The following is a 231,679-nucleotide window of genomic DNA, read 5'->3' as shown; positions in this document are numbered from 1 at the left end:
AGGGAAAGACTTACTCCATATAAAGAATCCAGATCCAGTGACATCAAAAAGTATCCTAACACAAGTAGGAATAGGAGACCTTTGGAAACACGTCATTATGAAAAATATCACAGAACATCATTCATTAATGATCGGTATATAATCAAGGACGAATGGCATTCAGACCAATATCGTCCTGATAAAGGAAGGCCAACCAACAGATTCAGGATCCTGAATTACAAGAATTTTTTAGACTGGAGTTGGAGAAGGAGCAAAAAATCTTAGATGAATGGATTACTAAAAAGAAAAAGAAATGTAAGAGGGGGTCTAGAGGGAAAGGGACCAATAAAAACAAAGAAATCCCAGAAAACAGGGAAACCGTTACTGAATGCGTAAACCAGATTGAAACTAAAATTTATAATCTCAGCTCACACACCCTTTGAAAATTTGGCCCTACAAAAGGGACTAAAATTTGTCCCTGCTTCAAAATTGAATAAATTTGAGACCTACGTAGACCTTCAAAAATTTGTGAGAATAGTTTCCCTAAAAAACTATTTCCTTAATCAACAATGAGTTGAGAGTAGCAAAAGAGAATTTTTTAAACCCAAATCAAACTTCAATCCCACGTTTAATCGGGGATGCTTCATTGAAAGCTTCCAAAATGCCATTTGTGAAGAGTTAGATGAAATTAAACCAACTTGGAAAAATGTTAAGAACAATTTGAATAAAAAAGAAAGAGAAGCAATAAAAAGTCTAGAAAGCAATGAGATGATTACGATTAAACCCGCAGACAAAGGGGGAGCATTGTCATTATGGAAACAAACCAATACGAGAAAGAAACCCTATGTCAATTGAGTGATATAACTACTTATAAACTATTGAAAACAAACCCCAGTGATAGAATTGAGAAAGAGTTGGCGAGATTGGTGGATAGATATAAAGAAGATAACACTATTACGGAAAATGAGGCCAAATATATCATTAAGGATAATCCCTCTTTTCCAATCTTCTGTATACTCCCAAAAATTCACAAAAGTTTAATTGACCCCCCGGGGGGGCCAATAGTGGCCAGCACGGAGTCCGTGACTTCTAATTTGTCACACTACACAGATTTCCATCTACAACCCGAGGTCATAAAATTTAAATGTTACATTAGAGACACCATGGACATTCTCACTAAAATTAAAGATCTGAAATGGCAAGAAGACTACATTCTAGTGACAGCAGATGTGAGTAGTCTCTATTGAACATACAAAAGGCATAGAAGCTACAAAATTCTTTTTAAATCAGAGCAATATGAGTGGGAAAAAATAGATTTTATTGTAGATAGTATTTATTTCATTTTAAATAACAATTTCTTTTGGCATGGTGGCACTTTTTATGAACAGAAGAGGGGGACCGCTATGGGAACTCATTTTGCCCCCTCGTATGCAAATTTATTTATGGGCCTATGGAAAGAAGAAAATATATGGACCAATAATGAATATAAAGATAATATCAAATTATGGTATAGATTCATAGACGACATCATATTTATTTGGAGAGGGAATTAAGAAGATTTGACACTTTTCTGTGACAAATTAAATCAAAATTATTTCAATATTGATCTTTTATTTAATTACAGTAAAACAGAAATCATATTTTTAGACCTTAATATTTATATAAAGGAAAATTGCATTCACACAAGAAATCATACCAAACCAACAGATAGTAATGCATATATAAGTACGAAGAGCAACCATCATCCAGTTTGGCTTAAGAATATACCAAAAGGCCAAATTAGGCGAATAAGACAAAACTGCGCGGAAAAATAAGTGTTTTTAGAACAAGTAGAAGTCCTGCAAAATAAATTTTTGGCTAAGGGCTATTCCGATAAAGAGTTAGAAATTCCCATTAAAGAAATGGAACAAATCAATAGAGAATCTTTGTTGGTATCTAAAACCAAAAATATAGATCATAAGAAATTAGATATACCATTCATCACAACTTTTAATGGACAATACAAAGCTGTGGAAAAATTGATTAGAAAGTATTGGTACCTTTTACAAAAAGATCCAGTTTTAAAACCATTTATTTCAGACAAGCCTTCTTTTATATATAGAAAGTCTGGTAATATAAAGAACAGATTGGTAAAGAGTGCAATCCCATTAAAAAGGACTAATATAATTAAATCAAAAGGATTCTATCGTTGCAGGATGTGCCAGATGTGTAAGAATCATGTAACACAACTGAGCAAATTAGAAAAATATACCTCAAATAATACTGGAGTAGCATATGATATTACGCAATTTATCACATGCAACAGTACCAACTGCATATACTTGATTGAATGCAAATGTGGTCTTCAGTATATAGGACGTACCACTCGTTCTCTAAAAGAAAGATGGTCCGAACGTGTAAGAAATATTAAAAAAAGAGTTTGATAAACATTTAGTATCCAATCCTTTTAAGGAACACCACAATATTTCCATTAAAGGAATCAACAAAGTGATGGGTATAAGAATAGTTGAAAAACATTGGAGAAAAAAGAAAATAGATAACAACTTGGCTCAAACAGAAATGAAAATGATTTATGAAATGGGAACCCTTCACCCGAAAGGAATGAATATGGATTTCGAGCTGGTTTTTATAATGGTGTTTAAAATGGATTTTATATGGTTTTTATTTTTTATATAATGGATTTTAATTAAAAAATATTTTAACATTTTTTAACAGGCAAAACCACATTATACTCTATTTCCCTTTTTTCCATGCTGCTTAAACCAATCTTTCCCTGTTTTATGGATCTTTATCATATATTTATGTATACTCATGCACTTTATTATCTGTAATTGTGTGTCCCTTTAATTGGTTGTTTTATATTGAATAATTATTTCATTAAGGACCTTAAAGATCCACCTATAGATTATGATTATGGATTGGGAGCCACAGTAATTCATTGGAGATTCCTGAAGTCCTTATTGTATTCCAATATATTGTTGTCAGGTAACGCAGGAATTTCTGCATCACCATGGCAACAGAACACACACCTGAAATCTATGCGTTCCACACAGTGGTGTGGTGGAACTCTGTGGACATAGGGCAGCTCCGGAGGGTGCAATCATAGAAGGCCCTCCGGTAGTGGCCGGAAACACATGCGTTCCACACAGCAATATCTGTGGAACGCAGGTTTGACAGCCCTACTGGAAACGAAAGGCCTTGGGAAGGCCTGACCTGTGAGTTAACCCTGAGGACGTAAGGATCGAAATGAGAAGGTGCAAGGCTTCATAGAAGCCACAGCCAAAGGCATAAACGCAGAATTAACCACTGCCAACGCGTCCACAATCCTGTCCATGTCAGGACTGAACAATACTTCTCCAGTGTATGGGAAGCATTGTAGGCCTTTCTTGGAAACAGCCTCTGCCGTACAAGAACGCCACCACCTGGAGACTGATATCCAGAGCAGCCTTCCCAATATGTGTGGCTGCATCTCTGATGTTACCAACCAAAAAAACCTCTGAGGCCTCAGAAGCATTTGAGAAAAGGTATATAGACTTCCGTCAAACCTCCACCTTCCTAACCTTCAGGGAAGAAATGGAAGGCATAGGTAACGTTGTATTTGTAATTAACCATATTACATGGCCACTGCAGGGGACAAACAGAAGCTGATTGAACAGAGGAGTTGTTCGACAACCTCTATGACCCAGACGACTGACAGTTCACACCAAAGCAGGAATAGTAACCCCAAACCGAGTCAACATCTCCAGTGCAGGGGACTCAGGGTTAGAGACATCCGCAATCTCTCCATCATCAGATGCCATCTCAGAGATGTGTGTGGACTATGCTGACACCAGAGGACACCTAAATGGCTTAGCGGCTTTCTCCTCCTGCAAAAAGTATGTAGAGCAGTAGGGGCAGCCGCCATCTATCCCTGGCAGGGGCACAGGAAGAATCTGCATAGCAGTAATCTGTTGTGGCAATCCCTGTGAGGGAAGTAAACAGACTGCTGTGGTAACCCTATAGAGGGCAGACCAGGTGGCACGGCTAAGCGTCCCGCAGTAGTAGCCAGGACCTAAGATAAAAGGAAACCCAAGTGAGTTCCTGCACAGGGACCATGACATTAGAAGGGCCTGGTGGATTATAACCCCTTGCCCATTATCCATCCTGTACCATCTCCTCCTCACTTAAACCTGCAGCACCTGACATGCAAAATAGCAGAGTGCACATTATAGACCCTTCCAGACGTAGCTGTAGACCAATGTCGCACACAGTATGGCACTGTATATTATACATATATACATATATATATTCATATCATACTAGCTATGAAGGCAAAAGACCGGTCCTGTCTGATGCTTTGGCAAGCTGCAGGAGCTTACTGATCAGATATGGCAGAGTGCAATACCCAACAGTATGTGACAACTCTCACAAATACTTAGCTTTATATATGTGAGGTATTAGAAACACCCTGACTACACCAGTTAAGCAGGGCATGAAAGATAAAGACAGTTGAAGAAATGACAGTTTGAAAAAAATAGCAGACAAACAGTGCTAGCATAAGTCACATAAAATGCAGGAAGTAACCTGCACCATGGAATTATAATCAACCACACAGACTCAGTGTCTGGTAGGCAATAGTGCTGCATACACTGACCCTAAGGGGAGAGGTATGCAGGGGGACCGGGCACACGCTGGTCAGGGAGAACTGCGACATTGCCAAGAAAATGGCCGCCGGAGACCGCAGAGATGTCGTGGCCCAAGGAGGAGAGCAGCTCAGCGTAGACAGGCCACAGTGGAAAGGTGCGCTTTAGCTGAGAGGAGGAGCCAGCTGTTAGACAGGGAAGGCTGCCTCCCCTGGCCAGCGTTTAACCCCCGGGATGCTGGAACTTACAGCGCAACATCCAGCAGTGTCCCCGGTAGCTTAGTGGAGACGCAGGACAGCACTGGCTCCACTTGCTGTCATCCCCAGGGAGCCCCCAGCCCTGGAGGAAAATACTGTGATTTCAGCGGGTCACCTGCCGCTTACCTGCCCCATAGCGCCCAGGAGCAGTCCAGGTATCCTCTGGGGTCCCTGCTAGTTGAGACCCCTGAAGGCCCACTGAGATCACCAGATCAGTACCGGCGTCTCGGCGCCGGCGGGGTGACGGAGCAGCAGCTGTCTGCTCTTGAAGAATCTTCAAACTTCAGGGGTTGTTAGCAACATCCCCACGGCGTGTAGTGACCCGACTCCTGCCGGGCACCCAACGAAATTGAGGTGCCTCTGGCTCGGGGCCGGGTATAGGAGGGAGACTCAGTGCATCCTGGGAGAAAATTTTAACTGCGTGGTGCCTGGATGACTCCCATCATCACCTATACCCCAAGGTCACCTGTGGATGTTCTATGGATCCTGAAGTAGAAATACAATATTTTTGGGGCATGACTGTAGAAACAATCACCATCTTCAGATGGCGTTTGCTCCCGCTCGCAGCACACACCCTGATTCTTCTCTATGGAAAGGAGTCCCGGGTTGCGAAGAGGGATCCTTTTGGATACCTTCCCCCTGTCCGGCTCCTTCAGCCGGACACCAGGGATTTTGTGTGCCTGCGTGAACTCTGGGTCACGCAGGCGCACTAGTTTCACTGCTCCGAAAGGACCAGTGAAAGCCTTCGGGGAGACAGCTGATTTTTGGATCCGCGCTGGAGCAATGATGAATTGCTCTGGTGCTTGCAGAAAATTAAAATTTTAATTATCAGGATACGTTCAGACCCCCATAATTAACATAATGAATAGACCCATAGTCTTAACTACTGCAGCATCCACTTTTGGTGGGGGTGTCCCAAACTTTAATCTCCTCAAAAGAAATGGAATACATATACCAATTTGGAATTAGACTGGTGGAGCTGTGTCATCATCAGATAATAGCGATACATTGGAATCCACGTGCTGCACCCCTGATTCCCATCCATAGTGTTTAGCAAGACTGTGAAACCATCGGTAACATCGAGTAATATTGCAGCCTCACGCACACTTGCACAAGCTCTGACCTTACTCAGGAATTGCTAACTTCATCTCAGGCACTGTGTACTCGAGCTGCGAATGGCATTGCAGAGGCTACTTTATGCAAACCCCTGCAACGGCGTTCAAAGGCACCCGGATGCCTGCGTTTCGACGACCACCCCCTGTCACCACCCACAAAGGCCACTTCCTCTCTATCACAGTTTGGTGGGTATCTTTATTCCTCCCTGTTAGGTAGTGTGCATTTTCTTCATATGTACACCAATAGCCATGGTAGATACAATGTAAATTTATGCCATATAAAGTCCATAATATAAATAACAAAACAAACAATAACTAAAATAAACACTGGCCAGGATAAGGTCAGTTCCTTTCCACTCAATTCAAAATCCAAATCCGGATAGAACAATGAGAGAAACAGGCGGAACGTACCTTATCCTGGGTCAGCGTGGTAAAAGCTTCCTGTGGACACTGCTTAAACCGACATGTATCGAGACCATGTGGTAAATTTATCAAAGATCGATTTGGCATTTTGAGTAATTTGAGGTGCGATTTTTATTCGATTTTTATTCGATTTGTATTTGGGTATTTACTAAAGGCCAAATCGAATTTCAAATCGAATTTTAGTCAAATCGGCCTCAAATCAAACATCTGGAAACATTGGTACTTTTACATAGCCCAACACACAAAACCCTTATTTACTATCATTTGATTTTAAATCAACCTCAAAATCGGACTTCAAATCGAACTTCAAATCGAACTTCAAATCACCAAATGAATAAACCTGCTTCTTGCTTTCGATTTGAGCATGAGCAGGTCGGATTGACACAGATACATGCAGACATCAGTGAGATGCCTGCATGTATCTGTAAAAAGCAAATAAAGAGTTAAATGTAAAAAAAAATTGGCGTGAGGTCCCCCCCCAAAACAGAACCAGCCCCGGACCTTGCAAACCCAGGTCTGGTTGACTAAGTACAGGGAAAAAATTGTGTAGGGTCTCCCTCTACTTAGTTCAACCAGCACTAGGTTATGGGCATCAGTGCTGGTTCTGAAATTACAGGGACAAATTTGCGTAGGGTCTCCCTACAATTCACAAAACCAGCCCTGGACCCTTTCTAATGGGGAACTGATGCCACAGCCAGGGGAGCAATATCACCGGGCCTCCCAGCCGCAGCATCAGCCCTGACTGCTAGTCAGCCCAGGCCAAGGATCCCTGGGGTGTTGGGAACCCCTCCAATAAAGGGGTCTCCCTCTCCAGGGCACCCCTAGCCTAGGCTGATAGCCCTGGGATATCACCACCACACCTGGGCGGTGGGTGGCGGGTTGATTGTTAGTGTAGTGTAAAAATAGAAGAATAAAAACATTGTCTTTACAGTAGAACTGCAGGTCCCAGCAAGCCTCCCCCACATGCTGGTACTTGGAGAACCACAAGTACCAGCATGCAGGGTATTAAGGGCCCACTGGGACCTGTAGTTCACTATTGATTCCTACCTATCTATACACTCTAAAAATGTCGCTATTTAGCGTTAAGAGTCGCACAAGAAATAATTGCTTTCAGACTTTGATTGTGGTTCCAAAGCACAAAAAGATATTATTCACCAAAAAGCAGATGGTTACAGGCTGTGATCTAAATACAATTAGCACAAACAAATTATACAATCACAAGGTACAGTTGTTACATATGCACTCTGGATCCAGATCCCGGCATCAAAGATGAAACCTCCGTCAACAGCAAAGAAAGGATGACTGGCATCTAGTTTCAGAGAGCCTGCATATATATACCCTTACAGAGATAGGCAATACAATAGAACAGGTTGGCATGATTCCATTGGTTCTTCTTCCTAGTTCTTCTGTTACAACACAGTTCATAGGTCAGTTCGTATGGTCACAATCCAGCCTCCAACAGCTCTTTGTGTCCATTTTCCAGCTGCATAACAAATCTAAACTGGCTGCCTTACAGAATACATTTTAATGCCTAACTCTCTATGATCCATAATTTGCAGACACATGTTGCGATTTCTTCACCAATGGAACTGGAAATCTGCAAAGACACAGTGGTTTAGAATGACACCAAACACGGTCTGCTTATCATGCACTAAAACTTGGTTATGAAATAACATGTATTTCACAACATTACTGATAATGAATAAAACCTTAAATATTAACCTTAATGCTAGGGAACCTTTTTATGTAAGTGTGCAGAGTGTAAGTATTGGGATATTAAGCAAAGACGCTAATTAGCGTTGTGCGTCTATGTGTTTGTGAAGTACACCGTGGTACGTGTTTTGCAGGGTTGAACATATTATATATTTATATCAATGTATGCATTTATATACTGGGGAATTTTAACATTGTTCTATTGCGTGGGAATCGCATGACGCTAAATAATAGCATCGCCGTATGTACTTATAATGTGTGAGATTCGCTAAAATGGCGCTGGGCGGCCAGTCGCAAAATGGCGTCTTGCGGCCATTCACAAAATGGCGTCGTGCAGATTTTAGTTTTAACAGATTCAGTCTCAGCCAATTATCCGGCTTCGACAGTCCACCCTTTGATAGCAAACAAAATGCTATCACACTCTGAAAAACTTTAATTTAGGCTTACATTATGACATATTATTTAAATGTTATATTATGGGATGGCACAAGGTGGTTCTTACACCATCAATAATGTGTCTCTGGGAGGGACATAAAACTACCCATATATGCACGCCGCAGATCTTGGAAGATCATGGGAAAGATGTGGGGATGCACCAATCCTATAAAGGAAGTCTTGAAGGGGAATAGGGACTTACATTATTTAAGATGTTTAAAACTAACATTTCACAATACATTTCATGCATGTCTAAATCTTATACATCATCTGATGGTACCTTCTAGTTCAGGGTTGTAATGCAGTCCTACATTTACCTCAGTATTCATATTGTTACTTCTAACCACCATAATATTCTCATTCCTTCGATTTACCTTATCTTTACATTTTCCACATTTCAACACAGTAGGAACACACCTGACACATATGCCAATTCCTAGATGACAACCAATATAAGGATTAGGAGTTTACCTATACTAGCAACCATTTCCTGGACCCACTCTCCTAGACCGGAGAACCATTTCACTGGGTTCAACCATGAAACCCAGTTTTCTACCTTCTCCTCTACTTCAGCCACTGAAGCATTATGGTTCTTCCGAAATTTCGTCCATCTTCCGGTCTATCACCTCCTTGGGATCACTAGTATTGTTTGTAATATATGTGCAACACTTTACACCAAATTGGGTGGTCAAAGTTACACAATACCCTCCAGTGGCAGCTGTTAAATAATTTAATACTAATCTGTGTTGCACCAGTTCTTTCTTGTAGGCCTGTAACTCCTTACCTGTGTATCTAAATGTGTCATCATACAGCTCGGTGATATTATCTATTAATTTAGCATGATCTTGGATATATCTAAAATTTAGTGTACCCCGAGCGATCCTGGTGGGATCCAGTGCTACTAAAACTTGAAAGCCAGTTGTTTCACTAATGAATTGTGTCGTTTTATGTACATCACCAGGTATCATATTTCTTTTGTCTCTGTGTTCATACTGTGAGTGAAGATATGGTGATGGTTGTTTTTATGAATACCAAGCATTTCACCATGTGTAAGAGTCATAACCTCTGGGAGTACTCTTCCCAGATAACACAAACCTTCGGAACTCGGAGAGAGCCACTTGTACGCTTTCCTTCCACAGATAAAATATACATCATCGGGAAGAACATAAGGGATAGAGTGCATCATGATCATCCAACACATTTCCCTAGCAAATGTTCCTATCTCAGGTTCTCCCATCTGGTTAACACACGTTTCTGGTTGTATAACCCCAGCGCAGTACCCTTCTGGTACTCTGCCAACCATTTCTTTGATGTTACTTAATGTATACCGGAAGTGTCTCCCATTTAACCTAATTGTGCGTAACAGTTCAAAATTCATAGGCTCATGATCGGCTCTTAGTGAGAAGGTCATCGTCTAGTTATTCCCAGTCACCTCCCAACTTCCTGGTTTATTGGAGTTGGTGATGTTCAAACATAAAAGTGATTTATCTACTTGGCATTGGTGGAGTTTAAAATGAGGTGGTTTGGTGTTTAGAAATTTTCCATCCAGCGTCTTCCCTTGTTGCAGTTCTAAAACCTCAGAGGCATTTAATGGAAATGGCACTAACCCTACATTATGCTGTCCCTAGGGCACAAGAGAATACACCCAACAGTCAGTCTGGTTTAAAACTTTGCCCACCATAGTATGATAATCCTCTAAAGGATACCCACCCCAATACTGGTTATACTTAGGTTGGCACTGCTGGATGCAATTCTCATCAACTAAGGACCCACAAAACTCACAAATACAATAATCCTCAGATGATAGACCTTCACACTGTCTCCGAGTTTCCACAATAGCAGATCTCTTAACAATTACTGTACTGGGTTTGGTCAGATACTCCCAGGTTGGATTAGCACTCCTTCTCCCGACTCCACTCCATTTATATTACCATCAGCTCCCCTCTCCGTCCTCTGACCTCCGTCACAGGAATGAGATATCCTAAGACAAACTAAAATGAGAAAAACCCAGGAAGAAAGACCCCTCATAATCACAGCCCACCACTCCATTGCTGGAATAGTGGTCTGTATATTTCTCTAGCTCAGGTGTTCCACTGCAGTCACCAACTCTCCCAGAACAGGCTCGCAATCGACAGGTCCACGTTATCTGCCTCGATTCTGCCTTGTATCTCCTTCGGCTGATTGACCTTCTTACAGTGAATGGAATGGACCCAGGTATCTCTCTCCGCCACTTTCAATGAAGTTGTAATGTAATGTCATCAACACCACCTGATACAGACCTTCCCACCGATCTGTCAAACAACCTGAGCGCAAGAAATTTCTGATCATAACAAATTCTCCAGGTTCAACATCATGACAGTTTGTTTCAGACATATCATGTGACAACAATTTCAGTTTCTGCTGTTGCTGTTTTAACTGTTTACTCATTGTTATAAGATACCTTACAGTTACCTCGTTGTTACTTTTCAAATCCTCCTGTGGGCTTATAATCAAACGAGGTTGTCTATCAAACAGTATTTCAAAGGGGGACAGATTGAGAGGGGGTCTAGGAGTTGTTCTGATACTGTGAAGGACAAGTGGTAGTGCTTCTGGCCAACGCAGTCCAGTTTCTGCCATGATTTTACTTAATTTGTTTTTAATAGTCCCGTCCATCCTCTCCACCTTGGCACTGGCTTACGGTCGGTAGGGGGTATGAAGTCTACTATTAATACCCATCAACTTACACATGTTTTGGAAGACATCACCTGTGAAATGAGTATCCTTATCACTTTCAATAATTATAGGGATACCGTCTCTGCTTACAAACTCCTGAACTATTTTCTTAGCAGTAAACACAGCAGTATTAGTAGCAGCTGGGTATGCCTCAACCCAATTAGAAAACACATCAGTGCACACTTATACATACTTGAGATTCCTGCAGGGTGGTACTTGGATTAAATCAATTTGTATTACCTGAAATGTCCGTCGGAGGAATGTGGGATGGTTCGGTAGGGATCGTTTTCCCAATGTTTTTCCTCAAGCAGGTCAGACAGGACATTGCTCTCTTTTCTGCTTGAGAAGAAAAACCTGGTGCACACCAGTATGCTCTCACCAATTTGCACATACCTTGCTTTCCCAAGTGAGTCAGACTGTGCGCTGCCTCAGCCAGGCTTGGGTAGTACATCTTGGAGGACACTGGCTTACCTTGTCCATCTCTCCAGAGTCCAGAAGACTCTTGCCCACATCCCTTGGACTTCCAGACTGCCTTTTCCTGAATGGAACACAAATTTTGCATCTCAATTAATTTCAGCATGTCAATCATTTGAAACATCATTTGGTTAATTGGCACATTTACTTTCAACCCTGCTGCCCATTTGGCAGCTTCGTCTGCCCTGTTGTTGCCCATTGACACCGGATCATCCTCACATGTATGGGCTTTACACTTAATTACCGCCAGTGTCTTAGGCAATTGGATTGCTGTCAGTAGTCCTTTTATGTCTGGAATGTGCAATTGGCGTGCCTGCTGCTGTCATAAAATTTCTCAGACACCATAGAGCACCGAAATCATGTACCACCCCGAAGGCGTACCCAGAGTCAGTGTAGATATTAGCAGATTTACCTTCTGCTAATTCGCACGCTCTCCTTATTGCCACCAGTTCCGCCACTTGGACCGAATGAAGTGGACCTAAAGGTTCTGCCTCTATGATGTCTTCGTCATTTACCACAGCATAATCTGTACATAACTCTCCAGTGTCAGTTTGTCTATGACAACTCCCATCCATGTAAAATGTCACATCTACATTTTCTAAAGGTGTATCCCGTATGTCAGGTCTTGCAGTAAAGGTCTGATTCAGATATTCCATACAATCATGTGCATCAATATACCTGCAGAACTCACCTTCCGCCAGCGACTCACCTCTCTCCACCCTTTGTGCATCCTGTTGCACATATGGTAAATACTTTGCTGGAATTAACGTACTGCACAGTTTGATGGTGATGTTTGCAGCTGCTATTAGGGCTAGTTCCCATTTTGTGAACCTAGCTGGAGACATGTCTGGTTTGGGCAGAATTCAGCAAAGCAGATACAGCAAGGGGAGTATAGACAATCATATCATGGCCTAATACTACATCCTCACTCTTACTGACCAATAGAGCAGTTGCTGCTACACTTCTTAAACACGTCGGGAGTGATCCTGCCACAGTGTCCAATTGTGCACTGTAGTATGCTACGGGCCTACTAGCATCACCATGTTTTTATGTGAGGACACCTGCTGCACAACCATTAGCTTCTGTACAGTACAAATCAAAAGGTTTTTTATAATCAGGTATTCCCAATGCAGGTGCTCTTGTCAGACTATCCTTAAGATTAAGGAAAGCCTGCTCTGTTTCCTCTGTGCGTATGACACGATCGGGCTTTGAGGAAGAGACTAAGGACCTCATTCAGAGTTGGTCGTAAATGGCCGCTCAGTCGTACCCAGCGATGTTCACAAAACAGCGCATGCGTAAGTTTCGCAATGCGCGTGCGCAAACTAGCTGTTGCGATCAGAAATTTTTCTCTCCTTCAACTTGGCCAGGTCGTTAGTTTGAGTGACAGGATGAGGCATTTGTGGGTGGTAACAGGGGAAGGTGCTTGTGAACGGGGGAGTGGAGATCCGAACGCAGGCGTGCCTGACTATGCAAACGGCGTTTAATGGGAGTGCATAATTAACTAAGTAGTGTCATGGCACATGTGACATGGGAGGTTTTTACACTGACTTGATCGTAGTGCTTAAGAAAGAGTATGGTCAACCTTCAGCTCTACGACCAGCTCCGATGGTTCCCGATGGTCTTGATTAATCCTTATATGCCCGGAGATGACGTGTATTGCGAACGAGAAGGGGGCGTTTTTAATCTTATGGCCGCATCCTCCCCTCGCTCATCCAGCTAACGATCCCATCTTAACTTCGCAACTTGCGAGCGCTTCATTTGCATATCCGTCCCGTTTTCCCTTACAACCGAGCGGCCGCAACGAACTACTCTGAATGAGCTCCTAAGTCCTGTAATGGTAAGGCCAAAATAGAAAAACCTGGGATCCACATTCTGCAGTATCCACACATTCCCAAGAAGGTACGGATTTGCTGTTGGTTCTGCGGCAGTGTCATGGTCTGTTTGGCTTGGATTCTGTCAGTGGTCAGTTGTCGTAACCCCTGGGTTAACACTGGACTGGCATGGCTGTAGTTTGTCCTTAGTAACCTTGTGTCCTGTTTCCAAGAGGTGAAGCAATAAAAGTTTAGTATCATTTAAACATGACATAAACGAATCAGAACATAACAATATATTGACCACATATTGTATTAGAACAGACCCATTCGCAGGTTGAAAAGATTGTAAACAGTCGTGTAAGGCCTGGGAAAAGATACTGGGGCGGTCTATGAAGCCCTGGGGCAATCGTGTGCATGTGTATTGTACACCACTGTATGTAAAAGTGAATAGGTACTGACAGTAAGGATGAAGAGGTACAGAGAAGAAAGCAGAACAGAGGTCAATGACAGTAAAATGGGTTGCATTTGGTGGGATCTGCATAAGAATGACAGCTGGATTTGGCACTACGGGAAATTGGCCCTCTACTACCTTATTAACCCCTCTAAGGTCCTGTACCAGCCTCTAACCCCTCCCACCACTTTTCTTCATATGAAAGATGGGACTGTTGGCTGCGCTCGCTGTATGGACTAAATTTCTCTGTTGTAATAACCGCTCAATTATGGGATAAACCTTCCTGTTTTAATGCGTATTGGGGAATTTTTGGAGCTTGCCTACCGCTTTTTAGATTTACCATTATGGGAGCTACATTTGCCATTAATCCAGTGTCCTGTCCATCCTTGGTCCAAAGGGAATCTGGAATTTGGGATAACATTTGATCTACCTGAGATGGATTTTTACCTGAACCAGTAGAGTGATACATTAACCTTTGGGGAGTGTCCAATATATCCCTCACCTTGTGTGCCACTCTCTCTGGGATATCTAAGAATATACCATCAGGGGTACAATATATGACACATCCCATCTTACATAACAAATCCCTTCCCAATAAGTTAGTAGGAGCCGCTGCTGCCAGGAGAAAAGAATGCCTGGTATGTAATGGCCCGATAGTAACCTCTGTGGATTTGGTTAAAAGATAATGTTGCACTTAACCGTCACACCCATTGCTGGTACTGTCTCATTGGTCACCTGTAGATTAGCTGGAGATTTTATCACTGATCTGGTCGCCCCTGTGTCTACAAGAAAAGGATGTTTAGTACCAGCCACATCAACCATCATCACCGGTTCTTCCCTAGTACTTCCAGTTAACCTATCTGTAGACTACAGGTATGACCTGACCCCTAGCGTTGACTCTCACTCTACAAATACAGGATTTAAGGCCACAATTGGAGCTTACGACTGTGGGAAATTTCCTGCATTCTCTGTATATCCCTTATGTGGATATCCAGGTACTCCCTAGGGAACCTTTTACCTTCTTCACCTTACAGTTCCTACTTACATGTCCCACTTGGTTGCAGTTAAAGCATCTTAATGAGTGGGGTGGATGAAAAGGTTGCTGTGTGGGTTGAGCGGTAGAGAAAGATTGTGGGTGTGGATAGGGATTTTTGAGGGTAATATGGTGGCTGTGGATAGTATAGGTTTTGTGGCTGTGTGTGATAAGTGGGGTAGGGCTGTGTTTGTGGCTGAACAGGATTAGTGAGGGCGTTTAGCTGTGCAGGTGTATATGTGTCTGGTGGCTGTGATGTTATATTCATTCCTTCTAGAGCTTGAATACTAACAGCCATTAGCTTCTCGATCTGGGTCTCTCTTTTTGAGGATGTTTTTATCATGTTCAATAGCGGACTCCCTGAGTGTGTCTACAGTAACTCCCCTCCAGCCAGGTAGAGAGGTCTGGACTCGGGTCTTTAGATTGTCTTTAAGACCATACATAAGTACCATGATGACCATTTCCCTGTAATGGGTGCTATCTTTAATATCCTCTATCCCAGTGTACTGGGTGATAGCCTGCAGAGCTCGGGTACAATATTCTTCTGCAGATTCACTCTCTTTTTGTTTTATGGTGAAAATTTTACTCCAGTTAACTACTACTGGAAAATATACACCCAATTGAGTTATTATGCGGGCAATGATACCTTGGTTATCCTCATCTGTTAAGGGACCATCTCCCGCCAATACGCAATCCATGATAAACTTTTTCACGTCGGTATTGTGTGGAAGACATGCCCTTAACACCACTCGCCAATCCTTATTGGTTGGCTCATGAGCATTACCCAAATTTATAAAAAATATCTTTGGCATTTTGCTAATTCCTTCCTAGGGTCAGGGAAATCATTCATTATGGAATTTAGCTCAGCTCTTGTCCAAGGACAATGCATTGCTACATCCCTTGTGGGCACTACACCATTTGCATCCGGATTCCCATTGGGAACAGTTATTGTCTGGATAGGATGGAAACCAGCCACACTGTTACCTTTGACTTTGTTACCTGGATGGGGATTCAGTCTATTACTGCTACGTATAGGGTTAACAACTTCCTCTATGGGTGCAGAGGATGTTAACACTTCCTGTACTACCACTGATGAAGATGGGGCCACCCCGTGCTCGTTGTGATGGAGCATCTAACATTTGTACGGCATAGGAAATGGCAGACATAACAACAGGTTCATAATCCGTATCAAACATTCTCCTTATACTTACTCAAGAGAGGCTACAGGTTACATGTTGCTATTTTGCGACGTGCACGCAACGCTGTTTAGCACTGCGTGCGTACTCCTGCATCGTGCTCACGACGATAGTTTTGCGCCACGTGGACACCCTTAAGCCACGTATTCCCCTCGTGCTGCCACAACTTTAAACAATTGTTATAATTTATCTTTTTCATTCGAGAGTGCACCATACAGATGCTATCTCGGACATTGTTCAATACCTCCTTATCAAAGCTGCCAATTCTGGGAAACGGTTTCACACTCTTCCTTCGTCATTTTAAACCATACATCACAGTACCTAGTTGTATAAGCACCGTATTTAGTATGCATAATATGCCGTGCCGACCCAAGCAGCGCTTCCAAACGCAGCACATCATCTAACATCTCTACTGTTTGCTTGGCTGCCATCTTGGGAAAATGACACTAAACTTTTCAATAGAGATTTAAATCGGTGAAAGAACGTCAAGGCTACTTTCACTTAGCTGTGGACGATATTAACAGGATGCGCCCACACACCTACGGAAGAATAACCAGGCTGCTTCCACACACCTAAGCCCATTTTGAGTAGTTTCCACTGCTAGCATGTAGGCATTCCAAAAACCCCTACTATTTTCAGTGATTTCATCCACCCTCTGCTCAGTTCACAATATACCACAACTGTGCGGTTCAATCACAATGCCCAATAACCCTAACTGATCACTGGATGCTGCAATCACACTGAGAGCTGATACCTACAAGACAACAACTACACCTGCAATGTGTATAGACTTCGGTATCTACTACCGAGCCACTAGGCCGACACCAGGCACCTAGCACCTAAGGGTTCTATGATACCCCTAGCTAGGGAACATGTTACCCCTGCCAACACCCGTTCACTGTTACATACCCTTTTCCTGCGCAGAAAAATAAATGTTTTCCCAGATTATGGCAACACCGACTAAGATATTTACAACAATGTTATCACGCTATCAATATCACAATGCAATCTCAACGGCTTTGTTTAAACATGCGGCAGCAATACAGGAAATACATATACGCTATTGTGTGACTAGTCGCATACACAATAATTCGACCGCTACACAAAACATATTATTACCCTTAAGCTATTGTGCGACTTCTCTTCTTAACATGAAATTCTATCAACGAAGGAAAACAAACTTTTTCCTTCCTTGTCCCTGGATTCAAATCAGCACTCCTTAAACTCACACAATAACGGATAGCGGCCTCTCAGCAACAAAGTGGTAGCAGGTATTTGAAGGCACAATGCGTTCTTTCCTGCGTATGGTGCCTCCATCCTTTTGCTGAGAGATCGATGACTGTGTGCTACCGTGTGACTGGTAGCGTGAATTCACTCTGCGAGCCCCCAACTATCAAAGATGAAACCTCCGTCAACAGCAAAGAAAGGATGACTGGCATCTAGTTTCAGAGAGCCTGCATATATATACCCTTACAGAGATAGGCAATACAATAGAACAGGTTGGCATGATTCCATCGGTTCTTCTTCCTAGTTCTTCTGTTACAGCACAGTTCATAGGTCAGTTCGTATGGTCACAGTCCAGCCTCCAACAGCTCTTTGTGTCCATATTCCAGCTACATAACAAATCTAAACTGGCTGCCTTACAGAATACATTTTAATGCCTAACTCTCTATGATCCATAATTTGCAGACACATGTTGCGATTTCTTCACCGATGGAACCGGAAATCTGCAAAGACACAGTGGCTTAGAATGACACCAAACACGGTCTGCTTATCATGCACTAAAACTTGGTTATGAAATAACATGTATTTCACAACATTACTGATAATGAATAAAACCTTAAATATTAACCTTAATGCTAGGGAACCTTTTTATGTAAGTGTGCAGAGTGTAAGTATTGGGATATTAAGCAAAGACGCTAATTAGCGTTGTGCGTCTACGTGTTTGTGAAGTACAACATGGTACGTGTTTTGCAGGGTTGATCATATTATATGTTTATATCAATGTATGCATTTATATACTGGGGACTTTTAACATTGTTCTATTGCGTGGGAATCGTACGACCCTAAATAATAGCATCGCCGTATGTACTTATGTGTGAGATTCTCTAAAATGGCGCTGGATTTTGTTTGTCAAGTGCGCATGCGCATGAGGGAGCCGGCTCCTTCGTGCGCATGCGTGAGACCCGCTACGACCGACAGCGCCGGTCGTAGCGGGTCTCTTTCCAAAGGGGGCGAGCTGTCGATGTTGATTGACAGCTCGCCTCATTTGGAAGGCGGGCCAGGGGGGTGGCAGCCCAAACGGAGGCGTTCCCATGGGAACGCCTACCGTTTGGGGGAGGCCCCACTGACATCACTAGTGATGTCAGTGGAGAGCTTCCGGCTCTGACAGAGCCAGAAGCTCTCTGGGGCTTACGACAAGTGAGACCCTACCCTAGGGTCTCGTCGTAAGCCCCGATGGTCTCTGACCATCGCGACCATCACCCTAGCGGTCGTTAGAGCTGTGGGTATAAACCAACAGCCTAACGACCGAAACAGGCGGGCGGTCAGGATGCAAGCGGCCGCCCAGTTTCTGAGCGACCGCTTGCATCCTCTGACCGCCTCTGAATGAGGCACTCAGTCTCAGCCAATTATCCGGTTTCAACATCACCTATAAAGAAATGTTGAAATAAACACACACACACATACCGTACACAGTATAAGTTTAATACATACATACATATTGAAGGTGTGCATCATTTACCGTATATACTCGAGTATAAGTCGACCCGAATATAAGCCGAGGTACCTAATTTTACCACAAAAAACTGGGAAAGCTTATTGACTCGAGTATAAGCCTAGGGTGGGAAATGCAGCAGCTACTGGTAGTAATCCTCCCTCTGGTAGTGCCCCCAGTAGTAATATCCCCCCCTGGTAGTGCCCCCAGTAGTAATATCCCCCCCTGGTAGTGCCCCCAGTAGTAATATCCCCCCCTGGTAGTGCCCCCAGTAGTAATATCCCCCCCTGGTAGTGCCCCCAGTAGTAATACCCCCCCTGGTAGTGCCCCCAGTAGCAATATCCCCCCCTGGTAGTGCCCCCAGTAGCAATATCCCCCCCTGGTAGTGCCCCCAGTAGCAATATCCCCCCCTGGTAGTGCCCCCAGTAGCAACATCCCCCCTGGTAGTGCCCCCAGTATTCCCCCCCTCCCTGGTAGTGCCCCCAGTAGCAAAGTCCCCCCCCTGGTAGTTCCCCCATTATTAATCCCCCCCCTCTGGTAGTGCCCCCAGTAGCGATATCCCCCCTGGTAGTACCCCCCGGTAGTAGCCCCCCCAGTAGAAAAATGTAAAAAAAAAAAAAACCACTTACCTGTAACCCTGCTCCTGGTCCCGACGCTGCTACAGGCTCCTCCGCCGCTTTGCATAATGGGAGAGACGTCGTCATGACGACGTCTCTCCCATTACCCACTGCGGGAGCCGGAAGATGGCTCCCGCAGTGGGAGCAGCAGTAGCGTCTCAGCGGCTGCTGATTACACCAAACACATAGCTGCCGGCTCCGGCGGCTGTGTGTTTAGCAGTGTGTAGTGCTGACCGAACTCCGTCCGGTCAGCGCTACACACGCGGTGCAGCTGTGTCACAGTGACAGTCTGCACCGCGGCCAGCATGGTACGCTACTCAGCAGCGTACCATGCGGGCATGACTCGAGTATAAGCCGAGGGGGGCTTTTTCAGCACAAAAAATGTGCTGAAAAACTCGGCTTACACTCGAGTATATACTGTAATTCACAGAACATGCCTACAACTGTGAAGTTGTGCTTTTTTTATATTGTGAATCAAACAACATTTATGACAACATAACAGAAAACTTCAGCGTGCATAACTATTCACCCCCCTAAAGTCATTACTTTGTCGAGCCGCCTTTTGCTGCAATCACAACTGCAAGTCGCTTTGGATAAGCTTGCCACATCTTGCCCCTGGAATTTTTGCCCATTCCTCAAGGCAAAACTGCTCCAGCTCCTTCATGTTGGATGGTTTCCGCTTGTGAACAGCAATCTTCAAGTCTGACCAGAGATTCTCAATTGGATTGAGATCTGGGCTTTGACTAGGCCATTCCAACACATTTAAATGTTTCCCCTTAAACCACTCGTGTTGCTTTAGCAGTATGCTTCGGGTTATTGTCCTGCTGGAAGGTTAACCACCGTCCCAGTCTCAAATCACAGGCAGACTGAAACAGGTTTTGATCAAGAATATCCCTATATTTAGCGCCATCCATCTTTCCCAGGACTCAAATCAGTTTTCCAGTCCCTGCTGCTGAAAAACATCCCCATAGCATGATGCTGCCACCACCATGTGTCATTGTGGGGATGGTGTTCTTGGGGTGATGGGATGTGTTGGGTTTGCGCCAGACATAGCGTTTTCCTTGGTGGCCGAAAAGTTAAAGTTTAGTCTCATCTGACCAGAGCACCTTCCTCCGTACATTTGGGGTCGGCCACATGCCTTTTGGCAAACTCAAATCGTGTCTTATTTTTATCATTAAGTAATGGCTTTTTTCTGGCCACTTTTCCACAAAGCCCAGCTCTATGGAGTGTACGGCTTATTGTGGTCACATGCACAGATACACCAGTCTCTGCTGTGGAACTCTGCAGCTCCTCAGGGTTACTTTTGTTCTCTGTGCTGCCTCTTTGATTAATGCCCTCCTTCCACAGTCGGTGAGTTTTAGTGGGCGGCCCTCTCATGGCAGGTTTGTTGTGGTACCATGTTCTTTCCATTTGATGATGATGATGGATTCGATGGTGCTCCAGGGGATCTTAAAAGATTTGTATTTTTTTTTTTTTATAACCCAACCCAGAATTGTACTTCTCAACAACTTTGTCCCTGACTTGTTTGGAGAGCTCCTTGGTCTTCATGGTGTGATGCCTCTTGCTTAGTGGTATTGCAGCCTCTAGGGCCTTTCAGAAAATCAGGATTTTGGTTACTTACTGATAAATCCCTTTCTCCGATTCCACAAGGGACACTGGAGTCTCAGTACAGTGGGGTATAGAAGTGGGTTAACTGGGAGCTGGCACTTTAATAAATCTGTATGGTAGCTAGCTCCTCCCCCTCTATACCCCCCACAAGTCAGTCTAAAAAAACTGTACCCGAGGAGAGCTGGAACATAGGAGAAGGAGAAGAGAAACTACAGCATACATAAACAAACCAGAAAGGTTTTATGAAAGAAAACACAACTTTTCAAGCAGACTATGGAGACAGACAACTGTCTGAACATGTAAAATAGCAAACTTATGCAGGTGTAAAAGCATCAGGCGGGCGTCCAGTGTCCCCTGTGGAATCCTGATTTCTCCTTCATCCACTAGGGGGACACTGGAGTCTCAGTAAAGTGGGGACATCCCAGAGCTCACATCGTGGACGGGAGAGCGCTGAGAACCCTGAAAAACAGCACGGCCATACTGCGAAGCAGAGGCCGCAAAGGTGTCAATACCGTAAAACTTAACAAAAGTATGCCTGCCTGCCCAGGTGGCCGCTCGACAAAGATTAGTCAAAGAAACTCCACGGGCAGCCACCCATGAAGGTCCACCAAGCGCGTTGAATGCGCCGTAATAGAAACCGGCGGCTGTTTAGAAGTGGCCAGATAAGCCTGTCTAATTGTCAGACGAATCCAACGAGAGAGAGTCTGTTTCGAAGCCGGCCAACCTGGCCTTGCCATATCAAAACAGACAAAAAGCACATCCGACTTCCGGATAGATGCTGTCCTCTCCACATAAATCCGAAGAGCTCTAACAACGTCTAAGGATTTGAGCCCTGAGAATCCTCCTTTAACACCGGAACTGCAATTGGCTGGTTTATGTGAAACGCAGACACCACCTTAGGAAGAAAAGACATCTGCATACGAAGCTCAGCTCTATCCTCATGGAACACGAGGTAAGGAGGGCGACAGGATAGAGCCCCAAGCTCAGACACACGCCTAGCTGAGGCGAGCACCTAAAGAAGAAGAACCACCTCCCAATTTAAAAACTTAATCTCCACTGTCTGTAGCGGTTCAAACAAAGCAGACAGGAGAATCAAAAGGACCAAGTCTAGGTCCCATGGGGCCATAGGAGGCACAAATTGAGCTTGTATTCTGATTACTCCCTGTAGGAAAGTCTGGACATCCGGCAATAAGGCTAGTTTCCTCTGAAAGAAAATGGACGGTGACGACACCTGAACCTTCAAAGATCCTAGATGAAGGCCTGCTGATAAACCGGCTTGCAGAAAAAGAAGAAGACGGGATACCTTGAAATCAGACGGGGTGAACTGCGGCATTCACACCAAGATACGTATGCTTTCCAGATACGATAATAATGTTTTGATGTGACTTCCTTCCAAGCCCTAATCATGGTAGGAATCACACTGGAAGGAATACCCTTCTTTCTTAGGATGGCCCTTTCAACAGCCACTCCGTCAAACAAAGCCGCTTTAAGTCCTGATAGATAAACGGACCCTGTAGGAGTAGATAGTCTTGCAGAGGTAGAGGCCACGGATCGTCTATCAACAGATTCCGTAGACCTGAGTACCACGCTCGTCTGGGCCAATCTGGAGCCACCAGCAACACCTTGGCCCTTTCTCTTTTTATTCGTAGAAGCAGATGAGGAAGAAGCGGAATTGGATGAAACAGGTACACGTAGTGAAACTGCCAAGGCCTTGTCAGCGCGTCCACAACTACTGCTTGAGGATCCCTTGTAATTGATGGTTCAACCTCTATGCCATGAGATCCACTTGAGGTTGACCCCAACGCTGAATCAGTTGTTGAAAGACATGAGGATTGAGCGCCTATTCCCCCGGATGAATGTCCTGTTGACTGAGGTAGTCGGCCTCCCAATTTTCTACCCCTGTGATGAAGATTGCTTATATTGCCGCTGCAAATTTCTTCCCTCTCGAGGCCGGCAATGACCAACTGCAGGAACTCCATTTTGAACCTGAAAGCACGCAGATAAGCATTGAGATCCTTCAAGTTCAGAATGGGTCTCACCAACCCATCTGGTTTTGGAACCACAAACAAGCTGGAGTAAAAGCCCTGACCCCGGTGATGGTTCGGAACATTTACTACCACTTGAGACAACAGAAGCCTGTCTGTTACCCTCTGAATCACAAACCATTTTTCTGCTGACAGTGGTAACCCAGTTGTGAAAAAGCGAGGTCGGATTTTGAAATCCAACTTCAACCTCTGGGTAATGATGTCCCGAACCCAGGCGTCCTGGCAGGACCAAATTCATTCTTCTTTGAAGTTCTGCAGTCGACCTCCCACCTTGGAATCCCCCAAGTGAGAAGGTAGAGCGTCATGCAGAAGGTTTAACCGCAGGTTTGTCCTGTTGGGACGAGGATGCAGTGACTCTTCTTTGGCCTCTGGAACCCCTGCAGATAGCAGGAGCTCCTCTGGAAGGGCCTCTAAATCTCCCTGGAACACGAAAGAACTGAAAGGACGGTCCTGCCACTGGTTTCCTAGGAGGCGGAGCCGCTGAAGGCAGATACGTGGACTTACCACCTGTGGCCTGTGAAATCCACTTATCTAATTCGGAACCAAACAGGATATCTCCTGTGTAAGGGAGAGCCTCCACTGCTCTCTTAGACTTGGCATCAGCCTGCCACTGTCGTAGCCAGAGTTCTTCAGGCTGAGATAGCCAAGGCCGAGGATCTAGCGGAAAGGTTACATATGTCCTTTGCAGCTTCCCCTAGGAAAGTGGCTGATTCTGCAATCTGATCTGCCAACTGAATCAGCTCGTCTACTTGTACCCTTGTTTTAAGGCCCTCTGAAAGCTGTGTAGCCCATGCTTCTACAGCCTTGTTGACCCAGCAGCTGACTAGTGCGGGACGAAGTGACACACCTGCCACTGTATAAACAGATTTTAAGGTGTTTTCTAACTTCCTGTCGGAAGATTCTTTTAGGGAGACTGCTCCTGGTACAGGGACTACCGTCTTTTTAGACAGACGGGATACTGAAGGGTCCACCGCAGGAGGAGTTTCACATAATTTTCTGCTTTCTGCAGGAAATGGGTAATAATATAAAAGTTTTCATGATATTTGAAACTTATCTTGGTGTTTCCACACTGAGGTTAGGATCTCATCCAGTTCCTCAGACGCTGGAAAAGTGGTGGCCTGTCTTTGTCTTTTGTTAAAGATAGACTGTCTATCCGCCACTGGATCTACATCTTCAGCATGTAAATACCTGGCGTACTGCCGCAATCAGTGCCTCTACGCCCTGAGATACAGATTCCGACACCTGAGGAATTTGTTCTTCTGGTTCCTGGACCTCACCTTCCTCTGCCTCCTGTATCTCCTCTTCCTCAGATTCATCCCAACTAAGGGGATTAGGAATCAGTCTTTGTAGGGACCTTAGATGACGAGGCTGCAGGGGGTACCTGGCTCGACATAACCTTTGTGAGTCCCTCTACAGATCTGGCTAATGAACGAGCCCAGTCTGATTCTGAGATGGCAGAAGTCTGAGTTCTAGCCACCTATCTGTCTCTGCAAGAAGCTCCCAGCTCTGCAGACAGATGGGATCCTATATACCCTACCCAAATTGCACAAAAATGCAGTTAAACCCCCTGGCAGACCAATTATCTCTGCCAGGGATTCGCTATATTATGTTGTGTCGCAATTTTTAGATTTTATACTACAACCAGTGGTACGGTCCCAAGCTTCCATACTCAGGGACACCACTACTTTCATTTTGAAACTCCAACAACTTTCTCCTCTGACTTCCAAACATTTGATGTGCACTATCGATGTGATAAGCCTGTACACCTCTATACCCCATTCAAGAGGTGTGGAGGCTATCAGACGGATACTCACCAATAATGCATCATATGCCGGTCCAGACATCAACTTTTTCCTTACACTTTTGGAATTAACTTTATCCAGGAATTATTTTCTGTTTGACAATAAATTTTTTATACAGAAATCACGTTGTGCGATGGGTTCCTGTGTGGCACCCAGTTTCGCCAATTTATTCATGTGTGAGGTAGAACAAGATCTATTCTTTAATTCATCCACCACTCGTGGAAAAATTACAACGCATTTACGGTATACGATATTTTTGTACTGTGGTCTGGCTCGAAGGAGGACTTTATCAACATGATGCAAGTAATTAATTCTTCAGATCCATCGATTAAATTTACATTTGAATGTGATTTTAAAGCTGTACATTTCTTAGATGTGGCTGTGAGTATCAATTAGAGTTTGGACATCATCTCCTCAATCTACTTTAAAAACACTGATAGAAATACTTTTCTACAAGCGGACAGCTTTCATACCCCAGCCCTCAAGAAAGGCTTACCATACTCTCAGTTTTTGAGAATTGTACGAATATGTAGCGATCCTGTAGATGCTCACCTACAGATCGATAATATGATTATGAAGTTCCTTGGCAGAGGCTATAATCCCATAACACTTAAGGAAGCTAAAGAAAAAGCCTTACGAATATTAAGAGTGGCAGCCCTCAATTCTATCAAACCTGCAGTAAAAGATCAAAAGCTCTTGTGGATACAAGAGTACTCATATTCTTCACGTGAAGTCATGCAGACGGCCAGACAGCTGTGGCCGATCTTGTCCGGGGACCAGGCTCTAAGAATGCTGAAGGATTCCAAGACTACTCCTGCTTACAAGAGGGGCAGTAATATTAAGGATTTAGTTGTGCACAATGATGTGTCACAGCATAAACAACAAGCTCCCACACATTTCCTTACTAAGAAGGCAGGAAATTATAAATGTACAGGTTGCGTTACCTGCAGCCATCTGGAGACTGGTGACACTTTTGTACACCCTCGATCCGGTAGAAAAATGTATATAAAATACCCCCTGACTTGTACCAGCCCGTTCGTTATTTACTATATTAGGTGCCCTTGTGGTTTCCTTTATATAGGGAAGACTACTCGTCAGCTGAAAGAGCGCATGGCACTTCACCGCTCCAGTATAAGGGCAGCTCTTGGCGGTAAACCGATGGATCAGCCGGTGGCCAAACATTTTCGGGACTTTAAACATGGCCTGGCCACACTGCGCTGTAAAATGATCGACTGGATTCCGCCCAATATAAAGGGTGGTGACAGGGGACGTATTCTTTTACAGCATGAATCTAGGTGGATTCATGATCTGCAAACCCTTCAACCGACGGGGCTTAATGAAATTAACTCGTTCTCTTGTTTCCTTTGATTTACGCTTATAGCTTTTTTTATCTATGTTCTGTATCTATACTTCATCACATGCTTGTGCCAGTATGCGCTGGTGGTTCATTGTGTCAGATGTATCTAGTCTGTCTTTTTATTCAGTTATGCTGTTCCTATGGTGATGGTAAACACTTTCAGTGTACCCACCCCCCGGGGATGACGATGACGCCGGCGCATTGACGCTTTCTATGACGTCATCAGACCCCCATTGGGAAGGAGACGCGTGGTGAAGGAGCACTGGGTGGAATCTATTTAAGGTATGTTCTGTGGTTATTTTGTTTATGTATATATGTATATATATATATATATATATATATATATATTTCTCATTTCACTTCACCAAAATACACTATTTTGTGCAGATCCATCACATAAAATTCAGATAAAAAAAATAAATAAATTACAGGTTGTAATGTAACAAAAAAAGGTAAAAAGCCAAGGGAGGGTGAAAAGACATAAGCTAGATAATAATGTAGTACATACAGTCTCTTCGAGTACTTGACTCTAATGCTACCAGGAAGTCGTACTCTTGCTTAAGATATTGCAAGACCGCCATTGCAACCTCATCATGGATAACATTGTCTATATACTTGTTCATATTCTTACATAAACTAAGCTTTGTTGCATATAATTCATGCCTCAAGTTAATTCTTCTCATTAACCCTTTATCTTCATAAGCCATTTCCAAACTTACCCACATATCATGCGCAATTGCTTAACTGTGGTATAGTGAATATACGTTTGTTACACACCAAGGGTATCAGAATTTTTTGGCAGCCATTGTGCAGTGACAACCACTGTAAGTGGGATCTGAACCCAGGCTGTCTGTAACTGGAATGATGTTTAAGCGATGTCTGGAGCACTGCCTGCGCCCATAACCTGTTAGCAGAGTATTTCACAGGGTATTAGCTTGAGTCTCCTGGACCGTGGCCCTGATTCAGAGCTGGACACTCTGACAGAGTACTCGCTCTGAATCAGGGCCGGGCTTTGTTTTTTTCAGAACGGCCTCGTGGCCACTCGCATAGCTGTGGGTGACCACCCACAGCTATAGTGAGCGGCCATGATGATGGTCGCGATGGGGATTGCGATGAGACCCTTGTGGTAGGGTCTCATTGCCGCAAGCCCCAGAGTGCTTTCGGCTCTAACAGCATTTCTATTATGCAATATTTATGGTGAACACTCGTGTGATGGTGAAAAGATATCTTGATGTGATTACTATTCACTTACGTTATGTAAGCACAAATGTGAGCGTTCCAGCAATTTTGTTTTGGTGATACATTTGGGGAATGAGGTGTGAATAGACAACTTACCTATTCGTTCTGTGTTGGACTGACACTATTCACTCTTTTCACCACGAGGTGTATTGTGAAAATGTGTTCTTCCTAACAATTTTTTTTATTATTATTTCTATGTTATATATTTCTACATTGACATTTAGGTGATCCTGTGGAGTGGAGTCATGTTCACTGGAGGAAACGGGTGAACACATTCAGACAGACCCATATTTGTGGAACAGGTTTGGAGCAAGAACTATATTACCGCATTTATTTTCATATGTTGTATTAAGCAGGCTCTGTGACCTGTACTATGGTTATTTTTTGCAGCGTTTCTAGTAGCGCTAGGGTGTAGATTTTTGTTCTATTATCTATTACCAAGTCTAATGTCTATTTAACCAGGTAGCATAGAGACACAGAGATATATGTTAATGTTTACAATTGTAAAGCGCAATGCTCCCCTTCCCCTTCAGAACCCAATTAAAGGTTCTCACACTCGCTTACAAAGCCCTCACACACTCCTCTCCCATTTACATCTCTGACCTCATCTCCCTTCACTCCTGTCCGCCCTCTTCGTTCAACAAATGTACACCGCCTCTCATGCCAACTACTTCCTCCCACTCCCGCCTCCAAGATTTTGCCCGTGCTGCTCCCCACCTCTGGAACTCTTTCCCTCTCCCCATTAGACTTTCCACCGCTCTACAATCCTTGAAACGGGCTCTCAAGACCCACTACTTCATCAATGCTTTCCAGCTCTCATCGTAACTTGCTACTACATATGCTCCCTCCTCCCTATCTTCCCCATCTGTATCATGCCCGTCTGTCTGCCCCTCACCTTGAGAATGTATGCTCTTGGGAGCAGGGCCCTCTACCCTCTTGTGCTTCTCCTTACTTTATGTTCATCTGCTTCTTACTCACCACTATGACACCTAACACTTGGTGCCTATGCTTTGTTGCTTAATTGGGTGTTATGGCTACTAATGTATGAATGTATATTATCCATGTCCTTGTCCTTCATTGTATTGTATTTTACTGCAAGTCACTTATTGGTTATGTACCTTGTAAGGCGCTGCGGAACACTTGTGGCGCCATATAAATAAACAATAATATGCTGCGCAATACAAGTAGCTGTTAATAAATAAATGTTAATAAAATATATCAGGCATATTCACTATATGGTGCAGCTTAGAGCGCAAGGATATTGCTGGGTTTTGCAGTACGCCAGGTAGAAAGATGACACTCACCCTAGTGTTTAGTGGTGCTATAACCCCTTATGTAAGCAATGGTGGTACATAGTACTTGCAGTGCCTCTGGGGCCACCGGGAATCGGAGAACTTCAAGCTGGGCTGGCTTAGATGTGCGTGGGGATGCAGCGTAACCATTTTAAGTGCTTGTGGGCTGCGACTTTGGGAAACTGTGAGGGATCTTGCAGAAGAAAAGCGATGCTGCGCTTGTGCCTATGATCTATCTTCCAGGCAGTACGCAAACTATTGGAGTTACATACTACTCTGAATCAGGCCCGTAATGTATATGATGAGAACAGAGCTTCTGTGATTCTTATTTAAAAAATGTCACACACCACATATACATACATATATACACACAAGTACACATCTAATGTGTTAATTATCTGTGGCAATCATCAATATGAATATAGCAGATATGGCACCTGATACAGAGGTGTATGCCCTTCCCATATATTTATGCCTAGTGGAAGATTTCGGGCCCCGGTCCGAGGAGGTGTGGCCAAATCCATGAGGCTTGGCCACGTCCCAAACCCCCAACAAAACCTTTATAAACAATTTTGTGCTACTCCAAGGGAGGGGACATCAGTGTGACGCCCCCGCCAACCACATCTATATATTAGCACAGCCGCACATTGGGCAGTGAGCAGAGACTGCTACGGATTCAGCCAGCGATTGTGGATAAAGCATTGGGGGTGGTTGCTGAACCGGGCCCGTGCCAGGCCCCTCCAACCAGCCTGGGCAAGTAGTACCCACTACCTCCCCCTCGGCACCTAGCCAACGTCTCTGCTTTACAAAGACCTTCTTTGCTGCATGGTTAAATATACCACATAAGCCAATTCTAAAAGGTACCCACACACATACTGACTTTTCATCCAATTAGGCCATTTTTCGACGAATCGTGATGACAGAGCATGTAAAAAATGGCCAAATCGTGAGTTTCTACTCTTGATCACGATGCCGATGCGCGTCCCCGCTCGTCGTACCTCGCATCTTCAGATCTGCCGTGCTGTAGGGCAGATTAGCCAATCTGGGACACAATGCACTGGCTGCAAGATAGATCTTAAGTCAGATTAGACATTTTTAACTCCAAATCGTGACCACGACTGCCTGGAGAGAGTTCAGGGAGAGTTTAGAGGAAATCGTGTACATCGGCTGATTGGGAGCAAGTCGGTATGTGTGTGGGCACCTTAACTCTGAGGTCATGAAAAGATGACACAAGAGGGAGAGAGGCCATAGTTCTGAAAACTCTCCATATGGCTGTTCTTCTTGTCCTAAATTTGGACACTTCATCCATGTATGCTGGTCTGGAAGAAGTAAAGGAAAAGAGCGCTTGCAGTATAAATTAAACTTGTTTGAGTTTATTGAAGGGAAATAAGGAATTATTCCCACCTTTTGTGTCAATTGTTTCTCCAGTTCCATCAGAAAACAGTTTTAAACACATTTCTGAAAAAAGAGTCATCTTTGACAATCATTGTTGCAGATGCAATGGCTATTAACTAAGGTAAATCTGCGAGAAAGGCACAAAACTATTCTGCAATAAAGTTAATATTTCCACTCTATAAAACAGAAGTGTTTATCATAGGAAGGGGTCCACCTTGTTAACTGGAAGGTATCGCACCTGCACATGAGCAATATCTGCAGGGAAATTGTGTCAGCGCCATTATTCTGGTGATTTCTTCAGAAATACAGCACTGCCGCCATATGTCTATATAAAGCACCAGGATAATGGCACCAGCGGCCACAAGGCAAGTATATTCCATGGGTGCAGTGTGCGCAGACTTGGTGTACATGATGTGAGGTGAGTACGTGACAGTGTAAATGGTCTGAGAACAGGTAGGTGGGGGGGTGTAAATCATGTGAGACAAATACATTGTGGAAATGTGAGATAGTTAGGTGGGGTGTAACTGATGTGAGATGGGTACGTGGAGATGTATTGACTATTGAGAGGGGTTTTTAAACTTGCAGATAAGAGTTAAAGGTGTTTATTTTAACTGTTCACAAACTTGTATAAAAACACTGAAAAATTACTATACATATTTTTTTTCTGTATCCCAAAATGTCTCCAAGGACTTTAATTTGCCATTAATAAAAAAAGTGCCCAAATCAGCTATTTGACACTTTTTAAGAACTTCCATCACTTTACTTATGGCCACTAACAGCCTTATTCAGTATGGTGCTGCTATCGCAGTTGTCACTTTTTTTGCGGCCAAGCATGGTGTCCCCACTTTTTCATGCACTTCCCCCAAGTCACATTTTGTAGAAATTAAGAGTTATGGTATAACTTACCCGTGTTAACTCTATCCATAGGGCCCACAGGGATCACCATGGGGTATACACCAAACAGTTAAAGCTTTAGCACCCAGAATACACCGGCTTTCCTCCGTATATACCCTGCTCCCAGACAGCCAGTTTTGTAAGCAAGCTCAAAGCAGGAGAAGGAGGAACAAGAAAAACTCACAAAAAGGTGAGGAAATCAGTAACCGAGAGAAAAATATCCATTGAAACCAGGTGCATCAGGGTGGGCGCCCTGTGGACCCTATGGACTTCAAAGAAATAGAGTTAACAAGGGTAAGTTATACCATAACTCTTAATTTCTTCTTCAGAGTCCAGAGGGATCAACATGGGGACGTCCTAAAGCAGAAAAACCCGGGATACCACTTGTGGAAAGTAACTATCTGGGTACTGAGGACAACTCTATCCTGGATAGTAAAAAAAATAAATAAAATAATTTAATATACTCACCAGGTGGGAACGGGTAAAAGGACGCTAATCTTTAAGGAATCAGGAACCATTTGTTAGGATTATTCCATGCTTCCCCAATAAGCTCAGTGAGCTGTTCTGATTGAGGGAACTCAGCCTTAACCACCTTTTGTCTTTTAAACACCGAGGTTTTCGGGTTAGGAGCGGGTTCCTCATCCTCTATATTCAAGATTTATTTAACCGCCCTCACTAGGAAAGGAACATCCACTGTCACATGACGGTCTTCCTCACCCAATAGGGACCCTGGAGGAGAACCCTGTCCAGCATCTGCCTCCTCAGAAGATGTGTCATAATTTGAAAGCTGGGTACTGTTTAAATAATACAGGCCACCTATGTGCTTTGGTGGCTAATGGTCTGTCGCCTGTAACAAACCTTGCTGAAAGGCGGCAGACGTATAAGCTATATTCTGAGCTGGGTGGGCATAAGCATCCATCCAGGAAGGATGTATGGGGGTGGTATAAACATAGCGGGCTGAAACTGCTGTGGGTGTACTCCACAGTGGAAGGAAACGTGGGAGCTGATAAGCGATCCAGTAACATCCCCATAAACTGTGCTTTGGAGGACACCCAAGGTGGCCTGCACCAGTACTGGTAAGGTAGACTGGTGAGGAGGTTCACGACAAATCACACACTGACCATCCTGCACAAAATCCTGAGAGGACAAGGCTGCTGAACAGGTTTTCCATGCAACTAGCACAAGAACTGCAGCCTACTGTTTACCCTACGCAAGCGGGGAATCACCTTACCTGACATCCCCATTATCCATCTGCAGCCCTGGTTTTTCCTAGTGGAGCGGCTAGCTAAGCCATGCTGGTGCCCGCCATCATCACCAGACCGCACACTGTTGTGGCATTTGCGGGGGTAGTAGAAGAAGGTGCACAGGTGTCTATTAGGACTCACAGCGCAACTTACTCAGAAACAAAGTAAAAACTTTAAAACATGAAATAAAAGCTTGAGGCTGTCTAACAGTCCCACTGTACTCAAAGGTGCGACTGCTTCTGCCAGCAACAAACGAAAAAAAAACTGGCTGCCTGAGGCTGGATATATGTGGAGCAGGGCCGATGCATCCTAGGAGCTAAAGCTTTAACTGTTGGTGCATGGCAACCAACTATACCCCATGGTGATTCCTGTGGACCCTGGAAAAAGGTTGCACATCCTCGCTGCAACTACTAAATTAATCTTGCACTTTTCAGGTGTGTGCATTGTCTGCAAGTTTTATGAAACAAACTCGCATCTAATAGGATTGAGCACATAAAATGTATGTTTCATTTCTCACAAGTTTAAAAAAATAAAATCAGACACATATTAACTGAAAGACACCATGAATCCCTGTCAGTTTTTATTCCATATGAATAATTAAAAAGATATATATATTTTACAGCAAAGCACATCTATGAAATAAATTTCATGTCAGTATTTAGTCACCATCAAACTACTGAAAAGTTGCTCTCTGAGAATGGCTTACTTGCAGAGGATTCTGGTAGGAAATACTAGCTCCACGGGCACTATTCTGTCACGCTAATGTGTTCCTAAGATAAACACACCAAATGACTGAAATATATTCCACCTCTTTTGAAAAAAACAAAAATCTGAAGTTATAAATTCCTGCTAGTTTACTGAATTTTGGTGAAACCAATTTAACTGCTCTCACACCTCCACACACACCAGAGCCAGTCACTGGAATGGCTGAGCCAAACTGATGAGAATACAACTTATGAACTCGCTAAGAACATCAGTGAAAAACTAAGCTGACCAAAGTACAAGTTACTGGTGACATCACTGAGGGAGAAATACCTCAGTGATATTACCACTTCCTGGGGAACACATAAGCTGCATTTTCCTGAACATTGGTTCACCACACAAAATGGCTGCCTCTACTCTGTGAAACATTAAACGAGGTCTGATATTGTTTGGCATGTGGGCCTGCTGAATCATCCAGTGTCGAATTTGGTGGGCTTCAGTCTTGTGTTCAGCAATATGGCAGCAATCTTGTTCATGAACAGTGCTATTAAGTTATTAATAAATTAGATTCCAGTTTCTACATTTAAATTCTCTTGAGGAAAAAAAAAAAAAAGCATGAATATAATAGACCTTGAATATATAAATATTTTTCTGCCACACTGTGACACTGCAGTGTTCCATAATTCCAACTGTTAGTGTGATTTCGCGCTAACTACTAACTCTGAACCCATTAAGCCAACAAGCCAAAGTGGGCACTTTATTATACACTCTGCAGCCTGTAGAGCAGAAACACACAAGAATAAAAATTGTGTGTGTGTCAAAGCTAAGAAATAATGCATGCAGTTCCTAGTAATTACAGCAGAAAATAAATGTCTTAGGGATGAGAGAATTGTCTGCTGTGAATAAAGTTATTTTGCCCAAAAGTGTTCATTGTTCGGAATAAAAGCCACTGTGTGTTATTAGAGCCAATTGTTTACTTTACACTGCATCTGTGTAATGAAGTAGCCCATTTTTGGTAGTAATGATATTTGTGGCAATCTGTAGGATTATTCTTTTGCCCCAAATGCTGTAAATTAACTCCAGTGGCCATGGGGAAATGTGGTCGTTGTATGTTGTCACTGGAGAGATATTAAATGTTTTAAAGGGAAAAAGACCGCTCTAATAACCTGCTGCAGAATTGAAACCATTATGCAGAGTATGACAACTTACTAAAACAACTCTTCATACTTGAAATATCCTGCCTGAAATCAGCTGCTTAAAACCGGGAGTGCGATAAATTTATAGTGTGACCACAGCTAGAGTGCCACGTGAATCCTTTCGATAAAAACTGCATCATTTAACGTACTGTACATATTATACACAAGTTGCAAGATGTCATATTCAATCAATTTATATTTTGGATCAAGTGGTCCTCTAGACGTTAACAAAATGGACATCTTATGACTTTCAGCACAAAAGTCCTTAAAAAGGGATCGCTGTACTTCTTGGACAGCAAGCAGGTCATCTGCTATCGCTTACTTACGATGGAGATCGCCACTCTGTGGGCAGCAGCCATATTTACTAATTATTATTATTAGTTCTGAATAAACGGATAGGCTAAATATTGGATCAAACCACAAGACGGCGTGATCCACCTTGTGTAGGTGACAGATACATGAAGTATTGCTGGGATGAAGAGAGATTTTCTAATTAGGAAAAACACCTTTATAGTTCTGAAATTATGGAGATCAGTGTTTGATTTACCAATAAACCTCACACCCTCTTTATATAACTTTTGGCAAAATATGAAAAATTAGTACACCGCTTCCCTTTTTAAAAAATGAGCAGAACAGCATCATTTAGTGAGCACCGGGGCACTTCACTACCCGCTAGGCAGCAAAGTGTTATTACTACTCTAAGTTATTGCCGCTAACCTCTAGAGATAATGTTATTAGACTACAGAGAAAAAACTGTGATAAGTGTTAACTTACTACATTTTTTTTAATTTAATCTAAAAATACTTGAAAATGTGGTCCCTTTTCTTGCTTTGCTAAACTTGGATAGACAAAATGAAACAAAAAAACAATACAAGCCTGCAAAATAAAAATGTAATTATCCGTTTAGTAGAGTTCATTTAAAATTATGCAGCATTAGAAGGGGGAAGGAGTGTTTAAAAAAAAAAAAAAAAAAATGAATATAAGCGCATATTTAATACATTTTTTTTTTATCCCCAAACAGGGAACATCTGTTAACACCTTTAGCTCATCCTAAGCAAAGGAGGTCTGCAACACAGTGCTCCACAATGCACTTCAGGCCTCTTATGTAACAGAAAGGTTAAACAACCATTTCCTCTCTGTACAGTTATGATACAAGGAGAAGGTCTCTGCTGCCCTCTGCTGGCAGGCAGCCGTCACTTCCTGTTTAATCCCACCATGGTGACATTTACTTGCGCTCGTCAATGGTTTTAATAAACTCCACTGCTGCGGTAAACTGCATCCACCAGTAAGACTCCTCTCCAGTTAGTCGGTTTGAGTAGAAATTATTGATGTATTGCACAGTAGACAGGAGGAAGGGTGGGTTGGCCTGGAAAAAAGTGAAATATAGATTGCATTTTAAAGGAGACGACGTGCGGAAGAAAAAATAAAATATAAAATAAGGAGACAAGTCTTGCAGAGTAGTTAAAAATCACTGCCAGATAATAAAGAAAATCACTTATGTTATGTAATGCAAGGCTACAATTCCACCACCATAGGTGCTCTTGTTTGTAGGTGGGGAGAAAAATGAATCTGCATTTTAGAAAAGCAGAATGACATATGCAGAGAGGAGCGGTACCATAACGTCTGCAATATCCAATTTACAAGTGTAAAATAAAAAAAAGTGGCCTATTTGAAGCAAAAAGAAAAACACAATCTAGCGCTGGATACAATCAAAATTAGATTAGATAAGTCCCACAGCTGTTTTAAAATCCACAATGAGACTGCTGCTTCAGTATCGAGATAGGTAGGGTAAAACCTATCAGGTAAGCAACACAAACAAATATAATAGAACAATGAAGCGCTGTCTCAATATTTTAGCAATAAATCAGAGAAAATATTTTTAATCATAAAAGATATATGAAATAAAGAATAAAAAAGGGGTTGAATACCAGGAAAACCTGGTGACATATGTTACACAATATCTAAAAGACTAATCTAAAACCTAGGTATACTACTATAGCAGATATAATTTAGCAGTAACTGTGCTAATATAGCACTAAGATACATATATATCAATATGGAGCATTCCAACGGTGCCGTTCACCATACATTAAGATTATTATTGAAACAATAAAGAAACACGTATTGCCACATTAAAGGATGTAGATATATCCAGTTTAAAAATTTGTGTCAAAAAATTCTCCAGGACCAAAGAAGTTTTTTTTGGCTTTAACACGCCAGCATTTCAGGATATCTTTATGTGGCAGGCTGAGTAAATCGTACAGAGAGACAAATGACAATATTAGCGTGATAAGTTCCAATATATGGACTCTTCCAGGATATATAGAGACCGGAGAGTGAAACTGATCAACAGTATTTTACGGTTACAAATACGTGGTGCACTCACGTTTTGAAGATCAGTCTTTCCTCCTTCAATTAACGGTATAAAGTCCGTATAGGATGTCCAAAGCGGTAATTGCTATTCGCTGATATCCGGCAGAGTAGCTGACACAGATAGCCTTATACGCGTTTCTCCGCCTTTATTTTTTATTCTTTATTTCATATATCTTTTATGATTAAAAATATTTTCTCTGATTTATTGGTAAAATACTGAGACAGCACTTCATTGTTCTATTATATTTGCCTATTTGAAGCCTAAGAGAATTTAGAAAACTAACGATATATAGATCTATGCCATATTAGTTTTCAATGGGCCAGAATCAATTAACAGTTCATATTTTTTCCCTAATAATTACCTTAATAAGAACAAACACCAGTACTGGGACAAAATCATCAGCTCCTGGGACGGAGTACTCGTTGGCGAGACTTAGAAGATTCATGATTGTAGAACACATCCGTAGGATACATTGCACTTTGTCCCTGGGGGTTTTGTATGCACTGATAGTGCGGATCTCTGCCTGAGCAGAAGGCCACGGAGCTTCCCTCAAGTAAACCTAACAGAAAAGCAAGAGACAATAATTACACACGTTTTTACTCTTACTACTACTGTATTGTTGAAATACCCAATACATAGTTATCCCTCCCCAACTCCACCCCAGGGTTGGTTGCAGGGAGTATACAACAATTTTCTGTGCATATTGCAAGCAAAACAAATATGTATATACATACATAAACTGTATACAGCAGCATCCATGCTCAAAACTAAAAGTCCCAGCATGGAACAGAACCAGCACACTATTTGCATACAAAAAAGTAACAATTTATTCTATCAATTCAAGCAGCGAGGGGAAACAAGCCATCCATTTGTAAAGCGAGACATCGGCACTTATCTTTATAGAAGCCATAAAAGGGAGCTAAGCTCAGTAACCCTTGATGTCCACAAGAAAAACCCATGTAGTGAGAAGCACACTGCCCACACACAAAGTCGAGTCACATTATTATGACCTACTCCTCCATTTGACGTTGGCAACGCGCTGGCTTGGTGGGTATATAAGGTCTGCAATAGGTTGTCTGCACTCATATCACTCGTTGCTGTCATGGGTAAAAGGGGCGCTTTATCAGAGTTGCAAATAGGGATCATTATTGGCTCTCGGGCCAAGGGTGGCAGTATTTCTGAAACAGCGCAGTCTGTGAACTGTTCGCGTGCTGCTGTGGTGAAGGTGTATCATGACTGGACAAATGGCACCATTACGAATAACCAACGTGGAAACTGCGGAGCACCATCTGCCATTGATGTGAGAGGTGAACGTCAGTTATGAAGGTGCGTGAGGGCCGACCGACACGCTACAGTGCGGCAGCTCAACATCAAAATGAACCTGGGCGCCACCAGACGTGTGTCTAAAATGATAGTTTAGCGAGCCCTTCATATGGGGCTCCAAAGCAAATGGATGGTCACTGCACCACCCATGCCAATGAAGGTGCATCAGCGGAAAAGGCTTCAACTTTCACGCCTGTATCAGAATTTGACCTCCGCTGATTGGCGAAGGGTTGCCCTCTCCCATGAGTCTCGTTTTCTGCTTCATCGAACGGATGGACGCTGGCGTGTCAGACGAGAAACATCAGAGAACAGACACCCTGCAACCATTGCTGGAAGAACAAACTGGTGGTGGCAGCATTACGGTCTGGGGAAAGGTTTTATTGGAATCTCTGAGCCCACTCAACTATGTGGAAGGCACCCTCAACCGATTTGGTTATGAATCCATCCTTGCAGAGCACATACACCCATACATGCTAATTGTCTTCCCTGAGGCGGATTGGATCTTCAAGCAAGATAATGCAACATGTCACGCGGCCAGAAATGTCCGACAGTGGTTGGACGAGCACGACCAAGACTTCCAAGTACTTCCCTGGCCCCCTAATTCCCCGGACTTGAACCCAATTGAGCATCTGTGGGACCACCTCGATCGTTGTGTTCGCTCTATGGATACTCCACCATGCACCCTCCAGCAGCTGTGGGATGCACTGCAGCCAGCATGGCTCCAGATGCCTGTGCCTATTACACTTACAAAAACAGCCAGCTGTAAGTCAGCTCACATCCTTTTTTTTTCTCGTCTATTATTCCACTCGTAATATAGGCAGTCATATACCCACTGAATCAACTGGCAGGTTCCCTAGATCATTTTTTCAAATGGTATATGTTTTTCTATGTCATTTTGCATTTTACTGGATTCACAAATAGTATACAACTTAAAAATATACCATAAAAGCTAAGCGCTGTTAGTCTTTTTTCTGTTTATTTTTTTTAAATATTTTTTTTTTTTATTGAAGCTTCAAAACGGTTTCTTTTTTAATAACGACGAGCAAGTCAACTAGTGTTGCGCTGAAAATCAGTATTTAAAAATACATACACCCACAGTGTACAGTACTGCAGTTTCTGTTTTTTTGCTCGAGAACTGCTTTATTACACTGTTTGCCAACTACTGTTCATCTTCTGGAGGATGTCCTGAGTGTTAGCAGATTTTAAAAAACTTGCATAAAATAGTATAATCTCTACCACCTGCAAAAATTCTCCATTGTGTAAAAATGAGCTAATAGTGCTACAATATAAACCATGTGTACTAACCTCAGGAATCTGGAGATCTCTGTGATTGGCTGTTACCACTTTGGACAATCTTTGGATGTGTTCATACAAAACTCTGTAGGTGAGAGAAGACAAAGCCATATAAGTGCTCAGAGTGGCTTTATGAGACAATCATTTGTACCTTCCCCCTATTTTCTGAGACATGCTAGACCTAACATTACACTTTTAATGTTTTACAGAAAATGCAATGACACAAAAACATTTTTACCTCAAAAGATGGTATTACCATATTTAGACTAACCACTATGGGGGTTAATTCAAGTAGCCCCGATATTTTCCGGGTGTAAAAAAAAAAAAACTGGAGGGTTTTTTTTGCGTTTTTTCTTCTTCACATTTTTGCAATATTTTTTTTTTTCCGTGCTATTCGTTTAGCCTCCGTGTTTGCACCCAAAAATATATCTATTTTCGGGTGAAAACACAGAATCCGTGAACAGGTCACAGACCTAAGTGTCTTCGCGGACGCGATAACAGGGCTGAGTATCAGGGATTTTCTCCCCTGGGGATCAATTTGTCTTGGTAAAATTACCACAGCTCATTAAATTCTCCCCTATGTATGGAACAAGACTTCTGCCTGAAACTGCCTGTTGAAATCTCAAACTCTTGGCTGTTGCAATTTGACAGATAATGATGCGAACCATCCTGAGTAGGAATCAAACAATTGAAATATGCTATGCAACTTGTTACCATAGTAACACATTTTGCTAAGAAAGGTCAGTTATTCCCAGCATCTATCAGATTGCAGTCAGAGATTATATGATTTTTCTGCAGGTGATTTCAGGCAGAAATACTGTCAGGCTTCAGGAGTTGTAGTATCCACCATAATGATTTAAAAAGTTGGCATTGCAACTACTCACATCCCCTACAAAAATAAGTGGCTCTCAACCACAGGAAAACTGCACACAAAGTATGTTCGCCACACCCGATAATAGATCCTTGCTGAGATAGCACTGGGATAGAAGATCCGGCCAGAGAGGAAAACACCACGGGGACGCTATGGTCAGACTGTGAAGGTCTGCATACCAAGCCATCTGTGGCCAATCCGGATCAATGAGGATGGCGGAGACTAGTTTTAACTGCCGGAAAACCCACGGGAGAAGAGCAATCGGGGGAAAGATGTAAACGAGTGGGAGGTTCCACGGCACCGTGAGCGCATCCACGAAAAAGGTTCCCGGTTCCCTGGTACAAGAGCTGTAGCGAGGAAGCTTATGGTTGTGCCTGGAGGCCATCAAGTCTATGCTCGGGCGACCCTAGCGCCTGACCAACTTCTGGAAAACTTCAGGGTGCAGAGACCACTTTCCGGAGTGAACGCCCTGCCTGCTGAGGAAGTCCGCCTTCTAATTCTGGACTCCTGGAATGTAGAGCTGGAAGAAAGCGTTCTGCCCATCTGATGATGCAACTGACTTCCCTCATGGCCCCACAACTTCTGGTGCCTCCCTGATGGTTTATGTAAGCTACCGCCGTCGCATTGTCTGATTATACTTTCACCGCCCTGTGTGGAAGAAAAGGCCGTGCCAGACAAAGAGCCTCGTCGACTGCTCAAAGTTCCAAGATGTTGATCGATAGACTCGTCTCCTGAGTTGTCTACTCGACCTGAAAAGGTGTGACGTTCAGTGATGGCTTCCCAGCCTCGATAGCTGGCGTCCATGGTTAGAAGAACCCAAGCCTGGATTATGAACGGACGACCCTTGTGCAGGCTCGATGAATGGAGCTACCACGCCAGGGAGTGGCAGACCTCTCTGGACAGCACTATTGTTTGGGATTTGAGATGAAGGGGAGAGCGGTTAAACCACTGTTGAAGTTCCAGTTGCAGTAGACTGAAATGGAACTGCGCATATTCCACCATATCTAAGGTGGAGACCACCTTTCTCAAAACTTGCATGCAGAGATGAATAGAGACTCTGCGCTGGTGCAGAAATGGTTTGATGAGGGACACCAGCTTGTCCCCGGTAAGGAAGACCCTCTACACTCTGATATTCAGGAGAGTGCTCAGATGGAGCATTTCCTGTGACTGAGTCACTCTAGACTTGCACCAATTGATCAGCCATCCGTGTGACTGTAAGACATCCATGGTGATTTGCAGAGGTAAACGAAGGGTATCCGGAGACAGAGCCAATAGGAATAGGTTGTCTAGGTAGTGCAGAATTCTGATTCCGTGGTGACTAAAGATGGCCGCCATAACCTTTAACACCCAAGGTGCCGTAGAAAGTCTAAAAGGCAAGACCCGAAACTGGAAGTGGTCCTTCTGTACAGCAAACCGAGCTGATGATGATCATCCCAGATAGGGACATGCCAGAAAGCATCTTGTATACCCTTGGAGGCCATGTAAATCTGCTGGCTCCATGGCTTGCATGATGGAATGAAGAGACTCCACTCTTAACCTGGGGATCCTGAGAAACAGGTCGAGTGTCTTTAGGTTGAGGATGGGGCGGAAGGAGCAGTCTGGTTTTTGAACGAGGAACAAATTTGAGTAAAAATCTGTCCATCTTTGGGTAGGAGGTACCGGAACTATCACCTCGGAGGCCAAAAGGGCTTTGATGGAAGATCGGAGTGTGGCTGCCTTGCCGACATCGATTGGAAATTCAGTGGAAAAAAACTGGACCGGAGGGCATTCCTGAAATGTTAAGGAGAACCCTCGGGATATGATGCCACTTAACCAGGCATCTGATATGGCTTCCAACAATCTGTCAGTGAATCGAAAAAGGCAGCCACCCACCGTGTGAGGTCCCAGGTGAAGGTCCCCCCCCCCCAATCATGCCGCTGGTTTATTGGCTGGCTTAGGAGACTGGCGGTAACCTGACCAGTTCTGACGGCTTCTGGACTTTGAACTTTTGGAGGGAGAGTCCTGAGCTCTGGAAGAGGACTGGCCTCTGGCCTTTCCCTGTTGGCGAAAGGATCGAAAGGAAAAAGCTGCTGAGGGAAGGAAAGCTGTCTTAGAAGCCACTACAGTGGCAATGATTTCATCCAATTCAGGAACTGAAAAGGGGAAGGCTTCCAGCTCCTTCTTGGACTCGCTGTCTGCTTGCAAAGTGCGAAACCACAACGCTCGTCTAGCTGCCACCGAAGGAGCCGAGACTTTGGAGGATAGAATGTCCGAATCTATGGCGGCCTCACCCAGATAAGTTCTGGCCTCCGTGAGGTTATCCACAATGGAATGGAGGTCCGATTGGCGAGCTACTGGACGAATTCCATCTTCTAGGGAATCTGCCCAGCAACCCAAGGCCTTGACCACCCATGCCAAAGCAAGGGCTGGACGCAAAGCTGCCCCCTCATTGGAAAAAATGGACTTACGAAAGTTTTCCAACCTTCTGTCCGTGGAGTCCTTGAGAGAGGCCACAGTGGGAATGGGCAATGTGGTGAACTTCACTAACCTTGTCATGTTTGCATCTACTGGAGGGGAGGATTCCCTTCTTTTCCGATCCCCTGGAGGAAAAGGATAGAAGGATGACATCCGTTTGGACACCAAAAAGTTTGCATTAGGATGCGACCAGACTTCCACCAGAATATCCTCCAGCTGAGCAGATTGAGGGAAAACTGCCTGTTCCTTCTTCTTACATTTGAAGAGGGGCACCTCAGATGCTGGAGAGGCATCCATATCCTTGATGAGCAAGACAGACTTAACTGCCTTTCTCAAGGCCTCCACATCGACCTGGGTTAGGTGCTCGTCCTGAGCCGAGGAGGATTCGACATCTGATGTCTGGGACAACTCACCTTCCTCCAAGGAGTTATCAGACTGAGAGTCATAGCCCGAGTGAAAAGACATAGAACCGTCACATCGAGTTGTTTGGCATTTAACAGAGGGCTCCAGCATATGATGCAGGGAGCTGGAGACTTGCACCAAGCCTTGTACTGGTTGGGACAAACCTTGAACCCAAGCAGGCTCGGAGAGGGCCGGCTGTTGATCACCAGGAGCAAAGGTCAATTGCTGTCCCCCGGGAACCACCGATAAGGACGGGAGCCTCGGGGGCCGCCAGTTGAGATGCTAATTCCCCCATGGCAAGGGAAGGTGGATTCCAACGTAGGTTCTAGTGGTGGGTCCAGCTCTGAGAGGGACTCATCCTGTGTCTCCGCAGAACACCGATCTTAGATGCTAGTGTGATCCTGAGCCAAACATGAAAAAAAATGTTCCTTACAGGCTTTGCAGGTATTAGTGTGCAGCACAGGAGCATCCCTCTCCCGGTCAACCTATATATGGCAGATAGTAATGAGAACTATAAACAGCTTGTCTGTATGAAACTAGATTAACATACAAGGATAAACTAGGTGTAAACTAGCTAGGGACATTGTGCTCATATTTAAGAAAAAAAGAAATAACAGGCACAATATTCCCACCAACCAGCACCAATAGGTGAGGAAGGGGCATCAGAAAAAACCTGGCACCACGAGAGTGACGTATAGGGGAGGCCGGAGTTCCTCTCTCCATGAAGGCAGTGTTATGAGGCAAAATGGCTGCTCAGCGTCTGGGGGTGGAGGAGAGAGGAGCTTTTGGCAGGGAGCCCAAGACAGGAACCAGCCAAATGGTTTGGCGGGTGGAGAGAACAGGAAAAGGCGCCACCCCGACTGGCTAACCCCAGGGATCTTCCTTTAATTTATGTCCCCAACACAGCTGCGTCCCTGGTGGTCTAGCGGCAACACAGACAGGACTGTGTACCTGCTAGGCCAGTGACCGCCGACGGCTTCTCACCCCACTGGCGGTGTTTGTCACTGAAGACCCAGCGGTTCATCACACTTCGCTCAATTGCAAAGACCCAGCGTGGGAAGTCTCTTACCTGCTCCCACGTCCGACCGCGGCTGCTCCCTTGTGCACTGGAGGTGGTGTCCGGTGACGTTGGCAGAAGAGCCACGCGTCGGTCCCCGGATGTGGGTGATAGAGCATTCAGCATCAGAGTATGTAACACTGGCCGCTGACTGCTCAGGAGAAAAAAAAAAAAAACATCAAGTCCCCAAAAATACATGGCCCTTTCCTCAAGGCACCAAAGTTAAACTGGCTTCCCAGTAGGGATGGGAATCATTTGATGTTTCATCGGAAACATCAGTCAGATGTTCAACTTTATCCCTGCAATGTTTAGGATCCAATGTTTCATCACCATCGCTAGTTTTCTCCCCCAATGTTTTTCAATGCTTTTCCAATATTTTTTGTACAAACTAAAGAATCGAACGATATATTGTATAGGGTGTACCCAGCATTGCCTTACAGTTTTCTGTCCTTCCACTTGTCACTCACTTCCCTCATCTGCCTCCTTTTGTCCCTATAACTCACTGGTCACGTAGTACATCTGCATCCTGGTTGGGGTAGAAGGCCAGCTTAAAAATGCGGTTCATCACACTTCTCTCAATTGCAATCTGGGCATCCTGAAGCTGCTCCTCGCTGGCATTTTGCCAAATCACATCTTGTGCCATAGTTCCATAGAGAGACTGCAGGAACTCCTCCACTTGTGCCGTTTTGTCATCGGCGGCGGTCAACTTCTGGAAGTCTGAAGGAGGAAAAAACAAATTATATCTTGCTATCCCAACTGCTGTCTATATTGGTTTACTCCGGACATAATCTAGATTCCACAATTAAGTGTAAAAACAAGGAATCCAGAGGTTAAAACAAAAAATATTCTTCTGCACATGACCATAAGACATGAAACAAGACACTGAAAACAAAATACAGACCTTATTTTAGACAATTGTAGACTATGCATTTTTTTGCAGACAGACCTAGAATTTGACTACTATGGGGCATACACAATTGTAAGCCGCGAGGATTTTCCAATTCAATTGGCGGTTAGAAAATCAGAGGCGGTAATTTCTATAGGAATTACAGCGGCTATTTTCTCGCTTTCAACTGGAATTTTTCAATTCGCCCAATTGGTTCAATAAATGACACCTCATTATTGGTTATTAAAACTAATAATGGTCTCAAATTACCCCAAATTACTTAGTTAATTTTTGCACCCAAAATTAAATTAAAGCATTTATTTAAATGAAAAATTATTACTTTATCATCTTTTTCCTTTTTTTTAAATTGGCCTAAAATTACCCACATATCACTTTTTTTTGCACTTTCCTTTGTATTTGTTTGTAATTAAAAGGAAAAAAGGTTAAAGAAATAAAAAGCACAAATTGCCCATTTAATGCATTTTTTTAAAAACAATATATTTTTCTTTGGGACAGTAATTACTATTCCTACCGTTACCCAATGTTGTTTGGGGAGAATAAGCTGTTCCACATATTTTTTTTTTTCTTCTTTATTTCATACAGGGTTTGGTCTGAAAAAATGTTGCAACTGATTTTTTTCTACTGGATACCATGGTTTTCTGGAACGTGCATACCCACGGTAATAGAAAATAGGTTGTGAAGCCCGCATACATTTTTAAGCGCAAAACCTTTCGGCCAATTGAATATGATCCTAAAACCGCGTATCGACTAGCAGATATTAATGAGCGAATGCACGATTACGATATCGTAATCGTGCAATCGCTCATTAATCGTGAATGAAATGTTGAAAACGACCGGCGATGCGCGCTACCGCTGGTCGTTTTCGACATCAATCATCGCCTAAACATGCTATTCAATCTGCCGATAACAACAGGTTGACCATGTTTAGGGATGAGAGGGGGTGCCTACACTGAACAACATATCGTTCAGTGTAAACACTGCAGGGGAAGAGGAACGACTATACGATTACAATGTTGTAATCGTACGGTCATTCCACTATCTCTAAAGGATACGCACCTTAAGGGCAAAATTTAAAAAGCGGCGTGTTCAAAAACCCCGGCGCTTTGACGGCGGGTTATACTCAGTTCTAAACGCCGGGGCTTAGGTGGCGGTTTTGCAGCGGTTTCTAAATGACAGCCCTGTTCTTCTCTATTCTAAAATGTGTTTTGACGGCAGTTTTGCAGCGGTTTTTTCCTTAGTAAATCTGCAGATAGCAAAACCGCCGTCAAACCGCAGTCAAAATACATTTAGAATAGAATAGAACAGGGATGTCATTTAGAAACCGCTGCAAAACTGCCACCAAACCCCCGGGGTTTATAACAGAATAGAACCCGCCGTCAAACCGCCAGGGTTTAGATCCCCGCTTCTAAGTAAATTTTGCCCTAAGTGTCCTAAAACCTCTATGTTCATCTACTGTACACAGACTGTGTGGAACACATGTACCAAGCAACGGTGCCATCTTGTGGACAATCTGAAAATCACTTCTCATTCAGATACATGTCAACAATGTTGGACCTAGAGCTTAAATTGTGCATTTTAGTGTTTTTTTTTTTTGTTTTTTTTTTAAACTATGATGGTGAAAATGCAGCAAAACTGCAGTGCTTCGGAGAGCACAAGACGGAATAAAAAATAAAAATACATCTATGAAGACTCAAATCTTTTGCATTTAGCCCTTTAACTAATTTGCAATGTGGGCTTTAGAAATTAGAAAATGTGTTAACTTCCTGAGGACATCCTACGAACACAGCAACACAGAATGTAAAATTAAACAAATCTAACGCAATCCCACCCTGAATAAACTCCAGTATCTTCTTTTCTTTGCTCTCGAGCAGCAGCCGCACACAGACGGTGGTGAAATAGCGTGTGGAAACTTCCTTATCACGTAGAACTCGTTGCAGCAGTCGTTCAAGATGAGCCTGTGTGCCTTGTAACCCCTGGCGACATCTTGTTAAATAGGCAATATATGAGGCTCTTTTCCTAAAATAAGCAGAAGATCAGGTCATCCACTTGGGGGAAACCAGCACAATGGAGTCGATAAAGAGTTGGATGTAAAAGTGGGGTATATAATTCCCAATACACGTGCACATATGCAGACCTGTACGCATCTTGGAATCTGTACACCTCTGCATTCCCTGCATATATATGTCTGGTTTACTATTAATCCATCATCAGTGAGTGCATACAGTTACCATATAGCAGTAGCTTTGAGGAAGCATTTATCAAGTACATTCTATGAAATGATAGGTCGAAGCGAATTGGCTGCTATGAGTAAATTCTCCACTGGTAGACCTCTCTAATCTTTTCGTTGCTTGATACATCAACCCCATCATCTCCACAAATAGTATGCTTTATGATAATGAACAAGTAAACACAACACTGATACAATATGAAAAGGAATTTTGAAACCAGCATAGAAAAGTAAGAAACACTTCTTTATATAAAGACTACTTGAAGTTTAGGTTTAATCCCTGCCTCATCCAGTCAGTCTCTCTTACCTGTAATCCTCTGCTATGGATGCGAGGATCTTGCTACAAGTACGACTGTCAAATCGGCTCACACAGCGCATGGTCTCCTGTATCTGTGCCATGAGGTTTTTGTCTTGTAGATTTATGGCTTCAGCCAGCTGAACTTTCAGAAAGCATACAATCTCATTCTCTACAAAGAAAATAGTTTCAAACAACTAATAGATTTAAAGCAACATAAAAATGTTATTGCCGTATGCTTACTTATCTGTGACAAAAAGAACACAATCCAACAAAAAAAAAAAAAAATATGAGATATGGTAAGAACTTACCCTTGTTATCTCTATTTCTACGAAGTCCATAGGGTTCCACAGGATACCTTGGGGTATAGGTGATGACATCAGTCTTCAGGCACCACAGAGTTAAAGTTTTCAGCCTCCCAGGATGCATCTGGGTCCCTCTCCTATACCCCGCCCCCGGGCCAAGGCATCTCAGTTACGTCACAAGCCATAGGCCGGAGGAGGAGAAGAAAGAGAGAGAAGAAAAAATCTGGACACTCACAAGAATCACATTCTCACCATAGGGAGACGGAAAAACCGGTGACCAGAATAAAGCCCATCTGCAGTACAGGTGCGACAGGGCGGGAGTCCTGTGGAACCCTATGGACTTCGTAGAAATAGAGATAACAAGGGTAAGTTCTTACCATATCTCATATTTTCTACTTCAGGGTCCATAGGGTATCCACAGGATAGCTTGAGGATGTCCCAAAGCAGTATCCTTTAAGGGTGGGGACACTCCTGTGCTGAGAGGAGAATCCGCCGCCCGAAGGAAGCATCCTGAGAGGCAAAGGTGTCAAAAGCAAACAAGGCGTCCGACTTCCTAAAAGAAGAAGTGCGGTCAACATAAATTCTCAATGCCCGCACAACATCCCAAGTGGCGTCACCCACTGAAAGTCCAGGTGAATTGAAAGCCGGCACAACAATTTCTTCATTGATGTGAAAACTGGATACCACTTCGGGAAGGAATCCCGGACGAATGCGAAACACCGCCCTATTCCTATGAAAAATAAGAAAAGGGGGTCTACAAGAGAGAACCCGTAAATCCAAAACCCTTCTGGCCGAGGCAATGGCCAGAAGGAATATGGTTTTAGCTGTAAGCCATTTAAAGTCCACTGAGTCCAGTGGTTCAAACGGCGGTCCCTGGAGAGCCCTCAGGACCACAGCTAAATCCCAAGGCGCCACCGGTGGAACAAAAGGTGGCTGAATGCGAAGAACACCTCGCATAAAGGTGTACACATCAGAGAGCGCAGCAATCCTACGATGAAACCAGACTGACAGGGCAGACACCTGCACTTTCAGAGAAGCCAGGCGAAGCCCATGATCCAGTCCAGCCTGTAGGAAAGCCAACACCCTAGACAGGCGGAACTCCCTAAGGGAATACCCTCTAGGTCTACACCACCAGAATAAAGTATGCCACACACGATGGTAGATTCTTGCCGAGGAAGGTTTACGAGCTCTTAGTATGGTTTGCACCACGGAGCTAGAAAAACCCTCTGGACCTTAGCATGACCGTTTCAACAGCCACACCGAGTCAGGTCCGGGTGAAAACAAGGACCCTGTGACAGGAGATTCGGTCATAATGGTAACCTCAGAGGAACGTCTACTGACAGACTCTGGAGGTCGGAGAACCAGTGCCGTCTGGGCCACTCAGAAGCTATTAACAGTAGCGTACCTCCTTCTTGATTTGAATTTCCGTATTACCCGCGGAAGAAGGGAAAATGGAGGGAAAAGGTAGGCAAACTGGAACGTCTACTGGACGGACTGGACGGACAGGGCATACACCAGAGACGCCTTTTCGTCTCTTGTTCGAGACCCGTACACCGGCAACTTGTTGTTGTGCCGGGACGCCATGAGGTCTATCTCTGGAAGACCCCACTTGTCCACCAGACTCTGAAAGACGTCCTGGTGTAAAGACCACTCTCCCGGATGCACGTCCTGCCTGCTGAGAAAATCCGCTTCCCAGTTGAGGACTCCCGGGATGAACACTGCCAATAATGCTGGGAGATTGCGCTCCGCCCAGACCAGAATACGGAACACTTCTGCGAGTGCTGCTCGACTTTGGGTTCCTCCTTGCTGGTTTAAATAGGCCACCGTGGTGGCGCTGTCCGACGGAACCTGCACAGGGTGACCCTGGAGAACCGGCTGTGCCAGCTGGAGAGCTCTTGACACCGCATGGAGCTCCAAAATGTTTATTGGAAGCTCCGCTTCCGCCCGAGTCCACCTGCCCTGAAACAAGTGTGGACCCGTGACAGCTCCCCAGCCCTGGAGACTGGCGTCCGTTGTTAACAGGACCCAGTTCGCCACCCAGAACGGGCGACCCTTGTTGAGGTGGGTCGTCTGCAAACACCAGGTTAGAGACAGGCGAACGTCCGGAGTGAGCCCCATCGTCTGGGACTTGAGACACTTAGGCAATCCATTCCATCTGGACCGGATCAATAGCAGCAGAGGTCTGGAGTGAAATTGGGCATACTCCACCATGTCGAATACCGACACCATTGAGCCCAATAACCTCATTGCCGAGTGTATCGACACTCGACGACACTGCAGACAACTGCGCACCCTCACCTACAAAGCAAGGATCTTTTCCTCCGTCACAAAGATCCACTGCTGCCTGGAGTCCAATAAGGCCCCGAGGTGCAGGATCCTCTGAGACGGGGTGAGAGTGGACCTCTGCCAGTTTGTCAACCAGCCGTGACGTAGCAGTACCGCAATCGTCAGATCCAGATGGTGTAAAAGAAGCTCTGGAGACCCCACTATCAACAGGAGGTCGTCCAGATAAGGCAACAGTCGGACTCCCTGCGTCTGCAGGAGAGCCGCCATGACCTTGGTGAATACCCGTGGAGCAGTCACCAGGCCAAAAGGCAGTGCCCGGAACCGGAAATGTTCTTTGCAGATTGCCAATCTGAGGAACTGCTGATGGCGCAAAAGAATAGGGACATGCAGGTAAGCGTCCTGGATGTCCAATGACACCATGTAGTCCCCAGGTTCCAGTGCCAGAATAATGGACCGCAGGGTCTCCATCCGAAACAGAGGCACCCTCAAGGACTTGTTGAGGGCCTAGCATGCACTGAAACTCCAGCCTGGAGTATAGTGTGCAAAACCTTCCGCAGTTCCGAGGCTGGGCTCCGGTCTAGCGGAAGGCCTGTGGTAAAGAACCGGGATGGAGGCCTGTGCCGAAAGGAGAGGGCATACCCGTGAGAGACCAACTCCTGAACCCGTGTCTGTCGTAGTCCTCGACCAGCACTGGGCGAACTGAAGCAGGCGCCCCCCACTTTGGGGTCCCCCAAAGGGAGGCCTGGACCGTCAGGCCGCAGGTTTGTTATCTGACCTAGGAGCCGGACATCTGGTACTCCAGACCTGTTTCTTGGGTTTGGACAATTTCTTGGTCCCAGCCTGCCGTGGAAAGGACTGTACTTTAGGCCTCCCTTGGGCCCTGTGAGGCCGAAAGGACGACCCACCAGCACTAGAAGGAATCGTAGCAGACGTAAGACATGCAGATTTTGCTGCTGACAACGTAGCTACTATTTTGTCCAGATCTGGACCAAATAGTACCTGTCCAGACCTGCTAATCCCTTTTTGGAATCCGCGTCCGCTTTCCAAGAACGCAAGCATAAGGTGCGACGAGCAGCCACGGCTGCAGAGGAGATCCTGGAGGTGAGCATACAAATATCTAAGGCCGCTTCATTAATGTAAGTGGCAGAGTCTCGGAGATTGCCCACCAACTCGGTCTGTTCATCCGAACAGTCAGAGTCCAAAGACGCCTCCAAATTATCCGCCCACCACTCCATAGCTCTGGCTACCCAACACACGGCCAGAGCCGGTCTGGATGCTTCCCTGCCAGGGAATAAACGGATTTGAGGCAGATCTCCACCTTGCGGTCAGTGACATCCTTCAAGGATGACATCGAAGGCATAGGCAAAGTGGCACTTTAAACTAGGCGTGTGACATGTGAATCCACTTGCGTAGGGGATTCCCACTTGGAAAAATAATTGACCGCAAACGGATAAGCCACGGCTAAGCGCCTCTGGGGCTGAAACAGTTTACCTGGATTTTTCCACGCCTCCTCTAAATGATCCACTAATTGATCAGAAAGAGGGAACACCGTAGCCTCACCCTTAATATCCTTAAAAAGCCATATATGAATGTGGCCACCAAAGGATCAATATCCTCAATAACTAAAGCCGAGCGGACCGCTCAAATAAGACCAGGGATATACACCTTGGACTTAGCGTCCTGCTCTTTGGTACGGAGAGGTTCTTGGTCAAATAGATCCAGAATCTCCCCATCATCTGACGTCTCATCGTCATCCACATAAGGAGCAGATAAAGACGCCACCGGCCGTTTATGAGGCCGCAACACAGACTCCCCCTGTAAAACATCGGACAAATGGTGAACCGATGTAGTTAGAGTATTTACCCACGCAGGCTCCGGAGAAACCTGGGAAGGGACAGGGAGACTGTGGGGTACCATCAATTGTCTCGGGAACTCCCGCATGGGTGACGACACCACTGACTGCTGGGACAAACCCGTCTGGGTAAACGCAAGTGGCGGAGCTAGCTGGCCCACAAGGGTTGTAAGCGCCTTAGCGAAACAAGCCCAGGGAGGTTCCTGTACCGGGACCATAATCGGCCGTGACAGTGCCAGGCACTGGGGACATAACCCCTCCGCGTTACCCTCCCACTCCGCTATTGGTACCTTACATTTAGTACACATGAGCTGGAGAGGAAAGTCAGTCTCAGACATGATGGTAAGTATGTGACACTCACACCTATACGCATTGGTATAGTGTGAATAACGCCCTGCACACCGCGCACCGCAAGGGCTTTGAGCAGAGCAAGATCAGGGACAGTAATATGGCTGACAGTAGAAAGTGAAAGTAAAGACAGCAGGCTAGCAGATTAGTCACATACAATGCAGAAGAAACAAATCCCTGCACTATTAGCGCTGGTTCTCAACTACTCAGACCCTCAGGCTGGTAGGACTCAGCGCTGCATACACTGACATGTGACAAACAGAGGAGAGGTATGCTGGGGGACCCAGACCGCAATGCCACCGCTCACAGGCTTCCAGCAGCGTTCACCATGCTTCAAAGATGGCCACCGAGGAGCAGAGGATGAAGGAGGCTGGCCTGGGGGAGGAGCGCTGACACACTATGAGACAGAGCAGAGAGGCTGTGTGCAGCAGAGGAGGCGCAGGCTGTGAGACAAGGAAAGCGCGCTCCCCTGGCATGCATTTAACCCCTGGGACGCCGCAGCGCATGCCGCTCAGCAGCGGCCCGCTGTCCCAGGGGGTAGTGGAAGCGCAGGTTGGTCGCCTGGCTCCACGCTGCAGCCAGTCCCCAGGGAGCCCCCTGCCTGGGGACTCAGGACCATGTGATCAGCGGGGACCCACCGCGGGTCCCTGCTGCTTACCTGCTATTCCCTGGGATCCGGCCATGGTCCAAGACATCTGGGGGCACCGCTAGCTGTGACCCCATATGTCTACCAGCATCCCCGGATCAGTACCGGCGTTCTGGTACCGGCGGGGTGTAGGGGAGACGGCATGGACGTCAGTACTGACTGTCCACGCTGCCTTTAAAAGAAACTTCAGGGGCTCTTCATAGCCCCCCTCTGCACAGTGCCTCTGACTCCGGCCAGGCACCAACGAAACTGAGATGCCTTGGCCCGGGGGCGGGGTATAGGAGAGGGACCCAGATTCATCCTGGGAGGCTGAAAACTTTAACTCTGTGGTGCCTGAAGACTGACGTCATCACCTATACCCCAAGGTATCCTGTGGATACCCTATGGACCCTGAAGTAGAAAAAAAGATTTGGTTTCATACTATGCATACAGTCTAGACCTGCTTCACATTAGTACAGGTGCAATGGGCTGTCCTATTTGATCAATAACAAACCAGCAGATGAGGAGCAATAATTGTACACTACATTAGACGGATGTATCATGCTTAGACAACCTCTTCCCCGTCTGAGAGCACCAGGAGGAGACTCAGACACATAATAAATAATACTGGACAACTGTTCAGTACTTATCTTAGGGCTTGCTCATATGGAAATATTGTAGCACTCTGAATAATTGTCAGGGTCTAAAGCTGGGTACACATTAAACAATTTGTGTACCCAGCGATGTCGCTGACTATCCCAGCGCCGACGTGCAGACATATCGGGTGGTCCATACACACTCGACGATTTGGTGCTCGACTGCCTGATATGCTGCCGCATAGTGCTGCATCAGATCGCCAGCCGCATCGCCTGATCTTCCATGCTGCACATAAGATCAGGCGATGAGACTAACGACCCCACGGGAGCGCGCACTACACGATGTACGGCATACACACTACACATTTTTAACGATTTGTGTCAGAATCGGCCGAAGATATCGTGTAGTGTGTAGGGGCAATTAGTACTATTTGCAATTCCATTACTTACAGTAATTACTTACAGTAATTCACTTATTCTCAATAACGAAGCACAAACACCTGAAAGAACAAGCCATTGATAGCTTCAATGGATAATTAATATTCAAAAACGTTTACCATCAGGGTCATTGTGATCCGGTAGACCATTCCGGGTGGAATGGGAAAGCATCGGGAATGCAACAGAATCTGCAGAACATAGCGCTAATCTCAACTTCTTTTTTGCATCCCTATACATATAGATATGGAAAAAAAAAAAAGAATACATTTTAAGTCACGTGGATTGGCACAATTTTTAAACCTGTGATATAAAGATGGTTTTAATTCAGAAATCTTATTCCCCAAAAAACAAACACTAAACAAACCAGTAAATAACAAATTAAAATGAGCGCTAAACACGGACATTAGTCAACTGTAATACACATTTTTAGCACCCTCGGATAACTCCTGCCATAATTTCATTTCACAAAAAAAGGAAAGCTTGGGAGGATGACCTATGCTGGCCATACACTAACACGATTTCGGGCCGTGTGCCCGATTTTCGACGCCTCGTAAGATGAATCGTGTAGAAATCGTGTATTTTTTTAAGTAAAATATGAACTGATACACGCTCCCGCAGCTCCTAAAACGTATCGTATGATCAGATGGGCAGCCCATTTGATCCGTCGTATTGGTATGCTGACCGTGCCGTGTTTTTCACCATGCGATGCATCGTGCGTCTGTCTGACTGCTGTCAATTCAGTGACATTTTGAAGAATGATGATCAGTTTCTCAGCAGGCACACGATCGAACGTACCGTGAGATCATATGTACATTGTATGTTTAAAGTGCGTTCGGGATTGCCGGAGAGTTCAAGGGAAATTGTAAGATGAATCTTATCTTATGCTGGTCGTACTAGTGTACGGCCAGCATAAGGTTAACCACAAAACCAAAGATGCAAAATCTTAGATAAACTTTTACATTTTCTAAAACATGAATTTACTTTCTTTGCTGATGCAATTATTCTCCAGCTCCGGCTATTTGTGTTCAGAAAAAGAATTTTAAACATCAGCTATACGCTAACAACATAGCCGCTGACTGAACATAATAAGCAACTGAGTCTCAATAAGAAGAGTTGTTAGGAATGAACAGAGAATACACACATAAAAATCAGGATTATGTACACCCATCAGCCAGAACATAAAACCACATGCCTAATGTTGTGTAGGCCCGCCTTGTGCTGCCAAAACAGCTCTGTCCAGTCAACGTAAAGACTCCACAAGACCTCTGAAGGTGTCCTGTGGAATCTGGCACCAAGACGTTAGCAGCAGATCCTGTAAATTGAGGTGCGGCCTCCATGGCTCGGACTTGTTTTTCCAGCACATCCCACAGATGCTCGATTGGATTGAGATCTGGGGAACTTGGAGGCCAAGTCTACACCTTGAACTCTTTGTCATGTTTCTCAAACAATTCCTGAACAATTTATACAGTGTGGCAGGGCGCATTAATCTGCTGAAAGAGGCACCTGCCAACAGGGGAAACTATTGCCATAAGGGGGGGGGGGGGGAGGTTCTTGGTCTGCTACAGTGATTAGGTAGGTGGTACGTGTCAAAGTAACATCCACATGAATGCCAGGACCAAAGGTTTGCAAGCAGAGCTTTGCCCAGAGCATCACAATGCCTCCGCCGGTTTGCCAAAGTCCCATAGTGCATCCTTGCGCGATCTCTTCCCCAGGTAAACGACGTACACGCACTCGGGCGTTCACATGATGTAAAGGAAGATGTGCTTCATCAGACCTGGCCACTTTTTTGCATTGCTCCATTGACCAGTTCTGACACTTACATGCCCATTATTGTAGGCGCTTTAGGTAGTAGACAGGGATCGGCATGGGCACTGTGACAGGTCTGCGGCTACGCAGCCCCATATGCAGCAAGCCGTGTCGCAGGTATGTTCTGACACCTTTCTATCATAGCCAGCATTAACTTTTTCAGCAATTTGCACTACAGTAGTTCTTACGTGTGATCAGACCAGACAGGCTACCCTTCGCCCCCCACCCTCATCAATGAGCCTTGAGTAACCATTACCCTGTCGCTAGCTATCCTTCCGGAAACAGTATGTAATGCCAGCGGCTGATGAAATACCGATGCCAGAAGACCGAAGGCTCTACATTCTGACTGGGGCTGGTAAGTACCCTAACCCTCCACTGACACCCCCCCCCCATAACCCTCCTCTAGTGGTGCCTACCCCTAACTTCCCCCCGGTGATGGCTACATCCCCCCCTTGCCGCACCCTAAAACTAACCCTTCCGGGGGGGGCTAACCCTAACCCCCCTTCCACTAGCCTCTAACCATCCACCATTGGGTGCCTAATCCTAATCTCCCCCGGGATCCCTAAACCTAACCCCCCCCTGGCTTTGTTCGGGATGCTGGCTGTTGGGATCTTGGCAGTGGGATAAAGATAGGCATCGATATTTCGAAGCCTATCTTTAATCCCATATCGGGCTTCCACTGTTGGGTTTCTGATGGCAAGCATTCCGAATGCCGGTAACCTAACTACAACTCGTCCTTCCTTGGACCACACTTTTGGTAGGTACTAACTACTGCACACCAGGAACACCCCACAAGACCTAGCATTTTGGCGATTCAGTCGTCTAGCCTTCACAATTTGCCCCTTTGTCAAAGTCACTCAGATGCGTACGCTTGCCCATTTTTCTTGCTTCCAAAACAAGAACGGACTGTTCACTTGCTGCCTAATATATGATGCACCTTTTCAGGTGCCATTGTAGTGAGATAATCAATGTTATTCACTTCACCTGTCAGTGGTTTTAATGTTATGGCTGATAGAAGATAAACACCTAACGAAATTTGGATAATGCAAAGTGGCTGCAATAACCTTAGTTCCTTTTCTATGCATAAGAAAATGAACAGGTTAAAATACCTATAAGAGAAGGCAGAGTCTTGGGGATGAGCTGTCTGACTGGCAGAATCTGGGAGGTCATCAGAGGTCATATTCTGCAATGCTTCATCCCTAGGAGAATCATGGAGGCTTTCTCCATCGCCACCCACGTCTACAACAAAGTATTGCAAGGGTCACAAGACTGGTACAGAGGTAGTGAGGTTGAAACAAGAAGAGTTCAGCAAATGCAGCATGCTCTAATTTCAAGCAGAGTTAAAACAAAAAATAAACAAAAACACAACAGAAAAAAAAAAAAAAAAAAAAGAAGTCAATCCAAAAAATAAATGCATAGTGATGGAATTTTAACAAATTTTTAAAATAAAAAATAAAAAGCATAATTCCTTTTTCCATAAATGGCAAGCTCACAATAATCACATTATCTGAATCAAAATATTTGGGATTTACTCCTCAAACACAATATGTGTTCAGTGTGTCTCCTTTTTGTCTTGAAAGTTATTAAAGAAAAAGCCGCTCGGTGTGGACAAATCACAACTGACCTAACAAAAGACTTCTCCATAAGCCCAAGACAACAGCGATATCAGATGATGGCTTATCTGGAATAAAGTGCTTGTTCTTACCTGCGATCTCGTACGCCCCAGCAGTGCCATCATTTGGGCTTGTTCTCTTTATGGCATTCCTGTACTTATCGAGAATGTCCTCTGCTGCCTGAGAATGGGAGCCCAGTCTTGATGTTGCATCATCTAAAAGATCACAACCACCACACAATCAGATTTCCGGCCTTATTTATCAGTATGTGTGCTGACAACCTACTGTAACTATCACTAAAATACTGCCAGATCAGCAGAGTGATTCTCAATTGTAGGACTATACAGGGTGGCAGCAGTGAGACAATCTACCGTAGGCCAGTGTTGGGGTATTTACGCCACGCATGACCCAGCTAGCCTGTTCATGCATACACCGTGGCATTTTCTTTTTACAAAATACATTTCACATGCAAATATTTTTTTTTCTGTTATTATTCTATGCTATTGCCATCCAGAGAAGATGAATTGCAGTGACGAGCCTTGTTAAACAGGCTTCCATATATTGTTTGCAAGGGGAGGCTTTTGCCAGAGATTGCCGGCGGACTTAAACATTCATAGCATTCAGATAAGGAACCTGTACCTGGCATCAAGAATCTGTCCGCCCCCAGTTCATCCTTCTCTTTGTCCTGCTTTTCCTTTTTCCTGAAGGGAATAGGAGCTGGAAGGAAAAGACACTGCATAAACTGAACAATAATAAAATGTTCAAGGGTTCATTTAAGATCTTTTCAATTACTACTCACTTCACGATATCTTCAGTGAGTGAAATAGTCAGAATCATGAATGGTTTAGTTTGCCGTCTAAAATCAAACCTGTGCTCATGACTCTCCAACTCTCTTTCTTTAGAATTCCTCCAAGGAGCACGGGTGACTGTATAAAAGTAGGTCCACTAGTGCAGCGCTTCTCAAATCAAAGTCCTCGAAACACGCTAAGAGTGCATGTTTTCCAGGTCTCCTCACAGAATCACAAGTGAATTAATTAGAACCAGCTATGGTTCTTTTCAATGTGTCAGTCAGTATTGAATACACCTGTGCTCCAGCAAGGCGATATGGAAAACATGCACGGTTAGTGTGCCCCGAGGACTGGATTTGAGAAGCTCTGCACGCGTGATTAGTCCCACCAATGCTCCAGTGAGATCTGTAAAACATACACTCTTGCTGATGTCCAAGTACAGTCTTGAGCACTACTGTCTAAATTAAACCGCTATGATTTATCTCATGCACTCAATTAGAAGGTCCCTTAAAAGGGACAATACATCTTTGTAGAGATCTTGCTAGGTACATATCCATACCTACCAACATGACCCATTGCAGGAGGGCCAAAATGTTCTGCTCCTGGACTTCTCTTAATTTATGATTGCCATTTAAACTGTGGAATTATATACTATATATATATTAAATTATTTGATTATTTATCATGTATTGCTGGTATCTTTGAGCACCACAGAGCACTACACAAGTCTTTCAGTAATAGTTTTCCTCTTTTGTGGAGATAGGCATTCTCCACGTGTTACTGCTGGTTGGCTGCTTAAGACACCCAATTTAGTCAAATCCAGGTGTCTCATTAAGCGCAAGGTATTTTGTCATATATTTGAGATTGACACAATTCTAGATTATAATAAATAAATAAAAACTTAGCATGGTACAGGCTTGCAGTACTGCAATATAACTATTATACCTTTTGGCATTGCAGACACAAAGCGTTTCCGCCACCATGGTCTGTTACGGTCCGATCGCTCGTCATCACTGTCTTTCCGATCTTCTAACTAAACAAAGATAAAAGTAATTAGAATGTCATCTCTTCCAGATAATACTCACACACAAGAATCAAAGTTAAATGAGGTGTGGTTATTTTTTTTTTTTTTATAATATTCCTATCATTGATTAAAATCAATTTTAAAACTATTCCAAATAATTTGTCAGCGTTAGAAAGAAAAGGATTTCTATAACAATGATAAGGAAAGTATTTGTGGCCACAGGGTTTATGTATCAAGCAGTGAAAAGCGTGAAGTGGACCAAGTTACCCAATAGCAACTAATCAGCTCCTGCAACACCTCTTATTTTGTAAACTGTACTTGATAAAAAGCTAAGTCAAAGCTGATTGGTTGCTATGGGCAACTTCTTCACTACTGGATACATAAACCCCAATATCACAGGTTCTCAAACTCTGTCCTCAGGACCCCAAACAGTGCATGTTTTCCAGGTCTCCTCAAAGAACAACAAGTGAAATAATTAACTCCACCTGTGGAACTTTTTAAATGTGCCAGTGAGTAATGAATACACCTGTGCACCTGCTGGGTGACCTGGAAAATGTGAATTGTTAACTTCTCCTATATACTGTATTTTTCTCACTTCTCTGATGAGAAAGGAAGGTACAGTTCTATGTACAGTAGACATAGCTGGCCATCCACTATACCAGTGGTTCTCAAACTCGGTCCTCAGGACCCCACACAATTCACATTTTGCAGGTCATCCAGCACAGGTGTAGTCATTACTCACTGACACATTTTAAAAGATCCACAGGTGGAAATAATTATTTCACCTGTGATTTTGTCAGGAGACCTGGAAAACATGCACTGTTTGGGGTCCTGAGGACCGAGTTTGAGAACCTGTGCACTATACAATTTTCTGCCAGATATCTGCCCAATCTGGCTGGTTGGAATGAAAACCTGCTAATGTACGGAAGCAAATGACAATCGTCCATTTGCTCACAAACACTGGAAAACAGCCAAAAATGGTTGTTCAGACAAATTGGTTAAAACACACAAATTTAACCAATTTGAACAATATTTTTTTGTCCTTTTTTCAGTGTTTAAAACCATATGATCGACTGTCATTTGCTCCCATACATTACCAGGTTTTCATTCCAACCAGCCAGATTGGACAAATATATCTGACAGAAAATTTGTTTAGTGGGTGGCCATCTTTATAGATGGACGGGACCACACATTGCTGCCCATTGCATCAAACTCACTAAGGGTCATTAAGGAAAGTGCAAAAACTGCAGAACAAATTCTGTCTCACGATGACACAACCACTGTTCTGCAAATGCACATGGTTCCAAGGGCACGTGCATGGATTTTAAGCCAAAGTGGTGGTGTATAGGGGGTGAAAAAAAAATCTGCGCCGTCAATGGCAGTATTACGACAGATCATGGAAATATATATCAAGATTGGTTGTGCTAGTACTGTATGTTTTTGCACATCAAATGGAATGGTTTCTGTATAATACAGAAGCAAAACATGCTGGAAGTGCTTAAAACAAAACTACAACTATCCATATGGAATAACATTTTTGTAATCTTAACTGAGTGGTTGCAGTTTTTTTTTTGAGTCATTTAGTTTATCAATAAATGGAATACCCAGGATCTCCCAAACTCCACCGTTACAGTCCACGTTTTAAGGATATTCATGTTTGAGCACAGGTGACAATCAATTTAATTTAATCATCTGGACTCAAGGATGGATATCCTTAAATCCTGGACTGTAATAGCAGAGTTTGGGAACCTCTGGCATAGGCAATACATGTTATGGTGAATTTTTAAGTATTATTTCCATACATTCCAGCCCCAAATTTACAATTCTAGCTGCCAACCCTAATTGACAACTGTATTTTCCTGATTAGAAGTGGGTTGGCACAGGCAGTTGTTCTGTACCTACACTCTGCATATAATTGTCTATGGGCAGATTTGGAGATTTAACAAACATCAGCTACCCCACTCTCATGCATAGCAATTACAACCTGTTCTGGTAAGAGATCAGTCACTGTAACCTGCAATAGAAAACACAGTTCAAGGGAAGCAGGACACAGACACACACACACCTCTCCCTTCGATGAGTCCTTGCTGGGAGAAGAGGATGACGACTGCGAGGCGTGGATAGCTGCAGAGGCTCCTAATGCCATGGAGCCTGGTGCCATCTCTCTCTCTTCATATCCTGATCTTCTTGCCCAGCCAGGATCACTCATTGGCCGCCTTAGGGATGTGATGTCAGAGCTACGGCTGCGTACCAACCTCTCTGGGCAAGAGTGCCTCTGCCTGTAGGCATCAGAGTCCATGGGGACAAAGATGTGGGAGCCAAAAGTAGGCAGTCGAGCCTCGTTCCCCCCTGCTGCTCCTTCCAGAATGGGTGGATCAGGAGGTGGATGAGAGGGTCGAACATAGTGCACTTTAGGCCGCACCACTACAAGAAAAAAAAAATATATATATATAGATATCAAACAAAATAAATTGAGGCGCTATAGTGCTGGTAAAAATGCATTATATACTCCATAACGTTCACACTGAAATATTCATGAACTGATTTAGACCATTAATTCATCTTACATGTCCAACGACCCGATACAACTTGACCAATACCATCACATCTTATAACACACTCAGCTCACCAATCAGGTTTTAAAGGACACGTCCACTTTTGCACAATACTTCCCTACCATTCTCAGTCATAACATGCAGTATTAGGGAGGGTCCCTGAAACCCTCCTACTAAATGAAGGCAGCTGTAAAACAGCTAGAAGTGCATCTCTCACTGAGTTGGAGTTCAAAAGATGCACTTTTACTGAGGTCCATAGGAGAGGAAAGGAAGGACTGTTTCCCTTCACAATGACACCTCACAGAGCTGCAGGCTTGTGCTCTTGTCCAAAAACAGACATATCCTTTAGCTTACAGTTATATACAGTAAGGATTTTCCTCCTTATACCCCATGTGCTGGTAAATGTTTACCAAATACCGCCCAGAGTGTGAGAGTGTCTATACCAAGTAGCCACTAGTTTGTTTAGGTTGTCTTCAAAAATATCAAAATCTGTAAATTTATGCCAAACTCTTCACACATGTGGTCACAGGATACAAGCAGATGCAAGCGTCTTTAAGCAGACAGCGCACACAAAGACAGTATTCTCAATTTAAGCTACTGGGAACGCAATTAGCATAGAAAATTGTATAGATGATACACTTTTTAGAGATCTAAGTCCATTTATATATGATTCTGGCACAGAATACAGTAGAGCAGTGATTCCTAAACTGGGTGCCGCGGGTCACTTGCAGGGGTGCCACAGGGTGGTGGTACAAGACTGAATCAAATTATAGAGGGTAAATTCAACCCCCTGTCTTTTTAAACCATTTAAGTACATCACAAATATAGATGGTTTTACAAATATGGATGTTTATGATTTTACATCAGGAAATAAAGCCTAACTAATTTAGCGTTCAATATGATACTAAAAAAATATGGTGTCCGATTTCTGCGCAATTTAACGCACTAACACAAATCAACCATAAGAGCGTCACCTAGCACTCATCAATATACAAATGCAAGAAAAAAGTCTGGGTGACTCATAAGTTCTAAAACCTAAAAAGGGAAAGGTCCAACTGTAATAAAGTCCGCACATAGGGCCTGATTCAGAGCCGGACGCTATTTGCGGACGCTCGTTAAGAAAAAGGGGCTGGCTATTTAAATTGAGCGCTCGCTCTTTGCGGTCTGTTGACGCCTCTATGTCTGAGCGAGCGAACGAAACATGCGCTTGCTGTTTTGTAAAGACGCCCCCTGGACACTCGCATCATACGTCATCTCCGCTATTTATTAGATTAATCGAGTACATCGAACGGCGTATGAAGTGCTCGCTATTCTTGTGGTAGCATTTTCCTACCGCAATCATGCGAGCAGTTCAGGCTAAAAGACAACCAACTGACGTGGTCGATGACGCTGCTTTGTTAATTATGCACACCCTTAAAACGCCCGTTTTGACCGTTTGGCACGCCTGTGTTCGGATCTCCACTCCCCGTTTTCAAGCACCTTCCCCTGTTACCACCCACAAACGCCTCATCCTGTCACTCAAATTAGCAGGCATTCGCTATTTTGCGAGCGCATGATTTCCGACCGCACTGACTTGTTGGCGCATGCACATTACAACCCATACGCATGCGCAGATGTGCGAACATCGCTCGGAGCGAACGAGCGGCTCTGAATCAGGCCCAGAATCCGTTGTCAAATTCTTAATCTTTTGTATAGTTTTTATCCATGTGGTGCTTTTAGTTCGTCAGTTGTAACGATGTTCTCCCAAATCTTCCCTTTAGGAAGTTTCACTCCGAAAGAGTATACAGAATAAAAGAGGAGAATAATATAGCGTAAAACCTTTTATTTAATATATGTAATGCAAATAGTGCTACAATGCACTCCTACCAGATATGGTGTGAGACAAGCAGGGCCTCAATGCAAGTAGTGGTTAATAACCCGGGTATACCACCAGAAGGAATTACAGTCCTCCTTCCACGTCATATGGTAGTTCCAAAGCTTTATTAACCCCTGCTTGCATTGAGGCCCTGCATTACGGTTGGACCTTTCCCTTTTCATGGTTTAGCACCTATGAGTAACCCAGACTTTTATCTTGCAATTTAGAGTTCAATCCAACTGACCTCAAACTCTCAATTGCGCTCATCCTATATGGAATAGAGATGATGACCCCCACTGTGGTACTCGCCACACTACACAAGAATATTTGCATTGAATAGTAATAGAATTTCAGATTACATTATGCTTCCTCTATTCTACAGGAAATTCTAAAAACAAACTGTTCTACTACTCCAAATTACCTGCTGTGTAGTACTGCATACATTTTGTGATGCCTTATAAATAAAGTATAATTATTATTATTGTCACTAATGATAACACTGACTACATTTTACACAGACACACACAAGAGTGTATTTCAAATAAAGTGCTTTTAAGTTAGTAATAAGCCTTTGCTGAACCCAGGATACAGACATTAACATATGACTGCCTATGTCAGGATGTCCGAAAACCAAATCTATCCCCAAATGGCAAAGCCATATATATATATAAAAATATATAAATATATATATTTTTTTAATTTATTTTAAAATACGTTTCTGCAAGAGCACGCAGAACTTAATGCTCTTTGCTGCTGCAGCACTGGACATTAACTACTGCAGCACGACAGAGCACATACTTGAACACACTTTTAATAACATTAGCTATATATTGGGAGTCCTTTTAGAGAAAATTGCTATATAAAATTATTGTTATTGTGACATTCCCCATTGATGTCACCACTGCACGAAAGTTTTATACAGTGGTGGCCAGTTTATAAGTGCAGGTCGGATTCTCGGTCACAGAAGGTTGTGCTTCAGAGGTTTAAACCATAATAAGCTAACAAATGAAAACGGCAGCACTGAGGTTAACCTGGAGTGAGGTATCAGGCGAGCTATACTGGTCATAACACTCTGGTGAGGAGTCCACTAATTCTCCATCTGCTGTGACAGAGCATTGTACAGTGCAGGCATGGTCCAGTGCAAGTCCTTTATCTACATAAAAACATCTATACAAGGCGGTTTATTTATCTAAAAGTGAGGGTTTATAGAAGTGAGGGTGTTGCCCATAGCGACCAATCAGATTCTAGCTATTATCTTCTGGAATGTGCAGGATAAATGATGAGTAGAACCTGATTGGTTGCTATGGGCAACATCTCTACTTCTATAAATATGCAATTTAGTAAATATAAAACATAAGAGAAGAGCCAGAGGCAAAACATTCCTGGTTTTATAACGCATTATATATACCAGGGATAGGTTATTGATCAGGGTATGCCAATAATTTCATATCAATATAGCAATACACATATCTACAGAATTTCTGGCATATCGCATCTTAATTAATTAATTGTATTTAAATAACTTCTTTTCAGAATGTTATTTGCAGTTTGTTCTGGAAGACAGAGATAGTATGGTTTCCTTAGAATATATTGTATTATATACTTTAACACGATTTTAGCCCATGTTCTATGCAAGCAGACTGGTGCAATCATGAAGGTAAACAGATCTTATTGCACTTATTACTCATACAAACAAATACATTACTATACAGAATTACCTTCGCTGGATGCTGGAGCTAAGGGATCAAACATGGCTAACAAGGACTCTGTCTGGGTTGGAGGAGAAGTGATATGATGAACGCCTGGAAATAAACAAGGCACATTACATGTCTTTTTGTGAACGGGGCCCGCAGTCTGTCTCTGTTGAAACACTAAAAATAAAACAAAACAAAACACAAGTTTAACAATTTTGCCAAGCAGCATTTCATACAGTCAATTGTGTTTGTAAATACCAAGTTCCAGTGTTTTAAAAACAAAAATACATATGTCAATTCCAGACTACAGTTACAGTAAAGTAATCTAAAAACATTAAGGAGGGAACATTGCTAAAAGCTTCAAAGTACAGATGTGTCCTCATACACTATTGCTGCTCAGGTATAAAAATCACATACCAGAATAGCAAACAGATCATTATAATAAAATATACACATCTGTCCAAATAGCAATACCTAAAACTAAACTAAACAATTACACCTAAAGCAAAACCTCCCTCATAACCCCCCACCCTGTATAACTTAACCCCAATTCAGGTATACCTGTATCCCATAATACCCTCACCCCCTAGCAACGGTTCCTACCACTAAATACCCCCCTCTCCCACCCCCCACAAACAAAAAACAGCCAAAATATTTAAACAAAACAAATACACCCAAAACAAACCTCCCAATAACCCCCCTACCTGTATAGCCTAGCCCAACCTAGTTATACTTGGATCACCTAAAACTCCCCGCACACTAAACTATGCTAATCTACTTACAAAACCCAACCCACCTAATCTTGAATATCGGATGGTAAATTTACATAAATATTAAGGGTGAAAATGAGTGACAAAAATAAAAAGAAAATATTAAGGCCACATTTTAAAGCAAGGCAAAAAACGAATGACCATAGGCATGTCCTAGCTCTCCGGCCTAGACAATATATGGTTACTCCCCCACATTAGAAATTATTAAAACATAAACCCCACACAGAATATAACGTAGGAAAAAGTCAGGATGTACAGATATAGGCATATAAATTCAACCACTTTGATTATACATTAATAGAAAAATATTTCCTTTCCTCTCCCACCAAGCAGAGAAACAGACATATAAAGTTTCAATAGTGAAACAAAACAATACTGTAGAAGTATTAATCAGGCCAGGTCTCAACCTCTTGTGAATAAATATAGAATAGAAAAGTCTCTGATAACAAGTCCCCAATCTTCATCAAAAGTAGATAGGAAAGGAGAACAGATTTTAGCAAGAATTGGTGTAGATTCAGAGAACCCAACAACTGAGGATTCCTCAAACTTGAATATATGCCCAGGGAGTGAAGAAGATAAGTCCAAAAATCAGATTTGAACAGGTATATTTAGATTTACAGAACTGGAAAATGAAGGAGGAGACTAAACATCATCGGAGCAGCGATCAAGTGCAGCAGAGGGTATCTAATATGCCACTTTCTGAGACGTAAAGGAGATCGGCCGATCAGTAACAGGTGTATCACCTCCTTCCAAAATGAGAACACGAGTCTCCATTTCAGGACACCGAGCCACATCTTGGGACAAACTATAACATAAAGATAAATCTTCTTGCAATCTCATCACTTGAGCCGCCAGCCTTGCTCCAGAATCAGTAATAGCTTTGAGGAGATGATCCATAATATACAGATGGTAGTACAGGACTTCAGGAGATATGAACCAGGATATGCAGTGCAGTATATATAGATATATCACTGGGAGCTTTATATGTCCCACTGCACAAAAATATCACACAGCCCAGCAGCTAATATCAGCAAGGCAGAGAGAGTCAGAAATCACAGGAAAGTTATATCAGCAGGAATATTATAAATGCATCCAACTCAGGAAAGCAGACAGAGCAGGCAGAAGGATCTTCAGACACGCATACAATAACTTCTCTTGTACAGGACCAGAAATCCGAAGGACGATCAGATTAGCCAGCGCGGATCCTGGGCGATTGTCCCTATTTTCAGTTGCAGTCCGGGAAATTAGATCTCTGTAACCACAGAGATTCTCAGGACAGGAATACTAGGTGCTTGCAGATATAAGCACCAGAGAGAACTAATCAATGTCGATTACATTGATTCTATATGATCTAGTGTCTAATAGTAATAGCAAGCCAGCAGAATTGCAGCAGTCCACAGCAGTGACTCCCACCACCTTATATAAGCAGGATTGGAACCAGGAGACACTGTAGAGTCTGTGGTGGAGCCAGGATAGAAATCCAAGATGGCGGCTGTCACCAAAGTTGTGACAGGAGAACAAACAGCTCCCAGTACTCAAGCAGTAGTCAGCCTCAGGGACTCCAGATTAGCTTCAGGATATGGAGGGGTAAGTAACCCAGCAGATACCACTGTCATCTCACGAGTGGGAGTCTCAGGATGTTAGACTACGGATATAAGGGCCGGAGAGCTATGGAGTTAACCTCATACACCATGCCCGTCCTGGCCACGCCCTCCCGAAAATGCATCTTAGTCGCAATGCGATGCAACAAAACTGCTTCACAAGCCTGCACTGATTCATTTGATATGCGACAATTGAATATCTGTGTGCAACTGAGTCAAACTATAAACGAAGTGCTACGAGGCAGCGGCAGCAGCTTTTTTCCACGCCAAGTATCGTGTTTCATATACAGATTCAGGCTCAGTTGCGCACAGATATACAAGTGTCGCACATCAAATTAATCAGTGCAGTTGCGTGAAGCGTTTTTGTCGCATCGCATTGTGACTAATACCCCTTTCACACTTACTGCAATAAACTGGGTCATTGCACGTGAACGTACAGCAAACCGGGTTACTGTGCAATGTGAAAGGGCCCAGTTGAAATAAGCAGAGTCGAGCGACCATGGCATTTCAACCCTGGTAATGAGCAGAGGTGAACACGGGTTAAACCCGGCTCGTCATGCAGTCTGAACGGGTAACCTGGGTTCATGCAACCCAGGTCCTACTCAGAAGCATAGGAATAGCTGGCGCTTAGAGATGATCTCATCTCCAAGCGCTGGCTCAGCACGTGATTACGGTGACTTCATCGACCCTGCATTATTGCCCGGTCGGGCAGCCAGTCTGAAAGGGGTCTCAGGCGGGTTGCACCCGGGATCGACGCGTGTACAAATCCCGGGTGCAACCCGCCGTTAGCGATCTGATAGGGGTATTTGTGAGCTTATGCAGTGAACAAGACCCCGGACGCCTCGACCCGGGTTACCCGTTCACACCGCTCCGCGGGCCAGGTTGCTCATTACCAGAGTTGAAATGCCGGGACACACGACTCAGGTTATTTCAACTGGCCACATTCACACTTTGCAGTAACCTGGGTTGCTGCGTGCTCATGTGCGATAACCCTGGTTACTTGATGGCAGTGTAAAAGGGGTATTACTGATGTGAGTTTAACACAGTACTTTAATTTATTTTTTTTAATCAATTTGATCTTTGCCAGCATTGTAACTGCTGCAGTCATTTAGAATTTGGATATATTTGCTTTCCGTCTGGCATTAAAATATCCAAAGTCAAATTAACAATACCTCTGTTGTCAATTTAATTTGCCCCAGTTTAATAAAAAAACAGAGACAAACTCATTACAGGCAGGTGAAAAAAAAACCACACTGTAACCAGTTTTAATAATTTAGTTTGCTGCATAATGCCCTTTGAATCATTTTCTGAGAAACATAGTTTCAACCAGTCCGCTCCCATCAAAATTCATCCTCATTATCTCCACTAGTAACCACTCCAACCATTAAATAACATGAATCACCTACAAGCACAAACAAAAGGAAAATACCATACCAACCTATCAGATTTGTGGATACACTTCCATATTCCCATAATTCTTATTTTATAAATAGCTTCTCTGAATCAACACTATTTACTAAGATGCATCGCTTCTTAAACTAAGCACACATAAGTCACTACTGTTGGACCTTTCAGATAATTGCCCAAAACCAGTAGAAAAGCAAAAATTAACCAATTCCCTATGTGGATAGGAAATATGGACCTTGCTCAAGTGGGCCACTTTAGTTTCTCAAATCATTACACAAAATATAGCAACCATGTCACTGAGAGAATGGGTAATCTGCATCACATTTAGACTTACTATAAATATTATAAAGTACTCCTTAAAAGCAAAATTTTCAGCATATTTTTATTATTAACATAACAGTTAACTTCTATATCGTCGGCATATTCTGTTGCGCTTTATAATTGGAAACAAATAGTAATAAAACAAGACTAGGAAATAATAGACAAAGGTTCGAGGGCCCTTACAGTCTAATGGCAGAAAGGCATTAATACACTATGACCCAGCCACACATGAATGTTGGTCAGGGGTCAGGAGGATGTGAAAGTGAAGAAAGAGAAAGTATGTAAAGATATGTTTGGACTGTATAGAGGTGATGTAATTGGGTAGGCTAGATTATGGGGGTAATGTGGGTGGTTCTGGAATTTGATAAGATGTCTGAAGGTGAGTTTTCAGGGAACGCTTGTAGGTTTGGAGACTAGAGGAAAGTCTTGTGTGTAGGAGGGCATTCCACAGAGTGGGTGCAGTCCAAAAAAAAGTCCTGTAACCATGAATGGGAGCAGGTAATGCGAAAGGATGAGCGACGCGGATCTTGTGCAGAGTGGAGAGGTCGGGTTGGGAGATATTTTGAGAAAAGTGAAGAGATGTATGTTTCTGTTGTTTGGTTAATAAGCCTTGTATTTTATATTGAATTTGGTAGAATTACAAGAGACTGACAGGGCAGAGCAGCAGATCATGAACATTTGGATGAGAAAGATCAACCTCACGTCTACATTCAAAGTGGATTATAGTGGTGAAAGTCTGTTTTGGGGAAGGCCAGTAAGGACACTGTTGCAAGATTTTTCGTTTTTTGCAGTAAGATATGGGAGTATTCTGGACATGTTTTTTAGATGTATGTAACATGAATTGGAAACAGAATTAATTAAAATTAATTAAATCAGTAAATACTCCAACCATTAAACAAGATGAATCACATACCATCACAAGTAAAGGAATACAAACCAACCTATCAGATTTGTGGATACACTTCCATATTCCCTTAATTCTTATTTTATAAATAGCTTCTCGGATGGAACACTATTTAATAAGATGCAACACTGCTTAAGCTGAGCACGCAGAAGTCACTACTGGTGGACATTAAAAATTATTGTCCAAAACCAGAAGAATGATAAAATTTAACGAACCAAACCCAAACATATCATTATCGTGCAGGTTTGTAAATGCAGTCAAATGTCTACACACCATGGCTACTAATGGCTTTCAGAGTCTAGGATGACACATAGGCAGTTAGCTGGTGGGATAGGGTCGATTGTCAAGTTATTAACAGTGGTATAGATTGAGAAAGGCAGAGGACCTAGGACTGAGCCTTGCGGTACCCCATCTGATAGAAGTAGCGAAGAGGAGGTGGATTCAGAGATACAAATACTAAAAGATCGTTTAGGATAAGAACCAGTATAAGGCTATATCATGCAGACCTAGGGAATGAGTTGGGTGCGGGATGCCGGTGCTCGGGATCCTGGTGGTCAGAATCCCGACAGGGTTAGGATACAGACCCCTGTCGGTAAGTATCCTAACTCATCCCGTAACCCTGCCTCTAAACCTCCCTCCCTGCACCCTAAACCTAATCTTCCCCTTCTAGTGCCTAACCTTCTCCCTAGTGCCTAACTTAGCCCCTAATCCGAACCCTCCCCCTAACCCGGATTCCGGCACTGACATTGTGAGCCCCTTCATACTGGCAGTCGGGATTTCAACTACCTCCCTAGGGATTGTAGTGTTCGTATGAAAAGAGCGTGGTCAACAGTGTCAAATGCAGTATAGAGTATTAGAAGAATAAGTAGTGAGTAATGGCCTTTAGATCAGTGATCAAATCATTCACTACCTTAGTCAGTGCTGTCTCTGGAGTGTTAGGAACAAAAGCCAAACTGAATGGGTCCAGTAATTTGTGCAAGTGAAGAAAGCATGTGAGGTGGGAGTAGGCAAATCTCTCAAGTAGCTTGGAGGGGCATGGGAGCTGGAACGGTAATTTGAGAGAGCACTCGGGATACATTTATTGAAATTTCCAGTCTTTAGCAGCATTGCTTCAAAGGTGCTGTAAAACAATTTCTCCTTACTTTCACACATATATGTGATTACAGTGATCAGTGAGGAACAATAGGCAGCCGATAATCATGAAATAGCCAACCCTACAGTTTTGCAAAATTAAGAGAGACAGTAATAGAGCCCACAAATATGTCGAGCTTTCCATGGTGCCAAGGCTAGTATTCAATAGACACTAAATTTAAGATTATATGAAGCTGTAGAAGAATAGTTATATAGTTAAGGTTATCCTCAACTACACAAGACTACAGGCTCAAATACATATTGAACTTGTGCTTCAAGAATGGTACTTACTTTGAACACAGTCCTCCACTTCAGGACTTGTTACTGAATCCTTTCCCCCAAAGTCAGAACTACACTCAGAGCGCAAGTCTTCAATCTTGTTAGGGATGTCCTCTGAAGTTGCACTGATACCTGGAAGAAAAAAAAAGCAAGATACAAACAAAAGCTCTTTGATGAAATACTAAACTCTGAAGCTAGGAATACGTAGGCCATGAAAATTAGGTCAGCACTTTATATTACCTGACACCACGCTGAGTCCTGGGGTGCTGGGTCGGGAGCTGACCTCCCTCACTTCTGTGTCATCTGATGTACTCCCCACACCAGAACAGCTTTCCAATTCCTGCAGCCTCTCCTCTTGCTTCAAGTCTTGTGCTTCTAAGGAGAGAGGAGCCTACATCATCAAGAGACTTTGATTTACGTAATTGTGCTATAAGAATGTCAATTGCTAGTGAGCCACTCGTAGAACATAAGCGCCAAACAGTGTTTTAGCAGTCAGACTCACCGGAGTCGCTGGGAAGGACCTCCACACTCCATGCTTCACTGGTGGTCTCCGAAATGGTGGATCCAGTGCAAGGGTCAAGCAGTAAAGAGCCGGAGCCAGGGAGGCAAAGTAAACTGCCCAGCATATTTTCTGCAGCTGCACCTACAGGGGATTGAAAGAGTCACGATCACAGCACTAGGAGCACGATCTCGCGCTTGAGGCCCAGTGCGCTTCAGGCCCAGTTAGTCACTTATCTTCTTTGAACGTTCCAGTGACTATCAAGAGGAAATTTGCATAAATTTACAATTGTCTTTATAACGACCAACAACAAAACAAGGTACTAGGAACTCAAGATCACGCCCATTTCTCAGATTATAAAATGTTAGCTCTTGCTTCCCTTTTAGAGTAACAAATTGATTAAAACAGGTGCCAATCCTGACTAAATTGGAACTATAGATATAGCTTAGTTTACTCATTGGACAAAAAAATAACCTAGACTATAGCAGGAGTTCCCAAATGCAACCATTACAGCCCAGGTTTTAAATGATATCCATGCTCGAGTCCAAATGGTGAAATCAAATGGACTAAGGTACTGATTAAGTCTTTCTGTGCTCAAGAAAGGATATCCTTAAAATGTGGACTGTAATGGCAGGGTTTGGGAACCTCTGGTCTAGTACGTTTATGTGTATTAGAGAATTTACAGGGCAGGGCCTGATAGAACAACTAATTATTCTTGATACAGCGTTGCTTAATATGGTGGTGCTATATAAATAAAAGATACTCTACAGCAGCGGCTGCAATCCAGGTAGCTTGCCTTGGCAGCGCGCCTTACGGCGAGTGGGGCAGCGAGACGGGAGAGGCGTGCAAGCCGCGCATAGGACGTCATACGCGGCAGTGCATGACAGTTAATGTCAGCACGCTCGCCACGTCTATAGCAGCTAAAAGTTAAGATCAGCGCTGACAGTGGGCTGTGTGTATTAGAGCAGCGCTGACCGTGCGCTGTGTGTATTAGAGCAGCGCTGACCGTGCGCTGTGTGTATTAGAGCAGCGCTGACCGTGCACTGTGTGTATTAGAGCAGCGCTGACAGTGGGCTGTGTGTATTAGAGCAGCGCTGACAGTGGGCTGTGTGTATTAGAGCAGTGCTGACGTGCGCTGTGTGTATTAGAGCAGCGCTGACCGTGCGCTGTGTGTATTAGAGCAGCGCTGACCGTGGGCTGTGTGTATTAGAGCAGCGCTGACCGTGGGCTGTGTGTATTAGAGCAGCGCTGACCGTGCGCTGTGTGTATTAGAGCAGCGCTGACCGTGCGCTGTGTGTATTAGAGCAGCGCTGACCGTGCGCTGTGTGTATTAGAGCAGCGCTGATCGTGCGCTGTGTGTATTAGAGCAGCGCTGACCGTGGGCTGTGTGTATTAGAGCAGCGCTGACCGTGGGCTGTGTGTATTAGAGCAGCGCTGACCGTGGGCTGTGTGTATTAGAGCAGCGCTGACCGTGCGCTGTGTGTATTTGAGCAGCGCTGACAGTGTCCACTGTCCCACCAGCCATAACACATCTGCTCTCAATAAGTAGAGATTGGGCACTTTGAAAAGGGGGTGTGGGACCAGGCCTCCACCTGCATAATAAATCCTGCTCCCCGCTTCTGCCTGCACAAATAATCCAGCAGCACCCTGCTCCCCACTGACCACTCCATGAGCATCACAGTAGAGATCGGGCACTTTGAAGGGGTTGTGGGACCGGGCCATCCACTGTGTTCTGCCTGCACAAATAATCTTAGCTTTCAAAAATAAAACGCGGCTCCTCATGACGTCTCATTTTTCTCAAGTAACTCCCACCCCAATCAAGATTGGAGACCACTGCTGCACAGTGCTGCATAACAATGGCATTATATTATTAACAACAACAAATAAGTGGCAAACCTGACAAAAGCATTTCATAGTAATCTGTAAGCCTAGGGTACCAAAACATTTCTTAAGTAGATGGAGGGATAAACATTCCATCCAAATAGTACATCCTTCTGGGATTTTTAATCCATTCATACAGACAGATCTGCCGGCTCAATGAAAAAAATAGGTCTTTCTACCACGCACAAGTGGAATCAGTATGTAATACCGCCGCGGTTCAAATCCCGACAGCGGAAGCCCGGCAGGGGTGAAGATCCCGACAGCTGATTTTGTCAAGTACCCCTAACCCTACCCCTCCCTTAGGGGTGCCTAACCCTAAACTCCCCCACCTAGTGCCTAACCCCTCCTTCTACGCAGCCTAACCCTAAGCCCCTGCAGGAGCTTTAGAAATTAACCCTAAACTTACCTTCGTTCGGTATGCTGGGTGTCGGGCTCCCGGCATAGGTCTAATGACAGGCGTCGGGATTTCAACGCCTGTCATTAGTATCTTACCGGGATTTAACAGTTGGGACACCGACGGTGGGCATTTCGACCGTCAGCTTCCAGACTGCATCCCGCACAAGTACCACTTTGGCATGATATATTGGTTATTTTGGGGCTAGGAGAATACCCATATGGTAGTAATTACCAGTGTTATCTTAGCCTGTTTTCAAGCTCTACTATTCTATTTAACAAAACCGGAAACCTTTTGGAAAAAGCCACTGGATATGGTGGCCTGTAAAAGAAATTCTTTAGTGCTCTAGAAAAAGACCAGACTTTTTCCATGTCTGGTCCCTCCATGCCTAAAAAAGAATAGTTGTGGTAAAACTTACCCTTGTTACCTCTTTCTTCTAAGTCCATAGGGTCCACAGGGGAAACAATGGGGTGTAGGAGGGATCTGGAGGACCGGACAACAACAGCAAAGCTTTTCAATCCCAGGATGCTACGGTCCTTACTCCTATACCCCGTCCACAGCCTGAGGGCAACTCAGTTTTGTCAATAAGCCAAAGGCAGGAGCAGGATAGGAGAGAAGAGAAGGAAGACTGGTATACTGAAGAATCACACTCTCACACGGAGAAGGAAACAAATGATCAAGAGAAGACACCCTTTAGAAGACAGGATCGTCAGGCCGGGTGCCCTGTGGACTTCAAAGAAAGAGAATTAACAAGGGTAAGTTTTGCCATAATGCTCCATTTCTTTTTTAGGGTCCATAGGGCTCCACAGGGGAGACAATGGGGACGTCCCAAAGCAGTTGTTCACGGACGGGAATGCTCCCGAGCTGAGAGGAGACCCCTATGCCCAAAGGAAGCATCCTGAGAGACAAATGTATCAAAGGCATAGAACCTAAGAAAAATGTGGACAGAAAACCACGTAGCCGCCTTGCATAGTTGTTCAAAAGAGATGCCACGCTGGTCTGTCCACAAGGGACCCACAGAGCGAGTAGAATGAGCAGATACTGTAGCTGGCACAGGAAGGCCAGTCTGCGCGTTAACCTGTGAGATAGTCATGCAAATCCATCATGCCAGAGTCTGTTTGTTAGCTGGCTATCCCTTCTTATGGAATCCATATAGGATAAAAAGGGAGTCTGATTTCCTGATGGAACTAGTATGGTCCACGTAGATCTTCAGAGCACAGGCCACATCCAAGGAGGCTTCACCTGTCAAGAGGTCTGGTGATGTAAAGGCCAGAACCACAATTTCCTCATTAATATGGAAACGATAAACCACTTTGGGAAGGAAACCCAGGCGTGTTCTAAGAACAGCCCTGTCCTGATGAAAGATTAAAAAGGGGGAGACAGGAAATCGCCCCTAAATTCGAGACCCTACAGGAAGATGCAATAGCCAGAAGAAACAAAATCTCTGCAGTGAGCCATTTGACATCTGCTGAATCGAAGGGTTCAAATGGAGGTTCATGAAGTGCGTAGAGCACCACTGACCAATCCCACGGAGCCACAGGAGGGACAAAGGAAGGTTGTATACGTAGCACACCCTGCAGGAAGGTGTAAACATCTGATAGAGGAGCAATTCTTTGCTGAAACCAGATAGAGCAGAGACGTGCACTTTCAGAGAAGCTAGGCAGAGGCCAAGATCCAATCCAGCCTGAAGAAAGGAAAGTATTTGCACAACGGAATATGTTGCGCTATATAAGAAACTGTATTCTAGAAGTATTCTAGAAACCTTAAAAACCTGAGGGTCTAGGGGCACACCACTGGAAATATGTATGCCAAACCAAATAGACTTTAGACAAGCCTCAATCCTTCTATCCTTAGTCTCCTTTAAGGAGGTTGCAGTATGGATAGGTAAGGTAGCATTTTTGACTAAACTTGTCACGTGGGAATCCACAGCTGGGGGAACTTCCCTTTTAATGCAATCAGTAGCGGGAAGAGGGTAAAAGGAGCTTAAACGCTTAGGCAGCTGAACCTTTTAGTAAGCATAGTTCACGCCTCACTCATATGATCAGATAGCTGAACGGAGTGAGGGAATTCTGGTGAAATCATCTTTTGTCACTTAAAAGCTGGCTGCTTCATCTTAGGGACAGGTTTCTTCTAATTGAAGAATAGATTTTTACGGCTCTTATAAATGCAGGTATATTAAATTTAAAGGGGGGCTCATCATCTCCCAAAGGGGAATCAAAGTAAAAGGTCTGCATCTCCTGCCTCCCCAGATGATAAATCAGAATCTGATAGCTGGGCGGACTGGGAAGATAACACAGCACGCTTTGTAGATTTACAAGTTAAGGGTTTCTCTTTTTGCAGCATTTGCTAAATAGCTGTAGAGGTCTCCTCCAGACTCTGCACTGAAGTAGAAAGCACATCTACCCACAGGGAGGAAAATGATTTGCAGGGAGTACCTGCTGTGGCCATCTCATAGGCGGAGCTACCACAGGGACCATTATATGGTCTGCAATTTTTGCCAGCATCTGTGAAAACGTAGCCCAGGATGGGTCCTGAGGAGAGCATATCAGTGCTCTGATAGGCCCGGGGCAGTATAACAAGATGCACACAGACCATCCTGAATTAGATCCTCTGAAGTTAAGCCTGCTGAGCAGGATTTACAAAACACCAGAGTGGGGGGAGCGGGCTGCTTGTCATTCTTGCCTCTGCCTGACATGGCTGCAAGAATAATGTAACACACAATCTGACACAGTGCAGCGAGCAACCCAGATGTATGTGCAATATGGCACAGTGTAGTGCGCAACAGCGATATGTAGTATGTGATAGCCCTCACAAATATATGGAGATGTGAGGTACAATGAACCAGTTATACGTCAGTATGCCAGGGTTATATCGGAAGAAAGGGAAAGGTATAAGCTGACAGTCATATGAAAAAGAAAACAGACAGCAGCGCTAGCATACGTCACATACAATGCAGAAAATACAATATAACTGCAGTGGGCACTAAAACTACATAGACCGCAGTGGCTGGTAGGATATAGAGCTGAATAACCTGGCCCTTAGGAGAGGTATACAGGGAGCCTGGACCCAGCGTTCCCGGAGACCTGAATGCAGGAAATGGCTGCCGTGAGTCTGAGGGGGCGGAAGGTGTGGGAGAAGCTCAGGAGGCAGCAAGACCGCAGTGGAGTGGCGCAATGAGCTGGGGGAGGGGGTGCAGAGAGAGTACCTTGTCCCCCCGTACTGACTTCAACCACCGGGTCCCCTAGCCCTACAAAATGCCCTGCGCCAGTAGTATCTATACAATGGTGGTCTAGTGGAGTCCCGGACGAATCGGTGTCGAAGTCAGCACCTCCGGTCCGTCTCCCAAGACTGGAGGTAAGACTGCATAAACACGCGGATACCAGCGAGTGGGGTTCCGCCTTACCTGTCCCCTTGTTTCTGGCTGCAGTTGGGGGTCCAGGGAGGCTCTGCTAGCTAGGTCCCTCACAAAGCCCCGCCGAGAGTACCTAGCCGAGGCCTAGTGTCACGGCGCCGTGGAGAAGTGATGGAGCAGTAGTGCAGACGTCCCATGGACTGTCTCGTGCTGCTGCTCATTGTATATAAATATTAAAATAAATAAAATCATAAAAGTAAGCCTGGGCTGCTTAATAACAGCCCACTATTAAAAAGGTGGTCCAGAGCTCCTGCCGTACACCAATGAAACTGAGTTGCCCTCAGGCTGTGGGCGGGCTATAGTGGGTAGGACCGGAGTATCCTGGGATTGAAAAGTTTTGCTGTTGGTGTCCGGTCCTCCAGGTCCCTCCTAGACCGCATTGTCTCCCCTGTGGAGCCTTATGGACCCTGAAGAAGAAATATAGTTTTTAGAAAAGTAGGCACTCAAAAAGGGACTTTAAAATAAATCTTTTATTACATCACTCCATTCTCTTCAACATCGGCTGGGGTGCCACACCAATTCCTTGAAGCCAAGGGATCCATACAATATTCAAAATAAGGGGTGCACTCACCAGACTTGAAATAATCAGCAAGTTTTTATTCCAGCATATCATTAAGTGCCTTATTTACATGGTCGTGACAATGAACGGTTCACCTGAGTTTGCGCCCTTTCTTTCTCTGTATTCCCCAGCATAGATCTTACGTGCTCTGGTTAGGCAGCGTGTCACGGTGGCTTGGTCATACCCCCTCTGGGTGAGACGAATACGTAGCGCCTTGATCTGAACTTCTGACATAACTGGATTTGAGTTACTGCGCACTTAATCAGCATTGGCAGATTATGACCACAAACCCGACGTTCAAGAACAAATTACCAAATAAACCATTGCTCAGCCATAGAAGGGGCCCTAACCTTAAAGACCTATTGATGCGCTCTGAATTACATCCGCAAATGAAGTCAAATACCTGGCTTACACAACAAAAGCAAAAACAAGGCTGGTTCAGGTGTATGGGAGACATAACGTGCAGGGGCATGCTGACAGGTGAAGTATTCCAACATCCTCACACGGGTCGTAAAATGAAGATAAAACATTGAGTAACATGTAAGTCTGACCATGTAATATACATCTTGCGTTGCCCATGCTCACTATTCAATGTGGGAAATACTATTCGACCGTTCCGTGAACGGATGGCGAATCATCGCTTGTTGATTAGATCAGCCATCGAGAGTGGGACAACCGATAAACTGGTGGCTAAACATTTCATGGAGACTCGTCACCTCTAGCATCCCTGAAATGCATGGTGATCAACTTTATTCCCCACACCCTGAAGGGGTGGCAATAGAGCGAACATTTTATTGCGCAGAGAAGCATTCTGGATACATAAGTTGGACACGATTTGGCCACTACATACATTATGGTATTTTTCTGGCCTAAATGGCCAAGTGCTGAATGATCAATGGGGATATAAACATTGTTCAGTTTCTTTGGGACTTTTTTTGATTATGAGTCTTTCTATTGGATATATTTTTATTTATTATTTAGCTTTATTTCTTTAGATCAATTTTATATTTTTCCATATGATCAAATTTTCTTGATTTTTTTTGTTTTCTGTTGAGATTTTGGCCACCATAGTTAAGATTCTACTATATGGCTGCTAATTATTGTTCTATATGTACAGTATAGAATAAATCAAGATAGGAAGAATCATATTTGAAGTTTATGCCTGATTATATATGTTTTGATACCTGCCCAACTCCATTCCTAATAACCAAAGGATTAATGTATAGGAGCCAGATAATATTTTTAAGTGATTATGGAGAGACATGGTAGTTACCATTCACTTAAATATACATCCCCGCGACCACGTGGTTTATGATACTGGTTGCTTGGCAAATGTAAACCTACTACCTGTACTGCAAATGATCATCGGCGATCACATGGTTTCAGATTGAAGAGGTGATTGGGCTAGCCTCTCTATTGTCTCTACTCGGTACATCAGTATAATGGGGTGTGACAGCCGGATGTGGACGCTCGTGTCTGCGCCCCGAAGATGGACTTGACAGCGTGTCTTCCACACCATGGCAATGGCCGACTTCCAGTTTGTTGACAGAAAGTGTGGCAGAGATCGTGGTCCACGTGCAGTTAGCGTACTGATCATGTTATGGAGCTGGTATACAGGAATAGTGGTGCATTACTACATGGCTGTGCTTTTAACTTTAAATGTAGGTTGGGTTGATAGTGATTATGGGTTTGGTGTATCTTTGTATTATGGTATAAATAGGGTATGGGGAGCCAGTATGTGACTACCTTGACAAAGGTCCGTGTGAGGATCGAAATGTTGATGGGCTGACTATACTCTGATATGCTGGAGTAAAAACTTGCTGAGTATTTCAAGTCTGGCCAATGACCCCCTTATATATATATATATATATATATATATATATATATATATATATATATATATATATATATATATAATATATAATGGAAGTCCTGGTTGCCATATATAAATTTAAAAAGAAATAAAAGGGCTGTGATAACACTGATAAGAAACACTAACAGATACAAGACGTCCGACAATTGGAAGACACATAGCGAAATGTCTAGATAATATATACACTCACACAGGCTTGGCCTGCCAATATAGCCTGCATCTTAAGCATGTCATCTGAAGCATGGCGTTAGAACTGGAGCTGAGTTTTAATACCATCTTTCATCTCTCTCCAGGTAAACTAATGCCATCTTCCATATCTGATGCCCTTCACTGAAAGAATAGTCTGTTTTGAAAGTTTGTTTTCCGACGTTTTGCTGCATCTTCCCCCACCATTAATTAGCTTGTTGAACAAACTGCTCAAACATTCCCTCCCACTGTACCAGCTGACCTAGCCTCTCCTGCAAAAGGGACTCATTTTAAAGCCTGCACACACAGGCTTGGCCTGCCACTGTAGCCTGCATCTTAAGCATGCCATCTGAAGCATGGAGTTAGAACCGGAGTTCAAACTGGATTTGGACTTTTGACTACTTTCTAACCAAAATGTAAACAATTTCACGAACACAAAGGAATGCTGCCACCTTCATTTACACTCCCCTGAGACTGGGTTCGGCTGCTGTCTCATGCTGTAGCCAAATCGAACTCCACAAACTGCTGGATGCGACAAACCCACACATTCGAGCGAAGGAAATGCTGTGGCTTTTTGCAGATCACTATAATTTTTTAATTTCTGATTAAGTTTAACATGGTTTTAACTTAAAATGTGGACACCATTTATTATTTTTTATTTTTTCTCTCCACCTGGACGTTATACTTCAGCTACTTGCACACCCTGCCAGATGTAACCTACACAGTGCTCCCCAGATGGCTGCCTCGGATGGTTCATTCTTGGGCAGGATGAACAAACACGTGAATCTATTAATTCAGTGCATTTCATATTTCAAATGTTTCAGTCACCCGTAAATCTCATGCCCGAACTGCAGCACTGTTTGCTGTGTTTACTAATCCCTGTTTTGTAAAATGTACTTCCACCCCACTGTATGCTATAATGGTGTTCTATACCTCCACTGTATGCTATAATGGTGTTCTATACCTCCACTGTATGCTATACTGGTGTTCTATACCTCCACTGTATGCTATAATGGTGTTCTATACCTCCACTGTATGCTATACTGGTGTTCTATACCTCCACTGAAGTGCATCCTCCATGGGCAGGATGTACTTCATGTGGATCTATTCACAAAGGGTATATCATACTGCCACACGTGTCAGTTTTCCCATATATTCCTTGGGTCCTTGTATGGTTTATCCCCCACAGGGCAACCTTCGTAGTGCGCCCACCATGGCTGCCTCACCTGGTACACATGGATGGGATGAAAAATACATGGACCTGACTATTAAGTTGGGACCCTACTCCTAGCGTTAGGATGCTGCAACCACCCATTTTGTGTCATCTCTTCTAGGCGTAACCTATTCCACCCAGGGTAATCCTACGGTAGTGCGCCCAGGACGGCTGCCTCATTTGGTACCTCTGTGGCTGGAATATATAACCCATGGAAGTTATTTTCCAAAATGTCTGCACCAACCCTGCAATATGCTTATTGTGCTCTCTAGGTTTCGGTTGATTTTAATTTTCTTGGTGTGGTTTTCTATTATTTTGCAACACCAAATCCTTGTACAATGTACCATGTTTTCTGATGTCTGTAAAGCGACTTTGAGTCCTATGGGAGAAAAGCGCTATATAAATTAAATTATTATTATTATTAAAAACCATTCATTTTTACAAAACAAATAAAATTAGCATGTAACAGTAATAATGGAAAAGAGCCACTAGAGGGTGCTAGTCAGTCACAAACATAATAGAATCAACAAAAGGAAAAATAAGGCAACCATCCACAAAGAGTAGAAGTAGTAATACCTTCAGCGCTTTCAAGAAACAAAGCTTACTACACAATGCCAGTGACCAGACATTATCCTAGCTAAGACATCAGCGGGTGATCATCTTTCTTTGCCGTGCACAAATGCCAGGACATCATAATAATGCATTTTCAGAATAACTTAGTGACACATGCCATGCATTAATGTATGAAACAAAGCTATACAGGCAGAAGTTATAGCCAAAAGATTGTTGTTTTCACCAATTTTATGACACGTTGTTGTGTAGAATCTATAGCAATGAGAGTGCACTGAACTAGATTTGACTTGTTGGGGTACACACAGTAAGACAGACTAATCTGTTGAGTGCAAAAAAAAAAAAAGTAATGTATTTTGAAAACCTGAGCTACAGTTTTTTTTATTTTAAAGGGGTTTTCCACCAGTAAACAATTTGAAAGTCTTATTTGTACACTATTAAAGGGGTTCCTGCGCATGCAGGGTCACCTCGGTTCACCCACTGCGCCACCCCCCAGCCTGTCCCTCCTTCTCCCTCCTTTCCGGTGCAGAGCGGTCCTCCAGCTAAAGTCAGTCTCACTGCAGTGGGAGCCAACACAGATCTTTATGAAACTTTATTGCTTTAAACTTTCTTTTACCCTTAAAAAATTGTAGAATTTGTTTTACATGTCTCTAGGTATAACAAATGCAACAATGCACTCTAAATACTTTGAATGACAGCTATAAACGCTAAAAGCAATCAATTGATACATGTAGGGTAAACGCACACACTGATGGGATACGTACAACCCAATAAAGTTGTTTGAAGCTGGAAAACCAGTTCCGAAATAGGTTCCTACCAAAACTGAAGAATCATGATGTAATGCAGTTACCTTCGGTGTTGACAGTGCCCAAAAAAATCCCATTAATCCATTCTAACCTGCAATCTCCTGTAGTCGGTCTTCATCAATATTGGGGTCAAAGTCACTGCCTAGAACGTCCGTGCTCCACGTCTCGCTAACCGTTTCAGAGATATCTCTATCGTCCGTCAATCCCATCATATCCCGAATTTCAAACTTGCGCAGCTTGTCGTCAAGATTGTCTTGCGTGGTAGCTGCAAGTGGGAAAGTCAAAAGTACGTAGCAAAAACTTTATTAACAGTATACAGACAGGACAAATGACAACACCAGATCTTCCACTTGCCTTGCTCGTGCTCCAAAAGTTGTAGTGCTTCCACCCCATTGCTGCCCGATGGCCCAGGCCCCAGCTCCGACACAGACTCCCCTTCCAGATCCAGGGATGACACGGAATTGGATCGGTTAGAAGGACCTGTTGAACACGGATTTTCCTCTTCTGCTTTATTGGCATTTCCAACCAAATCACAAAATATTTAATTTTCACTTTCTCAAAAGAGTTATGATCGTAACATTGACAGACACTGAAAAACTAAGTGGCAAAAAAAACAAGTATCCAATTTGTATGCCATCAGGGCGTGAGATGCGACTGCAGCCAAGAGAGTGTTACCTGACCACGCTGCATCTCATGCGTTTGTGCTGCTTCCCCTGATCCCCAGTCTGTAATGGAGGAATTTAGTTCTGCACACGTGCAGAACGGATTTCCTCCTCCTGCTCAGGCCCCCAAGGAGTGATGGGTCTGTCTGTGATCATCACTTCCAAAATCGCGCCCTAGAATGCCATGCTATAGAAGTGTGAGGGGGGAGGGAACATTGTTCCCCTCCAAGCACAAGTAAAGGCCCCCATACATCAGCAATCGATTGTGGCAATTCTGCAATAGATTGTGTATACAAATCTGCAATGTATGGGCTTCACAGATTGCAACCAACTAGTGATTGTAATTGTTATATCAGATTGTCCAACATGTTGGATTTCACAGAAAGACTGGGGCTGTAGATTGCTAGTGTATGAACATGATCAGCAGATTTGCAGACCGTTACCAGTAAAATGATGGGCATTGCAAGATTGGCAGATCGTTGTTTGCTGCAAATCACTGAAAAAGATCTGTAATGTATGGGCGCAAATTGCTAGATTGGAAAATCCTAAAATCGTGCAATAAATCTTCAAATTGTTCAATTGTGGTTTTCAGATTGCTGATGTATGGGGGCCTTAAGCTGATCTCTGCGTGTGCAGAGATAAGCTGCAGCAGGGAGGACTGATCAGCCCTCCCTACCCCACGCTCCGCAATAAGGCAAGGGGGTGGGGCGAGTCATCTTTGACACTGGGAGAAGGAAGGGGGGTGGGTTATGCCCCAATAAAGAATACATAAATATATTTTTAAAAATGCATTTAAAACTTTATTAAATAATAATAAAAAAAACTATTTCTGAGCAGTGTTTGGTTAAAAAGTTTGTCAGTTAAGTAGTTAAGGGTTGCGCTCAATTGAAAACATAATAGTCAGCAGCATAAAGTAATATATACAGAATACTCATCATGCACAGCTGGAATCACTGTTGCACTTTGGAGTAAAGATGGGTACACAGCATGCGATTCTCAGCCCGACATAGCTAGATGGTCAGAAAAGCCCAATAATGGTAAAGTGTGTACGCAACACCAGGGCCTAAAAGTTGATCTAAAACTGGTCGGTTTGGCTCCAGATATATATCGTGTGCTACTATTTCGATCCCGTTGTTTTGGTATCCTTCAGAAAGAGCATTTTATGTACGGACCTTGGCCCAATGATTGCTAATTAGCATTCCCCTTTTCTGAAATCACAATCTGGACTGTACAGAGATGAGACGATTTGGAATCAAAAGTGTTGGAAATGAACGATTGTTGAGTAGTTTGTACGGTGTATATCGCACGTTTTCGGGATCGTTTTGGTCTGTCTGAATTGGTCCAGTTGCTAGCATCGTTGGGTAAAATCTTTTAGTGTGCACCCATCTTAATAAGTATTCTAATCTGTTACAGGTCACTTACACAAGATAACAATGTTGCCAACAATGTCTTCTGATTTCTACGATACCAAGGTCTTTTTCATAAAACGTTGTGCATTTAAAGCAGTACAGATACAAGGGGGGTGTACTTACTAAAGTGCAGGTTTTAGAAGTGGAGATGTTGCCCATAGCAACTAGATTCTAGCTATTATCTTCTAGATGGTGCTAGATAAATGATAAGTAGAATCTGCTATGGGCGACATCTCCACTTCTAAAAACCTGCACTTTAGTAAATATACCCCAAAGACTTGCTACAAAATAAGACAATTCTCTCAATGATTTTATATGTGTTTTTGTGAGCCTGACACTGTGGCTACTATATATTTAAGGAAGCCACCATTTTAAACACTAGATGAGCTCAGAAGCGTCTCTCCAACTTTTGAGAGTTCCTATAGCATAAATATAAGGTGTAGCAAAAATGGGTGGAATTCCTGCTAAGTCTATTGGTCTTAAACCCAAACATTCACCTTCTGAGATGCCTTCTAGGTTATCACTGCAAAGAGAGAAGCGCAGAGTCTTGTCAGGCTTCCCATGAAGTTTTGGGTCATCCACAGGCACATCTGCTTGTCCGCCATCTACAAGCTGCATATTCAACACCTGCAGAGCCAAATAGTAATTATATTAGTCCACGGTTGTGTAACACAACCTCAATTCAGATTTCATTAAGTAATTTGTTACATTAGAGAACCTCAAATAAATCAAAACACCTCAGATAAAATAAATGGGTGACATTATTTAGATCATGGTTGACTATTCCATCAGTGGTTTCAGCTCTCCCCATCTTCCTACTCCGTTTTCCCAAATCTCCCCGTTTAGCAATACTACTGCATGGTTTGTTTTCCTCTTTTTCCTTAGTTTTGTGTTGTCACACTCCTTGTTGTTATAAAAGTTATGGTACACTTACCTTTGTTAACGCTATTTCTTTGAGGTCCATAGGGTCCACAGGAACTACCTTGGGAGGTATGTGGTTGGAGTGATCCAGGCACCAAACAGTCAAAGCTTTAGCTCCCAGAATGCCCTGGTCCTCCTCCATATATACCCCGCCCCTAGCCACAGGCATTCAGTTTGTAAACAAGCCCAATGGCAGGAGAAGGAAGTACAAATTACACTAGAAACACTCTCACAAAGATGAGGGAATCAGTGACAAGAAGAAAAAGCGTTAACAAAGGTAAGTCTACCATAACTCTTATTTTCTTCTTCAGGTTCCATAGGGTCACCAGGAACTACCTTGGGGGATGTCCTTAAGCAGTTCCCTTAAGGTTGGGGATGCTCCTGAGCCGAGAGGAGAATACGCCGGCCAAAATTTTATGAAAGTGTGGACAGAAGACCAAGTGGCCGCCTTGCACAACTGTTCCGCACAGGAGCCATGCCTAAACGCCCACGATGGTCCCACAGACCGAGTCAAATGTGCTGTCACCGTGTTAGGAACAGGGAGATCAGCCTGTGTTTAAACCTGAGATATAGTCATACTCAGCCACCGAGCCAGAGTCTGCTTGTTAGCTGGCCAGTCTCGCTTGTGAAAACCATATAACACAAATAGCGAATCTGATTTCCTGATGGAGTTGGTACGATCCACGTAGATATGAAGGGCTCGAACCACATACAGGGAAGCTTCACATACAGAAAGCTCTGAAGACTGAAAGGCTGGAACTACAATTTCTTCATTCATATTAAAATGGGACACCACCTTCGGAAGGTAATCCGCCAGTGTATGGGGGACAGCTCTATTCTGGTGAAAAATCAAAAATGGGGAGCGTCACGAAAGCGCTGCCAAATCAGAAACTCTGCGAGCGGAGGAGATAGCGGGGAGAAAAAGTGTCTTCGCTGTCAACCATTTGAGGTCCACTGTGTCCAAGGGCTTAAAGCTGTGGGACACCCAGGGAAACGTGTCAGGAGTACTCTGTACTGGACTTCCTTTTGCATTGGGACCTTTTATCAGCACTTTTGAACACCTGGACCAAGCCCTGGATCCTCTTTCAATATCCGGACTTATTGCGGCTAACTGTCACCTATCCTCTCTGCAACAACTCTAACTACAAAGGTCTAAGCTTTACAAGAGACTAACAACATGCAGGACCTTCTCTACTAAAGAACCCTACATCACTGGACCAAAGTGGTATCTATTTGAGACTGATACTATACATGTGACACCAGCCAACAGACTCTGGGGCCTGATTCAGACCCGGTCGCAAGCGCTGAGCGTTCGCAACCGGGTCGATGGAGGCCCAGAGCGCATGCGTACGATGGAGCCGGCTCCGTCGTGCGCATACGCGAGACCCGGATAGCGACGGGCGCCCCGTCGCTCCGGGTCTCGCACCAAAGGGGGCGTGCTGTCGATGTTGAGTGACAGCACGCCCCCTTTGGTGGGCGGGCCAGGGGAGTGGCTGCCCAGACAGAGGCGTTCCCATGAGAACGCCTACCATCTGGGGGCGGCCCCACTGACATCACAAGTGATGTCAGTGGGAGAGCTTTCGGCTCTGTTTGAGCCGAAAGCTCTCTGGGGCTTGCGGCCACGAGACCCTACCACAAGGGTCTCGTCGCAAGCCCGATGGTCGTGATGGTCTTGACCATCGCGACCATCATCCTGGCCGCTCGAATTAGCTGTGGGTGGCAACCCACAGCAATGCGAGCAGCCAGGAGGCCGCTACATAAAAATAAAAAAATAAAAAGACGCTCTGATTCAGAGTGAGCGCTCTGTCAGAGCGTCCGGCTCTGAATCAGGGCCTTTGCGCTCGCTCAGTCAGAAAAAGGGGCCGGCTATTTAAATTGAGCGCTCGCTCTTTGCGGTCTGTTGACGCCTCTATGTCTGAGCGAGCAAACGAAACATGCGCTCGCTATTTTGTAAAGACGCCCCCTGGCCACTCGCATCCTACGTCATCTCCGCTATTTATTTGATTAATCGAGTACATCGAAAGGCATCTGAACTGCTCGCAGTGCTTGTGGTAGGTTTATCCTAACACAATCATTCGAACAGTTCAGGCTAAGAGACAACCAAGTGACGTGGTCGATGACGCTGCTTTGTTAATTATGCACACCCTTAAAACGCCCGTTTTGACCATTTGACACGTCTGCGTTCGGATCTCCACTCCCCGTTTTCAAGCACCTTCCCCTGTTACCACCCACAAACGCCTCATCCTGTCACCCAAATTAGCAGGCACTCGCTATTTGGCGAGTGCTCGATTTCAGATTGCACTGACTGGTTGGCGCATGCGCATTACGACCCATACGCAGCTGTGCGAACATCGCTCGGAGCGAACGACCGGCCGCTTACGAGCGGCTCTGAATCAGGCCCTCTATTCCTACCAGGCTATAATAGGAACAGGTGGTTTGTGCATTATACTCCAAGTGTCCCAGATGCTTAATATCAACTGATTGTTTACTAATGCTTTTAAAGTATTTATGCATATGATGTTATTTGCCTATATTTCTTTTTATGGATGTTAAAGAGGCATAGATAACTGTGTGCATATACGAATGTATAATTTATTTTTAGCCGTTTTTATTATTTTCATATACACAATCCATTCCTTTGTTATAAGTATTATATAAATTTTATTAGCGCTGTTTATCTCTTCATATCTATGCGTTCAAAGGGAGGAGCCTGCAGTGCCCTGAGAATCAAGGTTGAATCCCACGGTGCCACCAGAGGGAGAAACTGTGGTTGAATTTGGAGAACACCCTGCAAAAAATGTTCTAATATCTGACAGGTGAGCGATTCTGCGCTGGAACCAAACTGACAATGCAGAAACCTGAACTCTTGAGGTAGCCAGGTGAAGACCAAGATCTAGTCCAGCCTGGAGAAAAGCAAAAGCTCGGGAGACCCTGAAAACTTTAGGGTCATACTCTCTGTGGGAACACCATTGAAAAAAAGATTGCCAAATCCTGTAATAAATGTGGGCAGAGGAAGGTTTTCTTGCCCTGAACATCGTCTGAATCACGGAAGACTCAAGATCCATGCAGATAGCGAAATACAAAAACGTTACAGTAAAAAAAAAAAAAAAAGTGTGGAATTTTGGACTGGGGCCCCACTGCGGGACCATATGGTGGACTGGGGCCCCACTGCGGGACCATATGGCGGACTGGGGCCCCACTGCGGGACCATATGGCGGACTGGGGCCCCACTGCGGGACCATATGGCGGACTGGGGCCCCACTGCGGGACCATATGGCGGACTGGGGCCCCACTGCGGGACCATATGGCGGACTGGGGCCCCACTGCGGGACCATATGGCGGACTGGGGCCCCACTGCGGGACCATATGGCGGACTGGGGCCCCACTGCGGAGGTATACTGTGTACACTGTCAGTTATTGGTAAGTGACTTAGATATTATAGAAGTACCATTTTGTTCATATTCTTGTGAGGTCTTTGAGTTCATTTTACTTCTGAAATCATTTTTTAAATGAAAATTTTATTTTTTTTTGTTAATAAAAAAAGTATTATTCATAAATGTAATTTGAAGGAGATAGGCAAGATAGGTCAATAGGCTGGATAGAATCAAGCTCTTTCATTGCTGTGTGGTCTGAAATATTGGTTGCGCTAATTAGGCTTTGCCCGCCCATGTTAACCTCTTACTCTGTTCTCCTTATATAATATCTTGCATAATGTGGAAATTCATTGTCATGAATTGAAAATTGCTAACAAAAATGTAGTAAAAATGATAATGTTACCTCATTCTCTGACATCATGCCGGGTGTAAGTTGGGGTCCTGTCCCCAGTGAAATGACAAGAACTTCATCAGGCTGTCCTTGAGACGTGACCTCTTGAGGAGAGCCCTCGTGTTCTGCGTCCATCAGGCTGGTTTTGCTCCTACTGCGAGTGACTTTACACAGAGAAAGGAAGAGAGTATGATTGTCCATTTTGGTTCTTGTGCAAGACAAAGACCACGATTGGAAGTATGAGGAACACATCTCCACTACACACAAGTGCACAAACTACAGCAACAGTCCGCTCTGTTCATGTTTAATGCCCTACACATAGGACAGGGTTCTTTACAGTGCAAGCAGTATAAATGTGGAAATCTCTACTAAAGTGGCTTTTTTCTTTTTGACAAGAGTCTGCAAATACATCTTGAGCACTTTAATGGCAATATAAGTTGTGGCTGATCAGGAAAACTTTACACCTCCAATAGGATAAAGAAATATTGTGTTTCAATGGTTTTGTGCATTTGAGTTTTGTTTTTGTTTTTTTACTATTAGTTCTTTGTGACAGTGATTATTTAACACTTGCATACAAAAATAACCTGGCTCTTAAGGTGGCCATACACGGGACGATTTTGTAACACGATTTTGGCAGTTTCTACAGGTTGGACAGACCAATCGTTTGAAAATAGCTGTATTTTGAGTCTTCTGCGACCCCGATGCACGTCCCCACCGTCATCTAGTTGGATCGCAGCTCTGATGGTTTTGCAGAGAGATCTCAACTGATCGTGTATGATGTGATATAATTCTATGCATCTTATCCTATGATCTTAATGTTCAATCGTACACCATTTGACCACATCTTATGAAGAATTTCAAGGGAAGAATTTAAAGGGAAACCGTACAACTGATCTTACCAACTTTGAATCTCACCGTGTATGGGGGCCTTGAGTTGCTATCAGCTTTATATTTTGTAAGCCTGCACTTTACCAACAATTGAATTCAGAGCGGACTGTAGAGGTCACGGTGTTGTCACATGCTTTATTTGCTTAGTTTCAAATGGTACAAAGTGAGATATGATTGCGAGAAAAAAAAAAAAACACCACCAGTATCCAAATCCATACAATGAACATATATATGCATTATACATAATATATATTATATAAGAAAACCTCGCTGCTTGAATATGTATTGAAATGGAAACATGCATGTGATGACTAAGTAACTGGTGCCTAGTGTCACGATTATCGGGCATAGGAAGAGAAGCCAGGTGTTTACTAAGTTTGCCAGACATGTAGTCACAGTATTTATAACAACTATGGTAGAATTATTTTAACCAGATGCATCTGAAACAACTAGATGGCTACCAATGCTATTTAAACAAATGCTGTAGTTCCTAGTGACATCACACAATCTCTGGCCAGATATATACCAAGAAGGATAACTGGACAGGGCATCTGAGCCGAAGGCTTACAAACCACTCTAAGTAAAAAGTTCAGGAGGGTCCCTAAAATTCCTTTTATGCGCCAAAGGGTATGCATAAGAGGGTATGCTAAACGCCACCACAATTTATTGCAGATAGTTACAAAGTCTGATATGTGCCTTGAAAACATTTCTTTAATGTTAAATTAAATTAGTGTGCCACGACACAGTGGTTTAAAAAACGCTGCGTTAACTGAACGGTTGCTAATTGATCGCCGGCCTGCATTCAATTAGCCCTGCTTATCAATTATTGTTAATACAAATGTGTAAAGACTGCACAGCTTGAGAAAAATACACCACAAGTACTCTAATGTCACAGAGACACCACTTGAAACTAAATAATGTGTATCCAATGAACTGAAGGTGGGGCTGGTTATATTATGTGAGACTGACCTCTATTAAAGGACGGTCAGTTTTGAATGAACATTCCATAGACCCCATGGGAGGGCGCACCAGACATCATAGAGCATACACACTAGATGATTTGGAACGATAGTTCGTTCCGATGCATCGGAATCGGGCATATCGTTCCAAAACTCGGCTAGTGTGCACGCACCTTTAGGCTCCCTGCAAGATGGATTGGTAGTAATCACCATCCTGTATGTGTATAGATTGCTTTTTATATTAGGCACGATTGGTGTAACGTGTGTTCAGAATATGTGGTATCATGCTTTACTAGGTGATTAATATCAAGTCCTTGTGGAGACCAGTCAGATTTTGTTGGCAAGGGGAACTTATCTGGTTAAAACTAAAAAAACTGTTTTTATGGAGTACGGGCCCATTTTTTTTTGTTTTTTTATTTCACCAGCATGGAATTTACATAGTATATAATGTATATTACATGCACTGTTTCTACTCCACTTTTTAGAAGTCCCGACATGCTTCATCAACTCAATACTCATGAAGGCTCTTCTGCCAAGCTTAGTCACACCCAATAACGGCTTACTCTCTCCCCATTACAGAAGGATATCCCAAGTTACACACCAAAAGGGGTCACCAAATTTATGTGTGCCGAGAGATTCGATGCAGACGTGTCCCAGGCTGTCATAGCTGCCAGCTGCTGCCCTGGGGAGTTAGTTTGCCCACATTTATAAAGGAAAAAATTAAATTAGATTATTCACACACTTTATAACACATTATAAACCCCCATCAATGGAGACACCAGGATCACATCGGGAAGGGGGCACAGTTAGTCACATAGCAGTTTGTTAAAACAGTTTATCCCTTTGATTCAAGAAATAAATCTTAAATAACACACGAAAAATGATGTACAATTAGAAATTGCTAATTAAATAATAAATTCGATTAATATTGCAAAGAAACTTGGTGCAATGCAATGTGCTTATGTTTAAAGTAAATTTCTCATAGTCTAAATGAGAAATCTAGTATACTGACCTTATTACACAATGCTCAACTTTCATCAACACTATTTGATCCCTCAGAGCAAATTACACACATAATTATCCCACACTATCTTCCACATCTAAAAGATAACCGTAAACCATAAAATAATAAAAATGTGAAAAATTATTTACGTGTACTGATCCTATCACGTTGAACACAAATGTTCTCTCTCTCTCTATAAGCACAGAAATGGTATGAGATTTGCCAATTGAACCCTGGCACAACTCCCTGAGCTTGGCCAGGTTAGTTGGAAGCAGCAACAGACTGGAAATCTGAGATCTTGACACAGATTAGTGAGGAGATCAAGGTTTAGAGACTGACAACAGAGAGCTGCTTCTGTTGTGAGTTATGGACCATAGCCTTGCTGAAATGTCATCACCAGTTTGAGGTTTTTGGCAGCAAATATAACAGGTTTTCGGAAAGGATTTGCCTATAATGTCAACAGTCAGCTTTTAATTAATTGCCTGGCCAGGCATACAGCTACCACTGCCATACTGTACAGTGGGGATGGTGTTAAACTTTTGGGTGCAGTGTTTAATTTAAAACACAATCCTTTTGTAATTAAGGCCAATTAGATTTACTTTAGTCTCTTCAGACAAAATTATTTACCTAACCCCTGTATTATCTTCTAGATGGCAATCTGTTAAATGTCTTTGCCTACAGGGATATCTATTGTTTCAGCCAGTGCTTCTTCCCTGAGATACGTGCGCTCAGCTACTGAGCAAGTGTAGTCCACAAAACAGATGTGCAAGTCTGCCTCATCTCCTAGGTTACAAACGTGTTAATGAATAGGTTGGTTAAGTTCAATAAGTAAATCAATGAGATGCCACAGCCTAATGCATGTAGCAGACATCTGATTGGTGAGTGAATTGTGCTGAAGAAAGAAAACAAGATTCAAAACAGCTCCATTTAGAAGTGACAGACAAAACTTTTTAAATGCATTTATCACTACATACTTCATCCTAGCAAAATGCAATATTCACTTAATCAATAGGGTATAATAGCAGCTCGCTTGGTAATTGTTAACCTTGACCCTAGATAGACACATACGGATACAGCAATTTAACAGTTTGTATGGTATGTATTGTCTTCTCACCTATAGGCAGTCTGTTCTTCCTGCAGGCTGGGGTGGTAGCAGGGGATAGCTGAGGGGTGCTGTTAGTGTTGTCATTTTTGCCTGGCTTGTTTTGGGGTACTGTAGCTAGAAGGTTTTCCAGAGCCATTCGGTCCTCCTCGCGTAACTGATCTCCACATATGACACTGCGCAAGAATCCCAGCTGTAAGAGAACAAGAATCATGCATGTTAATTAATTGTACAGTTATCACACATGTATGTCAGGGTTGGACAAATAATGGTCATAAAGCCACCATGTCTACTCAAGAGTGCAATCGACCTTAGCTAGACTGTCCCCTGTAATGTAAGGGGACTGTCACCTACAGGGCATCCCAGTAGATATAAGTGTTCAGTCTACAGCTATGGCCACACTTTCATGTTTGCTGCAATCTCTGTAAGCTCAGGATTTCTCAATCGGGGGTAGCTCTGACCACTGAATCGGTACGAATTACCGCCGACATTTGGTGAAAATGCCGGTCGTCCCCAGGTAAGCATTTATTAACCTAACCCCCTCCTCTTAACCTCCTTAGGGGTGCCCAACCCTAACTTTCCCCCCAATGCCTAAACCTAACCACCTCCTTCCCTGCCGCCTAACCCTAAGTCCCCCTCTGGGGTGCCTAACCCTACCCCCCCCCAGCCTAACCCTAACCTCCCGGGGGTGTGTCTATCCCTAAGTCCCCCCCGGAGCCCTAAACCTAACCCCCCCCCCGACTGTCTGCGCTTGGCATCACTTTGATCGGGATGCCGGGCGCCGGTCTCCCGGCGTCGGTAAAATGACAGGCGTCTAAATTTTGATGCCTGTCATTTAACCCTCGCCGGGATAAAGCAGTCGGGAAGCCGGCTGTTGTCGGGATTAAGTCCGCCGGTTTCCCGACTGCATACCCTGACCACAATAGAACTATGTCACTGGCAGTATTAAATGCCAAAACATGTTCCCAATATTTGATGTTTATAATAGTAGGCATCTTAGGTCTTTACATTGAAAATTGACTACTGATAAAGCTGCAAGAGTTTGAAGCATTGGCTAGGTGCGAGTTGCTACGGTAACATGATATGGTCATCAAGTGACAGATGTAGGGCAATTCAATTAAAAGCGATGGAACCAGTTACCATAGGTCAAACCATGCACCCGTCAACTACCGGTCACAAATATCACACTTCATTTGTAGCAAAGTGCACCAGAAAATATGAGATGTAGCTCTACAGTCATCCTCAGCAACGTGTGCATTCGCACACTGGTTACTCTAGTGCCCATTCTACCCCCTACAATCCACACCGGTATGTCTGCTTTCCTCCGAGCCTCATTATAGGTGGAAGATACACACCTCTTCTCTGGGGTCTGAGTGGCTCAATCCCGGAAGAACGAAAAATTTAGATTTTGGGATTATGTGTATGGGTGCATGCTGGTAAATGCGGGGTCCACTTTAGGTAATGCAATAACCAATTAGACCAGTGTTTCCCAAACTCATTCCTCAGGGAGCACTAACAGTGCATGTTTTCCAGGTCCCTTCACAGAATCACAAGTGAAATAATTAGCTCCACATGTGGATCTTTTAAAATGTGTCAATCAGTAATTAATACACCTGTGCACCAACTAGGGAAAATGGCAGTGTTAAGGCCCCCATACATCAGCGATTGATTGCAGCAATCGTGCAATTTGAAATAGATTGAAAAAGGGAAAGATTTTTATACACAATTGCAAATTGCACGATTGCAGCAATCAATCTCTGATGTATGGGGGCCTTTAGTGCTCCCTGAGGGATGAGTTTGGTAAACAGTGATTTAGACTATACAATGAGTAACATTTTCTGCAATTATATACTGGTAAACATGCTGGTTAAGTACTGCTAGCTACACAGGCTTTCAATATTATAGGTGATAATGGGCAATTAGTTCAATATAGAATGGCTGAAAACAGATCATTATCATACATATAGGAAAATGTAGTCAAAGATAACCCCAGAAGACCAATACTGGCCTGTGTGATTATTTCCCCCCACCCTAATGGGCCCAATAATGCTGGAAGTGACCCTGATGTATGCCAAGATGCCGACTGCATGCAATTTGGCCACCTACATCCATCACCAACCTGGTCACACGTTCCGGTCATTTGGTCCTCATATTGAGCTGGTGTGTGGTCAGCTCCTGATTATGTTCGTATGCATGAATATCTTTTTATGAACATTAAAAATACACCAACATCGTGCCCCACAAAGTTTAATTTACAAACCTCTTGTCTGAAATTTTACTTGAGTTCTAACCCCTACATACCAGGGACCATACAACATTTAAAGGGTCTAGCTGACACTCTCTTCCCCCGACCCCCTTTCAAAAAAGCCAAAAAAAAGACTGTCATGATGAAAGTGTTACACTTTACTGCACACTGCCCCCCCATCTAATACAGAAACAATTTTCTTGATAAATAAATTCTTGCATTGTATATAACCGCTGGATTACTGTTAGGACACATACCAAATTGACCAGCTGGTTGTAAGTCATATATACAACAGTGCGACTTAACCCTTCAAGCAGATTGACAGAGGACAACGGAGGAGTTTCAACTGCTCGGCCTCCAATAACCACATCCAGAAAGGCAGCAACACAGCCCTACGGAGAGAGAGACAAAGATGAAGACGCAGGCACTGGTGTCATTTTCTCATAGATAAAAGTACAGCGACAGATTGGGAATACTTGCAATTTTTATAGAAAAAAAATAAAATAAAATAGAATGGGGCATATTCAATTGCTATTCAATTAGGTCCACGTTTTTTCCTATTTTGAGCGATAGGAGGTTTTTTTTGCGCACCTCCAGAGAAAGACCAATTTTTACTAAGATCCGCAATCTTAGAAAAAAAGGTCGGGAAATGCTCCGGGACCCCGGCGGCACCCCTCCTAATGACTAATTAAGCAATTGGAAGCTTCCAATTAGCTTAATTAGTCTAACACTCACCTTCCGAAGTGATGTCTTCTGCATCCAGTGTCGGGACCCGGTCTCCTGCAGCAGCGGTGAGTAGGTCAGTGTGAGTCAGTGTTTGTAAGTCTGTATGAGTGTGTGTTGTGTGTGTGTGTGTCCAGTGTCAGTGTGCCCCCCGTAATGGGCGCTGGGAGAACTACATCTCCCAGCAGCCCTTGTGCCTCCCTGCAGCCCCTGGGACTATATATAAAGGTTATTTAATTCGATTTATTTCAGGCGCAGATCCCTAAGACCTATTCTATTTCTATGTATATTTAGTAGTTACATTTGAAGGAGTATGATATATCTATACTACTTGAATTCGCTGTTTATAGACCCCACCCACCCGCAGATCATTGTGTCAACATCTGCAGGTACAAAAAGTACAGGGAACAGAGTAAGTCTATACAACCAGCGATCAACCTGGAACCAGCTTGTTTGGAGGGGATCCTCCACTTTAACACGCCCTTACACTGTACCTTTTCCTTAGAGGAGACAACATCAATAGTTATACTCCCTATTTTTGGATGATCAAATGAGGAGTAGAAGATCTAGAACCCTTAAGAATGCACATCTACATGGTGGGCTACATATATCTCTTTTCTGAGGTTTACAGGCTCTGTGCTTTCCTGACTAATGATATAGTGTACAATATATCATTCCAATGCAGATCACAATAATATATCATACACATCATATAGTGTGTACACCCGGTCATTCATCGCATCCTCCCATTTACTGATCTGCACACCAGATCGGATGATACAATGAAGGACGTGGTGCCGTTACAAGCCGCATTTAAGTCACATCATGCCGTCGTACACTGGATTGTGCAGGGTGTACAGCGCACAATGTATTGTTACATCGCACCATCGCTGGGTCACACATTGTATAGTGTGTGCCCAGCTTTAATCTTATGTGCTACAGTACTAGAACAGTGTGCAATGAAAAGACAATTAAGTAAAGCTAAATTATACTATTTACACCTTTATGACTATGGGGCATATGCATCAAAGCTTGATGTGAGATAAAATTGTGAAATATATATCACCAACCAATCAGCTCCAAACTATCATCTCTTAAACACAGCCTGCAAAATGTAAGTTAGAAGCTGGTTGGTGATTATATATATATATATATATATATATATATATATATATCTCACAATTTTATCTCACATCAAGCTTTGATACACAGGCCCCTAAATTCATTGTTAAATCGAATTTAACAGGGGGCTAAAACTTTGATATTAAGGAGTACTGGAAGTCAACCAATACAAAATGACACTGTTTGCAATAAAGCGGCCAGGCTTCCTGAATAACAGGAAGGGCCAATATCTCTGCCTTCATTAGTTCGCACATGACCAACAATTCTCGAAATTGTATCAGACATATTATTCCAAACTCTCTTTTCATTGACGGATCTCTTAATTCTGATCCACTTTCAGACAGAGATAGGCTGGCAGATATAGGCAAGGACTTTTAGAATAAAAGTAGTAATATGTAAGAGCTCGTCAAATACTACTACACTGTGAGCAAAAAAATAAATACCTTTATTTGCGTTACATGACATTGCTACACATAGCAGAGGGGAGGGTATCTACCCAGTTGCTGTCACTGTGCCGTCACTACACCACTTACTTTATCAAATTTACTGAGATTGTTTCTGCTGCGTGAATCTGCTTCCTCGAATCCGGTCAGCGCCAACTGCTGCAAGAGGCGGCCAACCTAATGCACAGTAACAGAGAAGGACATGAATGGTTGGTTTGTTAGATTCATTTTAGCTGTATTCATTGACTAGACTGTCGCCTGCCAAAAGGAGTTGCATCCAGGATCTTTCAAATAACGCTTTCTTTGACACAAAACCAAAATCTTAAACAACTACATGTAATCAGTGTATACAGCTCCTGCATGGACAGGAAAGGTATATGGTAACTCAGACTGCTCTTTCCCTGAGATGTTCACCCTCTATCTATGACTGTATTGCAGTATTATAATGGGACTGAGCCTGAGGGGCCCAGACAAAGCTACATGGGGGAGGGATGTCTGATAAGAGTTCTCACAGACCCATTTTATATTATATATTTTTTTTTTATATGTCCACGCACTGAAATTGCTCAACAAATATGGGAGATTTCCCCCTCTTTGCAGACTTACCACCCAACATAAGGTTACAGGGTGTATATGGCCTTCGTCCCTTTACATAAATGACACCACATTGTACTATGCAGTATGCCTGCTCAATAAACACAAGACAAGTCACTTTTTGGAAATTCTGCCCATTTAATTGAATACATCACAAACTGCAAACTCTGATAACGGATTTAACTTCTTTACAAAAAATTAATGATATAATAAACTCAGTTGTCTTTTATGACAGGGATATACATGTCAAAGGACTGCTGTAGACATGAAATGAACACTCAGCAAAGGGATATTCTCGGTGTTGCAGATAACTCTCATGTTTTCCTGTCGCACAAGCTGGTAAGCCAACAACTTCATGTTCCCTATTTGGCTGCAGACTTGTCATTAGACATGAGAAATGTACTGTGCTATAATAGGTTAGGTTTACTCTGTAGTGCTTGCTCTAAATCAAGAGGGGAACTTTTGCTTTTCAGAAAGCTTTTCATTCAGTAAAATGTTGCCTAGTTAATGATAACACCCTTTAATCAGCTTGATATATTACTCCAGTCAAGTGGTTTGCAGATGACCCCTCCTGGCATAGTGCTTTCCCCAACCTCCACAATAGCACACCACTAGAGGTCCTTACATTGTATTAATATTGGTGGAATAACAATGTGTGGGCCTGATTCAGAGAGAGGCACAGACGCATCTCACTAATGCAGCGTCTGATTTTTAAACAACTGAGACGCACGCTTCAGCGACTCAAAGCTAAACTGCTTGCAAATGATGCAATGTCGTCAACGATTTCCCGGGAAAAGGATATAGTGCATACACGCTGTGCAATGTAACAAACCGCCAATCAATATACCGTGCGTCGTTTGGCGGCTTGATCGTTAACTATATAATGTAACCATATTGCCTGGTCATCCGGTAGTGCACACACTGCACCATCTGCGTGGAATCGACAATGAGATTGACAGATCTTCATGCATGTACAAAAGATCTGATAATGCGACCAACGACACTGCGGGAGCGAGCATAGTGCATATTTGGCAGCACCTTGGAAACTTATACACCAGCTCTATGGCACATGCAATTTCTCATTCTGATTATGGCCTCCTCTGTGTGACTGGCTGTGCGTCTTTGAATGCAGCCGCCTTCAGCGAAGACTTCACCACCATCATTACCTATGTGCACAATCGGGACGCATTCGATAAGACACTGCATCCACTTCTGAATCAGGCCTTGTAGCAGAGGGCGTGTGCACACCCTGAGCGTGCACTGCCTTCACTAAGCTTCACTTACGACACAGTGAAACTTTTTTTCCATGGCTACAATCTGCCTTATATAGGCTTCTAAAATAAAGCAGGCATATGAACCGAACAGTATAACACTCCCACCCCCCACAAGTGCAACAGAACACTTAATAGTTTTAAATTTCGACTTAAAAAACATGCTCCTTACCTGCATCAAGTTGAACCGGGCCACTTCATTGATGGGAGCATCTGAGATAATCCCGTACTGTTCTGGATTCACAATTGCTGGGCAGATGAAGCATGTAAGTAGGAGGTCAGTGCACATAGACCTCACTTCGCCAACATCCAGACCATCCACACAAGAAAGAGTTTTGTACATTTGGGATACAATCCATCGCAGGCTGTGTGGAAAGCAGTAAGTGTTTTGCTTTAAATATCCAATAAATTTGTTAACAAGTGCAACCAGCTTAGCTTCGTTTGACTCTACCATCTCCTGGACCTTCTGCCTGAATCGTTCACTGCCCTTCTCCCCAAATAACTTTTCTTGCTGAGCTGGAGAGAAGCGCTCAATAAGTTTACTTGGATCAGTCTCCAGATGATCCTCGTCTTCAACCAGTAGCTGCATAATTGGCTCATGTAGAGTTGCGGTAAGGAAGAGCTTAGCTGAGAAGAGTCCCTCCGAGAAGAGTTTGAAGATAATGCTGAAGGCACAAGTTCCTCTCCTAAGCAGCCTGCGAGGGTTCTCATTTTCCTTCAACTCAAACTCTATTAAATAGCGTAAAACCTGGAGCAAATAGCTCTCATCCTCTTGCATGATACAGTTTCCATAAAGAGAGGTGAAGACCGTGTGAATGACACTTTGAGCATTTTCCTGGTTGAGCTTTTCACCAGCCACAAGGCAAGACGCAATTAGCCGTGGGTTTTCCCGAAGGCGATTCAGAGACTCCCCATATGAAGTCTCCTGAAATCCTAGCTGTTTGTAACCATCCACAAACTGGGTGTCCTCCAGCACCTTGGCATGTTGACAACATTCTGCTGGAGACGCTTCAACGCTAGGAAAAAAAATAAATCAATAGGTTTGTAAATGTACATAGTAGATGACACTTTCTAAGAGCAAGTACAAACCAACAGTTTTAGGAATGTAATCGAGCACTGACATGTGTGGAAACCGTGATCATAGCGGTCATTACTAGGAACCTTTTGTCAAGAGGTTCTCAAGCTCTGTCCTCAAGGCACCCTTGGAGTAGATTTACTAAAGTGCAGGTTTTTGGAAGTGGCGATGTTGCCCATAGCAACCAATCAGATTCTAGCTATTATCTTCTAGAAGGTGCTACATAATTGTTAAGTAGAATCTTGGTTGCTATGGGCAACATCTCCACTTCTAAAAACCCACACTTTAGTAAATATACCCCTTAGAGTCCAGGTTTTAAGGATAACCACACTTGAGTAGAGGTGCCTTAATTAGTACCTCAGTCAATTTGATTTAGCCATCTGTGCTCAACCATGGATATCCTTAAAACCTGAACTGTTAGGGTGCTTTGAGGACCCAGTTCGGGAACCACTGCCGTAGTCTGTTCTATAGGTTACCCAAATACTAGACAGACTGAAACAAAGAGGTGTCCAGAATTTGGATTATGTGGCATAAGTACAGACAATAAATCCCACTTTAGTTCAGAAGTAGGTGTAGTAACACGTATGCATTAATACAGCATATGCACTTTAAATGTCTGACTGGATACATGCATTTGTTTTGGCAATGTAAAATTAAACATCCAAAACTAACAGCACAAAGATCATGATAAAATGGGTAACTGACAGTTCAACATTACCAAAAGGAGAAGATGAGGAAGCACCAAACAAAACCACTACAGCAATTACTATTTTGATGTATACTTACCACCATTTGTGTCATGGGATTAGACAATAGCTTGTGGTCATTCTGTAATCTATAAGACAACCAGTCTTCTCTTATATGGTTCTAACTACCTAACTGTGTAAAAGGTGCGTACACACTGGGCGATTAAAGTGGATGACTGAACGAAAACGTTCACTTTATCGTCCATTTTTTTACCTAAATGATGAACGATAATGATGAACGCCGCGCGTTCCCGCAGGTCGTTCGTCTTTATCGTTCATCGGGCATACATGCAGGCCAACCTGACGATATTGTCAGGTTGCTGCATGTTGGGGAATGGGGGAGAGAGTCCGGCACTGAATGATATCGTTAATGATATCGTTCAGCGGGTGTGCTCAATGTCATGAACGACATTGAGCACACCCTGTCAGGGACACACTAGACGATATTGCTCAGGGAGCATATTGTCTAGTGTGTATGCTCCTTATCTGTGCTGCCAGTGAAGAAAAGCCATATTAAACCTAAATAAACGGAAAGGGGAAACTCTAGATCAGTGGTTCTCAAACTCAGTCCTCAGGACCCCACAAAGGTCACATTTTCCAGGTTACCCAGCAGGTGCACAGGTGTATTCATTACTCACTGACACTTTTTAAAAGATCCACAGGTGGAGCTAATTATTTCCCTTTTTGTGAGGAGACCTGGAAAACATGCACTGTTTAGAGTCCCAATTACAGTGTTCGAGAACCTGTGCTCTAGATTATGCTTAATTTAAATAATGATGCAGGTACTACAATAAGTTTTAACACTTGAAGTAGACCTTCTTCTTGAAATCACCTATTAAAACCATAAGTACTAGTACTTGCCTTGCCAGACATTCATCCTGAAATTGCCTGTTCATAGCTGAAAGCACATTGCTGCTGCTGGGTGTCATAAATGGAAAACTGACAGCAGAGACTGACAGGGGATGGGGGAAATCATGAAAAATGGAACTACTGTCACTACTTCGGAGCATTTCCTGTTTCAACTGTGTGTAGGTTCTCCGGTGCCCTAACTACCCTATTGCCTGCATAGTTATCAGGATAGTGACAATGGGAGTAAAGAACATTGAGAGTCCTGTAATATGGATAAGCTTCGTCTATTACTCAGGGCTTTCAGCTCACAACTAATGCAGGAAGAGTCCACGGTAAAGGACATCAGACATATAATTCATGGCGGTAGAGCATGGCATTCCCTATTCGTAAATATATATGAATTATGCAAACATATCCAGGAAAACACCATAAATCTTCAGCCCACATGGCTACTAAAAGCATTGCTTTCATGTCCTTAGTGCTTTTCATTGACAAAAAGACAGAGCAACCTTAGTAATAGTTTATGCACTAGTTGATAAAATAAGGTGTTATTGACCAAAGTCCTCTGTAATACCGTTGTAGTTTAGTGTAAGCAAATCTATTAAACAAAATACCACTTTAGTTTAAAAATGAAACTTAAAAGTTCAAAACAATTAAAAAACAAAAAGGACACATGTGGAAAATTCTAATCACGATACACAAAGGATATGGTCACAAATTATACATCAATGATAGATTTTACATTTTTTACCCCATGCGAGTTCTGAACTAACTGCTAAGCTACATACACACACGATTTTTTGAACGATTATCGTTAAACAATATCGTTTGAAAAAAATCGTTCACTTACTGAGTCAAACGATGAACGATTATCGTTCATGCGCGTTCACATTTGTAGTTTGTAGTTCAGTCAGACTGACCAACTGAACGATTTTCATTAAGGGAATATGCAAAAATCGTTTTTTTGTAGTTCAAAAAAATCGTTCATTACACTTTAAAAATCTGACAGAAAATCGTTCATAAAATCGTTGGTAACAAAATCGTTGTGTGTGTGTATGCATCTTACTAGGGGTAAATTTACTATAGGCCGATTTCAATTGATTAAAAGTCGTTCTAAATCGAACATCGATCATGTGTTTCAGGGGCTAAAACACACTTTTACTAACACTTAAAAATAGATATAAAATAATTGTCTTTAAATTTTTAATAGATTAAAATCGACCCCTATTGTGGACTGAAAAGTTGCGACTTATCCCTAGTCAATTGAACATCAATGATAGAAAGTTAATGGAAACACAGCACATACTAACATAATATGTTGCGTTAAATGTCACAGGCTGAAACACTTCTTCATTCGGGAAAACTGTACAGCAGTCAGTGTCTATTTGAGATGTTGTTACCTTGTTAGAATAAGTCTGTCCAAATTTATTTTCTGCTGTTTGGAAATCCAAGAGGTGCGGTACAGCCTCTCTGCCGTCTTCAACACGTCAGCGTTCAGTCTCTGGATGAGCTGTTTTTCCGAATTAACGTAGAGACGCTCCTGCTTGAGGTGACGGGCCAGGGTGTGGATATCCGGCTTCACCATTTTGGGGCACGATGAGAACCGTTGGACCTTTAACGCATTTAGAAATTGAAGAACCAATTAGCCATCAGCATACACATTAAAGAGCTAACAAACCTAAAACCCTCCAAAAGGATACAATGTGGCTCAGTGGTTAAAGGCTCAAGGTCCCCACACACGGAGCGACATAGCGGCCGATCCAACGGTTTTGAACAATACCGCCACAATATCGTTCCGTCTGTGGGCATGATATCGCCCGCTGCGCACTCCCGTGGGGTCGTCCGTCGCTCCTCCAGATCTTTCTGCATGTTCAATTGATCTGGGAGATCGACGAACGATCCCATGCAGCGCCATGAGGGTGGGGGAGGGGGTGCCGGCATATTGGGAGGTCGGCCACCGGATCGCTCCGTGTGCGGGGACCGTCCGATATGTCGGCCGTCGGATCTGCTGTCGCATCGCAAGGTGCATATCGCACAGTGTATGGGGCCCTCCAGAGTATAATATCACGACAGAGAGCAAGACTTGCAGAAGGCCCAGTCTGTATCCCAGTAGCAGCCTGCACCTTTAGATAAAAATTAATCTCTCCCTACATATCAGGTATACAATTGGCAGGTAAACTACATGCAATTCTGCATATTTATAGCCACACACACACACGTTATTTTTATTACTCAGAAGCCAATTAGCCTACCAGTATGTTTCTGGATTGTGTGAGGAAGCTAGAGGACCTAGACCAGTGGTTTCCAAACTTTATTGAACCACGGCACCCTAGAGTATCAGCATTGTTTTCATGGCACCCCATAGCCAAAAATTTGTTATTGCGAAATTCAGAAATGTAGTAAATGAAATTGTGCTGACCTGTCATCCTTAGGTTCAGTTATGTGGCGGTGGACAGGTTTGTGCTTCTGTTTGTCCACATATTTACATTACATTGAACATACAGAATTTGAGTTGGTCCTGGACCACCAACCTGAGGCACCCCTTGGGTGCCACGGCGCACAGTTTGGGAACCACTGACCTAGAATGATCCCACATAAACATGGGGAGAACATACAAACTTCACCCAGATAGTGCCTTGGTGAAAATCAAACCCAAGAAAGTGGATTATTCAAGCTAGCAAAAATGAACCTTCGATTTCTGCTGGAAACTCAACATTCCCTATCACATTGGGCACTGGTGGGAATAAGCAACAAGAAAGAACGACCTCTCTGTACAAAGCTTGTGTTTTCTGTGAAAAGATCTCACTGGACACTAATCGGCCAGGCTGGTAAGCATATAAGCACAGCACTGTACAGCCATGGCCAAAAGTTTTGAGAATGACACAAACTTTGCTGCTTCAGTGTTTTTAGACCTTTTTGTCAGATGTTACTATTGTATGCTGAAGTAAAATTACAAGCATTCATAAGTGTTAAAGGCTTTTATTGACAATTACATTAAGTTTATGCAAAGAGTCAATATTTGCAGTGTTGACCCTTCTTTTTTAAGACCTCTGCAATTCGCCCTGGCATGCTGTCAATCAACTTCTGGGCCACATACTGACTGATGGCCGCCCATCCTTGCCTAATCAATGCTTGGAGTTTGTCAAAATTTGTGGGTTTTTGTTTGTCCACCCGCCTCTTGAGGATTGACCACAAGTTCTCAATGGGATTAAGGTCTGGGGAGTTTCCTGGCCATGGACTCAAAATTTCAATGTTTTAACAGGTCGGGAGCCACCGGCTGCCTGCAAACATACTGCGATATTGTGTTCTTGTGTTTCCCAAACTCATGCCTCAGGGAGCACTAACAGTTCATATATTTCAGGTCTCCTCACAGAATCACAAGTGAAATAATTACCTACACCTGTGGATCTTTTAAAATATGTCAGCCAGTAATAAATACAACTGTGCACCAACTAGGAAAAATGGAAACCATGCACGGTCAGTGCTCCCTGGGGAATGAGTTTGGGAAACACTGCACCAATGAGTTGTTCAGAATAAATAATTTCCTCTTATTTGCATATTTTATGTTTATTGGCATGACGAGGAAGCTGACGGGATGCTTGGCTGCGACATAAAATGAAATTGCCTTAAGCTGGGTACACTCCTATACAAATCGGTCCGTTCTTCCGATTTCAAGCCATTTGTTGGATATCGGAAGAGTGTGTACGGACGTTCGATCCGGTTTTGTCGGATGAAAACTGGTCAAATCGGAGGCTCGCATCTTCTGTGAGGTTTAATTTTCATCAGATTCAACAGGGCCTGGTCGTACCTTAAATGCTGTGTGTATGCACCTTCCACCGTTCTTACGATTGTACACCAAACCTGGGGATGCCTCTCTGGGTGTGCATAATTACACTCAGTTCAGAAAGCTTTCTGTGTGTCATGCTCCTATTCATGTACATACTCAGCATTTTTTTACCTTTATCCCACCACCTATACTGCAAGGCTTGGCTTGCTGGAGACTGTAGTTCCCCAACTTGCTGGGCTGTGTAGTACTGCAACTGATAGTGGACACACGCATACGTCCTTTACCTTAAAACCTCCTGATAGCTTGAATTGTTGTTGCCATAGCTGCAAGAATACAAGCTCGAGCTTTCCTTTTTCTCAAAATCAAACTCATGCTGGAGAATGATAAAGACAAAAGAACGTTCTGTCCTAAAACTACTGTAGCTAGTTCAGAAACGGACTTATGTAATAGCTATGAAAATGTTCATGTAGGCTTGTGTTGGTGTCCTAAGCACACAATCTTTCTGCACATTATGTTAATTTTAGGTACATCCACTGTGAGCGCAGCCTGAAAATCGGGAAAATGTGTACGCTGGTACAATAATTTCCTTGCAATATTTTGGCAGCGCAGGATCGAAGGTTGCACGTTGGAATGTATATATGTGTGTACGCGTGTATCGAGACTGTAATCGGCACTTCGAACGGGAGCGTTGTCGATCTAACTGTCGCATCGAATGTGTGATTGTATAGGTGTGTACCCAGCTTAACAGTATAATGGAGCAAGGCAAGAGGAGACCAATAAATATTGCAAGGCTGTTTTCGCATTAACAATAGGGCTGCATTACTATAGTTACAGATTCAAAGGATTCTGCAGTTTACTAATGTTACAGACTAGCACAAAAGTTTCCATGTGTGACCAGCCCCCCCTCCTCCAACATGAAGAAAGTGTAAAGAAAAATAGAGTTTTAGCATAAATTGTACAATCATCTGACCTGACAAAGACTACTTTGTATAGAGCAAAATAAGTACTGTATTTGTGCTCAATTTCTGCAAATTCCAAAAAGGAAGGGAGGGGGGAGGGGGTGTAATTAAAGGGACACAAACCAGAATATCTCTAAAATAAAAAACATTCATAAATATCTTTCAGCTCTAATCAGCACCTGCAATCACGTAATGGTAAGTACAAGTTGAGGCTTCCATATCCAAATATACCGAAATACGGATTTTTTTTGGCATGACTGAGATAATGAAACCTTTGATTTATGATGGTTCAATGTACACAAATTTTGTCTAAGGCACAGACTATTAAAAATATTGTAGAAAATTACCTTCAGGCTGTGTGTATAAGGTGTATATGAAACAAATGAATTTCATTTCTGTACACAAACTTTGTTTGAGCCACAAAATTATTGAATATAATTGTATAAAATTACCTGCAGGCTGTGTGTATAAGGTGTATAAAACACATACGTGCTTTCTGTGTGTATATTTGGATCCTATTTCCGAGCTATTTCATTATGGTATGAAATTATTCAAAAATACGGAATATTCCGTTATCCAAAATACCCCTGTTCCCAAGCATTTTGGATATGGGAGACTCGACCCGTAGTTTGTAAAATTTGCTTTTCATGCTGTTGTGCAAGTGTATGACTGCAGACAGATTGTGTACATATACAATGCTAAAAAGTAATTTTTCTAGAAAATTAAGTTTATTACTTTTATTAAAAAAATCTAATCTATTGATTATGTCACTTTTGCACCAAATTCTATGCCAGGATTTCCTAGTCAGAAAAAAAAGTGACAACTTTCAATGACATTGAGCCTATACACTGAACGATATAGTTAACTATATCGTTCTGAAACGTCATCAGCAGCATCCCTAAACATGCACAACCTAATGACATAGTCAGGTTGGCCAGCTTGTTCAGGCGCTGAAAGATAACGTTAACGATCCGCAGGAGCGCGCGTCATTAACAATATCTTGCATACACACTGGGCGATATTGTGAATGATTACGATATCGTTGACAATATCGGCCAGAGTGTACGTGGCTTTATCCAGCCTGGCCAGTTCCTGGCAGCATGTGAGGCCAGGAAATCTTGAACTTGTAGATGTGCGCTACAAGTGTTTTTTTTGCCCAATATTTTTTAAACTTGCTTACATTTTTTTTTAAATGACAATATTACAGACATTTATTTTACCCCAAAATAATGTAGAACCTTTAATTTGGCGAAAAACAAAACAAAAAAACCTCACTATAAATTTTTCCAATGGTTAAAAGGTTAAAAAAGGTTAATAATCAGCCAAAAATTCTTTAAGAACCTCAAAGATTTGATTATGGCCACTAAGGGGGTTGATTCAATTGTTTTGGGCGCAGCGATAGTTAATGGGCACCAAATGTAGCAATTCAATTGCTTTAGGCGCCCATCAATTATCGCGCCCAATTAGAGAGGGTTTGGCCACGTATTGCGGCTAAACAAGTTTAAGTCCTGGTTAGGGAGTCCAGACTACCGTTTGAGCTCCCAAACTACGGACTTTTCTACTCGCCACCTCAGGAGGGTACGAGCACAAATGCAGAGGCCGGCAGCTCTCATGCCCGCACAGACCAACAATTGAATTGTTCCGTTGAGCGCCAAATCACCGACAGCCACCGGCACAAACAACTGAACTCCTCCAAATAGCCTTCTGTACTATTGAATGTGATTTGCCACTTTTCTGGAGTTCAGGGTGATTTCTTCACTTTTTCATGGACTGCAGCCTACTGAACTCTCATCTCCTTTAGATAAAAAGTACGTTAAGGTGCCCATACACGGTGGGATAAAGCTGCCGATCTGACGGATTGGTGCGATTTGGTTGCTCTATCGGACAGTGTATGGGCATATCATCGGACAGAGCGTACACCTGTGGGGTCATACATCGCACCTCCAGATCTTACTGCAGGTTCAGTCGATCTGGTGATGCGATGTGCGATCCCATGCAGTGCTATGTGGGTGCCGGCAGATCGGGCGGTCGGCCACCCGATCGCACCGTGTGTGGGTACCGCCCGATATGTCGGATCTCCCATCACGTGGCAAGGTGCATATCGCACCGTGTATGGCCAGCCTTACTGTAAATTAGGTTGATACTACTATTGAGTTTTTAATGAACTCTTTTCCTTTAACACGTTTATTTATGTGTTACTATAATCGTGTGTGAGACATCCGTAAAATGTCACCTTTCACACGCAGACTTGTTTCATGTTCCTAAAACTGGTTATCAAGCAGAAACTGAAACTCAACATTATTTTGCTCATTTTCACTGCAACCGCATCCTCTCGTGAACCCTGTCTAATCCAGAACCCACCAGGACCTTTTAACACTACATTATCATTTTTAACATACAGTGTAAAATACAGGCTTACTTATCTAAAAACTAAATGTGAAAGGCTATATTTTGAGATGTTGTAAAAATACATAATTCTGACTTCATTGGATATCAGAACTGCTCATTAACAAATATAAAATGTATAGTTGTATACTGGATCCAGCCACACTGTAAAAGGGGGGGAATTCAATTCTTTAAGTCATTCGCAGCAGTACAGCGCATCCGACACATTGTTCCTGCCAACGGGCGTGTAGCATGATTTCGGTACCCTCCTGAAATGGCGAGCAGAAATTGTCGAAAAGTCCTGGTTTTGGGCATGCCAACCAGGACTAGATGAGTTTAGCAGCTTTACACGACTAAACACTGTCTATTTTGGCACAAAGTGTCATGGGCGTCCAAAACATTTTGATTTCGCCCCCTGATTTCCCATCACTTTAGACAGGAGATTGCTCGCAAAAAAGTTCCCCCTTAAAAGACTAACACCACTAGTCAATGACTAACCAATAGACAGCACCATTAGTTTTTATTTTACTACAGGCATTAAGCTTAAAGAAAAAATTCCACAAGCCAATCACTAGTTGATTCTCTTTAGAATATTACGGTCAAACTGTCATAGTACAGTCTAGCCAGGGAAGTTATATGACAGCAGCTCTCTCATGGTGTCATTAGAAAAATGCCTTTATACCACTATCACATGTACGGAAAGATCACCATTATTATCCATACCAGATACAGAGTTAACATTTTCCACAGTGCTGTGCAATCAGATAACTTTTTAATTTAAGTAGCAGTACATATTAGAGTAAGCTAGTATATGATAATAGGACTGAAAACAGAGCCAGATTCATTATGGATCACAATTGCAACGGCGTACGCAGATCAGCTGATGTGCATACTGCGCGTGCACCTCAGTGCGCGTGCACAGCTACAGCATTGCAAACCACTGCGATCATGCGAGCACACAGAAAGCCAATGCAGAGTGAGTAACAGGACGTCAGCGTTTGGGGGTGGTGACGGGGCAGTGGTCTGAGAAACGCAGGCGTGCCTGTCCGTTTGAACGCCATTGCATGGGAGTGCATAAATTAGCCACTGCAACGGCATACGCAGCTTGAGTACTCCCTGCGTGCGACGAGACTTACAATTTCTGAGACAGGTCAGAGCTGCTGTAATTGTGCGCGAGCGTCCGATGTTAGACGTTTACGCAGCACAGCGAGGTATTACAGATACGAGAAGGCAGCAGTGGGCGTCTGTGCTGAAATATTTTCGTAACAGGACTGCGTGTGATTAGGCAGCCGCTATCGCAATAGCGATCCATGCTGAAACAGGCCCAAGGTTTGTTAATAAATTATATATATATTATTGTTTTCAACATATCTTCCATATTTTACCAGGCAATCTAATTATAAAACAACATTTTATCAATGTGTTAAAGGGACCCCTACATCTAGCTGCTATTGCAGCAATTGCCCGTCCTGGCGACGCCGGGAAATCGGGTATACTTAACATGTTGAAATTCTCGATTTCCTGATACCGACCCAACAATGGATAAAATCTGAGAGTCGGGATCTTTTACATGTTATATTTCCCAGATTCGCCGAAGGCTCAGCGATCATTGATGATCAGGCCCTAAGATATATGGGGCCACCTTTAGCCGTTACTCCTGCAGTTGGTCTTTTGAACAGATGCCCATATCTGGAGACATTCAATATTTACTGTATGTTATTCTTACATATCCCTGGAACTGCCTATTTCAGCATGTAGCACAAACATAGTTACAGTATATGAAACAGACATTAATGTGTTAACATACATAAGGCAACCCGGAAAACTTGTGGAATGTACTCCATAGGAGGCGATTCAATGGTTTTTTATGGTATGTGAAATAATGGGCGCCCAATGTTGCAATTCAATTGTTTTTGGGCGCACCATAATTATTGCGCTCGTTGCACCCAAGTATACCAGGTATAGCCATGTAAACAGGCTAAACCTGTCTAAAGTCCTGGTTAGGGCACCAAAACTGCCAATTGGGCGCCCAACCAATGGACTTTTCGCACATTTTTCAAATGAATGGCCCCTATAGTCTACAATAGCGAACATCATCAAAAGATGGAGTTATCTATTGGGGCCAAACTGCTTCATACATCTGTTTTGTTGATGGAATAGAGCAGAGCAGTGAAATCTGCTGTGGACATGGATTATATATGTGGGATCCTAAAGTAATGCATAAACCCTGAGAAAACTGCAGTTCTCATAAGATTATACAACAAAATGAATGATACATCTTGCCCTTAGTCTTGCAGATGTGCAGAGAGCTTAATGCTACATACTCTATCAGTGACTGTAATAAGTCTTCAAATCAATGGAAGGTAAAATAAATAAGGTTAGGAGCCCTTAAGAGTCATTGACCCTAGCCTTTATGGGTGGAATTTATTCGTACGCAGTGGACACAATTTGCTATTCCGGAATGGCACATTGCGCCTGCTGGCTTCTATGGGCTGCGAGAGGAAACTTGCCACTAACATAACTGGCCAATAAGTGCACAACCGGGCATCACCGCAATGCCCGGCAGCACGTCGTGTTGAACTGAATTTCCCACTAAGATACACGCTAGTGATGGTAAATAATTGTATAATCCAGACATTCTGCTGCGTGCCAATTAGTTTGGACAAGCATTTGAAAGAAGTGGATGGAACACAGAGAAACTTATTAATTTGCTGATCACATTTTACGTAAGACACAAAAATGTCAAATCAGAGCGATGGCCATGAGTAGCCGGTGTTACCACCTCTTTGCCGGCACGGCACTACCACCAAAGTCGCAGATTTTGCCTCATCCATAGAGGTGCGCAGGAAAATCTGCAATGTCGGGCAGGTGTTAGCCTGAGATATGTGCAACCGCAAGATGTAACCAAAATGGCCTCATGGACTGGGGTTCCAGTCACTAGACTATCTATCTAGAGACAGTAAAAAGGTTGACACTGTCTAGATCAACAACAGACAGTCCAAAAAAATTAAATCAACAAGAGGTTAGGGCTAGGCAGTAGAAGGGACTATTAGGCACTTACCCCGACGGTTAGGGTTAGGGACCAGGATAGAGGGTTAGAAAAGAAACGTGTTGTCCATTTTTTGTGTTGACCTTCCTCCTTGTCAACCTATTGCCTGTCTAACATCTATTGTCTATCTAATTCCTGTCTCTCTTTTATACCAAATCCCATTGACTGTAGAAAATTTCATCTTCTTAAAAAACCAAAAACATAACTAGAATGTATTTTTTGTTTTGTTTTACTGTGTGTTACAACTGTATAGTCTCCCTACATTTACCTTATTAGATGCCAGAATGCACTTAGCTATTTCTGGGCAGCTATGAAAATTAAGAGCGTGAACAGCTGACATGTTGGCCGAAGCAAGCTCACTGTGCTCGAGAAACCTCCCTGTCACATCAGAAAGCCGACAGCTTTCGTTACATTGGCTCAGGATATTTATGCACTCATGAAAAGCAAACTGAAATAATGCCTAAAGGTTTCTTAAATTTCTGTTCTTAGAAATCTTTGTCTTGTGCATTAATAAAAGTACATAGATTTTTCATGTACAAATTTGTTCTGCCAGAAACACCAGAGCCATTATAAATAATTTGCATGCTTTATAACAAATTGGGGGATAATAATAATAATAACAATAATAATGTTGCAAGAGAAAGTATTGTCCCAGTGACACTTGTGCCAGTATGAAATGCACAGTGTTGTCTCCTGGCAGATGGAAAGGCTAAGGACAGAGCTTCCTCTATCTGTTACTAGGTTACACTGCTGATGCACAGTACACCCTACATTCATATTAACACTTAAAAGACTGAAAACGTCTAAAGTTTTAAGCATCTCAGGTCATCAGATGTCCCACAAAATTGCTAATATCGTCACTGGCTGTCCCACAGCAACATGTTGTTACAGGTTTAACAGTTTTACAGAGACAGCCTGGAAAATGCCATAACGCTGGCAAGTTTAGCGGAAGTGGAATGGTTTACACCACCCACCCTGCAAAAGTGCCTATACTAGACCTTTGCCAAGCACTGTTCATTCATAGAGGGGATCAGCGCTATTTTAGGCCACACTATATGCTGTTTACATTCCTATCTGCACAAGTGTCCTTCAGGACATTGGCAATGAGGACAGATTAATAACTGCTTTACCAAAACAATAAAAGATGAAACCACACATTTATCAATTCATTTCCAGAAGACAAATTCAGAGCCAAAAGTCTAACCTAATAAACATAGGGAAAGGTATAGCTAACCTTAAGTATTTGTGCCAGGAAGTGACGTGAAGTGAGGGCGGAAGTGCGGTTCCATGCCCATAAACGTCACCTAAGAAGAAACTTGTTCGCTCGCCACACTTCAGGTTTATATTACCCCTCTGTGCCCACGTGGATAGTAAGGAATGACGTTGGACAGTATCTGATAACGTCAGGGTACCAATACTGAAGGGGATCTATACACTTTCATAAACATATCTATATACCCTGTTAGTTACCTTTCTAATGTATCGTTAATGTCCATTAAACAAAATAGTGAAAGTGAAACAGAAATCAAACTGTGAAGTACCTTTTAGTGCTGTTCCCAACATTTCCAATAAAAACTTATGGGGCCCTAAATCTCAGATGTAAGGAACATTAGAAGGGACAGTTTCAGAGTTGGGAGCAACGCAAAGTAAGCAAGTAAATCTGCACCTGGACAAACCATGTTGCAATGCAAGGGGTGCCAATACATGTATTCATTTTGCATGCAGGGTAAATACTGGCCGATTTTACATGTAGCCCACAAATGCTGGAAAGCTTTATTTGGGCATTGCTCCCAACTCAGAATCATGCATTCTATGCAATTCACTAAGACTCATCATAAAATAAAAGGAAATAATAATTTAAAGCAATAACAAAAATAATATTCAGTCCTAATAAGATTAAGACAATAATTCTACATAATAATATAAAACTAGTCTACCTTCTTGCACCCTTGACCTGTCACAACCCATGCAGTTCCTCTATCCTGCCTGGGGTGTCACTCTCTGCTCTTGTGCTTCTAGCACACTCTGCTGATGCAACAACCTGCTGAGATTAAGTAGTTTGTGTGCTGGAAGCACAAGAGCAGAGAGCGACAAATCAGGCAGAAAGAGGAACTGAATGGGTTCTAACAGGTGCAGGGTGCTAGAAAGAACACTATAAAACAGATTGGGAGAGATTATAGTGGCATTTAACATGCCGCTATAACGCTTTCTGCTTCGCCTCTTTACCGAGGTATAGCAGAAAGCACCAAATGATGAGATGCATTAACATCTCATCGGCCGTAGCGGGGGAGTGATAACTCCCCCCTCCGGCGATCCCTGCCTGAGTACACAGCGCATTAGCCTAGTGCTGATGCGCTGTCTCTCAGTCCCGGCCGGCTCCACTGAGCAGGCACGGGATCTCGCAAGTATCACGAGATCCGGCATGCAGCCCTGGAGCCCACTGTTCCTTCTGTGGAGATAGCGACAGCTGCAACGGGTGGAACGGTTAGGCCAACTGACTGTTCATACACGACTCACACACACGGAACGATGTCATGCACGATACAGATACATTTAGCATGGACCAGGGAGATCCGTGCTACATGCATCTGTGTCATTGACAGTGAGACCAGTCTGTGCTGTTGTGGTTCAAAAAAAAAAAAAAAAAAAAAAAAGGGGTGCCCCCCTCCCCCAAAGAGCAGCCAGCTTTGGGCTTTTAGTGACCCAGTGCTGGTTGTGCTTATATACAGGGGACAAACGACGTAGGGGTCCCCTGTATTTAAGTAGAACCAGCCCTTGTTGCCAAAATACTGGGGGACAAACGACGTAGGGTCCCCTGTATTTTGTGCAACCAGCACTGGGCTCTGATCTGGTTCTGGAAATACAGGGGAAAAAAAAAAAAAAAATGAGTAGTCTCCCCCTGTATTATCCAGAACCAGCACCGGACTTTCTAGTGGGGGTTTAATGCCACAACCAGGGGTGTCCTTTCACCGGGTCCCCAAGCCGAAGCATTAACCCTGACTGCTAGTCAGCCCAGGCCAGGGATCCCTGGAGACCCCCCAATAAAGGGGTCCCCCTCTCCAGGGCACCTCAGGCCTAGACTGATCGCCTGCGGCTACCCCGGCACCATTGGGGCGGTGGGTGTCGGGTTGATAGTGTAGTGAAGTGCATTTAATAAAAGTAAAGATATTATCTTTTGCTGTAGAATTGCAGGTCCCAGCAAGCCTCACCTGCATGCTGGTACTTGGAGAACCATAAGTACCAGCATGCAGAGCATTACGGGCCCGCTGGTACCTGTAGTTCCACAGCAAAAGCCATATTAAAATAAACACAGTGTCATTGAAATACACAGCAGCACAGACGGGTCTCACTGATCCCGTCCGTGCTTCTGTGTTAATGACACAGATGCATGTAGCAAGGGGTCTCCCAGATCCGAGCCTGCATCTATGTCATATCACACTTGATCTAATGGATATGCAAATCATTAGATCGTGCACGATAGATTGGGTGAACATCGTGCAGCTTTTGTTGCACATTGTTCAGTTCAGCTGCCGGAAAGAGTTCAAGGGAGATTGCATACGACATTGGATTGTTTGCAAAACGCACAGTGTATGGGCACCTTAAGGGGCATATCCAATTGCGGGCAGGGTTTTTCCCCGCAGCTGCGGGGTTTTGCTATTCAATTAAATGACTGAAAATTGGCTGTGATTTCTATTTCTTTTTTCTCGCACCTCAAGAGCAAGTCTGATTTTTCCTAAAATTAAATTTAGGAAAACTCAGTGGGACTTGCTCTGGGACCCCAGCAGCACCCCCTCCCTGAGCATTAAGAAAGCAATTGGAAGTTTCCAATTAGCTTAATTAGCTCTTAATTACTCACCTACCGAATCAATGTCTTCTGCATCTAGCGTCGGGAGCCGGGTATAGCAGGGTGCATGCGTGTTAGTGAGTGTGTGTGTGTGACCCCCGGTGTGAGCGACCCCCCCGAATGTGTGTGTATAGCCGGTGCTGGGAGAACTACATCCCCCAGCAGCCCTTGCTCCTCCCACCATCCCCAGAACCTCCCAGCAGCCCCCAGGACTCCCATCAGCCCCCTCCCCGGAGAAAAGATAGAGGGGAGGCCACCGGTGACCACCGGACAAGTGAGAATATATATTTTTTTACTTTACGCGCCGCAAGTTTTTCAGCTCTAAAAACCCCATGACTAGTTTTGTTTAATTGGATACCACAGGTATCGGGAGCGTACATACCTGCGGTAATCCAAAATTGGGCGCAAAGTTTTTTACCTCGCTAAACCTCGTCCCCAATTGGATATGTCCCTAAGGGGGAATTCAATTCAAAGAGATGACGTGCAGCTGGACATCACCACTGACAGTAGGCCGACATTGCAAGTTTTCGATCTCACCTCTATGAGGGAAATCTTGCCATGCCTGCGGCCACCATTTGTAGTTCCAGAATTCCCTTCTAAGCATCCGATTCTAAAAACTAAACTCACTGTAACCTGTACTGTCAGTTTTATATTGTGCTACTTTGTCACAATTCTTCTAAGTCATTTATACAACACTTTTAAGAGTCTGCTACCTGCAGCTATTTATACAATTAGTAAAATTTATGGCCAGTATATAATCTAGTGCTTTGCAGAATGTTTATACACTTACATTAGTCTCGTCCACATTAGAAACTTGCCAAAATGTTCTACCACACAAACATAATTGTTAAAATGTATCAAACGGCAATGAAATTAGTAGCAAATTATTGGTCAGTGGGCACGAGTCAATTAAATGCGAAGTGAATAGCGCCGGGAATGAGCTCCCGAAGCTATTCAATTCTGCGCGAAGTTAGGTCAGGGAAGGCTCGTTCTCGCGCCTTAAACAGGGTGTTTAGGCGCAAGAACGGGCATTCTCCGACTAAACTTCCCGACACGATGCTGTTTTCCCGGCGCTAATGACAGAAAACAGCATCGCGCCTGGACTTTTGTCGGGTTTCGGCTCGCATCCCAGGAGGGATGCGAGCGGAAATCCTTAGTCGGGCTTAGCAGCACGATGAAGTGAATAGCTCCGGGAGCTGATTCCCGGCGCTATTCACTTCAGGTTGAATAGAATCGTCCCCAGTGTCACATAATGGTAGGCAATGTTTAAAAACAACAAATGCAGATTTGGTATTAGGGGTACCTGGAATTCTGGTTACAAGTTGAATCTATAAGATAGAATTAGTTATCCCCTCACCTGTTTGGCCAGGAGTGAGACTGCATGGTAACAAGCCCAATATGTTTATCAGCATACATAGACACCTCTCCAGTCTATTCTCCCAGCCAGTAAGAAGGGCTGAAGTACAGGCGTGAGGCTTAGCCTGCTCGACTCGCCTCTTACTGGAAGGACAGGAGGATGTGAGATAGGTAACATGTGGTCCCTTCTCCAGCGCAACCACTATGCAGGGGGGTTAGGAGTTATTTTTAAAAAGCTTTACAAACTGCAAAATCCCATGCCCAGTCATGGTGATAGTTCCTCTTTCAGTATTCGTTTTACTGTATTTATATATTATTTATTACCAGGTATTTATATAGTGCATACTTATTACGCAGCGCTTTTACAGTGAATATTTAGTCATTCAAATCAGTCCCTGCCCCATTGGAGCTTACAATCTATATTCCCTACCACACATTCACACACAGGTTATTTTTTCTTTTTGCTGGGAGCCATTTAACCCACCTGTATATTTTTGGAGTGTGGGATGAAACCGGAGCACCCGGAGAAAAACCACACAAACACAGGGAGAATATACAAACTCCACATAGTTAGAGTCGAACCCACAACCTCAGTGCTGTGAGGCAGTAATGCTAACCATTACACCGTCTGTGTTGCCCCAAATAGTGCATTTTGGGTATAAAATTACCTAGTACTGGGGATGAGAGATAGAGAAAACAGAAGAGACAGTTAAGTTAGGAGAGCAAGAGACAGTGATGTGCAAAGCCGCTCAAATTAGTGCATGCATTTTCTGATGATCTATTCTTTATTAGTTTTACAAAAGCTGAACAAGAGATAGATAGATATATACATATACACACACACACACACAATTAGACTTTGCCCAGGGGCAGAATAAAGCTAAGTACACACTTGACATATATGGGAAACATTCCACAATTTCTGTTTTTCTGACAGCTGAAACGATCCAGAGAACATTCGATTTCCAGTATACAAACTACTCAATGAATGCCCCTTTCTGAACGATAAATGTCCCTAAAGATTGTTGAGGTGATATTTAGAAATACACTAGGAGGGACATTCTCTATACACACTATATTTGCGGCATGATATCGGCCCATCGGGACCAAAGAACGTTGTGCTGCAGTTCAGATGTTGGGAGGCGATCCAACCACTTTCAAAACAATCGTTGGCCCCGGATGCGGTGTATGCACTGTGCAATAAGCGGGCAGGGCAGCTGGGAATTGTTCAGCATGAATATTGAACAGTGTGTACCCAGCTAAAATGGTAAATTGTGTGAAAACACTAGATGAAAAGCAGTTCCAGTGCTAAAGATAACAAATCTAGAGTGATGAAATTGGAAAAATATATATTGCCTGCTTGTGTCAGCAAGTTGTTTGGATAAAACAACTGCACTTGTTCCATTACAACTTACTGTCATTAAGGTTAATATTTAACCTACAAAAGGAAAACTGCATGCAGGTAGCCAATTAAAAATTTCATGTATTTCATGTATATGGTACACACATACTGCTAGAACTGTTTCCAGTAGGATTACTACAGCCCTTATTGCCAAGCAAAACACTTCTGGGGAAATTCAAAAGAAACAGGTGGAGTCATCTACAACAATCAATGAATAATTAATACCCCTTTCAGACAGAAAAACAAATTACTGAGTCAAACATTTCAACCTGGTAATTTGCTGATCAACAGGGGTCCTTCTTCTGTCTGAAAGGGTCAACCTGGGTCGAAAATCCCGGGACTCTGTTGGAGACCCAGGAATTTCGACCCAGGTTGACCCTTTCATACAGAAGAAATACCTGTGTTATACCCCTTTTCCACCTAAATTCCGGGTCTGACCCGGAGTTGGAACAAAGTTCCTATCCGGATCAGACCCGGAATTTTGCCGGCGCTGACTCGGGATATTCCCGAGTAAGCGCCGCTCACACCACAGTCGGGTCTGCATAGACCCGGCTTTTGCGGAGTGAAAGTGGACGCTTGGAGATGACGTCATCTCCAAGCGCCACTGAAGCCGACCAATCGGCCGGCTAGCAGCGCACTCCAGGTCATCGTGACCCGGAGTGCGCTGTTCCCATAGCAGGGTTTCACGGGCTACGCCCGTGTTAAACCCTGCTAGTTACCTGGGTTGGATTGCCGGGTCACTCGACCCGGCGATCCAACCCTCTGCCCTTTTACACCAGGGAGCTGCCCGGGTTAACCCTTCAAAAACCCGGGTTTTAGCTCCGGTGTAAAAGGGGTATAAATCAGCAAATTACCGGGTTGAAATGTTTGACCTAGTAATTTTCCTGTCTGAAAGTGGTATTATGCAGTGGAGTTTTGAACATCAAAGCCAGTGTTTGATTGGTTAACACTGTTTATTCACTGCAGCAACACTCAATTCAACGAGATGGACGTGCAAATCGGAATGGGATTGAAATACCAGTGCCTAAACAGACTGCACAAGCTCGGCAGGAGGATATCTCGACTAGGAGCCGTATTCAATTTGAGCCGATCTGCGTTAAGTTAACGCGGCCCGAACTTAACGCCGACTTCGCCTGTTTTGTAGACATTTAAGTATCGCGCGCGTGCACGCTTTACCCCGTATTCAATTTCAAAGTACGCGTAAACGTACCCGGCGATACTGTAACAAGCAGAAAGTACTGTCATTTTTGGGGAAATCAGCCTGTCACCCCCCAAATGATGCTCTGACATGGCGGTTCACTATGGTACCCCCCGATTTGGCTTGCTGAAGGTATTTGGTGTTTTTAAATGGGCTCAATAGCTTCTAAATAACGTTTTTTTGTAACTGATGCAGAATAGTATTTAGGAGTATTTTTTCCAGAAAAAAAGTTATCCCAGCAAATTTGGGGTACTTAAAAATGGGGGTCAGCATATTTAAAGTTGAACAAGTGAACTTGAAAAAAATCGTAAAAATATACCTGCCGCAAATACCTGCAATATTTTTTTTTTTGCCCCCTTTTTCAAAGTCAATTTTTGGGGTGTCCTTAAGTTTTTTTTTTTTTTACACAGATTACCATTGGGGGACTGTCTGAAGGCTGCATGGGGGTTCCCAAAACGTTGCACCCCAAAACCCCAATTCTGCACTTTTTTCCGCCTGCCATTCATAGGCGATACTTTACCGCCTTTTACATTGCATTGAATTTCCGCCTAGGCGGAAAGTCCTTCAAATTGAATACGGGGTAAAACCAAAACAGGCGATAATGACGTCATTGGCGGTAACTAGACGCAGATCCGGACTTAACGCTTCAGATTGAATATGGGCCTAGGGCTGGTAAGTATACTAACCCCCCCCTTCCCCCACCTAACCCTCCCTTCATGGTGCCTAACCCTAAATCCCCCCGGGGGTGCCTAATCCTAGCCCCCTTCCCGCAGCCTAAATGTAACCCTCCCAGGGGGGTGCCTAACCCTAACCTCCCCCCGAGTGACGCCTAACCCTAACCTTCCCTTCCCCTAACCTAACCCTCCCTGGGGGTGCCTAACCCTAAGTCCCCCCAGGGGTACCTAAGGCTAACCCACCCTGCTAACAGTTAAGACACGCCGGACTTACCTCGATCGTTCTGGCATCTGTCTGTCTTCCAGCGTCAGGATGAAGATAGGAGTTGGTATTTCGACGCCTATCTTAAGTCCCGTGTTGGGCTTTAGGCGCCGATATTTTGCCCGGCGGCATTCAGTCCGCCGGTCTAATAACTGCCTCCCGTGCAAATCATGTCCATCTGCACTGCAAGTTTTGCTGCACAGAATAGATGTGGCACGGGAAAATTTGTATTGCTGGGGTTGATATGTGTACAGTTGGGCATTGCGGTGATTCCCAGCAGCTAACTGCGCTGAATTTAACCCCCCTCCCTCCTACAGGTCTTATAACAAGAGTGTAAAGCTGGACATACACCAAACCACCTTTCCACCAACCATCCAACTAATTAAGACACCTGTGCTCAACCATGGATCTCTAAAACATGAACTGTTGGGGACCCTTGAAGACAGCATTTGGGAACCTCTGAACTAGTTGGATGGTTGGAATGAAAATCCGGTAATGCATGGTAGCAAATGACAATCAGCCAAACACCGGAAAACGGATGAAAGTTGTTTTTCAAACTAGTTATTTTAAATCAAACAGATTTACCAACTTGCCTGAATTACCTTTTTCGTGTTTTCTGGGTGTTTGGGAGCAAATTGCTGATGGTCATTTGCTCCCATGCATTATCGGATTTTCATTCCAACCAACCAACTAGTTGGATGGTTGGATGAAAGTTGGTCTAGTGTATGGCCAGCTTAATTCTATCAAAAACCCTAATAAAACTCCTACATACCAGCTGTGCCCAGAATTTTAAAAATTAAACACATGTTAAAAAAAAAACCTCTGTTTAAGAAAGTAACTGAAATGCTCACTCAAACATTCACATAAGACAAATGCATTTCCACTGCCTAACAGGTGAAAAGCAACTATATTGCATTTCTTAAATGGGAGTATTATTTTACTTGAAATAAAGTGATCAGCGAATGCTGCTATCCCCTTACATACTGTAATGGTGCATACACATGGGACGATCAACAACAATAACTTTGTACGATCTCCTGGGTATGCTGGATGTTCGATCTCGAAGATCCAGCATACCATGTACCCACCAACGATGGCCAACGATCGCGGGTCCCTATAGTAACCCGGTCGATATCAACCAGGTTGGCCTGCATGCACGGGAGATGGACGATATAGTCATCGTCCATATGTGCCCGCGCATCGCCGGTAGTTGGCCACCGAAAAATGCACGATATGATAGATATCGTTCATATCATCCATTTTAATCGGACAGCGTGTACGCACTTTAACTGTGCAGGACAGTGTCATAACTTCCCTAACGTATATACTCGAGTATAAGCCGAGTTTTTCAGCACAAAAAATGTGCTGAAAAAGTACGCCCTCGGCTTATACTCGAGTCAAGTGTAGCGCTGACCGGACGGAGTTCGGTCAGCGCTACACACTGCCAAACACATAGCCGCCGGAGCCGGCAGCTGCGTGTTTGGTGTAATCAGCAGCCGCTGAGAGTCTGTCAGACTCTCAGCGGCTGCTGCTGCTCCCACTGCGGGAGCCATCTTCCGGCTCCCGCAGTGGGTGATGGGAGACACGTCGTCATGACGACGTCTCTCCCATGCAAAGCGGCCGGAGGAGCGGACAGCGGCAGGACCAGGAGCGGGAGTTTAAGGTAAGTGTTTTTTTTTTTTTTTATTCTTTTCACGTCTCTCTCTACTAGGGGGGGGGGGGGACTACAGGGGGCACTACCAGGGGGCGATGGCTACAGGGGGCATTATCAGGGGGCACTACTAGGGGGCGATTACTACAGGGGGCACTACCAAGGGGCATTATCAGAGGGGGATTACTACAGGGGGCACTAAAAGGGGGGATTACCACTGGGGGAACTACCAGGGGAGGATTACTACTGGGTGTACTACCAGGGGGGGATTACTACTGGAGGCACTGAAAGGGGAGATTACCACTGGGGGAACTACCAGGGGAGGATTACTACAGGGGGCACTACCAGTGGGGGATTACTACAGGGGGCACTAAAAGGGGATTACTACTGGGGGTACTACCAGGGGGGGATTACTACTGGAGGCACTGAAAGGGGAGATTACCAGTGGGGGCACTACCAGGAAGGATTACTACTGGGGGCACAACCAGGGGGAATTACTACTGGGGGGCACTACCAGCTGCTGCCATTTCCCACACTAGGCTTATACTCGAGTCAGTAAGTTTTCCCAGTTTTTTTGGGTAAAAGTAGGTACCTCGTCTTATATTCGGGTCGACTTATACGGTAATTATGCAGCCTAGCCAATGTAACAAATGCCAGCAAGTAGACCAAAAATAGCAAACAGCCTCCTATTTTAATACCATAGTTTCTAAGTATCACAATGCACCAGTTTCATCAATGCATGAAGGACTAGGCCCAGGGATGGGGAACCTCAGGCCCGAGGGCCATATAAGGTCCATGGAATCATTTGGTCTGGCCTCCTGAGCTTTTTTCTGCTAAACTCATCTGGCTAGCAGCAGGGTGCCTAGAATGGAACCCTGCAGCCAGAATCTATGCAGCAGTGCTACCTGGAGCATCCTTAGGATGCTTTAGATGGTCACACCGCTGCCCTTACAGCTCCGGCGATTGTGGCCCCACCCCTGTTTGATGCACAAGGAGGGGGCGTGGGTAGCACTGGGCACGCAAATTATGTTATATATATATCGAAATGGCCCTTGGCAGAAAAAAAAAGGTTCCCCACCCCTGGACTAGGCAATCGCAAAACGGAGATTTCTAGTTATTAAAGATGGTGTCAAATACATTTTTTGCAATTTTGATCTGATATTCCATTGCAGCAATGGTACACACGCACCACTACAGACAGTTAATGTTTTCAGATATGAACTATTGCTCAGTGTTCACCTGACATTTTACTGCAAGCTATGTTATGTAGTAAAGTATTACCTATCTTAGTAAATCACAGGTGCTGCCTGAGATTTTATAATATAAGGAAAAAAGCTACCCAGTAACTGGGGGAAAATAAATCAGGGGTGTACATAATAATGGCCAATTCTAGAGCCACTGAGTAAAATCTAGGTGGCAACAGGATCTTATATAGGGTGCCAGTGAAGAGGTCTACACTGTCTTCAACAGAAATAACCTAGATATGAGACCAAAAAGTATATATTATATATAATTTCACTGATTCCCTCATGGATCGGCGATCATCAATGGCCACCAATCCATCGGGGAATCAGTTAAATTCTTCATGTTGAAAATCCCCAATTTGCTATTCAGTGAATTCTAACATGCTGGATTTCACCAATGCCCTGCCCCCGGCATCTGGGTAACGGGGAGATACCCCTCGCTAGCGTTAGGCACTAGGGGGAGGGTTAGGCACTAAGCGGGGGAGGGTTAGGTTTAGGGTGCGGGGAGGTTAGGTTCAGGCACCGATGAGGGAGGGTTAGGGTCAGTCGGTATCCCAACCCTGTAGTGAAGCTAGTGTCGGGATTCTGACCGCTGGGAATCCTAGCGCCGGCATCCCAAACCCGTCCCGTGTGAAACGTGCACCCAAAATAAAAAAAATTATTATCCCAAATAAGTAGGGCTCTATTCAACAATGACATTTTTATTTAAATAATGTGGAAATTAACGTTTCTGGATTTTAAGTATTTCCACTATTCAAAAGAGGGTTAACAGAGAAGATAATGCAATTATCTCCGTTAATACCCATCTCACAGAGTATCACACTGTAGAAAGCAAGCCATTGCTCTCTACAGGTCTTTAACAATTTTTTGTTATTCAGCAAGCCTAACAACGTTAAAATAATCCATAAAGTTTACTTTATATAATGCAATCTCAGAATGGCATTATGTGAAGCAAATCCCTAACTATCATGAAAACTGCAGAGACAGCAGGAGAACTTCCCATCAGTCCCTGCAGGATCTTGAAACTCTGGGCCTGATTCAGAGCCGGACGCTCTGACAAGAGCGCTCGCTCTGAATCAGGGCCCTCCTACCTAAAACTGGAGCGGCCTCCTGGCCGCTCGCATAACTGTGGGTGACCACCCACAGCTTATGCGAGCGGCCAAAAAGATGGTTGCTATGGTCAAGACCATCGCGACCATCGGGCTTGCGACGAGACCCTGCGGTAGGGTCTCGCTGCCGCAAGCCCAGGAGTGCTTTTGGCTCTATCAGAGCCAAAAGCACTCCCACTGACACTAGTGATGTCAGTGGGGCCGGCCCCAGACGGTAGGCGTTCCCATGGGAACGTCTCCGTCTGGGCAGCAACGCCCCAGGCACGCCCACCAAAGGGGGCGTGCTGTCACTCACCATCGACAGCACGCCCCCTTTGGTGCGAGACCCATAGAGACGGCTTGGCCATCGCTATTCGGGTCTCGCGCATGCGCACGACGGAGCTCCCTCCGTCATGCACACTGGGGCACCATCGACCCGCTTGCGAGCGCTCAGCGGGTCTGAATCAGGAATATTAATTTTGTCCTTCAAACTTTGCTTTCGTCAAAGAATGCTCCTTTTGCAGCAATTACAACATTGCAGACCTTTGGCATTCTAGCTGTTAATTTGTTGAGGTAATCTGAAGAAATTCCACCCCACACTTCCTGAAGCAGCTCCCACAAGTTGGATTGGCTTGATGGGCACTTCTTGCGTACCATACGGTCAAGCTGCTCCCACAACAGCTCAAAGGGGATGAGATCTGGTGACTGCGCTGGCCACTCCATTACAGACAGAATACCAGCTGCCTGCTTCTTCCCTAAATAGTTCTTGCATAATTTGAAGGTGTGCTTTGGGTCATTGTCCTGTTGGAGGAGGAAATTGGCTCCAATCAAGCGCTGTCCACAGAGTATGGCATGGCGTTGCAAAATGGAGCGATACCCTTCCTTATTCAAAATCCCTTTTATCTTGTACAAATCTCCCACTTTACCAGCACCAAAGCAGCCCCAGACCATCACATTACCTCCACCATGCTTGACAGATGGTATCAGGCACTCTTCCAGCATCTTTCACTTGTTCTGCATCTCACAAATGTTCTTCTGTGAGATCCAAACACCTCAAACTTCGATTTGTCTGTCCATAACACTCTTTTCCAATCTTCCTCTGTCCAATGTCTGTTCTTTTGCCCATATTAATTTTTTCCTTTTATTGGCCAGTCTCGGGTATGGCTTTTTCTTTGCCAATCTGCCTAGAAGGCCAGCATCTTGGAGTCGCCCCTTCACTGTAGACGTTGGACACTGGCGTTTTGCAGGTACCATTTAATGAAGCTGCCAGTTGAGGACTTGTGAGGCGTCTATTTCTCAAACTAAAGACTCTAATGTACTTGTCTTCTTGCACAGTTGTGCACCGGGGCCTCCCACTTCTCTTTCTACATTAGTTAGAGCCGGTTTGTGCTGTTCTCTGAAGGGAGTAGTACACACTGTTGTAGGAAATGTTCAGTTTCTTGGCAATTTCTCACATGGAATAGCCTTAATTTCTAAGAACAAGAATAGACTCTCGAGTTTCACATGAAAGTTCCCTTTTTCTGGCCATTTGGAGAGTATAATCGAACCCACAAATGTGATGCTCCAGATACTCAACTAGCTCAAAGGAAGGCCAGTTTTATAGCTTATCTAACGAGCAAACCTGTTTTCAGCTGTGCTAACATAATTGCACAAGGGTATTCTAATCATCCATTAGTCTTCTAATGTGCTTAGCAAACACAATATACCATTACAACACTGGAGTGATGGTTGCTGGAAATGGGCCTCTATACACCTACGTAGATATTCCTTTAAAAAACAGACGTTTGCAGCTAGTATAGTCATTTACCACATTAACAATGTAGAGTGCATTTCTGATTAATTTAATGTCATCTTCATTGAAAAAAACAGTGCTTTTATTTCAAAAATAAGGAAATTTCTAAGTGACCCCAAATTTTTGAACAGTATATACATATACATATATATATATATATATATATATATATATATATATATATATATATATATATATAATCTTGGGGAGTGCCAAACTCCAATCAAATTTTCCCTTGATATTTTCTGTTTTAATGTCCTTTTACAGGGATGAAGATGAAGAAGGGATTCACTTTCAGTTTCTACAATGATACCCTCAACCAGAGTAAACCCACTGACAATCGATCAGTTTGTCTGTTTTGTTAACATTTGGTTTTATTTAAAACAAATAAATTTAAAAATTAAAAAAACCTTACATCACACATATATCATGGCCATTGTGGGTCAGATGTTATTACTAACTCACTGTCACTCCTAAATGGAGCGAGCTCATCGACAGCTCGTTGAGCCCACTTTTTGGTCACAGAAACAAGTCACCCAATGCGTTCCGTCAACAATGACTTCTTCGGTGGTGTTTAATTCAAAATGTAGGAACTTCCAGCCTAAACTTGAATCCTCAATCAAGATGGCAAATGGAATGTCCTTTAAACAGGACTTAGATTAAGGTAAATGGCTGCTCCTAACACAATATATACTGTTTTCAGATCAAATGATGAATGACCTATCCAGCCTGATGTTTCTTATTGTTCTTAGCTGGAGATATCCAATGGAGGGCAGCTTCCCTGCAACAGTGTACAAACATCAGGCTGGATAGGTCAAAGGAAATTTGAGGAAAAATTACTTCACAGAAAGGGTAGTTGATAAGTGGATTGGCCTCCCATAAGAGGTGGTAGAGGCATAGACAATTTAAACATGCTTGGTTTAGGCATAAGAATATCCTTACAATTAACTAAGGCTCAAAGAGGGTTGAGGTTACCAAAAAGGTAAAAATAAAAAAAGGGTAGACTAGATGGGCCAAATGGTTCTTTTCTGCCGTCAAATTATATGTATCACCATGCCAGGGAGATACCATATATCTCTTATTGCAGGTTTATAAATTGCTGTCAGATCACTCTCTCTATAGACGGCTATGGGGGCATGATACAGTCCAATTTTAAAGGCACTGACTTTTCTGCACTTAGCCCTTATCAGAAATTGCAGAAATACCTGTTTCAATCTAAAAATACAGAAATAAGGGTTACCAATGCTTTATAAATAGACACTTGTTGCTGTGGGTAAAACCAAACAAAATAAATTCTAAACAACAACGGGGGGAAACATTGAGTTTATTTTTTATTTAAATGAGGACATTTATATGTAAATATGACAAAAGCTATAAGGTCTATATTCTTTAAATAATGGCTTTCATATTTCAAAACTAAATGATCAGATTATAGAATAAAAGCCTTAATGAAAGAATTGCCAGGAATAATGTGTGGCCCCAAAACAGACACAAATGGGGCGATTCAATTGTGGCGCGTGCCCCCTGCTGGGCGTCTATGCGAATAGGCACCCGAGCGAGCAATTGGGCTCCCTAACCCCTTCTTTAGACGGGTTTAGCCGCTATGTGCGGCTAAACACCGTACTTGTGGGCGCGGTAAATGCTAATGGGTGCCCAAACCGAGAAACAATTGAATTGCTCCGTCGGGCACCTATTCGCATAGACGCACAGCAGGGGGCGCGCGCCACATGAATCGCCCCCATAAAGTCATTGATAACTAATCAAAACGTGGTCAGAAGATTATTACATTATCAGTCTCAGCATATGGCCATCCCCCAAATGAAAGAACAGCCCCAGTACAGGCAGGGGAAGATGAGAATCAGCTAGTGTGGGGCAGTAAATATTTGCACAATCATAAACATGATTAACAATGGTGTGCCTTAAGGCAACAAGTATATGCACAATTCAAAAATATGATTTGTGCAGAAGTAGTTAACATTGTAAAAACTATTATGGCACTTTAGCGTAATTACATAAATTAATTAGTACAGAATGAGGCAGAAACAACTGAACAGTCATTTCCATACATTTTGCAGCTCAGTCACCCCCAAAAATGAAAGCCTGCTAGTTGAATTTGCCTCACTAAAGGCAAGTTTGATAACAGTTTTCCCCATCCAGCAACAAATGTTGCAAATCAACCATATACCTATATGATACAGAGCGTCCTGAATAACTTTCAAGATAGAAGTGCACTGTTCAAATGAGACACACACACACACACACACACACACATAAGCTTGGCTATTGTTGAATAGCAGAAACGTTTTATTCAGGTTGTTCACTGACCATTGCCATATTTGTAAAATATTACTCATATAACTTGAAAAAAAAAAAAAAAATACACATGCTACAAATACCTAACATGTTAGCAAATTGCATATGGTATCTTAGTTTAGGCCAGAAACTCCAACAAAAAATAACTGCTCAATGATACTGTATAAAAGGTACATCAATAGCAGAACAAATATAGTGCTGACTGATACATGGTAAGGTCAGCACTCTAAGTTCACATCTGATAAATACAGCACAAGTTAGAAATGTGATGTTTAGCAACTTCTAGGTCAGGACATGCTCTGTATACCATTTGGGAATTTCCATGGCATAATTGACCCTATACTCTCAGCTACTAAGAATGACGTGCTTGTAAAGTAGACAGAAAAAGAAATGTGTCTGCTCAACTAAGACTGTCACATCTCCTTAGGACATACATTGCACCCTCTGTCAAGTGACAAAGAAGTGAAGAAATCAAGAGTGACAACACATCTGAGTAGGCAAATTCTCTGCTTTGTCAGTGGACACCAAACACTATCATGACATGTCTATCTACAGGATATACAGTCAGGTGCATAAATATTGGGACATTGACAGAATTTTCATATTTTGGCCTCTATTCACCACCACAATGGCTTTGAAATGAAACAAACAAGATGTGCTTTAACTGCAGACTTTCAGATTTAATTTGAGGGTAATTACATCCAAATCAGGTGAACGGTGTAGGAATTACAACGGTTTCTATATGTGCCTCCCACTTTTTAAGGGGCCAAAAGTAATGGGACAAACTAAACAATCCTAAATCTAACTTTCACTTTTTAATACTTTGTTGCAAATCCTTTGCAGGCAATTACAGCCTGAAGTCTGGAACGCATAGACATCACCAGACGCTGGGTTTCATCCCTGGTGATGCTCTGCCAGACCTCCACTGCAAATGTCTTCAGTTCCTGCTTGTTCTTGGGGCATTTTCCTTTCAGTTTGACTTCATCAAGTGAAATGCATGCTCAATCGGATTCAGGTCAGGGGATTGACTTGGCCATTGCATAATATTCCACTTTTTTGCCTTAAAAAACTCTTTGGTTGCTTTTGCAGTATGCTTCGGGTCATTGTCCATCTGCACTGTGAAGCGCCGTCCATTGAGTTCTGAAGCATTTGACTGAATATGAGCATATAATATTGCCCGAAACACTTCAGAATTCATTCTGCTGCTTTTGTACTCTGGTACAAGTTGATCTTTGTTCCAGAACTGTAATGGCTTTTTTAGATGTTGTTTGGCAAACTCTAATCTGGTCTTCCTGTTTTTGAGGCTCACCAATGGTTTACATCTTGTGGTGAACCCTCTATATTCACTCTTGTGAAGTCTTCTCTTGATTGTTGACTTTGACACATATACACCTACCTCCTGGAGAGTGTTCTTGATTTGGCCAACTGTTGTGAAGGGGTTTTTCTTCACCAGGGAAATAATTCTTCTGTCATCCACCACAGTTGTTTTCCATCGTCTTCCAGGTCTTTGGTGTTGCTGAGTTCTCCGATGCATTCTTTCTTTTTTAGAATGCTCCAAACAGTTGATTTGGCCACACCTAATGTTTTTGCTATCTCTCTGATGGGTTTGTTTTTGTTTTTTCAGCCTAATGATGGCTTGCTTCACTGATAGTGACAGCTCTTTGGATCTCATATTGAGAGTCGACAGCAACTGATTCCAAATGCAAATGTCATACCTAGAATCAACTCCAGACCTTTTACCTGCTTAATTGATAATGAAATAACGAGGGAATAGCCCACACCTGTCCATGAAATAGCTTTTGAGTTGATAGTCCCATTACTTTTGGCCCCTTAAGAAGTGGGAGGCACATATAGAAACCATTGTAATTCCTACACCGTTCACCTAATTTGGATGTAAGTACCCTCAAATTAATTCTGAAAGTCTGCAGTTAAAGCACATCTTGTTTGTTTTATTTCAAAGCCATTGTGGTGGTGAATAGTGGCCAAAATATGACAATTCTGTCAATGTCCCAATATTTTTGCACCTGACTGTAAACTATACAGAAATGAAAAATGATAAATATAAGCAGCAAGAATGGAATGGTCCATATCTTCTAATTCAGCACCAACACTAGAGAATTTGCCAAGTCTGCCCAGGGCATTGCTAGGACATACATTACAAACGGACATTTAGCCCTAATCTAGATAAGTAACTGCAATTGCCCTCTCATAAAGCAGGGTTCACACTGTAGCGATGTCGGGACGATTTGCCGTTTCGTAAAGACGAATCACCCATATTGCTCAGTTGTACTTTCAATATGAACGTGCTCTTGGTCGTTAGCGATGTCGTCAGGCTTTGACGTACTGCACATCAAACTTGACGACATCGCATGAGACCTAATGTTAATCAGTTATTGCAAAATACTCGCTACAGACGATGAGGGACTCTTTTTTTTTTTAAATGACCGGGTCCTGCAGGACGTGCTGAGGTGCGCCACAGCAGTCAGGCCAATGTATCTCCCCCACCAATCACCGAGGACAGTAGCGTCTCCTCCTCCAATCAGCGTCTGACACCTCCGCCTCCCAGTCACGTGACTTTTTCCTGTTCATACTATAGCACTAATGAGCACTAACTATCTATCATGCATAATTCTTTTCCTACAGAGACATGATGATACTGGCATATTGCCCAATAATGATATGGAGCCCCATGGACATGAGTGCGGGTCACATGACGCGCAACCTGTATACACATGCAGAGTTTACGCAGCGGAAGCCGGAAGTAAATACCGCGGGTGAGGGCAGCGGAGTACGGTGCAGGGGGTACTGTGCCCTCAGGATGCATCACCCGCCGGTGTCCCGGGATGAGGAAGACAGAGATAGTGGCAGCGGCCCGGAGCTGCAATACGCGCAGTACCAGCCGGAAACCAGGGTTCTGTATTACACCATGCTTCAGGCGGAGCCCGAGTCTGAAGACAGCGACCTGCTGGACACCTCTGACCCCCGGGATGGCACCACTAGCCTGGAAGAGCTAGAGGACGAAGACAACTCCAGCGACAACGTGGTGACCAAGAGCTGCACGTACCAGGACTGCCAGGAGAAAACCAGCGTAAGCCCCGGATGTGCAAGAAGAACCGCAACAAGATGTACAAGGACAAGAAGAAGAGTGACCAGGCTATCATCTGCACCAGCAAGCTGGAGGTCAGTCCCTGCTGCAATTTGTAGTTCTGTTTTGCTTAGGGCAGTGTACCTGTTGCAACTGCAATCCTGACTGGAAGGGCATTCTGGAACTTGTAGTTCTGTTTTGCTTAGGGAAGTGTATCGGTTGCAATTAATTTCTGGCTGGTAGGCCTTGCTGAGACTTGTAGTTGCACAAAATTTACTAGCCTCTATCTTATCTACCCCAACTGCTGCTTGCTCTTAACCCCCTCTACCTCAACTGCTACCAGCCCTCAGCACTGTCCCCACTGCTGCCTGTCCTCAACCCCTAGAATATGTATTGGGACCCACAAACAATGGAGTTGGACCCCAAAAAGTGAGGGGTCCCTGGGGCCCACAAATTTTTTGCTCAGTGCGATCACTGGTTACTGAAGGACAGAACGGTATATCGGTATGTCCTTCTAGTGTCTAGTCCCCGCTCAAGGGAAATCGTTGGGAAACACATATACACTGTACCCAGATAGCCTTCAAATATACACAATGAATAAAACAATGTCCTCTTACAGAGTATTGTGAGGATATAATAAACTATATCAAGTCACACCTCATATAGACAGAATGAATAAAACACAGCCAGTCAGCTTATACTCCTGTCACACTGCCTTCAAATAACCCGGGTTACTGCACATGAACGCGCAGCAGCCCGGGTTACTGCGCAGTGTGAAAGGGGCCAATCGAAATAACGCAGGTCAAGCGACCCGGCATTTCAACTCGAGCAGGTTGGGCTCGAGGCGACCTGTGCCCCGTTCACTGCATTGGGGAGAGCCGGCGCTTGGAGATGAGATCATCTCCAAGCACCGGCTCAGCAGCGATGGCGTTAGTGCCGGGTCGGGCTCCAGTCTGAAAGGGGTATCAGGCGGGTCGCACCCGGGATCGACGTGTGCGACCCGGAATAGGACATATACACTGTGGGGGTCATTCAGACCTGGTCGTTAGTGGCGATGCGCTCGGACCGGGTCGATGGCCCCCCACAGAGCATGCGCACGACGGCGTGACACCAGCTACGACCGACATCGCCGGTCGTAGCGGGTCTCGATCCAAAGGGGGCGAACTGTCGATGTTGATTGACAGCTCGCCCCGTTTGGAAGGCGGGCCGGGGGGGTGGCAGCCAGTTCCTGAGCGACCGCTTGCATCCTCCGACCGCCTCTGAATGAGGCCCTTGTATCCAGACACCCTTCATATATACACGGAGAATAAAGCACACAGTGCCCTCTTACAGAGTACTGTGAGAATAGAATAAATACACTGTATCAAGGCACACCTCATATAGACGCAGCCTGTCAGTTCATAGAGTACTGTGGGATTAGGACATATACATTGTAACCATTAACACCTCACACTGTATATACAGGATGATACCGCAAGTGTCCTCTTACAGAGTACTGTGGGGAAAGGACATATACAATGTATCCAGGAACACCTCACACTGTATATACAGGATGATACCACACACGTCCTCTCACTGAGTACTGTGGGGAAAAAAACATATACAATGTATCCAGGAACACCTCACACTGTATATACAGGATGATACCACACACGTCCTCTTACAGAGTACTGTGGGGAAAGGACATATACAATGTATCCAGGAACACCTCACACTGTATATACAGGATGATACCACACACGTCCTCTTACAGAGTACTGTGGGGAAAGTACATATACAATGTATCCCTACACATCATATAGATATATACACAGGATGAGACACACACAGCCAGTGTCCTGTCAGAAGACTGTTGAGATAAACACATACACTATATACTGGTACACCATTATAGATATATACAGAATGAGTAAACAGTCAGCGCCCTCTGACAGAGCACTGTGTACATAGGACATATAACGTATACAGACACCATATAGATATATACAGGATGAGTAAACAGTCAGTGCCCTCTGACAGAGCACTGTGGGAATACGACATATACAATGTATCCAGGAACACCTCACACTTATATACAGAATGATACCGCAAGTGTCCTCTTACAGAGTACAGTGGGGAAAGGACACATACAATGTATCCCTACACACCATATAGATATATACAGGATGAGAGACACACGTCTTCTTACAGAGTACTGTGGGGAAAGGACATATACAATGTATCCCTACACATCATATAGATATATACAGGATGAGAGACACACAGCCAGTGTCCTGTCAGAGGACTGTTGAGATAAACACATACAATATATACTGGTACACCATATAGATATATAGGATGAGTAAACAGTCAGTGCCCTCTGGCAGAGCATTGTGGGAATAGAACATATAATGTATACAGGCACAATATAGGTATATACAGAAGGAGTTACACAAAGTACTGGGGGGATAGGACATATATACACTGTATACAGACACCATATACATATATACAGGAGTAACACGCAGGAAGTGGCCTCTGTCAGAGCAGCGGTAGAGGAGTGCTGCCCGTGCCCTCACAGGACGAGACGTGCCACGACTAGAGCCATGCATCCTTATATATACCCTTACTGTGACTGCTGCCCACACATGACACGACAACTAATCCACGCCGGCCCCACACACCCATAGCAGTACAACTCTTGGCAATAAACCACCGCTATTTAGGCAACAGAACCCGGCCCGGCCTCTCACACTGACCTCTCGGGCCCGCTCTACGCCCTCCGGTACCGCCGGACTCCTTCTCGGCTTCAACCTCCCAGACACAAAGATCCGCGCATGCGCGAGATCAGGAGGGCCAGGTCCTCCCAGAGAGCGGCACCGCGCATGCGCGGGATTAGGAACGTTTGGACGCATCGCGCACGCGCTCGGGGGACACAACAAGGGTGTGTGCCCCGGTCATGCGCAGAAGTAGCCGGCGGGGTAGAGGAGTGAGCATGCGCAGGTGGAAAGCGCGTCCATTTAAAGGAACGGGAGAAAATCCTTTCGCTGGAGCAGCCATTTGCATTGGCCGGTGACCCGGAAGCAGCTGATGGTAAGTGCATGTGTCAAAGCAGGGAAATCTTAATACCACTGTAATATATATATATATATATATAGATATATTTATTATTAACATTGACTTACATAGCACTACCATATGCTGTACAGGTGGAATCAAACACCGTAATGAGTTTTCCCAACACCAGCCCTCAGGGACCAGTCAGTAATGCAGTGTTTCCCAACACCAGGGACCCGTCAGTATTGCAGTGTTTCCCAACACCAGGGACCCGTCAGTATTGCAGTGTTTCCCAACACCAGGGACCCGTCAGTATTGCAGTGTTTCCCAACACCAGGGACCCGTCAGTATTGCAGTGTTTCCCAACACCAGGGACCCGTCAGTATTGCAGTGTTTCCCAACACCAGGGACCCGTCAGTATTGCAGTGTTTCCCAACACCAGGGACCCGTCAGTATTGCAGTGTTTCCCAACACCAGGGACCCGTCAGTATTGCAGTATTTCCCAACACCAGGGACCCGTCAGTATTGCAGTGTTTCCCAATACCAGGGACCAGTCAGTATTGCAGTGTTAACCCAACACCAGCCCTCAGGGACCAGTCAGTAATGCAGTGTTATCTCAACACCAGCCCTCAGGGACCAGTCAGTATTGCAGTGTTATCCCAACACCAGCCCTCAGGGACCCGTCAGTATTGCAGTGTTTCCCAACACCAGGGACCCGTCAGTATTGCAGTGTTTCCCAACACCAGGGACCCGTCAGTATTGCAGTGTTTCCCAACACCAGGGACCCGTCAGTATTGCAGTGTTATCCCAACACCAGCACTCAGGGACCAGTCAGTAATGCAGTGTTTCCCAATACCAGCCCTTCTGGGGAATGGGATTGCCTGACAGGATCAAGATCCTGACAGGGGCAGGCAAGTCCCCTAACCTCCCCTGTCTCAAATAAATATCAAATGAACATCTGAAAACTTTACTACTTATCCAATCATTAACTATATGTTGTGTTAATAAATACACACAACTAGAAGTATCAAATTTTTTTTTTCTAGTGATATCGGAACTCACCAGTGTCTATAGCTGCAACATAAGCCCAATTAAGCCCTCCACCCTATTCCTAAGTAGCGCACCACACCACCAAACATCTATAGATGGTATTTACTAGTTTACCAGTGATCATTTTAAATCCTAGAATACTGTTTATTACCAAAAAAAAAGTTCCTTCAAAAGGAAGTATGGTCAAAAGATGTATTTATACATCACCAAAAAAATTACATTGCACTTTATGCTGGTTACACGCTGGACCAGGGGTAGCCAACCTCTGTCCTCGAGAGCTACAAACAGTTCACGGTTTCCAGACCACCTAGCTGGTGCACAGGTGTATTCATTACTCATTAACACATTTAAAAGATCCACAGGTGAAGCTAATTATTTCACTTGTAATTCTGTGAGGAGACCTGGAAAACATGCACTGTTGGTAGCTCTCGAGGACCAGGGTTGGCTACCCCTGCGCTAGACAATAAATCGTTCATACAGTCGGCTAACAATGTTTCTTCTTCATGGTCCATAGGCTCCATAGGGAGACCTTGGGGAGTAGGTGATGGGAACCAATCCGGGCACCACGCAATTAAAGCTTTCAGCTCCTAGGATGCACTGGGTCCACTCTCCCTATACTCCGCCCCCGAGCCAGAGGCACCTCAGTTTCGTTGGTGCCTGGCCAGAGTCGGGTCACCATATTGTAAGGGGGCTGTTCAACAGCCCCTAAAGCTTATTTTCTTTATTTTACTTTCTACTTCAGGGTCCATAGGGTATCCACAGGATACCTTGGGGTATAGGTGATGACGTCAGGCATCGGGCACCATAGAGTTAAGTTTTCAGCCTCCCAGGATGCACTGGGGTCCCCCTCCTATACCCCGCCCCCGAGCCAAGGCATCTCAGTTTAGTTTGGTGCCCGGCCGGAGTCGGATGCACCTGTTAGAGGGGGGCTAAGAAGAGCCCCTGAAGTTTTCCTACAATGCAGCTGTGGCTGCACATCTGGAAGTACAGCATGGACAGTCAGTCCTGACGTCCATGCTGTCTTCCCTACACCCCCGCCGGTACCAGAACGCCGGTACCGATCCGGGGATGCTGGTAGGCATCTGGGGTCACAGCTAGCGGTGACCCCAGATGTTTAGGACCATGGCCGGATTTAAGGGGGACAGCAGGTAAGCAGCGGGGTCCCTCGGTGGGTCCCCGTTGATATATGGTCCAGAGTCCCCAGGCAGGGGGTTCCCTGGGGACTGGCTGCAGCGTGGAGCCAGGTACTAACCTGCGCTTCCACTACCCCCCTGGGACAGCAGGACCGTGGCAGGGCAGTAGCGCTGCGGCGTCCCAGGGGTTAAATGCATGCTAGGGGAGCGCGCCTTCCCTGTCTCACAGCCGGCGCCTCCCCTGCTGCACACAGCCCTCTCTGCACACGCCGACTGGCCCTGTGGCAGCGCTCCTCCCCCAGGCCAGCCTCCTCTATGCTACTCGGTGGCCATCTTCTAGAACGCATGGTGAACGCTGCTGGAAGTCTGGACGGAGGCATCGTGGTCTTGGTCCCCCCGCATACCTCTCCTCCGCTGTGGTCAGGTCTGTGTATGTAGCGCTGTGTCCTACCAGACTCTGTGTCTGTGTAGTTGATTTATCAGCGCTGTTAGTGCAGGAATTGATTTTCTTTGCATTGTATGTGACTGTGCTAGCCCTGCTGCCTGTATTTTTACTTTCTAACTGTCAGCCTTATCACTTTCCCTACTCTTTCTGCTAAAGCCCTTGCGGTGCGGTGCTGCAGGGTGGTCTCTCGCTATACTAAAAGTATTGGTGAGAGGGGTCACATACTTTCCACAATCATGTCTGAAAGTGACTTTCCTCTCCGGCTTCAGTGTACTACGTGTAAAGTACCTATAGCGGAGGGGGAGGGTAGCATGGAGGGTCTATGCCGGCAGTGTTTTGTATCGGCGCGGCCAATTACGGTCATAGCACCGTACAGGAGCTGCCCTGGGCTTGTTTCGCTCAGGCGCTTACAACCTTGGTGGGCCAGTTAGCTCTGCAGCCCGCGTTCTCACAGATGGGATTGTCCCAGCAATCAGTGGTGTCGTCACCCATGCAGGGTTTCCCGAGGCAATTGATGGTACCCCGCAGTCTCCCTATTTCCCCTCTCCCGGTCTCTCGGGAGCCTGCGTGGGTTAATTCCCTGACTAGTTCTGTACAGCACTTGTCGGATGTGTTACAAGGGGAGTCTGTGTTGCGGCCACATAAGAGGCCGGTGGCGTCTCTGTCTGCTCCTTATGAGGATGACGAAGTGACGTCTGATGATGGGGAGATTCTGGATCTTTCCGACCAGGAACCTCTCCGTACTAAGGAGGCGGACGCTAGGTCCAAGGTATATATTCCTGGACTTATTCGGGCAGGCCGCACAGCTTTGGTGATTGAGGACGAAGTTCCTCCGGCGTCTAAATCTAAATATGCCTTTTTTAAGGATGTTAAGGGTGACTCCACAGTCTTTCCTCTTTCGGGTCAGTTGGTGGACCATTTAGAGGAGGCGTGGAAACAGCCTGGCAAACGATACCAGCCGCAGAGGCGTTTGGCGGTGGCTTATCCGTTCGCGGATAATTATTTTTCTAAGTGGGAATCCCCTCCACAGGTGGATTCTCATGTGACACGCCTTGTCCGGAGTGCCACTTTACCCATGCCATCCATGTCCTCCCTTAAGGATGCCATGGACCGCAAGGTGGAGATCTGCCTAAAGTCCGTTTATTCCCTTGTGGGGGGGGGGGGCAGCGCGGCCAGCTATGGCCATTTGCTGGGTTGCCAGAGCTAAGGAGTGCTGGGCGGATACGTTGGAGGCGTCCTTTGAATCCGACTGTTCGGCTGAACAGATGGAGTTGATCGTCAATCTCTGGGATTCGGCCACTTATATCAACGAAGCGGCCTTGGATATTAGTACCCTGGCGTCTCGAATTTCTACAGCAGCTGTAGCTGCTCATCGCACATTGTGGTTGCGATCTTGGAAGGCGGACGCTGATTCCAAAAAGGGTTTGGAAGCGTTGCCTTTTAACGGAGAAGTTCTCTTTGGTCCGGACCTGGACAAAATTATAGCCACGCTGGCGGCAGCCAAATCTGCATGTCTCCCGTCTGCTGCAGTTCCTTCCTGTTCAGGTACGTCGTCCTTTCGGCCTTATAGGGCCCAGGGTAGGCCTAAAGCACAGTCCTTTCCCCGACAGGCCAAGCCCCGGAAGCCGGCCTGGAGTACCAGACATCCGGCCCCTAAGCCAGAGGACAAGCCTGCGGCCTGACGGTCTGGGCCTCCCTTTGTGGGATCCCAAGGTGGGAGGCCGCCTGCTGCAGTTCGCCCGCTGTTGGTCGGTCACCACGACAGACACTTGGGTTCTCGAGGTGGTCTCACACGGGTATACCCTCTCCTTCCGGCACAGACCCCCGTCTCGATTCTTCACCACGGGTCTGCCATCAGACCGGAACAAAGCCGCGGAGCTGCGGAATGTCTTGCACACTATGCTCCAGGCTGGAGTTATAGTGCCTGTTCCATTCTCCCAGAAGGGCCACTGTTTCTATTCCAATCTCTTTTTGGTGCAGAAACCCAATGGGTCGTTTCGTCCGATACTCAACCTCAAAGCTCTCAACAAGTCTTTGCGGGTGCCGAAGTTTCGGATGGAGACCCTACGGTCCATCATTCTGGCGCTGGAACCTGGGGACTACATGGTGTCATTGGACATACAGGACGCTTACCTGCATGTCCCTGTTCACGCCATCAGCAGTACCTCAGGTTTGCAATCCGCAGCGACCACTTTCAGTTCCGGGCGTTACCTTTTGGCCTGGCAACAGCACCACGTGTTTTCACCAAGGTGATGGCGGTCATGGCGGCTTCCCTGCGGCTGCAGGGAGTCCGCATGTTGCCGTACTTGGACGACCTTCTCTTAGTGGCAGGATCTCCGGAGCTCCTTCTACGCCACTTGGACCTGACCATTGCGCTGCTGCAACGGCACGGCTGGTTAATAAACTGGCAGAAGTCCACCCTGATCCCGTCTCAGCGGATTCTGCACCTCAGAGCCTTATTGGACTCCGGACAGCAAAGGATCTTTGTGACGGGGGAAAAGATCTCTGCCTTGCAGTAGCGGGTGTGCAGTTGTCTGCAGAGCCGCCGGGTGTCTCTACACTCGGCGATGAGGTTACTGGGTTCCATGGTGTCGGTTTTCGACATGGTGGAATATGCCCAGTTTCTCTCCAGACCTCTGCAGCACCTGATCCTGTCCAAATGGAATGGACTGCCTCAGAGTCTAAAGTCCCAGACGATGGTGCTCACTCCGGAGGTTCGCCTGTCTCTTGCCTGGTGGTTGCAGACGACCCATCTTAACAAGGGTCGTCCGTTCTGGGTGGCGAATTGGGTCCTGTTAACAACGGACGCCAGTCTTCGGGGCTGGGGAGCAGTCTCTGGTCCACACTTGTTCCAGGGCAGGTGGACTCCGGCAGAAGCAGAGCTTCCAATAAACATCTTGGAACTCCGAGCGGTTTTCAATGCTCTCCAGCAGGCACACCGGGTTCTCCAAGGTCACCCAGTGCAGGTCCAGTCGGACAACGCTACCACCGTGGCCTACATAAATCGGCAAGGAGGAACCCGAAGTCGGGCGGCTCTCATAGAGGTGTCCCGAACCTGGTATGGGCGGAGCGCAATCTTCCGGCCATATCAGCAGTCTTCATCCCGGGAGTGCTAAACTGGGAGGCGGAATTTCTCAGTCGCCAGGACGTTCATCCGGGGGAATGGTCTCTGCACCCGGACGTTTTTCAACTACTGGTGGACAGGTGGGGTCTTCCAGAGATCGACCTCATGGCGTCCCGGCACAACAACAAGTTGCTGGTGTACGGGTCTCGCACAAGAGACGAAGGGGCGTCTCTGGTGGATGCTCTGTCCGTCCGGTGGACGTTCCGGTTTGCTTATCTGTTTCCTCCGGTTTCCCTTCTTCCGTGAGTGATCTGGAAATTCAAACAGGAAGGAGGGACGCTCCTGTTGATAGCTCCCGCATGGCCCAGACGGCACTGGTTCTCAGACCTGCAGGGTCTGTCCGTGGACAGTCCTCTGCGGTTACCGCTACGACCGGACCTTCTGTCTCAGGGTCCTTGTCTTCACCCGGACCTGACTCGGCTGTCTATGACAGCGTGGCTGTTGAGACGGCCATGTTGAGGTCCAGGGGGTTTTCCAGCTCTGTAGTGCGAACCATGCTAAGAGCTCGGAAACAGTCTTCTGCGAGAATATACCATCGCGTGTGGCATATGTTCTTCCAGTGGTGTCGACCGAGAGGTTATGCACCGCGGGAGTTTCGTCTGTCTAGAGTGCTAGCCTTCCTACAAGCGGGACTAGACCATGGGCTTCGCATTGCTTCTTTGAAGGTGCAGGTTTCTGCCCTGTCTGTCTGTTTTCATCGTAGGATTGCTACAATCCCTGATGTGCGCACCTTTATGCAAGGTGTTCTGCGAATTCAGCCGCCATTTGTTCCACCTGTGGCGCCTTGGGACTTGGCTGTGGTCCTGAGGGCTCTCCAGGGACCGCCGTTTGAACCACTGGGCTCAGTGGATCTTAAATGGCTAACAGCTAAGACTGTTTTCCTTCTGGCCATTGCTTCGGCCAGACGTGTTTCTGATTTAGGGGCTCTTTCTTGTAGACCCCCTTTCTTGATTTTTCATGGGAACAGGGCAGTGCTACGCACTCGCCCTGAATTTCTTCCCAAAGTTGTTTCCCAGTTTCATGTTAACGAGGAAATAGTTGTACCGGCTTTTAACTCCCCTGGCCTTTCAGTAGGTGAGGCCACTTTGGATGTTGTGCGGGCCTTAAGGACTTATGTTGACCGCACTTCTTCGTTTAGGAAGTTGGACGCCTTGTTTGTCCTCTATGGCTTCCGTAAAAAAGGTTGGCCTGCTTCAAAGCAAACTTTGGCAGCCTGGATCCGTTTGGCAATTTCAGAAGCTTAATCTTCATGAAGGCCTGCCGGTTCCTCCTTCTGTGAAGGCTCATTCCACTAGGTCTATGGGTCCTTCGTGGGCAGCTCGACGTGGTGCCTCTGCAGTCCAGATCTGCAAGGCGGCCACGTGGTCCTCTGTCCATACATTTGTGAGGTATTATGCGTTTGACACCTTTGCCTCTCAGGATGCTTCCTTCGGGCGGCGGATTCTCCTTTCAGCACAGGAGCGTCCCCACCCTTAAAGGATACTGCTTTGGGACATCCCCAAGGTATCCTGTGGATACCCTATGGACCCTGAAGTAGAAAATATGAGATATGGTAAGAACTTACCCTTGTTATCTCTATTTCTACGAAGTCCATAGGATTCCACAGGACTCCCGCCCTGTCGCACCTGTGCTGCAGATGGGCTTTGCTCTGGTCACCGGTTTTTCCGTCTCCCTCTGGTGAGAATGTGATTCTTGTGTGTGTCCTCTTCTCTCTCTTCCTTCTCCTCCTCCGGCCTATGGCTTGGTACGAAACTGAGATGCCTTGGCTCGGGGGCGGGGTATAGGAGGGGGACCCTAGTGCATCCTGGGAGGCTGAAAACTTAACTCTGTGGTGCCCGATGCCTGACGTCATTACCTATACCCGAAGGTATCCTGTGGAACCCTATGGACTTCGTAGAAATAGAGATAAGGGTAAGTTCTTACCATATCTCATATTTTTACAAGAATAGAGAGCGCAGCAGCAGACTCTCCCTCCGGTGCCGTAACGCCAGTACTGATCTGGGGATCTCGGTGGGCGTTCTGGGGGTCAGCGCTAGCCAGGTCCCCCGGAGAGGACCCGGACATCAGGGGGCAAGTAACATCTCCCAGCCATTTCGGCAGTGTTCATTCCGGGAGTTCTCAATTGGGAAGCGGACTTCCTCAGCCGTCACGATGTGCATACAGGGGAATGGTCTCTTCACCAAGAGGTGTTTTAACTCCTTGTGGACAAATGGGGTCTCCCAGAGGTGGACCTCATGGCCTCCCGACACAATCACAAGTTACCAGTGTACGGGTCCAGAACAAGAGATGCAGAGGCAAGCCTGGTGGACGCTCTGTCAGTGAAATGGACCTTCGGGTTTGCACACCTATTTCCTCCGGTCTCCCTGCTTCCTCGGGTTCTTCGGAAGTTCAAGCAAGACGGAGGCACTGTCCAGCTGGTGGCTCCAGCTTGGCCCAGACGTCATTGGTACGCAGATCTTCGGAGTCTCTCCATAGACACTTTGTTCCTGCTGCCTCAACGTCCGGACCTGTTGTCTCAGGGTCCTTGCCTTCACTTGGACCTGGATCATCTGTCTTTGACAGCGTGGCTCTTGAGACATCCCTCCTAAGGTCCAAAGGATTCTCTAGCTCGGTCATCAACACAATGCTTGGAGTGCATAAGCCTGCCTCAGCCAGGATCTACCACAGAGTGTAGCATACGTATTTCCAGTGGTGTCGTACAAGGAATTACGACCCTCTGGTATTTCGAATTTCCAGAATCTGGCATTCCTTAAAGCTGGGTTGGACCTCTGCTTATGCCTGGCCTCGTTGAAAGTGCATGTCTCTGCACTGTCAGTGTGGTTCCAACGTAGAATTGCTCCGCTGCTTGATATCCGCACCTTTCTCCAGGGTGTTCTCCGGATTCAACCTCCCTTTGTCCCTCCAGTGGCTCCTTGGGATTTGGCAGTAGTTCTTCGGGCCCTCCAGGGTCCTCCCATTTGAACCACTAGATTCAGTGTGTTAATCACATAAGACTATTTTTTTTTTTCTTCTTCTTCTGGCTATTGCATTTGCCAGGAGGGTGTCAGAATTGGGAGCGCTCTCCTGTCGTCCTCCTTTTCTGATATTTCACCAGGACAGGGCATTACTTTGTGCTTGCCCTGAGGAGCTCATTCTGACCCGCTCGCTGCTGCCGATGGTATGCATTGTGCGTATGCATCACAGTGCGCATACAATAACGATAGTTCACAATGCGTTCGCCTGCTGCGCATAGACAGCCCAGCAGAGTGAGTGACAGTGGAAGCTGTTTGTGGGTGGTGTTAGGTGCTGACCATGTAAAACGGGGGAGTGGAGGTGCGAATGTAGGCGTGCCTGAGCGTCTCAAGGGTGTTTGAGGTGTGCATAATTAAGAGACAGCATCATAGTACACGTCATCTGGCTGGTTTTTACACTGAAGTTCTTGCAGCAGGATATGGTCAACCTCAAGCACTGCGATCGCATCTGATGTTACCCGATCTACCGATGGTTGCATAGACTTCCTGGACATGACGTGCACAAGTGGGCGTCTTAAGATAGGCCGGTGGATGTCTGCATACACTGTGTGGTCGTTCTCTAAGAAATACTGGGCATGCCAATGCATTGCTGTGCGATTCCCCTGTCTACGCAATTTGCATACACATCGTGCAAGCGTTCGCATCTAGCGAGCGGCTCTGAATCAACTCCCGAGTTCCTTCCTAAAGTTGTTTCTAGTTTCCATATTAATCAGGAAATTATAGTACCAGCCTTCCTATCACCAGATCTCTCGGCAGGTGAGGCCTCATTGGATGTGGTCCGTACCAGTTCTCTTTGGAAATCAGACTCCTTATTTGTGCTCTATGGATTTCGCAAGAAGGGATGGCTAGCCAATAAACAAATATTGGCTAGATGGCTTCGTATGACTGTCAGAAGCTTACACGCAGGCAGGCCTGCCTTTTCCGACTTCTGTTAAGGCTCATTCTACTCTGTAGGTCCCCTGTGGGCATCTCGCCATGGCACCTCGGCTGTTCAGCTTTGTAAGGCGGCCACGTGGTCTTCTTTCCAGACCTTTCTAAGGTTCTATGCATTTGATACCTTCGCCTCTCAAGATGCTTCCTTTTGGGAGCCAGATTCTCCTCTTGGCGCAGGAGCGTCCCCACCCTTAAAATAACTGCTTTGGGACATCCCCCAAGGTCTCCCTGTATAGCCTATGGTCCCTGAAGAAGAAAATGAGTTATGGTAAGAAATTACCATTGTTAACACTTTCTTCGAAGTCCATAGGGTCCACAGGGCACCTGCCATGACACACCTGGCTTCATTATTATTATAATTAGCCTTTATTTGGCGCTTCACAATGTACATAAACAAATGAGCACACAAGAAAACTGTTATTAACAGTACAAACAATGCAGGACAGATACATGATTAATAAATTCCTGCATAACACTTAGATGAGCAGCATGGTATCTGCAACCAAGGGTGGGGTACTGTTGTATATTAAAGTATAATTAAATAAAGGAGAAGCACATGAGGGAAGAGGGCCCTGCTCGTGAGAGCTTGCATTCTAAGGGGAGGGAGCAGACAGACAGGGGTGACACAGATTGCCTGGATACAAGGGTGACAGTAATATAACATTTATGGAAAGGTTAGTTTAAACTTAAGAGGAAAAGACAATGAGTTGATCAAAATTGCACCAAGCCTCAAGATTTGGGGGCCACAACCAAGGTACATTAAAGGAGTCATCTTGCTGCATTGTTCGGTATGGCATAGTTGGATTGGATAAGCAGTTTGCATGAGGAGGTCAGGAGGGATGTGAGCAGCATTGGGGATCCAGGTACAGGCACAATCCATAGGCATGTTGGAAGTGTGGTGGTACATTAAAACAGTCCTTAATAGCAGGAATAGTTGATTTGTTAATTTTTCCTCTTGAATAACTCCAGCTTCAATTTAAAAATTCTAGTTACACTTTCAACTAAGCACGTCAAATCTAAGCACTCTTCATATGGGCTATCGTACTGGTCACCGGTTTCCCGTGTGATTTTTGAGTGTACCAATCTTCCTTCTCTCTTATCCTCCTCCGGCCTTTGGCTTTTTACCAACTGAGGTGCCTCTGGCTCGGGGGCGGGGTATAGGGAGAGCGGACCCAGTGCATCCTGGGAGCTGAAAGCTTTAACTGTGTGGTGCCCAGATTGGTTCCCATCACCTACACCCCAAGGTCTCCCTATGGACTTCGAAGAAAGAGTTAACAAAGGTAAGTTCTTACCATAACACTCATTATCGTCCTAACCGTAGGCCGGTGTGTACATACTATATATCTGTGAACCACGTCGTTTACAGATATATATTGCGTCTCCTGTGCAGCATGGCAGATGCAATTTATCTGACCTTTATATCGTACACATCTGCCAGTGTGTATGGACGACCGACCCATATGCAAGAACCAAGGGCAAGGAAGTGCCTACTGGTTCCTGTGGCCAGACCTATTGTTTGGTGTATTGGCAAGTATGTCACCTAGAACTTATTAGTGCTAGCGCTTTTATAGTAGGTGATGGAAAACTTATCAGGACCAGAACTCTTGCCCAAAGGTGAGGCTTTGATAGCCTTGCGTAACTCTATCTCGGTAAATGGAGAGTCTAATGCTAGTAAGTCAGTTTCTCAGATGCGAGGAAAAGCAAGCTCCTGGAGGTAGTGGCAAATCTCGGTAATACAAAGATTTTGTGAGGAATTAGCATTGGGGAGAGGTTATACCTTTTTTGTAGTAGAGAGCCTGGAATTCCCCTGTGATCTGTGAATCGCTACTTTCAATGGGTGTACAAGCCTGGGAAGATACTCGCTAGAGCTCTCCAGGCCCGGGTCTCTGACCTATATTCAGTGTATTAAAGATCATTGCTGCACTACGAAATTCACAACTTCCAACTTTGCATACATCAGCCCAACGTATAACTCCAAATGAGGCCCTGTGTCTCAGCAGGGTCTGCAGCATCTCTTGTAAGTGACTGAAGTAGGTGGAACAAATGATTGCGGCAATACAAGCACATGGTGTCAAAATAAATATATATATAATATTGTTTTGTCTGTCCGGTTATGCATTCGGATACCCCTACACTGATTGGGAGGAAACCAACGTGAGGTGTCCAGATGGATCCTGGCCAAGTTTTAGGGGGTTAGGGTCTCGGTTGGACTTCCCGTTGGTCTACTCTGTGCAGAACTTTGACCCGGGGAGCCTGTTCTGAGCCTTCCACTGGATGGATTTGGATAAAAACTTCAGAGGGGTGGCAAATGGTCTGGAATGATGACTTGAAGATTTAAACCCGGGTAACGCCAGGTACTTCAGCTAGTAGAATATAACTCTTCTATTAAAAGCCAAGCTATACTAATACTTCATTTTGGAAGTGGCTGCCTGTACAGTCAGAAATGTTGGACTGGTGGGGTTATGCCTTGCCATCATATGACCACTGTATGTGGGCATATGTATTTTAGAGTTGAAATAGACGTGTAACACTGATGTTAATGATTTTTGCCATCTTAAAGTTAAAGGCGCATATCCACTACACTATTAAAATGAATGATAACAACATCGTTCAAGCGTTCATTAATCGTGCAATGATTATGCCGGCAATGGCCAGCGATGTCGTTATCGGCCTCTGTGATCGCCTGAACATGCAGACCAACCTGACGAGATCGTCAAGTTGTGCATGTTCAGGGATGAGGGAGGGTGTCTGCACTGAACGACATGTGGTTCAGTGTGGGCACATTATCCACTGCACAATATAAGGAACGATTGAACAATAATGTCGTTATCGTTCAATCGTTCTTTCATCGTGCAGTGGATATGCGCCTTAACAAATACTACGTAAACATTGGGCACAACACATGTTTTGCCCATATTAACCGCCTTGGAAATGTCTTTGTCGACCTCCTGACTTTAACGACCAATCGCCAGTCAGTTGTATGCTGGCTATTGCCGAGTCAGAACAAGACCCTAAGGGGTATAATTACTAAAGTGCAGGTTTTTTTTTTTTTAGAAGTGGAGATGTTGCCTATAGCAACCAATCAGATTCTAGCTATTATATTCTAGATTAGAAGGTGCTGGATAAATGATAAGTAGAATCTGTTTGGTTGCTATGGGCATCATCTCCACTTATAAAAAAAACTGCACTTTAATAAATATACCCCTGGATGTTTTCTTTTTTTTTTCTTTAGTGTCACTATAATAATGGCTCTTAGCTGCTGGCTCCACTTGTGTGGCTATTTCTCTCCATAGAAATAAATGTATTACTCCTGCTAACTTTAAAAACATGTCCGGCAGACATTAATGGGTTAACCAAACGGCAGTGATCGGCAGCACGGTAGACACTGCGGGAGGGTGCAGGGATGTAGAGGGGCTGGGAGGTCCTTCTGCTACTGGCGGATGCTTGAAGATCTTTCGACAGCTGCCCACTGTGTTTGGGACAGGTCACACCATTTGCAAATCATGTGACTACGTACTGGCGAGTGGTTAATCAACTGTAGTAGTGGTTTCTTATGAAACCACAACTGTAGTAGGAAAAACGTGTCTGCAGCGGAGAGCTGTAGGATTGCTTCCTATTTCTACTTCAGGGTCCATAGGGGGTCCATAGGGGGTCCACAGGGTTGACCTTGGGGTATAGGTTGGGAACCAAATCCGGGCACCACGCAGTTAAAGCTTTTAGCTCCCAGGATGCACTGGGTCCACTCTCCCTATAACCCCACCCCCAAGCCAGAGGCACCTCAGTTTAAGTTGTGCCCGGCCGGAGTCGGGTCACCGTTTAGTGCAGTGGGGAGCTGATTAGCAGCCCCTAAGCTTTATTTTTTCTAAGTACAGAATTTTTACTTTGGACTTTCAGAGCGGCAGCGTCGGACTGTCCATAGGACGTCAAAGCTGCCGCTCCGTCACCCCGCCGGCGCTGAGACGCCAGTACAGATCTGGGGATCTCAGCGGGACCCCAGAGTCTGTACTAGCCGGACTCTGCGGGTGCCCAGGACTGCTGCCGGATCCACGGGGAGCAGGTAAGGTCGCGGATCACCGCTTGCGGTGATCCGCGCATTTAATATGCAGTCCTGTGCCTCCGGTCTCCGGGGACAGACCGGAGTCGCCGGCAGTGGCGGCGGGCCCCCCATACCCCGTGTGTCCACTAGACCACCAGGGACTTACTGATCGGCGCTGGGAGCCGGCGTCCCGGGAGGTTAATAACCGGCCAGGGGAGGAAGCTTTCCCTGTTACAGCGGCTCCTTCCCTCAGCTCAGCGCGCCTTTCAGTATCTATAGTCTGGCGTCGCTGAGCTGCTTCCTCCGCGGGCCACGCTTCTTCTGAGGTCTCCAGCGGCCATTTTCTTGTGGTGCAGCAGCAGAGCTCCGGAGATGGCAGTGAGTCCAGTCCCCCTGCGTACCTCACCATCAGGTCAGTGTACACAGCGCTGTAGCCTTCCCAGACACAGAATCTGGGTAAGTTGAATGCAGTGTAATAGTGCAGTATATTATATGACATGTTTATGTATATATGTATATATCTGCATGGTATGTGACTTATGCTAGTGCTGACTGTCTGTATTTAATTCTCTCACCTGTCAGTGTATATCTATCCCTTTTCTTTATCTGCCCTAATACAGCTGTACTTGGGGTGGTTCTGAGACCTCACATTTATATACTTGTTAATATTTGTGAGGTTTGTCACATACTGTTGCGTGCTGCACGTTGCCATATTTTAGATGGAACTGTGTGTTGCATACGCTGAAAATGGGTCCCTGCAGCTAATTTTTGGCATCAGTCAGGACCAGTATAGCGCTGCTTGATATTTCCGCCAAGATGGTTGGTCAGATATGTCTGACCAGGAGATAGAGCATTATACTACACCCATTTTTCCTATCCTGCAAGCCATGTGCTGCAGGTGTTAGTGCGGAGGATTTGACTCATAAAGGGTTCTGTATGTGGCGTCATCTGGTGCCGGCCCCTTTCACGACCCCCTTGGGCGGTTTGTTTTCTCGGGATCCTCTCAATTGCGGATTGCCGGGTGGGCCCCATTGTTGTACCTCACTTGGGGTTACTCCACCATACTGCCCTTTTCATCTCAGGGTATCTCGCAGTTTCTTGCACTCTTCCTCTGTGACACAGACTATCGCTCCCTGCAGGGGTTTTTCGCAGTATATGAATTCCCCCTGGTGCCACAATAGTCTGTCATGCCCCTTGCAGGGATTACCACAACAGCCACCCTGGGTGGTGTCGTTTTCTACGAAACGCAAATTGGCGTGGTTGACGCCCTGTGGCTACTTCCCAGTTGGCTCTGCATGTACTGGATACTGTTTTGGGCTCTTTCCCTCTTACGGGTGGAAGCCTATTTCAGGTATTATTATCCCTGCTTTAGGGCTGGTAGCAGGTCCATTCTGGTTAGAGTGAATGTTGACCTGCACCTGTATCATACACCCTCAGTATTGCGTGCCTTCGGGTTCCCTGTTGCTGACTAGCGGGTGGATCGCATAGCAGGACTCTGGCTGTTGCCAGATAGGAGGTGTTACAACAGTGTTTGGCCTCCTGTCCCAAATTCCCTGAGGGTCATCACGAGCCCCTCCTGGGGTGGATGGGCGTGTTACTCGTCTGATTACAGACGTTACTACGCCTCCCATTCTTGCGTGGTCGGATTCTTCTGATCCGTAGGTGGTAACTCTGCCTGAAATCGGTATACTTGCTTTCAGGGGTTGTTACCCATCCTACCATGGCTATAGCATGGTTGGTTAATACTATTGCATATTGGGCTGATGCATTTGTAACATTTTTTCCCCTCCAACACGTCGGGGGTTCAAATGTATTTGGTCGCGCTCGTAATATATGCAGTTGTCATAGGTGGAAATGCCTATATTGGATACCAGTCTCCTAACTTTCAGAGTTCCGGCTGTGAATGTATCCTCCGTAATACCCTATGGCTGCGCTCTGGGAATGCAGAGGTGCAGATACCATCTTTAGGGTTGATCTTGGTTGGTCCTGACCTTGACAAGATTGTAGTAACATTGGCAGTATTACTAACGACAAGTTTACCGCTTTCAGCTATGCCCTCTACAAGGCCTCAGACTAAGTCTGTAAAGTCTTTTTGTCCTCTAGGTCAGCCTAAAGGTCTGTTTCTTCGTAGACTGTCGGCATCTACAAGGGCCGACATATCCAGTACCGAGCAGGCCTGGACTGCCAGCCGATCCTGCTTCTGAACCTACGGATATCTCTTCAGCCTGACGGGACAGGCCTACAACTGGGAGATACCGATTTTCTCAGTTCGCCCGGTACTAGTGTCGAGTTGCCGTGGCTACGTGGGTAGGAGGGTACGCCCTCTCTTTGCTCAGGCGGCCTCTTTACAAGGGCCTTACAGATCCAGAAAGCTATGCAGTTGTTGCTGTAAGCGGAGCTAATTAGGCCATCCCCACTATCTCAGTGAGGGACTGGTTGTTCTGCTTTCTTTCTGGTGCGGTGGCTGAATGGTCCTCTTTGGCCTATTCTCTGTCTCAATTCCCTGAACCAGTTCCTAAAGCTACCTGGGCTCAGGAGGAAATCCCTATGCTCCATCATACGATGTTTGGAACCTGGGGACTTTATGGTATCATATACAGGACGCGTGCCTACGGGTACTTACAGAGACCTTTCCTCAGCATGGGCTGAGGTTTGCTGTATCACAGCAACACTTACAATTTTTCGGGCTCTGCCTGTTGGGACTGTCCTCAGCCCCACAGGGGTTTACCAGTGTTTTGGATTTTCTGACAGTTCTCCTGTTCAGTATATCCCAATGCTCCTGTACCTGGACGGCCTCCTGCTCTTAGCGGGATCACCGGGGTACTTTACAGCCAGGTCAGGATGACTGTGGCTTCAGGGTGCAGACGTTTAATCAACGGGGAAAAAGTCCTCCCTGCATCCCTCTCTGGGTATTCTTCATCTAGGATCCCTGCTGGATTCTCAGAATCTGAGAATTCTTCTGGCGTAAGACGGAATCTCCACTCTTCCATTAGGAGTACGTGGTTGTCTGCGCAGTCGACATATGTCTTTACACTCTGGGATGCATGGTGGAATGGGCTCAGTTCCATTCCAGACCTTTCCATAATTGGCTCATCTCCAGATGGAACGAGTTTTTTCTGTCGAATCACTGTTCAAACGATGATGCTCTCTCCGGAGGCAAGTCGGTCCCTGTCCGGGTGGCTATGGCCATCTCGTCCAGGGTATTCTTTGCTATGGACAGTGTCTGGTTCGCATCCTTTTCAGTGCAGTTGGACGTCTGTCGATTCCACCCTGTCAATCTGGCATAACTCTTGTTTCCCGGTGAACCTGAAAAGGTTCAGTCCGACAGGGTCAGGACAGTGGATTCCTTTTTAGCAACACTGTTCGTTGGGTGGCAATGACAGGTATGTCACATATTCGGACATAGTCCGAGGGTCTCCTCCCGACCATCTCGGCAGCGTTCATTTCAGGAGCTCTCCATTGGGAAGCGGGAGTCCTCAGCCGTCACGACGTGCATCCCGGGGACTAGTCTCTTCCCCAAGAGAGGTTTCATCTCCTGGTGAGCAGGGGGGGCCCCCCTGAGGTGACCCTCAGGGCCTTCTGACTTTATCACACTATGGTGTTACAGTCCAGCTCTGGGGATTCTGAAGCAACCTTCAGCGACTCTTTGTCGATGAAGTGGTCCTTTCACTTTGTGTACCTCTGTTCTCCGGTCTCCCTTCTTCCTCGAGGTCTTTGGAAGTGTTTCAATTGAGACGGAGATGCTTTCCTGCTGGTGGCTCCTGATTGCCCCAGATGTCAGGGGTACTTGGATTTTCGGAGTCTCTCCATCGATACTCCATTCCTGATGCTTCGCTGCCCGGACCTGTTGTCTCAGGGTCCTTGGTTTTGCCTTGGACCTGGGTCGTTTGTCTTTGACTGTGTCCCTACAGTGGTCTTACGGCTTCCCTGGCTTTGTCATCGTTGGAATGATTAGAGCACATGGATCAGCTTTTGCTGGGACCTACCACAAACTGTGGCAACCATAAATCTTATGGTATTGTACCTGTTGATACAATCCTCCGGTGTCCAGGATTTCCAGATATTCTGGCATTCCTTCTGGCTGGCTTGGGTTTCACACTTGGCCTGGTCTTCCTGACAGTGCGGATCTCTACACTGTCAGTATGGTTAAGATATGGAATTGCTCCACTCTGGTATCCAGTTCATCCTTTGGAGTGTTTTCTGGATTATGCTTCCATTTGTCCTCCCTAGGGACTCCTTGGGAATTAGTAGTGGTTCTTCGTTCCCTCCGGGGACAGTCAATGGAACCGCTGGTTGTGATAGCCATTACATGGTCTATTGCTTAGGCTCTCTCTTTCTCAACCAGGAGAGTGTCTGAATTGGGAGCGTTCTCAGGTGGCTCCCTCTTCTGGAGGGCATCATGTCGGGGTGTGAGTTGCTCTCACCCTGTGTTTCTTCTTAGTGGTTTTCAGGTTCCATATTATTCTGGAACTTATGGTACGGCCATTCTGTCCCCAGTCCTCTCGGCTGGTGTGGCCTCATTGACTGTGGTCCGGCCTCTTTGGATTTATGTGATCCGTTCAGGTTCCTTACGGAAATCGGTCTCCTTATTGGTGGTCTGAGATTTCTGGTTATCACAGGAAAGGATGGCCGGCCTATAACCAAATGTTGGTGGATGGCCTCGTAGGTCTTCCTCAGGGGCCTACCCATGGGTAGGCCTTTCTGTTGATGCTTGTTTTTTCTCGGGCCATGTAACCCTCGTGGGCGGCTCGCTGTGGCGCCTCGGCTGTTTTGCCTTACTAGGTGGCCACGTGGTCTTCTGTCCACACCTTTTTAAGGTTCTAGGCATTGGTTTCCTTTGCCTCTCAGGATGCTTCCTTTTTGGCGACGGATTCTCTTCTCAGCACAGGAGCGTCCCCACCCTTGGTTGAACTGCTTTGGGACATCCCCAAGGTCAACCCTGTGGACCCCCTATGGACCCTGAAGTAGAAAACAAGAGATATGGTAAGAACTTACCTTTGTTATCTCTGTTTCTACGAAGTCCATAGGGTCCACAGGGCGCCCGCCCTGACGCACCTGGCTTCATATGGGCTGTGTGGCTGGTCACCGGTTTTCCGTCTCCCATTTCTGTGAGTATGGTTATTGAGTGTTCCAGTTTTCTCTCTCTTTTTCTCTCCTCCTCCGGCCTTTGGCTACTTACAAACTGAGGTGCCTCTGGCTCGGGGGTGGGGTTATAGGGAGAGTGGACCCAGTTCATCCTGGGAGCTAAAAGCTTTAACTGCGTGGTGCCCGGATCTGGTTCCCAACCTATACCCCAAGGTCAACCCTGTGGACCCTATGGACTTCGTAGAAACAGAGATAACAAAGGTAAGTTCTTACCATATCTCTTGTTTTTGGTCAGTCATGATTGAATTCCACAATCCTTGGGATATTAAAATCCAAAGGGTCCTCTACACACACACACAGCACTGCTCGAGCCTTATGCAAGTATCGTCCTAATCTGGCTGATAACTGCATAGTGTATGGCCACGACCTATCAGATGGTTGGGCATGGAAAAATCTTCCAACATGGCCAACTGATCTGATCATTGGTCGGCTGCATCTGCCAATGTATGTGCTGCCCCGGCCAACTATCTGACATCTTCCCCCTGTTCCTTCACATGGGCGGAACCAAGACTATGGGCTCTATTCAATTCAACGCAAATTAAATCACGCCGGGAAGGAGTTCCCGGAGCTAATCAATTCTGTGCACTGTTAGGTTGAGGAATGCCCGTTCTCCCGCCCCTCGTGCCTTAAACTGGGTGTTTAGTCACGAGAACGGGCATTCTCTGACTAAACTTCCCGGTGCGATGTGTTTCTGCTGCGCTAAGGGCAGAAAACAGCATTGCGCCTGTACTTTCGTCGGATTTCTCCTCGCACCCCAGGAGGGATGCAAGAAGAAATCCTTAGTAGGGGGTTAACAGCGGGCTTAATTGAATAGCTGTAGGTGCTCCTTTCCGGCGCAATTGAATCGAGCCCATTGTGACATCTCCATGTATGGCCATGATATCTGCTGGTTTCAGGCTGTCGGATAAAATCTTTCAGTCTGACAGACATTTTATCTGACAATGTATGCCCAGCATAAGGAGACCAAGGAGTCACATCTATACATTTGAAAGCATGGTAACTAAAGCAGTCTGTATTTGTATGCAAATAATCTTACTGACACTGTTAAATCTAACATAATTTACTGACTTTTGGGTATTTCCCTAACTATAAGGCTAGAGTTCAGTACATTGCACTTTTACTGAGCCAGTCACTATATTTCAGTGCATATACCACAATACTTAAACCTTTTCAGAACAGATCTAATATATCTTTGGGCAGTGTTTAAAGTGGTCCGGCTTGTGCTGAGGGGAAGGAGCCAGGTGCCCGCTGGTAAAAAAAAAAAATCTCAGTGGGCGTCCGGCAAATGGAGCCTCCCTGCGCCTGGCTTAGGTGGATCAGAGAAGGCGGAACTGGTTCAGAAGTGACGGAACACAGTTCAGGCCCACTTTAACCCCTGTCTTTGGGTATATTTGATTGCTGATTTATAATCTCTCTGCAGGAGAGATCCAATAATTATTGCTGTAATGTACTGTAATTAACTTTGTTTTTATATCTATCTTAAGGAGTTCTCTTGGCTTCCCTATAATACCCTTTTTAGATCCATTGCAGAAGAGCAGTTGCATATTGTTTTTGTCATCCATCCGTTAAATATGAACTTTTGCTTAATACGTTACCCTGGCAGTACTTGTATAATATTATTATTGCTTTGGACATAAGCGCCATCTGCTGGTTATTTAAACTATTTACAGTTGAATGGTAAAAATGCTGTATGTGCACACCAATGCTGCCCATCCACTAGAAGACAGGCAAAAGACTGCACGATTACGACATTGTAATCGTGCAGTCGTTTGTCAGTCTGTGATGTGCCTACACTGAACGAGCAGTCGGGAACGCGCATCACTGGTCGTTTTAGACCTTTTTGCAAACGATGGAACGATAACTATATCGCTCAATTTAATCTTCTAGTGGATGGGCACCATTAATATACGTGTGTATTTCTACTTCAGGGTCCATAGGGTATCCACAGGATACCTTGGGGTATAGGTGTGACGTCAGTTGCAGGGCACCAAAGAGTTAAGCTTTCAGCCTCCCAGGATGCACTAGGTCCCCCTCCTATACCCCGCCCCCGGGCCAAGGCACCTCAGTTTAGTTTGGTGCCCGGCCGGCGTCGGGTGCACCTGTCGGAGTGGGGGCTAGAAGAGCCCCTGAAGCTTTCTTCAGTGCAGCTGTGGCTGCACATCTGGATGTACAGCATGGACAGTCAGTCCTGACGTCCATGCTGTCTTCCCTACACCCCCGCCGGTACCAGAACGCCGGTACCGATCCGGGGATGCTGGTGAGCATCTGGGGTCACAGCTAGCGGTGACCCCAGATGTTCCGGACCATGGCTGGATCCAAGGGGGACAAAGGTAAGCAGCGGGGTCCCGCGGTGGGTCCCCGCTGGTCACATGGTCCTACGTCCCCAGGCAGGGGGCTCCCTGGGGACTGGCTGCAGCGTGGAGCCAGGTACTGAACCTGCGCTTTCCACTACCCCCTGGGACAGCGGACCGCAGCAGAGCGGTAGCGCTGCGGCGTCCCAGGGGTTAAATGCATGCCAGGGGAGCGCGCCTTCCCTGTCTCACAGCCGGCGCCTCCCCCGCTGCACACAGCCCTCTCTGCACTGTGCTGACTGGTCCTGTGTCAGCGCTCCTCCCCCAGGCCAGCTTCTCTCTGCTCCTCGGCGGCCATCTTCTCTACAACGAGGCGGCTCTAGACATTAGTACTCTGGTGTCTAGAATTTCTTCAGCAGCGGTAGCTGCTCGTCGCACCTTGTGGCTGCGATCCTGGAAGGCGGACGCAGATTCCAAGAAAGGTCTGGAAGCGTTGCCGTTTACCGGAGAAGTTCTCTTCGGTCCGGATCTGGATAAGATTGTGGCCACGCTGGCGGCAGCTAAATCTGCTTGTCTCCCGTCGGCCGCTGCTCCTTCTGGTTCTGGACCATCGTCCTTTCGGTCATCTAGGGCCCAGGGCAGGCCCAAACCACAGTCGTTTCCTCGACAGGCTGGCCCTAAGAAATCGGTCAAGCCCCGGAAACAGGCATGGAGTACCAGACGTCCGGCCCCCAAGCCAGATGACAAGCCTGCGGCCTGACGGTCCGGGTCTCCCCTTGGGGGATCCCAGGGTGGGAGGCCGCCTGCTGCAGTTCTCCCGGTGTTGGTCGTTCACTACGACAGACACTTGGGTTCTGGAGGTGGTCTCCCACGGGTACGCCCTCTCCTTCCGGCACAGACCCCCGGCTCGATTCTTCACCACGGGTCTACCATCAGACCGGAACAAGGCTACGGAGCTGCGGAAGGTATTGCACACTATGCTCCAGGCTGGAGTTATAGTGCCTGTTCCATTCTCCCAGAGGGGCCAGGGTTTCTATTCAAATCTATTTTTGGTACAGAAACCCAATGGGTCATATCGTCCGATTCTCAACCTCAAAGCACTCAACAAGTCTTTGCAGGTCCCGAAGTTTCGGATGGAGACCCTACGGTCCATCATTCTGGCGCTGGAACCTGGGGACTACATGGTGTCATTGGACATACAGGACGCTTACCTGCATGTCCCTATTCTTTTGCGCCATCAAGAGTTCCTTCGGTTTGCAATCCGCAGCGACCACTTCCAGTTTCGGGCGTTACCTTTTGGCCTGGCGACAGCACCACGTGTTTTCACCAAGGTGATGGCGGCTTCTCTGCGGCTGCAAGGAGTCCGCATGTTGCCGTACTTGGACGACCTGTTATTGGTGGCAGGATCTCCAGAGCTCCTGTTACACCACTTGGACCTGACCATTGCACTGCTGCAACGGCACGGCTGGCTAATCAACTGGCAGAAGTCCACTCTAATCCCGTCTCGGAGGATTCTGCATCTTGGAGCCTTATTGGACTCGGGACAGCAAAGGATCTTTGTGACGGAGGACAAGATCTCTGCTTTACAGTCAAGGGTGCGCAGTTGTCTGCACAGCCGCCGGGTGTCCTTACACTCGGCGATGAGGTTACTGGGCTCCATGGTGTCGGTGTTCGACATGGTGGAATACGCCCAGTTTCACTCCAGACCTCTGCAGCACCTGATCCTGTCCAAGTGGAACGGGCTGCCTCAGTCTCTGAAGTTCCAGACGATTGTGCTCACCCCGGAGGTTCGCCTGTCCCTTGCGTGGTGGTTAAAGACTACCCACCTCAACAAGGGACGTCCGTTCTGGGTTCCAAATTGGGTCCTGTTGACAACGGACGCCAGTCTTCGGGGCTGGGGAGCAGTTTCGGGTCCACACTTGTTCCAGGGCAGGTGGACGCCGACAGAAGCGGAGCTTCCAATAAATATCTTGGAACTCCGTGCGGTCTTCAATGCTCTCCTGCAGGCACAGCGGTTTCTCCAGGGTCACCCGGTGCAGGTCCAGTCGGACAATGCTACCACCGTGGCCTACATAAACAGGCAAGGAGGAACTCGCAGTCGGGCGGCTCTCGTAGAGGTCTTTCTGATCCTGGTTTGGGCGGAGCGCAATCTTCCGGCCATATCAGCGGTCTTCATCCCGGGAGTGCTAAATTGGGAGGCGGACTTTCTAAGTCGCCAGGACGTTCATCCAGGGGAATGGTCCCTGTACCCGGACGTTTTTCAACTACTGGTGGACAGGTGGGGTCTTCCAGAAATCGACCTCATGGCGTCCCGGCACAACAACAAGTTGCCGGTGTACGGGTCTCGCACAAGAGACGAAGGGGCGTCTCTGGTGGATGCTCTGTCCGTCCGGTGGACGTTCCGGTTCGCATACCTGTTCCCTCCGGTCTCCCTTCTTCCACGGGTAATCCGGAAATTCAAACAGGAAGGAGGGACGCTCCTGTTGATAGCTCCCGCGTGGCCCAGACGGCACTGGTTCTCAGACCTTCAGGGTCTGTCCGTGGACAGTCCTCTGCGGTTGCCGCTACGACCGGACCTTCTGTCTCAGGGTCCTTGTCTTCACCCGGACCTGACTCGGCTGTCTTTGGCGGCGTGGCTGTTGAGACGGCCATGCTGAGGTCCCGGGGGTTTTCCAGCTCTGTGGTGCGTACCATGTTACGAGCTCGGAAACCGTCTTCCGCGAGGATATACCATCGCGTGTGGCATACGTTCTTCCAGTGGTGTCGACCGAGAGGTTATGCACCGCGGGAGTTTTGTCTGTCTCGGATTCTCGCCTTCCTGCAAGCGGGACTAGATCATGGGCTTCGCCTTGCTTCTTTGAAGGTACAGGTTTCGGCCCTATCTGTCTGGTTTCACCGTAGGATTGCTACAATCCCGGATGTGTGCACCTTTATGCAAGGTGTTCTCCGTATTCAGCCGCCCTTTGTTCCACCTGTGGCGCCTTGGGATTTGGCTGTGGTCCTGAGGGCTCTCCAAGGACCGCCGTTTGAACCACTGGGCTCAGTGGATATTAAATGGCTAACAGCTAAGACTGTTTTCCTTCTGGCCATTGCTTCGGCCAGACGTGTTTCTGAGTTAGGGGCTCTTTCTTGTAGACCCCCTTTCTTTGTTTTTCATGGGAACAGGGCAGTGCTCCGCACTCGGCCCGAGTTTCTTCCCAAAGTTGTTTCCCAGTTTCATGTTAACGAGGAAATAGTTGTTCCGGCCTTTAACTCACCGGGTCTTTCCGTGGGTGAGGCCTCTTTGGATGTTGTGCGGGCCTTAAGGACTTATGTTGACCGCACTTCTTCGTTTAGGAAGTCGGACGCTTTGTTGTCCTCTATGGCTTCTGTAAAAAGGGTTGGCCTGCTTCAAAGCAAACTTTGGCAGCCTGGATCCGTATGGCTATTTCTGAAGCTTATCTTCATGAAGGCCTACCGGTCCCTCCTTCTCTGAAGGCTCATTCCACTAGGTCTGTGGGTCCTTCGTGGGCAGCTCGACGTGGTGCCTCGGCAGTTCAGATCTGCAAGGCTGCTACGTGGTCTTCTGTCCATACCTTCGTGAGGTATTACAGGTTTGACACCTTCGCCTCTCAGGATGCTTCCTTCGGGCGGCGGATTCTCCTTTCTGCACAGGAGCGTCCCCACCCTTAAAGGATACTGCTTTGGGACATCCCCAAGGTATCCTGTGGATACCCTATGGACCCTGAAGTAGAAAATATGAGATATGGTAAGAACTTACCCTTGTTATCTCTATTTCTACGAAGTCCATAGGGTTCCACAGGACTCCCGCCCTGTCGCACCTGTGCTGCAGATGGGCTTTGCTCTGGTCACCGGTTTTCCGTCTCCCTCTGGTGAGAATGTGATTCTTGTATGTGTCCAGATCTTTGTTCTCTCTCTTCCTTCTCCTCCTCCGGCCTATGGCTTGGTAACTAACTGAGGTGCCTTGGCTCGGGGGCGGGGTATAGGAGGGGGACCTAGTGCATCCTGGGAGGCTGAAAGCTTAACTCTTTGGTGCCCTGCGACTGACGTCACACCTATACCCCAAGGTATCCTGTGGAACCCTATGGACTTCGTAGAAATAGAGATAACAAGGGTAAGTTCTTACCATATCTCATATTTTTTGTTTTCTAAGCACGTGTGAGGAAATTTATGAAAGCACTCAATGCAAGCTTTAAAGCATCATTGCTTTTGATGCAAAAATTGCAGCAATTGTCATCCAAGCAAAAACTGCCCCTGTTTTGGCAAGTAGTATGTTTTAATATACACTGAAGTGCCAAAATGTCATGGGATGGGTGCCTAGTATCATGTAGGTCCCCCTCTGGCATAGCAAAGTGCAGCAACTCGAGGTGGCATCAATTCCACAAGTGAATGGAAGACCACCTGGAGAGATGTTGACCCATGCCGTCTGGTTTTCTAGGTACTGAGGGCCTGATTCAGAACCGCTCGCGAACGCTGAGCGCTCGCAAGCGGGTTGATAGTGCGCATGCACACGACTGAGGCGCCTCTCGTGCGCATGCGCGAGACCCAAATAACGACGGCCAAGCCGCCTTTAAGGGTCTCGCACCAAAGGGGGCGTGCTGTCGATGGTGGTTGACTGCACGCCCCCTTTGGTGGGCGTGCCGGGGGCGTGGCTGCCCAGACGGAGGCGTTCCCATGGGAACGCCTACCGTCTGGGTCCGGCCCCACTGACATCACTAGTTATGTCAGTGGGAGTACTTTTTGGCTCTGATAGAGCCAAAAGCACTCCAGGGCTTGCGGCAACGAGACCCTACCGCAGGGTCTCGTCGCAAGCCTGATGGTCTTGACCATCGCGACCATCATTTTGGCCGCTCGCTATAGCTGTGGGTGGTCACCCACAGCTATGCGAGCGGCCAGGAGGCCGCTCCAAAAGAGCAGGGACGGCCCTGATTCAGAGCGAGCGCTCTTTCAGAGCGTCCAGCTCTGAATCAGGGCCTGAATCTCTTCCACCACATCCCATAAATTGTGGATTGGATTCTCGTTGGGCGAACTTCATGGCCACACAATTCGTCCGAACTCAGAATTCTCCTCAAACCAATTCAGGCAGACCCAACCCATGCCGCGTGAACACACCCAACACTGTTATGGAACCAGCACCAGCCTACATAGTGCTTTGTTGACAACTGATGTCCATGGCATCATGGGGTCTGCACCACACCCAAACCCTACCATCCTCCTCAAACTGAAACCGTGAATCATCGGACCACGCCACATTTCTAATCATCCAGGGTCCAACTGGTGACTAGTCTTCTCTCTAGGGCAGTGGTGACGAACCCTGGTACTCCAGCTGCTGTGGGACTACATATCCCAGCATGCCAGAGTTTTGCTATTAGGGAATGCTAAAATTATGGCAGGGCATGCTGGGATATGTAATCCCACAGCAGCTGGAGTGCCAGGGTTCGCCACCACTGCTCTAGGGGGTAAGTTTACTAGGAATCGAGTCTGATCGAGGGTTTTTTTTTGTTTTTCTTTTCAACTCGATTAGCAACGCCGAAACTCGGCTGATTTGAGGCTCCTGAAACTCACAAATTTACTAAGAAGTGAGTTTAGCTGAGAGTGAGTTTTCCGATGGTGAAGCAGATCGAGATTTCTCCCCGAGTAGCAAGTTTTGAAGGACATTACTCACCCGAGATTGCAGTGTCTTCTCTCTGCCAAACTCTCCCGAACAAGCAGCCTGCAGTGAGATATGTGAAGGCTGCTTGTGTTATACCTGATAAAAAATAAATAAAAAAGGGGGTTAAATCTTTGATGTAGGGTATCCCCCCAAAAGCCTAACCAGCCCTGGGCTGCTCAGCCAGTCCTGGCTCCTAAAATTACGGGGAAGAAAAATGAGTGGGGTTCCCCCGTAATTTTGGAACGAGCACCGGGTCTCCAGGGCCAAAGCATTAACACCCCAAACCGGTCAGCCCAAGCCGGGGATCTCAGGGGAGTTGGGGACCCCACCAAGAAGGGGTCCCCCCCTCTCCCGAAACCCCAGGCTTAGGCTGAAGCCTGGGCTCTTCCCCGCATCCCTGGAGCGGTGGGTACCGGGGGTAATAATGGGATAAATAGTTCAAAACTATTGTATTTTACAGTGGAACTACAGGTGCCAGCATGCCTGCCCTTTTGCGCTTGTGGAACTAGTGCCAGCAGACGGCCAGCACCTGTACCCGCACTGTAAAATAAGTTAAAAAAACACAGTACATACATTCACTCAGTCTAAAGTCACACTTTATTACATTCACCTACCTACCTCACACACACATTTACCTGCTGCCAGATGTTCACGTCCGCTTCTCCCGTAAAATCCAATGGCAGTACCTGAAAAAAGATCCCATACTCTCCTACATCCTGGCACCGCTCTCCGTAGCATCCGCTGGCAAAAAAAAAAAAGAGTGACCACATACACCACTAACTGGTTCCTGACTGCTCAGTGTGAACAGTCAGGAACCACCAGCCAATAGGCGGCTGCTGATTTGCTCCTGACTCGCTGACCAGCCCACGTGGGCACCTGTAGTTTCACTGTAAAATATAATAGTTTTGAACCATTTCCCCCATTATTACCTCTGTACCCCACCGCTCCAGGGGTGTGGGGAAGAGCCCCGGGTTTCAGCCCAAGCCTGGGGTTGCAGGAGATGGGGGGAGCCCTTCTTGGGGAGGTTCCCACTTCCCCTGAGATCCCCTCCTTGGTGTTATTGCTTTGGCCCTGGAGACCTGGTGATAGGGTCTCCTGGCTGTGGCATTACACCCCGGTTGGTTTGGGTCCGGTGCTGGTTTGAAATATAGGGGGAGCCCTACGCATTTTTTTTTTTTTTTCCCCCACTATATTTAAAACCAGCACTGCCCCTCCCTACGTTATTTTTTTTTTTTTTACAAATTAACCCTTCATTCACGATTTACAAGCAGAAACATACATGGATCAAACTGGTGTGTATGTTTCTGCCAAACTCGCAGCTCACAGGCAGGTGATTTGATTTTACTAATCTTTACAGGCGTATTGTCCTTTCCAATGAGAGTTTAGAAACTCTCATCTTGGTAAATTCCCGAATCCTATCTTCACTAGTGAAAAATTACTCGAGTTTGGCCGATGGTGAAGTGAAGAAATGCTAACTGTCCAGAATTTTCCTGTAACAAAGGAGATTTCTCTCCCGAGTTTGACAGTAAATTTGCGAGTGGAAGAAACTGCCCAAACTCTCCAGAGAATGCTAACTGGACCAAACTCTGATTTTAGTAACCCCCAGGTCCGGCACAGGGCAGGGTGACTGGCTGTAGACGGGGCACTCAGGCGCATGCCTGAAATGTGGGTGTGGCTATGAGAAAAGGGCTGTATCTTTAAGATACGCACCTTTTCATCATTTTTGGGGCCGTGCCCGACACTTATGGACATGCCGGGCTACGCCCAAGCTCTCCCCTCTAAATAGATGGCATGCACACGGCATCTATTCACCGGTGGTGATCTCTGCACCACTATTTTTCTCACCCGCGGGACACTGCGGTCCGCAGGTGGGGACTGCGCCTGGCCTGTTTTAGCGGGGTGCCGCCAAAAGGGCAGGGCGAATTCTGCCCTTTTGAAATTGGGAAGGGTGTGGTACCCCGATAAAACAACCTAGCGGGAACGCTAAGTGACATCACGAGCCAAGTTTATGTGTCCAATGTTGTACTGTTAACGGACACTCTGGTGGATCTTCTGCTCCCATATCCCATGGAACCATAAGAATGCTACACTGACCTGCTGGATATGCATCTGGTACTTACTGAATTGTATATGGATGTTATTTGAGCCAGTGTCACTTGTCTGTTACTGCAGATAATTCTGGCCAGACGCTGCTGATCAGGTCACGTCCAATAAGCACCCATGGTCTGCCACTGCACTGTGGGTGGTAATACCTTCCACGAGGCATTCCCGTCACACGTAACACCATAGATCGAGGAATGTTGAATGTCCGCACAACTTTGGAAATGGAATGTCCCATCCGGCGGGCACACACTATTATGCCCCGTTTTAACTCAGATTTTTCAGATTGCCTTGCCATGAGCAGCCTAGCCGATGTTCAGACTGACTCGCCAGATGTCCGATTACAACTGATACAGGTCTGGGCCCAGCGCCAGAGTCTACAAACTTGCACACAGGGCCACCTCCTGTCAATAGGCCCCTACTGTGGAGGGTCTCTCAGCACCAGTATATCTACAAGCTTCTCTTCCAAATGGTAATTGAGCTTCTAAAATGCTACTACACTGTTTTTGTGGTGAGAATACTCAGTTGTGAATGTCAGTGGTTGAGTGTATACAGAACACACTTAAGCTGGGTACACAACATACTGTACAACAGTGTGAGCCAGTGATGCGGTGACCGATGTATTGATACTTAGCATTGCACCGTACACACTCTGATCCGGCGTACAGTGGTGTGATGTATCGTTACATGCTGCATGTAAGTACACCGCATCGTTCATTGCATTGTCCCATCTTCTATACGATGTGTACAATATAGCGTTTCGATCCGTGTCACTGCAATATATTGCGTGAACCCAGCTTTAGTCCGTTGTACAGTCACATGTGAAAGTACCACAGTACTGGAGATCAGGGTAAGTTCACAAAGGCTAACAATACTCCTGTCCCGTCAACCAAGACCTGGCTGTTTAAGGACTCCTAGCGCAGTACCCAAGGTAGACTGGATCAACATGAGATGGGCTACTGTAACAAGGGACATTGTGCCTGCAAATTACAAACCTTTCCACAGTCAAAGTATTCTGGCCTGGTTAGTACCCTTGCTGACCTGTGGTAGCACTAGAGTTGTTTGGACCATTCACCTGCTGTTTTTGACGTGATATGGACTTGGCAATAAATATCTATGGTTTAGACATATCATATCGTAGCATAGAGCTGAACCTTACCGCAGGGATGGCTTTGCAGGACCAGCATTTAAAGCCCTTGTTAATACTAGTGAAATTAACTTTCCATAGAATAATTGATTTGCACTGCTATATTAGCGTCTGTTAAAGTAAGTTGATTCCTAAAGGTGCATACGATTTTTATGAACTACAAACGATATTTGCATATTCCCTTAATGACAATTGTTCTGTTGACAAGTGTGACTGAACTACAAACATGAACACGCATGAATGATAATCGTTCATCATTTGACTCAGAAAGTGAACGATTTTTACAAACTATTATCGTTAAATGATATCGTTTAAAGATAATCGGTCAAAAAACTGTTGTGTGTATGCAGCTTAAGAATTTGTGAATAATTGGACAACCATAACTAACTCCACGCAACGGAGGACGAGTGGGGCTACATCATCCGCATATACTTGAAACTGTCTCTTTGCATCCGCTGCAAAATTCCCAACACCCCCCACCACCACCACCTGCTGACCAACCTTCCTACCAACACTAAACACCTGTGAGGAGCCCCGAAGGCAGTTTGCCAACATAGCAATTTTTTCTTAATGTTCACATATTGCTAGAGATAAGGGAGGGGGGCTTTAAAGTGCCTCTATCTCCCCACCCCTGTCACCCATACTGGCCAGCATACACATGGGGGGGCAACCTGTCTTGAAAGAGGGCAGTTTTCTTTTTCAAAAAATGTGTCCATTAGTAGTCATTGTCTGGGGATCATCTGACAATAACTAAAACAGTACACACACAAATTTCCCCACAAATCCAACCCCCCCCCGCCCCCCCCATCCTTTTTTCCTTTTTTTTTTTTTTTTTGTGATCCTTCATTTAATGCGGTAGGTTGTCTTGTTTTTAAATTGGTAGGCCTTGTTGGCCGACATTAATCTTTCTACATGTAGGAAATGTTTAAATCGAGAGATATGAGAATTTTAATTAAATGATATTTTATTTTTTTTTGTCAAAACCTACACATAGAGGACCTCATTCAGAGTCTGTCGTTGCGGCCGCACGGTCGTAAGGTAAAAGGGGCCGGATATGCACATGATGCACTCGCAAGTTGCGTCGTTAAGATGGGATCGTTAGCTGGACGAGCAAGGGAAGGATGCGGCCGTAAGACTAAAAAAACACCCCCTTCTCGTTCGCATTACACGTCATCTCCGGGCATATAAGGATTAATCGAAACCATCGGAGCTGGTCGTAGAGCTTAAGGTTGACCATACCCTCTCTTAAGCTCTACGATCAAGTCAGTGTAAAAACCTCCCATGTCACGTGTGCTGTGACACTACTCTGTTAATTATGCACTCCCATAAAACGCCGTTTGCATAGTCAGGCACGCCTGCGTTCGGATCTCCACTCCCCCGTTCACAAGCACCTTCCCGTTACCACCCACAAACGCCTCATCCTGTCACTCAAACTAACAACCTGGCCAAGTTCAAGGAGAGAGATATTTCCGATCGTAACAGCTAGTTTGCACACGCGCATTGCAAATTTTACGCATGCGCAGTTTAGCGAACATCGGTGGCATGCGGCCGCAACAACCGACTCTGAATGAGGTCCAGAGTGCTGCTTTGTACTATTTGGGAAAAGTGGATTATAGGCAGACATAATGTTGTTGTTGTGTTTTTTTTTTGTTTTTTGTTTTTTTTATTGAAATTCCAAGAAAGGGAACCAAAAGCACTTTTGGCCATTTGGGTAAAAAAAAAAGTGTAGAACTAGTTAAGACTAATGGTATTTTCTGAAAATATAAGGTATTTGTGTGGGTGCTGCATAAAAAGTGATATTGACGTTTAAATGTGACGAGCACTGACCTCAGAAAGTGCCCTCATCACAAGGGTAAAGGGAACCCCTCAGCCGCAAAGGAGTTAGTTAGTGTTGTGTTCTTCCAGGGGCAGTGATTCCAATGTGCGCTAGAATTTAAGTGTTGATTGTCCAACGCCTGTATATCCTCTAAATTAGGGGTCTTCAACCTTGGCCCTCCAGCTGCTGTTAAACTACACATTCCAGCATGCACTGCCATAGTTTTAGCATGCTGTTATATCAAAAAGGTGGCAGTGCATGCTGGGATGTGTAGTTCCACAGCAGCTGGAGAGCCAAGGATGAAGACCCCTGCTCTAAATCATGTTTTTTTTTAACTTCACCACACTGGATAATTGGGCCAAAATTTGAGCACCTTATTAGAGGTCCTATAGCATTATTTACAGTATTTTCAAATGTTGTTGGATACACCTCTACCCACTGGGTATCATTTTGTGCAGTGTCCTGCATCTTATCTTATCCTGCTGTGTCTGTACGGCATGCAGTCGGGAAGCCGGGCAGCCAGCTTCCCGACTGCTTTATCCCGCCGAGGGTTAAATGACAGGCGTCTAAATCTAGAAGTGATGTCGGGCGCTGCTGCGGACAGCCTCGGGGGAAGGAGGGTTAGGTTTAGGGCCTCCGGGGGGGACTTAGGGTTAGGCACACCCCCCCGGGAGGTTAGGGTTAGGCTAGGGGGAGGTTAGGGTTAGGCACTTAGAGGGGGGATTAGGGTTAGGCACTTGGAGCAAGGTTAGGGTTAGGCACCTCTAACGAGGGTTAGGTTAGTTGGTACTTACCTGGGGACAATTGGGATTTTCAGCCATGTCGGCCAGCCGCTGTCGGGATTTGAACTTGCGTCCGGCGGTAATTCATACCGATTCCGTCTGTTCACTTGTGCATGCAACAGCCTACAACCCTTGAAAAAGGCTATGTGATTGTCGGATGGCCATAATACTGCCTCTGTTTGCTGCTAAGTCTCCTCCTCAGCACATGGATGAGTACAAATACTTTCTATATGATATGATGGCTTTTATGTTGATGGCTTTTTTGCATCTATATTAAAAACTGATTATTTTTTTGGACATTTTAAAATCATGGTGTGCTGGTTTCCGTAAGTTTACCCTTGCTGGATAACTTTTGGTGCTTTTCTTGATAAATAAACCTAGCACCCCCCAAACTACATTTGAAGGTGTGTGCAATTTGATACTTGGATAGATATCTATCTAACTTATTTTTTTTTTTTTTGTTGGGGGGGGGGGGGGGGCTTTGCTACTTGCAACTTTGCCCATTGACCATCGATGGTTAACTACTGATTGATGGTTTTGCCATTGATTGTGGAGATTCAATGGCTCTCTGCCAGCGTTGGCAAAGCAACACAATGATTTTTTTTTTTTTACTCATGTGCTGGGGCACAGAGCATCATTCTACCTACAAAATCCCCCCCGATATGACTCACGAAGCCCCGCCCTCACTCCCTGCTTGGTCGGCTGCTTGGCAATTATTAAAGCCAAGATAATCATCTGATGGTAAACCACCGATGGCACCATGGATTGCTAACCCACTGATGGCCATCCCTACTTGCAAAACGTGCTTGCTGTGCAGCAGTGCCTTTTTATCCAGGGCCAATTCGAGGCATGTTCGACCAGTGCAGGCCGAAGTGTCCCGCCGTTGGTCGGGAAGTTGGGCACCTTCGCCGCACAGCTGTGCGGCAGTGCCGGGGTCGGAGAAGAATGGATGTGTGCAGCATCCGTCCATTCAGTGCAGGGAGAGAGCTGGGGGCAGCCCAGCAACTGACTATGTGCTGGGCTTGCCCCCAGCCTGACTTTAAAAGAGAGGCGTGCCATATGTGCACGCACCCAAATAGTGTAATTTAGGGGCATGACCTATGGTTATTAGACCACGCTCCATTTTAGACACTCGTGGCTTCGCCACCCTTAAGATTTGGGGCGTCCGGGTCCCTCTCTGCACAGGGCAATGCTCCAGCTGGAGCCAGCCCTGCTTTTTATCATCTCCTCCAATCTTATCTCTAGAATCTTCCCAAGATGAAACCACTGGTGACATGGACATCGTCAAGGTGAAAAAATTCTGTTATATTAATGATCTGCTATGTCAGTAAGGTAGTGCAAAAAAAATTACCTTTGGAAATCACTATGACTAAACTAACATTGTTCACCTCTTTTGAGCGATCAGCTTGTACAGCACTGATGACCCCACTCACAGGAAAACGGCACGCTTATACACCCCAGTTTCAAACCCATGTCGTCTTCTCCATGAATCTCACAACTTTCTCCTTTTCTAGATTAGGCTAGGGATGGCCATCGGTAGGGTACCATTGGTGGTTAATCTCGAAGGTATGAAATCATTGACTAGAAACCATCTATGGTTTCGCCCAGCTAAGGTTATTCCTGCTCTTATTAACCAGGCAGTGGGCCAATCGGAGGTGGGGCTTCATGGGTCCCTTAGAGGGCGGAGCTATGCTGTCCCCGACCAGGGCATTAAAAAATAAACCTTGCGGGGTTCAGTGCCATTGATGACTGAACCATAGGATCTCCACCATTGATGGCAAAACAATCTACCATTAGTGGTTAACCATGGATGGCCATCCATACATTGAGCTGGGGTTCTGTTTGACTTGTTCAAATGCAGCCCCAGTCTGAGACCTGCTAGAGGAGAATTGCCTTTTAAACGTATGTGGTAATGTATCGCCTATCCTTAAGCCTAGCATCCCCAAATCAGGTGGTGCAGACTCCGTGGGGAGTGCAAAAGTCCTAGGTAGTGCATCCATGTTTTCTGTAATGCACCTGGGGTAAATGCAGTAGCCTGACACTAGCAGGCATTGGCGAGATCCCGGTGAGTCTAGCCAATGTTTTTTAAAGTGGCAGTCATTTAAAAGAAAAAAAACTACTTTTTTTTTGCCTTTTAAATGATTGGTCGATGATTTAAAGTGGCAGACTCGCTGATATCTCACTGATGCCTGTTAGTGTCAGGTTGTTAAATTTACCCCAGGTCTACTGTATGTTCCACTCTAATGAATAATGGATAAGAACAAACAAGTAAAGCCTCTTTCACACATGCATCTAAATCCCGGGTTTTTGCACGTGAACGTGCATCGACCCAGGATTTGGAATGTGTTAACAACCCGGATCAGACCCCCTATGCCAGGGTCAGCACTGTTCACACCAGAGCCGTATCGGCACTGACCCGGCTCTCTGGTGCAGCTCTTCTTACCCTCCCTCCCCCCTCCGCGACCCCCTTGCCTTACTCTGTTCTGTTCGGCCTGGCAGTGGACGCTTGGAGATTGTCATCTCCAAGTGCCACTGAAGCCAGCCAATCGGGCGGCATGCGGAACAACCCTGTTCGTGACCTGGGTCATGCTGTTTACACTGCAGGGTGACACGGGAATAACCCATGCTCAACCGTGCAAGCCAGCCGGGTCGGATCCCTGGGTCACTGGACCCGGGGTTGATCCGTTTACACTGACAAAAATCCCGGGTTGATGCGTGTTCATGTGCATCAACCCCAGATTTTTAAGTGTGAATGACCCTGCTCTTTACCATGGTTGGGCTGAGACCTGGGAAATTGCCAGGTTGATGGACCCAGCATTTTCCCGGTTCTTATCTCCAAAGGGGTATAATTTGTTTTGTTTACCCAAGTTTTTTTTTTTTTTTTTAAATTTTATATTTTTTTGGTATTGGATACTATTGTGAATCAACCATCCTGAATAGCAACACTAAAATAAGCTTTTGTCATCGAATAGGCCATCTGTCTGTTCAAAGCAACCAGGTCTCTCCTCCAAGCTGCCTCATGTGATGTGAGGGTCGGGGACGAGGCAAATTGGTATATCGCAGAGATAGTACTGTTACGTTTAACTTAAGTAAATGCAGGTGGTTTTTTGGGGGGGTCTGGGATTAGGATTGCGTTCAGGTTTTAAATATGTTCTTGCACCTTGGTATCTACTAATCCAGCGTTTCTCAAACTGTGGGTCGCGACCCCAAAGTGGGTCGTGCCCATCTCAGCATGGGGTCGCGACTCACCCACAACAAGTTAAAATGCCTGGACCGGTTCCACTCCCTGGCGCCTGCTGCAGTGTTGATTCGCAGCGGTACGCCTGCATCAGCAGTTCCCCACTGCGCCTCCTGCCCGCACTGTGATTGACACCCATGAGACGTCTTGACGTTCATGCTTCATGTCACCCAGGTGTCAGTCACAGTGAAGGAGTCGCAGTGCAGTCTGTGTAGTTGTAGGAGGGACGCTGAGTCACTGCCCTGCCCCAGCAATAGCTACTGGCAGCTTTAAATAGTGTTAAGAAGAGAGAACCCTCCATGCCGATCAGCTATCTATATTTTTATGCCCATTATCTTTCTTACTCATAAAAATATATATCATCTTTCTTATATATATTTATGCCCACCATATTCCTTTTTATGGCATACAAATATATATTTGTATGCCCATCATATGTCTTGTATAAGATAGATGGTTGGCATTATTCATATATAAAAAAAAATTTATGAGAAAAATCAACAATGATGACGGGATGAATGATGCATCACATTTGGGTTGCGATGCATCCTGCCACCTTTCGCATGCATGCCAGTGCTGATTATGCCGGTATGCATGAAGGAGATCGCAAAGGACAGCTCTCTTGGTAAGAGTTGTCCTTTGCGAATGAGGGACTTCCGGGTCTATGACCCAGAAGCCCCTCTGGTGTCATTTGTCACACATGCGCAGAATGACACGCTGCGGAGGATGCTGGGAGAGATCCGATTGGATCCCTCTTTCATCACTCTGCAGAGAGAAGCCCTTAGGCTTCTATAGGGTAACGCCATTCCACCGCTTGGTGCATATAAGGAATGCAGTCAAAACCCCAAAAACTGCATTTTCTAGGGTTTGACTGCATTTCTCTCATTGCTGCATCCCACCCCAGATCTTAAAAAAAAAAAAAGTGTTACCTGTAAATATATAGGGGCATTGTTTGGCGGTAACTTCCTGGGGTCCAGTAAAAAAAAAGTTTTGTCAGACGGGGTCCCAGAGCAAAATAGTTTGAGAGCCCTTGTACTAATCCCATGGGGATTGCAGGCAACTGCGAGTTCCGTGCGAGACTGCCAGATTCTTTTAATGTAGCAGTCATTTAAAAAGGCAAAATCAAACTGGTTTTGCCTTTTTTAAACGGCTGCTACTTTAAAACATCGGTGTATGGGGGTGACCTGCCGACAGCCTGTACACTGGCTGCTGTGATTACCGACACTGACGTCACAACTGGCAGGGCCATATTTAAATGCCTTCTCCCGTTGTGATGTCTGGCCAGACATATCGAGCGGCCGAGTGTGTGTCTTACCATATTTGTTGTTCGGTCGGTGTAGTGTATATCTAGCTTTAGACCGACCGTCGGCTGCTGTGTGTGCGTACACAATTCTGGGAGTGTGTTGGCAGATATAGCCTAGTTGGGCTGAGGGGATTTGGTTATAATCCTGACAGACGGGATGCCTGCACTGGAATACCGACACCTGTACGAATCCTGGCACCGGCACCCCGACGGTAAGTACTGGGGATAGGCACTAAGGGGGGGAAGGTTAGGTTTAGTGGGCGGGATGGGAGATGGGGCGGTTAGGTTTAGGCACTAGGGCGTTGGGAGGATACTGACTGACAGGTGTCTGTATCCTAACCGTTCGTGTCATGAGTGCCGACATCCCGTAGCCAACCCCGGCTGAGAATTGCATAGTTTAGTGCTGATGTAAAGGGCATTTTGATAAATAACATTACCCTCTCTTATTCTGTTGATGAATGTGGCATGCTATAGAATATTCTAAATTTAAGTTGCTGCTCTTGCATTCTCGGTATAATGTATACCAGAGAATGAATGAATGGATGTGATTTGATAAAATATACTGTACTAAAAGTAACTAAATGTAAAGTTGAAGTCACGTGAAGTACAGTAAAGAACATGTCATGGCGCCCAGTTTCCCCTCGGAGCGGAAAGCAGCATTGCTCACGCCCGGGCCCCCCTCTGATTACACACATGTTGCATGCAGGGGCCGAAATCTGACGAGATTCTGACGAAACTAAAGGGAGGGAAGAAATCCTCCAGAAACTGCTGTCACCTGACAGATGTGACAGGCGACCAATCAGCGCAGCCTGCGGTGCCACGGGCGGCGTTCTGATTTGGTCGCCTGCCTGAGAGGAGGGGGAGGCGGGGCCTTACGTGTCAGTGGAACGAGGAGGGGGCTTGACGTCACGAGGTCGTGTGCGAATCCGCTGCCGACAGCTTGGGGACCACAGACCAATCGGCGCGGTCCAACGCGCGGTGTCCCAGCCAATCCGGTCCCTCCACGACCCTGGCCGGCCGGGAGGGTATATAGACGGGCGGCGGCGCGTGGTAACGTCAGTCTGACAGCAACCGGCGAACAGAGATCATATATCGGGAGCGAACCGAGCGAGGAGCGGCCTGGGAGACCGGTATGTCTTGATTGCGGCTGGCTGGGACCTATGGGGAACGGGTATAACACAATGCGGGTTCATACAAGTACCATGCAAGTCTGTGTGGTACACAGTGACCGGCGCCGCCCTGCCGCGCTCCGGCTGTCTGTCTGCTGGGTGCCGGTTTGATCAGAGGGAACGGATGCTGTAGCCTCTGACGCTGTCAGTGAGCTGGACGTAGGGTTGCAGCGACCGGCTCATTCATTGAGCGGCCGTAGTAGGTGATCCCTGGTGAGGGCGAGCTGTGCCTGATGGCTATAGTGGGACACACTGGTCATGGCCTGGGACTGCACCTATGGGGGAGGCCTAAGAGATGTTTGGTGCCTTTATCCTGGTTCTCCTAGATAAACGAGCAATGACCACTATGGGTATAGGAGATCATGATCACTTTTTAAATTAACTGGGGAGGGATGGAGGTGGCCTGCATGGGTAGTGCCAGCACAAGTAGAGGGGGTGGGGAGGGATGGAGGTGGCCTGCATGGGTAGTGCCAGCACAAGTAGAGGGGGTGGGGGAGGGATGGAGGTGGCCTGCATGGGTAGTGCCAGCACAAATATGGGGGGAGCTGGTTCCTATAACCTCTCCGTAGTGGCTCTGCCTTGAAGTCTCCTTGGTAGATAAACAGCATCCTCTATCCTACATGTAATCTGATTATTATAGCTAATACTGATAACTGGTGTCCTTTCTACATGCCTCCATCTATGCTGGGAGCTGTAGCTAGGAATGTGTTACTGGGCTATGTGTATTATGTGACATGCTGTAAGTCCGGTGGCTCATGCCCTTGAATTGTTTGTGGTCTATAGTAATGTAGTTAGCATGCGGTACATGGCGAGGATGCACTTGGTTCTTTGCAGAGTATTTTGCCATCTCTCTAGAAGCTTCTCTCCCTCCTTCCTGCCACCCGTAATTCATGATCTTGCCTCGTTATTGGCTGTGTAGGAGGGGTGTTAGTCTGGCACCACCCTTCTTTATTCCTGCCTATAGTTAGCCGGCCAAGGCTTCCCTGTAGATATGCTGTAAATGTGCTCTCTGCTATATCTCCAGCTAGAAGGATTTGAAATTCTTATAATGGATTATGAAGTGTTTTTTAAACTTGGCATTCCTTCCTTTTCTCTGCAGGATATTGCTATCTAGAGAGACTGACGTTTTCCAGTGGCTGTAACAGTACATCTCATGGTCACCATGAAGCTGCTAGCAGTTGTATTGCTGGTTATTGCCAGCACTTATGCTGACGATGATGACAAGAGGGAAGAAGTTGGGACAGTAGTTGGAATTGATTTGGGAACCACCTATTCATGGTATGTGCTTCATTTTGGATGTGATTAAGTACAGTGACCTGAACTGACCCCTATTTACTGTAATGGATTACTATGTTAAAGCTCAATATTACATACACTGCTGTTTGTCCTAATTATTCTCCATTTAATGTATTCTAAACTTTTATTGTTTTTTGTTTGTTTTCTTGTAGCCATTTATATGCCATCTATGCCCTAAAACTTCTGTATTAAATCTGAACCAAAATCTTGTATGTTTAGTACAGTATATGTTTTTGATGCTGTATTAGGACAGTGTTTTAAGTTCTCGTTGTCTTTCATTCTTAGTGTTGGTGTATTCAAGAATGGGCGTGTGGAGATCATCGCCAATGACCAGGGTAACAGAATCACACCCTCTTATGTGGCATTTACTCCAGAAGGTGAACGTTTAATAGGAGATGCTGCCAAAAACCAGTTGACTTCCAACCCTGAGAACACTGTGTTTGATGCTAAGCGTCTGATTGGCCGCACCTGGAATGACCCATCTGTTCAGCAGGACATCAAGTATCTGCCTTTTAAGGTGAATGTCGTGACCCATTGTAATGTCTTGTGTCAATCCATGGACTGTATAACTTGCTTAAGTTGTACATACGGTTGCTGATAACTAATCATATATGGCCTTAAATGAGTGTGACTGAAGTTACGAGTGTTTTATAGTTTTCCTGCAAGACCGCAGGCGGGGCCTCTGTGTGTGCTCCTGAAAAGGGGGTGTGACCAGCAGAGTAGGGGGCGTGTTCTTGTGCCATGCCTCTAATTCAGCACACTTTGGGGCATGACCGGTGCTTACAGAGGTGCTGGGCTTTCTCAATCTCTCCCCTCACGGTGAATAGATGCCATGCGCATGGCATCTATTCACATGGCGGAGATCGGTCACCACAATTTTTCCCACCTGCGGGTGGGGAAGGCACAAGCCAGGCTGTTTTAGGAGGGTGACGCTAATAGGGTAGGGGGTGCATTTTGCCCCATTAAAATTTGGCAGGGTGCAACGCCCTGCTAAAACAGCCTAGCAGGAACACTATTTTATTTCATACTCCTGTTCAAATGCTAAAGTAAATGAGTCTTCATGTTTGGAGATTATTAGAGTAGGGGCATTGCAGCATTAATTTCCAGTGGCTAAATATGTGGTGTCTTCTCCAAAAGGTTTTGGAAAAGAAAACCAAGCCATACATCGATGTGGATATTGGAGAGCAAAGAAAGACTTTTGCTCCTGAAGAAATCTCTGCCATGGTTCTGACCAAAATGAAGGAGACTGCAGAGGCTTATCTTGGTAAAAAGGTACGATTATTTTTGACCAATTCTTTGTGAACTGATGAAGTCTGGTTTTTAGCAGGCTGCCTTCTTTAAGTTTTTGGTTCCAATCTTGCTCTGCTTGTTCTAGGTTACCCATGCCGTAGTGACAGTACCTGCCTATTTTAATGATGCTCAGCGTCAAGCCACAAAGGATGCTGGAGTTATTGCAGGGTTGAATGTAATGAGGATTATTAATGAGCCGTAAGTACCTTTTTTTTTTTTTTTTTTTTTTTAACTTTTTTTTTTGTACCATCTCCTAATTCCTGTTACTTGGCATGGATTCTTTGTGTTCATGTACTAAAGTGTTCTCCTTGCTTTGCAGAACTGCTGCTGCTATTGCTTATGGCCTGGACAAGAAGGAAGGAGAGAAGAACATTCTTGTGTTTGATCTGGGTGGTGGCACTTTCGATGTGTCCTTGCTTACCATTGATAATGGTGTCTTTGAAGTAGTGGCTACTAATGGAGACACCCATCTAGGAGGAGAAGACTTTGACCAGCGTGTTATGGAGCATTTCATTAAGCTTTACAAGAAGAAAACTGGCAAAGACGTGCGTAAAGATAACCGGGCAGTGCAGAAGCTGCGTCGGGAGGTAGAGAAGGCCAAGAGGGCGTTGTCTGCTCAACATCAAGCCAGGATTGAGATAGAATCCTTCTTTGAAGGAGAAGACTTCTCTGAAACTCTTACGCGTGCCAAGTTTGAGGAGTTGAACATGGTAAGCGTCTTGTCAAACTGCTCTCCTAGCTTAAGTGATGAATATATCAACTCTAGCAGAGCTATCATCTCATGCTTTCGGGATAGTTGCTTTAATATTGTAAGTCTGTAGAATATAATATATTTAGCCATAGGCCCAAATATGAATTGGTTACACTTATTTGCTTAATGTAACAAGTTTAGTGCAGCGTGAAAATATTTTTGTAATTTGAACAAACCAGACCTCCTACATGCTAAAACCTCTCCTAATCCATTCCTGCTTCGTTTTAGGACCTTTTCCGTTCCACCATGAAACCAGTCCAGAAGGTGCTTGAGGATGCTGATCTAAAAAAGTCTGACATTGATGAAATCGTTCTAGTGGGAGGTTCCACTCGTATACCCAAAATCCAGCAATTGGTGAAAGAATTCTTTAATGGCAAAGAACCCTCCCGTGGCATTAACCCAGATGAGGCTGTAGCCTATGGTGCTGCTGTCCAGGCCGGAGTACTTTCTGGTGACCAGGATACTGGTAAGTGACTATTGGATATAGATGTGCACTAAAATGTTGCGTTTGATGTGTGATAAATTAATGTACACTTTAATCTTAAGCTGGGTACACACTAGGAGGATTGGCTGTATTGGAGCAACAAGTCATCTAGTGCAGTGGTTCTCAAACTCTGTCCTCAGGACCTCACACCGGTCACATTTTGCAGGTCACTCAGCAGGAGTACAGGTGTAGTCATTACTCACTGATACATTTTAAAAGATCCGCAGGTGGAGATAATAATTTCACTTGTGGTTAGTGAGGCAACCTGGAAAACATGCACTGTTTGGGGTCCTGAGTTTGAGAACCTGTGATCTAGTGTGTACCCTCTATTGCGCACTCCCGCAGATGACCTAAGATATTGTTTGAGCGTGCTGAACTGTCAACCAAACTATATAGTGTGTGCGGCAGTGCATTGTAATAACTGAACGGTATTGTTCCGTCCATTACACCGTGCAGTGTGCACCAGCAATCTGTGATGGTCCAGGACAAAAGGAAATTGCCCGACCATCTGCACAATTGCTGGCTGTAAAGTGTATCCATCTTTTACACATTTGACTTAATGCTTCCCTTCCTTTTTCAGGTGACTTGGTCCTGCTTGATGTGTGCCCTCTAACTCTTGGTATTGAGACTGTCGGTGGTGTAATGACTAAACTCATCCCCAGAAACACTGTTGTGCCTACTAAGAAGTCACAGATTTTCTCTACTGCCTCTGATAACCAGCCTACTGTCACCATCAAGGTTTATGAAGGTAATTTTTAACTACAGCATTAGTGTGGTGGGGTTTTTTTTTTTTTCCCATTTGGCAAAATAACCCCACAGGAAAACTTTTAAATTATTGAATTATGTTCTAAAGTTAACTTCATACCCAAACTATAATTTGTTTTTATTGAAGGCAGCTAAAAAACAACCATACACTTCTAAAATGATTGTGTTTTCTTTTTATGTAGGTGAACGTCCATTGACCAAAGACAACCATCTCTTGGGCACTTTTGATCTCACCGGCATCCCCCCAGCTCCACGTGGTGTTCCTCAGATCGAAGTCACGTTTGAGATTGACGTAAATGGTATCTTAAGAGTTACAGCAGAGGACAAAGGCACCGGCAACAAAAACAAGATCACTATTACAAATGACCAGAACCGCCTTACGCCAGAAGAAATTGAAAGGATGGTAAACGATGCTGAGAAGTTTGCAGAAGATGACAAGAAACTCAAAGAACGTATAGATTCTCGAAACGAACTGGAAAGTTATGCTTATTCACTTAAAAACCAGATAGGGGACAAGGAGAAGCTTGGTGGTAAGTTGTCTTCTGAAGACAAGGAGACCATTGAAAAGGCAGTAGAAGAAAAGATTGAGTGGTTGGAGAGTCATCAAGATGCAGACATTGAGGAATTTAAGGCCAAAAAGAAAGAGTTAGAAGAAATTGTCCAGCCAATTGTAGGCAAGCTTTATGGTGGAGCAGGTGCACCCCCGCCTGAGGGAGAGGAGACCGAGAAGGATGAATTATAGGCCTAAAGGTGATCTTTGGCTACTGTAAATATGGACTCAGGACTCCTTGTTGAGAGACTATTTGAACACCGAAAACTCTAATGTTCATGTTGGATTCTTCACTAACCAGTGGAGACAGATGCTAAGCCATTATGGCTGTTTACTGCTTTTCATTAGCAGTTGTTCACTCGGATCACTATTTTTGTTTGGTTACTTCCCCTGGGGGGGTGGGGTCTGGTATTTTGGGAGGGTGTGAAGTTGCTCAGATGTTTTATTTATTTGAAAAGAAAAAAAAAAGGTCATGTGCATTCTATGTAGAACTTTTTTCTACCATCATTGACCACAATAAATGTTTGATAATTAACATTGTTTGATGTAACAGTTTTTTTGTTTTTCTATCTGATTCCACGAAAAGGTAAAATATATGGAGGCCATTTAGAATCTGCAGCTTATTAAACTCTATTGGGTGCATATGAATAAAACTAAGCACGTTTTGCTGTCTGACAACAGTTAGGGCCTTAAGTGAAGAAAGTCTGTAGCTGTACTGAGATGAAGAGTTAACACACATTAAAGAAAGGACATTTTAGAATGGGAATTATCCAATGAGATGGCGAATAATGTTGGCGAACTGAAATTCAGCACCATGTGCTTTTCAATAGAACTTTTTTTTTCGGGGGGGGGGGGGGGGTTGTTAATTGGTGTTCAATAGTAACTGTAGGACACACTAGTTACCCTTTTTGATACTACATATAATTTTTTTAAAGCAATTCTTATGGACGTCAAAGGCTTCCCTGTTTGTGCTACAAGTTTACTTCTAGCTACAGAAACAGACAAATCTCAGGTGCACATCTCCAAATTGCAAAATTTTATTGCATTTATATATAATCAGTAATCAATAGAGGTTTTTAGCATAATCATGGCCAAGGTTATGGGCCTAACCACCATATCCAGGTAACCTCTTTAGGGTAGGTCCCTACCATACTAGGGTTCAAATCCAGAGCGCAGGCCCCCCAAATCAGCGCAGCCAGCCACCCCAGGGCATTGCAATAGTGAGAAAAGTGAAGAAGAAAAAGTAAGAGCAGCTATGGCTGCATAGAAAGGTGAAAATACAAATATAATGAAACAAAGTATTAAAATTGTGCAGAAAAGAAAATGTGTTATGCAATGCCCTTGAGCAGACTAACCAAAGCAATCCAGGGGACCCACGCCCCAAAAATTAACCCAAAATTGCACTACAGTATACAAACTTGTAGGACTTACCTAAATTGTGCCTAATAGTGTGCATCATATACTATACTTCTAGCTACAGTATGTACTTTCTGGTGGGCATTCGGAACCTGTGCATTATGGAAGGTGATTCAGAACACACTGGTAAATGTGCTTTAAGGGTAAAGCATGTCTAGGTTTCATTTGGGTGTACTTTCTTTCATCAGCACCTAGTATATTAATGTAAACCTAGGTACACACGGGAGGTAGTTGAAATCCCGGCTGTCGGGATGCCGACACCGGTCAGGATCCTGGCATCCCGACAGTAAGTATGTGGGTTAGGTTTAGGCACTGGGGGAGGTTAGGTTTATGGTGCAGGGAGGGGTAGGGTGAGGATACTTACCGACAGGTGTCTATCCTAATCCTGTCGGGATGCCAGCGTCAGGATTCTGACTGCGGGTTCAAGAGCACCAGCATCCTGTACCCAACCCGTACACACCAGTGTATTTCTTTCAGTAAAAATGTACATATCCATACACGTGGTCATGCAGCCTATCTGGGAAAACTTCAGGACTGCGTGAAGGTTCTCACAAGTTACCTAGAGACTTGTACTGGTTTTCTGAAGAGCATGTAACCTCTACAACAAGTGGCTCCAGAAAAGCAACAATCTCTTGAGGTACATTTGCTCCCAAAACACAATCAGTGTCACACAAGTTAAGAATAGATGGTGATGTCATTCATTACACGGCTATACAATAGCTGCAGAGTCACAGGTTTCCTAAAGCTGGGTACACTCCTAGGGGATGTGTCAACCCAGTGGTGATGCAATGTAACAATATATCGCATTTCCATACACACTACCATGACGTGATATATTGTAACACTGCGTCTACATCGTCCCATCTGATAAGCTGCACATCAGATAGGATGATGCCACAATCGCTCAATTCATCAAATTATAATTTAGGAGTACACACTATATGATAGTCGTTGTGATCCGTCCAATAGATGGGTATAGTCTGTAACGAGCTCAAGCTTGTTTGGGGTGTCCACTGGTGGACTATAGTTTTGTACTACAAATGCTCCTAGGAACTGCAAACAGCAGTGTGAACCATAGCTTACATGCCAAGGGAGAGGGTGTATTGCATAATACACTTGTGTGCAATAGTCCTTACAATGCTGGTCAACTTATGAAGAAATATGCATATAAAGGAATATAGCAGGTGTTCCCAACCACGGCCCTCAAGGCAAACTAACAGTCCAGGTTTTAAGGATAGCCATACTTGAGCACAGGTGTATTAGTACCGCAGTTATTTTGATTTAACCATCTGTGCTCAAGAATGGATATGACTAAACCCTGAACTGTTAAGCTGGGCATCCACCTATACAAGTTTCTGTCAGATCTCTGTCCAATCTGGCTGGTTGGAATGAAAACCTGGTAATGTATGGGAGCAAATGATAGTCGATCATATGGTTTTAAACACCAAAAAAAGGACAAAAAAAGCGGTTAAAATTGGTTACATTTGTGTGTTTTAACCAATTTGTCTGAACAACCATTTTTGGCTATTTTCCAGTGTTTGTGAGCAAATGGACAATTGTCATTTGCTCCCATACATTACCAGATTTTCATTCCAACCAGCCAGATTGGATAGATATGACAGAAAATTGTATAGTGCATGGCCAGCTTTAGTGTGCCTTGAGGACCGAGGTTGGGAAACACTGGAATATAGGATCCATTACTCAAAAAGTAACATGTTAAGCCAAAGAAAAGTCTGCACTAAATAAATATATGATACAAAATTGCATTTCTACTTGAGTGCTGGTCGCTCTACAACTAATTCTAACTCTTTGACTCACACCTGCACCATCTGCTACTTACAATAATTGACCATTTGCTCATGAACACTTGAAAACATATTTAACCAGTTTGAACCATAGTTTTTGTCCATTTTCATGTGTTTGGGACCATATGGTCGAATCTCATTTGCTCCCATACATTACTAGGTTTTTATTCCAGCCAGACACACTATATAGTTATCTATGCCCAGCATTAGTATACCTACGTTTATTACTCTTCCCATGGTTTTGTCTCCATGGCGGTGTCCAATCAAATTTATTAAAACAAACTGAGTCCAGAGCACAGCAGTCCATTCTCCCTGATGGGCTTGGCATCTTCTGTTTATACACTTCATGGGGCCCATTTTCAATGCGTTTTATCGTATGCAACGAGTTGTGTATGATACTGACAATGTATACCTCATATTTAGATGAATGGATTGAAGTGTAAATAATCCCAATAAGTGAAGTATAATGATAATGTTCATACAAGTATATACATGCAATTTTTAATATTGAGAACATTATGCTACACATATTGCAACCCTCTTTTGGGATATCCATATACAAACTAATTTGGAGTAAGCAAACTACCTGCAGCTCCTAGAAGATTGGTGGGACTACCCACTGTAGCCACTCTCTGCTAATTGCAGTACCAGGGGGAGAATGCACCTCCTCCTGGGACTGCCTGTTCTGTGTGTAATTGGCAGGTAGGACATCCAATGGGAAGTCACTGCCAGTGTCAGTCACAGACTGCAACGGACTGAGGTGGCGGATTTTACTGGGAGCAAGGGGCTGCAGCCCCTAGGTAAATTGTGCCACTTGTACATACCATAGAGAACTAAGGGCTAGATACATATGCAAATTTGGCAAAGGCAGGCGATCGCAAGGCGTAAGCATGCCCACTATGTCTTGGCGTGCGATCGCTCGGTGTTTGCAGACCCCATCAACCTGGCTTAAGACACCCACTTGCGCACGTCATCTCCAGGATGTGTATGTAACATCGAGTACCAGCGGAAGCGTTTGCAGCACTTGTGGTTGACCATACCCTACCGCTAGCAGTGTAAAATTCAGCAAAGTGACGTGTACTATGACGCTGCCTCTTAATTATGCACACCTCTGAAACTGCGTTAAGACACTCTCAGGCACTCCTGCGTTCGCACATCCACTCCCTCGTTTATAGCGGCCAGCCCCTGTCACCATCTACAAACGGCTTGTCCTGTCACACATTAAGCCGGGCTGTCTATGCGCAGCGAGCGAATGCTTCCCGATCGCTCGCACTGGTTCGCGCATGGCGATTCGTACGCACAATGCAAACCATCGGCTGGCTTCATGCGAATGCTCCCTAGTGAGTGGGTCTGAATTGGGCCCTAAGTTCAAACCATATGGCCCACCCCATATGTACTGCTCTTCGAAGCGACATATATATATATATATATATATATATATATATATACATACATACATACATACATACGCAGGGCCGGCGCTAGGCTGTGCTGCGCCCAGCACCGTCCTGTGTTGCCGCCCCTTCCCTCCGCTCCCTCCCCCCTGAGCTTAAATATCTCCCATAGCGCTGGGAGGGAGGTGGGCGTTTCATGCACCCTCCGGAAACAGTAGCGCTCCGGGCGACGGACCGGCTTGCCCGTGCCTGGAGCCGCTACTGTTTATATGCTGTCAAAACTGAGGGCAAACTTGGTGCCCATGAAAGTATTGTGCACTTGTAAGAAAAACTGAACCTCAAATAAAAATAATAATTATGTGAAAAGACCTTAGAATCCAATATAAACTCACGTAATTTCTCCTTCAAGTCCATATTCCCTCTACGTAACAAGTTAGTAGATGGCAAGTTCATTAAAGGTGCTGTAATTGTGACCATTGCAATGTGGCAACTATCTTAAGGCTGGGTACATACCTGCACGATATCGGCCCAACATATCGTGCAGTGTGTATGCCCGATTTGCGAGCTCCCGCATGCGATATCGTGTGATAGGCCGTGCTGCACGGCCAACCACACGATATCGCATTCGGCACCATACATATTAATGAAGGACGGAACAAGTGATCGTTCAGTCGTTTATTAAATCATGTAGTGTGTACCGGCAACAATGCGATGTCCAGGGTGAAAGCAAATGGCCCTGAACATTGGCACGATTCCCAGTCGTTCAGGTGTATACCCACCCCAAGAGTAATGCCTGCTCATGTTTTTAACCATCATTTTTATTTGCCACAAATTCACTTGATATTTGCCATCCATTAAGCTGCATAAATCTCTCCAATAGAGCAGACACAGCTCTAATGTACCAAAAAGAAAATAAACAAGTTTGTTTAAATGCTCATACAAAAGCATAATAAAATCTCCTAGCAATGAAGGAATCTCCAGTCCGTGTCAGCAAAGCATTACCAAATAGCCAATCACAAGCAGGGGGGAGGGGAGTTAGGGTTAGGCACCCCTAAGGAGGGTTAGGGGGTTAGGTTAGTTAATATTTACCTTAGGGACGATCGGGCTTTCCAGTGCTGTCGGGCTTCCGCTGCCGGGAACTCTGCTTATGTCGGCCTGCAGATGCCGGGAATTGAACCCCCGGGCCATGCTGCCGGCAGTATTTCATACCGATTCCGCGCATTTGTGTAGTTTGCAAGTGCAGAAACTCAATGTACTAGGCCTATGAAAGATCTACCTATCCAGGCACAAATGCAAATCTGCGTGGGCTATGTGGGCACAGGCCCTTTTCTGGGCATGAGAAAAATTAAATCATGCAATTTATTCATTTATTCTATGCAAACTAACAACATACTCACTTTGCATAAGCCCCATGGTGACAAAAGCATTGGCCACAAAACAATTCAAAATTGATACAAGGTTATGTACAGATAAGAGATTATGGGCCTCATTCAGCTTGGATTGCAGGTCTGTGTTCGCACGCATACGTTGCGAAAATATGCATCGCGATCGCAGTACTATACCAAGCCGCCCACTTCCCATTACATACATCCGCAAGTCAGCTAAAACATCGGTAACAGCGTACCCATACGTAGAGCTGTGGTTGAGTATGACATGACTCACAACCTGCAAAGCTTCCTGTGGCTGCGTATGCCGTCGCTGGGGCTTAATTATGCACACTCCTGTAACGGCGTTCAAACACACAGGCACGCCTGCGTTCCTTCTACCACCCCCAAATGGCACTGGCTGGTCAGTAATTTCTCCATGCCACTGCGTATCCGTTGCATTCGCAGCAGCCAGTTCACGCACTGCGGCGCATGCGCAGACCACAAACATTGACCAGGTGCGTGCGAACGCAGACCTGCGATCCAAGCTGAATGAGGCCCTAAGTCTGCATGTCAGCGGACTTAATTCTACACTACTTCCCATATAACCTTTCTATTGAAGTGTTCATCTTGATTCTGCACCCTATGTTTTTAATACCTAGTAACAGAGAAACATTAATACTTATGGAATGACAGGCGATACGCGAAATTATCTGAATATTTAAAAAAAAAAAAAAAAAAATTGTCTTTAAGAGTGTATGGGAAATGAGCACATTTCCATCATTGGGTTATACATGAAGCTATTTTTGAAGTGCAGTTACATAGCAGTCATTGTACAGTTCTCCATTAGTATCCATGCCACCAAAAATAAGACAGAGAGGCACGTGTCCTGTGTGGCCCAAATCCTCATCTCCAACAGAAAGGTCATTACCGTCTCCTATTTCATTCACGTCATCTTGGCCATTTTTGGAGTTAGAAATATCTGTCCTGATTTTCCATGGAAGAAGACACATGGAGTGATCTAACCGTGGAGGTGGACGGGGGGAATCAAACTTCATCTGTGTCCATAAACCTTTTTCTACAGGAAGGTGAAGAAAGTTCACATGTGACCAAAGCACAGTTTCAGTATGTTTAGCCTTATTGGTCTTAAATAATAAAAGTGCTGTCTGACAAGTCATCTTCTAGACGGCATGTTATGGCCGAAGTGAAGATGCCCCCAGGTCCAGGCGCCCAGGAATAGCGGGGAGCACAGGGAGGGGGGGGGGGTTGATGAAGGGGTGCACTGCAGAGCATGGGGGTGCCCAGCAATTAGGGACAAGGGCTGCAGGGTGGATGTTGGGGCTTGCATTGCCAGGAGCGCTTGCAGGGACGTAAGGGCTGGCTGGGACCTGTAGTGCCATGGTTGAAAGTAGCGGTGGAGGATGTACTATTAGCGGGGCAGCATCTAGGACATATACCTTTTTGTATTGTCTAATTGTAACGTGTCGATCATTTATTTGTCGATGTATTAACTGTCGACCTATTTAGTTTCAATCTAGGACTCATCGATCTTAGATATGTCGATCTATTAACTGTCGAACTATTTGGTGTGGAACTTGGACTCGTCGATCTTTTATATGTCGATCTTTTATCTGTCAACCTATTTATATGTCGATGTATTAACTGACGACCTATTTAGTTTCGATCTTTTATTATGTCCATCATGTGTGTTGTCGATCTTCATGTTGTCGGTATGCTTTGTTTCGATCATATGTAGTGTCGATCTAATGTCCGTGTCGATCTCGTGTTTGTCGATATAGAGGTGCGGTCGATCTATAGTTTGTCGACCTCGATGGAGTCGATGTACGGTGGTCGATGTATGTATTGTCGATCTAACGGAGGTCGATCAGACAACCGGATACCCTTCCCTCTAACTGCACTGTTCTGAACGAAGGCTCTTTGGTGTATGTATACGAAGAGTTCTTAAGAAATTAACAAAGATATCTATTGTCTACCTCCAGAGAAGCAAGGGTCAGAACATCAACATGTTCTGAAATGTCAACAGAATGTCTACAAGAACGTTATGTCGACATGGTCATAATGTCAAGAGTTCATTATATCGACATTGTGCAGATCGACAGTCAAAATGTTGACATAGCATTATAATGCTAAAGTTAGGTTTAGAGTTGGCTAAAAAACAAGAAACATGGTAAGAACTTACCTTTGTTATCTCTGTTTCTACGAAGTCCATAGGGTCCACAGGGTGACCTTGGGGTATAGCTGGATCCTGGATCCTCGGGCACCACGGAGTTAAAGCTTTTAGCTGCTCCCAGGATGCACTTGGGTCCATCCTCCTCTATACCCCGCCCCTGAGCCACAGGCACCTCAGTTGGTAAGCAGCCCAGGCCGGAGGAGGAGATGAAACAGAGAGAAGGAAGACTGGAACACACAAGAACCATACTCACAGAAATGGGAGACGGAAAACCGGTGACCAGTCACAGTGCCCATATGAAGCCAGGTGCGTCAGGGCGGGTGCCCTGTGGACCCTATGGACTTCGTAGAAACAGAGATAACAAAGGTAAGTTCTTACCATATCTCTTGTTTTCTACTTCAGGGTCCACAGGGTGACCTTGGGGATGTCCCAAAGCAGTCCAACTAAGGGCGGGGACGCTCCTGTGCTGATAGGAGAACCCGGCACCCAAAGGATGCATCCTGAGAGGCAAAGGTGTCAAACGCATAGAACCTCAAAAAGGTCTGAATGGAAAACCAGGTGGCCGCCTTACATAGCTGAACAGCAGAGGCGCCACGGCTAGCAGCCCAAGAAGGGCCCACAGACCGAGTGGAATGAGCCTTAACAGAGGCTGGAACAGGTAAACCCTCCTGCATATAAGCCTCAATAATAACAGAACGAAGCCAACGGGCTAGAGTCTGTTTGTTGGCAGGCCAACCCCTCTTGTGAAAACCAAAGAGGATAAACAAAGAATCGGACTTCCTCACAGAACTAGCCCGGTCCACATAAACGAGTGCACGGGCAACGTCTAAGGAAGTCTCCCCAGCCGAAAGATCAGGCGACTGAAAGGCTGGTACAACAATTTCCTGATTAATGTGGAACCTGGAAACCACCTTAGGCAGGAAATCAGGACGAGTGCGAAGCACCGCTCTGTCCTGATGAAAAATCAGAAAAGGGGGACGACAAGAAAGCGCCCCCAAATCTGAAACCCTCCTGGCAGAAGCAATTGCCAAGAGGAAAACAGTCTTAAAAGTTAGCCACTTGAGCTCCACTGACTCCAAGGGCTCAAAAGGCGGACCCTGTAAGGCCCGAAGAACCACCGCCAAATCCCACGGGGCCACAGGTGGCACAAAGGGAGGCTGGATTCTTAAAACACCCTGGAAAAAGGTGTGTACGTGAGGCATTGCAGCAATCCTGCCCTGGAACCACACCGACAGAGCAGACATGTGCACCTTCAGTGAGGAAAGACGTAATTATAAATCCAAACCCGACTGAAGGAAAGCCAGAATATGCGAAACCCGGAACACCTGGGGATCATATTTTCTGGCCTCGCACCACTGAAAGTAAGTGTGCCACACTCTGTGATAGATCCTCGCGGAAGCAGGCTTGCGCGCCCTCAGCATGGTGGCAATAACGGAGCTAGAAAAGCCCCGAGACCTCAGGACGGCTGTCTCAAGAGCCACGCCGTCAAAGATAGTCGACCCAGATCCGGGTGAAGACAGGGCCCCTGAGACAACAGGTCCCGCCGTTGAGGTAGGAGGTACGGAGCGTCGATGGACAGGCTCCGCAGATCGGAGTACCACGGCCTTCTGGGCCACCAGGATCAGTGTGCCTCCGTCCTGCTTGAACTTGCGCAGGACCCGAGGCAGCAGAGATATCGGAGGGAACAAGTAAGCCAGTTGAAACAGCCATCTCACCGACAGCGCGTCTATCAGACTTGCGCCTGCGTCCCTTGTCCTTGACCCGTACACGGGCAGCTTGTGATTGTGACGGGACGCCATCAGGTCCAGCTCTGGCAGCCCCCACTTGTCCACGAGTAGTTGGAATACCTCTGGATGAAGCGTCCATTCCCCTGAATGCACGTCGTAACGGCTGAGGAAGTCTGCCTCCCAATTGAGGACTCCCGGGATGAAGACTGCCGAGAGAGCTGGAAGATAGCGCTCTGCCCAAGCCAGGACGCGGAACACCTCCGACATCGCAGCTCGACTGCGAGTCCCTCCCTGGTGATTGATGTACGCCACCGTGGTGGCGTTGTCTGACTGCACCTGAACGGCCCTTCCGTGAAGAGTGGTGCCGGACGACTGCAGGGCTCTGTATACTGCCCACAGTTCCAGGATGTTGATGGGAAGAATCGCTTCCTCCGCCGACCAACGACCCTGAAATGACAAGGAGCCTGTCACCGCCCCCCAACCCCGGAGACTGGCATCTGTCGTGAGCAGAACCCATTCCGGGATCCAAAAGGGGCGCCCCTCGAGGAGATGAGCCGTCTGCAGCCACCAGGCTAGGGACAGACGCACCTCCGAGGACAACACCAGCATCTGAGAGCGGATCCTGTGTGGCAATCCGTTCCATTCCGAAAGAATCAGTCTTTGCAGGGGCCTGGAATGGAACTGGGCAAACTCCACCATGTCGAATGCCGACACCATGGACCCCAAAACTCTCATTGCTGAGTGCACCGACACTCTGCCACTACTCAGACAACTGTGAATCCGCAGCTGTAAGGAGGAGACCTTCTCTGGAGTCAGAAAAATCCTTTGCTGACGAGAGTCCAGCAGGGCCCCCAAAAGAACCATCCGCTGTGATGGGATGAGGGAGGACTTCTTCCAGTTGATCAACCAGCCGTGCGCTTGTAGGCAAGCGACCGTCAGGTGGAGATGCTGGATCAGTACCTCCGGGGAGCTCGCCAGCAAGAGGAGGTTGTCTAGATACGGTAGCAACCGTATCCCCTGGCTCCGAAGGTGAGCCGCCATGACCGCCATCACCTTGGTAAAAACCCTTGGTGCCGTGGAGAGGCCAAAGGGTAGAGCCCTGAATTGGTAGTGGTTGTGGAGAATAGCAAACCGCAGAAACTTGTTGGTGTGATGTTGCTATAGGCACATGGAGGTAGGCGTCCTGGATATCCAGGGAGACCATATAATCCCCCGGTTCCATCGCCAGAATGATGGAACGCAAAGTTTCCATCCTGAATTTGGGAACCCTGAGAAACCTGTTCAGGGACTTCAAATTGAGGATGGGGCGATGAGAGCCATTGGGTTTCTGCACCAGAAACAGCGTAGAGTAATACCCCATCCCACGTTGAGACTGTGGTACGGGTATAATGACCCCCGCCGTCAGCAAGGCCTCTATGGCTTCCTGAACCTGCAAGGCCTTGGTTTTGTCCTGAGAAGGACTTGTGCAAAAAAACTGGCGAGGCGGCCTGTGCCGAAAAGACAGGGCATACCCCTGGGAGACCACTTCTCGCACCCAGGCATCCGTGGTGGTAATGTGCCAGCACTGGGCGAATTGAAGAAGTCGGCCTCCCACTCTGGGGTCCCCCAGAGGGAGGCCCGTCCCATCACGCAGAAGGCTTATCTACTTGCTTCTTTGGCTTTGAGGCGGTCTTGGGTGCGGACTGCATCGGGAAGGACTGACCCTTTGCCTTGCCCTGAACCCGAAAGGAACGAAAGGCCGAGCTCCGGACCTTAGCAGGTGTAGCAGCTGAAGGAAGGAAGGCTGACTTGGATTTTGCCAGGGTATCTACTATTTTGTCCAGGTCCGGACCAAATAGTAACTCTCCATTAAAAGGTAAGGCCTCCAAGCCTTTCTTTGAATTCGAGTCTGCTCTCCAAGACCTCAACCACAAGGATCTGCGAGCAGACACTGCTGCCGCCGAAACCCTAGAGGTCAGCAGACTAGCATCCAAAGATGCTTCTCCAATGTAGGAGGCGGCATCTCTCATCTGTCCTAACAATGCCCTCTGGACATCCGGAGCTTCATCCGTAAACGTGTCCTCCAAGGCGTAGGCCCACCCCTCAATGGCCTTGGCCACCCAGGAGATGGCCATGGACGGCCGGGCTACAGCCCCTGAGAGAGAATAAATAGACTTTAGACAAGTCTCCACCTTCCTGTCCGTAGGATCCTTCAGCGAGGATATAGACGGCAATGGCAAAGTAGCACTCCTGATGAGGCGTGTTACATGGGAATCGACCGCAGGCGGAGTTTCCCATTTCTTACAATGCGCTTCCGGAAATGGATAATTGGACGCCAAGCGTTTCTGTGGCAGGAATCGCTTACTGGGCGTCTGCCAGGCCACCGCCATGTGATCAGTCAACTGATCAGACAAGGGGAACGCTGCAGAAGGAACCTTAGCTTTTTTTAAAACTAGGATACCTCGACTTGGAAGCAGGTGCCTCATCCTCAATCAGAAGAATGGCCCGCACCGCCCTAACCAGAGCCCGCACATTGATGGAAGACAGTGTCTACCTCCTGGACTGAGGCATCTGAGGCTGAGTCATCCTGCACCTCACCATCATCCGAGGACCCCTCAGAGTCCGAAAAGTGCGCAGCCTGTGCCATAACTGTGCGTTTAGACGCCCTGGAGGGCACGTCACTGCGCAACATCGACTGAAAAGTTGAAGATGCTGCCGCCAAATCCTGGACAGTGTGGGAAAGCGCATCCACCCAGGGTGGAGGAGCTGCCCCAGGAGCCTGAAACGGCACCACAGCCTGCTGCGCCACAGGGGTGGACTGTATATACATTGGCAACCCCGCATAGGGACCAACAGGCTGAGACCCCGGGGGAGTCTGCAATAATTGTGGGACACCCGGGGAATGGGGGATGGCAGGCTGGGGCAACGCCCTAGTAGGGGCGGCAGTCGGGACTGACAGACGGTCCGCGATGGACACCAGCACCTGGGAAAACATCGCCAATGGAGGCTCCTGCGACATAGGAGGTTTAGACATACCAGGGAGCGCCTGGCACCGTCCGCACAGGCCGTCCTGTGACAAATCCTCCCTATTCACTACTGCAGAACAGCGCCTGCAGGAGAATAATACCGGAGCCCCGGAGTGCTCAATCTCCTCCTCAGACATGACTTAGGAAGAAAACGTGCGCACTCACCCGTGTGCTGGACAACAGCCCACAATATGGCACTGTGTAGCACACAACTGTATGTGACGGACCTCACAAATACGTGATCTATATAAGTGAGGTCAGTAGAAACACCCCTCCCCCACACACCTGTAGGGCTTGTAGGAGAAGGAAAGGGATAGGTATAGGCTGACAGTAAGTAGAAAAAAGACACAGATAGGCAGCATTAGCAAAAGTCACATACCATGCAGGAAGATATACTCACTGCACCTTTCCACTACTATCAACCTCCCAGATTCAGTGTCTGGGAGGGCTATAGTGCTGTGTACACTGTCCTTGTCGGGGGAGAGGTACACAGGGGGACCGGTCCGCGTGCTCCCTGAGAGTATCTGCGCTGCCACTTGGAGAAAATGGCTGCTGGAGACCTCAAAGGAGGAGTGGCCGAGTAATCTGCAGCTCAGCGACGCCAGACTACGAGCTGAAAGGCGCGCTGAGCTGAGGGGAGGAGCCGCTAGACAGGGAAGGCTTCCTCCCCTGGCTAGCATATTAACCCCAGGGCTTGCCGGCTTCCCGCTTGCCGTTTATTTACCCTGGTGGTCTAGTGGTCTGGCAGGGTATGCCTCCGCTGGAGGGGGGGCCCGCTGCCACCGCTAGCGCCCCCGGTCTGTCCCCTAGACCGGGGGCATGGGGCTGCATTTAAAAGGAACCCGCGCACCGCCGCTAATCAGCGGTGCGCGGCTTACCTTGCTCTCCCCGGCGTCTCCGGCAGCAGTCCCGGGGGAAACCAGAGTCCGGCTATTACAGACTCTGGCTTCCCCCGCCGCGATCCCCAGTTCAGTGCTGGCGTCGCGGCGCCAGCAGGGAGAAGGAGCGGCAGCGTGGGCGTCGGTACAGACAGCCCATCGCTGCCGCTCTGGAGAAAAACTGTAGTAAAAATAAATTTAACGAAGTTAAATAAAAAAAAAAAAATTAAAAGCTTTAGGGGGCTGCTCCTGCAGCCGGCCACGACTCCGGCCGGGCACCATCTTAAACTGAGGTGCCTGTGGCTCGGGGGCGGGGTATAGGGGAGGATGGACCCAAGTGCATCCTGGGAGCAGCTAAAAGCTTTAACTCCGTGGTGCCCGAGGATCCAGGATCCAGCTATACCCCAAGGTCACCCTGTGGACCCCTATGGACCCTGAAGTAGAAAAAAATAATATGTCAACACAACATGTTACATAATGACATAACATCCAAGTTGACATTCTGACTGTCGACATATTATACCACACCAGAAGCAAGAGCAGTTTCCTGTGCCTGGCTCCAATGCCTCACTGAAGCATGCAGGAAGTCTCTGGAAGAGCAGGGGGGCCATGATTGGACTGGTTGTTAGGTAACTACAACGTACTTCGAAGTACACCCCTCTCCGAATAAGCACCACCACCCATGCAGTCCAGAGTACATATACATCTCAACAAATATAGAATAGTGTTGAATATTTAACTGATAAACTACAGTTATGGGTTGATGCAGCATAATGACATACCTGTATCATATCTGTGCATAGTGCCTACAGCCCCGGTTTCAGTCATTCCACCAAAGATATAAATGGACTTTTCCCAGGAAAGTGCAGAGTGGGCTGCACAGGCAGGAGGAAGGTCTCCCTTCACCTTTAGCTTCTCCCACTTCATAGTACCTAGAGAATATTAGACATTTACTTTGTGGGAACTACACATTTTTATAATAGATGCATCTATGTATGTATAAGTATACATCTCAATCAAATAGAAATAATACCTGTGTCAATGCAGAACAGGTCACTAAAGAAGGTGCTGCCTGCCATCCCACCGTGAATGAACAGCTTGGTTCCTAAAGCTGCCAGAATGTGTCCGTGGCGCGTTTTTGGGGGGTTACCAGATGTTTCAGGCTCCGTCCATGTCAGGTTGGCTATCACAAACAAGTTGCTAATTAACTGTATGGACCACATAAATTCTATCATCATAAGCCCATATTTAAAGCTCCATGTGAGAAGGTAAATGGCATGGGTGGATCCAGGAGGGGGAAGGGGCGGCGGCGATCCCCATCTGTAACACTTCTCTCCTGCCCGCTACAGTTGCCTGTTGTACAGCAGCGTAGCGGCACATCATGCAGGGGAAGAGAGGAGACTGTTCATGCTCAGCGACAGTAGTCTCCCTCCCTAGCCCAGCACACGCTGGGCTGCAGAGGGTCCAGGGAGGCTGTGCTGCTGCTATACCGTGGCCAGAGGTAGAAGGCAGGAGAGATGTGTTACAGAGGGTGGGGGTGATCGCACCCTCCTTGGATCCTCCCCTGGTAAATGGCAACTTTTACAACATATACCCAGAGATCTTACTTGTATCAAACACATGAAGCTTGTGGTCATTGACTGGCTCTGCACCTTTCTCCCCTCCTCCAAAAACATAGAACTTGTCTCCGATGGCAGCAGATGACGTGTGAAATGTCCGAGGTGTTGGGGAAGATCCCTCTACTTTCGGGCTTTTCCAAGAACAGCTCCCTAAAATCAGAAATCACAACACTGACAAGTTATACATTGAAAATATATCGGAAATGCTTATAGATCAGTGGTTCTCAAACTCGGTCCTCAGGTTCCAGGTCACCCAGCAGGTGCACAGGTGTATTCATTACTCACTGACACATTTTAAAAGATCCACAGGTGGAGCTAATTATTTCCCTTGTGATTCTGTGAGGAGACCTGGAAAACATGCACTGTTTGGGGTCCTGAGGACAGACGGCCTGATTCAGACCCGCTCGCGAGCGATATGCACTCGCAAGCGGGTCGATGGTGGCCCAGTGCGCATGCGCGAGACCCGGATAGCAACGGGCAAACAGTCGCTCATGGGTCTCGTACCAAAGGGGGCGTGCTGTCGATGTTGAGTGACAGCACGCCCCCTTTGGTGGGCGGGCCGGGGGAGTGGCTGCCCAAACGGAGGCTTTCCCATGGGAACACCTCCGTTAGGGGGCGGCCCCACTGACATCACGAGTGATGTCAGTGGGAGAGATTTCGGCTCAGTTTGAGCCGAAATCTCTCTTGGGCTTGCGGCAATGAGACCCTACCACAAGGGTCTCGTCGCAAGCCCGATGGTCACGATGGTCTTGACCATCGCGACCATCTTCCTGGCCGCTTGCTATAGCTGTGAGCGGTCACCCACAGCTATGCGAGCAGAAGCTTTTGCCTTCTGCTCCACGGGAGGTTTCTGTCCTCCCTGAGCTCGCAGATTCCGCTCTAGAAGGCCGGCCCTGATTCAGAGCGAGCGCTCTGTCAGAGCGTCCGGCTCTGAATCAGGGCCAGAGTTTGAGAACCTGTGCTATAGATTTTTGTGATCGCAAAATACAAGGTGATAACAGTATACAATATATATCATGCAATAGCTTTATTAAAATATGTAGAGTTCTGCTGCAACATGCGACAGTCAAGACTGGGCATAAACAACTTGAATCCATAGGTCCATCCTGCTTTGTGTGAACACTTCAGGCTGGTTGTGCAATGGTGTGGTGACTGTCTCATTGGCTCACATTGGGCCCCTTAATACCAGCTGAGCATTGTTCAAATTACAAAGCTCTCCCGAGTCTTGATTTGTCCATTTGCATCCAACCTTCAACAACCCTAATGAATCAAATTAAGCTTTTTACAATGTCCACTTGTAAACACTACACAATATTTATAGTTTTCCATTCAAACTGGTAATTAATACATACCTGGGTTTAACACCTGAACAGTGTTTCTATTCTCTGCCTGTTCGGCTCCTCCAAATACCCAGATGCTCCCCGGATTACTAGTAGATGTAAAGCTTGCATGTTCATAACGGGGTAACAGACCCTCCCAGCAAGGATTGTCCCACTCATATTTGTCTACAAAAAACAGGGGAACATGCAATTAGAGGTGACTGTGGAGATGAAACAGATGTTATACATCATTGATATAGAAAAATGTTGTTGGGAACAGTTATATTCAGTTTTCTCTACCAATTTAGTTCAAACAATTATGAAGGTAAAATGTTATTTACAATGCTAGTTGCTAGATTATGTATCCGTTATGAAGTATGATTTAGCCAGATGATGCCTCCACCATGCAAATATACTTATGGCATTTATCTTCAATTCTGGCAACATCCTGAAGCATGCACACACATAAGCTACAGTTTAATGTAAAATAACTTGCACGAAAGGGAACTGAAATCAATATAACTGAATAAAGCTACTGATCAGTTGCCTCTTTGTATTATTTCACTTGCTTCTGTGTAGTATTTACATGCTTAGGTTCCCTCCTGCCAGCACTTCTAGGCTAGTGCCAATGGCTTCTTTATGCAAATAACTAACAGGCTCATAGCACACATACATACATATATACCTTCTACATCCTGCATGGTTATAAACAATAAAATCTAAAAATACTAATAATAGTCCAATTGTCTTGAAATGAAAGGAATACGGGTTACTTTTTTTCCAAATCCAGGGCCGGCTCTAGGGGTGTTCGACCAGTGCGGTCGAACATGGGCGCCACCCATAGAGGGCGCACCCCTCCCCAACATCCCGATTTCAGCGGGACAGCACTGTCCCGCTGTTCCACCCGTGGGCCAAAGTAGCTCGCGGGTGGTCAAATCAGGAAGTTGGGGACAGCTGCGGCAGTGCCGGACCCCGGAGTCTGAATGGATGCCGCGTGCATCCATTCAGTTACGGGAGAGGGCTGGGGGAAGCCCAGCTAGTGAGGCTCCGCCAGCCTGACGTTATTTGGATGCGTGCCAGGCGGGCACACCTCCAATCAACGTCACATAGGGGGCGTGATCTATGTTAATTAGACCACGCCCCCATTGTCAGTAATGCGATGTGTGGGCACAGTCTGAAGAGCCGGCACAGGGTGCTCCGACCCCTGCAGCCGGTACTGTCCAAATCCCACACTTTGTAAACCAAGTAAAGAAAGAGGAGGGGCACGCGATGTGCCACTGGGCATTACCACAATGCTCGGCAAATATCAGCCAATTACGGTAGTGCCAACATCACAAGCTCTATGGGACGGCACAGCACGACAATGTCAGGGAACTGAATCACCCCCCCAGTCATGCAGAGAAGTATGCTGGCCACGATTACAGGCCATAATGTATTGGGAGTGCTTTAAAAGACATTTACCGGTAAGTTAATTAAGAAGATAGTAATGAAACCAATCTCCTGCGTCTACGTTAACACAGTAATAAGTGTAGACAATAAAAGTGAGGTGTGTTTTTGTCAGGATTAGCTCCTGCAGGTTCTAAGCTTGCGGGCAGGGCTCACTTACCTCTTTCCCCATCTGCTATCACCCTGTAATGTTTTGTTCCCAATTGTAATGCACAACAGAATACTCTGGCGCTATACAAATAAATGTTAATAAAAAGTCATAACTAATTAACTCTTTATCATACTTCATGCAATTTCTAGATATTCAGTCATACTGTCAAGAAAACTTTCCTTAACCATTATTTTGGAGTCGGTACGCAAGAGGTATTTCCTATTACCGAGATTTATGATGTGCGCATCAGAGAAGCAGCATCCAGGATCTGCCCCGCCGAGGACCACCACTCTTCCCTTCCCACCATCATCATCAGAGGCAGGCACAAACATGCAGGTATGTCCAACTCGGGGACTTGGGGGATTTCCGGCAGGAACGAAAGCATACCTGTAGAGATATAACCACCAACATAGAGAATCCGAACGCTAAGCATATTTACATAAAAGCTGCACATAACATCCTCCTTAAATGAGATTATACTCCTATACACATGTGTTTGCCTTACAATGTTACCTAAAATATTTCACTGTGGGACACTTTCCAGCCGAGTGATGTGCTGTGAATGGGACTGGACAGATTTAGGAGTACATACATACATACAGTAGAATGAGAAATGGGATATTGATGCAGAACACTTTGTGTCTCTAAAAAATCCAAAAAACAAAAAGAAAACGCATCTAGAAGGATATGTATCACAGGACCAGAATGGAGATGGATACACTGGGCACACTGCTTGGATCTTGTCTTTAGAAAACACTTGTATTGTTTGAAAGAACAATGCCTCCGTCAGGATAGTAGGGGATGCAGTTATGTGACCGCCGCATGGGATGCCGGCGGTCAAAATCCCAGCGCCGGAATCTTGACCCGCGGCCAGAATCCCGACAGCCGGCATACCAAACGTAAGTATAGCGGGCCGGGACAGCTGTTAGCCGTGGGGGTGGGGGTTAGGTTTAGGCACTAAGGGGGGAGGGTTAGGGTACAGGGGGGGGAAGTTAGGGTTAGGATGCAGGAAGGGACGGTTTGGGGGTGAAGGGGAGAGGGTTAGGATACTTACTCAGCCCGTCGGGATTCTGAGCATCGGGATGCCGCTGCCAGTGTTTTGACAGCCGGCATCCCAACTGCCGGTCTCCCATACCCAACCCAGATGGTAGATGTTGGTAACTATACAATACAAATAGGTTTGTACTCAGGGTGTACTGGAATCACAGAGATCAAAGCTCACACAACTATACTCAAAAGTGTAATGAAATAGCCCATCAGTAGTTCATCATAAACAATGTTTTTGGTTGATCGAATATATTTTTGTGAAATATATATACGACACTATGGAGAGATGTATATTTTGTAATCTGATAATAGAAGATTTCTTCATGGCATAAAACGTAAAGACCAGAGCCGTAACTAGACTTTTTGGTGCCCTGTGCCAGAAAAAGCATTGGCGCCCCCCTCATTTTCAAAGGGACATAATGCACCCAAAAAAGGGCCATGGCTTCATGGGGAAGGGCCAGGGAAGAGATAGGAGAGGCAAGGAGTTGTTGCGGATGAAATAAGAGGAAGCTACAAGCAAGAATGAGAATAAACAGAAATTTGACAGGCCCAAACAGCGCCCCCTGACCTGTGGTGCCCTGTGCGATGGCACCGGCCGCACTACCCTAGCTACGGCCCTGGTAAAGACTATTTCAGATAGTGTTCCCGCTAGGCTAATTTAGCTCCCTGCCCAATTTTAAAAGGGCAACATGTGCCCTGCCCTTGTAGCGACACCCCGCTAAAGCAGCCTGCCCTGAGCCTTCCCCACCCATGGGCCGCAGTGTCCTGTGGGTGGGAAAAGTTGAAGTGAACGATCACCGCCGGGTGAATAGACGACGTGTGCATGCGAACAGCCTCTATTCACAGTGAGGGGAGAGCTTGGAGGAAGCCAAATTGGAGTAGTCACAAAACCACGACTCTCCCCAGCCATCCACGCCCCCTTTTCGGGAGCACATGCGCCTTAGGCGTGCACAGACGCTCCCTGCCGGCACCCTCAGTGCCCTGCCCGCAGTTTAGTGGGAAAAAGCCTATTAAACAGTATGTCCACTTTTGGTACACAGTTTATCGCACCACTACATAGTTTATTAATTTGTACACTAGTAGTCACTGCTCTGTAAGGCATATTTTTTTAGTCTACAGGTTCAATAAGGGGTATATTTACTAAAGTGCAGGTTTTTAGAAGTGGAGATGTTGCTCACAGCAACCAATCAGATTCTACTTAACGTTTATCTAGCACCTGCTAGAAGATAATAGCTAGAATCTGATTGGTTGCTATGGGCAACAACTCCAATTCTAAAAACCTGCACTTTAATAAATATACCTCCTAGCCTCTTCTGCTCTTAGAGTAACAGAGGCCTCATTTGTTAATAGAAAGCAGTGCTCCCAGCATATGCCGGGTTATTCTTTCACGTCTTATATTTACACTTGATTATATTATTAAACCGATAGCAGTGCCTCTTGGTCATATTAGATATGTGTGCAAATTATATATATTTTTTATATAATATATCAGAGAAAGTAACATAAAATACTATATTGAGATTGAAAAAGTATTCATAAAAAGGTCAGTTCAACCAAAAGACCTTGATTATATTGCAAATTAGCAGTGATATAAAGGCAGACACTCACCACATTAATTCTTTAGGTACATCTTCTGGTTCCAAAACTCCCAGAAATTCCATAGTAGTAAAGTATAAACTGAAATATAAAATAATTGATTACTATACACCAGGCACACATCCATTTTAGCTTTTTTATATAGTTAATTACTACAGAAAGGGTTACTACAGTTATTGTGTTTTCGTTGGAGGATCAAGTAAAAATGGGAACAGAAGAAAACATGTAACAGATTTTCTTTACATGTGTGAAATAATACTAAGGCCCGTATTCAATTAGAAGTGAAAAGACCGTTGCCGGATCTTTCGCCGTCATCGCTGGTTTCAGGTGCAAAAAAGTATCGCGTGCGTCCCCGTGTATCCCCGTATTCAATTTTAAATCGGTGAAAACGGGACCCGGCGAAACGCAAACAAGCGAAAAGTGCTGTAATTTGGTGGAAATCAGCCTGACACCCCCCAAAAGATCATCTGACATGGGGGTTCACTATGGGTACCCCTGATTAGCCCTACTGAAGGTATTTGGGGTCTTGGAATGGTCTCAATAGGCGCTACTTAGCGTCTATGGGACAGTGATGAAGAATAGCATTTAGCTACTTTTTGGGGGGAAAATAAGTAGTTCCATTAAATTTGGGGTACATGAAAATGGGTGCAAGCATATTTTAAAGTTGCTAAAGTCAAGCATTAAAAAGCACCAAAAACGCACCTTCAGCAAGCACCTGCAATCCAAAATACACCTCCCCCATACTGTCAGACCCCCCAAAAGGCTATTTCGCTAGTTTTTGATTTTGTACCCCCACTTTGATTTTTTTCGCCCACTATTTCAAAGTGCTTTTTTGGGGTGTCTTGTGTTTTTTAGCGTTTGACGCAATTAGCGTCAAGGGGGTGTAAAAAGGGTTTAGGGGGGTTGCCGCAATTTGCACCCTAAAATCCCAATTCTGCACTTTTTTCCGCCGGGTATCCATTGGCGAAACTCTTCGCACCGGCGTAAAGTCGGGACAAATTGAATATGAGGATAAGTTGAAACCGGCGAAAATGACATCATCGGCGAAAAAAGTATCGCGGAAACTGAATTTTCGCTTCTAATTGAATACGACCCTTAAAACTGATTTACATCTGCTCTACTATACAAGTTTTGCTGCAATTAACACATTGTCAGAAAGCTGTACTACACTATACAAATTCAGCCTCACGCAGTTGAACGTAGTTGGCTTCAATTGCACCCAAATTGCGTGCACAGAACCAAATGCGTATATTTGTCCTTATAAAGAGTTGTATGCATCTTTACAGTGGGGCTTATCCATATGCTTAGTTTGATAGCCGTCATTAACATCATTATCACCAGGGCACGCTTGCACCAGCCTATACTTGGTGGAAAAGATGCACCTGGAGCCATGCGGCTTTGTGCTTTCATCCATCTCTGCAATTCCATAGTCGTGTTCTCTCTGAGCTTTGCCTATGTGTGAACAGCCCAGTTACTCCCCCTCAGTGGCAGGTATAGATGCAACTGAAATGTGTATGACCTGGGCTTGCATATGTTTGGTACCAGAGCATGTGCAATGTGGAAATACCAAGATGAGCTCCGAAAATAGGCATACGCTCTGCATCAGCGCCAGAGCCGAAACTAGACTTTTTGGTGCTCTGTGCCAGAAAAAGCATTGGCGCCCCCCTCATTTTCAAAGGGACATAATGCACCCAAAAAAGGGCCATGGCTTCATGGGGAATGGCCAGGGAAGAGATAGGAGAGGCAAGGAGATGCTGGGGATGAAATAAGAGGAAGCTACAAGCAAGAATGACAATAACAAGAGATATGGTAAGAACTTACCTTTGTTATCTCTGTTTCTACGAAGTCCATAGGGTCCACACGGTTGACCTTGGGGATATAGCTGGATCAGGATCCATGGGCACCACACAGTTAAGCTTTTAGCTCCCAGGATGCACTTGGGTCCTCCTCTATACCCTGCCCCCGAGCCACAGGCACCTCAGTTGCTAAGCAGCCTAGGCCGGAGGAGAATATGGAACAGAGAGAAGGAAGACTGGAACACACAAGAAACCATACTCACAGAAATGGGAGACGGAAAACCGTTGACCAGCCACACAGCCCATTTGAAGCCAGGTGCGTCAGGGCGGGCGCCCTGTGGACCCTATGGACTTCGTAGAAACAGAGATAACAAAGGTAAGTTCTTACCATATCTCTTGTTTTCTACTTCAGGGTCCATAGGGGGTCCACAGGGTTGACCTTGGGGATGTCCCAAAGCAGTTCAACTAAGGGCGGGGACGCTCCTGTGCTGAAAGGAGCACCCGGCGCCCAAAGGATGTATCCTGAGAGGCGAAGGTGTCAAACGCATAGAACCTCAAAAACGTTTGAATTGAAGACCAAGTGGCCGCCTTACACAGCTGAACAGCAGAAGCGCCACGTCTAGCAGCCCAAGAGGGACCCACAGAACGAGTGGAATGAGCCTTAACAGAGGCTGGCACAGGTAAACCCTCCTGTGCATAAGCCTCACAAATAACGGAATGAAGCCAACGGGCTAACGTTTGTTTGTTGGCAGGCAAACCCCTCTTGTGAAAACCAAAGAGGATAAACAAGGAATCAGACTTCCTAACCGAAGCCGTCCGGTCTACATAAATTCTAAGCGCCCGGACCACATCTAAGGAAGTCTCACCAGCTGAAAGATCAGGGGACTGAAAAGCTGGCACAACAAGTTCCTGATTAATGTGGAACTTCGAGACCACTTTGGGCAAAAACTCAGGACGAGTGCGGAGCACCGCTCTGTCCTGGTGAAAAATCAGGAAAGGAGGGCGACAGGAAAGCACCCCCAATTCAGACACCCTCCTGGCTGAAGCAATTGCCAGGAGAAAAACCGTCTTAAATGTCAGCCACTTGAGCTCCACCGACTCAAGAGGCTCAAACGGAGGACCCTGCAGGACCCGTAGCACCACTGCCAAGTCCCAAGGAGCCACAGGAGGCACAAAGGGAGGCTGGATCCTGAGAACACCTTGGATAAAGGTGTGAACGTCTGGCAGTATTGCAATCCGCCGTTGCAACCACACGGACAAGGCGGACACATGAACCTTCAGAGATGCAAGGCGTAAGCCGAGGTCCAATCCTGACTGAAGAAATTCCAAGATCCTAGAAACTCGGAACACCTGAGGATCATAATGTCTAGACTCACACCACTGAAAGTAAGTGCGCCACACCCTGTGGTAAATCCGTGCGGAGGCAGGCTTGCGTGCCCTGAGCATGGTACCAATAACCGAACTGGAGAAGCCCCGAGACCTCAAGACGGCTGTCTCAAGAGCCACGCCGTCAAAGACAGCCGACCCAGATCCGGGTAAAGGCAGGGCCCCTGAGACAACAGGTCCCGACGCTGAGGAAGAAGGTACGGCGAGTCGATGGAGAGGCTCCTGAGATCGGAGTACCAAGGCCGTCTGGGCCACGCCGGAGCCACCAGCACGAGCGTGCCGCCGTCCTGCTTGAATTTCCGCAGAACCCGAGGAAGTAGGGATATCGGAGGAAACAGATACGCCAGGTGAAAAGACCATTTCACCGACAGCGCGTCCACCAGACTTGCGCCTGCGTCTCTTGTCCTTGACCCGTAAATGGGCAACTTGTGATTGTGACGGGAGGCCATCAAGTCCAGCTCCGGCAGTCCCCATCTGTCCACGAGTAGCTGAAACACCTCTGGGTGAAGCGACCATTCCCCGGGATGCACGTCGTGACGGCTGAGGAAGTCCGCTTCCCAATTGAGGACTCCGGGGATGAAGACCGCCGAGATCGCTGGAATGTGACCCTCCGCCCAAGTCAGGATGCGAGACACCTCCGACATCACTGCCCGACTGCGAGTTCCGCCTTGGTGGTTGATATACGCCACCGTGGTGGCGTTGTCGGACTGCACCTGTACCGCCCTTCCGTGAAGAGCGGGGCCGGACGACTGCAGGGCCCTGTATACTGCCCGCAGTTCCAGGATATTGATGGGAAGAAGTGCTTCTTCCGCAGACCAACGACCCTGGAGAGACAATGAGCTGGTCACTGCCCCCCAACCCCGGAGACTGGCATCCGTCGTGAGCAGGACCCAGTCCGGGATCCAAAAGGGGCGCCCCTCGACCAGATGAGCTGTCTGAAGCCACCAAGCCAAAGATTTTCGAATGTCCGGAGACAACACCAGCACCTGAGAGCGGATCCGGTGAGGTAACCCGTTCCATTCCGATAGAATCAGCCCCTGCAGGGGCCGGGAATGGAACTGGGCAAATTCCACCATGTCGAATGTCGACACCATGGACCCCAGAACTCTCATAGCCGAATGGACCGACAGGCGGCAACTGCTCAGGCAACTGCGTATCCGCAGCTGTAGGGAGGCGACCTTCTCCGGAGTCAGGAAGATCTTTTGCTGACGCGAATCCAGCAGGGCTCCCAAATGAACCATCCGCTGTGATGGAATCAGGGAGGACTTTTTCCAATTTATCAACCACCCGTGTGCTTGCAGGCAAGCGATCGTCAGGTGGAGATGTTGAAGCAGTACCTCCGGGGAGCTCGCCAGCAACAGGAGGTCGTCCAGATACGGCAGCAGCCGTAGATTCTGGTTCCGAAGATGTGCGGCCATGACCGCCATAATCTTCGTGAGCACCCTCGGTGCCGTGGAGAGACCAAAGGGTAGCGCCCGGAACTGATAGTGGTGTTGAAGGATAGCGAACCTCAGATACCGCTGGTGCGAAGATGCTATCGGAACATGGAGGTAGGCGTCCTGGATGTCCAGGGACACCATGTAATCCCCCGGTTCCATTGCCAGAATGATGGAACGTAACGTTTCCATCCTGAACTTGGGAACTCTGAGAAATTTGTTCAGAGACTTCAAGTTGAGGATAGGGCGATGAGAACCATTGGGTTTCTGCACCAGAAACAGAGACGAATAATACCCCGTCCCTCGTTGTGATAGACGAACGGGAACAATGACCCCTGCTTTCAGCAAGGACTCTATAGCCTCCTGAACCTGTAACGCCTTGGTCTTGTCCTGAGAAGGACTCGTGCACAAAAACTGGTGGGGTGGTCTGTGCCGAAAAGACAGGGCGTACCCCTGGGAGACCACTTCTCGAACCCAGGCATCCGTGGTGGTATTGTGCCAGCACTGGGCAAATAGAAGAAGTCGGCCTCCCACTCTGAGGTCCCCCAGAGGGAGGCCCGTCCCATCAGGCCGCAGGTTTATCTTCCTGCTTGGAAGAAGGGGCGCCAAGCACTCCAGGCTTGCTTCTTGGGTTTAGAGGCAGACTGTCTCGGGAAGGACTGACCTTTCGCCTTACCCTGAACCCGAAAGAAACGAAAAGCCGAACTCTGAACCTTAGCAGGCAGTGCCGCCGAAGGGAGGAAGGCCGACTTGGATTTATCCAGGGTATCCACTATTTTGTCCAAGTCCGGACCAAATAGTAATTCCCCATTGAAAGGTAAGGCCTCCAGACCTTTCTTTGAATCAGAGTCCGCTCTCCAGGACCGCAACCATAAGGATCGGCGGGCAGACACCGCTGCAGCCGATACCCGCGAGGTCAGCAGACTAGCATCTAAAGAAGCTTCTCCAATGTAAGAAGCAGCGTCCCTCATTTGTCCCAACAACGCCCGCTGGACATCCGGAGCGTCGTCCGGGAAGGTATCTTCCAATGCATTGGCCCACCCCTCAATGGCCTTGGCCACCCAGGAGATGGCCATGGACGGTTGGGCCACCGCCCCGGAGAGGGAGTAAATAGACTTTAAGCAAGTCTCAACTTTCCTGTCCGTGGGATCCTTCAGCGAGGATATCGACGGTAATGGTAAGGTAGCGCCCCGAGTTAAACGGGTGACATGGGAATCCACCGCCGGTGGAGTTTCCCATTTTTTACAATGTGCCTCAGGGAAGGGATAATTAGAAGCCAACCGCTTCTGAGGAAGGAATCTCTTACTGGGCGCCTGCCAAGCTACCGCCATATGATCCGTCAACTGATCCGACAGGGGAAACACCGCAGAAGCCACCTTAGTTTTTTTGAAACTAGGAAACTTCGACTTAGGAACCGGTGCCTCATCCTCTATAAGAAGAATAGCTCGCACCGCCCTAACTAGTGCTCGCACATTAATGGACGACTTGGTATCCATTTCCTGGACCGAGGCGTCCGAGTCAGTGTCATCAGGGACCTCCCCATCATCTGAGGAACCCTCTGAGTCCGATACCTGAGCAGCCCGTGTCATGAGTGGGCGTTTTGAAATCCTAGAAGGCATGTCAGTCTGCAACATTGACTGAAAAGCCGAGGAAGCGGCCGCCAAATTTTGCACGGCGTTGGAGAGCACATCCACCCAGGGTGGAGGAGTCGCCATAGGGACCTGAAAAGGTACCACAGGCTGCTGCGGCACAGGGGAAGCCTGTATATACATAGGCAACCCCGCATAGGGACCCACTGACTGAGACCCAGGAGGACTCCGCAATAACTGCGGGACACCCGGGGAATGAGGGATGGTCGGCTGGGGTAACGCCCTAGTAGGGAGAGCAGTCGGGACCGACAGACGGTCCGCAATAGACACCAGCACTTGAGAAAACATCGCCCACGGTGGTTCCTGCGTCAGAGAAGGTCTGGATGGGCCAGGAGCCACCTGGCATCGACTACACAGGCCATCCTGTGACAATTCCTCCCTATCCACTCCTGCAGAACAGCGTCCGCAGGAGGCCAACACCGGAGCCACTGAGCGCTCAACCTCGTCTGACATGACAGAATATATTATATAGTCAAAAAAATATATCTGGCAACAGGGAAGAAGAAAACGCACTCACCGGTGTGCTGAACAACAGCCCACAATATGGCACTGTGTAGCACACAACTGTATGTGACGGACCTCACAAATACGTGATCTATATAAGTGAGGTCAGTAGAAACGCCCTTCCCCCGCACACCTGTAGGGCTTGTAGGAGAAGGAAAGGGACAGGTATAAGCTGACAGTAAGCGGAAAATAAGCACAGACAGGCAGCACTAGCAATAGTCACATACCATGCAGAGAAGATATACTCACTGCACCTTTCCACTACAATCAACCTCCCAGATTCAGTGTCTGGGAGGGCTATAGTGCTGTGTACACTGTCCTTAAATCGGGGGAGAGGTACACAGGGGGACCGGTCCGCGTGCTCCCTGAGATCTGCGCTGCCACTTGAAGAAAATGGCCCCCAGAGACCTCAGAGGAGGAGTGGCCGTAGAGTCTGCAGCTCAGCGACGCCAGACTGCATGTTGAAAGGCGCGCTGAGCTGAGGGGAGGAGCCGCTGACAGGGAAGGCTTCCTCCCCTGGCTGGCCATAACCCCAGGGATGCTGGCTTCCCGCATGCCTGTTAACCCTGGTGGTCTAGTGGTCCCACGGGTTATGGGGGGCCCGCCGCCACTGCCAGCAGCCTCCGGTCTGTCCCCAGGACCGGAGGCTAAAGGACTGCATTTAAGGCATTCCGCGCGCCGCCGCTAGCCAGCGACGCGCGGCTTACCTGAATCCCCGGCGACTCCGGCAGCAGTCCTGGGAGGTAGACAGAGTCCGGCTAGCACGGACTCTGTCCTCCCGCCGCGATCCCCAGATCAGTACTGGCGTCGCGGCGCCAGTCGGGGATCAGAGCGGCAGCGTGGGCGTCTGAATAGACAGCCCTTCGCTGCCGTCTGTAGTAAAAAGGAAGATTAAATAAACAAAATCTATGTTAAACTAAAAAAGCTTCTGGGGGCTGCTCCTGCAGCCCCCCCTGCGCGGTGACCGACTCTGGCCGGGCACCAACTTACACTGAGGTGCCTGTGGCTCGGGGGTGGGGTATAGAGGAGGACCCAAGTGCATCCTGGGAGCTAAAAGCTTAACTGTGTGGTGCCCATGGATCCTGATCCAGCTATATCCCCAAGGTCAACCCTGTGGACCCCCTATGGACCCTGAAGTAGAAAAACAGAAATTTGACAGGCCCAAACAGCGCCCCCTGACCTGTGGTGCCCTGTGCGATGGCACCGGCCGCACTACCCTAGCTACGGCCCTGATCAGCGCCATTGAGGGCAAATAAAGGTCTATCACAACAGAAATAGAACTATATCACAGTATATAATGCATTGATGGTGCACTCTAAAGGGTAGATTTACCATACCGTGGTTTGTCAAAGCTGCCGATCATCGGTAGCTTTGACCGATGGATTTTAAACAGTGATCAAAATAAATGCTAAACAAACCTGGTTTATAGCATTCAGACCTGATGAGGTTTTAAACCCATCGGTCAAAGCCGCTGATGATTTGTGACTCTGACAAATCACGGCATGGTAAATCTACATCCTTTGAAGAGGCCTCCACTCTGCTCTTTTGAGACCAGACTGAGGGCCTCAGGAAGATAAGGTTATATTATTGCCAGGTACCCGTTTCACCACTGATCGAATGCCTGAAATAAGGCGGTCACAGTATCGTTAGGTACACACCTGAACGGTTCTACTCACAATCCAACTGACTTCACAATTATCAGAGCAATTACATGATCTTGAGAACATCAGAGTTGGAGTGTGCGCGCTAGTTTTTTTTCCTTCCACTCTCAGTGATAATCTGTCCAAAAATCATCACAAAAATGTCCTTTTAAATTAACTATCAGCAGAAATGTCAGATGATCGGAAATACATACACACTACATAATATCCACGATATAGGCTCATCGTATTGAAGAAATGCTGTGCAACAATCTAATTATCCAATCAGACTGCTTTTGGAGCAAAGGCCCTGCAAAGTGTACCCCTTTCCACCAAAATCCCAGCTCCAACCCGGGACACTGAGCACGGGTTGGAGCCAGGTTTTAACCCCTTTCACACTGGCAGCTGGAGCCTGGTTATTCCTGGGTTCAGCCTTTGAAACCGGACCCAGGTCTAAATGCGTTACAGTGGACGCTAATGAAGTCAGCCAATCCGCTTCACCAGGATCATCATGACGAGGGTCAAGCTGTGTACACTGCACCATGATACCCCTTTTACACCACAGCTAAAACCCGGGTTATTGCAGGGGTAACCCGGGTTGCTGCTAGGTGTAAAAGGGTCAAAGGTTGGATTCCCGGGTCGAGTGACTCGGAAGTCCAACCCAGGTAACTTGCAGGGTTTAACACGGGAACGACCTGTGAAACCATGCAGTGTAAATGAGTAACCCGGGTCCCGCTAACAGCATGGAGACTTTCTGGTTTCTCGGCGCTTGGAGATGATGTCACCTCTAATCGCCGGGAGAAGTGTTCCACTGCACCCGTGTGCAGTGTGAATGGCGTCGATCCAGGAATAACGCGCATCAGCGCCGCAGAGGAAAAGAAAAAAGAGAGTCTGTCCCGTTTTTGAACTGTGGAGCTCATTCAGACCCGTTCGCTATGCTGCGCTCTCTCGCAGCCGGGCGATTGTTGCAAACTGCACATGCATATAAGTCGCACTGCGCGTGTGCGAACCAGTCACTGCGTTCGGAAATCGTGTGCTCGTAGCACAAAGACTGAACGCTACTTTGAGTGACAGATAGTGCCATTTGTGGGTGGTAACATGGGAAGGTCCTGTAAAACGGCGGAGTGGATGAACGAACGCAGGTGTGTCTGACCATCAAAACAGCGTTCTTTGGGCGTGCATAATTAGCATGGAAGCGTCATTGTACACGTCACCTGGTTGTATTTCAGCCTGCAGTGATCGCAGAGCTTGCGGCGGGGTAGGGTCTATCTCAAGGGCTGCGAGCAGCTCCGATGGCTCTCGATGTTACTGATTAATCATACACTTCCTGGAGATGATGTGTGCTTAGAATGAAAAGTGGGCATCATTACACCGGCGTGCAATCACTCTGCCGTCGCTCTCTAAGCCATAGAGGGCGTCCTTTAGCCTGGCCGTTCGATCGCGGAATTTGAACATCCGCCCCGACGGCTGCGAGAACACAGCGAAGCAAACGGGTCTGAATGAGCTCCTGTGTTCCAAAGTCAGAACCGAAACTTGTAACAGTATTACTCTGGTCAGATTCCCCGGGCACTTGACAAGAGTTATTTTTCGCAGACCTTTTTACACCGAGGCGCGACCTGGTTAGACCAGAGAATAGCCCGGGCTATTTTGGCAGTGGAAAAGGGGTATTAATATTATTATCCTTTATTTATATGGCGCCACAAGTGTTCCTTACAAAGTACATAAACATAACTGAACAAGAAACCAGTGACAAGGATATGCTGCATTAGCAATTATAACACTCAAATTAAGCAGCAATCAAGTGTTCGATGCCCTTGTGGGCAGTAAGGAGTAGAAGAAAGAACAAGGAGTATAAGGGTATTATTGAAACCAATTATTGCATAGTGTGTACCTGGTTTAACATACCTCCCAACTGTGCGGTTTCAACAATAATAGACTGTGCCTCCTTTCAAAGCAATTTATTTTGGCAGTGTGGATTACTGGCAGGTACAAACGGCAGCAGTGAACAGTACACGCCTCCCGACCTACTGGCCATTAGGACAAAGATGCTTACGGGCAGGACAGTGGGACTAAGGAGCTGATTCAGACCCGCTCGCTAGGATGCGATCGCTTGTAGCTGGCCGATATTTGCAATCTGCGCATGCATATGTATCGCAATGCGCGTACCTCTGCGAAGATTGGGAAGCCCTCGCTCGTCCAGCATAGACAGCCCAGTTGAATGAGTGACAGGAGAGGCCGTTTGTGGGTGGTAGCAAGGGCAGGCCACTAGAAACGGGGGAGTGGAGGTACGAATGCTGGCGTGCCTGAGTGTTTCAACGCCGTTTCATAGGCATGCATCATTAACAGGCAGCGTCATAGTACACGTCACCTGGTTGTATTTCACACTGTAGTGATCGCAGTGCTTGCGGAAAGGTATAGTCAACCTCAAGCGCTGCAAGCACATTCGATGGTGCTCGATGTACCAATGTTTTTACGCACTTCCTGATGGGCATCTTATGAATGGCTAGTGGGCGTCTGCATACATAAAGTGATCGCACGCAAAGACATAGTGGGCGTGCTAATGCCTTGCTGGGTGTGCGTTAGATTTGCATACGCTGGGAGCGAGCGAATGCATCTAGCGAGCGGGTCTGAATAAGCTCCTAAACTCTGAAATCGGGACAGCTCTGCCTAAATCAGGACAATTGGGTGGTACGGTAAACTGCCAAAGTCGCCGGGTAAGATGTTCTCACTTATTAAACTGTACAGTTCATAATCTAGGTCCATAAACAGAGTTTTTTTTAAATGATTGTGTGTATTTATCACGTTTTGTTCCTTTCTGTGACCTTAAGATAAAATAATGCATCACTGGATATTACTACTTTTGTTGACTGCACTGTATATTGAACAACATTAATGAAAGGCAGCACTGGCCAGGATAAGTAGCGATGCACTTAAATTACCCATAATCCTGCACTGCATTTTTGTAAATTGTCTAACGGTCACTCATCTGTGCTTGTACTATACTAGTACCTGTGTTTTGTTGTTTTCTATGACCTGTTTCAGTGTTCAAGGCTGTTGCAATTGTGCAATTATGTAAAACAAAAGAGCACAGCAGTCACAAATGCAGAAAACCAATTTCTAACATTCCATATTTTGGCGAGAATGTGGCAAATTGTGTATCCAGTAATGTCTGTGACACAGAGTTTAATTTGACGTAGTTCGGGGGTCAGGGGAGAGGCTTAATTGCGTCTCGATTCTATGTTTTAAAATGTTGGGTGATATATAAAAACAAACTATAATTAACAATATATAAGATCCATACTATAACACCTTTTACTCCACTTTGCAGAAAATTTCCCATTGATTTGTTTTGGGTGTGGATCAACAGTGTATAGATAGACAGTCCATAGGTCGACACAGAAAAAGTAGAAACTTTATTTGAACTATTATCCTCACCTTAACCCTCCTCATAGTGCCTAATCCTAACCGTCTCCTTCCATAGCCTAAGCACCCACCAAGTGCCATTCTCTAATACTAAAGGTGCGTACACACTAGGCGATTAGGAAAGACAGTACGATTACGACATCATAATCGTACAGTCGTTCCTGATCCCCTGCAGTGCCTACACTGAACGTTATGTCATTCAGTGTAGGCACCCTCCATTATTCCTGAACATGGCCAACCTGTTGTTATCGGCAGATTGGCCTGCATGTTCAGTCAATGAACAATGTCGGAAACGACCAGCGGGAGTGCGCATCGCTGGTCGTTTCCGACATTATAGTGCACGATTACTGAGCGATTACACGATTACGATGTCGTAATCATGCAATCGTATTGTAATATCGCCCAGTGTGTACGCACCTTTACTCTAAAAATCATGAAAAATCATGCATCAACCTTTTGACCCTGTCAACCTATTGACTGTCTATCTATGTTCCGTCTATCGTTCATCCGGATACCCTTTTTTTTTCCACAAATGTCTCACTATACGCACAGACAAGAATAGCTTTGTAGTGGAACACAGGAGCATCTTTTTTTAGTCTAATATTTAATTCTGATAACTAGTTCTAGAAACAGGAAGAAGTCAGTGAAAACAGCCTCACCTGGGTAGGATAAATGTTGAAATGATGATCCTATGTTCATTATTATTATTATTGTTTATTTATATGGCGCCACAAGTGTTCTGCAGCGCCTTACATAGTACATAAACAAATAGGTTGATTTACAGTGACTTACAGTACAATACAATAGGATACAGGACATGGATAATATACATTGCTACATTCGCAACCATAACACCCAGATAAGCTATTATGCAAAGCAACCAAGTGTTAGGTGCCCTGGTAGAGAGTAAGAAGTAGATTAAGGTAGAGTAAGGAGAAGCACAAGAGGGTAGAGGGCCCTGCTCATAGGAGCTTACATTCTAAAGGGGAGGGACAGACAAACAGGTGTGACACAGATGGGGTAGGAAGGTGGAAGGAGTATGTAGCAGCAAGTTAAGATGAGAGCTGGAAGGCTTTGATGAAATAGTTGTTCATACAGATGTGTCCTCATATAGTGTGTCAGCTAAACTGTTTTTGCAAGGCTTCCAGCACAGCCCGATTCTAAAGTGGCATTATGCGCCCATCCTTATAGCAGCGCCCCGCTACTGAAGCATGTCCGGTTCGGTCTCCGATCGCCGCCGGGTGAATAGATGCCATCCGCAGGGAATTTATTCACAGTGAGGGGAGAGCTTGGGGAAGCCCAGCATCTCTGAAAATGCTGGGCACTTCCCCAAGAGTGACAAATTGGGAAAGTCATGAGGACACGCCCCCTCCTAGTCAGCCAAACCCTTTTCAGCACACGCGGGGAAGCCCTGCCCGCAGCATGCAGGTCCTACAGGTGACATAGTCCGTGGGGGCCATGCTATGGCGCTGTTGCTCCCGGCAAGTGAGCCATTAAATGTGTACCAAGCTTTAGATGCATTTTTGGCAAAAAAACAAAGGACAAAAAAAAAAAAGACACCCGGCGCTAGCAGAGTGTCACGGGACCTCCTGTCACATTGAGAGGGGCATCCCATTGCGACTGCAGCAAAGATGTATAAGGACACATCTGTATCAGCTTCTACCTAACATTTTACAGAATGTACTGGGAAAAGTCTAGCTACAAGCTGATTGGTTGCTATAGGCAACTTTTCCACTCTTTAGGAGGCAGGATACATCTCCCCCATTCTCTTGTGTCATCTTGTAACTTCAGGAGAGAACATAGGGCCCGATTCATTACGGATAACAACTGCGAATGCAATAGCGATTACACACTCAGTTCAACTGCGATAGTATGCCAAATTCATTGCGATCGCAGCACTACACAGGGATCCCCACCTTACCTTACAGACATCTGTAATGTTTAGCAAGACTGCAAAGCCATTGGTACAATCGAGTACCATCGCAGCCTCACGCACACTTGCACAAGCTCTGACCTTACTCAGAAATTGATAACTTCAGCGCACGCTATCAAGCCTCAGGCTGCGTAGGGCATCGCAGTGAGTAACTTATGCACGCCCCTGCAACAGCGTTCAAACGCCTTGGCACGCCTGCATTTCTCCGAACCCCTATTATCACCCACAAACAGCACTTCCTGTCAGTCACTCTGCGATGGTCAGTATGATTCACTGCACTGAGTTGAGCCTCATGGCTCAACTCAGTGAAGTGTCTCGAAACACGGCTCTTTAGATAGTGCAGCGCTGTAGCCAGCAGGGGAGCCAGCGACTCAGAGTGAGTCGCTGACAGCTCCGCCCCCCCCCCTGCAGCCCAGGGTTCTCACTGACTCTCCTGAATCAGTGCACTCCCCGAACCCTGGCTGTAGCTGCACGACTCAGTGAGTCACTGAGCTCCGCCCCCTACACTGCTGATCTGACACAGTGGAGAAGTATAATCAGGTGGGATCAGCAGTGTAGGGGGCGGAGCTGCCATTCACTAGCTCCCACTGGCAGAGAGGTAGGGGAGCTGGGTGTCTCAACACACCAAACGCTGAATCATTCGTTCATCTGAATGATTTGAGTCAGTGTGTTGAGACCCTCACTCACTAGCCATCTCTACTGCATAGATCGCAGTGGCTGGCACGTGCACTACGATGCATGCGCAGGACGCAACAATCGGCTGATTGCGTGCATATTAGCAACTGCGATCCTTGCTGAATCAGGCCCACATACCTTTATCACAGAAATAAAAAAGGAAAGAAAAAAAAACTATTAGAATATAAACCTACATTAAATTGATAAAAAGCAACACCTCTATGTCAGCTACAGTAATAATAATAATCATCATCCTTAGTAAAGGAATGGAAGTTGCCCAGCTACTGACTTACCACACACACACACACAGGACACCACCTAGGCCACAGTCACCATGGAAACAGCTTCCCTACGAACAACCACGCCAGCAGAAACCTTCCTTAACACACTCACAGTACAATGTGTACGTTGTTGATTGTTATCACTTTAATAAAGTTTGTAGGAGGGGGGAAGAGTTAAAAAAAAGAAACTCCTCCCGTGTCCCCTCCCTCTCCCCGTCTCATTTATCCTCCGCTCCCCAGGAAGTGAAGAAGGTGTTCCGTGCCGGAAGTGACGCTCTCCCGGTGCCTCCCGCCCTCGCAGTCGCTACCCCGCTCAAAATGGCGCCCCTGGACCTGGAGAAGTACGTGGAGATCGCGAGGCAGTGCAAGTATTTACCGGAGAACGACCTGAAGGTGAGAGGCTCGGGGCTGTGTCCTGCATGGAGAGGGTCCGTCCTTTACCGTCACGGTGTACCGGGAGCGCGTCACGCAGCGTCCTGTCCTTGCCGGCACAGTCTTACTGCCCTGCCTCGTCTGCATGGCTCCCATAGATCTGCCAGTCACCTTCACTATATATATTTCCTACAGAAAGCTAATAAAGTGATCTGAACAAATTATTTCCTTATATTCATCTCAAGTGGGCAATGTAGTCTTCCTCCCAAAATGATGTATGGGTATTGCTATTCACCATTTTGAAGATATTGATATTTCAGCCTGATCTGTTTCCATTGATACAATCCACACCGATTAGTGTGAGTCTATTATGCCTTTAAAGCTGGGTACACACTGGATGATATATTGTCTGTTCTATCTAACGATTATATAGTTTGTGGATTGGGAGAGTGCAGTCAATATGACTGTGAACAAAGTAATTCACAGACCTATTGCATTGTCCCTGCAGCACAGCCGATGCCCGATATATCTGCAGATGTGTGTACGGGTGACCAGCTGTACACTTGCTGCATGGGCTGCTGGTGATTTGACATCTAAACTGGCCGGGCAAATGCATGCCCAGCTGTGATGTCAGTCCAAACACATTGAGTGGTCGATTTGTAAGTGTGTATAGTATACCTGATCGGCCACTCTGATGGCGTGTCTGCAGATATGCCAGGTGTGTACCCACCATAAGATATATCTTTCACAGCCACCCATCAGCTTTTTCTTTCCCACTTCTCTCCCATATCTGTTTGGGGCGGTCCTAGCATCAAATTAAGATTTGCTGAAAGAGTTTATCAGAAGATGCCAAAAAGTCTGTTTTCTGATGCTCAACTTCTCAGCAACTCTCAGAGCAGCAGTCCCAGACCTAGTGCAGACCGCTATTATGCATGTGCCTTATTGTTTACATCAGGATTTTCCAAACTTAATTTCCTCAAGGCACTATAATGGTGCATACACACGGTCAGATTTGTCAGATGAACATTGAACAGTTTTAGACTATATTAAAATTAATGGAATCATCCAAATCGGAATGCAAACACATCAGATACCGTTATCTGACAAGCGGGAACGTGCATCGTTGCAGGCTCACATGTCAGATTTTTTTTTCGGATATGAATGATTTTTAAAATCGTTTTCGTTCAGATCTGACATCTGACCGTGTGTGTGCACGATAACAGTCCAGGTTTTAAGGATATACTAAATAAGTCAATTCTGCTTAAAAATATCTTTAAAACCTGGACTGTTAAGGTGGGTTCACACTATACAGATATATCTACAGATCGAGTGATCTGCAGATGATGGTCGTTCATACACACTGAACGGCTGTCATCTGTGTCTGGCTGCGGGTCCTGGTGACCAGGGGGTGAGTCGGGGGCCTGTCCCAGCTGGCGAGGGACGTGTCCTACCCCCCACTCCCTGCGGTTGCCTGTGTGTGTGTGTGTGTGTACGGGCGGTCTGCAGACCGCCCGTTCACACCTGCCGATGGACCGATATGTCTGCAGACGTATCTGTCCATCGGCTGTGCAGCACAGTCAAAGCGATATGTCTGAACGACGACGTTCACCGACATATCGCGGGTACACACTGGCCGACGAGCAGCAGATCTATTGGCTGATCAATTGATCGGCCAATATATCTCAGTGTGTACCCAGCAGTAAGGTTGCCTTGAGGATGAAGTTTGGCAATCACTGATTTATATGATTTTCTTGATTCCTATATGCTGATCCTGTATCAATTCTCAATATTTATACTGGCCTTCTTATTGGTGTGGTTGTAATCAGTGAAAGCGATGACCTAGAAAACTATTTTAAGTGAACAGTATTTGGATAAAAACACTTTAATACCCATAAATATTTTGTTCATGTTTTCTCAGTACTATAAGATCTAGTAGTGATGCTCATTATAGTTGAGTGGCCATCTCATAAAAGGGTAATGACTCTGCTGCCTTTATGTTCTGGATGGAATAGGCTAAGGGATGTATTTACTAAGTGTCGGGTTCTGATCCCAGCGCTTCTGGTAACTTTTATTACTGAAATTTAACAGGACAATGCTTTTACTAGCTGTGTTTGGTTAGCAAAATTGTTGCCATTTTTAATTTAGGGCATGGTCAGGATTTGCAGTGCTAGGTTTTAGAACCTGACGCTTAGGGGGCGATTCAATTGATTGGGATGTTAATAACACCAGGATGTTGGTCCCGGAGCTATTTAATTCTAATCCGACTACAATAACTTAAGTCAGAGAATGCTGGTTCTCGCGACTACAGCAGGGTGTTTAGTTACGAGAACTAGCATATACCGACTAAAGTTCCAGCCGCTAGGCTGTTGGCACCACGCTAAGCCGGAAAACAGCCTCGCGGCCAGCACTCTAGTCGGATTTCTCCTCACCGTAACAACGCACACTGAATTGAATCACCTCCTTAGGCAATCAACCCCTAAGTCACATAAATTTAGTCAACAACTTGTGATGGAAATTAGACCTATATTTAACCTACAACTAGTGTCTTGATGAACAATTGTTGACAAAAATGATTCTTTGAACTTTGCAGCTGAAAAGTGAAGGGTCATTCTTTGTGGCTATGATTAAAGGTGCATACACACAATGATTTTTTTGAAAGATCATCGCTAACGATATAGTTTATCGTTCAATCGTTGTAAAAATCGTTCACTTTCTGAGATAAAGCGATGAATGATTATCGTTCATGCGTGTTCACGTTTGTAGTTCAGTCACACTGGCCAACTGAACGATTTTCATTAAGGGAATATGCAAAAATCGTTTGTAGTTCTAAATCGTTCATTACACTTTAAAAAAATCTGACAGAAAATCGTTTGTGTGTACACAACGATTTTCTGTCAGATTTTCTAAAGTGTAATGAACGATTTTTTTAAACTAAACGATTTTTGCATATTCCCTTAATGAAAATCGCTCAGTTGGTCAGTCCGACTAAACTACAAACATGAACGATAATCGTTCATCGTTTTAACTCAAAGTGAACGATTTTTACAACGATTGAACGATAAACTAATCGTTAACGATAATCGTTAAAAAAATCGTGTGTGTATGCAGCTTAAGTGTTGACTACACTACAGTTGTTCATACCTGTGATTTCACTGTGACCTAAAACAGGTTTGTTCCCACCAAAAAGCATTTCTATTCTATAAGATTGAAGACTGATTATAAATATCACCCTGGCGTCCATGTTGGACCTAAAGTGCATGGTAGCACTTGCTATGCCCATTGATATGTCACCACCAGGTGACTCATGCACCCACCTGTCGCAGCAGAATAGGGGGAGGGGTGACAGACCCTTGCAACCAGATGAGTCACAGATGTATAGAACAAATGAACATTTTTAGATGTGATCATGATATAACGAATGGTAAGCTTTGGAAAGGTAAATAAAGCCAGATGTGACAATTATGTGTTTGAATTAATTATATGTAATGTATGTATGAAATATGTGCGGCCATAAAGTTTCCTTCTGTTTTTGTTAAAGCGTTTATGTGATTATGTGTGTGATCTGCTCCTGGAAGAATCGAATGTTCAGCCTGTCTCTACACCAGTCACTGTTTGTGGAGATATACATGGACAGGTAAATGAATGCATTTATCTGTTGTCTTCAGAAGCTCATACTGTACATCCGCAGTTACCAACCTTTTTGGTGCGCTGACTAACCCAACAATACAGATTCCATATGATTTATTTATTCATGACCCATCAGTACTAAAGTATTGCAATAAGCAAGCCCAGTATAGTATACAGCTTATTTGTGTAACTTACTCATCCTGACCATTTTTGAGATGCTAATGTTACGTATATGTTCTCCAATTTCTATATATTTACTCTATGTAGTGATATAAAAGAACCCTTTCAATGAAAAGTGATGTGCCATTCTGGAACAGACTATCGCGCCCTGCAACATCACAAGTTTCCTCACAACCCATACATAGCGTGTGAGATTATGTATATGTGCACAGCGCTCGGTAGCACATTACCCTTAATTAAAGTGGTCCCAAAATATGCTGACATTTCGGGGCATGGTAAAACAATTGCTTTGTATATTTTAAGTAATCCAGTTAATGAACAAGATTTGCCTTCCAGTTTTATGACCTGTGTGAACTCTTCAGGACTGGAGGACAAGTGCCTGACACAAACTATATATTTATGGTAAGTGGCAATGTTGTGGTTTTATGGTTTATAACTGCATGGCTCAATGTCAAATGGAAAAAAAGCCAAAAGTATTTCTGTAGCTCCATGTTTGTCAACTGTTACTGATTTTGAAGAAAATACCAGTCTTCACCTGCTAAAGATGCACATTGGACAATATACACTACAATCTATAGCTTTCAAAATCTACTTAAATTAAGGGTGTGGCAGGTTTTGTAAAGTTTAATCGTCTTTTAAAATATATAATGATTGCCCATTGAGTACTGTGCCTGTCACCATACAGTTAAGGGCAGTGTAACTACAAGGTGTGGATATTAAATAGCGGGAATGTACTTGTGTTAAAAAAAAACCCAAAAAAAACAACCCTTTATGATTAGTTCAAATGTAGAGCAATGTGTTAACTCAAAATATTTTTGCTAAATTGAACCTAACACCTGCCGAATCCTTCCATATGCTAACCCAGGCTTATGAGGCAGTTTGAATGGCGCGTGTGTTTGAGTGGCACAAAAGACTTGGCGATGGTCGTGAGGTTGTCATAGATGGAAGGCCTCCAGATTGAAAACAAATGAAAATGTGGAAAAAAATTGAGAACTGTTCAAATTGACAGTCTACTCAGCATCTGAATGATGGCAGAAATGGTAAACATTGATGGAGAAACTGTTTGGCATCAAGATCTTAAAGTGACAAGTGTGTGCTAAGATGGTTCCAAGGCTTCTCGCTGCCGGGCAGGAAGAAAATTGAAAGTTAATTTGCAGAGACATTATCGAACAAATTAAAGCAGATTCGCTTTTTTTTTTTTTTTTTTTGATGGTTATTACCTGTGATGAACATGGAACTTCCAGTACGACCCTGAGACACAACACCAATCCATGCATTGGAAAACACCATCACCAAGAGAGCACGTCAAAGCAAATCCAAATTCAAAGCCATGTTAATTGTTTTCTTTTATATCAAGGGCATTATGTTGGAAGACTGGGTACCAGAAGGGGCAACAGCAAATCAACGTTACTACAAAAATGTTCTAGCAACTTTGCGGGAAATCAAGAAGAAACAGAATTGTGGAAGAAAGGTTTCCTCCTCCATCAAGGCAACGCACCAGCCCTCGCAGCTCTCTCCGTAAAAGCAGTTTTTGGCCGAGAAACAGATTGCAGTGCTCTAATACCCTCCATACTCTCCAGACATGGCACCGAGTGACTTATTTTCCCTAAAGTCAAATCTGTACTCAAGGGAATCTGTTTTGCATCAGTTACTGAGGTAAAGAAGAACACGAGGGAGCTGTTGAGACAGCTGACAGATCATGAGCTACAGCATGGCTTTGACCATTAAGAATGCAGCAGTGTGTGGATGCAGAAGGGAAACTGAGTTGAATTATACTTGCTATAATTTATGTTAAATTATATTATCCGTCTCGTTATTTAATTGCTATACATCATATTTTAGAGGGTATCGTATTTGCCTTCAAGAAAGTGCACTGGTTTCATGCCTGCATTGTTTTATACTACATTTTCAGGGAGACTTTGTAGACAGAGGGTATTACAGCCTGGAGACATTCACTTACCTCCTGGCTCTGAAAGCAAAGTGGCCTGACCGCATTACACTGCTGAGAGGGAACCACGAGAGCAGACAAATCACACAAGTGTATGGATTTTATGGTAAGTGGCATTTGTTTTTGCTTTTTAATATGAAAAACGGCTGAATATTTATGGAATACCAGTACTGTTAGAATATTATGCTGTTCTTTATAGTACTGTGGACTCCGGCACTTCTAAGTTCACCATCAAAATGTTCTTCCCTTCCTTTTGGCCTAAAGGCTGCCGCATGCAGGGCTCTCTTTCCTCTTGTTCTCCCCTAGCAATATATTTGCTTTTAGTGCTGCTTGCCTTCTAGTCCCATTTAGCGGCTCTGATTCTGTGTGCGCTCACTGTATTATGTCTGTAAATAAGGTAGAGGAGTTTGCTGGTCTTAAAACGTTAGTATTATGTAACCACATCAGTTATTTCATATCCAGGTATGGGGTCTTTCGTCCTAAATGAGTAGCACTTGGAGTTTTCCAGATAGAATATTATTTTATATTTTTGTTTTTAATTTACCAAGATATTTTAAAAATGATCCTGAAGACAAGATGTCAGCATATGAATTTTTTTTTTTTTTTTAGTCACTTAGTCCTATAACAGGATATCACAAAGTCTAAAAACCTTTTTCCTTTTAGATGAGTGCCAAACTAAATACGGAAATGCCAATGCATGGCGGTACTGTACCAAGGTGTTTGATATGCTGACTGTAGCGGCTGTAAGTAATGGCTCTTTTCCTCTTTCCTTGTACTATTGCTGGAGGCAATATACTTCTGCTAGCAAATATCTCAGATAATCTGTCATTTGTGTTGCTGCTTTTGTATGTTCGTATCCTCAACGGACATTTACAGATCTTTCATAGGACAGTTTGTCCTTAAATTATTCTTTGTCCCTTATTGAAGACACATTTGTTACATTTTCAAGTATGTCCTACAGTTTCATACCATGCAGATGACCGTGTACCTTACTGGTTGTTGGGACAGTTTGCGCATTGTCTGGCAAAACCTTTTAATTTAAACCACTTAATGTGTATAGTAGTATAAACATCCAACAACTCTGTACATGTGACTAATATTAAACCTACACTATCAGATTAATTTACTGAACACTCTCCTGTAGGTTTTGCGCCTTATTGACAGAGGACTTGATTCAGAGGCTGACGCTAATGCAATTGTGCGCAAAGGCAGTTGTGCGATCCCGAAGCGATTGCCGTGCAAGTCCGCAGACCACGGAGGCCCATTGCAGATTGACAGGAAGTGACCATTTGGGGGTGTTGCCGGTTAAGGAAACGCAGGCATGCCTGGGCGTTTGAACACCGTTTCATGGGCGTGCATAAATTAGCCACTGCAAGTGCATACGCAGCCCTGCGTGGCAGAAGAGCTCTCTAGGCTGCGGCAGGTCAGACCTGCCGCAAGGGTAAATTGGCCGCCGATGTCCTTCGATGTTAGATATTTATGCATGTTTGCGCATGCAAGTACAAAGGCAGCAGTGGGCGTCTTTATGCTCGGGTGATCTTTGCTAACATTAACATATTTACACAGTAGCGAGCGTGGGAATGCGTGGCTGCGGACACATTACTGTCCACCTCTGAATCAGGTCCTGAGCTTCTACTATTGCTACTGGTTACTCTTGACAGCCAGGAGTGGCAATGACATTTTGCCATTATTACTCATTGGCAGGTTAGGGATTCACTCCACCCCTCTTCACAGCGATCTCATGGACTTCTAACACACTTTGTTGGAGGATAAAGCTGGGTACACACTAAATGATGTATGTACCCAGTGATGCGACAAGTGAGATCTCCGACGAAGGGCCACTGGACGATCCAGTGCTTTAACGCCCGATATGTCGGCACCTGCCGCATCCCGCTGTATGGGGTTGTCAGCCACACTGTCTGCTGTTACTGCATGTAGGGAAGATCAGACAATGCGACTGACGGGAGCGCGCACTGCACGACATAGTTCATATACACTGGACGACTTTGATGTTCCGATGCGTCGGAATCGGGCAAATCATTAGAAAAATAGTCTAGTGTGTAGGGGCCTTTAGAGTGGGTAGTTCTATAGATGATCCTCAATCTGCTGTTATTGGCAGCAGTCATTAGGACTGTACACCTAGTGTGCCTAGGGAAGTCATGGTTGGTACTGTACAATTTCCATGTTTTTCCTTATGCATCATCTTGCTCCATCTCTGCAGTTGATAGATGAACAAATACTCTGCGTACATGGTGGCTTGTCTCCCGACATAAAGACCTTGGATCAAATCCGGACCATTGAACGCAATCAAGAAATCCCTCACAAAGGAGCCTTCTGTGACTTGGTGTGGTCAGATCCAGAGGATGTGGACACTTGGGCTATCAGCCCCCGAGGGGCAGGCTGGTTGTTTGGTGCCAAGGTCACCAATGAGGTACATTTTTCTTTCACTGTTCTAATGACCTGGACACTAGCCAGCAGACCTGACCAATATTTGCTGCTTCAGTTTTTCCAGGAATAGAATTATTTGTCTAAATAACTTAATTATAGTGAGTTGTGTTAATAGGTATACCACAAGCGCTCAATACATGAGTAGCTGCAGATCTGTATGGGGAGGTCCGTATTCTTCCTTAGTTTAGAGCCAATTTTAATACAATGATCTGCGTCTGAAGGGCTAGGGGTAATTATTGAGGTGAATGCGTGACCTGCTAAATAGTGGTTAAAGAGGTAGGTGGTTCTATATACAGGTCGCAAGCCCTTGAAGAATAAATGGTATATGGATTGTGCAGACCGAAGTATAAATAATAACAATGGTAGTGTTGTGTCAAACTTTTCTATTAGGGGGACAATGCTCCAGGATCCAACACATGAAATGGATATGTAGGAATAGAAAGAAATTATTAGCGAGATTTCCCTTTTCCAGTTTAAGAAATGGGAAGGGACAAACAGTGTGTATTATTATTATCATATGGGTCTTTTAGTTATGAGTTGACAGGAGATGCCTGGTTAGTAGGTGGGCGTCCCTCACCTCCGGCTATGGAATAAAGTAGGTCAGTGAGAGTCAAATGGAAAAGTCCTGGTGAGGCCTCACCTGTGGTCCGTCTACAGTCTTTTTAACTTCCTCTCCGGCCATATTCCGGGGGTCGCAGGCTATGCATCCACAGGCTTGCCACTCGCAGTGCCTATCGTGACTTCCCGAGCCGCGATCTCGTTGCCCAGAGAGTCCCAGGGCTCTTGCGACCTCAACTCTGCAGGATGCAGAGAAGACTTGGTGGTATAGTCTGCAGATAGATGGATTGTCCCTAATATGTAACAAAATTAAGAGTCCAGTCTGGGCAAAAGTGAGCCACCAGCACCAAATCCACTCTAGAGTCTTCACCAATGACTCTCAAATACAATGAAAGTTAAATGAGTGTTGTTCATATAGGTGCTAACGTCACAACAAAGTAATCTTATATATATGCCTTATGATAGATCCTTTCTTCAGTGTTTTTCTCAAAGATGTTCAGTAAATAGCACCCATACAAATGTCTCAACAACACCTCAAATATTCCTCCTTCCTAGGGAGTAATCCTCCCATCATGAAAGAAATAGAAAGGGAATATAATAGTGTAAAACTATTTTATTTAGACAAAAACAAGGGATAGCCGACTAAAATGCGTGCATGTAAAGTTGGACTCCTACCTGATGAATTGGAGACAAAATGGCTCACCATAGTGATGGTTTAAAGGTGATTATGCCAGGGCATTCACCATCTAGAGCCTTGGCATCTGTCCTGGTCCTTGGTAGGGTAACACTGACTCCTCTGCCAACATGTTTCGACCACCCTGTGTTCTTTTTCATGGTGAGGAGTGTGGCTGGATCTGGTTTAAATACCAGGAAGTTGGCATAATCAATGGCATTTTGCTTAATGATAAAAAAAAGGGGTTCCAATATCTCTACAAACACACCTGCACAAAGTAAAAAAATTGTCCTTATTCCATATAGTCCTAACATCTTTAAAATCGGCATTGTAGGTTTATTTAAAAGTAATATTGTTTTTGTCTTTTATATCTGGGCAGATATGTCACCCAGACATAAAAGCTAAAAATCGGTGGCTGTGGTCTCAAACAAACGATGGTTTCTTTTAATGGTTTAACCCATCGCCCGTCATTACAGTATACCATAATTGCTATTTTTATGGTATACAGTGTTTAAAAATTTTTTTTTTTTTTTATATAAAATCGTGTTGGATAAAGTTTAGAAAGATGTTCTTGACCTAATACAGTCATAAAAAAACTGACAATTGATTTTTGGAAAAAATGTTAGCCAGTTAAGTGGTTAATCTAATGAACTAGAGTAATGTATGAGCAGCTTTTTCAATTTAAATATAGTTTGCATAATCTTAGAATGTATTTAGGCATTTTATTTACAGCTTAAATATGTGATGTTGAGTCATTGCTACTTTGTTTGTGTTGCCTTAAGCATATTCCTAAAATGAGTTGTACGTTACATGATCCATATCAAACACCCTCACTTGTTTTGGCACTAGGAAATTGCACTGCATGATGGCTAAGTAGCAAGTAGCCAAAAAACAAACTAACAAAGTATAATGGAAAAAACTGACAAGTAGAGGGTGTGTTTCAAGGACCGTACCCTACTGCTGTATGCATGTTTCTAAATGACATGACTTGCAGCCTTGGAAGTTGTACTTCCGTGTCTCCAAGCATGTTAGGAATATCTCCTTTTGTGACATTTATGCTTTTTCTTCTCTCTTGTAGTTTGTGCACATAAATAACCTGAAGCTCATTTGCCGAGCACACCAGCTAGTACATGAGGGCTATAAATTTATGTTTGATGAAAAGCTTGTGACCGTCTGGTCTGCCCCAAACTACTGCTACCGCTGTGGAAATATCGCCTCCATTATGGTTTTCAAGGATGTGAACACTCGAGAACCAAAACTATTTCGTGCGGTCCCAGATTCAGAGCGAGTTATCCCGCCCAGAACCACCACGCCGTACTTCCTCTGAAGCCTCACCACATTTTTTTTCTTTTGTACTGTGCTGGAAATATTTTCTTTCTTTATTTTAAGCACTTTGCTGCTGAAATGCTGCATCTTGCCTTTATTCTTTTAAATTATCAAACATATATTGTTTATTTCTAAATATATATATTTTTTTTTCCTTAAGAGGCATATGAAAGTGTACCACACTGCTTACTGCAACAAAGGATTTTTTTTTTCTTCTAACAATTCTCTTTGACGTGGGGTAGGGACAGATTGTTTGTTTGTTACAAAATCTTAATACTGCAATCTATAACAAAAATGTAATTTATTGATGCCAAAATAGTTAAGCATAAATGGGCAGTTTTTTTTTTTGCTGAAGCTAATTTGTGGCACTAAAGGGTTTATTATTTTTTTTTATTTTTTTTAGGTGTAATGACTTGATTGATGAGCTTGAGTTGTTGTTGTTATCATCATTGGCTTGTGTTCAATTTGCATATGAAAACATTCCCATACAGTGAAATGAGCTTTAAATATTTAAGGTTATTTATTTACTATCCTTAAGAGTTTAAGTATTCCTCTTCTATATACTTCTCCGAATCTGCTTTTGTTTGGCTAGATACTTGAGCTGTTATAGGAGGAATTGTTGCAGCACTATCAAATTATTCAGGTTGCAGCAAGATATTTTTAAACCTGGTAAGAATAGAAACGATTTGGGACTACAGGACAAAGTGCTCAAATGTTGGTGATCTGTACCCCATCTAATAATTATTGATTTGTACATATGCTACCTGTAATTTCGGGTTTACTCCCAGGGATCATGAGCACTCTGAAGCTATGGCATAAAAAAAAAATGCAACTGTACTCTATCTTAAAAGTTCCAATTATACGTGTTGTTGGGATGTACAATAGAAATGAATCTTCCCTGTAAATATCGTTGTCTTATATTTAGTTCTGGAACTTCTGTATATGCCAAAAGTTGCAACTAGCGCTTCTCCTTTAAAGCAACTCGAATATTTAGTATTCGATTTATTTTGAGACACTTGTACCTTTTTTTTGGGCTTTTAGTACCCATAGCTAAAGAGGCCTATGAAGGTGGTGTGTAGACCCCAGAGAATGTAATCTGTTCATTTACTTGGAACCAGTGACGTCATTGCAATGGAGATTGAATAGGCTACATTCTCCCAAATATTAGGTGGGCCCTCACACTGTCTTTCCATGTTCCTTGCATGCAAGTCTTGATTAAGATGAAAAAGTTTTAGACATGTTTGAGATACTGTTCATAACTGTTTTCTCTTGCTTAACCATATTCACATTTCTGAACCATATTTAAACCCCACTCGATCTGTTCTTGTCATCCCACTTTATTTTATCCTACAGTAGGACAAGATATGTTTCAGCAGCAAAGTTATTACAGGACTGATTGTATATGCCTTGTGTTGTGTGTGCGAAAATGTAATTCACCCTTTATCAGAAATTTTGTTTTAAAGCGAATATATAAATGAAAAAAATAAAACATTGTCAAGGGCTGCTTTTTGTTTTTTTACTTTTTTTTTTTTTTTTTATTATTTTTAATAGAGAATTTATTGACACTGCAGCTTTTGGACTTTGTACATTTTAAAGTAATTGTACTGATATTAGGTTATTTTCCCTTCCAGATATCTTGTATTTTAATAAAGTAATCCTAAAAGCCACTTAGAGGTTAATTAAGGAAATAAAATTCATCGGTCTGTAATCTTTTTTGTGTGTGTTTTTAAAGGTGACCATAGGTGATGGAGTGTTGAGGGAGCACTGATGTTAAAAACCCCAGATGATGGATGATTTTTATATTATTTTCAGTTTGGTAGCTGGAGTGACTTAAAAACAACTACTAGGCTGTGCCTGACCAACATGTGGCTCTCAAGCTATTGTGAAACTATAAGTCCCAGCATGCTTTCCCAGCTGATCAGTATACTGGGACTTGTAGTTTCACAACAGATGGATAGCCACAGAATGGCCATGCTTGCATTAGGCCAGAGGTTCCCAAACGCAGTCCTGAAGGCTCCCCAACAGTTCATGTTTTAGAGCTATCCCATGCTTGACTACAGGTGACTTAATTAGTACCTCAGTCAATTTGATTTAAGCACCTGTGCTAAACCATGGATCTCCCTAAAACCAGAACTGTTGGGGAGCCTTGAGGACTATGCACTAGGCCAATGTCTCCGAACTTACTTTAAAATACCTAACATGATATAACTACAATTGTTTAGGTTTTCTTGGAAGGAAATCAACTGATGTAGTCATAAAAATAGTATTGATTTTTTGCAGAATGTTATAAAATGTGCATCACTTTATTAGGCATGAGCGGGTTCTGATTTAAGGCATCCAAGCTCTCCCCCCCCCCCCCCCCCCCCCCCATCCGAGGTGGGAATGGTCTGGCTTGGGTTTTCCCGCCAGACTCTGTTCCCGGAACGAGGCAAAATGTCATCTTCACACTGTTGGATTTTGGATTCTATAAAAGGTTCCCGTGTCGGCGCCATTTTTCACTCTGGCTGTGGACAGCGAAGAGGGAGGGTGGGGGTTGTTGTGTTGGTGCTGCTGATGTCCATAGGGGCTGGCTGGTCTGTATTGTGCAGTGCTGTTGTCCCATAAAGGCTGTGTTGTCCATAGGAGCTGTGTGCAGACAGAAGGGGGGGGGGGGCTCAGTGGCACCTGTGTCACTAGTCCCTAAAGGGGTGCTGTAGTGTTGTCCAGGGGGTGCTATGTCCATCAGGGGTGGTCCCCCAAATCACCCCCCCGCCCACCCCCCCCCCCCTTTTGCAAGACATTAAATATTTTTTTTTTCTGTTTGTGTGCGGGTTAGCACCACGTGCATCATCAAAGCAGCAGCGCCAAGTATGTACTCTTTGGGGCCTAGTTTTTCAAACTGCCATCCTGTCTGACACTGCAGTGCCACTCCTAGATGGGCCATGTGTTTGTGCCACCCACTTTTGTTGCTTAGCATAGTCATCCAGCTAACTCTGTGCAACCTTTTTGCGTAAAAACAATATTGTGAGGTGTTCAGAATAGACTGGAAATGAGGAAATGAATGTTATTAAGGTTAATAATAGCATGGGAACAAAAAAAAACAACCAAATTCTGTGTTTGTTTGTTTTTTTCCAAAAAAAAATAAAAAATCCAGATCCTAAACACAGAAGGGTGGTTTTGGCAAAACCAATCCAGAACCAAAACACGAAAAGTGGTCGGTGCGCACCCCTACTTTATATACACATCTATTTAAATTCAAACATGAAAAATTAAACTGAGCAAGCTGATGTTCACTATGAAATGTGTATGTATGTGTATATAGATATATATTTTTATTTTTTTTACACTACATCCATGAAATTATTGGAGTGACAAGTACAGTTTTGCTCTCCACCTGTGGGATTGAGGAATGACCAGGGGGAATATCTCCAATTTGCCTTTACTGTGGAGAAAAGGGTTGATGCACCCATTCTTACAAACAGAATTTGACAGGAGATGAGAACCATTTGGCACATCTAGTCTGCCCCTTTTGGGTTAATTATTAGGGTTGTTTTAGCATTAGTGTTGGAGTATTAGAGTTAGGTTAAGGATTGCGTTACAGCACAGGTTCTTAAACTTAGTCCTCAGGACCCCAAACAGTGCATGTTTTCCAGGTCTCATCACAGGTGAAATAATTAGCTCCACCTGGAGATCTTTTAAAAGAAAAAAGTGTCTGTGGGTAATGACTGCACCTTTTGCACCTGCTAGAAGACCTACAAAAACAAGAGATATGGTAAGAACTTACCTTTGTTATCTCTGTTTCTACGAAGTCCATAGGGTCCACAGGGTTGACCTTGGGGTATAGCTGGATCTAGATCCACGGGCACCACGCAGTTAAAGCTTTCACTGCTCCCAGAATCCACTTGGGTCCGTCCTCCTCTATACCCCGAGCCACAGGCACCTCAGTTGGTAAGCAGCCAAGGCCGGAGGAGGAGACTAAACAGAGAGAAGGAAGACTGGAACACACAAGAAACCATACTCACAGAAATGGGAGATGGAAAACCGGTGACCAGCCACACAGCCCATTTGAAGCTAGGTGCGTCAAAGCTGGTGCCCTGTGGACCCGCGGCTTACCTGATCCCCGTTGCTTCCGGCAGCAGTCATGGGAGTCCCCAGAGCCCGGCTAGTACAGACTCTGGGGTCCCGCCGCGATCCCCAGATCTGTACTGGCGTCGCGGCGCCAGCGGGGAGGAGCTGCAGCGTGGACATCCTAAAGGACAGTCTGATGCTGCCGCTCTAATAGTGTAAAAAAAAAGAAAAAAAATGTTCTCTATAAAATAAAGCTTAGGGACTGCTCCTGCAGCCCCACTGCGACAGGGTGACCCGACTCCGGCCGGGCACCAACTAAAACTGAGGTGCCTGTGGCTCGGGTGCAGGGTATAGAGGACGGACCCAAGTGCATCCTGGGAGCAGTGAAAGCTTTAACTGTGTGGTGCCCGTGGATCCAGATCCAGCTATACCCCAAGGTCAACCCTGTGGACCCCCTATGGACTCTGAAGTAGAAATGTGAACAGTGTGGGATCCTGAGGACAGAGTTTGAGAACTACTCCGTTAGAGCTTGGTTAGGGTCGACGGTTAAGGTTATTATGGGTGTTTGGGTATGTATGAATTTTAGTATTAAGGGTTATGCTTGGTAAAGGATTATGGTTGGTTAGGGTATTGGGGTTATTTTCCAAGAAAGCGAGGAACTAATAGAAACCTAGGTCAGCAACTATTCCCTTGTACCAAGAACCATTTATTATTGCATGTGATGACAGCCTGTTGTGGGTTTTCATTGATTGCTTACAAACAATACCTAATTTTCTCCTTAAATGTTATGTTGGTGTTGCTTGTACAGTCATAACTAATCGCAAACTGGTTTTAATGGCTCTTCCACAGCTGTTATGGTGCTGGAGTCTACATAGCCCCCTCCAGAGATGGGATATAAAAGAAAACACACCAGGAGGGTATATAGGACCACTGCTTCATTCCTTCCTCTGTCTTTTGGCACAATATAATATTCAGTATTTAGGGAGGGTTGCATGCTGTCAGGGAGCAGTCAAGGAAACCAGATTAGCAGGTAGTAATCTCCAGTATCCTCTCCCTCCTCCACGACAGCATATGTAATGGGGTGAAATCAAAGCTGAACTTTGTGTAGGGTGGGCCACATTATCTAAATCAGCTGAATAATAACTGATGAAGTTAGTGTTGTGTCCCCCCCTCATATCTATTACTGCACTATTTTTCTTCTGAACATCTCATCTGCTGAAGTGTGAATGTTGATATGGTAATGTTTAGGAGATCAATTTCCTTTAGACCATACTGCAGCT

The 231,679-nt window shown here is 45.3% G+C and overlaps 4 protein-coding genes across 12 annotated transcripts; 2 read left to right on the top strand and 2 right to left on the bottom strand.

Annotated features, from left to right (window-relative positions):
* Positions 1-30,253: 30,253 nt before the first annotated feature.
* GAPVD1 (GTPase activating protein and VPS9 domains 1) lies at positions 30,254-135,924 on the bottom strand. Of its 8 annotated transcripts, XM_088471115.1 has the most exons (27): positions 135,730-135,924; positions 104,303-104,514; positions 100,405-101,248; positions 98,458-98,544; positions 96,337-96,471; positions 93,847-94,027; positions 92,331-92,411; positions 89,895-90,046; positions 85,694-85,823; positions 83,480-83,632; positions 83,217-83,390; positions 72,235-72,375; positions 71,973-72,107; positions 71,745-71,864; positions 65,344-65,496; positions 61,281-61,639; positions 59,137-59,224; positions 58,043-58,120; positions 57,496-57,618; positions 56,900-57,029; positions 54,104-54,213; positions 47,547-47,706; positions 46,841-47,028; positions 44,609-44,822; positions 39,334-39,406; positions 37,067-37,264; positions 30,254-35,697 (listed from the first exon to the last, which is right to left on the bottom strand). In XM_088471115.1, exons 1-27 carry the CDS (start codon positions 135,883-135,885, stop codon positions 35,557-35,559), a joined length of 4,716 nt encoding a protein of 1,571 aa, XP_088327241.1. In that variant the 5' UTR covers positions 135,886-135,924; the 3' UTR covers positions 30,254-35,556. The 8 variants fall into 8 exon arrangements, with proteins under 8 accessions (XP_088327241.1, XP_088327234.1, XP_088327238.1 ...); XM_088471108.1 differs by lacking the exon at positions 92,331-92,411; XM_088471112.1 differs by lacking the exon at positions 92,331-92,411 and having other exon boundaries at positions 65,344-65,427.
* Positions 135,925-135,959: 35 nt separating this feature from the next.
* HSPA5 (heat shock protein family A (Hsp70) member 5) lies at positions 135,960-180,074 on the top strand. 2 transcript variants are annotated; one of them, XM_088471117.1, is made up of 9 exons: positions 135,960-136,063; positions 175,503-175,681; positions 175,985-176,216; positions 176,837-176,971; positions 177,075-177,187; positions 177,309-177,699; positions 177,969-178,206; positions 178,805-178,972; positions 179,172-180,074. In XM_088471117.1, exons 2-9 carry the CDS (start codon positions 175,557-175,559, stop codon positions 179,729-179,731), a joined length of 1,962 nt encoding a protein of 653 aa, XP_088327243.1. In that variant the 5' UTR covers positions 135,960-136,063; positions 175,503-175,556; the 3' UTR covers positions 179,732-180,074. The 2 variants fall into 2 exon arrangements, with proteins under 2 accessions (XP_088327243.1, XP_088327242.1); XM_088471116.1 differs by lacking the exon at positions 135,960-136,063 and adding an exon at positions 174,216-174,364.
* A 6,174-nt stretch (positions 180,075-186,248) lies between these two features.
* On the bottom strand, positions 186,249-215,341 carry RABEPK (Rab9 effector protein with kelch motifs). Its single transcript, XM_088471147.1, has 8 exons — positions 215,233-215,341; positions 200,510-200,578; positions 198,081-198,241; positions 196,291-196,443; positions 194,927-195,088; positions 194,353-194,502; positions 194,102-194,251; positions 186,249-186,596 (listed from the first exon to the last, which is right to left on the bottom strand). The coding sequence occupies exons 2-8, from the start codon at positions 200,560-200,562 to the stop codon at positions 186,319-186,321; spliced, it is 1,107 nt and encodes a 368-aa protein (XP_088327273.1). The 5' UTR covers positions 200,563-200,578; positions 215,233-215,341; the 3' UTR covers positions 186,249-186,318.
* Positions 215,342-215,443: 102 nt separating this feature from the next.
* Positions 215,444-227,855, top strand: PPP6C (protein phosphatase 6 catalytic subunit). The gene is made up of 7 exons (XM_088471107.1): positions 215,444-215,613; positions 219,131-219,226; positions 219,736-219,801; positions 221,312-221,453; positions 222,011-222,090; positions 223,569-223,778; positions 226,105-227,855. Exons 1-7 carry the CDS (start codon positions 215,539-215,541, stop codon positions 226,351-226,353), a joined length of 918 nt encoding a protein of 305 aa, XP_088327233.1. The 5' UTR covers positions 215,444-215,538; the 3' UTR covers positions 226,354-227,855.
* Positions 227,856-231,679: the final 3,824 nt, after the last annotated feature.

The sequence above is a fragment of the Taudactylus pleione genome, unplaced genomic scaffold (assembly GCF_031769625.1).
Source record: "Taudactylus pleione unplaced genomic scaffold, aTauple2 ptg000110l, whole genome shotgun sequence".
Classification (NCBI taxonomy): domain Eukaryota; kingdom Metazoa; phylum Chordata; class Amphibia; order Anura; family Myobatrachidae; genus Taudactylus; species Taudactylus pleione.
The sequence above is the reverse complement of the archived record's forward strand: the minus strand, read 5'-3'. Positions and strand labels throughout refer to the sequence as shown.

Coding starts and splice junctions, on each gene's coding strand:
- RABEPK (XM_088471147.1), bottom strand. CDS start 200,562: ATGGAATTTCTGGGAGTTTTGGAACCAGAAGATGTACCTAAAGAATTA. Junction 194,503..194,926: donor GCTTCATGTGTTTGATACAA/GTAAGATCTCTG, acceptor TGTTTGTGATAG/CCAACCTGACATGGACGGAG. Junction 194,252..194,352: donor CCTGTTCTGCATTGACACAG/GTATTATTTCTA, acceptor AATATTCTCTAG/GTACTATGAAGTGGGAGAAG.
- GAPVD1 (XM_088471115.1), bottom strand. CDS start 135,885: ATGCGTCCAAACGTTCCTAATCCCGCGCATGCGCGGTGCCGCTCTCTG. Junction 98,545..100,404: donor CCCGGTTCAACTTGATGCAG/GTAAGGAGCATG, acceptor ACTGTGCATTAG/GTTGGCCGCCTCTTGCAGCA. Junction 58,121..59,136: donor TGTGTCTGCAATGCCAAAAG/GTATAATAGTTA, acceptor TTTTCCTTCCAG/CTCCTATTCCCTTCAGGAAA.
- PPP6C (XM_088471107.1), top strand. CDS start 215,539: ATGGCGCCCCTGGACCTGGAGAAGTACGTGGAGATCGCGAGGCAGTGC. Junction 215,614..219,130: donor TACCGGAGAACGACCTGAAG/GTGAGAGGCTCG, acceptor TTTTTGTTAAAG/CGTTTATGTGATTATGTGTG. Junction 219,227..219,735: donor GTGGAGATATACATGGACAG/GTAAATGAATGC, acceptor TTTGCCTTCCAG/TTTTATGACCTGTGTGAACT.
- HSPA5 (XM_088471117.1), top strand. CDS start 175,557: ATGGTCACCATGAAGCTGCTAGCAGTTGTATTGCTGGTTATTGCCAGC. Junction 176,217..176,836: donor TCAAGTATCTGCCTTTTAAG/GTGAATGTCGTG, acceptor CTTCTCCAAAAG/GTTTTGGAAAAGAAAACCAA. Junction 176,972..177,074: donor AGGCTTATCTTGGTAAAAAG/GTACGATTATTT, acceptor TGCTTGTTCTAG/GTTACCCATGCCGTAGTGAC.